Below are 274,275 nucleotides of genomic sequence, written 5' to 3' on the forward strand. Positions count from 1 at the left end.
ACCTCACCACCCCAGGCACCTTGTCACCAGGACAGCTGTCTAACCACAGGCAGAAAGGCTGCCAGACGCTGCCACCAGGAACAGATGGGGCCTTCTTCCCCGGAGATGTGCATGCCCACAGGGAATATTGGGAGCTGCTATTCAGGAATGTGGTCCTCAAATGTGGGACAAGAGCTGGGTCTGGGGACCTGGAAGATCCCTTCCACCTCTGAGAGTCTGAGATTCCAGACGCAGGAACTGCTCAAGAGCCAATGGTGGCTCCTAAGCCTTGTCACAACAAGTCCTTCCCTCCTGGTGCCTCCCGACCACCATGTCCCCTAAGGCTCAGAACCAAGTCCTTCCTTTACATTCTCTTCCTCAGAAATCTCCTGTTGCATGTGGTCAGTTCCAAATCCTTAGCTGTTAGCTGCCCAGCTCTGCCCCGTCCTCAAAGCCTTAGCTCTTTCTCTCCATTTGCTGAACAGACCCATCCACTTTGCCCTCATCCCAGATTCACTGGCTCCTTTTCCCTACACAATACCAAGCCTGGGGGGTGCCATCTTCTGTACCCCTTAGCCAGTAGGTCCTCAGGCCTATGGCACCCCTGCTGAGTCCATCCACCTCTTCCATCTCCCTGCCCCAGGCCACTGCAGCCCCCTGGTTCTCATTCCTGAATTACCACAGTGACTTTCCAGGCGGCTGTCCTGCTTCCAGTGTCCTTCACTTCTCCCCGCCCATCTGGTGCCCATGGGTCTCCCCAAAGGCACTGCAGTGTTTGCCCTCAGAATGACTCCATGGTCCTCATTCTCAACAGAGATGGTTTGTTTTTTTTAATTTTTGGAAATTACAGAACTTTTCTATTTTTATAAAGTTAAAATAACTTTGATTAAGCTACTGAAGACCACATATATCATTGCATAAATAAAATTAACTTATATATTAAGTAAATGTGTATATTATATATATGTGTATATTATATATATATATATATAATACAAATGAAGAGAAACAAAATCTTTGTATACTGTGTTGAAACCAAATATTTGCATTAAGGTATGATCTGAACTAACTCTAGTCGCTAAGCTTTCAGGGCCTCAGTTACCACCTCTGCAAAATGACATGGTTGCTCAGATGTTCTCCAACCGCAAGAGTCCGACTCTGTGAATAACTTTTGTGTATATCTTGACTATTCTGGGGAGTTTGCATAAGTATCTGGAAGTAGTTGCTTCTGGGGAGGAGAACTGAGAATCTCAAGTAAGAGCAAGATTTAGCTTTGTAATCTTTTGTTCTGTTTGATGATTTCCAATTTAGAGAAAAAAAAAAAACAAGCACTTTTTGAATGGCAAATATTTAGAGTATAAGGTTAGGAGTGGAGATTGTGGGATTCAAAAACAAGTTGATTTCCTTTTCAGGTTTGTACTAATCCAAGTCAGATTAAGTCGATTCAACTGATTTCCTACCCATATGTGACCCATGGACTAACCTTCTGGAGAGGTTCCTGTCAGCCCTGGGAACAAATGCTCTACTGGGGCCTAAGCAAGGGAAAGGAGGCTGAAGACAGATGGAGGAGAGTATTATATTGTCACACACATTAAAATGCTTTTAAAAAAATCGGGAAGCTCTCAAAAGCTTGAAGCCTGATTCCACCATTGACATCCCTCAAGGAACCTAGAACTGTGCCTGTAGAACAGTGAAGTTCAAACCCCTGGAGGGCCTGGCCCTATCCTAACACAGCCTTTCTGCCTCCCTCACAGGTAATCCCCACCCAAGGGCTCCACCCCACCCATCCCCTGACAGAGTAAGGGCTGTCCTGCTTCTGGGCCTTTCACCAAGCCCTGACTCCCTCCCCCTCCTCTAAAGCGCTTCCCCTCCTCCTGTCCACGTAGCTGAGTCTGGTCTGTCTGCAGGGTCCTGATCAAATACCAGCCAACTTAAATCTAGGCCCTGATAGTAGCTCACATTGAGTAAGCATTTTACAACTTACACTTTCATTCACATGAAGGCATTTGTTTCTACTGATACCTTTGAGAGGCAAGTATTATCATCCTCTTTTTACTCACAAGGGAATGGGACTTCAAACAAGTCAGATAACATGTTCTAGGCCACAGATCAACTGTGAAATCTTGGGATCTGGGGGTCTTGGATTTCCCAGCTTTAAGACTGGGGCTTCTCTCCTTTGAAATCCAGCTAAATCCTACCTCTTCCTTCCCTGACTACAGTGTCTCCTAGATAACTGCCCTCACCTTTGTCTGGGTCTGACCTCAGGGATTCCTAAGTTCTACTTAACATCTTTGCCACATCTGGGTACCCACTGTACTATTATTTATTTGATATTTTTCCTTCAATTTGACTCATTTTTATTTTTCTTTTTTTGGCCACAGTGAGCGGCTTCTGGGCTCTTAGCTCCCCGACCAGGGATCAAACCCAGGCCCCCTGCCGTGGAAGCACAGAGTCCTAACCACTGGACCACCAGGGAATTCCCTGACTGATGCCTTCTGACTGCTGAGAGGTTCTTGTTTTGCTTTGTAGGTCTGTTTATTTCCAAATACAGGTTCATAAGCAGAACTATGAAGTCAAAGATATGCAGCCTTTCTCTAAGATTTATGGCCTCAGATATTAAAACGACCCCTTTAAGTTGGTACCATAAGGGAGATGAGGGAATCTGGCAGTTGTGTTTGTTTCTTTATTTGTACCTTGCTTGGTTTCAACAAAGACTTGAAGCATTGCAACAGGTGCCTGGCAGCTAGTAAGCCTCACAGCCGCTAAAACGCTGGCCATAATTACTGACAGTAGCAGTAGTAGAGTATCACGATCAAGATAAAAAATAAAATGGCAAAGGGAAAATAAGGGGTGAAATGATAACATGAATCCAGGGTTGGTATACAATACATATATATAAAGCTCTGTTTACAACTACTAAAAGTGGGTTACAGATTTGCTGAGCTTTCTAGAGGCCCAAGCAAATATTGGTTACAAAACTCACATGAGGTTTGGGAGAAAGTTCTCCTGTGAGTCCTCATCAAGATGACATTTTGAGATGCCAAGGGCCATGTCTTCAACCCATCCCCTAATTCTGGATCCAGTCCAACACAGAGACAGATGGCAAACAAAGCCCCGACGGGGCATGATAAGCAGCATGGCTGCCATAACTTCAGCCGGTTTTAAAGACACTATTACAAATTACACATCCCAGTCATAATCCCAATAAGGGGATTAACTACAACATGCGTCTTTGGGCTTTCTGGGGTTGGTAGATTAGATACACAGTATCTCTTCCTTGTCATCTCCAGGGGCCATTCACAAAGAATGAAACATGGTGGCCCTAGAAATACCCAACTGATAAGAAGATGGTTTTGTTTCAAGCTTTAAGGGGGATAGTATTTGGAGGTTTTGTTTGTCTGGTTTTTCACCCTTGAGATCTGATCACTAGATTTGGAGAAAGACTGCCTTTTACAGGGGCAATCAAGCTGCTCTGGCTTACAGCTGTTCTATCTCCAGATCATCTGTCCAGCTTTCTTCCCCTTTTCTCAGATGTCTAGGGCCTATAACCTCAGAGGGCTCAGGTTTGACCTCCTTCCTTCCGTTTTAACTAATATCTTTTTTTTTTTTTTTTTTTTTTCCAGCCACACTGTGCAGCTTGTGGGATCTTAGTTCCCGGACCAGGGATTGAACCCAGGCCCACGGCAGTGAAAGCCCCAAGTCCTAACCACTGGACCGCCAGGGAACTCCCACTGATATCTTTTGTGCCAAGCATTTTCCATGAGTTATTTTAGTTTTTGCCATAACTCTGGCACATGGCTATTACTGTCCCTATTTTATGCTGAAGAAGTAGAAGTTCAGAGATATATGAAGTAGCTTGCCCAAGGTCACCCTGTTAGGTAAAAGCTGTGATTACTGCAGTCTGATAGGACTCACTGTCCTTCCTCTTCCCTACACCATGCCATTGTACTCACAAATCATCCATTTGATGGTCTGGTTTAGAATTCCAGCTGAGTTAAACATCAAGATTCCTGGCTGTTGGTTTGTGTTACTGATATCTTTCCCCTTTTTTGAAAATCGTGATTTCATTTGTCTGTCTTTTGTACCTCTTCTCCAAGGAGTCAGGTGGCTTAGAGCTCATTGGCAAATTTTCTCATTCTCTTCGTCCAAGTCAGATCAGATGTGACTTAGTTCAAAGCAGCATGATGCTTTCTTAAAATCTCACACCTCCAATGTCAGGTTTCAATTTTCTCTCACCAGTGTTGGTTATAAAACAAACCTCAGGGACTTCCCTGGTGGCACAGTGGTTAAGAATCCGCCTGCCAATGCAGAGGACATAGGTTCGATCCCTGGTCCAGGAAGATCCTACATGCCGCGGAGCAAATAAGCCCGTGAGGCACAACTACTGAGCCTGCATGCCACAACTACTGAAGCCCGCTCACCTAGAGCCCGTGCTCCACAACAAGAGAAGCCACCGCAATGAGAAGCATGTGCACTGCAACGAAGACTAGACCCTGCTCGCTGCAACTAGAGAAAGCCCGCGCTCAGCAACAAAGGCCCAACACAGCCAAAAATAAATAAATAAAATAAATAAATTTATTAAAAAAACCCCTTGTAATGCAAATAAAAACAACCATGAAACACTGTTTTTAACCTAAGAAGTTATCAAATATAAATAGTCTGATTATATACTTTGTGGAGAAACAGACACTCTCAAACATGATTAATAGGAGGATACATCTGCACTGCCTCTTTGGAGGAAGGAAAAATTTGCTACACTGATCAAAATTCAAAATGCCCACACCCTTTGACCCAACAATTCCACTTCTAGATCCTACAGGCTTGGTGACACGTGCACACAAAGATGTATGCACAATCATATGCACTGAAATGTTGTTTTTATAGCAAAAGACTGTGAATAACCTACATGTCCACCAATAGGGGAACAGATTAAATAAATTATGGTGTATCCATATAATGGTATACTCAGCAGCTGTGAAAATAAATGAACTAGTTATGTACAAACTGACTCAAAACATTCTCCAAAATATGTTGCTATGTGAGGGCTTCCCTGGTGGCGCAGTGGTTGAGAATCCGCCTACCAGTGCAGGGACAGGGGTTTGATCCCTGGTCCAGGAAGATCCCGTATGCTGCGGAGCAGCTAAGCCCATGCGCCACAACTACTGAGCCCACGTGCCACTACTACTGAAGCCCACACGCCTAGAGCCTGTGCTCTGCAACAAGAGAAGCCACTGCAATGAGAAGCCCACGAACCGCAACGAAGAGTAGCCCCTACTCGCCGCAACCAGAGAAAAAAGCCCGTGCACAGCAACGAAGACTCGATGCAGCCAGAAACAATAAATAAATAAAATTTAAAAATTTATTTAAAAAAAATGTTGCTATGTGAAAAAGCCAGGGGAAAAGCAAGTATCTACAGTGTGCTATCATTTTTATGTTTTTCTACAAGGAGATGCTTGCATACGCATAAAGTATCTCTAGAAAGATACATAAGAAATTGGTAACATGCTCACCTCAGCAGATGTTGGTAGGGGATGGGGCAGTCAGAGGCAGGAGGCCGGCTGGCTTTGCACTTTTATACCATTTGAATTTTTTTCAAAATATAAAAAGAAGTGAAAAGGAAAAATGTAAAAGAAATCTTATTAGAAAACATCTCCCCTGTATTGTATGGACATGGTTTTCCTTACTGGAGAAAGTGTGTATGGTCTTTGTACCAGTGTGGCCTCACGCTCCTTTTCCTGCCTTGGGTATGTTAAATGAGATATTCGTGTCCTAAGCAGTCCTGACTAAACCATTAACTTGTGGAGTGATCCTGGGAAAGCCCCACACTTTCTCGCAGAAGCGACAGGATGGACAATGTCTAGCTGTCTCAAAGCTTCAACCAGGCAGAGGGAGCAGCGTGGCTAAGGACATGGGGAGGCGGAGGGGAAGAAAGTTGATGCCCACCAACTCCTGTTCCTCATCTCCCATTGCCTCTCACCCCTTTCACTCACAGCTTCCAGGCCCACCCTCTCCTGGGCTGCTCTCCTGCATGCCTGTCTAGTTGCTAAATCCCTAGAGCATGAAAGGAAGAAAGAACAGCCGCCCATGTTCTCCAGGCTTCCACACACTCTAAGGACCTTTAGTAGTACTAAGTGCTAGAGCCCAGTGAAAACTGCCCAGAGGGACCCTGAGGAGTTGAAGCAGGAAGAAATGGCCAGTCAGACTGGCCCCTGAGGTTTCCACAGGGTGTGTGAAAGGTCGGGCTGGATGGTAATCGTTTTTGCACATAAAAACATGGTTTTAATTTATCCTTAAAATGTATGCTCAATGCCTTTCTTTCTTTGGACGTCTACAACTTGCTTTTTTTTTCTCCTATTTTTTGGCCGCACCACATGGCATGTGGGATCTCAGTTCCGGCACCAGGAATCGAACAGTACCCCCTGCAGTGGACCTCCAGGGGAATCCGCGCAACTTGCTTCTTTCTAAGGTCACAAGATCTTTTTCTTTAGGCAAGGATGGTGTCCATCCTGGGGCAGTACCCTTCATTATTGACTTTTGTCCTGTCGGAGGAATTAGGTGATTTTGCACAGCCTCCTCAGCTCTGGACTAACTAGACATCCATGTCTGTTTTGATGCTTTAGTTTGGAATTCCCAGAAAAAGTTTTCAAAATCAGAGACACAGTGTGGAGAAGAAGAGCATGTGCCCTGGAATCAGAGGGATCTGAGTTCAAATCAGACTCTGACATACACTCAGTTACCTATAAAATGGGACAAAGAATAATACTCCCTTCACAGAATTGCCCTAAGGCCATAGAGATAAGGTCTGTAGGTAACCTAGCAAGAAGGTCCTCAATCAATAGCAGCCCTTACTATTGTCTCTACCGTGTTCCTTATTCTTGTGTCACAAAACTGACCCTCTACCGACAGACCTTTTTAAAAAGACAGCAGTAATAATAGTAATAATAATGACGTTGGCTAGCATTTATTGAGCACTTATTATGTGTCAAACACACTTTTAAGTGCTTACATGTATTAATTCATTGAATCCTTACAGCAAGCCTTTGAGCTAGCTTGGTTATGTTTGCAGATAAGAAAGCCAAGGCTCAGAGAGGTGAAATGACCTCAGCCGAGCTGGGATAGAAACTGAGGCAGTTGGGCTTCGCCCTCCTGATCTAGGCACCAGAATCATCAAAACGTCCCCCAGAGTGAGCACCAGGCAATTCAGCCCTTCTCAGGGAGCAAGTGTACCAATTCCTCCAGAAGCCGACTTCACTTGCCGGGGCCGAAGGGGTTATTCCCACTGAGAAGCCCGCACCCCGGGTTCCTAGAGAGGCCGCGTTGGGGGCGGGAGGAAAATGCGCTTCCGGCAGTGTCGGGACTCGGGAATCGGGCGGGCTGGCTCCGGGCTGCGGCGCTCGGACCCCGCCTCGGCCTGGGCCTCCCCGCGGAGAGGATGAGCTGCGGACGGGAGGAGGGGCAGGGCTCCAGAAAGGGGGCACTGAGCTGGGGAGGGGAGGGCCGGCCCGCGCAGACCAGGGGCCCCCCGGGGTGCAGGGAGTGGGGGGATGGTGCCCCTGAACTTGGCCGCCCCGGAGGCTTGTGGTCTCTCCGCCGCAGGCTGGTCGGGGGAGGCGCGGGGCGGGCGGCCGTTTCTCCTGGAAGGGCCAGCAGCCCGGTCGCCCGCCGGGGCCCTCGCCGGCCTCTCCCCAAGACCTCGAACGTTCCAGAGCCCGGGGTAAGAATGCGCTCGCTCGTTCCTCCCCGCTCCCAAGTGCGGCCCCGTCCGCCTCCTGCTTAACGCCCACAACCGCCCTGAGAAGCCGGCGGCATCACCCCCATTTTGTAGGCGACTGATTTATAAAGTCAATTTATAAACGGGCTTGTCCCAGACCCTCAGGGGGCCAGGAGCGGAGCCAGGACCGCGCCGCGGTGCTCTGGCCCGCGGACTCATTACCGGCTCAGCATTCGGGTGGTGGGTTAGCATCAGGCTAACTTCTTTCAACTCAGCAGGCCTGAAACCAAGCTGGTTGGCCTTTTCTCTTTGCGAGAGAGCTGGTTCATTCTAAGTCGAGTTGGAACTCCCAGTTATCTTTTCTCCTGCCACCCCCTCTGCTTCCCCCATCTTTTCCTTATCATCTTGTTAGTCTTTGCCTTTTTTTTTTTTTTCCCAACTATCTTTCCAGTCCCACTGCCACCATCTTTCAGCTTTAACTGTTGCAAACCTGCGTTGTTGCAGTAACCTTCAATCCTGACTGCTTCCCCTGTTATTTCATATGCCACACCTCCCCACTTTACTCCAGTTGCCCCGAAACCCTTGCATCAAGCCACTCCCCTGTTCAAACAACCCTTTTAGTCTATTAAACTGAAGTCTATAGGCTCAAGTCAGACCTCTATAAGCATGGCATTCAAGGCCATTTGAAACTTCACTTCAGCCCATCTTTCTAACCTGATCTCTCTTGGTTCCCTAAATAGAGGTTATAGACTGGTAGCTACAGTTGGAAAATGTGTTTCAATGGTCGCAGAGTTTCTTTTCAAAATTCAAGTTGGGACTTCCCTGGCGGTCCAGTAGTTAAGACTCCGTGCTTCCAATGCAGGGGGCACAGGTCCTATCCCTGGCCGGGGAACTAGGATCCCATGTGCTGCGTGGCACGGCCAAAAAAGAAATAAAATTAACAAAATTTGAGTTGATACTTAACATTGGGAGTTTCCATTAAAGAAAAAACCAAACAGGTTTCCAGCTTTCGATCCATCAAAAGAGCTGGAAACAGTCGGCCCAGGTTCTTGCCTCCAACATCTAGTTTGAACCGAGCAGTGGCTGCCCCCTTTTAGATAGGGCTGTGTTTCCCAGTTCACCCTAGTCCCGTCCACTACCGAATCCTCCCTGTCTCTGAGCCTGAGGATCAGCTGTTGTGCTTGCACTGATGTTTTTCCTAGAATAGAGAAGTAGGTTTTGGCTCCTGGGTTTCTATCAAAAGGACTCAAATGGAAAGTAAACCCAGAGGGACCTTTGTGTAAAGACAACAGAGAGAGTAAGCTCCCAGCATCCTTCATGCTTTTCCTTTTCTTTCTTGGACCCTATTTCCATTTGAATTTTCCACTTGCCCTACAGGAACCCTCACATCCAGCTAGATTGCCTCACAGCCTCTCAGATGAACCGGAGGACCATATCTTTGCAGTATCTTCTCCAGTGAGTAGATTCTATTCAGCAATGTCCTCGGCTTGTTCTCCTATTCTGTGAAACCTTCCCTGACAACCAAACATCCAACCAACCCCATCCGTCTCATCAGCATTTCTGGAAGCCAGGCACTAGGTTAGATGAGTATGACTAAACCACCATCATTTCTCCCTCCCCTGGATTTCTATGGCTGTGCCTGAATCAGTGTCTTATACAGCATCTTGCACATGGTAGGCAGTCAATAAGTAACTATCAACTGATAAATGGCCCAGTCACACATGTCTTATCCTCCTGGTTGAACTGTAAGATCTTCGAGGATGGGGTCTAAATTGGATCTATCTTTGCACTGCCCTAGCAACCATTACAGTGCCCGGCACATAGCAGACACGTGGTAATGGCTAAGGAAATAGGTGCCATAAGGAGGTGCCCCAGACAAGCAATAAATACCGAGTTTCAGTCCAGTCCCATGGCTGGAAGCAGCACCCCCTGCTCCCCCAAGCCCCAGAGGAATGGAGAGGCAGCCCCAGAGGAGAGAGAGCAGAGGCTTACTCAGTCCTGAAAGCCAGGAGCACTTCACAGACCCCTCAACCTGGAGGCTCTGCTCAGGATTCAGCTAAAGCTACATCTAGGACCGAGCTGTATCCATGTGACCTTGTGAGTGAAACCCAACCTGATTCTGATTCTGAATTCCAAGCTCTAGAATAACAACAATGGTTCATATGTACTGAGGCTCCCTCTGAGCCAGGCACTGCCCCGTGCTTCACACCCATGGCCTTCCAGCCTCTCCAGGGCCATGGCGTCAATACTGTGAGTATCTCCTCTTCACAGAAAGAAGGCCAAGGCTCTAATGCCTGAGTAACTCACCTAAGGCCACATAGTAACAGGCTGGCCAGGAGCTAAGTCCATGTGGGTTGATTCCAGGGCTTCTGAGCTTAGCACTCTGCTCCTTCCAAACATCTGAGGCTCTATTTAATACCAAAGAACTGCACATTTCAGAATGGTTAAGATGGTAAATTTTATGTTGTGTGTATTTTAACTCAATTTTTTTTCTTTCTTTCTTCTTTTTCTTCTTTTTTTTGGCCTCACCACAGCATGTGGGATCTTAGTTCCCCAACCAGGGATTGAACCCATGCCCCCTGCATTGGAAGCGTGGAGTCTTAACCACTGGATGGCCAGGGAAGTCCCTTAGCTCAATTTTTTAAAAGAAAAAAAAAAAAATCTGAGACTGAGGAGGACATTGGGCCAGACCCAGGGACTCAAACAGATAAAAAAATAAAAAGTCCTGCCCTCACAGAGGTTAAATTCTAAGGAAGACAGAAAAACCAAATAACAAAGTGGGAAGGGGGCTAGGAAGTGTCCGGGTCAGGGAAGTTGTTGCAGTTTTGGAGAGGGAGGCTGGGCGGGGACTTCTCTAAGAAGATGAGCTTTCATGTGAAAGACTGACAGGAAGCAGATGTGTAACGACTGCCTGTCTGCTGCTGCCTTCAAGAACTCTAGAAAGAAGACAACCTAGACCAAGGAAAGCGACTCAGGTGCTATCTGCTATCCTTGAAGTATTCCAGGAGGGGGAAAAGAAAACACAAAAAGTGAAGTTGATTCTTTTCCTTCTCAACATTCCCCTTTGTTTCTTCTCATTTTGCCCTAGATCGATTCTCACTTCTCCCATCTCCTGCAAGACTCACCTCTATTCTGCCTTGTCTGTCCTTCCTTTCTTTATCCCAGCGCCATCCAGAGTGGCCAAGAAATGAGGTGGCAGAGGAGGGGGGTGAGCAGGTGGTCAGGGGAACTAGCATGCTTCCTTCTAGTACATGGAGCCTTGCAGAATGTGAAGGGGTGGCAGGAGCAGGAGGCAGGCAACCCTGGAGGTGACACATTTGGAGATTCAGGAAACATCTGCAGGGCCAGATGGCCCAGATCCCCTAAGAGTGAGAGGATTAAACACACAGAACCTAGGGAAGAAGCAAAGGCACATGTTGGTTGGTTTTAGTTTTGCTTTTTGGTATGCCTCTTTTGTCATAACAGCTTAATTGAGGTAGAATTCACATACTGTATACTTCACTTAAAGTGCACAGTTCTGTGAATTTTAGTCTAATCACAGAGTTGTGCAACCATCACCATAATTTTATAACGTTTTCATCACTCCCCAAATAAACATCCTATCTATCAGGAGTCACTTCTTGTCCGCCCCCTTCCCAATTTCCCCCCTGCCCTTTCACTCCCACCCCCTCCACTCTAGGCAACCACTAATGTACTTTCTGTCTCTGTAGATTTGCCTAGGCTGGACATTTTGTATAAATGGCCCACTTTGGTTTTGGTTTTAGTTGGCTTTTTTTTTTTTCCCTTTTTTTTGGGAGGTGGGTGGGTGACCACTGAAGAGTCTTACAAAGGTGGGTTTGGAACATTAGAAGTTGAGAAGCTCTTCCAAGGAGACAAAAGTGACAGGAAAAGCAGAAGACGGAAATAACTTGCTTCTGTTTTATTTTTTATTGCTCTGTTTCTTCTTTGTAAGTCACCCCAAATGTCAGGAGGAGAGGAATCCTAAGTAAATGAAAGTGGGAAGTGCTGCAGATTACATCGTCTGCTTTTATTTCTGTGAACAATTTTTTTAACCTGTTTTAACACAGTTATGCCTTCTCTTTGCCAACACTGTAAAGTGTAAAGGGACCAATCATGGAGTCAAGTCAGGAAACCTGGTTCTTCCCATTAGCAGCCTGACTCAGCTCTTCTCAAAGTTTTTTCTTCTGTAAAATGAGGGGGTTAAAGATTATTCCACCCTCCTCTCCAGCATCATCTCCTGAGCGGCAGGCAGTCAGCCTTTTCCATATCTGTTGACAGTCCGTATTTCATTTTTAGGTGCCACCCTAGACTCTTCCTCCAGTCCTGGAACCGCTGGGTACAGAAAGTAAGGAGGATGAGAAGATAGCGACGTAAATTGCTTACAATTTATATAACGGGTCAAATATTTATGAAGAACTTTTATACGTGTTACCTGGGCTGTTTCATAGCTAGGAAGGAATACTAGAAGGGACCTTGGAGAACATCTAGTCCAGTCCCTTCACGTCAAGATGAGGAAACAGGCCTAGAAATAGGTTATAACTTGTCTAAGGCCAAACAGCAAGTGACTGCCATAGCGGGGCACTATTCATTTACACTTGAGGAAGCTGGAGCCCAGAGACTTCCATGAAGAATAGGGACTGTCAGTCGGGGAAGGCTCCTTGGAGGTCATCTAGAATCCAAAACCTCTTTTAACAGCGGTTTAGAAGAGGTGCCGGCCCCGGCCAGGTTTCTCGGAATTTACTGGACCTGGATCCAGACCTACGGTCTCGCACTGTAGCATGAATGAATGTGATCTTAGGGGTTCCTGCCGGCAGAGGCACCTCTACTTGCGTCGGGCCGGGGCGATTACTCGTGGCGGGGCTCAGGTGTCCTGGTCTTTGGGGTCCCCTTCCCAGGGAGGAGCCTTCAGGATCTCCTCGTAACCCGGCCCGGAGCAGCAGACCGCTTGGGGCGCGGTGCGAGTCCGCGTTAGGGGCGTGGCCCTCAAGCTGCGAATCAATCCCAAGCCAGGTCGTGAATAGGGGCGGGGTGTCCTCGCTCCGCCCATTTTTCTCAGCTTCCGGAAAGCTGGGCGGTGACCTAGGCAACCGCCCTAAAGTAAAACACCCCCTTGCCAAAATTGCTTCGTCCCGCCCTTCTTGGCACAAACAATCGGAAAGCGAAGTCCTTTACGGGGGCAAGAGAAAAAAAGGACGGCGATTTTTGATTGGTTGGTTGGATGAGTCGGGTACAATCACTGGCGTGACCCTGGGGCTGGGGACTGGGACCTCGCCCAGGTTGGAAACCGTGAGCCTGGGACATACACTTTCGAGAAGCTGAGCAGAGAAAGAACTTTGGTGAACTGAAAATTCCGTGTTTCCAATTCGAAGTAGCTGCTCTCCTAGGTGTGGGCGAAGGTAGTGGGAGTCCAAAAACCACCCGATGTTGTTAGTTATACTTCTCGGTGGTAGTAGTATTGCGAGGAATACAAGCATTTAATGTTTAAATTGAACATTTATTGAGCGCCTGCTGGGTGCCAGACACTGGTCTAGGTGCTTGGGCTCAGTGAGCAAACCTGATTATTGCCTTCTTGGAGGCTGTATTCTAACGAGGGGAGATCATACCTTACGTAGTGTGTTAGAAGATGGGACAAGGCTGTGGGGAAAAAAAAAAAGTAGAGCAAGGGGGGACTTCCCTGGCGGTCTAGTGGTTAAGACTCCGTGCTGCCAACACAGAGGGTGCGGGTTTGATCCCTGGTCGGGGAACTAAGATCCCACGTGCTGCCCGGCCAAAAAAAATTAAAAAAAAAAAAGGAAAAGACAACCTACAGAATGGAAGAAAATGTTTGGAACTCATATATCTGAAGGGACTTGGAGTCATAATAAATAATGAATTCTTACAATTTAACAATAAAAAGATGAATAACATCCCCCCCCCCAAAAAAAAAGTAGAGCAAGGTAAGATGGAGCAGGTTGCATCATTAACGAGGTGGCCAGGTTGGACACCAGTGCAAGAGTGAGATCTGAACAAAGAACTGAAGGAGGCAAGACGGTTTGCCAGTGGACTATCTGGGAGAGTATCCAAGGCAAGAGGGAACATCTGACTGGTATTACTGAAAAACGGCGAGGAGAAAACTGTGGCTGGAGCGTGTGAGTGAAGGGAGAGTGGTGGGAAACGATTGAGGGGACAGGGAGTGCAGATCTTACAGGGTCTTGTATGCTTGGCTTTTGCTTTGAAATAGGGAGCCATTGCAGGGTTTCTGGCAGAAGAGTGACATTACGAGACATATTTAAAATAACCCTTCTGGCTGCTGTGTTGGTAATCAATCGAAGGTGCAAGGATGGAAGCAAGGAAGTCTGCTAGAAGGTAATTGCAACAATGCATGTTAGGGAATTCCCTGGTGGTCCAGTGGTTAGGACTCCACACTCCTCAGGCTGCCGAGGGCCCAGGTTCATCCCTGGTCGGGGAAATAAGATCTCTCAAGCTGAGCAGCATGGCCAAAAATAAAATAAGGGACTTCCATGGTGGTCCAGTGGTTAAGACTTCGTGCTCCCAATGCAGGGGGCTAGGTTCCATCCCTGGTCAGGGAACTAGATCCTGTGTGCCGCAACTAAAGATCCCGCATGCTGCAACTAGAAGACCCTGTGCAGCCAAATACATAAATAAACAAATAGATAGACATTAAAATAAAATAAAAGCAGCTTGGTTAAAAAAAAAAAAAAAAAAAGCATGTTAGTGTGTAAGAGATGAGGGTAGTTTGGACCAGGGTGGTGGTGGTGTAAGTGGTGAAAAGTGGTCAGATTCTGGATATATTTTGAAGGTAGAGCCCAAAAGGTTTCCCCCCAAATTGGAAATGGGATATGAGATAAAGACAGGAATTAAGAATCACTCTAAGGATTGTGGCCTGAACAACGGAAGGAATCGCCATCAATTGACATAGAAAAGGCCGGGGGTGGACCAGACTTGGGGTCTTGGGAAAATCAATATTTACAGGTGGAGTTTTTCAATCAGAGAAACACAGGGGTGATCAGAGCACATAACAGGGTTCAGTTAACTTAGTTGAGAGTCAAGAAATCTTCCTCTCACCTATGTAAGCTACCCCAGTGATTCTCTAATTAATGATGAGGTCGTATCAGAATCACTTGGGAAATCTTTTCAATCTAAACCACGGAGGCAATCTTTATTCCCCCAAATCTTGATTATGGTGAGGGGCGGGGGAAGGAGTGGTGCGAGCAGTGGTGTGTGCAGTCAGTCCAGCAAGGAAGACTGAGGCTGATAAGACAGAGGGAGGGAAGGGTATCTACTCTCTAGTAAAGGGCTCATCTTGTGGAACAACTATTTCCTTCCCCCAAGTTGAAATTTAGCCATCAGGTGACAGGACCAGAGAGAAGCATCCTGTCCAGCCTCTAGAATTTTATTATTTTATTTGTAAAAATGATATAACAATGACGTTAATGGGAGACTTCTGGTTAAATATGGTGGTCTGTAGGCACTTTATCTCTGACTTTTCTTAAAACTCCTTTAAAATGAAAGTAAAGACCTTTTCAACAGGTTGAAGTACACAAGACAAAGAGAACTAGAGAGGAAATGAGAGAAGATAAGAGATAAATAATATTTTTTGAAGCTTGAAAGCATAGAACGCTTTCTGGTAAATATGGCAGGCTATTCAGAGCAATCTATTCGCTGAAAACAATACAAATGAGGAATAATAATAATAATAAATTTTCTTAAAAGTACTGAAGAACAAAGAAGGAATTATCAGACTAAAATCTAGCTGAAAGTGTGAACCCAGAGAGGAACTTGAACACAAACTGCTTTTACACTGAAAGCATTTGCCAAACTAGATGAACTTTGGCAGGCTTCGCAGAACAGAAATTCAAGCCCTGCGTCTGCCCGGTGCTTACGGAGAGACACCCCCTGCCGTGATCAAACAGGAGTAAACCAGGAGCTGGGAGAAGAAACTACTTGTGAGAAGTTGTGATGACAAGCCAGCCCTGGGGTGGATATGTAGCTCCAGATCACCTCACTTGTGTGGTCAAAAGCAAAAACATCAAGCTGTAAATTTAAATTGGCTGTCGATTGCCTGTGTTTGGGCACTGGCAGAAGCAAATACAAATTCCCCCAAATAAGTTTTCAAGGAGAAAATACTGATAGAAATATCCAAGGATACAGAGAAATAACCAAAAGAAGAAACCAACCTGCAAACATTTCCTATATTGGAATTATCACACCCAAATTATAAAATACCTCTGATTATTATGTTTAAAGAAATAAAACATAGACTTAAAATATCTGCCAAGGAGCAGGAAATAATAACGCCACCAAATGACCAAGCAGACTTGAAAAGAATCAAATAGAACTTTTAAAAATTAAAAGTACAATAACTGAAATTAAAAACTCTTCACCAGGGCTTCCCTGGTGGCGCAGTGGTTGAGAGTCTGCCTGCCAATGCAGGGGACATGGGTTCGAGCCCTGGTCTGGGAGGATCCCGCATGCCGCGGAGCAACTGGGCCCGTGAGCCACAACTACTGAACCTGCGCATCTGGAGCTTGTGCTCCGCAACAAGAGAGGCTGTGACAGTGAGAGGCCCGCGCACCACAATGAAGAGTGGCCCCCGCTCGCCACAACTAGAGGAAGCCCTCGCGTAGAAACGAGGACCCAACACAGCCAAAAATGAATAAATAAATAGCGTTCCCTTTAAAAAAACAAAACAAAACAAAAAAACCTCTTAGCCACTTCCCTGGTGGCGCAGTGGTTAAGAATCTGCCTGCCAATGCAGGGGACACGGGTTCGAGCCCTGGTCCGGGAAGATCCCACGGGCCGCGGAGCAACTAAGCCCGTGCACCACAACTACTGAGCCTGCGCTCTAGAGCCTGCGAGCCACAACTACTGAGCCCTTGCACCACAACTACTGAAGCCTGCGCACCTAGAGCCCGTGTGCTGCAACTACTGAACCCATGCACCACAACTACTGAAGCCTGTGCCTAGAGCCCATGCTCCACAACAAGAGAAGCCACGACAGTGAAGCCCACATACTGCAATGAAGAGTGGCCCCCGCTTGCTGCAACTACAGAAAGCCCACACACAGCAATGAAGACCCAACGCAGCCAAAAATAAATAAAAATAAATAAGTAAATAAATACCCTGTTTAAACAAAAAACATTAATATATAATGTCCTTATTTGTCTCATTACCTTTTTTTGATTTAAAGTCTATGTTTTCTGATAATAATACAGCCAATCCAGAGCTGTTTTGGTTACTACTTGCATGGAATATCTTTTTTTCCATTCTTTTACTTTCATCTAAAGTGAGTCCTTATTTCTAAAGGACTCTTTGTGTCCTTATATCTAAAGTGAGTCTCTTGTAGAGAGCATATAGATGGATCCTTGGGGTTTTTTTTGTTTTGTTTTTGTTTTTGTTTAATCCAAGCTACTGATCTGTATTTATTTATAAATTTATTTATTTATTTATCTATCTTTGGTTGCGTTGGGTCTTTGTTGCTGAGCACGGGCTTTCTCTAGTTGTCGTGAGCAGGGGCTACTCTTGATTGCGGTGTGCCGGCTTCTCATTGCGGTGGCTTCTCTTGTTGTGGAGCATGGGCTCTTGTCGCGCGGGCTTCAGTAGTTGCGGCACGTGGGCTCAGTAGTTGTGGCTCACGGGCTCTAGAGCACAGGGCTCAGTTAGTTGTGGCGCACGGGCTTAGTTGCTCCGCAGCATGTGGGTTCTTCCCAGACCAGGGCTCAAACCTGTGTCCCCTGCATTGGCAGGCAGATTCCACTGCGCCACCAGAGAAGTCCTGATCTGTGTTTTAATAGAAGGGTTTACATTTAGTGTGATTGCTGGTAAAGAATTTACTTCTGTTATTTAGCTATTTGTTTTATGTGTGTCATATGTTTTTTGTTCCATGATTCTTCCAGAGTCAGACTGGAACTTACACCATCAGCTCTCCTGGGTCTGGACTCCTCAGCCTCCATAACTGCACGAGCCAATTCCATATAATAAATCTCTTTATATATATTTCTATCCTATTGGTTCAGTTTCTCTGGAGAACACTGCCTAACACCTCATTTTAACCCTTCTGAAGTGCACAATTCATTAGCATGAAATATATTCACAGTCTTTTGCAACCATCACCATTATCCATTTTGAAACTTCTTTTTTATCACCCCAAACAGAAATTCTGTCCTCATTAAACAGTAACTCCCTATGCCCCTTCCCACTATCCCCTGGTAACCTTTATTCTATTTTCTACCTCTATGAATATGCCTATTCTAGGTACTTCATATAAATGGAATCATAACAAATATTTGTCCTTTTGTGTCTGACTTACTTCATTAGCCTAATGTTTTCAGGGTTCATTCATGTTATAGCATGTATCAGAATTTCCTTCCTTTTTAAGGCTGAATAATGTTCCATTGTATGTATATACAACATTTTGTTTATTCATTCATCTGTTGATGGACATTTGAGTTGTTTTCACCTTTTGGTTTGTGAATAGTACTGCTGTGAACATGGGTATACAAGTAAGCCATGCCTTTTTAACTTCATTCTTCATCAAAAGAACTGTGTGGGTGGGCATCTAGGTTTTTGTTTTGTTTTTGTTTTTGTTTTGTGTCCAGCACCCCTCCTTCCTTCTGGTCACAGCCCCTCTTTCACTAGGAATAGAAGAGATTCATGGGGACTAGATGACTCCTTATCCCCAGTTGTGGCCATTTGGTAGCATGCTGGACAAACCAGGGGCAGAGCTGAGGAAGGTGAGGTGGAGATGCTCTTTGCAGCCTCATTTCCAGCTATTTGGAAATACAACTCTCAGGGAATAAAGCAGACATGAGTAAAAGCATAAGTAAAGTTGGAGAAAGGGGAATTTCCTGGTGGTCCAGTGGTTAGGGCTCCACACTTTCACTGCTGAGGGCACGGGTTCAATCCCTGGTCAGGGAACTAAGATCCTGCAGGCCACGTGGTGCGGCCAAAAAGAAAAAATATGTTGGGGAGAGAATGTCCTGATTCCAGATGCTTCTGTGGCCCAGGTGTACTCATTTCCTCCTTGTGATTACTTAAGATATCCCAGGGGCTTCCCTGGTGGCGCAGTGGTTGAGAATCTGCCTGCTAATGCAGGGGACACGGGTTCGCGCCCTGGTCTGGGAAGATCCCACATGCCGCGGAGCAACTAGGCCCGTGAGCCACAACTACTGAGCCTGCGCGTCTGGAGCCTGTGCTCCGCAACAAGAGAGGCCACGATAGTGAGAGGCCCGCGCATCGCGATGAAGAGTGGCCCCCGCTTGCCACAACTAGAGAAAGCCCTCGCACAGAAACGAAGACCCAACACAGCCAAAAAAAAAAAAAAAAAAAAAATATCCCAGCATCCTTCTAACCACTCCCCCCTTTTGTCTAAGCTAGTACCTTTGGGGTTTTATGTCCCTTGCAACCAAAGGGACAAAAACTGACTACTATGTTCTCTCCACATCCGAATTCCTCCTGTTAGGAGGAAGTGAAGCAGTTTATCTTAGGTCAGATTCTCCCGGAAGCTTAACCTGGGCCAAGGATTAAAGTACAAGTGATGGGGGCTTCCCTCATGGCGCAGTGGTTGAGAATCTGCTTGCCAATGCAGGAAACATGGGTTCGATCCCTGGTCTGGGACAATCCCACATGCAGCGGAGCAACTAGGCCCATGCGCCACAACTGCTGAGCCTGCGCTCTAGAGCCTGCGAGCCACAGCTACCGAGCCCAAGTGCCACAAGTACTGAAGCCCACGTGCCTAGAGCCCGTGCTCTGCAACAAGAGAAGCCACCACAATGAGAAGGCTGCGCACCACAACAAAGAGTAGCCCCTGCTCGATGCAACTAAAGAAAGCCCGTGCGCAGCAACAAAGACCCAACGCAGCCAACATAAATAAATAAATAAATAAAGTACAGGTGATGTATTAAGGAAGTGTTCCCAGGAAAAACTAGTAAGGGAGTGAGGTAGGCAGGTTAGCAAGTGTGTTAGCAGCTCTGGGATATAAATAACACCTTAGAGTTTGTCCTACTTCAGGCCAAGGAGCTGGGCTTTTGTACTTCACACCAGTCTTTGGCTATAAGCTCCCTTGGGGGAGGGAGGGCATGGTGACGTGCAAGTTCCCATGGGGAAAGTGGCTCCAGCATTGAGGGCAAGCATCTGAAGGTTGCAGGTGGAAGCTATTGACAGGAATCCTATAGCGTTCCGGCTCACAGCCCTGGTGGAAGGGATGTGAGGCTCTGAGGGCTGGACAGTAGTGTTCAATACAATATCCAGGGAAGGCTGGGTCCTCCCCCTCTTCTCCCGTCCTACCTGCCCTCCCCACCCCCACATTAGCGGCAGCAGGCCACTGACACTCACCCAGTGATCCCACCATCAAAGCCAAAGTGTGTCACTGCATTTGCATGCTGGGAAGTTGTCAGCTTTTTTTTTTTCTTCCTGTTTTCCACAGTGCCTCCTGGCCGCATGGTGCAGCTTGCAGGATCTTAGTTTCCCCCACCAGGGATTGAATACTCGCCCCTTGGCAGTGAAAGCGCGGAGTCATAACCACTGGACCGCCAGGGAATTCCCCACAATGTCTTCTAAAGTTCTGCATGAAGAAGCATTCTGTTTACCAAATGTTTACTGGATGGAGAAAAAGAAAGAGGTTCCTAGAGACCTTTTCTCCACAACAGAGGCCTCGAATGCCAGGAATGGTCAGCCAGGCAACATAACAATGATTGTAACAGTGAATTCTGGCTTTATTGAGCACTTACCTTGTGCCAAGCAGCATTCTAAATGCTTTCTATTCATCATCTCATTTAATCCAACAACTATACAAGAGACAAGGGAAATACCATTTTTTTAAAAAAAAATTGCAGGGCCAAGCAAAGAGAAGAGGCAGCTTGTGCTTAAAAAATCCAAACTTGGAAATACCATTATTAGCTCCATTTTGCAGATAAGGAATCTAAGCTGAGAGATGGTGGAGCTGGGGTGTGAATCCAGGCTGTCTTGACTCCAGAATATGAGCTCTTAACCTCACTCTCTAAAAGGTATACTTCCACAATATTGTAAATCAACTATACTTCAATAAAAAGTAAATAAAATTAAAAATAAAAGGTATACTTCACAGTGAAGGGGTTTAATTTCTTATGTGTTAAATAACAACAAAGATCCATGCAATCAAATATTTCATAATACAAGAAGAAACATGAGAAACAGTTTTATTGGAAATATTCTAACACGTTTTCCAAACAAATAATCAAAAAATAAATAAGGACATAAAAGATATGAACATATAAACTTTTGACCCTGAAAACAGTGTACCTTCATTTCAAGTTTCATGGACAGTGACAAAACTCAATAAATATTAAGCTACAGAGAATATTTTGGTAAATTTTTAAAAGTGGGAATTCTAGAAGTCAGTCTCGGATCAAAATGCAGTAGAACTAACAATTACATAAAACACACCACTCAGAAATTGAAAAACATAAATACCATCTCAAATTACCCTTAGGACAAGAAGTAAATCAAGGATAAAAAGCAAACTATTTAGAAAATAATAATAATTTTTAAAAAAGGATACAGTCAAAGCTATCTGCAGAGGCATAATTAATAGCATTAAATGCTTTTAGTGTCAAAAAGAGAAAAATAAAACAAATGAATTAAGCATGCAAGTTGAGATTTTGGAAAAGAGTATAAAACAGTCCCCCACCCCCAAAATGGGAAAGGAAATATTTGAAATAGAAAACAGAAAAAATGAATGCCCAGGAGCCTAAGAGTAGGAGAGATGTGCCTTCCGACCTGTGGACAGAGAAGTATGTTGCTGTGCTCCACGTGAACTTGGTCCTCTGACGTGTGTCCTCCAACCTCCCCCACTTCTCGCTGTGCCACTCTGCCTGATATACTCATCTGCTCCCAAGGCCTCAGCTCCCTTCAGTCGCTTTCTCTGTGTCAGCACCGCTTCTTGTATGCGCTGTGCCTCTACGGCAGCATGTACCCGCGCCCTACAATAAATTCTCTCCACTTGTGACGCCCTTTCTAGCGACGTGAGGTCTTCAGAACAGGAACCACGGCCTCCTCATCGTCGTCGTAGCCTCAGGGCCTGGGATGTGGTGGGTCTTGCTGAATGGAGGAATGAGCGGGTGGGCTCAAGCACTGATTCCTGAGTTGCATTTGGTCCCAAGTTGCTTCTGTCCCCACTGCCCAGCCCCAAGCCCCAAGCCAATGTCACGAGGCCTGGTATGAATTATTCCAACAGTCAGAGAACTAACAATGGAGGATCTGCCTAACAGGATATTTATGCAACCAATAACGACTGTGTTGACAATGTCAATAAAATATGGGGACGCAGGACTTTGATTTTTTTTATTTCCTCTTTTCCACTGAATAATCCTCTACCCTCAAGGCCTGATTCAAATGCCACCTTCTCAGGGGACCTTTCCTGATTTCTCCAACTAGAAACAATCTTGCCTCTCCTGGGCTTCCAGAGCATCTGCCCCTCCCTCTGGCCTCTTAAAATGTCCGCTTTTGGTTGTTTGTGTCTCCATCCAAACAGGTGCTGACACCCTTTGGGCAGAACTGCAGGTCCCCTGCATAGCACCACCCCTGCTAAGGAGAGGATGCACTGAGATGTTCTTCCAGACGTGACCCACCTCCCCCTGCATGTGTGGGTGTGGGGAGGGGACAACATACAGGTTTAAATGGGCAGTTGCCTGGGGGACAGAGACCACGCTAAACTCAAAGCAGGCTGGGTCAGAGGATCACGGTCCCTAAACAGACTCTCACAAACCTCAGAGACCATCCCCTGCACACCTACACTTTGCCTGGCTCAAAAGGTTCAAACCCCCCACCCCCCAAAAAAAGCCTTCAGCCAAAATGAGGCAAGGAGATGGGGGTTTGCTGTCACATTACCTGGGACTGATAAGAGCAGCTGGGGCAGATGTTTGGATCATCTTTTTTTGTGCCCAGATGGACAAGGAGAGGACATTGAGGTGCATGTGGCCATCTGAGCAAGCTCCAGTGGCAAAAGAGAAACTGATTTACTTTAGAAAGAACTGTAGCATTAGCTACTGTCATGACCTTCCAAATCATCCTCACTTGGCTCTCAGAACGATCTTTCTAAAACTCAAATCATTCCCTGTCACTCACTTCCCTACTCAGAACGCTTCAGTGCTTTCCCAGAGCCTTCAGGATTTGGCCTGACATTCCAGGCTCCATGGGATCTGACCCCACAGACCCGTCCATTGCCATCTCCTGCTGCGCACCTCCAGTGAACTCCCTCAGGATTCTCCTGCCTGACCCCTCTCTCTCCTCTACACTTCCCTCTCACAGCATTTCATCCAGGACCGTGGATTCAGAAATCATCCATCTGTGGCAGTCCTAAATTTTCTTCTGGTTTGGACTTCTCTCGTCAGCTCCAGAACAATATATTCAGTTGTCTACTTGACTCCTTCACTCAGATGTCAAAGACATCTCAAACTCAACTGTCTAAAATACCCATCCCACCCGACCCCCTTACTCTGCTTGTCTTCCCCACGTCAGTAAACGACTCCACCATCCCCGCAGCTACTTCGGTCACTCCTAACTTCTCCCTCTCTGACCGCTCACACATTCACCCCCCACCCGCACCTGCTAAGTCCTGCCGATTCTACCACCAAAGTTCCTCCAGCGTCCATCCATTCTCTCCATCCAATATGTCACCGCCCCAGTCTAAGCCACGTCTCCCTCCTGAACTACACAAGAGTTTCCCATCAGGTCTCCCTATGTCTGTGCCCCTACGACACACTGTCACACAATAAAAGGTGGTCATATGTGCAAACAGAATCATGCTACTCCACTGAAGTGGGGATAAAAACCAGGCTTCTAGTTTTAAGGGGCTCCCACTGCCCAGATCTGGAGCAATTTGAGCACCAAAATAAGTAAGGTTAATAACTATAAAACTATTGGAAAATAATATAAATCTCAAAGTCCCTACTAATAATAAATATTAAATAAGTAGGCAGAAGAATGTCAAGTGGAGGGAGTCCTGGAGTTGAAGTCATCATTTTGTAACCATCGTAATAAAGACTGATCTGATTCAGGCAAGAATCATGAAGAGACAGTCAATCTCATCTATTTAATAATCTATGGAATAGGGCAGCTGCATGGTTGTAATGTATCTCCCGGACGGCTTATCAGTTATGAGGGGAAAATTTCAACTAGAGATTGGAGAAATCAGACAAAACCACTAAGGAGGAGTAGACAGACATGGTGTGCCTCTTGCTGTCACACTGAGAAGGACATGACAACATTTATGCAGTCTTCCGGCCGGGAATTCTTAACCCATATATGATCATGAAGAAACAGTAGACAAAGCTCAAATGAGGAACATTCTATTAAAGGGGAAGACGGCATTTTCCCACCATGTCAATGTCATAAAAGACAAAGGCTAACTATTCCAGATTAAAGGAGACTAAAGAGAAATGACAATTTAATGCAATACATCGTTTCTAACCTGGATTCTGGACTAGAGGGGAAAATACTACATCAAGGATATTATTGAGACAATTGACAAAGCGAATGGTAAATTAGGTACCATATTGCATCAATGTTAAATTTAGTGAAGTGGATAACTGTACTGCACTGGGGCAGGAAATTCTAAGTATTTAAGGGTAAGAGAACAAGATGTACGCAACTTATTCTCAAATAGTTCAGAATAAAAGTCACATGTATATACTACATATAGAGGGAGAACAAGTAATTTTTAACAGATGAGTTTGGAGTAGAGGACATACGGATGCCCTTCGTACTTTTCTGTAACTTCAAAATTATTTCCATATAAAAAGTTAAACCAAAAAATCCAGGCTCCTTACCATGGGCCACAAGGCACCTGCCACCGTCCCCAGCCAACCAGGCCAGTCTTGTCCTGCCCACATGCCCCAGCATACTCAGAGCCATAGACGCGGGTTGCCTTTCAGTTTTCCCAACACACCGCGTTCTCGTCCACCTCTGGGTCTTTGTGCGTGTACCTACAGTTGCTTCTATGTGGAATTCTCTTCCCTCAACTCAGTTCTCAGGAATATAGTAATTGTCACTTTCTCCAAATGGCCTTTGAGCCCCTCCCCCCACCCAGTATAGATTTACCACGTTCTGTCATAGCACCCTGAACGTTTCCTTCATGATACTTGTCACAGTTTGTAAGAGTTGGTATTTGGGGAGGATTGCTTGAGGTCCATATTCTCTAGTGGCCTGAAAGCTCCCTGAAGCCAGGGATCCTGTCTGTTTCAATCATGATTGTGTCCTCCACCCCTGCTATTAGACCAGGCCCACTGCCGGGCACTTAGCAGACAGTTGATTAAACGATGCATTCTACCCTCCAAGTTCACCCCCAAACCCATGGCAGCTCTCAAAACACACACCCCACAGTCCCTCTCCAACCCCAAGAAGTGACTCAAGAGTCTTTATCTAGGAAGACTTCTAGGGTTCCTCACCACTACAGCAGTATTTGAAACTAGGAGGCCATGGTAAGGAGGAAGGGGAACTCAGGAGGCGAGGCATGTTAAGGGGGAGAGGATGAATTCGGTTGGGAGGCTGGAACGTCAGAGGGGATGTCAAGGAGGCAGTTGGCTGGATTGAGCTGGTGCTCAGAGGGGCAGTCTGGATTAGAAGGAGAGACGGGGAATTCCCTGGCGGTCCAGTGGTTAAGACTCTGCGCTTTCACTGCCGAGGGTCCAGGTTCGATCCCTCGTCGGGGAACTAAGATCCCACAAATCGCATGACGCAGCCAAAGAATTTAAAAATAAATAAAAAAATAAAAAATAGGAGAGATGACTGGCAGCTGAAGCTGTGGACATAAAGATCTCTCACAGTCCTGTACAAAAGAAAAGAGTCCAAGGATGGTGCCCAGAAAACCTAGACTTAAGGGCTAAGCAGAGAAAAACATCCCTGGAAGCAAAGAAACAGTGTCCAGAAAAGTAGGCATAGTATGGGGAGAGAGAGTTGTTACAGAAGGCAAGAGAGGAGGCCACTTGAGGCACTAAATCCTATACGTCTGTGTTTCCTTCTTCCTTGTTCAAGCTCAGCATCTGGCACCCAGTGAGTTGACGAAGACTGGCGGAGGCTAAGGGTTTGGACTTGGTCTGAATCTTGACTCCACAACATATAGGCTTTGTGACTTTGGGCGATGGACTTAACTTTCCCAGACTCCAAGCCCTCAGCTACAGAACGGGAGTAATGCTAGTATTTACTTTATGGGGCTGCTGTCAGGATTACACAAGATCATCTTTGGAGAGCCCTTTGATTCGTGTTTTGTCCACAGTCTAAGAATGAATGAGCGTCGTAAGTGCACACATGGCAGGAGCAGGATGCAGTGGTTCCGGCTAATAGAATTGTTTCCTAAGTTCAGCCAATAAGAGGGCTTCAGACAACAGTCAAACAGCCCCTCACCCCTTCTATTACACGCCCCCTTCTCTTGATTTGATCCCTATTAAACAAACCTATGGTGGGCAGGCTCTGTTAAATATTGTCCTTTCTCCAAAGCTTCCTTCTGAAAACTGGCTTTCCCCCAAGTGTGCCCGCAGTCAGATGATGCTGGAGTTTGCCTACCTGATGGCAACTAAACCTTCTTTTCCAGGTAACCATGGTGACACTGCCTCCTCAACACAGCTACCTTCTGTGGGTACAGGTAGGTATTCTTGGGCTCCTTACTGGGAGAAACCACTGATGTCTGCCAGGAGCTTCTGGCCATCTCATCTCTGAAGGAAAGGGAAGTGTGTGGATGACCATTTCACAGCTTAGAAAGCACTTCCACAATATAACCTCCCTTTCATCCTCACAACTGCCCTGTGAGGTAGTAGATACAGCAGGTAATAACTATACTGGTCCACACACATCAAGCATTCACAGTGTACCATGCTCTGTGTTAAGTGTTTTCATAGGTGATCTCATTTGAACTCACCAAAATCCTATGAAATGGGTTCAATCAGTTTTTCCATTTTACAGAAGAGAAAAAATGGGGCTCAGAGTGGTTAGACCTTGCCCCAGATCAAAGAGGTAGTAAGCAGTGGATTCAAACCTCAGACTGTCTGACTCCAAAGCCACACTTTTAACCCTTCTTCAGTACCGCCTCACAAAGCAAGCATGTTATTTCGCAGGTATCATTCTATCCATTAGATTGAAGCTCAGAGAGGTAAAGTGACTTGCCCAAGGTCTCACAACCAGGAACTGGCAGAGCTGGAATCCATAATTGGATCTTCTGATTCTGAGGTTCCTGAAACCATGAAACTTCAGTGACTGGGCTTTATGCTATACAGGATAATTATTTCTGCAGCATATTTGCCTTGCCAACCCTACTCAGCTCAGAAGAGCATTTTGCTGCAGGAAGTCCTTCCCGACCATTTTCAGGAAATTTTTGTTTTTGTTTTTGTTTTTGGCCGCACCCCGCAGCATGCAAAACTTCCCTGAAAAAAACAAAACAAAACAAAAAAAAACTTCCTTGACCAGGGATCAAACCTGCATCCCTTGCAGTGGAATCGTGGAGTCTTAACCATGGGACCACCAGGGAAGTCCTGAAATTTGTGTTTTTCTGAATCCCAAAAATAATCAGTCAAGAAATTGGGAAAACAGGAAAAACTATTATAATTCTCCTGTGAGAACGAATGCTTAACAATAAACATCGAGGAATTCCTGGTTTGAAGGAATCCACTGATGTCAAGTAAAAAGCACGGCACGAAAAGGAAACGCTGACACAGAGTCCAAGGTTAAGGTAGACATTTCTGGAACTTGGGACCGAAGTACATAGGAGATAAGTGATCACAACTAATCAGTCTTTTTTTTGTACCTGTTGCCATGTAAAAAACGTATTCGTGGGAATTCCCTGGCGGTCCAGTGATTAGGACCCCACGCTTTCACTGCTGAGGGTCTGGGTTCGATCCCTGGTCGGGGAACTAGGTTCCCACAAGCCGCCACAAACAAACAAATAAAAAAACGTATTCGTGGCCCTACTTGTTGTTAACAGTGAGTCATTCTCACAGATTAAAATATTAACCTGTTTACATGTATTGTATATCTTATACAAATTCTATGAATGATGTTCTGAGAAGTAAAAAGTTTTAGAAACAAGTCCTTAAATTGGCAATTTCAACACATGATTCTGTGTAGTGTAGTTGATCTTGTTGAAGGTTTAAACATTTTGTTATCCAAATACTACCCAGTAATGTTCTCTGGTATTTTCCTGGTTTTGAATATTTGCCATAGCCTACAGTTCTTCGTAACCACTACTAAATGTTTATTTCTCATTAAAAAAAAATATAGAAAGTTATGAAAAATACAGAATAACATGACTTCAGGAATTCCTAAGAATTCTAATTTTTCAATCCCCAATCCTAGATTGATATGTGTGGGGAATTTAGAAACCTTAGCCCAGAGAAACTCGATGACCTTCCTAAGCAATTCAGTAGGATGGCAAACTGGGGAGAGGCCATCTTTCTTGGCCTCCAGGAAGGTTCCACACAGAAGCTGGCCCTGCAGCAGAGCTTCCCTGGTCAACATCCCTCCAAAGGCAGAGGTCTGAGAAGAGGTCAGTTCAGGGAGTCAGGGGCTGAGCCTGAAGCCTTGACCTTGGCATGGAATATCTCCGACGTCTCAAGTTGCATTTCCATCTTGGCACAAATGTTCACTTTCATTCCTGGGAGTATCTGCTCACTTTAGTATAAAAAGTGTTTTAGGTAATTACCACGAGAAAAATGGATGCTTCATAAGCAGATGTCCTATCAAACCTGCACCCTTCACTCGTGTACCGGCAGGAGAAGCAGTGCCGTGGGGCGGGCTGCGGAGTCAGGCAGGCAGACCTGGGTCTGAATGCTGGTTCTGCCACATACTGGCTGTGTGACTTTGGGCCGGTCCCTTAACCTCTCTGAGACTTAGTTTCTCCTTCTGTAAAATGCTGATAATGAGAACCCCAATGGCACAGGACTGTGGTGAGGATTGAATGAGGTCATTCCCATAAATCACAAAGCCTGGCACGGAGTAAGCCCTCAACCAATGGGAGACGTGATTATTTCGTAGTACGACGGGCCCAGCCGTGGAGTGGGCAAGCAAGAACTCGGTGACGGCCATTGGAACCGCTCAAAGGGCTCACTCGCCCCGGGCCTTCTCCAGGTGGGGATTTTCCGGGTCTGTTGCGGGTGGCTCAGGGTTGTGCCAGAAGCTTCGTGAGCTCCCCGCCAGCCAGCCCAGGCCACCTTCCGCATCCCCACGTGGGCGAGGCGGGCGCCTGGGCGGGAAGGTCTCCGGCCCCGTGGTCTCCCGGGGAACTGGCGAGGCTGGCCCCGCCGGGAGGTCTTGCTGCAGGTCCTCCAGCGATCAACAGAACTCACCCGCAGGCGGGGCATCCGTGGGCCTTCGGGGAGGCAGGAGGGAGGCGGTGGGGAGATGGGCGTGTGACGCAGGGTCTCTGCGCGTGCGCTGCCTCCCCGGGCCTTGGCCGGAGGCTGGCGGAGGCCCCGGCGCTTCCCGTGCAGCCCCTCCCCGGGTGGAGGCCGGGCGCGCACCCAGCACTCCGGACCCTCTGGCTGCGATGCGTCTTCAGGCGCTCGATGTGGTCCGATTGTGCCCAAAGCCCTTCCCACACTTGGGGTGTCGTCGAGCCCGCTCTGTGCGGGTGTCGGTGGCGAGCCAGATGGGTGCTGTGGCCTTAGGTTCGGGTCAGGCTGGGGCTGCTCGCCCCCGATGATCCCGCGGTGGCTGTGGAGCTGGGACGCTCTCTGCACCCTCGGGGGCATGGGTGGGTGGCTGGATCTTGGGGCGGCCAAGGGAAGCCTAAGGGCCTCGCCTTGCCTGGGGAGCCGGCTCACCTCCCCTTCCCCTGGGGGGTCGTCCTCGGTGCCCTCGGGGCCTTGCTTCCTCCCACGGGAGCTCTGGGGTCCTGAGGCACCGCAGAACTGGGCCGGGCGTTTGTCCGGAGGGCCCTCCTGGGAAGGAGCCGCCTGAGGGGCTCTGTTTTCAGGCCTTTCTCGTGGAGGGCTCTCCTGGTCATCCTCACTCCTGAATCCTGCAGTGAAGAAAGAAGAAGCTGTAGTGTTTTCCCTTCTCCTCACCCCAGCCAAGACTAGGAAGACCCCGCCTTGGGAGTTCTAAGTGGGGCAACTTGGTGGAAAGTCTTTGTAAACGATGTATTTCTGACATCGGGCAGAGGTGGTGGCCGGGCCCTGTGGGAGCTCAGTTTCTGAAATTTGATAGAGCCGGGCAGCTCTACACTTATTTGCAGTGTGATTTCAGGCAAGTTACATAACCTCTTACAAAGTCTCAGTTTGTTCAGCTATCGGGTGGGGATAATAGTAAGGGCAGCATCATGGTAACCACAGTCCGCCAGGAAGGCAGGGCACAGCAGCGATATGTTAAATTGGAAAGATCGACATAAACGTGTAACGGGGACTTCCCTGGTGGTCCAGTGACTAGCACTCCACACTTTCACTGCCGAAGGCCCCGGTTAGTCCTTGGTTGGGGAACTAAGATCCCACAAGCTGCCCCGCACAGCAAAAAACAAAAACAAAAAACAAAACAAAACAAACAAAAACCAAAAAACCTGTACCTAAAAGAACACTTCTTTCTACCAGGTGAGGTCCAGTACCCCGCTACTAACTCTCATGTATACCCCTAATACCCAGATGTTGGTGTCATATTATTTACCATTAAAATAACCAGGAGTCCTAGGAGGGTAGTGGATTCCATTTCTTGATACAAGAAAAATCAGGATGGGTCTACAAGCATCCTGTTGAGGCCAGAAAGCAAGGATATTTTCAAGGATATCAGGGGTAGTGTTACAAAGAGAAAGACGCTAAGTAAATGGACTGCCATTGTCCAAGCTGTAACGATTTGAGCACCCTAAAAAATATGATGATCGTTATGCTTAAGGGAAATATCTGGGAAAGGCTGTGAGACCCTAAGCTACCCAAAAGTATAGTTAATATCAAGTCTTCAAAAAGGTAGTTGTACTACCTTTCTTACATAAAGAAAGGTGATGAGAATAGATATGTATAATTTTGATGCTTTTTATAAGTAGGAGAGTGTTAATATATGGATATTTTGTTTCTTCTATTCTTCCTCTATTTATAAGGCATAAATATGAACTCATTTCTATATGTGCAAGGAGGAAAGAATAGACCCAGGGAACTGTGAGTCCAGTGACCCTGGAAGAACAGGGTTACCATGACTGGACAGCACTGACGGATACATACAGTAACCAGGTAGGAAATTTCAACACTCTTCCTATAGGATGATATACCCATTTGTCCTGATGAGAACTAACTTAAACACACTGTCTCATTTCCTAAGAGATGACATGCGAAGGAGCTTTAAAAAATACCGATCTACAGGTCTCATCAAAAAGATCCCTAGATTCTATGATAAGCGATTAACATTCAGGCTATCTAAAGAACTCCCACAATATAAAAACAATAAAACAAACAACCCGACTGAAAAATGGGCAAAGAACTTGAAAAGACACTTCTCGAAAGAACATACACAAACTGACCAGCAAGCATATGAAAAGATGCTCAACATCACTAATTATTAGGAAAATGCAAATCAAAACCACGAGATGCCACCTCACACTCATTAGGATGGCTACTATTAAAAAAAAGAAAACCCAGAAAATAAATGTGGGTGCGGATGTGGAGAAATTGAAACCCTTGTTCACTGTTGGTGGAAATGTAAAATGGTGCAGCTGCTGTGGAAAGTATTATGGTGGGCCCTCAAAAAAGATCCAGCAGTTCCACTGCTACTGGGTATATATCCAAAAGAATTGAAAGCAGAGTCTCAAAAAAAGTATTTGAACACCAATGTTTATAGCAGCATTATTCACAATAGTCAAGGGATAGAAACAACAGATGAATGGACAAACAAAATGTGGTATATACATGCAATGGAATATTATTCAGCCTTGAAAAGGAAGGAAATCCTATCTGACACATGAATTAGCATAGGTCCGTACTTCTGGCCATTTCTCATGCTGGACATAGTCAACAGCCAAAATGCACTGCTCGAAGTTCTGTCCAGTGTGAGGATTTTTCTTCACCACTGTCCTCCAGGTTCACCCAGCTGGGGAGCGGGGGCTGTAGCTGTCCACTGTCAGCTCATAACGGCCTATCAGCCAGACTCATCTGTAAACAGGCTTGAGTCTTCATCAGTCAGCTGGGCGTAAGGGACACCCCAGAAAGTCATAGCCAGTGATTGAGGGAGAGAAGACCATGCAACAGGAGCCACCTGGTCCTGTAAATGGCTCGCACCTTCTGGACCTTTCCAAGCCTGGTCTCTTATATCAAGTGATGATAGATTGCTGCTGTGCACACCCAACCTCGTGGTTGGGTTGGTCAGACAACACCCCATTCATGATGAGAAGCTCAGGTTGCATGGTCACCTGATGTCACCTTGTTAGGTGTTCAGTTCCTACCAAGTCCCAATGGCAAGCCAGAGACTGTTGCTGAAAAGCAGAATAGTTATCTATAGAAAAGAGCCTACACTTATCAAAAATCCTATGAGTCTGTGCTTTGATTCTGCTTTTGGTGCTTGCTGGAGTATCACTGGCTCTGGGGGATCATAAATACCAAGAGATAGGGCAGCTGTACTGCAGCCTGAACATGTCACAGAGCCTTCTCTTGCTCTTGTCCCTACTCAAAACTGGCACCTCCCAGGTGACTCCATTGTTGAGATACACTGCCTCCAAAATCCAAATAGGCCTACCAAGCACTGGGCCTCTTTTAGGGGGAGTAGGTTGTATGAGGAGCAACTTGTCTTTCACCTTGGAGAAGATACCTTTTCATACTCTAGGCCACTGCATCTCCAGAAACTTCACTGAATCTTTAGTGGGGCTTATCTCCCACTTTCTAGTTTGCATATGTCTTATTAGGGCAATTAAAGTACTTGTTACTTGCTGCTCATCAGATCCAGTGATGTTGTCAATATAGTGGACCAGTGTGGTGTTTTGTGGGATGTTAATGATTAAGATCTTTGCAGACTCTATTATGGCAGAGCGGAACTGACAGAGCCCTGAGGACACCTGAAGTTACATGGTGGCCTTGCCAGCTAAAAAGGAAACCGCTCTGGTGGACCTTGCACACTGGTATGGAAGAAAAACCAAGTTGATAGCTGCATACCAAATACCAGGGGAAAGGTACTAAATTTGGGACAGCAGCTGCAATTGGAAGTGACACCTGATTAAGTTCATGAAGGTCCACCGTCATTTTCCATCTGACTCCTGCACAGGTCAGACTGGCGGGTTAAATGGGTATGTGATAGGTCTCACTACCCCTCTTCTTTCAATTCTTTGGCATGAATCTCTGCACTTCTCCCAGGGATGTGGTATTTTTACTGGTTTGCTGTCTTTGTAGGAAGTGGGACTTTCACTTAGCCCTCCTTGCCATATTGGTCCCCAGTCTGTGGGTCAGAGACCCTATGTGGGGATTCTGCCACTATGACAGTTTTCAATTTATTGCCTTTCAGCTCCAAATTCAGGCTCTAGTATCTGCTCTGCGATACTGGACTGGACTATTTATGCATTTCTCCTTGCAGTTAAGCTTTGTCAGTAGAGGGCGCTAGAGGGACATTGAAAGAGGAAGGGGATGCTTTCCCTGGCTCTGGTCCTGTTGAGGTTTGTTTTTTTTCTTGCGCTTGCTGCACAGTTTTGCAGGGGCACATCCAGTGGTTCCCTGCCTTAGATGTGTGTGAAAGTGAGGAGTCCCTTGAGGAGCTCGCAGCCCCCAACTTGCAACCACCTTGCCGCACCCTCTCTACCCCCACGTGGTCACCACAGACCCCAGACCACAAGCTGACTTTGCAGTGAGTGGACTCAACACTTCAGACTTCTTTTGCACCTCATGAGGCTTTCTCTAGCACTGATCTCTGGCAGAGCAAGCTTTCTCCAACACTCGACTTTGGTAGCAGTCTGGTTTTCTCCAGCACTCTGCTCTTACCGAGTGCACTTTCTCTCACGTCAACAGTGCTTGATTCTTGGGGCAGCTTTCTCCAGCACTGGGCTCTCCCTGATTATACATCTAGCTCTTGACTGCACAATGGTATGACTTTCTACAGTGCTTGATCCCCGTACTGGCAAAGCTCTCTCCAGCACTGGGTTCCTGTAGAGAACACTTCCTACACTCTTGGTTCCAGCAGTGCTCCATGATTAGCATGACACCCCAGAGGGCAAATTTCCAGGAAGTCCCATTGGTGAGGCAGTCAGCGACTTCTCTGCCATGCCCTTTCAAGTGAAGTCTGGATCTCAGCCTGGTGGGAGAGGACTCTTCCTTGGGCTCTCTATCTCAGTCCTAGGGAGAGTAGCTGATCTTAATACCTCTGTTTCTGTATTCTTTAGAATTGTCTTTAGCTCTAATTAGCCAATTCCCTATTATTTCCAATCCCCTGTTAATAATGCTTTATGTTAAACTTTCCCATTGTGGCTTCTTTCTCCCGGTTAGACCTTGATTGATATAATAATTGGTACTGGGAGTGGTCCCAGGAGAAAGACTCACAAAGATGCGATTTTGCAATGATATGGTCATACCCTTGAGTTTGAGCAGTGCTGAGCTCCTAACCAATGGGAAATGGGATGCCAGCAATCCATGGTATGCAGTGGCATCACAGTTAATCAGACTGTCGCCTGTGGTTGATTGTGATGAGGTGCCAACTGAAGCTCATGCCTTGGGAGCCCAACTGGCTGCTGCCCTTGACTCCTACAGCAGTAGTAATGACTCAGACCTGTGGTGCAGGATGGATTCTTTGCAGTGCACTTGGGTGATTACAGAGAGAAAATGACAAACTCGGGTCTCTTAACTTCCAGCACAAGTCACAATCTGAGAACCAGGATACTTACATGACAGTCCTAAAACTATCTTTTAATTATGTAGACCCAGGGCTGATATTGCTAAAAGTCAAATACAAAATTTAATTGTGTAAGTTGATGATTTATAATGACAGTTGAATTCACACTCTTATCCAATTTGTCATGGGAAAACTAGGGCATCAATCAGGAAAGAATAAGGTCCAGAAATTCGGAAGGGTGCATCTGGTTGGAATCAGATGAAGCAGACAATATTGAACTCCCAAGTCATTCTGAGGCTCCTTTGCCAGTGGAAGTAGCTTGCTCTTCTGTGTCTGATGAGACTAGCTGTTCTCTGTCTGAAAACCCTGTGATAACCTCACCTGGGGCAAATGCCTTGAAAGGGGGTGCTCATTCCACTCAAAATTCACCACAACTACCCTGTTGCCTCTAAGCCTTTAACAAGGGTCAAGTCTCAACACATTTCAGGAAGACAGGTACACACCATGATCCAGGAAGAAACAGCTAACACATCAAAAGAATAGCAATACATTGCTAATATGTTGGCAGAAACCTAAGGAGTATGTGAGAATGGATTCTAAGAGTGTTAGACCAGTGAGGGTAGAATATAACACTAGATAGGGCCACATTCACTTATATGGGTGTATTTACTAAAGATCCCAGATTTAATGTGCTAGCTCACACACCTGAAGTTGGCACTAAGAAGTTATTTGGTTAGCTGACTGAAATTTAGACCTAATAGTGGTCTACATTTAGTGAAGTTGAGATACTAGAGTTCTCCTGGCATCACACAGAAGTGAGAATCCAAAGGCTTGGATGATAGACTGATTTATCATGTGTAATCTGTCAGCTGTATTCAGTGAGAGGACCCAGAGACAATTCCTTTGCTAAAACATTGAAGGGAGCATCTCCATGCTTGAAAAGCTCTCTGGTTATTCTCCTTTGTAGGCCAGATATGACTGTAGGGGGTATCACCATTTATTTGGACTCCCTGCTATCAGTGGGCATGATGGGATCCAGATAAGGTGGACACATTAACTGTAAAGGGCAGCAGGGACCACCAGGCAATCTGATTTCTTGGCTAGCAGAGATCTTTGGCAGTGGTATTTGTTCACTGTCCCTAGCAATGAAATAAATGGGAAACCTACTCCACTACTGTTGGATTTGTTTCCTTCTTGACCTTCTGTCTAGTTATTTCATCCATTATTGAAAGTACAGTATTAAGGTCTCCAACTATTATTGTTGAATTGTCTATTTCTCCCCTCAATTCTGTCAGGTTTTGTTTCATGTATTTTGGGGTTCTGTTTTTAGGTACATATATGTTTATAACTATAATGTCTTCCTGAGGGATCAACCTTTTTATCATTATAAAATGTCTTTTGTCTCTAGTAACAAGTTTTGTTTTAAATTCTGTTTTGTCTGGTAATTAGTATAGCCATTCCACATCTCTTATAGTTGCTTTTGCATAGCATATCTTTTTGTATCCTTTTACTTCCAACCTATTGATGTCATTGATTATAAAGACAGCATATAGTTGGATCATGTTGGGTTTTTAAAATCTGTTCTGCCAATCTCTATCTTTTGACTGCAGTGTTTAGTCCATTTACATTTAGTGTAATTGCTAATAGATAGGATTTATGTCTGTCATTTGGCTATTTGTTATTTATAATTCTTTTCTTTTTTGTTCCTATGTTTCTCCACTACCACTTTCTTTTTGTGTTAAATCTTTTCTAGTATTCTATTTTAATTCCCTTGTTGTTTTATTCTATTCTTTTGAGTTACTTTTTTAGTGGTTTCCCTGGGTATTACAATCAACATCTCTACTTAAAACAATCTAGTTGGGCTTCTCTGGTGGTGCAGTGGTTAAGAATCCGCCTGCCAATGCAGGGGACACAGGTTTGAACCCTGGTCTGGGAGGATCCCACATGCCGCGGAGCAACTAAGCCCACGCACTACAACTACTGAGCCTGTGCTCTAGAGCCTGCAAGCCACAACTACTGAGCCCACGTGCCACAACTATTGAAGCCCACGTGCCTAGAGCCCACGCTCTGCAACAAGAGAAGCCACCGCGATGAGAAGACTGCACGCCGCAGTGAAGAGTAGTCCCCACTCACTGCAACTAGAGGAAGCCCGCACGCAGCAACGAAGACCCAATGCAGCCAAAAATAAATAAATAAAATAAATTTATTAAAAAAAAAACAATCTAGTTCATGTTAATGCCAACTTAATTTCAGTAGTATATAAAAACTTGCTCCTATATAGCTCCCTTCTCTCACTCCTCCTTTGTGCTATTATTTTTATTTTTAAATTTATTTATTTATTTATCTTTGGCTGCTTTGGGTCTTCATTGCTGAGCATGGGCTTTCTCTAGTAGCGGTGAGCAGGGGTTACTCTTCGTTGTGGTGCGTGGGCTTCTCATTGCGGTGACTTCTCTTGTTGCGGAGCATGGGCTCTCAGTGCGCAGGCTTCTGTAGTTGTGGCTCGTGGGCTCTAGAGCGCAGGCTCAGTAGTTGTGACGCACGGGCTTAGTTGCTCCGTGGCATGTGGGATCTTCCCGGACCAGGGCTCAAACCCATGTCCCCTGTATTGGCAAGCAGATTCTTAACCACTGCACCACTAGGGAAGTCCCCTTTGTGCTACTATTGTCATACAAGTTACATCTTTATTTATTATAAGCCCATAAACACAGTTTTACAATTATTGCTTTTTGCAGTTGTCTTTATTTTTTAATTATTATTATTATTTTTTATTTTATTGGGGTATATTGTTTTATAATGTTTGCAGTTATCTTTAAAATATAAAAATTATAAACAAAATATATTTATACTGTCTTTTCTATGTACTTATATAGTTTCCTTTATTGATGTTCTTTATTTCCTCATGTGAATTTGAGTCACTGTCTAGTCCTTTCATTTCAGCCTGAAGGAGTCCCTCTGTATTTCTTGTAAGGTAGGTCTGCTAGGAACAAATTCTCTCCATTTTTGTTTATCTGAGAAAGTCTTAATTTCTCCTTTATTTTTTTGAAGGATTGTTTTGCTGGGTATAGATTTCTTGGTTAACAGTTTTGTTCTTTCAGCACTTTGCATATGTTATCTCACTGTCTTCTGGCCTCCATAGTTTCTGGTAAGAAGTTAGCTGTTGATCTTATGGAAGATCCCTTGTACATGATGATTTGTTTTTTCTCTTGCTGCTTTCAGTATTCTGTCTTTCAACAGTTCGATTATGATATGTCTAGATGTGAATCTCTCAGTTTATCCTACTTTGAGCTTCTTGGCTGTGTAGATTAATTTTTAAATTTATTTATTTTATTTATTTATTTTTGGCTGTGTTGGGTCTTTGTTGCTGCGCACGGGCTTTCTCTAGTTGTGGCGAGCGGGGGCTACTCTTTGTTGCAGTACGCGGGCTTCTCATTGCAGTGGCTTCTCTTGTTGCGGAGCATGGGCTCTAGATGTGCAGGCTTCAGTAGTTGTGTCGTGTGGGCTCAGTAGTTGTGGCTCGTGGGCTGTAGAGCGCAGGCTCAGCAGTTGTGGCACACAGGCTTAGTTGCTCTGTGGCATGTGGGATCTTCCTGGACCAGGGCTTGAACCTGCGTCCCCTGCGTTGGCAGGCGGATTCTTAACTACTGCACCACCAGGGAAGCCCCGATTAATTTAAAAAAAAATCAAATTCAGGGAAATTATTTCTTCAAATACTTTTTTCTTTTTTTTTGGCTGCATTTGGGTCTTGGTTGCTGCATGCGGGCTTTCTCTAGTTGCAGTGAGCAGGGGCTACTCGTAGTTGTGGTGCGTGGGCTTCTCATTGCGGTGGCTTCTCATTGCAGAACATGGGCTCTAGGTGTGAGGGCTTCAGTAGTTGCAGCACGTGGGCTCAGGAGTTGCAGCACGCGGGCCCTAGAGCGCACAAGCTTCAGTAGTTGTGGCTTGTGGGCTCTGAGCGCAGACTCAGTAGTTGTGGTGTGCAGGCTTAGTGGCTCCGTGGCATATGGGATCTTCCCGGGCCAGGGATCAAACCCGTGTCCCCTGCATTGGCAGGCAGATTCTTAACCACTGCACCACCAGGGAAGTCCCCAAATACTCTTTCTGCCCCTTTCTCTTCTCTCCATCTGGGACTCTCATTATATGTATATTAGTACATCTGATGGTATTCCACAGGTCTCTGGGGGCTCCATTCCTTTTTCTTCATTCTTTTTTCTTTCTATTCCTCAGACTGAGTAATCGCAATTGACCTGTCTTCAAGTGTGTTGATTCTTTCTTCTGCCAAGTCAAATCCTCTATTGAGCCCTGTTAGTGAATCTTTCATTTCAATTGTACTTTTGTACTGTTGAGCTCCAGAATTTCTATTTCTGTTTGATATATATATATATGTATGCATGTGTATACACATACATACATGCACATTTTTAATATAAATGTAATTTTTCTATATGCTTATTAATAGTCTCTGTTTGGTGAGACATCATTCCCACACTTCCTTTTGATTCTTTTGGCGTGGTTTCCTTTAGTTCTTTGAATATATTTATAATAGCTGATTTAAAGACTTTGTCTGATAACTTCCTCAGGGACAGTTTCTTTTGACTCCTTTTTTTCCTTTGTATGGGCCATACTTTCCTGTTTCTTTGCATGTCTCATAAATTTTTTTATTGACAGTGACATCTTAAATATCATAAGGTGGCAACTCCAAAAATCTGATTCCACCCCTCCTCAGGCTTTGTTGTTGTTGTTGCTGCTGTTTACGAACTTTCCTAGATGAATTCTGTAAAGACTGCATTCTTTGCGCATGGCCACTGAAGTCTGTGCTCAATTAGCTTGCTTAGTGGTCAGCTAATGATTGGACAGAGATTTCCTCTAATGCCTTCAACCAATAAATTTCCTAGCCTTTTCTGAGGGGCTCTATGTGTGTGTGTGTGTGTGTGTGTGTGTGTGTGCACAACGCTGCTTTAACTCCCACTTCCTGCTTGCACAGAGCATCAAGGTCAGCTAGAGGTAAGAGCTTAGGGTCTTCTCAGGTCTTTCCTGAGTGCATACAGCCCTACTCATGCTTGTGACCTTATAGGGATTCCCAGGAATGTGTCAGGGCTTTTCAAAGCCCTCTACGGATATTTCATTCCCTAGTTTTTCCTTTCAAGTTTTTTTGTGTTTTTTTTGTCCAGCCTCTTTTTTTTTTTTTTTAATATTTATTTATTTAGTTGGTTGCACCGGGTCTTAGTTGCAGCAGGTAGGCTCCTTAGGGAGTTGCGGTATGTGGGCTCCTTAGTTGTGGCACACGAACTCTTAGTTGCAGCATGCATGTGGGATCTAGTTCCCTGACCAGGGATGGAACCTGGGCCCCCTGCATTGGGAACGCGGAGCTTTAACCACTGCGCCACCAGGGAAGTCCCTAGCCTCTTTTTTTTTTAAGTTTTTATTTTTTAATTTTTTGGCCATGCTGCACAGTTTGCGGGATCTTAGTTCCCCAACAAGGGATTGAGGTCCAGCCTCTCGTTACCCCAAAACTGGTATCACCATCTCAGGCTGCTGTGATATTAAACAATGGCCACTGATTGTTTTAAACTAGGGATGTTTCAACATATCCCTAGGGATATGGCTGTAGCACAGGGAGAGTTCTGAGTCGGGTCAAATAAAGACAAACTCTGAGAAGAGAGCTTTTCAGAGAGCTACCAAATAGAGACACTTCTCTGGGAATGGAGCTGTTATGGAGATTCAAACCTGTTCCCCCTCCTGTGGCTACTAAGCACTGGTTTTCACAATTCCTTTAGTTGTGAGGCTTTTATTTTCCAAGGTTTCTGTGAACCTGTGAAGAGGAGAATGGGACTAAGGCAAGTTAAAACTGCACAAAGTTCACTGTTCTCACTAGGACACAGCTGTTTTTCTGGAATAAATGCTCCTTGGGTTGTAGCTAGGCTTTGGTTAATTTTCAGAGTTCTGAAAAAGCTTATTTTGACCATTTTAGCCAGAGTTCTTCTTGTTTTTATGAAGGAGTGAATTTTCAGAGGTCCTCAATCCACCATTCTGGAAGTGTTTCTCTTCTGCTTGATCTACAGTAGAAACCCTACGTCTGGTAGCCAAAATTCTGATTTGAGTTGTCACAGTGGAGAATCATAGCCTGTCACTAGTTCGCAGACCCAAGTCAATCATAGACCCAGAGCCGCTTAACTGAGGGTGATGCCAAGTCTCCTTGAGGAAGGACCTTGTACCATTGCTGCAAGTACTCATCATAAGTCTTTCCCTAAGCCTTCCCCAAAGGGACCTGTGGCCCTTTTACTAGGGTGTGCACTGGGTAAAAGGAAATATCCAGACCCTTCATGGGTTATTAGACATTGGCTCTAATGGACACATTCCTAGGGACCCAAAATGCCACTGTGATCCACCAATCAAAGTAGATGCTTACAGCAGCCAGGGGATAGATGGAATCTTAACTCCAGGCCAATTCAGTGGGCCTAGGTGGCCCATAGACCCATTCTGTGGTTATTTCTTCAATGCCTAAATTTATCATTAAAATAGACATACTTGGTAATTGGCACAGTCAGTAATGAGAGACTCAAAGATACTGGAAGAAATCTTACAACACATCAAAAATATAAGGGAAAAGAAATCATACCATTAAATGTAAATTTGAAGGACAGATCCAGAAGACCTAACACACAAATAATAGGAGTCCCCAAAGGAGAGAAAAGTAACAGGTGGAGAGGGAAATTTGAGTCTGAAGATTAAAAGACTGACATGAATGAAGATAAACATCTAGACATATCCTGATGAAATTCCTGAGTTCCAGAGGTAGAAAACAACAACAACAACAATTTGCAAGCTTCCAGATAGAAAGACTAGGTTACTTAAAAAGGAGCAAGAATCAGACTAGTTTAAGACCACCCATCTGCAATCCTATGAGCTAGGAGACAGTAGAATACAGACTGCTAAGAGAAAAGGAATGTAACCCAAGAATCAAAACAAGTCATCGTGTCACTTCTCAACCAGGGCAAAAGAAAGACATCTGCTAGCATACAAGATTCAGTGCATGCATCAAGTGCATGCCTATCTGAGGGAAGTGCTCAAGAAATTCTCTCAATAGTGATTGAGAGCTCATGATAATGCAAGATGAAGAGATGGGGTAGCAGAGGTGAGCAACAAATCTTGCGATATATATAGTTTGGTTTAAATGGTAGGAGATAGACTGGGAATTTGTGCTGTAGGTATTAAGTAAGGATTCTTTTGCAGAAGTCATGAACTTGAATGGAAAGCCTAATAATAGATTAGAACAAAAAAACCCTGTAAACTATCTTAGTAAAACTCCAGGAGTAGGGAGAGTGGGGAAGTTAACAGCATTCTAAAGGTATCATCTTTCAGGAGATTGTGTGGGAATGGGCAAGTAAAACATTTTGGTGAAGGAGTAGGATTATTACCATGTACTGATACAACAATTTAAGAATAATTGTGATTGCTAGGAAAGAAAAGGTAAACACTAGCAGCTTAATAAAGGGGGAGGGTGGATGGCAATAAATAGAAACTTGGTCAAGTCAACAAAAGTTAAAAAAAAAAAAGCAAACAGGAAAACATTAATGAAAAATAAATAGTAAATGTAAAATAAGGTAGAAAGAAAAAAGTATATTGTTTATTACAATAAATATGAAATTATAAGGCAGAAACTGAGACTAAATGACTTTAAAATCTAGCTATAAGCAATTTATAGGAAACACATAAAGTGACAAAAATGTTTCAGATAAATGGACAAAAAATTTTCAGGCAAATGCAACCAAAAAAACAAGATTGAGGGAAGAGTTCTTGCCAAGATTCTGGCAATGTTTATTTCTGGTTTTGAGTGGTGGTTATGAGGGTATTTTGTTCTATAATATCATGTTAAGCTACTTCTTTATGAATGTCTATGCATGATATTTCATAATTGTGATAGGGAGAATAATGGCCTTTGTCTAATGTCCTAAAATGTCCACATCCTAATCCCCAGAACCTGTGAATCTGTTACTTTACATGGCAGAAGGGACTCTGCAGATGTGATTAAATTGAAGTCCTTGAGACAGGGACATTATCCTTGATTATCCAGGTGGCCAGTGTAATCACACGAGTCCTTAAAATTGGAAAACCTTTTCTGGTTATGGTCAGAGGGAGATGTAACTGTGGAAGAATGGTCAGAGAGATGCAACATTGCTGCTCTGAAGAAGGGGGAAGGGGACCACGAGCCAAGGACTATGGAGTCCCTCCGGACGCAGGAAAAGGCGAGGAAACGGATCCTCCTCTAGAGCCTCGGAAGGAACACAGCGCTCCCTACCCCTTGATTTTAGCCCAGTGAGACCCATGTTGGACTTCTGACCTCCAACACTGTAAGATAATAAATCTATGTTATTTTAAGCCACCAAATATGTGGTAATTTGCTACAACAATAGAATACTGATACAACAACAAAAAAGCTTTAAGATGTTTGCCTTCCTGTTATGACCTCTACTTCATCTTCCTTTTCTTTTCAGCTTCACTCTTTTTTAAATTTTATCTTATATATATTTTTGGCCGCATTGCGTGCCTTGCGTGGATCTTAGTTCCTGGACCAGAGATTGAACCCAGGCCCTTGGCACTGAAAGTGCAGAGTCCTAACTACTGGATTGCCAGGGAATTCCCCCAGCTTCACTCTTAAGCTAAACTTCCTCCTTGCCCATAGCTTTGTAAGTCAACAGTCATGGGGAGAGAACGAATGGAAAGAGCACTGAGCTTCAAGATAAGGAACCAAAGTTGTAGTTCTAGCTTTGCACTAACTTGCTGTGTGACTCTGAGCCAATTGCTTTCCCTCTCTGAGCCTATAATGTTAATTATTTTAATTAACAAAAATTATATATTGAACAAAATATTTAGCTAGATGTTGTTCAGGGGTATAATACTTGCCCAGTCACAAAGTCTACTTATCCAAACTCTTAAATATGTGAATTTACTTCTTTCTGTTCAGCTTATAGGCAACTCTGAGGATTTCAGATCCAGTTCATACAAATTTCAAATCATTCCTTGTTATGACCTTGGGACCTGGAGCTGTAAAAATTAAAAAGGCAACAAACATTCCATAGAAGAATGTCCCTCTCAGAGGGCATGCTACCTATCCCAAAATAACCCACAGAAAGAATGAATCCTAAAACATTTCAAGAAAATAAGGAAGGGTATATAGAATATCCATTAATAGAGGAAGTAGTTTAAAAATATTTAAAATGCCACTCTATGCCTATTCAATAACTTTCGGTAAAAGAAAAAAATGTGTAGGATTTTTCATAGATTTATATATCCCATGCAGCTGCTGAGCATTTATGGTGGAGCCTCACAGACACCTGGGACATTGGTCATGCCCTTTGAGACCCACGGAAGTCATGGGGTCCCTGGAACGTCCGTGTTCCTTAGAAGTGGCACATTCACTCCCAGCACAGTGACCCCACCAGACTCCTGATATGGGCTCTCATGGCCCCTGCTGGTTCAGTTCACTTTTTTCTGGGTCTGGCTTTCAAACTTCCCAAGAGGTTAGATCTGATCAGCTGGGTAGGCATGATCCAGTTGGGCAGTATTTCCAGGCCCAAACACCTCCCAGGCCACCAGGACAGCCTACAGGAGTCCACTGGCGTTCTGGGCATGACCTTTGCTGTGGACGCTGCCTGGTGAATTATAGGATGACCACCATCCCTCGGCCCTGCTAACTGCATGCCTGTAGCAGCCTCAGAAATTATGAAAATCAAATCTGCCCTATACTTTTCTGAATGCTCAGGCCCCACTGAGAATCACTGCTATGGAAAATTGGGTTCAGATGCCAATTCCTGGGCCCATTGGGGATTTGAGAGGAGGAAAGTGGGGTGTCATGACATTTGCTCAGATGGAACTGCAGATGCAGCTGCCATGTGAATTAGGGGGACACCTCTCTAGGTACAAGGTCTTGAATTCCTTAACTGGAATTTCTCCCACCATGGGGGTTTTGAGGTATGTAATCATTTAAACTGGAGAAAGAGTACTGTACATGTAGGGGCATAATGGGGGGGGGAACTTATTTTTATTTTATTATGAAAAAGAAAATACAGGGAATTCCCTGGTGGTCCAGTGGTTAGGACTCCGAGCTTTCACTGCCGAGGGCCCAGGTTCGATCCCTGGTCAGGGAACTAAGATCCCACAAGCCACACGGCATGGCCAAGAAAGAAAGAAAGAAAGAAAGTACAGAAATACAGATAAGCAAAAAATAAGAGTAACACTATATTCCTACCACCCAGAGATTCCTATTGCTAACACCTTGAATTGGTCTTTTCTATCTTTCCTAAGAGCTCAGCATGGGGCCCAGCATAGAACAGAACTTCCATGGCTGTTGAGGAATGAACCGAAATGATTCCTCACCTATAAATTAGGAGGTATGATGAAGTGATCTCTAAAAATCTCCCCTCTAAAAATCTAGAAGTGTAGAGTAAGGCGGTGGATAAAAACTTGACCTCTAGTGTGTGTCTCATGTAAACATACACATTACATATACCCATCTATCCAGCACTTAACCTAGGGCCTGGCATGTTAGGAAGACCCAGTCAATGGGAGCCACTGTTACCATCATGTCCTTGCTTCCCACAAGGTTCAAGGATCCCCATCTCCTTTCCCCCAAACTCCAAGCCCCTCAGCCCACTTGCTGCTCTGAAAGCCGTGGCAGAAAATGTCTCCTTAGAGCGGACTGTGAGACTCCTTTCTTTACAGGAACACTCTCTTTACAGTGGTCTTTGAGTTTAATTTTGAAATTGAAAAAAAAAGCCTGCTTTCGTACTTCCCTGGTGGCGCAGTGGTTAAAAATACACCTGCCAGTGCAGGGATCATGGGTTCGAGCCCTGGTCTGGGAAGATCCCACATGCTGCGGAGCAACTAAGCCCATATGCCACAACTACTGAGCCCGCGTGCCACAACTACTGAAGCCCGCGCGCCTAGAGCCCGTGCTCTGCAACAAGAGAAGCCGCCGCAATGAGAAGCCCGTGCACTGCAACCACGAGTAGCCCCTGCTCGCCGCAACTAGAGAAAGCCCGCGCGCAGCAACGAAGACCCAACGCAGCCAAAAATAAATAAATAAAAATTTAAAAAAAGAAAAAGCCTGCTTTCATTAGAAAGTTGGGAAGAATAGGGAACACTAAAATTTTGCTGTAGATGATGGAGGAAATAGTCTGACTTCAGAGTCTGTGCTCTGTGTTAGAGATCACACGCTCTCCAATCAGACTACGTGGACTCACATCTGCCTCTACTATTTACTGACTGGGGGACCTTGGACAAGTGACTTAACTTCTCCGTGCCTCAGTTTTCCCATCTGTAAAATGGACACAATAATAATACTTATCTCACAGAGTTGTTGAAATGATTTTTGTGAGATTATGCATGTAGTTTCTTAGAGTTTTACCTGGCTCAGGTTTAGCTATTTGGTTCTATATGGGCCCAAATTATTCTTAGATCTAAACTGCTTGGAGTGAGGGTTGAGATTCTCACGCAAGTTGAATAACAATGGACCCTAATTGCCTTTGAAGGAGGATAGGTGTGATTAACTTCAAGTTTGGGTCCAAGCTGAACTGCACAGCTATGTGAGTGGAGGACCAAGTATGTTTGGCTTCTGTATGCTACATTTTTAAAGTTAAGATTTAAAAATTAAGCTCCCTGCCCTCGAGGAAAAGAAACTAGTTTAAATGGAAATGGGCTCTGAGTTTAATGTGCTATTAAAGCCAACAGTGAAAGAATATGAAGTGTATTAAGAAGGGTAGGAGGGTGGAAGGCAGAGGGTCTTGGTGGAGGTGATGGCAAGGGATGGAAAAGTCCCCAGGCCTGGAAGGGGAGAGAGGGAGTCCTGGCACATGCCCCAAGGCTGTGCTCCATGAAACTAGCCAGTCCTAGGAGTAGGTGGCTGCCTGATATTCCAGGAATAATGGGATCCTACGTACAAGGAATCTCAGGCAGCCCTAGATTCTGGTGCCTTGCATGTGGTATGGGGCAGAAGCCATGGACTTTAAAGGACCACTGTCCCTTGGACAGCGATGCCAACAGCAGCCAAGATGAACAAGGGATTAGACCCTCCCTGGCACCAACACACACACACACATGCACACACCCCTAGTTATCCAGGCAACACTTCTTGGATTCTGGTGTGCCCTTGAGAGAGGAAGAAAGCCCCAACAGTACCTGAGATGGAATCTCTGCTTAGAGTCACAAATTACATTGTTTTTTAAAAAAATATTTGATTATTTGTTTGAAGGGATACCCAAAACAACCAGCCTGGTCCCCACGTGTTTTGGTCTCGTGGCTAGAGTCCTCTCTCAAGCCTGCTACTCCATTCCTCACCCCCAGTTTTACTTTCAAACTTGGTTAATAGGTAGTCTTTGGAATTAAAGAGACCTTAGGTTAAGTCTAGGTTCTGTCACTAGCTGTGTGACCTTGGACAAGTTACCATAGTTAACTTTTCTATACCTGTTTCTTTTTTTTTTTTATTTTAATTTATTTGGTTGCACTGGGTCTTAGTTGCGGCAGGTGGCCTCCTTAGTTGCAGCTCGCAGGGTCCTTAGTTGTGACTTGAGGGATCCTTAGTTGTGGCACGTGGGCTCCTTAGTTGCAGCAGGTGGGCTCCTTAGTCGCGGCTCGCGGGATCCTTAGTTGCGGCTCACTGGCGCCTTAGTTGCAGTACGCAGGCTCCTTAGTCGTGGCATGTGAACTCTTAGTTGCGGCATGCATGTGGAATCTAGTTCCCTGACCATGGATTGAACCCAGGGCCCCTGCATTGGGAGTGCAGAGTCTTAACCACTGCACCCCCAGCGAAGTCCCTATACCTGTTTCTTCATCAGTAAAATGATGCACTTCCTCTTAGGAATTGTTAGGAGATTGAATTGGAATAATAGGGTGGTTTTCCAACTGCGTCCTGGAAAGCCTCAAATCAGACAACCTAGTGTTTTCCAAACTTCATTCACATCCCATGTTCCCAACCTTCAGACACTTGTACACCATCTCTACTATTTGCTTAATCTTGTCGTTTAAAAATATCAACTTTTAAAATGGAAAAACATTTATTCAAGAAGGAAACTTTATATCACTACCATAAACAGGAAGTACCTATCACTTACCCTAGAATGGTAAAAAATAAATATAACAAAATCAAAACGTTGGTATTCAATTCTCGCTTGCCATGGTTATAGGCCAAAGCTCTGAGCTCAAGGCCAGGACTTTGTTTAAAAAAGATTATCTCAGTCATAAAAGGCCACTTATGGCTGTATATGAAATGTCCAGAATAGCCAAGTCTATAGAGACAGAAAGTAGATTAGTGACAGTCTAGGGCTGGAGGAGAATGGGGATGACTGCTAATGGGTATGGTTTGAGGGTGATGAAAATGTTCTAAAGTTGACTGTGGTGATAGCTGCACAACTCTTTGAATATACTTAAAGAACCACTAGATTGTACACTTTAAATGGGTGAATTGTATGGTATATGAATGATCTCTCAATAAAAGTTGTTAGTAAAAAGAGAAAACTGTTAAATCTTATTTTTTTTGTCCTTGAGGTGAATGAAAGGATGCAAAGATACCTGAACCAGGACCACTATTATTTAACTTAACCAGGTCGGTGAGCACCCCCCGCTCCCCATCATCTCCCTGTCGTAAGCTTTTGCCCCCTTATGAAAGGATTCAGTCATAAGCACTCAATGTTAGCTAATATTCCCCCAAACAGATCTGCCAGTCAAGTCACACAAACCTGGTTTATAACCCTCGCTACTCACCCACTGTCCTGCATCATGACTGTGGAGAAAATCGCCCTGAACCTCACTTTTCTTACTTGTAAAATGTGGACATCTCCCGAGGTATGTATGCACCGCTCCTGACACAAAGTAAGCTCTCAATAGTGGCTCTCATCATAAATGTCCTTAAACTCTTGGAGCAGCAGCGCTAAGAATCAAGGGATGTGGCTTTGAACTATGCCTCTGCCCGGACTAGATACACTGGTGGGAAAGCTTGTCTTTGCCATTCCAAAGTCACATTCTCTTGCTGGGCCTCGGTTTCCTGGACTGTATAATGGGGAGACAGTGGATTCCCAGGGGCAAGTAAATTAAAGAAACCGACTGTGATCGGCTAGTCCCGGGATCCTCACGCCGGCATTACAGCCGGGGAGACAAAGGCCCAGAGGGTCTCAGATGCTGCCCACGGTCAAAAATGCTGGTCAGGAACTCGGGGGAAGGGGACACGTCCGCAGGTCCAGTCCTAGGTGACCCTGATCTGCTGCTGTAGAGCAGACACAACCTCGGCGGAACAGTCCCCCACCCGCGCCCCGCAGCACTGCAGCCCTGCAGCCCTGCAGCCCTGCAGCCCTACAGCCCTGCAGCCCTGAAGCCCTACAGCCCTGCAGCCCTACAGCCCTGCAGCCCTGGGGAAAATCTTGTCCGGAGCGCCCGGACCGGAAGTCCGCCGCGGCCTCTCTAGGACCCCGGCTGGGCGCTCGGTGCCCTTAACGCTTGAGACGCCGCGGGGCGCCCTCCCCGCGCTCGGCCGTTTCCGAGGCACACTGCCCTCCTTTGTTTCCAGGAAGCTTCACCAAAGGCAGGGAAAGGAGCCGGGTCTGTGGGTCCAATTCTACAGACAAGGTGACTGAAGTCACACGGCAGCTGAACCAGAGCCCTGGCGCCCCATTTAGGGCTGTTTTCATTGATCCCAACCGACTCTCTCTGGCTCCCTCACAATATCTTAAAATAGATACAGTAAAACCTCAACTGGGGTTATAATCGATTACAACAGACTTTTACTTTCGTTTCTTTAGCACTGCATTTCCTACATTTCCCAGAGTGCCTGTAGTCCTACCGGTGATTTTAAAAATTAAAGATCGGAAATATTATTCGCTTCACAAAAATTTGGTTTACATACAGCTTCTCCGTGCGTGATCTGCACTTGGTTCACTCTGCTCCTGACACGGGTCAAAGATAGATGAGGAAAAGATTAAAAAAAAAAAAAAAAAAAAAAAAAAATATATATATATATATATATATATATATATATATATATATATATATATATAGTAAGTCCCCTACATACAAACCAGTTCCATTCCGAGAGCACGTTCGTAAGTCCAATTTGTTCGTATGTCCAACACAGTTAGCCTAGGTACCCCAACTAACACAATGGGCTATATAGTACTGTACTGTAATAGGTTAATAATACTTTTCACACAAATAATACATAACAAACAAACACAAAAAATAAAACAATTTTACAGTACAGTACCTTGAAAAGTACAGCAGTGCACTACAACAGCTGGCATACAGGGGCTGGTATCAAGTAAACAAGCAAGAAGAGTTACTGACTGGAGGAGGGAGAGGAGGTGGGAGATGGTAGAGCTGAAGGATCCTCAGCAATAGGAGACGGAGGGCAAGCTTCAATATCACTCACGCCTAACGTTGATGGCACAGGTTCTGGTTCCTTGCTGGATTCAATTATATCAACCCTCTTGAAAAAACGATCCAGTGATGTCTGGGTAGTAGCTCTTTTCTCCTTGTTGTAGATGACATGGTAGCACTGGATTGCATGCTGAACGGCTGCTGCAACCTTCGTGTACTGTTCTACGTTCAGGTCCTGTGCCTCAAAAACTAACAGTGCCTCCTCAAATAAAGAAAATCCCCTTGCCATTTTCTGCATCGTGAATCTCTTCGGTTCTTCAGTTATTTCTTCTTCCTCTTGTCTCTCTTCGCCCTTCCTCTGGGCCTCCAATTCCATCAGGTCTTCATTAGTACAGTACGTGCCTTCATCAATAATTTCTTGAAGTGTTTCAGGAAACTCCCGGGCAGCTACCATATCTGCACTCGCTGCCTCACCACTTACTTTTAGGCTTTGAAGGTTAGCTCTAGCCTGGAACCGATGAAACCAGCCATGGCTGGCATTAAAAGATGCACCCTCTGATTCTTCGCTGTGTTTCTTCTTTGAGTCTTCATAAAGGGTTTTAGCTTTCGCTTGAATCAGCATAAGCTGAGCGGGACTCGACGCTGATGCTGATTCTGCACTCACACTCTGAGAAGTTTCTCCATCTCCTCCATCACTTTTCCACGCTTCTTCGATACTATTGTCAACATCTTCGGCACAGCAGACTTCACATGTTCCATGATCTTGTCCTTGTTCTTTAGAATCGTGCTGATGGTTGAACGATTCATGTTATAAGAACGAGTGACATCTACCATCTTTTCACCTCGCTCCACTCTCTCAATTATTTTCACTTTTGTTTCCATCATTATCGCTTGGCGCTTCTTAGCAGTACCAGCTACAACACCACTGCTTTTACACTTGCTTCCAGACATCCTGGGCTTGAAATAAAGATACTGTACTACTGTACCCTATACAATACTGTACAGTAAAGTACACAAAAGCACAACCACTTGTAGAGGATGCACGCAGGTGACAATGTACGCCAGACACGTGAACTAACTTACGTGATTGGATGTGCGAACGCAATTCGCATCTTTGAAAGTTCACAACTTGAAGGTTCGTATGTAGGGGACTTACTGTTTATGGAAAAGATAATATTGGCTTCATGTTTCAGATGAGGCAACTAAGGTCTAGACAGGGAAATGACTTGCCCAAGATCACACAGTTAGTACAAATCAATTGAATCTGGAATACCTCCATTCCTATTCTGCATCCTGACCCTTCACTACACCACAGTTGCATCCCAGAGCTGACTGGAGGAACAAAGGAGGGGACAGGCAGAAAAGCCACTGCCAACAGATGAATATAAGGGAATGGAAAGTAAGTTATTGTGCTCTTCCCTTTCACTTGCCCTGTGTGGGGACCTGGGGGTCACCAACCAGTCATACCTGTGGGGCCAATGCCTAAGTCGCATCCTATATCAATGAAAATGTCCGGGGGTAGAAGCCAGACATCAAAATTTCCCAGGTGGTTCCAATATGCAGCAAAGTTTGGGAACCACTGCCATAGGCTGAGTATATTCTTTGGGTTGCCAGGCAAAGCCATGGGGAGCCATGGGAAGTTTTAGAGCAAGGGAGCAGCAGACCAGTTTGGAGTTTAAGGAGAATCAATTCTTAGAAGGAAGGAAGTGTAGTCTGGAGTGAGAAAGGGCCTGGGAGACTAGGGGCAGTGGTGGGATCCCAGTTTGCCGAGAACTGAGGGATTTCCGGGAATGGAATTTGAAGGGCTAACATGGGGAAAGTCCTGGGCAAACCAGAATGCTTGGTCACCTTAGATCCTACCTCTGATATCGTTCTGTCTCCCCAGATTTCTGGGGGACTGATGCCATAGACTCTCCATTCTAGAAAGGTCCCTGAGAAAAGGCTATCCATCTCCCTGGGATGTACTCATCCAGGGCTCTGAGCCCCAGGCTTGACAGGCTTGTGCAGGGAAATAGAAACAGGCAGAGGACTTGGACCCATCTGCTCTCCACCCAGCAGAGGGATCCAAGTCAAAGACAAGTCTATGGCATCTAACCCAGCAATAGAAAGGAACAAACTACTGATCCAAGTAACAGTGTGGATGACTCTCAAAAACATTATGCTGAGTGAAAGAAAACGGATGCAAAGGAGTACATAGATTCCACGCATGCGAAGTTCAACAACAGGTTAACCTCATCAAAACCAAAATCAGAACAGCGCTGCCTGTAGGGAGCTGGGGACAGGGAAGGGGCAACAGGAAACTTTCCGGGGGGGATAGTGATATAGTTGATAAGGGCTTGCATTATGCAAATTATATATTTGTTGAAACTCACTGGATCACAGTTAACACCTGTGCATTTTGCTATATGAATAGTTTTTCTTTTTACAGGAAAAGAAAAACCTGTAAATAAATACTGGACTCTAGTGAAAAACATGCATGCCGAAGTGTAGAGAGGGAAGTATACCATTGTCTGCAACTTATTTTGAAATGTATCAAGAAAATAAGAAAGGTTGTTAGATGGATGGCTAGGGCTATGTGATAAAGCAAACACAGTAAAATATAGAATCTAGGTGGTAGGTACATCAGTGTTACCTGTACAATTCTTCCAATTTTGCTGTAAACTTTAAAACTATAATAAAATATTAAGGGAAAAAACCCTCTAAGTCTGATCATGTTACTCCTCTGCGCAGACCCCTTCAATAGCTCTTCATCTCACCCAGAATAAAAGCCAAAGTCCTGACAATGGCCTTCAAGCAGGATAAACTTACATCCTGGTTATCCCGTATCACGTGTTATCTGGGCATAATTATTAATACATCCTCTTTTATCCTCAAAGTTTGAATGACAGGTTATGTGCCTGTCCTGCCTCTGAGGCCCTTGCTGACCTGACCTCACTTCCCACCACTCTCTCCCTCCTCCCTCTGCTCCAGAGGCACTGATCTCATTTCCAGGCATGTGCCCCCTCAGGGCCTTTGCACTGGCTGTTCCCTCTTCCTGGAATGCATTTCCCTCAGGTATGTGCAAGCCTTTCTCCCTCACTTCCTTCAAGTTTTTTCTCAAATGTCTCCTCAGTCAGGCCTCCCCTGACCTCCCTATTTAAAATTGCAATCTGCTCTTTCCCCACTTCCCTTACTCGATTTTTTCCACAGTACTTTTAACTTTCTACATATAATCTAATTTACTGAAGCTAAGTTCCGTGAAGGCAAGGATATTTTTCCATCTTGCCTATGCTGTATCCCCAGGGCCTAGAATAGTACCCGGCAAACAGTAAGTGCACAATAAATACACGTTGCTATGAATAAAGGAATTCCCCTGCCTTCGTGGAGCTTGCAGTCTGATGCTGGAGACCGAAGTCAACATCGACCATCACAAGAGAATTCCTGATGCTCTGGGAAACGGCAGAAGAGGGGACAGGGGGCACGAGGAGAGGAGAGAAGACCACACCAGGAAGCTGAGGTTTGAAAAACAAGAAGCCATCTCCCAGATGAAGAGGGACGAGAAGGGCACTCCCGGCAGAGCAAACAGCATGAGCAAAGCCGCAGAGGTGAGGAAAAAAGCAAAGTGTCTGGGGGTGATTATAGGCAGTTCCAAGGGTAGCTGTGCAGGGATGGGAGGAAGAGGCGGAGTGTGGTGCCATCCTGCAGGTAATGAGGGGACTGGAGGGTTTTAACCCCCGGGCAGCATCATGGGCAGATTCGGGTTTCTGAGACCGCCCAGCTGCTGGGTGGACAATGGATTGCTGATGGGCCAGAGCGAAGCAGGGAAACTCACTGGGAGGCACCAGCAAAACAGTGGGGCCCTAAAGAAAGGGGCAAGTGGGAGGGTTATTTAGGACAAGGACTTAAGGGGACAGGGTGACTCATGGGATGTTGACTCTGACTTCTGGGTGCTCCCATCTTAGCCAACTCCTGGGATTGTGGGCCATTTCTGGGGAATCCCAGAGGGGATGCTGGGAACAGGTTGGGAGGAGGGCTAGGCTGAGGATCTGTGGGACGTCCTGTGAAGGCATTTGGCTCTTTGAGCCTGGAGGTAGGGGGCAGAACTGGGAGGCAGAGACTTGGGAACCATTAATTCAAGGAGTAGGTGGGACCTAGCAGGGAGAGTGTTCATGAAAAGAGCTAGGCCAGAGCGAGAGATATTTAAGGGATCAGGAAAAGGAGAGAGTGACATAGGGGAAGAGAATAGCGGAGCACTGGAGGCTAGGGCCTGAGAACCAAGGGTGAAGAATTTCCAAAAAGAGAGTGTGGATGTGGGGAGGAGGCGGGGATGGCATGGCAAGGTGATGGTCAGGAATATGGCTATGGAAGAGGTGGTTTTTAAACCAGGTCACAGAGTAGGCTACAGAAAAGGTGAGGGCAGGCTTGGGCTAAGGGACAGCTGCCCGGGGACTGGGGCCTTGGGCCAGGAGAGGGATAGGAATGGGGAAGACTCAAACTTTAGCCTTTCAAGCCTACTCAGAAATGACTCTTCCTCCCCAGTCTCACTGGCAGGTGAGTCTCTGGCCTCTACCACTACCCCCTAATATCCTCATCTGTAAAATGGGGTAATAGGAAAAACAGCTGCCATTTGTTGAGCACTTACTATGTACCAAGCCAAGGACTCTCTCTCCATGTATTGCCTCATTTAATACTCACAATAATCTCACCAGGCTGATGTTACTATTATCCCCATTGTACAGATGAGAAAACTGAGGCACAGAGAGGTTAAGTCACTTGCTCAAGGTCACACAGTGAATGAATGGAGACGCTGAGATTCTAACCCAGAGCCTGAATTCTGGGCCTTAACACTGTACTACTAATCCATACAAAGCACTTTACATTTTACAGAGCACTCTCATTACCACATGAGGTGATTCAGGGGAATAATGAGATGACCCACACACCCTAGAAATGGCTGAGATTTTTACCACATGTGCTGAGGCTGAATAATGGCCCTCCAAAGATGTCCAGGCCCTATCCCCAGAACCCGTGAATATGTTACTTTACATGGCAAATAAGATTCTGCCGATGTGATGAAATTAACAATCTTGAGCTGGGAAGATTAGCCTAGATTATGCAGGTGGGTCCAATGTAATCACAAGAGTCTTTAATAGAGGGAGGCAGAAGAGTCAGAGAAGCAGATGTGACAATGGAAGCAGAGACAGAAAGGGAGTTTGGACGATGCTATGCTGCTGGATGTGAAGATGGAGGGAGGGGCCACAAGGGGTGCAGGTGGTCTGCAGAAGCTGGAAAAAGCAGGCAAACAGATTCTCCCCTACAGTCTCTGGAAGGAACCAGCCCTGCCGACATTTTTACTTTAACCCACTGAGAGTAATTTTGGACTTCTAACCTCCAGAATGCTAAAGTAATACATTTGCATTGTTTTAAGCCTCTAAAATTGTGGTAATTTGTTAGGCAGCAACAAGAAATGAATGTACCACATCACTGCACACCTGGCTCCCCTGGCCAGCCTGGCTCAAATATTACTACTGAAGCTGCTGTCAGGAAACACCCTGAATTTTTTTAAAAGTTCTTTAAAGTTTCAATTTGGTCTTCTCTGAACCTCAGTCTCTTCCTTTGTTAAAAATAAAAATAGGGTTAATACACCTGACTCTGACTCTCTTACAGGCACAGAGTGAAGGTACCCTTATATTATTTGAAGTTTCCCACAACCCACTGCAGCAGATGAGGCCTAGTTATTGTCCCCATTGCTCAGATGAACAAACTAAGGCTCAGAGAGGGGAAACAGCCAGCATAGGGCCACACAGCTAGTGAGTAACAGAGCCAGGACTTTCACCAGGACTTCTGACTTCAGATCTACCACACTGAGGTACATGTCTCAGAGTCAAGCTTGTGTGCCACCTACTTAGAGAAGCCTTCCTGGAGAACCTCAGCCCATTAATTCATTCATTCATTCACCAAACAATTGCTGTGACTGCTCTATGCCTAGTGTGCTGCTAGGCAAGGCTGGGACCAAGTTCTGCTCTCAGGAGCCCGCAGCCTAGTGGATGAGATAGACACACAAACCAACCATCCCCAAACAGCCTGATAAATGCTGAGACAAAGGGAAAGAAGCACACGGGGTTGTGGGAGCCCGAAGGGGGGAAACTCACTGAACCTGGGGAAGGCTTCCTGGAGAAGGTAGTGACTGAGCCGAAGACAAGCAAGATTCAACCAGAAGTGTGGGCAGGGGTTCCAGTGGAGGAATGGCCAAGCAGAGGCAGGGAGGAATGATGCTGTAGCTTCCTGACGGCAGGGAATGGGTTGGGTCATCCCAGGCCCCAAAGTCCCTCTGGGCTTCTGTGTTCCTGTGTGTGAATGGGAATCACGGGCCTAGCTGCCCAGAGCTTTGGTAATTGCTGGGCCCAGGGGAGGGCTGAGCAGGAAGAAAAGGGGTCCTGGGATTCCCAGAGCAGGAGGGCTGAAGGAAGGGTCAAAGGTAAGGGGGACAGGACAGGGTGGAGGGAGTGCTGGGGAGGCAGGGTCCTGGCTCAAACCCCTCTTCCATGTCTGACTCAGGGTGTGACTACAGGTAGGTCCTCTCAGAGCCTCAGTGACCCCATCTGAGAAATGGAGCGTGAGACAAAACTGTCTCCAAAGACCCTCCCCAGCCCTGACGGGGAAATGACATGACACAAAATTACAAAAGGGTCTTTATTTGTAAAAAGCCAAAGGGACCCCTGGGGCGACAGGACAGGCAGGCCGGCTTCTCAGGGGTCAGGGGCATTTGGGCAGATGCGCTTGAGTGGGGGGGCGCCCTCCGAGTCCTCTGTATCACCCTGGGCTGCCTCGGGGACAGGTGGCACTGGCTCAAAGACGGGGTAAGCTTCAGGGGCCTGGAGAGGAAGGGTGGACAGGCATGAGCTCCACCCAAACCCAGGAGTGCAGCCTCCTTGCCTATGCCTTCTCGAAAGCCTCCGCTCCACTCCCCTCCCGGACCCGGGAGTCTAGCCCAGGGCCAGGGCCCCAGGACGCAGATTAAGTAGGGCGCCGGAAACAACAACAACACCATTTGGGGGGAAGAAGTTGACATTTGATATTTCTCGAAAACGTATCACGGTAGTCCTTGTGGGAAAAGTCAGAAGTTTGTGGGGGACTTTCTTAAGCTAATTACATACTTAGGATTAAAAAAAAAAAAATACTTGGAGGTGCACCATGATCTTTTCAGGCCTTTAATGGTCTCAAATCAGCCCCAATCCAGCCTGCAGGATTTTGTTTCTAAAACACCCTTTTCTTTTCAGTCCCAAGAACCCAGCCTAATAGCCTTTAGCTGTGTCCACGGTCTACATTTCCCACCTGGACCTCGAGAGTGCAGCCCCCAAGGCTTTGGCTACCCCAGAGCCCCCATTCCCTCCAAGACCTGGTAGTCCGGCCTCCCGGCCGCTCTCACCTCAGCCTCCAGCAGTGCTGGAACAGGCTCCTCCTTGGTCAGCATTGGAGGCTCATCCGTGCCGCCTGCGGTTACGCCCCCAGGATCTGGAACATGAAATTAACAGGTGTTCCCTGAGCAGCTGCTCTGTGCCACAGCACAGACTGAGAGGGAAACATACCAGTCACAAAAGCCCGCGGGCTGTGGGAGCACTGAGGGGGGAGCCAGTCACCCAGCTGCAACCCAGGAAGAAAACACAGGAAGGACATTTAGGTGGGATCTTGACGGGTGAGTAGATTTGATCAGACAAATGGGGAGCTGGAGTACATTTCAGGCAGAGGGAACAGAAGCTTGGCAAGCCCAGATTCTGGGGTTGGACTGCCTGGGTTCGAATCCTGGCCCTGGGCAAGTGACTTAATTGCTCTAAGCCTGTTTTCCCCACCTGTAAAATGGAGATGATTACAGTAGTTACCACCTGAGACTGTTGTAAGAATTAAATGAGATAACACAGGAAAAGCCATTACTACAGTGCCCGGCACACAGTAAGTGCTCAATAAATGCTAATTATTGTTTTTATATTAGTAAAGGTACACAAGCGTGTGGTATGATCTAGACAACACAGAACATAGGCCCAAGCCATGGTGTTCTTGGAAGGGAACAATGAGGTCAGCAGGGGACAGTTCACGAAGGGCCTGGAGCGCCAGGCTGAGAAGTCAAAGGTCACAGGCAGCCATTGAAGGCTTTGAAGCAGGAAAATGACCTCGTCACCCTTGTGCTCTGGTAGCTGTGTGGGTCCAACTGGAAGAAAGGAGACCCAGGAGGAGGCTGAAGCTGGGTGCGGGTGAGAGAGATGACAGAGCCTGGGAAGGCAGACACATTGGGGAGGTGAATCTGACCAGATAGGGGATTGACTCTATGGGAAGAAAGAGGAGCTGAGGAGGACTCATACCCCAGATCCTGGCTCACTGGCTGTGTGAGCTTGGGCAACTTACTTAACCTCTCTGGGTTTCGGTTTCTCATGTGGGTTTCTTATGATCTAAATGGAGATCATAACCCTCACAGGGTTGTAGTAAGTATTAAATGAGATAAAACATGGAAAGTGCTTAGAAGGGTGCCTGGCACACAGAAAGATCTCAATAAGTATTAGCTGTTATTATCACTTATTATTAATCACTCTTACGATTATCTATTCCTTAGCAAATATTTATTGAGCACCTACTATGTGTTCCATGGTGTTCTGAGGATACAGCAGTGAACAAGATTGATATGGGCCCAACATTCAGGAAGCGACATGAGGTGGGAGTGGCAGAGAAAGATACTTAACTAGTAAAAAGCTAAATTTACATGAAAACCTCAGACAGTGCTAAGTTATCCACAGATGCTAAGAAGCCAGGGGAAGGAGACAGTTCCTAGAGGAAGGGCAGGGACTTTCCACAGGACTCAGGGAAGGCCTCCCAAGGAGGCAACACAGGAAGGGGAGCAGGTCGAGGGGTAAGCTGGTGGCTTTGACCTTGGAGAGGACAAGATTCAGAAGAGAGGGCTCCTGGGAGGCACCTGGTCCTACCTCTCTCCTGGCCCAGCTGTGGGGGCTGAGCATCCTCCGGGACCCCTTCCGGTGGTCCAGCAGGTGACACAGGGCGGCTGGGCTGGGGGGTGCCCCCAGGGCTGGGATCGGTGCCCTTTTGCAGGGAGCCTTCCGAATGGAAACTCTGGTTACTGTTCTCATCTGTGGGAGCAAAAGCCAAAAGGGTTGGGCCTGAGGCCTCCAGCCCCCTCCCTCAATCCCCACAGCCCCCCACATCTCAGCATCCCTACATACCATTGAGATCAAGCAGGATGAGAGGGCCACCCCCTCGGGGACTGGCACCCCTGCCCCTCCGCTCCCGGCCTCGGGATCTCTCTGCCCCGCCACCTGCCCTCCGTCGCTCCTGGGGGTTAGAGGGCTAAGGGTCAGAGTCAGCTTTCTAGTTAGCACTTGCAAAGCCCCCACTGTACAAATAAGGAAACTGAGGCACAGAGAAGCAGAAGGCCCTGCATGAGGGGACAGGTTGTGCACAGTGGGTTAGGTCTTGAACTGGGGTGGGGGGGAGCAGGGTCTGGTGTGGGGGGAGGGGGAAGAGGCGGAGTTGCTACTAATTGTTAACATCTGTCCGGGCTCCTGCATTTGAGGTCTGAGTGGGGACTGGAGGTGGAGGCCAGGGTGGGGAGGGGCTTGCCTGAGGCTGCACAGAGGAAGGGCCTGGTGTGGGAGAACTTGCTCACCTCCTCCTGGGGGTCCACCACTGGCACCCACTTGAAGATACGAAGGGAAGTGTCGCCCACAGTCACCCAGCGCTTCTCCCTGTGGGACAGTGGGGGGACTGGGTCAGAGAGGCCTGAGGAGAGAGCCACCCCAGGAGCTGGACACATCTGGGGATACCTGTAGAGGTGGTGGTGGTGCCGGAGGGAAGGGGCAGTTTTGCTAATGGGACATAGTTAGAGGGAGAAACCCTGCAGACCCGAGGGTATAGATAGGGGGTGCCTCTAGAGAGAGAGTGTGACTTGGGGTCACGGCTCTGCAGACCCCTGGGGTATATACATGGAGACCGCGACTATGGGCCCGGCTGGGGACCAAAGCAATGAAGATCACTCTGCATACTTGCGAAAGGAGTGTCAAAGCTTCAGGGGGCGGGGCATAAATGGGGGCTCCAGCCTCGGGAGGGCAGGGTTGGGGAACACGCTTTGTAGACCCCAGGGTGTAGCCAGGAGAAGGAAGATAGAGCCCTGCAGATCCAGGGCGCAGCTGGGAGGCACACCTAACACCTGGGGGCCACAGCTGGCGAAGGGGGTAGACGTATCTGGGGGAGGAGTGGCCCATCGTGTCCCGTCCCTGGCCCCGGGGCAGCGCTCACCATCTCCGGACCTTCTCGATGGTCGCCATCACCTTCTTGATGTCATCCTTGGCCCGGCTCCGGGTCTCGGCCCGCACGGTCCGGCCGGCCATGCTGGCGGGGCTGGGGCCGAGCGCGGCTGGGCCGCCTCCCGTCCGGCTGGCTCAGGCTCGGCGCCAGGCCGGGGCGCCGCTCTCTCGGCCTGTCGTCTCTCCGGGAGTTGGCCGCGCCCTCCCTCGCTCCCCAAGGCTTCCGCGAGTCCCCGCCCCGCTTCCTGCCGCCGCGCCCCGCCCCGGCCCGTCCCCGGAGCGGCCGGGCGGCGCGGGCGGCCAGAACCCAGGCCTGGAAGCCGGCCGACCCCGCCCCGACCGGGCCCGCCCCCTCGGGGCACCGGGACGAGCAGCGCCCCCTGCCCGCCGCCGAGAGGCAGGTTGGGGGCAGCTGGGCGACTGGACGCGCGCGGTGGGGCTGCGGCCGTGCGTTCAGACCACGTGGGCGCCAGGGGGCGCGAGAGGGTGTGTGTCCCGTGTGCTACCGCTGCGCGTGGGGGCGACCCTGGAACGGGGGGTGTGTGTGTGTGCGCGTGTGCATGTGCGTGGGTGTGTGTCCCCCTCGCCAGGCTATCTGGTTCTACACTGTTCAACTACCCATTCATTCAACAGTCTATTGACTGAGTGCCAGTTACGTACGTGCCAGACACTGCAAATATGACTGACTCTCCACCCACCAGAATGGCTAAAGTGAGAATGACGGACCTTACCAAGTGGAGGCGAAGAAGTAGAGCAACTGGATCCCTCATATTTCTGGGGGAGTGTAAATTGGTAGAGACACTTTGGAAAGCTGGCGGTTTTCTAGTGAAACTCTATGATCCAGCAGTTCCACTCCTAGGTCGTTAACACCCAACAGAAATGCGTGGGTATCAGAACCAAGGGGCCTGTACTGGAATGTTTATACCTCTATTCATAATAGCCTCAGACTGGAAACAACCCATCGACAGGGGAGTGCAAAATGATTGTAGCCTGTTCACACCATGGAGGACACAGCAAGGAGAGTGATGTCCTGCTACCCCCAACAACTGGGACAAGTCTCATGAAAGAAGTCAGATACAGCACTACACACTGTATGATTCCATTTATATAAAGTTCAAAGCAGGCAAAACCGGGCTTCCCTGGTGGCGCAGTGGTTAAGAATCCGCCTGTCAATTCAGGGGACACCGGTTCGAGCCCTGGTCGGGGAAGATCCCACATGCCGCGGAGCAACTGAGCCTGTGCACCACAACTGCTGAGCCTACGCTATAGAGCCCGAGAGCCACAACTACTCAAGCCTGTGCGCCTGGAGCCCGTGCTTCGAAACGGGAGAGGCCACCGCAATGAGAAGCCTGCACACCACAACAAAGAGTAGCCCCCGCTCACCGCAACTAAAGAAAGCCCGCGGCGCAGCAATGAAGACCAAACACAGCCAAAAATAAATAAATATATAAATTAAAAAAAAAAACACAGACGAAACCAATTAATGGTGTGAGAAATCAGAATAGTGGTCAGCCTTGGGACTGGGAGGAGCTCTAGGGGGCTCTAGGGGGCTCTAGGGGGCTCTGGGAACTGGTCATGTTCTGTTTCTTAATCTGGTGCTGGTTCCCAGGGCATATTTACTCTTGGAAAATTCGTCAGGCTGTACCCTTATGATGTGTGTACTTTTCTCTGTGTATATTTTACTTCAATGGAAAGTTTACTTAAAATGAGTGTGTCTTGGTTGATTTTGTTTGAGGCTGTGTTTGTCAGCAGATGCCACCTTCTAAATTTCTGTTGTTATGTGTGCGTGTGTTTCAAGGGTGTGGCTATTATGTCTGTGTGTTTTGGTGTTATTATGTTCAGAGGGGTTAAGGTATAGGAAGGTGGTTATGACAGCATTTCTGGATCCAAACTGCTGGGGTAAAATCCCAGCTCTTCTTGTCCAGTGACCTTGGACAAGTCACTTATTTCTAATTCCTCGGCTATAACATGGGAGTGAGTTAATACATGTATAACTTAGAACAGTGCCTTGCACATAGTAAATACCCAACAACAGTCTCTGTTAAAAAAATGTGTGATGGTGACTTCCCTGGTGGCGGAGTGGTTAAGAATCTGCCTGCCAATGCAGAGGACACGGGTTTGAGCCCTGGTCCGGGAAGCTCCCACATGCCGCGGAGCAACTAATACCATGCGCCACAACTACTGAGCCTGCGTTCTAGAGCCCACGTGCCGCAACTACTGAAGCCCGCGCGCCTAGAGCCTGTGCTCCGCAGCAAGAGAAGCCACCGCAATGAGAAGCCTGCACACCGCAACGAAGAGTAGCCCCTGCTCGCCGCAACTAGAGAAAGCCCATGCACAGCAACGAAGACCCAATGCAGCCCCCCCCCCAAAAAAAGTGTGTGATGGCCCCACCTGCTGTGCCCTCTGCCAGTTCATCTCTTTCTTCCTTTACTCTGGCAGTTGTCTGCACATGGCAATGTACTCACAGACACACAGGTCTCCTTCCCAGTTACTTCATTCACAAACCCCATAACAAGCTGTTGTCTATCGTTTCCCCATCAGACTGTGAGCTCCTCAGGGGGCTAGAGACCAAGAATGGATCATCTCTGGGTCCCAGAGCCCAGGAGAGTGTGGGTGCTTGGGAACCATTTGTGGGGATAAGTAAGTGTGTACAGACCGTTCAGCATTTGTCTGCATCAGGTTAGTGGGTTGACGTGTGGGTATGACTCCCTGTACCTGTCTCTTAAGCTTGTTCCTGTGTGAGAACCCTTCAGTAGATGCGGGTGTGTCAGAAGAGTTCTCTTACTGGGTCTGGTAAGGTGAGGTGAGGTGGCCCCCTAGTAGGTGTGACTGTGAAAGCAAGGGCAGAAGCCATCTGAGATAGGCCGGGAAGTGTATGTCCGGGCAGGTGTGGCCTAAGCCTGAGGGCCCCCACCTTGGCCTCTCACGCACCCCGCTCTCCCCTCCCCCAGCTAAGAGGAAGGGCAGCACATTCCTGTCCTGCCAGCTGCTCCCTCTCCACCACCCACCCCTCCCCAGCTTTCTCCGAAAAGCAGCCCGGGCGCCAAGCCTTCCCCCAGGTCGGAGCCTGAGCCTTCTCCTCCCATCTGACTCTGGGCTGTCTCCCAGGCCCCGGCAACCCAAGCCTGCAGGTCCCGAGTCCACCCTGCAGATAACCTGCCGCCTCCTTCCCGACTAGGCCGTGCATGCAGGGAGCTGAGCTCAGGGCCAAGGAATCCTGCCTGGGGCAGCGGAGGTGGGGTGGGAGGTGGGGTGGAAGGGGGTGGTAGATTGTTGGGGTCTGAGCCCTGATTGGCTACGGCCGGGCCACGCCCCTACCCTTTTCCCCTTTCTCCCCTTCTCGGTAGGGGGGCGTGGAGGCAACCGGGATCTGCCTGGGGCCAGCATGAGCCGGAGGGAGGGAAGTCTGGGTAAGGGGCTGAAGGGCCGGATCCCGAGCGCCGAGGGGAGCAGGGGTCAGAAGGGCTGGAAGCTGGGGTCTGGGCCCCTGCCACCCCTAGGTCCGGGAAGGGAGCGGCCTGAGCTGGGGAGAGCAGGGCCCCGGTGTCAGGTAACGAGCGGGTGAGTTGTGCGTGAGCTGTGGGAAGGGGCAAGCGCCGGAGTTTAGAGGAGGCCTGGGGCTGTGCCTTCAGGGACTTGGGCTCAGGAGGTAGATTACCGGTTCGAGTACACCCTAGGGGAGAATTGGGGTCGTGGCTGGGGCAGGACGCCGGGACCCTATCTGAGTACCGGGAAAGAATCAGAGCTGGGAGCCAGAGCGAGGGGTAAAGTTAGGGGCGGAAGTCTTTGGGCCACAGGGGCTGGTAAGTGACAACAGGAGACGAAAGTCGAGGCTGTTAAGGATAGGGACCCGCGGGGCAAACTCTAGCGAGGGGCGGGGCGGGAGTTGCCGGGCTAGGACTACATTCCCCAGCATGCCCTGGGCACGCGCGCTAGGCGTCTCGGGAAATGTATTCTTCCTCCTGGGGCACCACCCTCTAACTTGTGCTGGTTAAGGCCGGTTGCTGATTCACTGAAACTGTACGGTGCCCAGCCCACGGTTTTGCACAGAAGGACCATCAGGGAAGAAATGGCACTTCAGTATCCCAATCTGTAGAATGGACTTAAAGGCTTGTTTCAATTTTAAGTTCTGTGCTTCGATGATGCTGAATTCCACCAACAATCACTGAGGTACAGAGATAAGTGAGCCCTTCCCTCAAAGGGCTCCCAGGCTGAGGCAGATTCTCACAGATAAAAGAGACATTAAAAGAACCGCCTTGGAAGTATGAACAAATGGCCTTAAGTAGAAGGAAGAAGTGAATTTAAAGGAGGAGTGAATCTGGAGGCTGCACTGAGGAGGCACTATTTGAATTTGGCTTTAATAGGATTTCAACCATGATTTGGGGACAGGGAACACATTTCAGGGAGAACAACCGTTTGGCAAATGTCTGGTGCCCTATTTTCCCTCAGTTGGAATGGGACAGAGCCTGCCTGGCTTAAAAGGTGGAGAATTCAGAGTGGAGCTTCCGGGTTCAGGAAGAGCCAGCCTGGAAGAAGTGGTCAAGAAGAAAGGGGTTGGGGTGCCCTCATTCCTCCCCCCCTTTTCCCACCAGAGGACCCCCAGGCTGACTCCTCAATCTCACCCCTTCCCCACTTGGAGTCCAAGATCCAACAGACACACAGCCTTGCCCGCCTCCTCACCAAATATGCTGAGCAGCTGCTCCAGGAATATGTGAGTGGGGTTCAGGGTGTGGGTACCAGGGGCCTGGGGAATGGGGAAGTACATACAGATCAAGGGGTCCTTGACCACCCATTTTCTCAATCTCACTTCACAGTTGCAGAAATTGGGGCTCCCAAGAGGGGTCAGTAACGGGCCCCTGGCCACACAGCAAATTGGAGGAGGACACTGTCTGTGCCCCAAATGCCCCTCCATTAGCCTCAGCATGGAGGCTCCCTCCTTGGTACTTTAAGACAGAAGCAACCTGAGAGAGTGAAGAGAACTCTGGTCTGGGAGTCTGGAAACCTATGTTCTTAGGCTCTGTGTGATCTTGTCATCTCACCTCCATGAGCTTGGGACTCCCCAGGTGTAAAAGGAGGCAGTTAAGGGAATTCCTTGGAGGTCCAGTGATTAGGATTTGGGCACTTTCACTGCCAGAGCCTGCGTTCAATCCCTGGTCGGGGAACTAAGATCCTGGCAGGGCCAAAAAAAAAAAAAAAAAAAAGGAGGCAGTTGAATAAGATGAGCTGTGAACTCTTCTACCTGTGTTATGCAGAGAAGCCAAGAAGGGGTTTCAATCTAGGGGTAAAAATGCCATCCCAGGAGGACACTTTTACAGAGGAGAAGGATCTGCCAAAATCTTTGGTTGGCCAGAGGACACTGACAAAGGAACCTAGATAGTTCCCCAAATTACTCTGGTGTAGTGGAGGGAGGGTATAGTTTTGAATCAGATAGACTGTAGCCCTGCCAACTTGTTGTGACCATGGGCAGTACTGATAACATTAAATATAATAATTTAATAATTATGACAGCAATAGTAAGATAATAAAGCTAGCTTTGTAGTCCTACCAACTTTGGTTCAAATTCCAGCTTCTGCCCCTTCCTAGATGGATGACCTAGGATAAGTCAGTCCCAATATCCTCATTTACAAGACCATGATCATCATCATCACACCCATTTTTTGGAAGATTAGGAATAGTGTGTTTAAAGCAGCACAGTGCCTGAACCAGAAGCAAAATGTTAGGAAAGGATAAATGGTGTTGTTATAGCATCTTTACAAATTACAAATCACCTTTATCTTTTCATTTGTTCATTCACATGACAGTTATTCATTGAGCCCCTGGTTGTGTGTCAAGCAGGTGCAGAAGTGGGGAAGAATGGGGGGGAGGGAGTGAAACAAACTCGGTCCCTGCACTATCTTCTGTAATTCTCAAGAGGTCCGTGGTAGGAAGGCAGGGCAGGGAACTGTTCCCCCATCTTACAGAGGAGACCACTGAGGCTCAGAGAAGGAAACGGTTTTGCACCAAACGGCACAGCTAGTAAGTGGTGGAGACAGGATTTGAAGCTGGGTCTGTAAGATAGCATTAAGAAAAGAGCTAACATTTTTTGTGCCCTTCCAATGAGTCAGGACCTGCCTTAAGCATTTTAACAGGCTCATAACTACCTTATGAAGTTGATATGGTTATTATCTCCATTGAGGAAATGAGGAAACAAAGCAGTGGTGTAAAGCACACGGTGGTTTTTGTTGTTTTGTATTATCTCAAACACAGCCTCTCTGTTGGCAGGAGTGTGTCATTTACGAGATGGGGACACTGAGGACCCAGGAGAGGGGTGGAGGGCTGAGTTCCGGGTGGAGGAGCCGCCCTGACTGCCGCGTCTCCGCAGGTGCAGCACCAGGGAGACCCCTTCGGGCTGCCTGGCTTCTCGCCCCCGCGGCTGCCGGTGGCCGATCTGAGCGCCCCGGCCCCGGGCCACGCGGGCCTGCCGGTGCCCGAGCGCCTGCGGCTGGACGAGGCAGCGCTGGCCGCGCTGCCACCGCTGCTGGACGTCGTGCGCCGCCGCCAGGCCGAGCTGAACCCGCGCGCGCTGCGCCTGCTGCGGCGCCTGGAGGACGCGGCGCGCCAGGCGCGGGCCCTGGGCGCCGCCGTGGAGGCCGTACTGGCCGCGCTGGGCGCCGAGACCCGCGGGCCCCAACCGGAGCCTGCCGCCGCCGCCGTCGCCGCGGCCACTGCCACCGCGGGCGTCTTCCCGGCCAAGGTGCTGGGGCTCCGCGTGTGCGGCCTCTACCGCGAGTGGGTGAGCCGCACAGAGGCCGACCTAGGCCAGCTGGCGCCCGGGGGCCCGGCCTGAGAGCGGGGCGCGCGCCGCAGCTCGCGGTCCCCTCCTGGGCCGTCTCCGCCTCTCCATCCCTCTCCATCTCCAGCAGCGTCTCTGTGTTCTCCGACCGTCTCCATCTCTCTATTTGCTTTGTACGCTCTCGATCTCTTTTTCTCCCTGGGGCTTTCGTGTCTCCGTCTGTGACTTCCCATGTCTATCACTTCCTTGCTTTCCCCCTCTTTTTCTCCATCGCTTGGGCCTGCCTTGCTGGGGATCTCTGTCTCCGCTTCTCCCCATCTCTTGCCTCCTCTTGGCCCCATGTGAGCATGTGTACATCTGCACCTCATCTCAAGGAGGGGACACCTGGCACTCTGTTTCCCTCTGTCCTTCTCTCTCTCCTTTCCTGGCTAGGGACATGTCTGCTGACCCTGTGGTGGGTGGGCTCCTCCAGACAAATTTCAGCCACCTTCCCCCAGGGTCACTCCACCTGCTGCTCTCCCCCTCCCCCATCCCACCCTTTGCGGCCCTGCCCCCTCTGCCTTTGATGTCCTTTCCCTTCTTCCCCTCCCTCTGCCCTATCCCTGTACCTTCCCTTCCCCCCAAGTTAGGTCTACTGGAGAGAAAAAAAAATCACCCCTTAAAAAGAGTTTTATTTACGAGAATAAATTAATTTTTTGTAAATAAAATGTTTAAAAATAAAAAGAACATTAAAGTTACCAGTATATATAGTTGTTGAAAATGGGGAGACACCTTTAAGGAGAATAAGGTCCTTGGGTTACAAACTGGTTCCCCCAGACATCCGCAAAAGCCACAGTATAAATAGGAGATTCATGAGAGCCCCAGGCCAGGGATGCCATTTCTCAGCCCAGAACAGGAAGTGGATGTGTTCTGAGCAGGAAACAGATGTGACACGAGTCCTGAGTTTTTCAAGAATCGGATGTCCACTGAATAGGAAGTGAAGCCCCTTAAGATGGGAAGTTGGAACAGTGGCCAGAGTCAGAGAGGTAGACTAGGGGATGAAATGAGCTCCAGCAAAAAGGGAGGCCTAGTTGCTCAGAAAGTCCATATCTTCATACAGGAAGTGAGGTAGACGGAGACAAGAAGGCAGCCCCTGGGCCTCCCCAAAATTACAGGAGGGAGAAGGTCTCAGGGAGAGCCCAGGAAGGAGACCAACTGTACTGCCCCGTAGAATGGGAAGTGAAGCCACTTCAAAGAGATACTTTTTTCCACCCAGGAAGTGGGCAACCAGTACCACTGGACTGGTAATCCATAAAATGATATCCATAGAGTCCCACCCAGATCTGGAAGGGAGGCCATAGGACCTAGGCAGTCGCCCAGGCAGTGGCGACTTGAGGCCTGGTTACCAGGAAATTTTCCCAAATACATGGTACACAAGCCCTGTCTCCTAGACAAGATGCGTCTCCTTTCTAGCCAAGAAGCAAGGCAGAAAAGAGTCCGTTGTGAAAGGGGAAGTGTTGCAGCCTCTGACGGGAAGTCCCACCTCCTCTACCCAGGGTATTTGGCCTTGAGCAGAGCCAAGTCCCTCACAGCTCGGTCAGTCCAATGGCCATATTCCCGGGTTACTACATAACCTCGACATTTCCTCTCGAAGGCCGAGGCCCCGAAGGGGACAAGCCCAAGAGTGTCCTCTTCTGGCGGGATAGGCAGGCCCAGGGCAGTCATGATGGCAGCCATGTTGCCCAGCAGGCCTTGGGCCCTGAGTCTTGCAGCCCCGAGCTGAGCCAGAAGGATGGGACTGCCAGGGTTCAGGTCACTCTGGTCATCCCCCACGAGCTGGAGGTGCTGGGTCAAGGCCAGGAAGGCCCCCTGGGCACAGCTCAGACGCTCCCTGTCGTTCAGCGCATGCCAGGTCTTGAAGGAGACTGCGGCAGGAGGCAGGCTGCTGAGCTGGAGCTCTGGGGCTGAGAAGCCAGGATCACTAAAGGGGCTGCCTTGGCACTGGAGCTGCATGAGGGACAGAGACGGGAGTGAGGAGACCAAAAGGCTGCCCTGGGTCTCCCCTGACTTCACATCTGCCTTCCATGAGACTGGCATCTTCCCAGGGGGAGTCGCCATTCCCTGCCTCTCAGGGAGTTGGTGAAACGTTCTAGCACAGAGCCTGGGCTCTGTTAGGTTCTAATTTGGCCTCTTCCACGTACAAGTTGTGCAACTTTGAATCACAGCTTCAGTAATTCCCATGTGACACTATTATGGTGAAGATAAGTAATATATTGGGCTGGCCAGAAAGTTAGTTCGGTTAATGAATACGTTGTTCAATAAAGTTCTTGGTGAAAATGAAAGAGGTGTCTTTTATTTTTACTTAAAACTGAATGAACTAGTTGGCCAACACAATGTATAAAGCACTTAGCACAGCACCTGGCATACAATAAGGGCATTAATATCGTTCACGAACTATATATTTATATTAGTATCATGAACACTATGACTATGTTACTTATTGCAATATTTTCAATATAAATATATTATTGACAATGTATAATAGTTACAGCCCTATTTTCTTTTTATTCACAGCATTTAGTGGTTTATGTTTGTTCATTTTATTATAATCATTAATAAAAAATTATTAATATTATTAAATTTAGTTGAGTGCCTTCTCCATTAAAGTTCTCGCCTCCACAAACCTAGGCCCACAGAATTTTAATGCACACTGATAAATGCCCTAATTGATAGATCACCTGGTCCTACATCCCCATCTTACAAGTGGGGAAACTGAGGCTCAGGGTGCCCAAAGCTACCCAGGGTTTGGTGACAGATATGAGATTAGAAACTAGATTAAGTAACTTCACATGGACCTAGAATATAGCACAGCGGAAGAGTCACAAACCCCAGGGCCTCCAGGGGCCAGGCAGATCATGTCACTTGGGGAAGAGGGCAGGACTAAGACGGGGGTGGGGGTGGCAGGAGGCCAATAGGATCCCTGTGCCTGTTTTTGACAGGCACTCGTACTCAGAATCTGAACAAGCATTGGATGGCCTAAACAAAAACATCTGTGGGTCAGACCCAATCAGGAGGCTGCCAGTTTGAACTTCTAGACAGTTTTGTGACCTCAGGCAAATTATTCCCCCTCTCTAAAACTCAGTATTCCTTATCTGTAAAATGGGTTGTAAATCCACCTCTCAGAACTATTTGAGGAGTCAGTAAGATAATGAGGCTAGGGACTTCCCTGGTGGTGCAGTGGTTGAGAATCCGCCTGCCAGTGCCGGGGCCATGGGTTCAAGCCCTGGTCCAGGAAGATCCCACATGCCGTGGAGCAACTAAGCCCATGCACCACAACTACTGAGCCCACGTGCCACGACTACTGAAGCCCATGCGCCTAAAGCCCATGCTCCGCAGCAAGAGAAGCCACCACAATGAGAAGCCTGTGCACTGCAAAGAAGAGTAGCCCCCGCTCGCTGCAACTAGAGAAAGCCCGCACACAGCAACGAAGACCCAATGCAGCCAAAAATAAATAAATAAATAAATAAATAAATAAATAAATAAATAAATAAATTTATCAAAAAAAAAAGAAAAAAGAAAAGAAAGCACGGGGCATGAGGTAGTTGTGGAAAGAATCATGATCCCCTAAAGCCTTTCCCTCTATGTGCTTCCTTTGAATCTTCTAACAGTCCTGAGAGGTCAGCCAAGGCAGGAGCACCAGCCCATTTGGCAGATGAGGAAGCTAAGACTGGGAGAGAAGGAATGACTTGCCCAAGGTCAGCCAGCCATCAGTGACAATGTTCCCGGGGGTATGTCTCTAGGTGGCAGAGTCCCTATACCCTTGGACCCATGGAGGAGCCTTCTTCTGGCCTTGCTCTGCTTCCCCTACCCAGGGCTGGGCCAGGAGGGTGGCGCCCTTCTCCCCTCATTCCCTGCTCATGCCGTATCACTCACATAAGTCTGCAGCAGTGTTGAAGTATTCTTCTGCATGTAGAGTGCCAGGCTGTAGGCTTGACTGATGGGCTCAGCTGGGGAGATGGGGGCCCCCAGACCGAGGGGTGGCAGCAGCAGGGTCAGCAGGCAGAGGGGGGCTGGCAGGAGAAATCAGAGGTCAGTACCAAGTCCCCGGCCTCGCCTGCCAATTCATTCATTCATCATAACAACTCCTCAAATGGGTACAGCCCTTGTGGCCTGCAATGATCTTGTGTATCCAAGTCAGGGCAGAACCATCCTTTAAGCCCATTATTTCCAGCCCAAAATATTCCCCTGAACTCCAGACTCATGTATTCAACTTCCTGCTTGACATTTTCCCTTGGATATTAATAAGCTTCTCAAAGTCAAAATATCCAATGCTCAAAAAAAAAAATATCCAGTGCTCAGCTCAAGATGCCCTCTTCCCCTTCCTCTCCCAGTCTTCCCCACTCAAGGAAGAGCACATCCATTCTCCCGGGTGCTCAGGTCAAAACCATGGGGTCCTTTTAGACACCTCATTCTCTCCTTCTCTTATGTTCAACCCACAGTAAATCCTGTTGGCTCTGTCCTTAAAAGGTGGCCGAGAGGTCTGTTGTTTTTTTTTTTTCCAGCCACACTGTGCAGCCTGCGGGATCTCAGTTTCCCGACCAGGGATTGAACCTGGGCTATGGCAGTGAAAGCCTGAAATCCTAACCACTAGGCCACCAGGGAATTCCCTCGGTCTGTCTGTGTTGCTTGATCTGAGCACTTATGACAAGGATACCTTGACTTTGTGAAAATTCATTGAGCTATATACTTAGGACTTTTGCACATTTCCCTGTACGTATTCGTTATTTTCAATAAAAAAGTTTTAAAAGATGAAAAGAAGTATCTAGAATCGAACTACCTCTCTCTCTGCTGGTGTCTCTGTCTCCACCCTTGCCTCTCTCCGCCACCCTGCAACTCTCCAAGTCCAGCTAGATCCCTCCTCTGCCCAAACCTTCCCGTGGCTCCCACCTAACACAGTGAAAGCCAGAGTCCTCCGTGTGGGCTACAAGGCCTGGCCCCTCTTTTCTGCAGCACCCCCGTGCAGGCTTTGCCTTGCTGGGTCCTGCCATGACCACCCCACAAACCTACCCAAGGCTGCTCCTTCTGGTCCTTCAGGCCTCAACTCAAAAACCCCTCCGTCTCCCTGATGTGTAGTCTTCAGAGACTTCTGCTGTTTACAGATCCCTCATTTATTTATTTATCTACTTGCTTGTTGCTGTCTCTCCCCGTAGAATGCTGGCTCCAGGAAAGAAGAAACCTCACCTGCTTCATTCACTGCTGGTTCCCCAGCACCTAGCGCAGAGCTTGATAAATATATATATATTTTTAAATAAATTTATTCATTTTATTTATTTATCTTTGGCTGTGTTGGATCTTCATTGCTACGCGTGGGCTTTTTCTCTAGTTGCGGAGAGTGGGGGCTACTCTTCGTTGCGGTGTGCAGGCTTCTCATTGCGGTGGCTTCTCTTGTTGGGGAGCATGGGCTCTAGGCGTGTGGGCTTCAGTATTTGTGGCACGCGGGCTCTAGAGCGCAGGCTCAGTAGCTGTGGTGCACGGGCTCAGTTGCTCCACGGCATGTGGGATCTTCCCGGACCAGGGCTCGAACCCGTGTCCCCTGCATTGGCAGGCAGATTCTTAACCACTGTGACACCAAGGAAGCCCCCATAAATATTTTTTAAATGAATGGATGCTGCCGTGAACATCATTATCCCAGCCTCTTTGGGAACTGCTGGAAGTGGAAATATCTGGATTGGAGGGTGTATTTATTTTAAATTTGAGTAAATGCTGCCACATTGGCTTCTCAAGGGTCGGGCCAGTTGTTCCCACCAACAGTGTGAGGATCAGAGAAGAGGGCAATTCCCTAAGGTCACCAGCTATGATGGGGACGAGAGACAAACCAGGGTGGCCTCCTTGGCTTCCCTGTCTACATTCCTGAATTCCCAGAAATTCAGAACTTAAGGGAAGGCCTGAAGGTGAAGTCCCATTCATTCATTCATTCATTCAACCATCTTTTTGTCTGTTTCTTTACTGCTATGTCCCCAAATGCTTAGAATACTACCTAGTGCCTAACAGGCGCTTGGTAAATATTTCTTGAGTGAATGAATGAATGAATGACGAATGAAGTCCTCTGTGTTTAAGGATTTGGAGGTTCGCAGCAGATGTAAAATAGCCAGGCACCTGAGACAGATGGGCCAGAGGGCCGGGCGGTACCCCCTCCCGTCCTGGTCTCGGGACCTCAGCGCCCTCCCTCACTCACGCAGCAGATGATAGCTCATGCTCTCTCCTTGGCTCCTTCCTCTCTGCAGTCTCCGGGTGGTTCTGGGGCATCTTTCCTCCCGCCCTTCAGGTGGCTTTATACCTGGGGCTGAGCCCTAGGGCTGCCCACGAGGGAGGGAAGGAGTCACACCCTCAGAGTGGGAGGGCAGGTGCAGAAGCCCTGGGGGCAGGGAATAGGTAGGGAAGGGGACACTGAGGTGACACCCTCGTTCCCTACAGCCCCCAAACTCGACCTTAAACCCCGGTTGCTGGGAGAAAGGGGGCCAGGCGGGGAGGGGATTATCGGGGGACAAAGGGGCCGCCCTGCTTCCTGCTGCTCTGCACGTCCAGGGATCCAGTTTCCCGTGAGGAGGAGGCCCCCTGCTCCGCCCCACGGGGACCCAGGCATTGGGCCCTGGCTCCTGAGGAGTTTGGAAAAGGGACAGGAGGTTGACATGTCAGCAACAGCACCCACACCCAGGTGCACCCTTAGACACAGGAGCATGTGCACGTCTACACATGGGTTGGCAAGTGGGCACACACCAGACATGTGCACACACTTTCATACGTTTATTCAGTCAAGGATGTATTGACCCCAACTGTGTGCTTGTCCCTGTTCCGGATGCTGGGATAGAGCAGGGAGCAAGTCAGACACAAATCCCTTCCCTCATGGAGCTGACACTCTAGTGGACATGCCTACACCCATGTTATACCTCACACCCTGCCTGGGAGAGCCAAACACAGGACTGCGCATGCGTCCACACAGACGCCTATGAACACACAACCATACCTGGAGGCCCCACCAAAGGCACATGCTTGGAGCAGACACATATACACATGGCGTGTACACACACCATGGCCATGTGTGTGCACACATACACACGTGTGCAGCTGGAGGTCAGGAATCCTGAGATTTAGCCATGTCTCAGCCTCTGCTATCCTGGGAGATCTTGGGTCAGTGGCTGCCCTCTGCCCAGGTAAAGCACACAGGGACACACAGACATATACCTGAGGCCCTCCCCTCCCCCACCCCACCCACGCCTGGGGAAGCCTTGTGGCAGAGAGGGAGGGCAGAGAGACAGGTCCGGGGTTCTGGTCCTTCTCCAGAGCTTTCCCAGTCTCTCCATAAAGGAGATTCACCTCTCAGCCCCTGTCTACCAGCCGAGTCAGAAAATGGTGGGTCAGACCCCCACCCTGCTTCCATCCAGTTTCAGGGCTGAAATACTGCTCTACCTTTCTCCCCCATTGGGGCTGGTGTGGAGGGAGAAGGTCCATATGCTTCCTGCTAAGGCAGGAGCTACATCTGTTCATTCATTCACCCGTGTATACATTCAGTCAGCAGTTATCGATGGAGCCCCTGCTATGTGCTGGCACCGGGGTGAATAATAAGGGGCACACAGTCCAGTGGTCCCCTGACAATAAACATGTGAACTCATAAAAAAACAAAATTTCCTAAAGCTACAAGGTGCTGAGAGGAAGCCAAAACAGGTTGACGTGATTAGCTGGGGGTAGAGGAGACTTAGATAAGGAGCCTGAGGCCCAGAGAGGGGCAGCTACTTACCTGGAGTCACACAGCAAGGCCAGGACAGATTCTAGACACCTGCCCCCCAGCTTGGGACTGGATCTGGGGTATCCCCGATCGGAACCGTGAGCTGAAGGAGGGAAGAGGTTGAGGGAAAGATGGGCTCTGAGGTGGGGGATCCTAAATTGTGTCTCTGAGCCTGTGGGTTGCCAAGGCTGCCAGGCAGGGCCTGTATTGGGCAGGCGGTGATGTCAGGGGATTAGACTAGGCCCATTGAGTGGGTGCAGTGAGGCGTGGGCCAGGCCAGGTAGTGGAGGAAGAGGAGGAGGAAGAAAGAGGAGGAGGAGGGCAGGAGGGGAGGAGGGGAAGAGGGAGGCAGACACCCGATCTGGTGCTATGCACAGGTGGGCAGTGTACGTGGGGCCGAACCTCACCCTAGAGGGCAGGCTCACCCTCACCCAACCCCCCCACCTCCTATTCCTCTTGGGGACTTCACGTTCTCTCTCTGGATACCCAGGGCACCCAGGTGCCCTTCACAGCTGGAGGAATTGGCCCCCATCCCAGGCCCAGCTCCATTTGTCCAAGGCATTTGTCTTGGCAGATGTCATTAGCTCTGCCACCCTGTCCTGCCCCACCTCCCAGCCCAAGTGTCTCCATCTCTGTTTTGGTCTCACCAGAAGCTGTTGCCTGGGAAATCCTAGCAAATTAAGAGTCAGCAGACTTGGGTGCAAATCCTCCCTTTGTCCTTCGCTAGCTTGGGCAAGTTACTTAACCTCACTGAGCTTCAGTTTGTTTCCTCATCTGGAAACTGGAAAAATCATTCCCACCTCCCAGGCTCTCACTGACTCCACCCACCAAGTGCCTTGACCCCTGCAATGAGGCCCCTCCCAGTCCCCTCAAGGGTTACCCCAATGGTACCTAATGCCTCCAACCAATGGCAAAAGCCTCAATGCCCCACCATCCCATGCTTAGAGCCCAGTCCCCACCAGCCACACTAATGCTCCCAAGAGATCTGTCCCTTCCATCTGCCAGGACACTCAAGCATGACCCCAATGTCATCCAGCAGGTCCCATAGTGAGGCCCATTCAGAACACACGAACATGAACTCCAAGCCAGATCCTCACCTAGACCCCAATATTAAGCCCAAACCCGTTCCCACCCCTGACTGCAAATCTTCACCCCCTACATCTCCAGGCAAAGAGAGAAGCAAGTGCAAAGGCGCTGAGGCTGGGAACATGCTTGGCAGGTTTCAGAAACAAACATGGCTAGTAGACAGAGCAAAGAGATTGGTTGTTGTTGAGGCATGAAACGATGGGGAAGAGCAAGGGTTGCCTTGTCCCGCCCTGCCACCCCCATACCTTTCCTTGACTCTCCAGTGCCCTCAGGATGAAGTCCCAGCTCTGTAGCCTGGCCTTCAAGGCCGTTGATCCCCCAGTCCCTGTGCAGACTTGCACCTCACTTCTTGCTTTTCCCCACTTTCTATGCCAGCCGCGTGTCCTACTTCTCACGCCTGCTCAGCACCAGCCCCTCCTGTCATTCCCCCTGTGTAGAAAGTACTCCTTCTTCACCTGACACAATCCTTCTCATATTTTAACCTTCAACTTGGGTTTCACCTCCTCTGGGAAGCTTTCGCTGTCTCCTCTGCCCCTTCAGAGCTCCCACTGACAGCAAGCTCCCCCCCGTCCACTTACTGACCATCCTGCATTGTCATTCTCAGTCTCCTCATTTCTCTCTCCACATGACAGGAGGTGGGGTCATCTCCACAGCCCCAGCACCAGGCCACCCACAAGGAAGACACCTCCAAGAGTGATGGGTGAAGGAAGGCAGTAGCATACTGGTTCCAGCTGGGGGCTCTGCAAAGCCAGGCCAAGGAGTCTGATCTGCACCTGATCTCTGGGAATGCCACGTCAGTGCCTTGTCTTGATGGGGTGGCGGGCCAGCTGGGCAGTCGAGGGCACATGGTCCCAACGCGGGGACCATCAGGACGAGCAGCACAGCCTACTCCATTCATTGATTCCATGAGCCTTTGCGGTACTGTTCCAGAGACTGGGATGGGAATGCACAAGACCGAGGGGCATCCTGCCCTCCTGGAATGTACAGCCTTGCAGCTCAGTTGTCTTCATCATCATCACTAACATTTCTTGAGCACTGACTAAGGGCCTGGTGATGTTGTAAGCTTTTTCTGTATAATAATTCTTTCCTTTATAAAACCCCATGGAATGGATAGTACTGTCTCCCCATTTCACAGATGAGGAAATTGAGGCACAGTAAGGTTAAGTGATTAGCTCAGGGTCACACAGCTAGTAGGACGCATGGCTAGGGTTTGAACACAGGCTCCAGAACCCAGTCTATGAACCCTTTCCACAGCCTTTGTCCCCCTGGGTTCCCCTCAGGAAACTGACGAGGTGATGTCATCCCCATTTTGCAGATGAAATTCAGGAAAAAGACAAGAATCATATTTTTTAGCCTCTATTATGTTACCAGTCACTTTATAAATAGACATTATCTCATTTAATCTTTGTAATGACCCTGGGAAGTAAGTTTTATGGTTATTATTCCCACTTTTACAGATGAGGTTCAGAGAGGTTCTTGTCAAGATCACACAGAACGGGGACTTCCCTGGTGGTCCAGTGGTTAAGAATCCGCCTTCCAATGCAGAGGACTCAGGTTCGATCCCTGGTCAGGGAACTAAGATCCCACATGCTGGGGCAACTAAGCCCGTGTGCCGCAACTACTGAGCACTCGCGCTCTAAAGCCCGTGCACCACAACTAAGACACGAGGGGACTGGCCCCAATGTCTGAGCTGGTTCTTATCATCCCATAGCCCAGTATCTGCACCACCATCTGTCCGCATTCAGAGGACACATGGTTGGACACCATGGTGACCAAATGGGAGGCACAGAGCCAGCAGTGCTTTGTGTCTATGTCTTAACCTAGTCTCCTCTTGGTCCTTGGCACCTTCTGGAATCCACCCATGCTTTGCCTCTGCTTCCTGAGCATCCCTGGGCCTGATGAGGAGGCCCAGAGGAAGAGGAAGAGCACAGATGGGAGATTGAGGTGTTGGCTTTAAAATTGGGAGAAAGTGGGAGTCCCCTGGTGGCCTAGTGGTTGGGATTCTGGGCTTTCATTACTGTGGCCTGGTTCAATCCCTGTCCCTGGTCAGGGAACTGAGATCCCTCAAGCCCTGCGGCACAGCATGAAATGAAATGAAATGAAAGTGAAAAAGAGCCAGCAAGGCTGTCCTCCATTCACAGTCACATACTGAATTCCCATTGTGTAACCCAAACTTCCCGAAGAAGTGACATATGAACAGACTCTAATCAGATGAGTAGACCCTACCAAATAGCAAAAACGACCCTAAAACTACACTAAACACTGCGTGCCAGAGATGCAGAACTGGACAAGTAGGTCAATGGAAAAGAGTAGAAAGACTAGGAGTAGACCCATGTATACATAGGAATTTTGGATGTGATAAAAGGAACACTTCATATGAGGGAGGATAAGGATAAACTATTAAGATAAAAGAGGGAATTCCCTGGTGGTCCAGTGGTTAGGACTCAGTGCTTTCACTGCCGTGCCCAGGTTCCATCCCTGGTTGGGGAACTAAGATCCTGCAAGTCACATGGCACAGCCAATAATAATAATAATAATAAAAGATATTGGAGCCATTGGAAAACTATATGGAAAAGTTTAAATTAGATCATGCAGTGAACGCAGCTGGTGTTCCACCCAAATCCCCTTTACTGGCAGTGTACCCATCTCCAGCTGGTGAGAGTATTGGCTGCGAATGACTCACAGCTGCCTCCTTCTCCCTGGGATGGAGGCACCCACATGACAGCAATGGAAGCACGGTGGTGGACACACTGCCATTTGCTGCACTATCCAGAAGCTGATGGCCTCTTAGGATGATGAAACCACTTCTGGAAGGCCCAGCTGAGATGCCAGCATGGAGAGGATACAGTACCATCCTTTGGAATAAGGTGTACACCTTAAAACAATGGCTATTTTATGGTGCTGTGACCCAGAACATAGGTACATGAACCTGGGAATTAAGGAGTAGAAGAAAGAGTGGCCCCACTTAGTATTGCTCCCAGTGACCTCCTTGGGGAATTTGTGCTTGCAACCCCCCAACTTTAGGCCCTGTGGGTCTAGAGATCCTAATTTCCAGATTGGGGATGGACATTTCTACCAGGGGACATGGCAAGAGTCCCATTAAATTTTGAGCTACACCCAACCCCTGGTCACTTTGGTCTCCTTCTGCCAATAGACCAGCAGGCAAAGAAAGGACATGCTTACGGGCAGGGGTAATAGACCATGGTCATCACCAGGAAGCAGGACCACCTCTGTGTAATGGGGGTGACAGAAATATGTTTAGCGTTCAGGTGATCCATTGAGACATCTCCAGATCTCCATGCAGAGTTTTATTTGTAAGTGGGCAAGTACCATCACCATGGGCTCATAGGGCATGCTAACTAGGGACTCAGACCCTTCAGGGGTGAGGGCCAGGGTCAACCCACCAGGCAAACTGTCAAAACCAGCAGAAATACTAGCTGAAGCCAGAAGCAGAAGGGAAGGGGAGGGCTAGAATGAGTGGATGGCAGAGGAAAGAGGTGATAAACATCAGTTAAGTCTCAGGAGCTAATCCTCCTTTTCTAAGTTTACCCAGAAATTATGATCAATCAGAATCCTGGGGAAGCTGCACGTGGATGGAGAGAACTTAATGGGAGAAGCAAGTAGATTTGAACAGTGCAAAGGTGAACGGTAGTGCACACTGTTGGTGCCCCACCCAGGTCCCTTTACCAACTGTACACCCATCCCCCCGCCTGCCCCACCTCTGGAGAATTGCCCAGCACCTCTCCTCCTGGAAAAACTTGGCCAGTGACAGACTAGCACCAGATTGATAAAAAGGTAGATCCCTTGCCTCCAGGTGAAACTAACTTGGTGATACAATTTGGGCTCCAGAACTTTCTCTATCCAAAGCTAGTCACCAGGTGAGGCCACATTCTTGCTCAGCTTTTCGTCACTGCCCTGTTCTGATGACCCCATTCTCCTTCTGAGAATACTTCCCCAGTCACTTGGTCAAGAATTTCCATCTTGGACTACATTAAACTCAAAAGCTTCTACACAGCAAAAAAACAATTAACAAAATGAAAAGACAACCTATAGAATGGGAGAACAATTTTGCAAACCATATTCCAATAAGTGTTGGTGTTTTTTTTCTGGCTGCACAAGGTCTTAGTTGGGCACATGGGATCTTTAGTTGTGGCATGTGGACTTCTTAGTTGTGGCATGCATGCAGGATCTAGTACCCCAACCAGGGATCAAACCTGGGCCCCCTGCATTGGGAGCGCAGAGTCTTACCCACTAAACCACCAGGGAAGTCCCTCAATAAGGGGTTAATATCCAAAATATATAAAGAGCTGTCAGCTTAATAACAAAAAAACTAAAAGACAAGAACCAAACAAACAACAATGAAAATAAAGAAAAAAAGATAACAAAAAAGGAAAAAAATAACAAAACCCCAAAAATTCCAATTAAAAAGTGGACAGAGGAACTGAACAGACATTATTCCAAAGAGGACATCAGGACATCAAAATGGCCAACAGGCACATGAAAAGATGCTTAACATCACTGATCATCAGGGAAATGCAAATCAAAACCACAATGAGCTACCACCTCACACCTGTTAGAAAGTCTATCATGAAGAAGACAAGAGACAACAGGTTCTGGCGAGAATGTGGTGAAAAGTAAACTCTTATACATTGTTTGTGGGAGTGTAAATAAGTCCAACTACTATGGAAAACAATATGGAGGTTCCTCAAAAAATTAAAAGTAGATCTACCTTACCATCCAGCAATTCCACTTCTGGGTGTATACCCAAAGGAAATAAATATAGGATTTCAACGAGATATATGCGCTTCCATGTTTATCACAACATTATTCACAATAGCCAAGATATGGAAACAACCCAAGAGCCCATCAATAGATGTAGTACATATACAGAATGAAATATTATTCAGTGGTGAGAAAGGAGGATATGGATGAACCTTAAGCACATATGTTAAGTGAGATAAGTCAGACAGAGAAAGACAAGGACTGTATGATGTCTCTTATATGTGTAATTTACGAAAGTTAAACCTGTAAAAAACCAGAGAATAAAATGGTCTTTACCAGAGGATGGGGCGGAGGGGATAAGAGTGACAGTGTTTAAAGGTACAAACTTGTAATGAGTAGTAAATAAGTCACAGAGATCTAATGCACAGTATAATGAATATAGACAATAATATATTACTATAATTATATAATGTGATAGATATCACTACATTGACAATCATATTACAATATAAAATGTGTCAAAGTAAGTATACATTAAACTCATACAATGTTACACATCAAATTTATTGAGTTAAAAAAAAAAAGAATCCCCATCTTGGGCTCTGTTTCTCAGGAATCTGACCCAAGGCAGATCCCTTTCTAACACCATTAAAAAAAAGAAATTATCATATCACTATATAGCACAGGGAACTATATTCAATATATTATAATAACTATAATGGAAAAGAATCTGAAGAAAATATATGTATAACTGAATCACTTTGCTGTACAACTGAAACTAACACAATGTTGTAAATCAACTATATTTCAATAAAAAATAAATAAATTATAGATTAAGGACAAATGTGAAAGAGATCTCTAAACTTACTAAACAAAAATATAGGAAAATACTTTAAAAGCTGGGGCTAAGAGAAAGTCTTCTAAAGAAAGTCACAAAACAAAACATACATTAAGTGAAAAGTAAAATGTTGATAAATATAAGTACATCTCTAGTTGTTTTTTTTTTTTACCGTAAGTGTACCCAAATATTGCTCTTGGTTACTCACGTGCACTCTCTCACAATACAGACCACGAATATGTCATGCTTCCACTGATATTTCATTAGTATCATGATGATTTTAAAATATGTGCCCACATTTTTTGATGTGCCTCCCTTCAAAGGGAGCAGGCTGATTCCCCTTCCCTTGAATGCAGGCTGGTTCTAGTGACTTGCTAGTAACAACTAGAATGTGACAGAAGTGATCTTGTGTGACTTCTGAGGCTAGGGCATAAGAAGTGTCTCTCTGGACACTTGCCCTTGGAACCTAGGTACCATGTTGTGAGGAAGCCCAGGTGACATAAGAGACCATGTGGTAGGTGTTCTGGCTGTCAGCCCCAAGCTCAGCCCTCATCCATAGTCACACATATGAGTGAATGAGCATTCAGATGATTCTAAGTCCCTCCAACCCCGGCCCCAGCTTTCAAGTCTTATAGTTGACACCCCCAAACATGGTAGAGCAGAGGCAAGCCATCCCTACTGATGCCTGACTGAATTCCTGATACACAGAAACCATGAGAGATCATAAATGACTGTTATTGTTTTAAGCCACTAAATTTAGGAAGCAATAGATAAACTAAAACACAGGGGCCATGTGAAATATATGGCACAAAAATGAAGAGCAATTGAATTACATAGACTCAGTAACAATTTGCAGAAAGAATCCAGACAGTTCACAGCACAGAGTGAGATAAAAGGGCGTTTAACATTTCAGACTCCTTAGAATTTCTTAAGTCTTCAACATTTCGTATGCAGTTGAGCTGACTGTCCCATAAACGTCGTTTGTTGTCTTAGATATATGAAAATTGTCACGCAGAAGAAACTTCTGTTTGGCAAACTGAAAAACCAGGTTGGTGCTCCCGTTCAAGGACTTGAGGTGTACGTGCTTCTCAGTAACATTGAATGTGTGTGAGGGTACGTGTGGGTCCATCCCTAGGCCCAATTCCCCCTCACTCCACCTACAGCCTACTCACTCCCTTTCTCTCTCACAAAAGAGAGAGAGAATCCATGAATCAAGAGAGTGGGAGAGACTTCCCTGGTGGTCCCGTGGGTAAGACTCCACGCTCTCAGTGCAGGGGGCCCGGGTTTGATCCCTGGTTGGGGAACTAGATCCTGCATGCATGCTGCAACTAAGAGTTCCCATGCCACAACTAAGAAAAAAAAAAAATCCCACAGGCCACAGTGAAGATTCCACGGACTGCAACTAAGACTGGCGCAGGGCTTCCCTGGTGGCGCAGTGGTTAAGAATCCACCTGCCAATGCAGAGGACACGGGTTTGAGCCCTGGTCCGGGCAGATCCCACATGCCGCGGAGCAACTAAGCCTCTGCGCCGCAACTACTGAGCCTTCGCTCTAGAGCCCGTGAGCCACAACTACTGAGCCCGTGTGCCACAACTACTGAAGTCCGAGCTCATACTCCGCAACAAGAGAAACCGCTACAATGAGAAGCCCGCGCACCGCAACAAAGGGTAACCCCCGCTCGCCGCAACTAGAGAAAGCCCGCGCGCAGCAACGAAGACCCAACACGGCCAAAAATAAATAAGTAAAATAAATAAAAATTTTAAAGAAGCTTATGTATTAAAAAAAAAAAAAAGACCTGGGGCAGCCTAAATAAATAAATACATAAATATTAAAAAAAAAAAGAGAGTGGGAAAGGGAGCAGCTAGGCACAACATCCTACAAAGTAAATGCTATGAGAATCATACCTTACAGATGAGAAAACTGTGGTTCGGAGAGGTGAGGTCACACAGTGCCCCACAGCTAGATGTAAGGCCAAGTCTCCAAACTGAGTCTATGTGTTTCTAGACTTCAGTGGAAAAAAAAATCGCCTGGGATACTCTTACAAATACAGATTCCTGGTCCCCACCCAGACGTTCAATAGATCCCAAGGAGCCCGGGCATTTGCATTTTTAGTATGGGGGCCACCCGCACCCCATCTCCAAGGGGATTCTGGGTCCTGCTTTGAGGGACACTGAATAATACACACACCTCTGTCTTCTATACAGAACCAACCCTGGTGAGAGAGATACACAAGAGGTCAGGGGACTGTTGTAGATTAAGAGATTCTGGAGCCAAAACAACAGGATTAGTTATCATTGCTGTGTAACAACATACGCCCCAAACTAGCAGTTTAAAATAACAACGTTTATGATTTCAGTTTCTGTGGGTCAGGGGTCTGGGTTGAGAGGCTCTCACAGGCTGCAATCAAGGTCAGGGCTGCAGTCATCTCAAGGGGCAGGAGAATCTGCTTCCAAGTTCACTCACGTGGCATTGGCAGGATTCAGTTCCCTGAGGATTGTTGGTCTCAGGGCCTCGTCCTTCCCTCCCCTGGCTGTTAGCTGGAGGCTGCTCTCAGTTCCTTGCCATGTTTTTTTTTTTTTTTTTGGCCCCGTGGCTTGTGGGATCTTAGTTCCCCGACCAGGGATGGAACCCAGGCCCCAGCAGTGAAAGCACCAAGTCCTAACCACTGGACCACCAGGGAATTCCCAGTTCCTGGCCATGTGGATCTCTCCATGGGGCAGTTCACAACGTGGCATCTTGCTTTATTAACGAAGCTGAGAAGATCCAGAGAGAGGGCTCAGAAGATGGAAGTGACAGTCTTTCATAGCCTATCTTGGAAATGACATCCCATCACTTTTACTGATTCTGTTCATTATAGAAGCAAGTCACTAGGTCCAGACTACACCAAGGGGAGGGGAATACTAGGAGGCAGGGATCATTTGGAGCCATGTCAGAAGCTGCCTACTTCAACAACCAAATGTGATGTGTGGACATGGGTTGGGTTCTGATTTCAATAAACCAACTATAGAGACATTTATGAGATAATCCAGGAAATTTGAACATGGACTACGTATTGGATGATACTAAGGAATTACCATTATTTATTTAGATGTGACAAATACCTGTGGTTATGTTTTAAAAAAACATTCCTTATATCTTAGATAAAGCCTAAAGAATATTACAAATGAAATGTTATGGACTTCTTTGGTGGCGCAGTGGTTAAGAATCCGCCTGCCAAAAACAAATACTGTATGCTAACACATATATATGGAATTAAAAAAAAAAAAAAGGTTCTGAAGAACTTCGGGGCAGGACAGGAATAAAGACGCAGAAGTAGAGAATGGACTTGAGGACACGGGGAGGGGGAAGGGTAAGCTGGGACGAAGTGAGAGAGTGGCATGGACATATATACACTACCAAATGTAAAATAGATAGCTAGTGGGAAGCAGCCTCATAACACAGGGAGATCAGCTCGGTGCTTTGTGACCACCTAGAGGGGTGGGATAGGGAGGGTGGGAGGGAGACGCAAGAGGGAGGAGATATGAGGATATATGTATATGTGTAGCTGATTCACTTTGTTATAAAGCAGAAACAAACACACTATTGTAAAGCAATTATACTCCAATAAAGATGTTAAAAAAAAAAAGAATCTGCCTGCCAATGCAGGGGACACGGGTTCGAGCCCTGGTCCAGGAAGATACAACATGCTGCGGAGCAACTAAACCCGTACGCCACAACTACTGAGCCTGCGCTCTAGAGCTCATGAGCCACAACTACTGAGCCCACATGCCACAACTACTGAAGCCCGCGCACCTAGAGCCTGTGCTCTGCAACAAGAGAAGCCACCACAATGAGAAGCCTGCGCACCGCAACAAAGAGTAGCTCCCGCTTGTCGCAACTAGAGAAAGCCGGCGCGCAGCAACAAAGACCCAAAGCGGCCAAAAATAAATAAATAAATTAATTAATTAATTTAAAAAAAAGAAATGTTATGAAGTCTGGGATTTGCTTTAAAATAATATAATGGGGGAGGGGAAGATGGGAGGAATGGAGGTATAGGTTAAACTAGATTTGTCACATGTAACAAATGTTGGAAGTGTGTTATGTTTAGAAGGATATGAGGGTTCATTATACTTTTCTACTTTTATATGTGTTTGAAATTTTCCATAATAGTTAAAAGAGCAAATTGAAGCTAAAAAATCATACATTGAAAGTTGAGGGACTTCCCTGGTGGTCCAGTGGGTAAGACTCCGTGCTCCCAACACAGGGGGCCCGGGTTCGATCCTGGTGGGGGAACTAGATCCCGCATGCATGCCGCACCTAAGGAATCCGCGTGTTGAAACTAAGACCTGGTTCAGCCTAAATAAATAAATAAATATTTAAAAAAAGAAAGTTAAAAGAATATACAAATTCTAAAGTTGTTGCAGATTGACTGTATTTTAATGATTAGAAAAGACAATAACAAGAGGGAAAAAAACCATTTCAGATGGGGAAAGAGAACCATAAATATGAAAAAGAAAGAAAAGGAAGGAAGGGAGGGAGGGAGGGAGGATAGAATCAAGCATGGGAGACAGCTGACCCCTGACCCTTGCTTAATCAAAGCAAGTGGAATTCAGGTCAATCTAGTGGAAGAGAGAGCTTTGGGCAGCAGAAATCTAAGCCCTCAGGGGTTCCTAATATCTGTGTAGGACTGGCTGGAATTTAGGGCCTGGCCTGCGCCTAGAGGGGTGGTGAAGCTGGACCCATTTCAGAAAGGGAATGAAGGCAGTAGGCCTAGTAGCAGCTGGTGGAAGTATTACACGAGGATTCAGGTCTCTCCACGGAGCTTTGGAAGAATGCAGTATTGTGCAGGAGGCCACAGCCTTACAGATCCTAGATTATGAGGAGACTAAATCTCAAACCCTCATCTCTAAATGAACAAAGGCCTGAGGCTCCCTCCTCATTCTGGATTAGATCAGGGATTTTGCATCATAGCTGCCTAGCATGGGGCATGGCACACAAGCAGTGCTTAATACCCATTTATTCCATCTAGTGGTAGTGGGCCTCAACCAAGCAGATGTGCATATCAGAATTTTCCAGAAAGCTTTTAGCATCATTTTTTAATAATTGTGTGCAATTTTTTGCAAAGGTAGTGCAGTCATTTGTCTGGTTCAATATTCAAAAGGGTCAAAAAGGCATCTGTTCAGTGAAAGGGTTTCCTCCCACCTCTGTTCCCCAGCCTCCCAGTTCCCCTCCCTGGAGGGAACCATGGATACTTGCTTCTTCTGAATACTTTCAGGACATTTTATGTATATGTCATGAAATATGTATGTTTGGCGTTTGCTTTTTTAAAACAAACAGTAGCAAAACACACACACTGTTCTGCATCTTGCTTTTTTAATTTCGCAATGTTGCTCATAATCATTCCATACCAGTTGTTTGTTTTTAAACCACAATTATATCTATATATTCTATCTTTATAAGAAAGTGGAGGGCTTCCCTGGTGGCGCAGTGGTTAAGAATCCGCCTGCCAATGCAGGAGACACGGCCCGAGCCCTGGTCGGGGAAGATGCCACATGCCCCGGAGCAACTAAGCGGGGGAGCCACAACTACTGAGCCTGCGCTCTAGAGCCCGTGAGCCACTACTGAAGCCCGAGTGCCTAGATCCCGTGCGCTGCAAGAAGAGACGCCACCACAATGAGAAGCCTGCGCATCGCAACGAAGAGTAGACCCCACTCGCCACAACTAGAGAAAGCCCGCGCGCAGCAACGAAGACCAAACGCAGCCAAAATAAGCAAATAAATTTAATTTAAAAAAGAGAGAAATTACTGAGACATTGAAATACTAGCCGGTTTCAGTTCTCAGATGCGGGCATTAATGCACAAGGGCTCCCTTCTCCTTCAACTTTGCTTAAAAAAAATTTAAAAAGAAAGTGGAAAGTTACTGGAATATAAATTTTAAAAATTTCTAGGTACTATTTTGAGTTCATTGCAAAAATAAAACCCGTATCTTCTATATCCATTCTAAACTAGAAAACCTGTTGCAGTTACATTCTTCTCTCCGCCCCTTACAGTATAGTGGTTTGTTGTGGTAAATATACATAACACAAAATTTACCATTTTAACCATTTTTAAGTGCACAGTTCAGTGGCATTAAGTACATTCACAATGTTATGCAATCATCACCACTATCAATCTCCAGAACTTTTTCAACTTCCCAAATTGAAACTCTGTACCGATTAAACACTAACTCCCCATTCCCCCTCCCCTGGGCCCTGGTAAACATCATTCCACTTTCTGTCTCTATGAATTTGGCTATTCTAGGGACCTCATATCAGTGGAATCATAAAGTATTTGTCCTTTAGTGTCTGGTTTGCTTCACTTAGCATACTGTTTTCAAGACTCATCCACGTTGTAGCATGTATTAGAATTTATTCCTTATTAAGGTTGAATGATATCCTCTTGTGATATTCATATATGCCACATTTTATTTATCCATTCATTCATCAATGGACATTTAAGTTTGCTTCTACCTTTTAGCTATTGTGAATATGCTGCTGTGAATCTGGGTGTACAAATATCTGTTTAAGTCTCCGCTTTCAATTCCCAGAAGTGGAATTGCTAGACTATATAGTAATTCTATTTATTTTTTTTGGCATGTGGGATCTTAGTTCCCCAACCAGGGATCAAACCCATGCCCCTGTATTGGGAACGCAGAGTCTTAACCATTAGACCACCGGGGAAGTCCCCAGTAATTCTATGTTTGATTAATTAATTAATTAAACATTAACTACACATTAAATTAATGTTTAATTTTTTGAGGGCCCACCATACTGTCATCCACAGTGGCTGGACTATTTTACATTTCCATCAGCAATGCACAGGATTCTAATTTCTCCCTGTCTTTATCAACACTTATTTTCTGTTTGTTTTTATTTTTATTATTTTTTTTTCGGCTGTGCCGCGTGGAATGCGGGATCTTAGTTCCCTGACCAGGTATCGAACTGTGCCCCAGTCTTAACCACTGGACCGCCAGGGAAGTCCCTGTTTGTTTTTAAATAATAGCCATCCTAAGGGGTGTGAAGTGGTATTTCATTGTGGTTTTGTTCTGCATTTCCCAAATGACTAATGATGTTGAACATCTTGTCATGTGCTACTGGCCATTTGTATATCTTTTTTGGAGAAATGTCAAGTCTGCCACTTACATTCTTTAAAATATATATTTAGGGCTTCCCTGGTGGTGCAGTGGTTAAGAATCTGCCTGCCAATGAAGGGGACACGGGTTCGATCCCTGGTCCGGGAAGATCCCACATGCCGCAGAGCAACTAAGCCTGTACGCCACAACTACTGAGCCTGCACTCTAGAGCCCGCGAGCCACAACTACTGAGCCCGCGTGCCACAACTACTGAAGCCCACACGCCTGGAGCCAGTGCTCCACAGCAAGAGAAGCCACCGCTTCAATGAAATGAAGAGTAGCTCCCGCTCGCCGCAACTAGAGAAAGCCCGTGCGCAGCAACGAAGACCCAACACTGCCAAAAATAGATAAATAAATTAATTAATTTAAAAAAAAAAAGAAGACAAACCTTATTTTTGTACAAATGAAAAGGGGCTCTTGGGTGCTATATACCTTGAGTTTTTTTATGTCTGAGAAGGTCTGAAGTCATCATATTTTAATGTCAACATGGCTGGATTATAGTATTTTCAACTCATGTTTTAAGTATATATAAATAATATCTGCTCATGGTAAAAATGTCAAACTGCAGAGTAAATTATAAAGTGAAAAGTAAAAGTTTTCCTCTATCTCTGTATGCAGTCTCACTCAGCCACCTCCCTACCCAGCCAGCTGGGGGTGCAGGCCCAGCGCCTGGCACTGAGGTGCTCTACGCAGTGTAAAAAATGGTTTTGACCTTCAGTACGCTTACGTTCGTGTCTCAGTTAATGAAGTGGGGCCAATAGTGCTTATGTTAGGACTGAAGCAAGCTGGATGGGGACTGTGTTGATCTTGTGAGTACACGTCTCATCCAAAATGGGCAGCCAACTGTTCAGCTCCAGCTGATTCTTTATTTTTTAAATAAATTTATTTATTTCTTTATTTTTGGCTGCACTGGGTTTTCGTTGCTGTGTGCGGGCTTTCTCTACTTGCGGCGAGCGGGAGCTACTCTTCATTTCATTGAAGTGGTGGCTTCTTTTGTTGCAGAGCACGGGCTCTACGTGCACGGGCTTCAGTAGTTGTGGCATGTGGGCTCAGTAGTCGTGGCTCGCTGGCTCTAGAGCGCAGGCTCAGTAGTTGTGGCTCACGGGCTTAGTTGCTCCGCGGCATGTGGGATCTTCCTGGACCAGGGCTCAAACCCGTGTGCCCTACATTGGCAGGTGGATTCTTAACCACTGCGCCACCAGGGAAGTCCCTCAAGCTGATTCTTGTTCAAGGAATGCAGACTCAGTGTTGCTGGATTTCAAGTGAAAGGAGAAATTTGTGGTTGCTCTGCCAAACTTAACACACAAAGGGGCTGGATTTGATCAGTTGGCGGATGCTGTAGTTAGTTGCTCTGATGATGGGCTCTGGAGTCTTGGGTTTGAATCCTAGCTCTATCTATCACACATCCATTCCCAGTTTCCTCATCTATAAAATGGGATTCTACCTCATAGGATTCTTATGAGGATCAAATGAGATGCTGAAAGCACATATGAGATGGGCTCTTCATAAAGCTTATAGTCTAGGGGAAGAGTCAAATGAACCTCATCTGGGAATTACACACATGAAGGCTTCACTGGGACAGAGACCTGAAGGATGAACAGTTAACTGGGTGCAGCAGTGGGAAGGGTGGAGGGGAAGGGCCTAACAGGCAGAGGGACCGGCTCCAGAGAAAGCCCTGAGGCAATCATGCAAACCCAAACTAGAGCAGTGAGGACGCAGAGGAGATAATCTTCTGGGAGCCAAGGACTTCCTAACTGATAAAGTGTGAGCTAGAAGGAGTCTCAGTTCATCCTGAGGCCAGTCCCTGCAAATTTAGGACTTCACATCACACTGGCCTGTGTTAACTTTCCTGACAGAAAAACCACACCCACCAAGTCTTCCGCAGGGCCCTCTAACCCTCTTCTCTCAAACACAGAAGAGAGGGGGGAAGCACAGGGGTCAAAAGTGAGTTGTTTTCCAGGCAGAGGAGGAAGATCAAGAAGGCAGGTAAGAAGGCACGGAGGTAGGAAGCAGTCCCATTTGCTTTGGCAGCTGAGGTGTCTGGGTGAGGGCAGGTGCCTCCAAAACTGGCTGGGCGATTTGCAGCGCCCACAACTTCAGGTTGAGGAATCTGGTCAGTTTGTAAGACCTCAGTCAAATGGAGAATGGGCGCCCCCTGGGAGCAGTACTCGGTACTGGACACAGGAGGACCCAGATGAGGAGCGGTGGGGGAGGAGGGGGTGCGGCTCAAGATGGGGTAGACTGCCTGCCACGGTTTTCTTCTCACAGGAGCTAACTCCTTGCGGCATGATGGATTCCTGGGATCCCGGAACAGCTGGGCTGGAAGGGACCTCGAAAAAGGAACTACCAACACGTGCCCCGTGTCAGGCCCTGAGCTGGGCATTTTCGTGAACATTGTCTTAACACTCCTAACTCTGCTTCGAGGTAGCTATCGTTATCCCCATTTTTCGGATGAGAAAAATCGAGGTTTGGTGACTTCCCAAGAAGGGGCGGGGATTTTGTATGACTCCAGAGCCTTTCCCCTGGAGCTCTCACGACTTGGAAGCTACCGACTCTCTGAGGTTTGGGGGCACAAGCATCGGGTGTGAGGCGCCGAAGCTTTCCAAGGGACAACAGCGTAACGGTACTTTCGGCAAGAACCACGCCTCCCTTGTCGCGACAACACTGATTTCTGTTGCTTTCCTTTAAGAGCCTTCCCCCGAAAGATGAAGTCCTCGCCACACGGGGAGGCGGATATTATATATACCTGGATCGCCCGGACGTCTTTCTCCCTCACCCGCATTGATCCCCACTGGTGACATAAATTCTCCCCCGCTACTAGCGAGTGAAGGCATGAGACTACATTTCCCGGCAGGTCGTTCAGAAGGGGGTGGCGGGGAGAGAAGGAAAGAGACCCTCTGTTTCCGTCCGCTCTCAATTTGGCGTGTCTGCCGTGATGCATATTTCAACAGCCCACGTCCTTTCTCTGTAGAGCTAAGGAAGGGACTACGTCCCCCAGCAGGCACTGGCGCAGAGGGCGAGTGATAGGCCGCCATCTTATTGTAGTCCTTTCCCCCGTTTCCGCAGGGAGTAGCCTTAGCGCATGGACTACAAATCCCAGGTCGCCGTCTCCCCTTTCCTTCGGCTGCCATCTTCGCTGGTAGCCCCCGCCCCTTTCCCCTTCCATTGTCTCGACCGAAGATAATAGAGGGGAGCAGGGAAGACTGCAACTCCCGTCAGGCTCTGCGCCAACGGGATGGGGATTTCGGTATTACAGGCGGGCGAGATGTCCAAGGTGGTAGAATGAGGCGACGGGGAGAGGTTAGGTAGCCTGCCATCTTTATGGTAGTCTCCTTATCCTCCTGGTTCCGCCATTCTTAAGGAACGCTAGAAGGCTAAGAAACTACTATTCCCATCGCACCTCATAAGATCGACTGCTAGTCAGGTGTCCGCCCCTCTTCCGCCATCTTGCTTGTAGTCCTCGTTCCTTTTCACCTTTCCATTGTTCCTGACGAGTAGAAATGGCAACGGGAAGGCAGCAGATGGACTGCGACTCCCGTCAGGTACCACACACGCGGAGGGTTGTGGACAGGAGGGCGTGTGAGTGCCTGGGAAGGAGGTCGGGCCGGGGAAGAAGGCCATGTTGTTTGTAGTCATCGTTCCCGCTGCCCTATGCTCTGCAACGGGGAGCCTCGGGGCAACCGGACTATAACTCCCGGCACCCTCGGCTCCCGATTTGGCACGTCCTCCGCCATCTTGTTTGTAGTCCCCGCTGGCCCCAGCGTCCCATTGTTCCCACGGTGGCACCAGCGTCCGCAGGACCACGACTTCCGTCGTGCCCTGCGCGTGTTAGTCCTGGAAAGTGGAGGTGGTGGGGGAAGGAGGGGGCAGGGGGCGGGGTTCTTCTGGGAGAAGGAGGGAGTAAAGAGGAGAAGGAGGAGGGAAGGAGGAGAGAGGGGAGGGGGAAGAGAGGAGGAAGGAGGAAGGAGCTCAGGAGGGATGAGAGAGGCGGCCAGGGCCCCGGGCCGAAGCAGCGCGGGGCCGGGGGACCAGGGGGGCTGAGACACCCCAATTGCCCCCTCCCCCTTTTCCTGCCCCCTTCCATCCCTTCCTTCCAGCCTCCGGCTTGAGGAAGGGGATTTATTCAAATTTTATTTAAATCCCTATCTCCGGAGGGTCGCGCGCTGGGGGGAGGGGGAGAGGGCGGGGGCGCGCGCAGGCTGGGGGGGCGGGGCCGAGCAGCTTCCTTCACCCCCCTCTGCTCGCCCCTTAGCAGTCGGGCAGGGGGCCGCAGGCCAGGGGCGGGCCCAGGGGAGGGGGGCAGGTTACAGGGACCCCCCCCTCCCCGGGAACCGGCGGTGGGCGGGGCTTGAACCCCGGAAACGGTGGGGGGCCCAGGCCTGGCCCAGGACCCCTGGGCCGTGGGGGCCGGGAAGGGGCCAGTTAAAGGGCCGGGGGCGCCGGGGAGAGGCGGGGCGGGGTGGGGGGAGGGGAGCTGGGACTCGGACCCCCGGACTGAGTGGGGCCCGGGCAGAAGCTGTGCACCCTGCGCCCGAGGAGCCCCCGTTGGCCTGGGGGGGCTGAGGGACTAAGCCCCCCAGAGCAGGACCTCCCCCTGGAAGGGCCGCGCCGCAGCCCGTGGGAGGGCCTCGCCCCCGGCGCCCCCCATCTCCACTCGCCGCCTTCCCGGCCTCCGCCGGAGGGAGGGGCCGAGCGCCCTCGGGGGGCCGTGGACCCCGGCGTTCTGAGCGTTTCGCGCCCCGTGCCGCCCGGCCCCCCCGCCGCCGATGGCCGCCGACCCGCCGGGAGCTGCCGAGAAGGGAGAGATGGCTCCCGGGACACGTGTGAGGTGGGTTCATGCGGCTCCTCCTCACCCCCAGACCTGGGCAGCTCCCAGTCCCATTCATCCTCAGCCCGGCCTCTCTCTACCTTACCCGCCCCCAGCCTCACCCTCTCTTTGCTCCAAACTCCTCATCTCCAACCCTCCTTCCTGTTACCTCTCAACCTTGGGGAACTGGCCTTCCTTCCTAGACCCTGCTTCCCCTTGCAGACCCTCATCCCCGCCTGCAGTCGCCGCCCTCCAAGGCCCCTCCCCTGGAGCGCTGGAGGGCCCCTTCCCCCCATGGATGGGTCTGGAAGTCCCTGGAAAGGGGGAAGCTGGGGTAAGACTCTGGCCATAAAGAGACCCTCCAGGCTCGCTGAGTCTGTATGGGATCTTGGAGGATCTGGTTTCCATGGGAAGGGGAGCCCAAGGGATTCTAGACAATTAGGAGTGGAAAGCAGCTTGGGAAGCTGGGGGCGGGGGGCACACATGTAGGACTGAGCCCATCTTGAGTTCTGTGGAGATGTCAGGCTGGATTGGAGAATCCCAGGGAATCTGGGAGATTGCCCAGGTTGACCTGAGAGACCCACGAGGAGGCTGTCTTAGAGCAGACGGAGCTCTGTGGGGAGCAGAGGAGTTGAGATTTTTGGCTGAGGAGGGGCTCTGAAGCAGCATCTCAGGGAGGGTTTCCGAGCACTGGGAAGTTGGGCAACAGAGTGACTCTTTAGGGACTGGGTTAGGGAAGAAGGATACCATTGAATCCGGTGAGGAAATCTAGATTTTAGGGGAAGAGAGATTGGGTCTTAGTAGCTTATGAGAGAGAGAAGAGAGGGAGTAGGAAAGGTCTGGAGCTTCCACCCAGGAATCTGTCGGTATTTGGGAGCTAAATCTGGGGCATTTTAGATTGGGGAGAGCATGGGCTGGAGCACATTTGGGTAACAGGGGAAGAGTTGGGACCTGTCTAAGGTAACTCCACAGACAAGGAGCCCCTGGCTTTCCAAGGAGCTTTGCTGTGGGGATGTCAGTGGAGAGGGCCCATGTCCCTCTCAGTGTCCTTTCGTCCTCCCTGGCCTAGGCAGGGGGGCACAATGAAGTGTCAGAGCAGGAGTGAGCTCCGGAAGCCAGTTCTCGGGGCTCCCAGAGGGCCCGGGTGAGCTGCTTCAGGGAGAGAGCGGCCTTGCCTAGACGGAGTGCTTCCCCTCACCCCCTGCAGGAGGGACACCTCCTTGTTCCTTGTCTCCCTGGGTAGGAAGCCAAGCTCTGGCTGCCTAGTAGTGGGGGAAGCTGCCAGGAGTCTCCCCGGCCAGGGCCCCAGTGGGCCCCTGACCTTGCCACCCTCCACCCACAGCCCTCGGCGTTGCTGACGCCCCCAATGTCGTCGAGCAGCCGGGGGCCGGGGGCCGGAGCGCGCCGACGCCGAACCCGCTGCCGCCGCTGCCGGGCCTGTGTGCGAACTGAGTGCGGGGACTGCCACTTCTGCCGAGACATGAAGAAGTTTGGGGGGCCCGGGCGCATGAAGCAGTCGTGCCTGCTCCGGCAGTGCACTGCCGTGAGTTCTGCCCCCGCCGTAGTGGGCACTCCTGGGGCTCCGGGCACCTTTCCCCAGCCAGCCCCAGTGCCTTTCTGGGTGACTGGTGGTGACTCCTTAGAGTGTAATGTAAAGTTGCTGTTTGTTCACTCATTCATTCACTGGCTTGTTCAAATATTCTCCAGGCCCGTTTTTGTCCTCAGCTTCAAGCTGGGGCCAGTGTTAGGGTGTACAGAAGAATCCATCCCACTCTGTACCTTCACGCTTTTCCCAACTTTCAGAGGTACAGACCCATAGAAAGCTCAGGCCCTCCTGTACCCCTTCCCAGAGCTGGCCCTGTGAATAGGTCTTTGCCTTCTTTGGCCTCCTTTTCACCTGTTAGAGTGGTCTTGGATTTGAGGCCAGTCTTACCCGCTGTGTGACCTTGAGCAAATCACTTTGAACCTCAAGGTACCTTCTCTGTGAAATGTTTCCTTTGCTGAGTTGTAAAGGTTAAACAGCATGGATATGAATGTACCTGCTACAAGGCCCAGCACACAGTAGGTATCCAAGAAACGTGGGTTTCCTCCCAGCTTCCTCATCCTTTGAGCTTCCCAGGGCTCCAGAGAGTGGTCCTTCCCCAGCAGCCATGAGGAGCCAGCTGCATCCTGGGTCCCCTTCATGCCGCCACCTCCCTTTTTTCCTGTAGCCACTCTTTCCTTGTTGGTCGCTTTACCCCACAGCCCCTCCCTTTTCCTCCTTTCTCCCCCAACCCTTGCCTCACTTTCCTTCCTTCTTCCCCACCTGCTGCTTCCTTGAGCCTGCCTCACAACCTTCTTGATATGACTCAATATTACCACTGATTTTTCCAAAGTCATGTTGTCTGAAGGCCACTCTCCTTTTTCTAGGACCAGCCAGCTGCCTTTAGTGTTCCCAGGGGTCTTGCCAAAACCGGGTTTATTGTGGGGTCCAGGGCAATCCTTGCGCTGCTCACTGAGCAAACTCAGAATCACCCCAAGCTGCTGCTGTGTTCCCTCCAGCCCTCTCTGGGTATTATTGTCACGTTTGCCTATAGTCTTCTTCCTTTCCCAAAGCCAGCTACAATTTCAGGGTCACAAAGGCCCTGGATCCAGATGCAACGATCACAGCAGTAATAACTATGTATCAACTACATTTCCTGCATTATCTCATTTTTATGACAGTCTTGCAAGAAAAAAATTCCTAGCCCCATTTTACAGATGGAGAAACAGAGATGTAAGGAGGTTAAATCGGTTGCTCAAGGTCATACTGCCAAAAAGGAGCAAATTCAGGATTTGACCCAGCTTGGCCCATGGGTTCTGAACCTCATCCAGCAGCTGGCCAGGATCCCCAGAAAGAAGGGTCTTTCTCCTGCTGCTTGCTTTTGGGGTCCCTGACGCCCCCTCTCCCCCGACAGCCTGTGCTCCCACACACAGCTGTATGCCTCTTGTGTGGGGAGGCTGGGAAGGAGGACACAGTGGAGGGAGAGGAAGAGAAATTTGGTTTGAGCCTCATGGAGTGTACAATCTGCAACGAGATCGTCCACCCTGGCTGCCTGAAGGTGATGGCCCTGGGGACCCTGGAGGCTGGGGTAGGGCAGATTGTCGGGGAGCAAGGAGGTGGGCTAGGCTGCCTCTGAGTTTGCTGGCACCTGACATCCACTCCCTGCCCTCTGCCTGCAGATGGGGAAGGCTGAGGGTGTCATCAATGCAGAGATCCCCAACTGCTGGGAGTGCCCTCGCTGCACCCAGGAAGGCCGGACCAGCAAGGTAGGGGCTGGGGCTTGTCTGGGTGCTAGGCTCTGGGTAGGTGGGAGGTTGGGGATCTGTGCAGAACCTCACCCCCAGCTTCCATCTCCCCAGGATTCAGGTGAGGGACCAGGCCGCCGCAGGGCTGACAACGGCGAGGAGGGCGCCAGCCTGGGGAGTGGATGGAAGCTGACGGAGGAGCCGCCACTTCCACCACCCCCACCCAGGCGCAAGGGTCCCCTACCTGCTGGGCCCCCCCCAGAGGACGTGCCTGGGCCCCCCAAAAGAAAGGAGAGGGAGGCAGGGAATGAGCCCCCTACCCCAAGGAAAAAGGTGAGCCAGGGAGCATGCTCACTAGGTCCAGCCTAAGGGATTCTGGGAGCTGTAGTCCTGTTCCTTTTGGAGGGGAGGAGGCCCTGGGAGATAGTGCTTCATGGGTTTCCCCCAGAGATTGTAGGGAGATGTAGTTCAGGAGTTGTTGGTGGGAGGATGGCGCGTGCTCAGTATGGTGGAGAGGTACAGGTGAGAGGCAAATGGCACTGGACAGGGAAGCTTTGGGTGCTTTAGAGAAGAGGCAGAGAGCATGCTCAAATTAGCTGCTGCAGAGGAGGAAGGAGGGGCTGGAAAGGGCCTGAGGGGGAAGAAAGAGGAGATGAGAGCATGCTCAGTGAGCCAAGACACTTGTTACAAGGTGAGCATGCTCAGAGTTCTCCCTGAGATTGGGGGCTTCTGGGATTTGTAGTCTGAGAGGAGAGCATAGCTCTTAGTTTTGTGGACAGTGCGGGGCTAATGGCGTCTCTCCCTTTCCCCCTATCTCCTTCTTGCCTTGGTAGGTGAAAGGAGGCCGAGAGAGGCACCTGAAGAAGGTGGGTGGAGACGCCTGCCTCCTCCGAGGATCGGACCCAGGCGGCCCCGGCCTTCTGCCCCCCAGGGTTCTGAATCCGAGCCAGGCTTTCTCGTCCTGCCACCCTGGGCTCCCTCCCGAGAACTGGGAGGTGTGCCGGGGACCTCCTCCCTCCCCTTCCCACCTTTCCGTGCCCCACCCTCCACCCTGAAGACAGAAATCTGTCCCTTCTTGCCTACGTTGTCCTGCCCCAGCCCCACTTGGCCATGATGGGCATTTGGGCCCCTGGGAAGAGTGGAGGGGGAGAGTGGGTTGGGGCCAGGCCACAAGAGCCCCGGATTTCCCAAGAACCCTTGGGGTATCGTCTGACCCATTTGCCTTGTCTTTCCAGACCTTAAAGGGGAAAGAACTGAGTTCAAATCCCTGTTCAGCCACTGACTCCCTGATTGGTCTTGGCAACTTGTCAGCTGCTCTGAGCCTCAGTTTCCTCATCAGTGAAATGGAGATGATACTACCTCCCTTACCCCATCTATGCCACCGAGCTGTTTAATGACATTAAAGTAAACGAGCTTTGTAAACTGAAAATGTACTAGATTCGAGGGAAATAAGGCCCAGAGAGGTTTAAAGACTTGTCCAAGGTCACACAGCAAAGCTAGAATTCAGATGTCACTTTGCACTGACACACTGAATGCCAGGGTCTGCCTGATTGTGTTCAAATTCTGCCTCTGCCATTTATCAGTTTGTAACCTTGGGCAAGTCCCATAATCTCTGAGCCTAAGTTTCCTCATGTCTAAAAAGAGTGGCCCAAGTTGCCCACTCCATCCCAGCACTGTGAGGATGTCATGAGTCAGGATGGGAGGCTCCACCCAGGGCCAGACAGTCATTGTTACTGTCCCATCATTGAAGAGACACTTGAAATTGTCTGGTCCAGCGTTCCATGTTGTAGATGATGAGAAAGGGGCTTCCCATTGTCAGACAGAGAATGGATAGCCCAGCCAGTACTCAAAACTAGACCTGTAACTGTTCTCCACACCTCACTGCTTTTGGAAACTTATAAGCTAGTGAGACCCATAAGACTTAATTCATTGGATCAGCGCCTTCATGTGACAGATAAGGATAGTGAAAAGTCCAGAGAGGGCCATGGCTTGACTGAGGCCTCATGTCACTCAGGAGCAGAGCCAGGGCTGGAACTCAGGACTGTCCCTCTGGCTGTTCATCCCTTGGTGACTCCTCAGGGATAGGGGGTGGGGAGGAATGTGCCAGGCCCTAGAACAGCCTTCCTCTCTCCCCGCAGAAACCAAAGCCGCCTTTGGCCTCTGCGGAGGGCCCGGCGGTGCCGTCCCCATCACCCCAGAGGGAGAAGCTAGAGCGTTTCAAGCGGATGTGCCAGCTGCTGGAGCGGGTGCCTGACACCTCCTCGTCCTCGTCAGACTCCGACTCAGACTCCGACTCGTCAGGCACATCCCTGAGTGAGGATGAGGCTCCTGGGGAGGCCCGGAATGGGCGACGGCCAGCCCGGGGCAGCTCAGGCGAGAAGGAGAACCGCGGGGGGCGGCGGGCTGTGCGCCCTGGCAGTGGGGGGCCCCTCCTCAGCTGGCCCCTGGGCCCCGCCCCCCCGCCCCGGCCCCCACAGCTGGAGCGGCACGTGGTGCGGCCCCCACCTCGAAGCCCCGAGCCCGACACGCTGCCTCTGGCTGCCGGATCCGACCACCCCCTGCCCCGAGCTGCCTGGCTTCGAGTCTTCCAGCACCTCGGGCCCCGAGAGCTATGCATTTGCATGCGAGTCTGCCGGACTTGGAGCCGCTGGTGAGTGGCCTGGTCAGGCCTGGGTTCCATTGCCCACACGCTCCTCGCTTGCTGTGTGACCTGTAACAGATCCCGGAGCCTCCCTGGGCCTTGTTCTTGTAATGATAATGCTTCTGTAGGATGTACGTACTGCGGTGTGGTACTTCCGTGTTGACTGTGTACAGGCTGCTTTTTATATATGAGCTCACTGAACCCTCACAACTTTGTGAGGTGGGTGCTGTTATCCCATTCTTCAGATGAAGCTGAGGTCAAGGTCATGTGGAGAGGAAGCAGTAGAACCAGGAATTTGAGCCCAGTCCTTCTGGCTCCAGAACCTTTCCTCTTAATAACTGTCATTTATGAGTGCTTAGTATGTGCCAAGCATAGTGCTGACTGCTCTGCCTGCATCATCTCACTTGCTTTTCTCCTCCCTCTGCTGAGGACAGTCTCACTGTTGGTCGCACTTACACATAAGAAAGCCCTTTGCCGAGTGGCCTCTGTCCTCCCAGAGGCAGCCATATTTGGGCCTCCTGATACTGCTTGGAACTTCTTTGTGGCCCGGAGCCACCACCAGCACCCTCTGCCTACCCTCCTCCCATCTCCCCACTGCTTTCTGAGTCTTGTTTCTACAGAAATGTTGGTCATCCTCCCAAACCCCTGGTCTTCCTCTTTGGTCCTGCCCCTGGCAACCCCCCCGCCTCTCCATCAAACGCTTACAACACTCCTCCATCTGTACCCTCCCTCCCCCCCACCAAAAGAGCACATAGAGGCTTTCTGCATGTTGATAAGCCTTAATTCACTTTCATGTTCCCATGAAACTGTTCAGGGCAGATACTGTATCTGTTTTAGCTTTATGTTCTCAGCACAGGACAAAGGGTAGTGTAGGTGCTCAAAAAACATTTTATTAAATGAGTAAATCCAGGCTCTTTCCCAGGCCCTTACTGTGGGCCAGGCATCCTGTTGGGCACTTTGCAAACATTAGCTGATGTGTTCCTCATAATAACAGCCCTGCGAGGTGGGGGAATGAGGGACACCTGAAAGCACAGTGCAGTTAGTGGCTGACCTCAAACCTCAGTCCTTTTCCTAAGGATTTTGGGGTGCTTGTTCATACTTTCTGGTCTCCGTGGAAGCTATAGAGCTAAGAAGAGAGGAAGGTAGGCTCTGGAGGTAAATTACCCGTAGGTGAATCTTACTCTTCCTCTGATTAGCTGTATGTTATCAGGCTAGTTCCTTAACTTCTCTGTGCCTCAATTTCTTCATCTGTTAAACCAGGGGGACCAAGGCATTTACTTGCTAGTGTTTTTGTAGGTTAATATACATAAAAAATTGAGGACAGTACTTAGGGAAGAGAAACTTCTCAGTGCCTTAACAGCAAACATTATTACTCACTCAGCTACAAATATTTACTGAAAGCACAGACTTTTACATCCTCAGAACACAGATCTGTGCCCTTGAAGAGCTCCCAGTCAAACTGCAACATAGAAGCAAATAGTTACAGCAGTTGCTGGGGATCACCACCCTTGCCCCAAGTAATAATTGAGGAAATGTTTGCTGAGGCCTCTTCATCAGGGCCAGCCCTGTGTTTGGCACTGGGATCCAGAGCTTGAAGAGAACCCGATTTCTGCCTCAAGGGGAGACTTGTGACTGGAGGTGGACGAAGCACAGAAGCTGGACTGAACGGTAGTTTCCAGCTTGGGCCCTGGAGTCTGGCACCCATGGGTTTCATCAGCTGTGATCCCTGCACTTCCTGGATGAAACGGCCATGGGTGGATAGCTATACCTATCAAGGCCTCCCTTTTCCTGTCTGTAGTCTGGGTTCATATCAATACTTTGTAGGGCTAAAATGAGGTGGTTCTTGCAAAACACTTAGCACAGTACCTGAAGGGTGCTAAGCACTCAATAAAGTAGTGGCTTTTGATGAGAAGGATGAGGGGAAGGTGGAGCAAGGGCCTGCGGGGGGCACCGTGGGACCAGTCAGGAGGCTCTTCTGAGGCCTCTTCATCAGGGCCAGCCTAGGCACAGAAGCAGGGGCAGTGAGGATGGAGAGGAGGGACTGGAGTTGGGAACTTTTTAAGAAGCAGAATGGCTTGGATTTGGTGACTGAATGGCTGTGGGGGCAGCAGGGTGACTCTCAACTGAGTTTCTGGTCCATGAGCCTGGGTGGGCAGCAATGCCATGGCCCAGGCTTGGGAATACTGAGGAGGGGCAGGTTCCGGGGTAAAGCCAAGAGCTCAGATTTGCCATGTTTGGTCTGAAAGGCCTTTGGGCCAGTGAGGAACAAACAGGAGAGAGAGCAGCTGGATGTACAGGTCTGATGCTTAAAAGAAAGATCCAAGTTCGGGAGTTTTTAACCTATAGGTAGCGACTTCAAGGAAGAGGGCAGAAATCAGAATGTCAGCATTTGTGAGTTAGAGAAAGAACAGGCAGAGAGAGATCGAGGGCACGAGTGTGTCCTGAAGGAGAAAGGTTGAGGAAGGAGTGAGTGATGAACAGGGTCGGGTGTTGACGAGAGGTCATGAGAGGCCAAGGACCAGAAGTGGCAGTTGGATTTCGCTACAAGGAGGCATTGATATCTTTGGCTGTGCTACATGGGGGTGAGGGCACTGGAGCCAGGTCGCCTGGAGTTGAGGTTGGACTTGATCTCTTTGTTCTCTGCTGTGTCCCTCGTTTCTAAGATATGTGGCATACAGTAGGTACTGAAAAAACACTTGTCGAGTGAGTGAATGAATGAAAGTGAGGAAATCAGGATAGAGTGTGGAAAGAGGTAGGGTGGAGTGGGATAGAAATTTGTAGGTGGGAGAGCAGGAGGTTGCAGGCTTTCCTGTCTGGTGCCTTCCGTCTTCTCTTGGAAACAGGCGGCAGAGTGATCTGCCCAGGCGAGCGGAGGGAGGGCGGGTGGACAAGGCCTGGGGGAGCTGCTGAGTCGCAGGGGAGAGGGTTGGGACTTCGGAGGAAATGAGCAAGGAAGGAACTAGACCCCAGGTTCAAGGCAGTTGGGGTTAGGAGTAAAGACTTAGAGGGGGACAGATTGGAGGACAGCGGTGGCAGCAGGGAGCCCAGAGAGCTGAGAAGGAAGAACTGTCTTCGGTTGGAGCCAGGAGGCCGTGCATTCCTTACAGGTGGTAGTTTGGGCTGGTCTGGCTCTGTGGCCCCAGAGGGCCTCTGCAGGAGGGAGGTTTTGCACCCGAATTTGGGGGTTTGGAGGTGGACTTAGTAGGGTGCTGACTTGGTCAGGGGTGTTGAGTCGAGGGGAAAGGGAATGGGGTGAGGCATTTGGACATCAAGCTCTACCTCCCCTGGCTTGATGTATGCTTTGGCCTCAGACTTCTTCTGACCTCTTGCCTAAGTGTCATTCTCTAATCTAGAAAGAACTTGGCTATGGCTCCCTGTCACGTTCACAATGAACTTCCACGGTCCTGTTGGACATTTGGACACGAACAGCGACTGCACTAAACACTTCTTTTTAGAGAAGCCCTTTCAGAAGGGTCCTGCACTATCTCCCTTCTTCTTTTTTTTAACATCTTTCATTTAATATTTTTCAATCATTGTTTAAAAAAAATGGAAGTGTAGTTAATTTCCTCTCCCTTCATTTTTGCAGCAAACCTTTGAAATAAGTGCTGCCTTTACCCCATTTTATGGTATGGAAAACGGAGGCCCAGAGAGAGCAAGTGACTTGCCTAAGGTCACTCAAAGCACAGAGGTGGCAGAGCTGGGACTTAGATCCCCACAGCTCACACTCCTCACCTCTGAGCTCTGTGGCCACAGCCGTCCAGCCTGGCATTCCAGCCCTCTTTGCCACGGCACTCCTACCCTGGGCCTCCTCTAGCCTCACCCCCGCCTCTTCTCCACTTCAGAGTTCAGGCTCTCGATCCAGACTAGCCTGGTTTATGACCTGGCTCTGCTACCACTAATAGCTGTGGGACGTTGAATAAGTCTCTTAACCTCCCTGGGCCTCATTTTCCTTACCTCTAAAAAGGAGACTAGTATTTACCTCCTAGGGCTGTTGTGAGGTTAAATGCTTAGTGCACAGAATGCAGTAAACCCTCAGTGAACACTAGATGTTCGTGCTAGAGTCACTGTCATCGTCATCCTCATCGTTCAGGGGAGCTGATGAATTGCCCTTTGTTCTGCTGCCTCGGGTTCTCAGAGCTCTCCGTTTTCTCTCTGTGCACTGGGCCTGGATACTGGTTCTTCCTCATCTGGAACTCACATCATCTTCCTCCCCTCACCGGAATAACTACTGCCTTCCTTTTCTTTTTCTTTTTTTTTGCCACACTGAGCGGCAGGCAGGATCTTAGTTCCCCGACCAGGGATCGAACCCGTGCCCCCTGCAGTGGAAGCTCAGAGTCGTAACCACTGGACCGCCAGGGAAGTCCTAACTACTGCCTTCCTTAAAGTCTCAGATCAGTCATTGTCTCCCTGGGAAGCTCCCCCTCCCAGTTTCTCATTGACTCTTATCATGTCCCTTGTTGCCTCAGTTACTGTGGACTTAGCTGTCACCCCCCTGTTTTCTCACTGTTCCATGCCTGGACACTTAGTATTAGTAGGGCCCTCAGTGACTGTTGGCTGCCACTCTGAGCTTTAAACCCAGTGTTCTGGTCATCTAAGGGCAAAGGGACAAATTAGCTACAGCCAGGAAAAGTCAGGAGAGACTTCCTGGAAGAGGAAGCACTGGAGCTGAGCCCTGAGTGATCTGGGGTGGTTGGCATTTCTGTCAGTCACACATGTGCCAAAATGTGTTGGCACCAAACAGCATGTGTCTATAGGCGGGCAGGTGGTTTGGCCTGGCTCTTGTGGAGTACGATATAGAAACAGTTGGTGGTCTGTGTGTGCCTCCAGGGGGAAGGGCTCCCTTCTAGCCGTGGAAGATACAGGAGGGCTTCAAGGTGGTGGCGGCAGTTGAGCTGGAACTCAAGACTGGGTCGGAGGGAGCAGAGAGAGATTTTGGATGGCGTAAGATGGAGAAAAGGGGCAGGACCTAGGGGCAGAAGCTGGGTTGAAGGTGGGTTATTTTGGGTTTTGTTTTTTTCCTTTTCCTTTTTAGAATTGGAGAGATTTGCAAATGTTTATTGGTTGAGTGGACGGAACCGGGAGAGGGAGAGGCTAGAATGCCGGAAGAGGGGGGAAATGGTAGGAGGTGGCAGGTGGGACAGAGGGGTGGAGTTGTTCAGATTGAAGCCTTAGTATCTGTGCTTGCAGCTTTCCCTAAAATGTCACCCGGGGCTTCGGAGTGTGCCTGGCAGTTGTAAGTGGCACAAAAACATGGCTTAATCCTTCCATTATTGATAGTTTTGAAAAGGAAATCTCTCCATTGGGTGCTATTATATCTTTAACACCTTTCTAATACTTATCTCCCTGTTTAATAAAAATAGTCTTTAGATGGTAGCCAAAAGCCACAGCAACACCTAGCTAGAATTTAGTAACCCTGGCCTGTTTTTATGGTGTTTATTTCTAAGGTTAACATATTTATGTGAAACAATACTGGTTTTAAGTTCAAAGAGGGGAATCAATTTAAACATAAATTCACGTTCTGCAGATGAGTGGATAGCGAATGACTAGAGTTTGGGCATCACTGCCCCAGCACAGGGCTTCTTGAAGGGAAAGCCTCCAGAATGGGGGCTGGGAGGGAGGTAAGAGACAGCTTCCTGCATCCCTCCTCACCCCTGTTGCTTCTGACACAGTTCATCTAGCCCAGTGGTAATTTCCTGACATGGCTTTGAACTACTGTACTAGAAGAAACTTTTCAGACTGAGTCTTGAGGAACTTCAGTGTACTACAAAGTATTAGTAGATGACCTTGGGAGAGATGGGGAAGGGTTCCCTGGTAAAATAAGTTTGGGAAGCCCTTCTCCAGGTCTCTGCATGTTGGACTAGTCAAGCCTCTCAGAAATGCTGGGATCAGGATCAAACAAACCTGTTTCACTTTGTTAAGCCTTCATTTGTCTTTGTGGTTTCAATACCTGGGACCTCCTAGGCCTTCCATAAACACTGACTGAGTGAATAAATGGGAAGCCATAAATGAGGTGTGTTGTAGGGGGTGCTCTGTGGGAGCTTTAAGTGGTTCACACTGGCTTGGCATCATCCATTCATGCAACAGATGTGCAACAGGTAATGTACTATGCACCTGGTCCGGTGCTGGGCACTGGGGCTGCTGAGGGGAAGAAGCCAGGGCTGCCCTTGTGGAGCCTCCATTCTAGCTGAAGGGATACAGTAATCAAAGAGAGAGACTAGGGCTGTAAGTCAAGCCTTGGGCAGCTGGTCCTCAGGATGGGCAGATGCGGATCAAGGGCAGAAATTACTAGAGGATGAGAAGTGCCCACAGCCACCATAAGAAGCCCAAGGTAGGGGATGGGGAGCTGCTGGAAGATCTCTTTGGGGCTCCATCAAATACAGTGTGTAGGGGTGGGTGCGTGTGTCTTTGGCAGAACGGCAGAACGCTTTAGCAGCTGTAAGGCCCGCTAACTATAGTAACCCCATTTGAGCTTAGAACAACCTTGTGGGCAGGCTGAGTCTGGACTGTCATCTCTACAAGGCCTCTGAGGCTCAGAGAGAGGAATGGACTTGCCCAAGGTCTCACATCCAGTTAGTGATGGAATTGACCCCTGAACCCAATGCTCTTGGCCTGGGTTCTGGGGCTTCCTGCCCTCCCCGCTATCTTATATGGACCAGGAGAGAGCTGGGGTGAACCTGTTAGCATGGGGGTGGGGAATTGTGGGCTCCCTGAGAGCTGAGGACTGAGGTCTCTGTCTCCCCCTTGTGGCCGACAGGTGCTACGACAAGCGTCTGTGGCCTCGAATGGACCTGAGCCGGCGGAAGTCACTGACCCCGCCCATGCTTAGTGGTGTGGTTCGTCGCCAGCCTCGAGCTCTGGACCTCAGCTGGACAGGTGTCTCCAAGAAGCAGCTCATGTGGCTTCTGAACCGACTGCAAGGTAGTGCCGGGTGGTGAGGCGGGACTGGGGGAGGAGGGGGACAGACCTGGGACGGAGTCCTCCTAGCACCAGTTTCCCGACGCCCCCCCAGGCCTGCAGGAGCTGGTGCTCTCTGGCTGCTCCTGGCTCTCCGTCTCTGCCCTGGGTTCAGCCCCACTGCCGGCCCTGCGGCTCCTGGACCTCCGCTGGATCGAGGATGTTAAAGACTCCCAGCTCCGAGAGCTGCTGCTGCCTCCGCCAGACACCAAACCAGGTGCAGCCTCTGTTGGCTCCTTTGTAGAAGGGGTCGGACAAGGTGGGGGTATGAGGCCTCCAAGGTCTCTTCTGACTCCTGCTGGGTATTAAAGGATTTGAAGAAAGGACAGGACACATGAGTTTGAGTAGACAGGCCCTGCTTGGCCATTGTTCATTCGTTCACTCTCCTGCTGTGTGCTGGGCCCTGTGATCAGAGCTGAGGGAACAGGAGGAGGAGGATGTAGCCCCTGCCTTCTAGGGGGAAGATGATTATGGGGTGAAACACAATATAGGACAGGAGAATGACACAGAATTCTGCGAGAAGCCAGGGGATTGTGAGTGAAGTCTCTGGGTGTGGCGGGCACTACTGGAGAGCCGTCGCCAGAGGGAGCAGCGGTGACCGCTGTGGAAGAATGCAGGCCCAGTGTGGCTGGTCAGCTCCATTTGTCAAGAGGAGCCAGAAATAAGGATTTTCTGTGAAATATCCTGGTTTTTAAATTATGGCAGTTAATTCAGATTCTTTTAAAATTCATGTGTGGACCCAGCAAAAATATGACTGAGCAACAGATTTGGCCCCTTGATCCTCTTGTTCTACAGTAAAAGGATAAGGATTTTCCTGAGGGAACAGAGCAGAAAGAGGGAGCCAGTTGACTTGGGAGGTTGTGTGGAGGTGGTAGTTTCATTTCCCAAGTCAGACCAGCCACCTCTTCCCCTGGTCAGGCCCAGGTCCCCCGCCAGGTAAAGTCAGCTTTATGGCACACATAGTTCTGGGTCCGGCCCTGTGTAGGGCCCTGGAGACCTCAAACTGAGTCAGACCCACTCCCCACCCGGGTGGAACCCCAGTCATGCGAAGAGACTCAGAAGTAGAAGGTTATGGCGTGACATGGTGAGAGCTGGGGTCAGGGGGGCGGGTGGTGGGCAGGAGGGCGGTGAGAGAAGCCCTCCTCGAGGGAGTGCTATTTGAACTGAGTCCTGAAAGGGACAGCGTTTTCCCAGGGAGTGTGAGGCAGGAATAAACAGTTTTATGAGATGTGAGAACCATATTGGCAAAGGGGGATGCTGGGAACTGAGGCTGGTCAGGTGAGCACAGGCCTGGTTACTTTGGGGGTCATACGGAGGTGTGAGGTGGGGATGCTGAGGCCTGGGGCTCTTTGTCTAGCTCTAGCCGGGAGATGGGATACTCACGGCATCTTCTCTGGCCCCCACCAGTCTGTTCTCCATAATGAAGCTGGGGGACTATCCAGAAGGTCAGATCTGTCCATGTCACCCCATGCTCTACACTCGTTCTCGTTGCTCCCTGGTGGTCTCTGGATGAAGATCAGTATTTTACCACAGTCGATAAAGGCTGGTCTGGCTCCCACTGACCTATGGTGTCCTTACACTTCAGCCACCTCAGCCTCCTTGCCAAGTTTCCTCCAGCCCCAGGGCCTTTGCCCACTCCTCTTTGCTTAGAATGCTCTGTCCTCCTTCACCTGATGAACACCTAATCGTCTTTCAGGCCTCAGCGTAAATGTCACTTCCTCCTAGAAGCCCTCCATGATCTTATCCCCCATTGAGATTACAGTCCCTCTTCTAGAGAACAGTCCCCTCCCAGCATATCACTGTACAGTTGTGAAATGATTTGATTAATATCTGTTTCCTCCCACAAGATTCTTAAGCTCTGTGAGGGTGAGGACTGTCCGCTCACCCCAGCACCTTGCTTTCACAGCTCTCTTTCATGGCTCCCTTCTTCCCACCCCATACCCCTCCACAGCAGTCTTGGAAGGGGAGTAGAGGAAGAAATAGGATTCTTCCCATTTTCTGGATGAGGCCCCAGAGGCCCAGAGGGGTTGAGAGCCAGACCTGAGCACCCACCCACTGCCCACTCTTACTGGAGTTGGACTGAGCATTGGGAACAGTGCGTTCCATGAGGTGAGAAAGTGCCGGTTGTCTGGCAGACTGACTCCATCTCCTCCTGCTTCAATTCACTTCAGTCTAAGCCCCTTTCTCAGGAGCTTGCAAAGGTGAGCTGTCCAGGCCTCCAAGGCCTAAATTCTCATTGGGACTTTACACCCACCTTTATCATCTTGGCTCCCTGGCTTCATGCAGCATTCCTGGAGCAAAACTGAAAGTTTTCCTACTTCCTTGCTTTTGCCCCTGCTGTTCTCTGCCTAGCTACGCTTCTCTCCATGTTCCCTCTCCACATGTTCAAATGCTCGAAGGCCCACCTCAGTGAAAACTTCCCTGATGCCCACTTCTCCCGCCCCGGCCACGTGACCTCTCTTTCCTCTGCTTCCCTCTATTGGCTCTTAGCTGTGGCCCGAGGTTGAGGGCATCTGCAGATATATCCCCTTTCCAGGCTCTCAGCTCCTCAAAGAAAAAAAAAGAGGTAGAATTCAGAGCTTGCCAAGTCAGGTGCCCACAGACTTGGTGGCCTGGCAGGTTACAGTAGTGGTGGGCTTGGTGCAGGATGTTAGGGAGTACACCATGCAGCTTTCATCATCAGGTGAAAGGGGTAGCCCGGTGATGACAGAGCTGACAATTTTTCAAGGAAAAGCTCCATTATCAAAAATTTCTTTATAAAAATGTCCTTTTGGGAATTCCATGGCAAACCAGTGGTTAGGACTCCAAGCTTTCACTGCTGAGGGCCCAGGTTCAATCCTTGGTCGGGGAACTAAGATCCTGCAAGCCGCGTGGAGTGGCAAAAAAAAAGAAAAAAAAAAAAAGTCCTTTTATGTAGCATCAGTCACTAAGAAAATTTTTAGCACTATGCAGACACCATAGAACACTTGTGTAGGCTAGCTTCCTGACTTTGTGACATCTGATCTAGTTTATTTAGGGGCTAGGCTGGTGTCTGGGAAGCAGATAGCGCTGTGGGAAGAGTTTGGACTTAAGAGTCACAAGGCCTGGTGTCCTGGCTCTGTTAATTCAGATCTTGGATAGATTGTTTAGTGATTTGAAGCCTCCGTTTTCTCATCTGTAAACAGGAATGATGATCAGAGAACTTGTCTCTCAAGGCTGTGGTTCTTAAAGTGTGGTCTCTGGACCAGCAGCTCAACATCGCTGGAGAACTTGGTTTTTTTTGTTTGGTTGGTTTTTTTTGGCCACACCAGGCGGCATGCGGGAATCTTAGTTCCCCGAATCAGGGATCGAACCCTGCAGTGGAAGCGCACAGTTGTAAACACTGGACTGCCAGGGAATTCCCTGGAGAACATATTAGGAAAATAAACTCTGAAGCCCCACCTTAGACTCCCTAAACTCTGGGGGCGGGGCCCGCTGCCAGGGAGATGCAGAAGCCTCTCCAGTTGGAGAGCCGCTGGCCTAGGGGCAGGCAACCACTTAGCTGGTGCCTGGCCCACGGTGCGTGCTCAAGCAATGGCTGCTGGTGTACCAAGGGAATTAAGTTACAAAAACCAAAAACGGAAATGCAGGATTGTGGTAGATACAATAAATGGAAAGCTTTGGGTGCAGAGATAAGGGGTGGGTGCTCTTCTACCCCGGAGAGAGAGGAAGAGGAGACCTCTGAGCTCGGACCAGAAAGCCAGGGACCCTGGCCAGGCAGGGGATTGAGCGCAGGTGGCCCCAGGCACAATCTCTTGAGGTAGGGTCCCCTGTGGAGTTTGGCCCAAGTATTTGGCGGGGAGAGAGAAGAGTTTGGAGCTGAGACAGGTGAGACCTTGTAGGAACTGGAATGTTCTACCAAGGAGATTGGACTTCTCTGAGGTGCCCTTGGAAAGTTTTTAGCAGAGGAGGGATGTGGTCCCATTTGCATTTGAGAATGGCTCTCTTTGGATGAGTGAGTGAAGAGGCTGGGGCAGGAGTTCAGGCAGGAGTGGTGTCGCCCCAGTGGTGAAGGGATCCAGATGGGGACTCCACTGATCATGGAAGGAGAGAGATGTGCCAGAGGAGCCTGCTGGGATGGCAGTTCCGTCGGGGATGTCATTTGTTGGATGAGTGACTACATATTGAGCACCTATGCCCCAATTCCTGGGCACAGAGCAAGAACAAGACAGAAATTCTTGCCTTCGTGGAAGTGACATTCTAGTGGGACGAGAGGAAAAATATATAATATGTCAGATGGTGAGAAAAAGAGGGAAAAGTGCAGGGAAGGGGTTTGAGTATGTGGAATGTTATAGTTTCAGGTGGAGTAATCATGGAAGGCCTCCTTGAGGAGGCAGTGTGAGCACTGGACAGATGAAATGATGTCGAGTTGTGTGTGTTTGGGGGAGAAGAGCAAGCCATGAGCCATGTAGAGAATGCAAGTTGAGGTTCCCTTATAGTGGGAACAGGTTTAGGGGGTGGTGAGGGATGAGTGTGGAGACACAGCTGGTGCAGGGATGGCAGCAGCCAGGAGACTGACCTCTTCTCTGCCTGCCCAGGGCAAACGGAGAGCCGTGGGCGGCTGCAGGGGGTAGCTGAGCTGCGCCTGGCCGGCCTGGAGCTGACGGATGCCTCCTTGCGGCTTCTGCTGCGCCACGCACCCCAGCTGAGCGCCCTGGACCTGAGCCACTGCGCCCACGTTGGGGATCCCAGCGTCCACCTCCTCACGGCCCCCACCTCCCCGCTCCGAGAGACCCTGGTGCACCTCAACCTCGCCGGTAAGTGTGGTCCCTTGTCTGTCCATCCTGCTAACCTCTTGGTCCCTGTGGTCCGTGCCTACCCGCTACTCACCTTCCTGGTCTCAGCTGCCATTGCCCCATCCCCAGGTTGCCACCGCCTCACGGACCACTGCCTCCCGCTGTTCCGCCGCTGCCCGCGCCTGCGCCGCCTAGACCTGCGCTCCTGCCGCCAGCTCTCCCCTGAAGCTTGTGCCCGGCTGGCAGCCGCCGGGCCCCCTGGCCCCTTCCGCTGCCCAGAGGAGAAGCTACTTCTCAAGGACAGCTAGTTGGGTGCCCCCCACCCTCCCCCAGGACTCATCAGGAGCCTGGACCTCAGGCCTTCATTTCACCCCTGCCAGGAGGCCAGGTTCCCCACCTCATGACTAGGGGTTCCTGCCCAGGGACTTGAGCCAGCCTCCCCCCTCTCTACCCCCTGCACTGATATCTCTGGGGGTCTCTCCTTCCCATCCCCTCCCCCTTCCACCTGCTTCATTGTCCATCCCCTGGGGGGAGTGGGTCAGAGGTACTGGGGGGTGCTGAGCCAAAGGGATGGTGGGAGGGGGGCTGAGGTGCAAGTCTGAGGGAGGGAGAATGGGGAAAGGGTATCTGCACACATGATACTGGGAGCCAGGGGGCTGGGGGAGGTGGAGGATGGGCGGGGGGGGGTGGGGGGCGGGCAGAAAGCAGACCACCAAGGGTTCAGGGAACAAAGACCAGATACTTGGAGTTGGGGGGTGGGGGTGGGGGCCAAAAAGGGAAACCAGAGGAGCAATTGGGGATCTGGGCGTCGGAGCCAGGGGAAAGGCAGGGCTGAGTGAGGGGTGGGGGCAGGAGCACCCCCTCGGGGTCACCCCTCTCCTTCCTCCCTCCCCAGATTTCAGTCCCTTCCCCCCAGCCCTGACTCCTTGAACGTCACTGACAATGGCAGCTATTGTGAGGAGTGGGGGCTGCGGGCCTACCCGCTGTTCGGCGCGGCCCTGGGGAGCGGTGAGGGGTACCCCAGCCCCCTACCTGCCTCCCCGCACTATACTTGAACATTCATCTGTACTGAAGTGTTACTTGAACCGGGGGAACCTCGGACCTGGGGGAGCCGGAGCTTGAGGGGACAGGACCAGCTTGGACTGAGACTGGACCGGTGGGCACCCAGTTTGGACTGGACCACCCCCAGGCTCTCTCTTGCTTTACTGTATTGAGCAGCTCCACCCCTCCTGACCTGGGGTGGGGGGTGGGGTGCCAGCCCAGTGATGGGGAAGATGGGACTCCTCCAGCTTGGCTCTTCCCACTCTTTCATCGTCATGGAAACTTGTATCCCATTTGCCCAGGGAACTGCCACTCCTGGTTGCCATGGAATTAGCAGCCAATGGACACCTCCCAAAGCCAGTGCTAAGGCTGGAAAGGGCCCCTCTTAGTTGCCGTGGGAACTTAGTAACAGACTCTTGGCCCTCTCCTGCCCCTTCCTCCACTGCGGGGGCGGGGTTTGGGGAGCCAGGGGGAGGGGTCGGGGCCAGGTCCCGCCCTTCAGCCCAGGCCTCCCTGGGGAGCCAGGTTGTACCATGTAGGGGAGGGGGGAATCTATCCACATACCTCAGGTAACAGGGAGGTGCGCGGGTGGGGGGAGGGACTGGGCGGACCAAAGGCCGGAGGGGAGGGAGTCCTGGGAATCGCAAAAGGCTTGAGGATGGGGCCGATTGGGGGAGGGGGAGGAGGCAGCCCGGCGGGGGCAAGTGGGGGACCCAGCCGGGCTGGGCCCCTGGGCCCCGGGTCTGTACAATATGGTTTGCTATAAAAGTCAAAATCTTCCAGCCGGGGCCGCCGAGTTGGTGTGTGTGTCTGCGGCGTTGGGGATGTGGGGCTAGGGCGGGGAAGACCCGAGTGTTCGTTGAGGCCCTGGGAGGAGGGGGCTGTTTGGATGTATCTGGGAGGCCTAGGTCCTACCGGGCTTCCGGAAATTGAGGATGCAGGGTCTCCTGCGGTCCCTACAGTTAGATGAGCTCACTTTCCCGGAGTTCACTGTTTAGGTAGGGCTTTGGAGTCTGGACGTTGGAGGTGTCCAGGTGTACCTGCAGTGGTCCAGAGCCCGGAACTCCCAGTCACTGGCTGGGGCTGGGCGTTCATCTCAGCGGGGCTCAAGCACCTAGAGGATATTCTAAGTGGACTGGGGTCTCGGGGTCCCTTGGGATCTCTGCGGACGGTCCCCCGGCTCCACCCCATCATGTGGCCGCCCCGGCTCCGCCTCCGCCCCAGTTCCTGTTTCGGCCTCGGCAGTCCTGCTTCAGCCCCTACGGCTCCCCGCAGACGCCTGTTCTTCCTGCTCCGCCCGGGCCACGTCTTACTGGGCGCTCGCCGTCGCATCCCCGCTCGTCCCGCCGGGGGATGGGGCCTTCCCCCGGCCTGGGCCCGCCCTGTTGGGGTCCCCGAGGCGACTCGGCCCCGCCTTGATGGACTGGCCCGCCTGGTGCTGCGGCCCCAGGATGAAGGGCGGCGAGGGGGACCCGGGCGAACAGGCCCCGCTGAACCCGGAGGCCGAGAGCCCCGCGGGTTCGGCCACCTACCGGGAGTTCGTGCACCGCGGCTACTTGGACCTGATGGGGGCCAGTCAGCACTCGCTGCGGGCGCTCAGCTGGCGCCGCCTCTACCTCAGCCGGGCCAAGCTGAAAGCTTCCAGCCGCACGTCTGCCCTGCTCTCGGGCTTCGCCATGGTGAGGGAAGGGAAGGGGCGCACAGGGTGGGGGTGAAGCACATGGGGGGCACCGGGTTGGGGGCAAATTGAACGGGTACCCAAGGGAGACAGGGTAGAGGAAAGGGAAAGACTGGTTTTTAAGAGGTACAAGAGGGGTAGCAAACAACGCCCCAAGGGACTCCGCAAGTCCCTTATGGGTGGGTGGGTGGGTGTGTATAAACAGGTCCCTAGCATAAACTGGGCCGTGGGGAGGATAAGCAAGTCCTAAAGGGGTCACAGGGGACACATCATGTCATGGGGGTAGGCAAATCACCAAGGGGGATACCTATGCAAGGGTAGAGTGAAGTGCTCCAAAAGGAGCATGGTCCAGCAGAAGTGGTTACTAGATCCCCACCGGAGGTTCAACAGCAAATCAGAGCTGGGTGGGGGCTGGGAGGTGGGGTGGTTGAGAGAACAAAGTGGATGGAGTGGTCACACAAAAGAAGGAGGGCGGCCAGGCCCCAGCAGGCACAGAGGGTGCTTAGTGTAGCCCAGGAAAGCTCTGAGAAGAGAGGATGCCTGTGAGGGAGCCCCTAGTGAAAAAAGCTGCTTAGGAAGTTGATACATGATTCTGGAGATGATAAACTCCAAGTGCAGGTGATATCCGCTGACGGTCGCGGGCAGAGGCCTCACAGGAAGTGAGACCGAGGGAGGTCCCAGGGTGGGGAGCAGTTAGCAGACACAAGTCCTGGCTCTTTCCTGCTTGGGGCCAGCTATGTAACCCTGGACAGGCCTCCGCCTCCTCGGAGGCCAGTGGGAAATTGTGAGATCATGGAGGGTGCACCCTCTGTAGCCTGCCAAGTAGCTGCCCCAAGGTGAGCTGATTCTTGTCATCAAACCCTAGATCCAAGCATGTCAGAGCAAGACACACATCAGAATGGCTCAGACTACCTGTTAACAGAAACCAAGGCCCAGAATGGGGCAGTGGCTTTGCCTGCCAAGAGCACTCAGCAGCTGAAGGATATAGGATGAACTAGGACCCAGGGTGGCTAGACTGTTAGTCCAGGGTTTCCCACCATCATGACAGGAAGAAGGAGAAAATGGGCTGGAGGGGGGTCCTCACAGGAACATGAGGGGGATATCAAGATGAGGATAAAAAGGGGTCATAGCACTAGGTGATTTGTGTTAGTCTCTGCTCCTCTCTGTGCCACAACCTCTGTATTGGAATGATGAGAGGGAAAGTTTCTACCCCTAAGGGTCATCCTAGGTCTATGGTTTTCTACATGGGGGTCCAGGATCTGCAGGTCAGCTCACCCTTCCTGATATGGGGTCATCTCAGGACAGGGAGCTGGCTCCCCTTCACCTGTACAGACCACAGAGGGAAGGGAGCAGCCCCGTGGACCTAGCTGAGGGAGTTGCCCCACCCCCATGCCCCCCATGGTCCAGCCTGTTCCCAAGGGGACAATCCGGCCAGCTGCTGGACTTGTACGTTGCTGGGGTGACAGCTTAAGGGCCAGGACCTTCTCTGCAGGATCAAGAGGCCAGATGAGTAGGTTCTGGGGGCCAGACTGGCCCCAGTCCTGCCAGGGGAGATCAAGGCTGAGTCAGGCTGTGGGAGAAACCAGGACCAGGCCTGGCCCAGATCTCTGTCTGTGGAAAACACCTGCTAACACCCGCCATGGCCCAATTTTCCAAAATATTCAGCCTTGCCTTCCTACCACCACCCTCCCGGCTCTGCACTTTCCTCCTTCCCCCAGCCCCAGAGCAACTTAATGGATCTTGCAAGAACCAGGCATGGGGAAAGATCCCGATTCTGGAATTCAGATGGCCTGGGTTAGAATAACATTATATAAATTGTATTGAACCATTGCTAAGTACCAGGCACTATGCTTAAGGCTTTTTTGTGTATCATCCTTCTATTATCCTGTGAAGTAGGTACCACTACTGGGACCATTTTACAGATGAGAAAACTGAGGATCAGAGATGTTAAGACACCTGCCCAGGGTTCCACAGCAAGTAAGTGGCAGGATTGAATTTAGGCAGTCCAGCTCTAGAGTCCAAATTTATACAAGCCTAGAACAGGATCATCAACTCAAGTGTTTGCAAAGGCCTTTGGCAATATGGATGCCAAGTTGGCTGGGTGGGGACTGTGGCTATCAAGAGACCCTCCTCACCCATCCAAAGGGAGCAGCCATGACTCAACCCTAGCTGATCGGTGCCATGCAGGAATGTGGGCCTGGTGTAACCAGACCTTCCAAGTTTCCAAGAGGATCTGGAAATAGGAATATTTACATGAAATCTCTTGAGTTTTAGAAGTTGGCAACGTAATTCTTTAAAAAAACACACTGTCTGAGCCAAGCAAAACATGTTTGCAAGCTGGCCTGGGTTTGTGGTGTGCCAATTTGCAAACTCTGGCCTTGGACTTCAGCGTTAACTCTAATAATAGCAGCAAACACTTACCTGAGCACACTGTGTACCTCACACTATTCTTATCACTTGATATATATTACCTCATTAAATTTTCAAAACAACCGTATAAGACAGGTAGGTGCTGTTATCCATCCCTATTTTCCAGATGAGGAGACTGAGGCACAGAGAGAACCAAACCACTTGCTCAAGGTTGCACAGCTTGTGGAGTTGAAAATGAACCCAGGCCGCCCCACTCCAGAATCTGTGCTTTTTAACCCCTATGTTATAACAAGATAAGATTGTCAGAAACGTGCCACCAGCCCTCTAGATAGCCAGGTGGGGAAACCGAGGTCTGGAACAGGACAGAGCCTTGCCAAGGCTGCCCATTCATTCACTCAACAAAGACTGGGTGCCCTCTCTGCCAAGCACTGTTCTAGGTCTTAGGGATACATCAGTGATGTATACCAACAGGCAGAAAACCCCTCTACTGTTGAGGTTATGGGCACTCAACCCATCCCTTCTTGTCCCCACAGGTAGCCATGGTAGAGGTACAGCTGGAGAGCAACCACGAATACCCGCCGGGCCTGCTGGTGGCCTTCAGCGCCTGCACCACCGTGCTGGTGGCTGTGCACCTCTTTGCACTCATGGTCTCCACCTGTCTGCTGCCTCACATTGAAGCCGTTAGCAACATCCACAACCTCAACTCTGTCCATCAGTCTCCACACCAGCGACTCCACCGCTACGTGGAGCTGGCCTGGGGCTTCTCCACTGCCTTGGGCACCTTCCTCTTCCTTGCTGAAGTTGTCCTGGTTGGCTGGGTCAAGTTTGTGCCCATCGGGGCCCCCTTGGGCACACCAGGCTCTGTGGTACCTGCCTCCCAGGTGCCTGAGACTCTGCCACCAGTGGCCACCTCCCTTAGTCCAGCTTCCAAGCCATCCTCTGCTTCTGTAGCCCCGTCACAGGCTGAGCCACCTGAGGCCTGCCCACCTCGGCAAGCATGTGGCGGTGGTGGTGGGGCCCATGGACCAGGCTGGCAAGCAGCCATGGCCTCCACGGCAATCATGGTACCTGTTGGGCTTGTGTTCATGGCCTTTGCCCTTCATTTCTACCGCTCCTTGGTGGCTCACAAGACCGACCGCCACAAGCAAGAGCTAGAGGAGCTGAGTCGCCTGCAGGGGGAGCTGCAGGCTGTGTGAGGCCGGTGTTAGCCACAGCTGCGAGCACCGCCTCCCTCAGGGGTCAGCCAGAGACCCCAGTTCTACGGACCCCATCCCCCGCCCTGCCTGGAGCCACTTCCTGTGGCCACTCTCAGGTAGAGAACAGATTCCTGCCCTCAGGGTCCTTTGGGCTGGGCCTTGGGCAGCTCCCACATTCCCAGGGATTCTCCCTGTCAGTCTGTCCCGTGGGTTTTGGAAATTCTACTCTACACCTGGGCTGGGAGGAGCAAGGGAGGAAGCGGAAGGTCCTCAGTCCAAGGCTCATGCGGTAGGTAGAGGGGAGGCAGGGAGACCCTGTCAGACCTTTGGTGCTGACTCTTAGCCACTTGCCCCCATATAGAATGTGGAGGTCAGAAGCTTACACACCCACCCAGCTGCCCCAGAAGGCAGCCAATCGTTGCTATACTTTTGTAGAATCTATTTTATGGTTGGCTTTTTTTTTTCTTCCTCATCCTCAGATTTTGATGGGTCCCACCCTCTTGCTTTGGTGTTTGGGTAGAGCGATTTGGGTGTTTCTACCCCAGGCATATGTCCAGCCTTTCCAAGGAGAAGCCACCCTATTTGGAGGAGGTTCAAATGGCCTGCCCCACTGCCCTAGACCCACACTTATGCTTCTGTATCTGGTTCCTACTCTCCTGGTTCAGGGCCGGGTTCGGTGTGCCCAGCCTGATCCCTAGCAAGGGTTGGGGTGAGGTTTTAAGGGAGGAGGTCCAGTCCATAGCCCTTGGAATACAGAGCTATTCTGACACTGATTTTTTGATGCACCTAGTTTTGTATAATAAATTGTGTTTCACACATGTCCCTGTGGCTGTGAATGGGGTGAAGGGGAGGACTTGTCGGGAACAGCTGACTTGTTCTTAAGAATCAAGTGGAGGCAAGTGTCCCTGGGGGCAGGGCAGGGGTGGAGGAGAGGAGGTTCCAGGTATGACCCCCTTGTGGTGCTGACAGGGGCCAGTAGCTTCTGAATGTGGAGACTGAGTTATTCTAAGGCTAAAGGCTTTTGCACTCTTGTTACTGAGCCCAGGGTCTCTTATATCGTCCATTGAGGATTTAGTATAAGTTTCTTTTAGCGTAAGTTTCTTTCTTGAGTGACTACTACATACTAGGGGCTTCTCATAGGTAGTCTTATTTAGCCTACTTAACTTATTTAAAAATCACCTCAAGCGGCAAGTCTTTATCATTACCGTTTCAGAGGTAAGGAAGCTTCAGCCTAAGAAGGCTGAGGATCTTGCCCAAAGCCACCCAGCTAGTCAGTGAAAACTTGGACTACTTTTACCATCCCATGGGGAATGGTTTTATTTAAGAAAAGGAACCAATATCTTTCAACTGGGACAAGAGAAAGGAATCTGATCTCATCACCCATGTTTCCATTATAAATTTAATTTTTCAGCCTCATTTTCCTCAAATTTGTAAAGGGTCCTAATCCTCTCCCAGAAGGATTCTTTTGGTGAGACTATGGACAAATCTCTTTCTCTGTTCCATAAAATTGTGAATTTGCATGAACCAGGCCTCAAGGGCCTTTCCCACAGTTTTAATGCCTACAATAGTTCCGCATGACAGTATTTAACATCCATTTTCAGAGAAAGAATCTGAAGCTTTAAGAGGTGGTTAATGACTCGCCCAAGGTCATACAGTACTGAGAGAAGTCTGGAACCTAGAGCATCCTCAGCACAGGCAGTGCCTGGGAGTGCCATTACCCTGAGACCTAGATGCCTGCATCCAAGCCTAAGAAAAACGGTGCCCAGGATCAGGGCGACCTCAGCCCCAGGGTCCGAGGTTTAAGCCCGGGCTGGTGCTGCCCTCGAGCGGCGGGACTGCGTAAGCGAAGGGGGGCGGGGGGCAGAGGGTTGCACAGCTGAAAACGGCAGGCACTGGGACCACGACGCCCGGGGAATCGACCAACCCACCCAAGTTCAAGTACGACCTAGTTTATCGTTTCTTACAGGACCGGTTCAAGGTCCTTTAGGGCCCACCGGCCTTATTACATAACTTTGAGACAAAGATTTAATCATTAATGGCGTGCCAGTACGGGCAAAATGCGGCACCTTCTGAAGGCCTCAGTATCCCCATCTGTCAAATGGGCATCTTAAACAGCTAGCGGCCCAAGGAGGCTAACGGGAGGAAAACGCTCCCTGCATTACGTGCGGCGCCAAACAGCCTGAGTCACCGTTGCTGGTAGTATTTTTCCACCTCCCGGGCGCCGCTCCCAGCCCACCCCGGTTTCGGAGGGTCCTACAGGAAGCGCCCCCGCGACGCCCGGCTCCACACGCTGACCACGCCCTCTGCGCGCGGCGCCTTGGCCCCGCCCACGAAGGAATTCGCAGATTCGCTAGGCCGGCTCCTCCTCAGAATTATTCGGGCCTCTCTATACTCGGCTGAAAATCCTCATCGGACTCTGTAGCCATTTCTCCCAGGTCAGAACTGAGCAGTCCTCTGAGTTGTGCTAGTAAGGAAGATCCAGGAAAAGTGGCCCACTCTGCCAACAGGGCTTGGCTAACCACGGCATTATTTTCTTGACTCCACCAAGGCGGTTAAAGGGAGGCAACAGCTGAGGCCAGGACTTGTGGCGAATCTGCAGCCTCCCAGACCTTTGGCCGCATGAGGAAGCGGCAGGTTAGAAGAGCAAAGGAGCGCGCATCCTGTCTACTGATTCGCCCCGCCCGCCTGACGAATCTGCGCCTGTTCAACGCGCCACTCAAATCTCCCCAGCTCTGGCTGGCCTCCTCCCCTCCGCCCCGCCCCCTTATCCTCAGGGATTAGTCGCTGCTTTCGTCGCCGCCGATTCGTCAAGGACCCCAGGCCAGAGCAGCTGGATAGCCGTGGTGAAGCCCACTCTCCGGGGGATGCGGCCAATCTCCAGGCTCCCTGGGCCGCAACTCTTGAGCCTTACAGCGCGCTGGCCGAGGCGAAGCCGCTGTCCTCGGCCCCGTGGGTCTCCCGGCGGCGCCCGTGGCGAAAGTGCGAATATAGAAGCTGTGCCCGCTGGGCCTCGCGCAGGTGGCGGTGGTGTTTGGTGCGCGCGCCGGGGAGGTGGTGGTGGGGGGGCGCCGCCACCGCCACCGCTGCGGGGCCGGGTCTCGCGCTGTCGCCGCCGCCGCCACCGCCTCGCGCCGCTAAGGTGCCGCGCGGGGTGGGGGGAGGGGGAGCCGCTCGCCGCTCGCGGGTGAGTGGGGCCGCGCCGCGCGTGCGCGGAGGTGGGGGGGCAGAACGCGCCGGGGCGGGAGAAGAGGGCAGCGGCGCGCGTTCCCCCACCCCCCGCCCAGATTCGGGGCCGAAGCCGGGTCTCGGGCTCGGTCTCGCGGTGTTTCCAACGCCCCGAAGAGGTGCCACCTCTTGGCCAGAGGATCGGGGCGCGGGGACGGGAGCCGGTGTGTGGGAGCGGGAGCCGGGCTTGGCCTGGGCCGCTGGCCGGTGAGGAGGCGGGAGGGGGCGGGGCCTGCCAGGGGGCGGGGGAGGGGTCTTGTGCCGAGGCCAAGTGGGGCGCGCGCTAGGGAGAGCGGGAAGGTAAGGGGGCGCGAGATGGGCCTGGGGCCTTGAGGAGAGAGTTGGGAGGTGGAGAGAGAATGGGGTGTTGCGGTGAAAGAAGGTACTTGGGAGAAAATCTGGGGGAGCCTCGGGTCATGGTGAGGTGTGGAAACTGGGGTGATGAGGGTACCTGGAGTCGGGGCTAGTCGGTGAGGGGCAGCAAGGGAGGCAGGCCTAAGTCCTGAGCCCTCTTGCGTATTCCTCTTTCCTGACAGTGTAAATGAGCAAAGATGGATCAGGAAGGTGGGGGAGATGGGCAGAAGGCCCCGAGCTTCCAGTGGAGGAACTACAAGCTCATCGTGGATCCTGCCTTGGACCCTGCCCTGCGCAGGCCTTCTCAAAAGGTGTACCGATACGATGGAATCCACTTCAGTGTCAACGTGAGTGCCCCAGGCTTTTCCTTACCATCTAGGGAACTCAAGCCCCGTTCTCTGTTACCTCTGTTCAGCACCTAGAACTCCCATACCCATAGCCTGCCTTCTTTAAAGCGGGCAGCCAGCACCCAGCTCTTTTGCATATGGGTCTTCAAATGGGCTCTAGAGCTCAACACTGATTTCACCTTGAGCTGTCTTTCTGTTTCTGCTTTTCTTCCTAGGACTCAAAGTATATACCAGTGGAAGACCTCCAAGACCCCCGTTGCCACGTCAGGTCCAAAAACAGAGACTTTTCCCTCCCAGTCCCTAAGTTTAAGGTACGTGTCTGCTAGTCCCCTGGTGTGGTGGCCCTTGGAGGGTGTGGAGGATCCATCCTGGTAGTCCAGTCTAAGTGTAGTGTAATAAAAGGGAGTTTTCCAATGAAAGGATCACAGCCAGATCTAATAATCTCTGAGGCTGTGAGACTGAGTTGTTCTGGACAGGAGATGTGTTTATTTTCTAGAAAGATATAGGTGAGGTGTCTCAAGCAAGGGTGTTAACTTTCTGAAGGATGAAGACAGGTCTAGCTGCTACACCTGTCACTGTGTACTTGTAGACAGCGCGTAGCAAAACAGTGCCCTGTGTGTCGCTGCAGTTTCTCAGTTAAGGGGAGTGACAACACCAGGGACTCCACCCCTGGAGTCCTCTGTTCCTCGCCCCTTCTCCGTCTCGTTTCCTCAGAGGATTCCCATGTCCCTGTCCAGGCAGGAGACTCATCAGGCCTTGGAGCACTGGTCCTAGGAAACTGGTGGTTCTTAGTCTCCTTCGCTGATTCTTTATTATTATTCCTTTTTAAATAAGTCACTTGTGGGATTCTCTCATCCCACTTTTTTCCCTTTGTGCACTTGTCCTGGACAATCTCTTTCCCACCCACAACTTTGACTATCACTGAAATGTTGATGACTTCCAAATCTCTGATCCCAGCCAAGATCAGTCTCTTGAACCCCAGACTTATACGCTTGGTGGAGGGACAGCTCCATCTGGAGGCCCCACAGAAACCTCAAGCTCAAGAGATGTAAAACAATGATCTTCACCCCCTTAGTCCTGCTCTTCTTTCTACTCTCCTTTTACTGATGACTGGCAACACTATCTACTCAGCTGCACAAGCTAGAAACCTGGGAGTCATCTTATGATTCTTCTGTCCTTAATGTGTCACCAAGTCGTGCTGACTCTTTTTTCTGAACACGTCTCTTTTTACCTTAATTTTTCTATTTCTGTTGCCACTCCTTTAATACAGACTCGTATTCATTTCCCCTGGTTTCCTCGTCTCCGTTCTCTTCTCCATTTTATTGCTGTTATTTGTCTCTGGTTTTACTGTTCTTTTATTTTACTTTTGCTGCCAAGTCCACGTTTTTTGTGCATTGGTGTGTATGATTATTCATCTGGCTAAGCCTCATCTCCTGCCTCGATACTGCATGCCTGTGTTCCGTCCTACCACACACTTTGCAGTTTCTAGGCAATGTCATGTTATTTTATAGTTCTCTGCCCTGCAGGTCCTGTCATTTTGGTGAACTCCGGTTTATCCGAAAAGCCCAGTTTGAATGGCACCATCTTTATGAATTCTTTCCTGCCTCCACTCTGAACAAAGGTTTCCTTCTCTGGGCTCCCAAACACCTTGTCTCCACCTTTGCTGACACTTGTTTTGTCATGTTGCGATTGTGTGTGTCTGTGTTGTCTACTTTTCTGAATAGGAATCTCTTTTTTTCACATCTTTGTATTCCTAGTGCCCAGTCCTTGGTAATGACTTAGTAAGAGCTGAACTGGTGAATTATTTCTATATAACTAGTTATTTCCATGGAGGTTTAGTTTTCAGTGTGTGCGTTTCTTTTCCTGGTTCTTGTCATTATTCTGTGGTGAGAAGAATTCAGGGAAGAGATGGGTCAAGACTGATGTATCCCTTGTTGGGACCCCCTTCCCCGTTCCCTTGCCTCGTAGTTTCCCAGTTTTATCTCTCTTGGCCTCATGGATCTCGCTAAAATTTCCCAAAGGGCAAAGGAGCAGTGGTCAGTATTTAGATGCTGGACTTAACTACTGTCCTTTCCACAGCTGGATGAATTCTATATCGGACAGATCCCGCTGAAAGAAGTGACTTTCGCAAGACTGAATGACAACGTGCGGGAGACCTTCCTGAAGGACATGTGCCGAAAGTATGGCGAGGTGGAAGAGGTAGAGATCCTTCTTCACCCCCGTACTCGCAAGCACCTGGGCCTAGCCCGTGTGCTCTTCACCAGCACTCGGGGAGCCAAGGAAACAGTCAAAAACCTCCACCTTACCTCCGTCATGGGCAACATCATCCATGCCCAGCTTGACATCAAAGGTGAGTTCTCCGTTGCCTGCTGCCCACGGTTGGGCTCTGGCAGAGATGGTACACGCAAATGCCTATTGGGGCCAGGCAGGTGATCAGGTTCATGATTTCTCATCTGAAACCTTTGGGCCAGGTGTGTTTCTGACATCAGAATTTTACAGAGAGTTTATGGTACAGATACGGGTTTTGTTTTGTTTTGTTCTTTTAATGTTTATTTATTTATTTACTTACTTATTTATTCATTTTGGCTACTGCCGGGTCTTAGTTACAGCACGTGGGATCTTCCTTGCAGCATGCGGGATCTTTAGTTGCGGCATGGCGGGCTCTTAGTTGCAGCATGCGGGATCTAGTTCCCTGACCACGGATCGAACCCGGGCCCCCTGCACTGGGAGCGTGGAGTCTTAACCACTGGACCACCAAAGAAGTCCCCAGATACGGTTTTTTGTGTATTGTCTTTGGCAGGGTTGGGGCAGCACCCTTTAGTCTAATGTATGACTGTATTTGCAAGAAAATGTATGAAGGGTCACACTAGGTAGGATGAATAAGAACTATAGTAAATAGCCTGATGTCAGGTTTTGACACCAAATTCTAAAAACACGAGGTTTTGAAATTTTGGATTGAGAATTAGGGATCTGTATAGGTGAGTGAAGCAGTCTGGGCTTCTGTGCTAAGGAGCAGTAGGGAGGGGTGGGGACTGTGGCATACTAGTGGCATCGGAAGGAGGCAGCTGTTAGTTGGCATTAGCCAGTTTGTAGGTGGGAATGAGGACTAACATAGATAGTTTTTCTTAAAGCCAGAAATCTAGGTTCTTGTGTGAAATCTCCTGGGTTTTAAATATTGCATTCCTCCCTTACCCTTGCCAATAGTTTAAGTGATTGTGTAGGGCAAATAAAACACAATGGTGGGCTGCGTTTAGCCTTCAGGCTGCCATTTTGCAACTTTAGTTTATAGGATGAAGAGGATGGTGGGATGTAGCATCAGACGACTGGGTTTGAATTCTAGTTTTACCACTTTGTGCAGGTTAGTTTTCTTTAAGCCTATAAAGTAAAATAGGGGTACGGATGCTTCTCTCTCCTGGTGATCATCCAACATAGTAACGCACGTTAGAAGTATTTTTGTAAACTGTGAAATGTCACCCAATACATTATCTGTAGTAGTTATTAGGTAGAGATGAGGTAGAAGGACTGAAAGCCTCAAACCCAAGACTCCAAGAAATCTTAGGAAACTTGAGGCCCGAGAAAGAAGTGTGGGGACACAAAATCAGAAAGGAGTTGTTTCCTCCATCTGACTCTGTTGGTTCCCATTTTCCTCCCTCCAGGACAACAACGAATGAAGTACTATGAACTGATAGTCAATGGCTCCTACACCCCTCAGACAGTGCCCACTGGGGGCAAGGCCCTGAGTGAGAAGTTCCAAGGCTCTGGTGCAGCCACTGAGACGGTGAGAAGCTTGTGGTTGCTTTAGCCCTAGCCACATGGGCCCGGTGCGCAGATGCCAGAAGCAGCCTTTGGGAGGTTCTGGACTTCATTGTTAAGTATAGGAAGAGCCAAGGAAAAGAGGCCTAGCTTTTTTCAAAAAGCAGGGAATTGGGGTTCTTGGTTTGGTGAAGGGCATATTGTCAAATGGTGCTTGATCTCTTTTCCTTTTTCCCTGCTCCACTCTCTCCCTCCAGACTGAATCCCGCCGCCGCTCCTCCTCCGACACAGCTGCCTTCCCAGCAGGCACTGCTGTGGTGGGCACTCCTGGCAATGGCACCCCCTGCTCCCAGGACACGAGCTTCTCCAGCAGCCGACAAGACACCCCATCTTCCTTCGGCCAGTTCACCCCTCAGTCCTCCCAAGGAACCCCCTACACGTCTCGGGGCAGCACCCCCTACTCTCAGGATTCTGCCTACTCCAGCAGGTACAGCGGAAACACCCTCTGGGACCCCCAGATTCTGGGAGCTGCCACTGGGAAGAAGAAACCTAGAGTCTCTAAGAGGGAGTTGGGAGTAATTTGCCTTAGTTTCTCTGGATCCAGCCAACAAATCCCTGTCCTCAGGGAATTTACTCTCTAGCTAGGAACCCAGTAGCGTGTAGATCTTCCTTTGGGGGCAGCATAGAGGGGTTTTGGGTACTGACAGCGGGGCATTGGGGTTGGGGCATGCGGAGCTGAACACAGCTAACCCCTCTGCATGTTTTCTCCAGCACCACTTCAGCCTCCTTCAAGCCCCGGCGGTCAGAGAACAGCTACCAAGATTCCTTCTCCCGCCGCCATTTCTCTGCGTCTTCAGCCCCCACGACCACCTCTGCAGCTGTCTCCGCCACCACTGCCGCCACCGCCGCACCCTCCTCTTCTTCCTCCTCGTTGGCCTCGTCCTCTTCATCGTCCTCTTCTTCCTCATCCTCTCATTTTCGTGGTTCTGACTCAAACTACCCAGCATATTATGAAAGCTGGAATCGCTACCAACGCCATGCTTCCTACCCACCCCGCCGGGCAACCCGGGAGGAGCCCCCTGGGGCACCTTTTGCGGAAAATACAGCTGAGCGCTTCCCACCTTCCTACACCTCCTACTTGCCCCCTGAGCCCAACCGGCCAGCTGACCAGGACTACCGGCCTCCTGCCTCAGAAGCTCCACCCCCAGAGCCTCCAGAACCTGGTGGAGGCGGGGGTGGTGGGGGGCCCAGCCCTGAGAGGGAAGAAGCTCGGACCTCCCCCCGCCCAGCCTCACCTGCCCGTTCCGGCTCTCCGGCCCCAGAGACCACCAATGAGAGTGTGCCCTTCGCTCAGCACAGCAGCCTGGATTCCCGCATTGAGATGTTGTTGAAGGAGCAGCGTTCCAAGTTTTCTTTCCTGGCTTCTGACACCGAGGAAGAGGAAGAGAACAGTACCACGGGCCCTGGGGCTAGGGACACAGGGAGCGAGGTTCCTTCTGGGTCAGGTCACGGGCCCTGCACACCCCCTCCAGCCCCGGCGAATTTTGAGGATGTGGCACCTACAGGGAGTGGGGAACCAGGAGCTACCCGGGAGTCACCCAAAGCCAACGGACAGAACCAGGTGAGGTTGGGCTCAGCCAGGGGAAGTCCCTGGGATCCAGGAGGCAGGGTTGGGAGAAGGAAGGGAACTAGGCAAGAGAACAGAGATTTGAGGAAAAGCCCAAGGAACAGGCAGTAGCTTTCTGTGACCGTCCTCTGCACCCCTACAGGCTTCTCCATGCTCTTCTGGAGAGGACATGGAAATCTCCGACGATGACAGGGGCGGCTCACCCCCTCCGGCCCCAACACCCCCCCAGCAACCTCCCCCTCCTCCCCCTCCTCCTCCCCCTCCCCCTCCGTACCTGGCTTCCCTTCCGCTTGCTTACCCTCCCCACCAGCCTGCTTATCTCCTCCCACCCCGACCTGATGGGCCACCGCCCCCCGAGTACCCCCCACCTCCTCCGCCACCCCCCCACATCTATGACTTTGTGAACTCCTTAGAGCTCATGGATCGACTTGGGGCTCAGTGGGGAGGGATGCCCATGTCCTTCCAGATGCAGACCCAGATGTTAACCCGGCTCCACCAACTGCGGCAGGGCAAAGGGTTGACTGCTGCCTCAGCTGGTCCCCCTGGTGGGGCTTTTGCGGAGGCCTTCCTCCCATTCCCACCCCCGCAAGAGGCAGCCTATGGCCTACCATATGCTCTGTACACGCAAGGGCAAGAAGGCCGAGGGGCATACTCCCGGGAGGCCTACCAGCTGCCTTTGCCCATGGCAGCCGAGCCCCTGCCCTCCTCCTCAGTCTCAGGAGAAGAGGCCAGGCTGCCTCCCAGGGAGGACGCAGAGCTGGCAGAGGGCAAGGCCCTGCCATCGGCAGGCACCGTGGGCCGTGTGCTGGCCACCCTAGTCCAAGAGATGAAGAGCATCATGCAGCGAGACCTCAACCGCAAGATGGTGGAGAATGTGGCCTTTGGAGCCTTTGACCAGTGGTGGGAGAGCAAGGAAGAGAAGGCCAAGGTGAGGGCCAGTGCCTGGGACTGGGGAGACCTGGGGCTCCACTGGAGGGAATAGACCTCCAGCTTCTTCAGGCTACACAGCTCAGAATAGAGAAGAGAGGTGATTGGGGCAAGTGGAGAGAGAGACTGTGGGCACTCGGTGGCACGCACAGCTGGGCCCAGGGGAGTTGTGGGGCACACAAAACAGTAGAAGAAGCAGGAGTCTGAGAGTCAGAAGAGCTTTGTCTTGGTTCCACTGCTTCCTTGTGGTGGACGAAGCCCTTAAATCTCTCTGGGCATCAATCTGCAGGGTCTCCATTTGTAGCGTGGGAATAATAGTAGCAGCTTCATAAGATTGATGGACTGAATGAGTGGACTTTCGAGAAAATGCCTGTACAGGGGCTGGTGCGAGGGAGGTGTGGCATAGATGTGTGTCAGATGGGGAAGTGAGTAGATGCATTTCTGTATTCCTGGGGCCTGGGAGTGGTTCTGAGGCAGGAGGGAGCGCCTGGGTTCTGGAGCTCGGTCCCCCTACTGCCTGCAGCCATTCCAGAATGCAGCTAAACAGCAAGCCAAGGAGGAGGATAAAGAGAAGACAAAGCTCAAAGAGCCAGGCCTGCTGTCGCTGGTAGACTGGGCCAAGAGTGGGGGCACCACCGGCATCGAAGCCTTCGCCTTTGGGTCAGGACTGCGAGGAGCCCTGCGGCTGCCTTCTTTCAAGGTACCCAGAATTGTGATCTTGCCTAGTTGCGTGGGGAGAGGGGTTGAAGGGGGGCTTCCCTTCCTTGGAGTGAGGGTGGTTGGGAACCATGAGTGTTTGGGTTTTAAAGGGCACCATCTCTTTTCATCTCCCAGGTAAAGCGAAAAGAGCCTTCGGAAATTTCAGAGGCCAGTGAGGAAAAGAGGCCCCGGCCTTCTACTCCAGCCGAGGAAGATGAAGATGGTGAGTGGGAGGTCAGGTGAAGCAGAAAGGAGAAAAACAGCTGCTTCTATTCTGATAGGAAAGCAGGAGGCAGGGATGAAGGGGTGAAGGTGTCTTGAGGGCAAGGAGCCAAGTGAAGAATTGCAACAGGTTATAGTAAAGCAGTTCTTTGAGATGTGAGAAGCTTCAGGTAGGGTTATCCCTGGATTTTAGCTGTGGTTTTTATTTCTGGTATGTTGACGTAAGTTTTCTGTATTTCACTTTTTCCCCATAAGAGAGGAATAATCGCGAGGTTAAAAGAGGTTATCTACCCAAGGTTACCATCTAATGCTTAAGCGCTCTTAACACCCTTCCTACCAGTTTGTCTAAGTCTGAGCTATAGGTTGACAGCTTCCGTGGCGGGAAACTTCCTTACTGAGTCTGATCTGCTTCCCTGGAGACCCATTGGCCTTAGTACTATTTTTTTGGGCCAGACATAACAAAATCGCCTCACTCTTCCACCCATTGCAGAAAAAGATGAAAGATAAAATGGGTGCAATGTGTTTAAAACTGTAAAATGTGAAGTAAAATGTGCAGTTTTTATGTTTCTCTGCTGAGCTTCACCTTCTTGTCTGTAAAATGAGGTGTGTGTTGTGGGACTCTGAGAAAGATCAGTGATGGTGTGTGCAGAGCTCCTTTCCCAGGGTAGGGCTACTACTGCTGATGGTAAACTGCACTACTCATCTGGGCCTAGACGCTGAGCGAGAGAAGGAGGTTGGAGAACCAGGACGTCCGGGGACCAAGCCCCCAAAACGAGATGAAGAGCGAAGCAAGACCCAGGGCAAGCACCGCAAGTCCTTTGCTCTGGACAGCGAGGGGGAGGAGGCATCCCAGGAGTCCTCGTCAGAGAAGGTGAGGAGCTGAGGCACCCGGTCCCTGCCAAGAGCCTACGTCCTGAGTTCCTGCCGCCGTAGCCAGCTTCTCTCTGGGCTGGAGCCCTGGTAGCTGTGCTTCCTGGAGGACCAGTTGTCCTTCTTCTATTAATTCCCCTTTGTCCCTTTCCTTAAGGATGAGGAGGACGAGGAGGAAGATGAGGACGATGAAGAGCGTGAAGAAGCCATGGATGCTGCGAAGGAGACAGAGGCATCAGACGGTAAGCACACACAGAGTACCGTCAAATTCTGGGGAAGGAGGGACCAGCCACCTGTCCAGCCCTTTCTGAGCCCACGTAACCTGCCTGCTGGATTGATTGGCCATCTTTCCCTTCCCCCCAAACAACTGCCTTTTAGCTCTATCCTTTGGAACCCTTGGCCCACTGTAAACAATACCCAGAACACTCCCTCCTGCTTACCTCTGAACCATGCTCTCCCCTGAAGACAACCCAGTACAGCCCATTTATTTTCCCAAGATAAGGGGGCTGCATTCTCCTGCTGCCCCACTGTGCCTTTCCCCCTTTGGGCACTGCTCTTCCGTTAAGGCCCGGCCACCGAGCTGTGCCTCCTTCTTCCCCTCGCTGCAGCTGCTGGCACCAGACACACCTCTGTTCTTCAGTTGAACACCTGTCTGTTCCTCCACATTTATTGAGGCTTGAGTACACGGTTCAGTCTCTCTTTTATTCCTTTGCTCAGAATTAGATATCGAGCCCCTCCCGTGTGCCAGACACTGTTCTAGGTGTTAGGGACATATCAACGACCAAGACACATGTGGTCCCTGCCTTTTTGGAGCTTACGATCGGTCAAGGTGGGGAGGCGGGGACTTGACATACTAGTGGACAAATAGTAGCACCTCAAGTAGAGATACTTGCTTTGAAGAAGATGAACTAGGGTAACGGGGTAGGGAGTGACAGGGTCAGGGAACAGGGGAAAGGTGGACTGTTTTACATCTGATGGTGAAGGGATGCCTCTGAGAGGTGCCATTTCAGCAGAGGCCAGAATCATGAGAACGGTGATCTGAGAGCCTCTCTCTCAGGAAAGCAGAGGGCGAGGTCATCTGCTAAGAGTGAGCGGTGCAGACCCCTACACATCCACTTGGTCACCAATTCCTGTCCGTTTTACCGCTTCAGTGTTTCTTGAATTTGTCACCTCCCTTGTTCCTGCTCTCCTGTCTTTCTCACTCAGAGTTTGCAGCAGTTTTTTTCGTTTGTTTGTTTAATTAATTAATTAATTAATTTTTGTCTGTGTTGGGTCTTCGTTGCTGCGCGCGGGCTTTCTCCAGTTGTGGCGAGCGGGCTATGCTGTGGTGGCTTCCCTTGTTGCAGAGCACGGGCTCTAGGTGTGCGGGCTTCAGTAGTTGTGGCACGTGGGCTCCAGTAGTTGTGGCTTGCGGGCTGTAGAGCGCAGGCTTAGTAGTTGTGGCGCACAGGCTTAGTTGCTCCACGGCATGTGGGATCTTCCCAGACCAGGGCTCGAACCCATGTCCCCTACATTGGCAGGCGGATTCTCAACCACTGCACCACCTGGGAAGCCTTCTGCAGCAGTTTTGACTGTTTTCCCCATTTCTGTTTCCATCCCTCTCATTTCAATCCATTTTCCAGCCTGCTCATGGAATCTTTCCTAAAATGCACACCTGACCCTGTTACTCTCCCCCATTAAGTCTCTTCCTGGCTCCCTGTCTTCCACAGGTGACTTCTCAGCCTGATGCCTTAGGCCATTTGTGATCTAGCTCCTGCTTATCTGTTCAGCTTCATCTTGCCATTCTCCAGACCCCTATTTGATTATGTTCCTCCAAGACTCTGAAATTCTTAATTTCTTAGAGCCCTTCCAATGTATTACCACTCCCAGAAGCATAGACCATATAACATTTTCTAAGCTTATTTTACCCTGGAATCCTTTTTCAGAGTCTGTTGTCCAGGCAGTGTCTATAAGACCCACTTTGGGAGAAGCTTTGGTGGTTAGGGCAAGGCTGCTTGCCAGTCTCCAGGGGCACCATCTTCTCTTACCTTTGACGTCCCCACTCAGCCCCCGCGTCTGCTGGGTGGACTCCTTGTCCTTCTTGACTTCAGCATCTCCTTCACAGGGATGCCTTCCCTGACTCGATCAACCAGGCAGAATCCAGGGCTTCCCTTTGCCTGCTCCACTAGCCCTTCATACTGAAGTTTATCACACTGTGGACAGATTGGGTGCTTCTCCAACTTCTTGAGGGTAGGAATCCCCAGCACCTAGCATGGAGCCTAACATATCCCTAGTAGTGAGTCAGTGAATGAACCCACGGCTTGACCAAGCGAGGGGTCTTCTCACCTCGCCTGATTCCCCCTTCTGGATTTCCAGGCGAGGACGACGAAAGCGATTCGTCCTCCAAATGTTCTCTGTATGCTGACTCAGATGGTGAGAATGATAGCGCATCGGACTCGGAGAGCAGCAGCTCATCCAGCTCCGCATCTTCTTCATCTTCTTCATCTTCTTCCTCATCGTCCTCCTCATCATCTGAGTCCTCCTCTGAAGAAGAAGAGGAAGAGGAGCAGCCAGCAACCATACCCTCAGCATCATCGCCCCCCAGAGATGTCCCCGTGCCCCTGTCAGCACCTGCGGAGGAGCCTGAGCCAGAAAGGGTTGCAGACTCCCCAGTCACACCTCTCCCCGAACAGGAGAAGTCTCCAGCAAGACCTGCAGGTAGGTGGTGTGGAACTGTTGTTGTAGTCTTTGTGTATGTGTGTGTCTGTCTTCATGGGAACAGTGTGGTTGACGTTTATTAATTGTATACGAGTGTGTGACTTTGTTGGAAAACATACAAAATTGGATGGAAGTCACTATCTCCTGTCACTCCTCCCTTGGAGACATTTATGGCCTAACACACTCAAACTGCACTGCCATGTACAGTTTTCAGAGTTAGACCAGGGTGTTTGGCTACTAAAGTAAAACAGAATGATCTTTTCCCAAATAAGTAAAAGAGAGGACTCCCAACTTAGTACATTTCTCCTACCAATTTTTCTTAAGCCTCTTCCTTAATGTGTAGTATATGCCTGATTAAATGGTCAAATTGGATAGATAATAACTATTAACAACATAAACTCAGAACTTAATTCTGTCTTTGCTTTCCTTTGTGGATTTGTACATTCAGTTGTTATTTTATATCACGCGTGTAATGTGTCTTGCTGAGTGAACTGTTCCTTCAGGCAATAGATACTTACTTATTGAATCCTTACAGTGGGTGCAAGGGATGTGATGGTATGCACAGTAGGCACTGTTTTCACTGTCATGAAGCTTACGGTCTATAGGGAGAGACAGTTTAATCTCTACTTAAGAGAATACTTAAGAAAATCTGTGACTACACGCTGTAAGAGCCATGAAAGAAAAGTACAGGGTACTCTGAGAACCTGGGCATATCTGTGAGGAAGTCTTCTCTGCTGAAGCACCATTAGGCTGAAATCAAGCCAAAGCAGGCAGGAGGGTGTGATTAGCATGTGCAAAGGCCCCAAGGCAGAGTAAATGGCATGTTGGAAGACAAAAAAGAAAGCTAATCTTCTGGAGAGCTGAGAGTGAGGGGGAGCTGGGGTGGCCTAAACTGGAGAGATGAGCGAGGGCTGGATCATGCAAAATGAGTAGGCCACACTAGGAATTTGGGCTTTATCTTGAGGGCAGTGGAATGCCATCAGAGGACTGACGTGGTTGTATTTGTGTTTTGAAAAGATGCAGTGCAGAGAAAACTTGGAGAGGGGCCAGAGTTCGTGCAGGGAGATTAAGAGGCTATTGCAGGAAGTAAGGCAAGCAATGGTGGTAACTTGGAGTAGGTTGCTCTTATGGTGGAATTAACTCAGTTTTCAAGTTATGCTTCAAAGATGCATGTGGCCTTCCAGAGATCTCTCTCGAACATTATTGAGAATCCGTGGTCTGAGATAGGCAGTGAGCACAGGAAGACCTCCTAGCACTGAGGCGCTCTGTTCTGGCCCAGAACCCATGAGAGAAGGAGCTGAGGTTCTGATTAATCCTAAGACGCCTCTCAGTCTCTCCGAAGTCCGTCGGTGGCAGAAGAGCCGATGGAATCGTAGGTCAGGGGGCAGCAATATCAGTACTCTTTCATTTTCAGAGTAGGAAGAAAAAGTGGGATGTGATCAGATTTGCATTTCAGAAAGATCATTCTCACGGGAGGGGGAGGGATTTAGAAGAGGTGAGGAGGGAGGTGGGGCAGCTCATGAGACGGTTTGAAAGGATGCAGGTAAGCGAAGGGCCTGAACCAAAGCCAGGGTGGTTACAGTGAGGTGCAGGGAGTGGAAGTGGGGATGAGGGTTTCAGAGAAAGTTAGAACCACTTGGTTAAACTACTTACCAGGAAAGGAAACTCGAGAACCAGAACTAGGAAGAAGGCTGACGCATTTAATTGGGGTTAAGTTTCATGTCCCTCTGGGACCTCCAAGTAGAAACAGTCAGTGGGCTGTTGGATCAATAGATCTGAAGCTATACACCTGAAACTACCACAACATTGTTAATCAACTATATTCCAACATAAAAAGTTTAAAAAAAAAAAAGATCTGAAGCTCTAGAAAACAGTAGGCTGGAAATGCGATAGGTATTTGAAAGTATGGGTGTGAATACACTTGTGTATACCTTGGAAGGATGTATGGAATGAGAGAAGGGGGCCAGAGACTTAATTGTCTTACAAGAGATAGGGGGGCAGAGTGGAGCCAGAGGAGGCTGAAAAGGAGTGATCAGAGAGGTGGGAAGGAAACCAGTGAGCTCGGGTTTTCAAAAGGAGGGAATGGCCTATATTGGAAGGCCACAAAAGGAAAAGCGTCTGTTGGATTTGTCAGTTAGGAGGTCACTGGTGACCTTATCAATTTCAGTAGCATGGCTCAAGTTAGGGGGTGTTAAGGAGTGAGGGCAGGTGATAGATAACCAGTCTTTTGGAAGGGTAAGCTACTCTTGCGAAAGAAGACAGTTGAGGGGTGGTACTTAATAATATTAGTTAATGTTAATTGAGTAGATCCCATGTGCCAGGCCTAGCACGGTTGCAAATTTCACTTTCTCATTTACTCCTCACAACATCTCTGCTACTCCCATTTTACAGGTGAGGAATTTGAGGCTTAGTGAGTTGTTCAAGGTTACCCAACTGGAATTGGAGAGACAGCAAGAAAATGCAGGGTTGGTGGAGGGTTAGCTTTTCTGAGTACATGAGACTGAAGGGACGAGGGAGCTGGTGGATGGACCAGGAGAGAGAGGAGCACTTGCTGGAGCAGCACACCTGGGGGGGGTGGACGCTCTAGGTCGGATGCAGATCTCTCCGTAAATGGGGAAGCAGGGAGTTGTGGCGTTTCAGCCGAAGGCCTCCTTTTCCTCTCTTCAGTAGGAAGGCAGGACATTTCTGAGCATGAGGGGGCATGAGTGGAGTAGAAGCCTGGAGTATGAGGAGGGTGGGGAGTGAGGATGAAAGCCAGCAACTCAGAAGCCCTGCTGAGGCTGGGGGTTGGGGTGAAGGAGGAGAGAAGGCAGGTGGTTCGGTGGATTCTGGGTTAGGGGTCTACAGGGTGGAAGTGGTGGAAGGCTGCGGAAAGTAGCATGAAAGGAGAGGACAAAGCAAGGGCCGCTGTGGTCTGTGCACAACAAAGAATGAAGTTAATTTAGGGGCAGGGTGATGGGCTAGAGGGCGGGGCAATAGAGGATGGAAAATTGAACAGGTGCAGTGGGGTGAACTGAAAGGACCTGGGGAACTGTGGTCAGAGGGTAGGGGTCAGAGTGTCACCGTCCAACGTGGAGGGGGGTGACAAGGTCGGGTGTGTGACTGGTGGAGGGTAGCTGAGGATGAGTGAATGTGAGAATCTGGCAAACAGGTGGGCTCTCAGAGTCCCTTAGGTAGATGGCAGAGGTGGAAGAGGAGAGGAAAATTAAGGCGGGTCCCTTGGCTTTTAGAGAATGGTAGGGAAAACCGAGCTACCAAGGACACAACTGGATAGAGGCCTGTGTGGCCCGATGGCAGGAGCCTAGGAGAGGGCTTGTCTGGTGGATCCCAGGGACAGGGGCCTGGACACCTTTAGGACTTGCTTTTCTTCTGTCTTCCCCTCTGATTCATCGCGCTGTCCTGCAAATGGTCTTCCTCTGCTTCTCCATTCCATCAGAGGATGTCTGCCCCCACAGACAGACTCCCTCCTGTCTTTCTTTTTTTTTAAGATTTATTTTTATTTATTTATTTATTTAGGCTGCACTGGGTCTTAGTTGCGGCACGTGGGATCTTTATTGCGGCATGCGGGATCTTTTACTTGTGGCATGCGGTCTTCTTAGTTGCAGCATGTGGACTCTTAGTTGCGGCATGTGTGTGTGATCTAGTTCCCCGACCAGGGTTCGAACCCGGGCCCCCTGCACTGGGAGTGTGGAGTCTTACCCACTGGACCACCAGGGAAGTCCCACCCCCTCCTATCTTAGAACCTTATCCTCAGGGAAGTTTCTGGTTGGGCTGGCTTGGGTCATTTAGCCATCAGTTAATGATGGCCGGGGGCAGGGAGGGAGTGGGGTAGGTCATGCCGTAGAAACAGTGGCTTCTGGGAGTTGTGTAGACTGGGCAGGTAACCTGAAAGTTGCCTCCCTAAATGATGAAAGGCCCTGCCAGCTTTCCTTCAGGACGGGGATCAAAAGGGAAATCTGTGGGAAGAAGCTGAGTTGGGGGTGGCGGGGTGGAATTTGTTCTCAAGGGCCAGGCTTCCAGAGGGCCCAGTGGGCTAGGTTGGGAGGATGGATCAGAGGAGAGGCCCGCCCCAAAGCGCTGGAGAGGAGAGGATGTGAGAGGACTCGTAGGACCTGGGGGACCGGGGACCAGCACCTGGGGCCTCACTAGCTTCAGAGCGTGGGTTACTCCTGGCTGAGAGCCCAGGGGTGTCCAGACCCTCGGGAGAGAGGAGGCTGAGGGCGTGTCGGTTGAGGCAGTGGATACATGTTGATCACTGCCTGCTTGCTCAGGCCAGGCCTGGTGCTGGCTGCCCTTTAGCTCTGTGGGTGGTAGGGCCAGACCTGTAGCCGCTGAGTCCTAGGCTAGGAGGTCCAGAGCAGTGCGGGGCAGTAGGTAAGACCCCAAACTCAACCCAGGCTGCCCTGGGATGCAGGTCTTGTTCTGTCACTTGGTAGCTGGGTGACTTTGGGCAGGTTATCAGCCTCTCTCTGCCTTGACTTTCGTATCTGTAAGAAGGCATTAATATAGTACTCACCTCATAGGGTCGTTGTGAGAATTAAATGAGTACTTACTGTATGCGAAAGACTTGGATTGGTGCTTGGCACAAAATTCTAGCTATTAATCTGCTGCAGCCAGTTTGAAGATGGCAGTTGAGAACCACCAGCCTTCTGGTTCTAAGAGGAAGATGTTACCAATGTCTGAGGAAACTGGGGAAGTCTTTACAAAGGTGGTGTCATTGAGCTGGGTCCAAAAGCTGCGTGTGGGCTTTCTGGATGGGCGAAAGGAGAGAGGCATTCCGAACAAAGGGAACCATGTGAACAAAGGGAACCATGTGAGCAAAGGGCCGGGGGCCTGAAAGGCCATGCCTGCTTGACTGGCTAAAACCTAGGATGAGAGGGCAAGTCTGTGGACCGGTCATGGGGATGGGTCAGGTCTGCAGGACAGGGTTGGGCCCTGGGGAAAGGGCTATGCATGCCTTGAGCAATGTTCAGACCCCAGCACTCAGCAGCAGGCTTGGGGGTGTCCGCAGAGGGAGGATGTGCTCCCTGTCCCTGTTAGCTGGGGAGAGACAGCACCGCCTGCTCCTCATCCTTGGGACCTCAGCTTCTTTTTTTAAATTTATTTATTTTTGGCTGCATTGGGTCCTCTTTGCTGCGCACGGGCTTTCTCTAGTTGCGGCGAGCAGAGGCTACTCTTCGTTGTGGTGCGTGGGCTTCTCATTGTGGTGGCTTCTCTTGTTGCAGAGCACGTGCTCTAGGTGCGCAGGCTTCAGTAGTTGCGGCACGCTGGCTCAGTAGTTGTGGCTCGCGGGCTCTAGAGTGCAGGCTCAGTCTTTGTGGCGCACGGGCTTAGTTGCTCCGCGGCATGTGGGATCTTGCTGGACCAGGGATTGAACCCATGACCCCTGCATTGGCAGGCGGATTCTTATCCACTGCGCCACCAGGGAAGCCCCACCCTCAGCTTCTTGAGGGGAGACTTCCTGACCCCTTTCTCACTTGGGCAGGTCCACAGTGCAATTTTATAAAATAGTTTAATAAAAAGATTGTTTCTTACATTGTATCTTTTTCACCTCACTGAACAAAGAATATTGTTTGTAGTCAAAATAATGGATGCTTTAATTCAGATCTGGACAACTGCATCCTGGTTATAAAATGCAGCTGAGAGAAAGTCGTCTGATCTCTGTGTCTAGTTTTTGGATGTGGTTCTGTCACTGCCAGTCTTGGTAAAAAGACTAGAGTCCAAGTGTTTGTTTCCTTTGAGCCCCTACCCCCGCCCTTCAGAGATCGGGCTGCACATGTGTTTCATGTGATTGTCTCCGTCGCACCAGAAGTTCTGTGAGGGCAGGAGTGTCTGTGGGGAGCTGAGGAGTGAGGGCAGCTGGGGTGTGGACTCCCCAGGGAGGCTGGCCGGGTTCTTGCCGGTAGCGAATCTGTGCTGACGGTCGGCCGAGAAGCTGACCCTCTCCCTTTCCCTGTGTGCTTCCCTCCCCAGGTTCCACGGAGGAGCTGCCCCCCAGTGTGCCCCAGCCAACCCCAGAGCCACCGGCTGGGCCCCCGGCCCCCGCCCCCCGCCCCGATGAGCGCCCCTCCTCTCCCATCCCCCTCCTGCCCCCACCCAAGAAACGCCGGAAAACCGTCTCCTTCTCTGCGGTGGAGGAGGTACCGGCCCCAGAGCCTCCCCCCGCTGCCCCACCGCAGGTCAAGTCTCCCGGCCCCGCCTCCCGCAAAGTCCCCCGGGCCGTGGAGCGGACCATTCGCAACCTGCCCCTGGACCACGCGTCTCTGGTCAAGAGTTGGCCCGAGGAGGTGTCCCGAGGAGGCCGGAGCCGGGCTGGAGGCCGATGCCGCTCCACCGAGGAAGAGGAGGCTGAGCCAGGGACAGAAGTGGACCTGGCCGTGCTGGCCGACCTGGCTCTGACCCCAGCCCGACGCGGGCTGCCCGCCCTGCCCACTGGCGACGACTCAGAGGCCACAGAGACATTGGACGAGGCGGACCGCCCGGGCCCCCTGCTCAGCCACATCCTCCTGGAGCACAACTACGCCCTGGCCGTCAAGCCGCCGCCCTCCACGCCGGCCCCTCGGCCTCTGGAGCCAGTTCCTGCCCCTGCGGCCCTCTTCAGCTCCCCGGCAGACGAGGTCCTGGAGGCCCCTGAGGTGGTGGTGGCTGAGGCAGAGGAGCCAAAGCAGCAGCAGCAGCGGCAGGAGGATGGGGAGGAGGAGGAGGAGGAGGAGTCGGAGTCGTCGGAGAGCAGCAGCAGCAGCAGCAGCGACGGCGAGGGCGCCACCCGGCGGCGCAGCCTCCGCTCCCACACGCGGCGCCGGCGGCCGCCGCCTCCCCCCCCGCCGCCCCCCACCTTCGAGCCCCGCAGCGAGTTTGAGCAGATGACCATCCTGTATGACATTTGGAACTCGGGCCTGGACTTGGAGGACATGGGCTTCCTGCGGCTCACATACGAGCGGCTGCTGCAGCAGACTAGTGGGGCTGATTGGCTTAACGACACCCACTGGGTCCATCACACCAATATCCTGAGCCCCGGAGGCTGGCCTTCTCAGGACAGGGAGGCAGGCCCGGGGGGGCGGGGGGGGGGGGCTTCCCTGCGGTCACTCAGCCAGGCACTGTCCTCCTGAGATCGTTCCTAGGGTCTGCATTGGCCTCCTTCCCTGTCCAGTTCTCTGCCACGTTCAGCTTGGGTATTTATTTCTCCCCTGGCTACCAAGCCACCATTGCTGTCTGTTTTGTGCCTCTTTTCTGCCTCCCAGAGATTTTGTGGCAGGAAAGGTGGGATCTAAGATTTATTTCTCTCCATCTTTCTGTCCTCACACTGAGTATGCTCAGGACCTCCAGCTAAGGTCTCCTTGGGCTGGGACTGCGGGGGAGAGAGGAGCGGAGCCCCAGGGATCTGGCTGGTGAGGACCCCGTTCTCTTCCTTAACACCCCGCACTCACCAACCTGAGCACTCCGAAACGCAAGCGGCGGCCCCAGGATGGGCCCCGCGAGCACCAGACAGGCTCGGCCCGCAGCGAAGGCTACTACCCCATCAGCAAGAAGGAGAAGGACAGGTACCTGGACGTGTGCCCCGTCTCGGCCCGGCAGCTGGAAGGAGCGGACACTCAGGTGAGGCTCTGCCCTGGTACCTGCCCACTGGCGGCATCTTCTTCCTGTTAGTTATCCTGTCACTTACCTCCTCCCTGGCCTGCACCTCACAGGGGACTAACCGTGTGCTTTCGGAGCGCCGTTCTGAGCAGCGGCGGCTCCTGAGTGCCATCGGCACCTCCGCCATCATGGACAGCGACCTGCTGAAGTTAAACCAGCTCAAGGTGAGGAGTGGGGACTGAGGAGGGAAGGGGCGCCACTGGAAGACAGCGTCGTGGAGCCCGCCCCCCCCGCCAGGGGTGGGCCGGCGGCGAGTGGCCAGAACACCCTCCTGCCCCGGAGGTCTGAGGAGAGGCAAGCAGCAGCTAGGTTGAGGGGGACGTCCAGCAGCACAGTCTGCCTTCTGCCCTCTAGTTTCGGAAGAAGAAGCTCCGATTCGGCCGGAGCCGGATCCATGAGTGGGGGCTCTTTGCCATGGAACCCATCGCAGCTGACGAGATGGTCATCGAATACGTGGGTCAGAACATCCGCCAGGTGAGGCCCCACGCCCAGCCCCTGACCTGACGGCAGCCTGGGCTGCCAACACGAGAACCACCTGGCCCTCGGGGTCCCTCCTGGCTCTGAGACTTAGCCAGTGAAACCTGCTTTTCTTTTTTTTCCCTTCCTTCCTTCAACAACTAGAAATGGGTACTAGTAAACTAGATGTTGATGATCCAGCAAGAAACATAAGGATGGTGTTGGGTTGATACGAAAGGGGGTGTTCAGGGAGGCAGGGGAGGTGGGAGCACAGTGATGTTTAAACCAGGGGCTGAAGGACGCTGAGCAACTCCCAGGCCCGGGTGAGGGGAAGGGTGCTCTCCACTGTAGGACGGCACATGCAGAGGCCTGGAGGCAGGATGGTCTTAGGGCAAGGAGGTCAGTATGGCCACTTGGAAAAACTAGGGCCAGTGGCAGCAGCGTGAGGCTGGAGGGGGCCGGTGGAGGCCGGACGCCGCAGAGCTTGGGAGCTACGTTAATGAGTTTGGACCGACGGTGAGAGGAGAAAAGTTGCTGCGAAGCGTTAAGCAGGAGAGGACTTTGGAGGTTAGTAAGCTCCATCTGACTGCAGCATGCAGAGAGAACTGGAGGCTGAGACGGCGGGGTGGGGCTGTTGCAGAGATCCCGGCTGAAGGCTTGGGCTAGGCAGTGGGTCCAAGGTAGCAGGAGTCTGTGGGTCCAAGGTAGCTGGCAGGACCAGGCAACGAGTTGGTTCTGGGGAATGAGGGCGAGGGCCGAGGCGAGATGGTTTCTTAGTGCTGCTTTAGCAGCTGGGAGTAGGTAGGGCTGCCAGTGAGATAGGGAGCGAGGAGGAGCGGATGTGGTCAAGATGAGCTCCTGTCAGCACGTGTGAAGTTGCAGTGACCGGGGGACATCTACCGGATGTCGCCCAGCAGTTCCACTGAGGTGGATTTGGCTGGAGATGGAAGTTTGGGAGGAGTTCCCCCAACTTAGCTGGCAGTTGAAGCCCTGGAAGAGAGTGAGTTCACCCAAGGGGAGTGTGCAGAGGGTTTATCGTCCTGTTTTCTGGGAAATGAGGTACTCCTTCTCACCCAAGAATGTGGGCCCTGGCGTGGACAGCAGCAGCCATGGGTGCCTGTTTCGGAGAGAGGGTCCTGGGAGAAGGGATGAGTAGGATTCAGTCCGTGAAACGGCCACTGTCATCTCAGGAACCGACCCAGTCCCCAGGAGTCTGGGGGCTCTCCCGTGGGCCAGGCAGACACTCCAGGAGGAGACAGTGACTGCTTCTCCTGCCCAGTGGCCAGTGCAGACTTCCCTGGGGTCCTGTGGGTGACCTTGTCATAACGGCAGCCAAAGGTATTGGGAGGTGGGGGTCCTGGAAGCAAAGTCAGGAGTCAGCGCCTTGGGGTAGCGGGTGCCAGAGGGAGAGCTGTGGATCCAGGACAGGCCAGTGCGGCTCCCGGGGTGGCAGCTGGGAGACTGTCTGGACCCCCCATCACAGGGGCCAGTGGGGTCAGGCCTAGCCCGGCAGGAAGCTGAGGGGAAGCCCCCTGATCATCGCACCCTGTCCTCTATTAGATGGTGGCCGACATGCGGGAGAAGCGCTACGTGCAAGAGGGCATTGGCAGCAGCTACCTGTTCCGGGTGGACCACGACACCATCATCGACGCCACCAAGTGTGGCAACCTGGCGAGGTTCATCAACCACTGCTGCACGGTGCGCAGGGGGCCGGGTGGGGGGGAGCGGATGGGGCAGGAGCCGAGGGGGCGGCCGTGACTCACGCTGCCCTCTTCCTATAGCCCAACTGCTATGCCAAGGTGATCACCATCGAGTCCCAGAAGAAGATCGTGATCTACTCCAAGCAGCCCATCGGCGTGGATGAGGAGATCACCTATGACTACAAGTTCCCGCTGGAGGACAACAAGATCCCGTGTCTATGTGGCACCGAGAGCTGCCGCGGCTCCCTCAACTGAGGTGGGGCAGGACTGGTGCCCTCACCCCTATTTATTCCCCTTGGTGCCCTGAGCTCCCAGCCCACCCAGCCTTAGGGGGCTCAGCAGGGCCCACATGCCCCATCTCCAAATGTGGGGTTGGGGGGCCCCGAGCCTCGCGAGGGAGCCTCAGTCCCTTGAGGCAACGTCCGCTTCCCTTCTTGCCCCTGCCCACCCACCCCGATTTTTTTTCTTTGCGGAGAAGAAGCTGTAAATGTTTTGTAGCTGCCAGCAGCTGTTTCCTGTGGAAACCTGGGGTGCCGGCCTGTACAGATCCTGTTCTTCGGGGGGCTGCATAGCCCCCTTGCTTTGTGTTAATGGGGACTTCCCCTCTGTGCCCTGCGTGCACCCCTCCCCAGTTTAGGGGTCTCTAGGGGCAGTGGCCATGTTCTCCCCCTGGGGGGGGGGGCCCTGCGCCCCCAGTCCTGGGGACTCTGTGCCTGGAACCCTGCCTCGTCTTCTGTTCGTGCCAGACCCTGTGGGTCACCCTCCCACCCTGGTGTCTGGAAGCTCCGGCTTTGCCAGGCCAGGATGGTGGGGGGCGGGCCCTTCCTGTTGGGCTGGACTGTACATATGTTAATAGCGCGAACCCAACGCCACATTTTTATAATTGTGATTAAACTTTATTGTACAAAAGTGCTTTGTCAGTATCTTTGGGGAAGAGCAGGGTGGGATGGGGGTTGAGGACAGAGGGTGGGGCAGGTTAAGACAGGGAAATAGGTGGCCTGAAGTTTGGGGTGGCTAGAGGGGCTTTCAGGCAAGATCCCAGACCTGCAGACGCAGCCACCATCACTCTGGGCCAGCAGACAGGCTGCGAGAGCCATCCAGAAATCCCCCGCCAAGGCCAGCCAGTGTGGGGCCAAGGTCAGGCCTCCCTTCCCTTCCCAAAACCACAGCTGCTGCTGGGCTTCTGGCCTCCTGGGAAATCCAGCAAGAGGGAAAGGCTGATATCATGCACCGGGAGTGAGGTCACCCTGCCTGCTCCATTCTGTGGCTGAAACCCCTACTCAGCACCCACCCGGCAGGTTCTGGCTCCCCCATCCCCCTTGCCCAAGTTTTGCTGGAACCAGATGCCAGTGCAGCCCGGAGCGGCCACCAGAGGGTGCCCTGTGGCAAGAGTGTGGGGGGCGGAGAGGTGGAGGCTGGGCTGGCCTCTGTTCCTGGAATGGGCCAGGAGGGAGGAGGAGCAAGCGGAAGGGGACGGTGCGTCGCTGGCCCAGGAGACTATAGAAGACGGCCTCCGGTGGCCGGTTTGGGCGGCCTGGGACCGTGGCTGCAGGTAGGCAGTGGTGATGCCAGGGCCCGGGGGTCCCTTCCCCCAGTCCCAGCCCTTTTCGCCTTCCTCTACCCTGCCTCCCCAGCTCCCTGCCAACCACCCTTCGTTTTTTGTCCCAGAACCTCTCCCTCCACCTCAAACCCTGACCCCTTCCTGCACGCCAAGCCCTCCCCCTTATCTCGGTAACTGCAGCTGGCAGGGTCAGAGGGCAGGTAGCCTGGCCACTGCAGCGACAGCTACAGCCTCCAGAAACAGCTCTGGCCCCTGGGTCACTGCTCCAGGCCACTAAGCCAGGGGCCCCTCCTAGGAGTAACGGGGCCGCTGGTGCTGGGGCAGTTGGCGGCTGACAACCCAGGCGCGCCAGTGTGTCTTTCCCCAGCCAGGCATGGCAGACTCTGCACAAGCCCAGAAGCTGGTGTACCTGGTCACAGGTGGCTGTGGCTTCCTGGGGGAACATGTGGTCCGCATGCTGCTGAAGCAGGAACCCCAGCTCCGTGAGCTGCGCATCTTTGACCTACACCTGGGTCCCTGGCTGGAGGAGCTGAAGACAGGTGACTGGTGGGGACGGGGTGGGGGCGGGGGAGGGTGTGGACTCCCTTCCTTGTGGAAAAGATGATGCCTGTTATGTTCTCCAGTGCGAATGGATAGGATGAATGAGTCACACTGGGAAAATGTGGCTCCCAAGGGTGTGGGCCGAACCCAGCAGCTGGCTGACAGCCTCAGCTCTGACATTGCTTCTGGCTGCCCCTACCCACTCCCAGGGCCCGTGCAGGTGACTGCCATCCAGGGGGACGTGACCCAGGCCCACGAGGTGGCAGCAGCTGTGGCCGGAGCCCACGTGGTCATCCACACAGCTGGGCTGGTGGATGTGTTTGGGAAAACCAGTCCTGAGACCATCCATGAGGTCAACGTGCAGGGTGAGATGCTCCTTACCTGTTCTGACAATGTCCTCAATACTCCCTGGCACATGGCCTGATCTTGGCTGTTTGTTTCCTGCCCCCCTCTTTGACCTTGACCTCTGTGATTCTCCTGTGACAATCTGTCCTGTGGACACTTCTGCCCCTGTCATGGCAGGCCGGCCCTCACTGACCTGCTGTGGTTCTCCCTGGGCCTGGGGAAAGAAGGCACGTGTCCTCATCCAGCTTTGGGATGGGGAGGGGAAAGACGCAGAGTGGGAGGAAGCGTCAGCTTGGATACACCCCCGCCTTCCCCCAGGCACGAGGAATGTGATTGAGGCTTGTGTGCAGACCGGAACACGCTTCCTGGTCTACACAAGCAGCATGGAAGTTGTGGGTCCCAACATCAAAGGCCAGCCCTTTTACAGGTGAGCTGAGGTTCCCCCAATACTTCAAGGGCCCCATCTCCCCTCAGCATTAAGAATCTTCCCTCTCCCCCGACTAGGGGCAATGAGAATACCCCATACGAAGCAGTACACAGACACCCCTATCCTTGCAGCAAGGCCCTAGCTGAGCAGCTCGTCCTGGAAGCCAATGGGAGGAAGGTGAGACTGGAGAAGATGAGATGTAGGAGACGGGGGTGGAAAGGGCTGCCAGGCAGAGGCAGAGCCAGGGCCTGTGGGCTCCTCCTTTTTTTCTCCCTTCTGGCCGCACTGCACGGCATGCGGGATCTTAGTTCCCCCACCAGGGAATCGAACCCAGCCCCCTGCGGTGGAAGGGCAGAGTCTTAACCACGGGACCACCAGGGCAGCCCCTGGTTTTTTGTTTGTTCATTTGTTTCTTACCGTGGGCTCCTCTGCATCCTGCCCTGGATTCCTTCCATCTCCAGCTTGAGGAGATCAGGGCAGAGGGCAAACCACCAGGTCCTAGGTCTTAGCAGTGCCTGCCTTTTGCCCCCAGGTCCTCGGGGGGTTGCCCCTCGTGACATGTGCCCTGCGTCCCACCGGTATCTACGGCGAAGGCCACCAGATCATGAGGGACTTCTACCACCAGGGCCTGCGCCTGGGGGGTCGGCTCTTCCGGGCCATTCCAGCCTCTGTGGAGCACGGCCGGGTCTACGTGGGTGAGGCCGGGGCTAGGCGTTGGGGGAGGCTTAAAAAACAGGGCAGGACCCACATGGTTCTGGGGTGAGGGTTTGTTCTGTACTCTGGTTAAAAAAGGATGGTCTGTACATGGGCCAGAGCAGACTCTGATATGTGGACCTTGTCTGCAGGGGCCACAGAGAAAACAGTGTCCGTGCCAGCTGGGAAGGCTGAGGTCAATACCATGTCATAGGCTGAGGAAAGGCTGCAGTTTTGTGAGCAGCATCTTCCCAGGAGAGGAGAGGGGGAGCATCTGCCCAGGACTAACAGAAGAAGGAATAGCATCCACATAGGCTGGCCTGGGAGGGTAAATGGCTACAGGGGCCTGGGAGAAAGCAGCCTTCAGCAGGCCCGTAGTTATGTGGGCAGCATCTACGTGGGCCCAAGGACGGGGTGGCTTGTCCATGCCCAGGCCCAGAAGAGAGCAGTATCTACATGGTTGCAAGGGCACTCAAGGACATATCCGCCCCTGGTTCTCTCCTCGGCACCCCCTCTCCCCCCCGTACCCACAGGTAACGTGGCCTGGATGCACGTGCTGGTGGCCCGGGAGCTAGAGCACCGAGCTGCGCTCATGGGTGGCCAGGTGTACTTCTGCTATGACAACTCACCCTACAAGAGCTATGAGGACTTCAACATGGAGTTCCTGGGCCCCTGTGGACTCCGGCTGGTGGGCACCCGCCCACTGTTGCCCTACTGGCTGCTGGTGTTTCTGGCTGCCCTCAATGTCCTGCTGCAGTGGCTGCTGCGGCCGCTGCTGCTCTATGCGCCCCTGCTCAACCCCTACACGCTGGCTATGGCCAACACCACCTTCACCGTCAGCACCGACAAGGCTCGGCGCCATTTTGGCTATGAGCCCCCGTTCTCCTGGGAGGAGAGCCGGACCCGCACCATCCGCTGGGTGCAGGCCATGGAGGGCTCAGCCCAGTGACGGTGGAGCTGGGCCTGGAGGCCAGCATGGCACAGCCATCCAGGTCCAGAGCCCTCAGACCCCTGGTGGGGAGGGAAGGCTGCATTCTAGAGCCGGAGGAGGGGTCTGGTGCCAGACTGGCTGTCCTAGAGGTCTCCACGTTGTAATTCATGAGCCTTGAGCCTGTGTCCTAATACCCCTCAGTTCCAGGGCAGGGTTTTGGAGCAAGTGTGTCTTCACTCTCAACCCAGGCCTGACGGCTGGTTGGCGAGGGTCTGATTCCCCTGACGTTCTCAACGGTCCCATCCCATTTCTGGCTTTTCAAGCAGGAAGTGGGTAGAAGTTCCACAGGGCCTCGTGCTGGACCTCGGATATCCAGGTGTGATCCTCAGACCCGGATTCAGAGTGAAGATGCTTTCTGGCTCCTCCCACCACCTTTGTCCCTCCTTGGGGGTCATAGTCCCATTATTTTAAAACATTTATTACCTTTGGACATTTAATCTTTTAATTCTCTTCAACGAAGGCTGAGGAAATCTGTGTATTTTCACCTCTTGCCACCCCTCTACCCAAATCAGTTCCTGCAACACTGTTTGATCTCTGCCTGAGGATGCCCCAGTAATGCTGTACCAGTCCAAGCCCTGGATTAAAACTCCTTCTCCAAGCCCGTGTCCATCCACCTGTCCAGCTCCCACACCCGCCTCCCACCATGCCTCCCACTCCCCACGGCGCCCGTCCCCTGTGGGGACAGAAGGAAGTGAGCACACAGCACGCCCGCTGTTGGATTGGTTGCTATTTCTCCCGTCCCACGGGGCCCGACCCGGCCCGGGGTGGGGGTGAGGGGCTCTGGGGACAGGACATGCAGGGCTGGGAGGGGGGCAGAATTTTCCTGTGTTTTATCCATTTGCAACTTGGTCACCAATAGAGAGAAATGGGACTCTGAGGGCTAACAGGAGAGGGTGGCCTGGCTCTGGGCCCACAGCCAGGCCCCAGGAGTCCTGTTCCCTCTGGGGAGGAGAGGGAAAGAGCTCTAGAAACCAAAGGAGAAACAGAAGGGGCAGGGGCTCATGTCAGCAAACACGGCTATATCACGTGACACGCCAGCGACACAGAAACACACGCCAACGCACACGGCTGCACAGCAGGCAGGGGGCGGGTGGGGGAGGAGGGAGCCGGGGGCCACCCATCTCGTCCTCTGCGGGGCAGGCTGGGGGTGGGGCAGGGTGAATGCATAGAACACATCCTGTATGCACGCTCGAGGCGTGGCAAGAGCGTGCATCAACCCACAGGCACATGGGGCGGACACGCAGTGTGCTTCGTGAGAGGCAGGGGGAGGGAGGAAGGGGGAGGGGAAGCAGCGAGCCCTGGCCAGGTCCGGGACCACCCGCGGGGCACACAGGGGCTTGATGGTTGTAGGTGCTTGGCGGGCGGGCAGCACACACTTGTCTGAGAACATGCAAAAGACACCAGCCCCCAGACAACATTCCAGGACACATACAGACACGGCAGCCAACAAGCAAACACATCATGTGATGTGTGGGACTTAGAGAACCTGGGGCAGAACAGACCCTCAGGGATGCTCTGGTCCATCTGAGGCCCGGAGATGGGCAGCTACGGGCCTAACACCAGTCAAGGAGGCAGTTGCATCACTCCAGCCATGGCTCCACCCTTCTCCTTGTGGCCCCAAGGCTGTGGGAATTCCAGAAACACCTGGTATGAAAGGGTACCCTGGCTGGACAGCAGGAAGGAAAAAGGATGGGGTGGTGAGGTGCTGGGGCCTGCTCTGACGTCCCCAAAGAAGCCTGAGTGGGAGCAGGAGGGCTGCAGTCAGATACGGGGGCAAACTTCCTGTCCTGACAAAGGGCACTGTGGGAATGGACAGCCCACCTTGGGGGTTACATATATATATTGGCCACACACAGGCAGGGCCCAGCCAGGTAGGGAAGAGGCTGGCTATCTGAGCTGGGGTGGGAGTGGGGTACTATGTTCCAGAAGGTCACATCTGCACTGTCTCTCTCTCACACAGACACGCTTCACATGAAGAGGGACTCCAGGAAACGATCTGCACACACACCAAAGTCCTCCACCCTGTGCACACGGATGTCGGACCCCAAGGCAGGGCGCATTCCTGTACTTGTGTGTTCAATCCTGTATATGTGGGGCCATGTTCCTGGGCCAGTGGAGTGGGAGGCTTCTAACACTGTCCTTTGCCCACATACCTCCCACCTGCCACCCAACACACAAGCCCACGCATGCATATGTTGTCTACGTAGCAAGGGAGGAGTCGGCCGCTTCCTCACCATCAGAAACTCAGGACCGCGTCCCATCCTCAGGCTCAGCCTGCAGGGGAACAGCTATTGGTGACATTTCAGCAGGAGATGTGTCCAGGGCATGGGCCCCAGGACTTAGCCCACTCCAGTACGTCTGAAATAAACAGTTCCCTAAATCCAAGGTTCCTGAGGCAAAGGCCAGAGCATCAGATGGGGCGGTGGGGACCATCGCTGGCCTCTCTCAGTTCTGAGGTTAGTGCTCAAGAATGTTCTCCTTTCTGAGAGCCTGGGGCAGCCCTTGAAATTCCCGTGATCAGTAATGTTTCCCATCAATAGCCCATCTGGGAGGCATTCATGTGCAAACGAGTGCCCGCCTGAACAGGCACCGTGCCAGCGTCAGCATACGCCAGGCTCCTGTGTGCATGTGTGTGCCTGGGTGTGGCCTCATCTGCCGTGGCGGGTGGGAGCACACTGAGGTGTCCCAGCTTCCACACGTGCAGGCTTATTTGACCGAGAAAGATAAGCATGTGGGCATGTATGCACAGGGGATCCGACCACGCAGGGCAGGAAGCTGCAGTTGCATGATGTTGATGTAGCAGTGTGTGGCCACATCAGATAGCGGCCAGCAGCTCTGGGGAGAAAGGGAGGAGGCAAATAATCTGGATAGACAAACCTGGATGGGGCACAGGTCCTTGAAGGTAAACGTGTGTGTGTATAATACACAGGAGGGTAGAAACACACTACGCAGAAATCCTCTACACACACACACACACACACACACACACTCACGCAGGTGTACTCTAGATAGCGTAGAAATATAGATTTCTGTGCCCACCCAAAACAGGTGTCCAGTGCAAAATGTGGAGGGCTCTGTCTCAGGAGAAGACCTACTGACACTTCAGGCACATCCTAGACACACACACACAAACACAGACACACACAAACACGTCCCTCACATCCCCTGTTGGGGGAAATGCACATGGATATACAGGCCGAGCTAGGTTATTGACACGTGTATGCTTCCACTCGCCTCGAGTGAACTCCACACACACACACATGTTCCCCAGGACATGTCAGTCCCAGGGTGACTAAGCCAGGAGGGTTTGCTCAACATCACGCTGGGGTGTCTGCCATGGCCTGTGTGTGTATTGTGCCTGGATCCTCTGGGAATGTTAGTGTGAGCCTCTGCACACTCACAACCTGCCCCATCTGTAGCAGACATGGGGGAGGGGGGTGTCAGTGGAGGAGGTGCTGTTACATTGCATTTGAACACTCAAACACAAAATTCCATGTACGCAAACTGTGTGTCCACGGATCTGTGGCGCCACACACACACACACACACACACACACCCCTATTCACAGAAGACAGAAGAGTGGGGCTTGATGGCTGCTGTGTCACACCCGGCCACAGTCTACACAACAACCCAGGGGAAGGGGGAAAGCTCAGACAACACACAGACTTGAGGTGGGGGGCAGAAAGGGCGATTTGGTGCTTCTACACACATCTACACACATACACACACACACACACGCTGGGGTGTCCACACGTCTCGAGCATGTGCCGGCGGCATGCATGTTGGTGTGCACGTGTAATCACGCCTGCTGCTATCTACGTGCGGGGGCAGGGGGTGGTCCATGGCGGGGGGAGGTCCAGGGACTCCAGGGTCTGACGGGCGGTAAAGGTTGCGGGTGCTGCCCGGGTCTGTCTCGAGGGTGAGCCTGGAGCAGGGGATGGAGTGAAGGGGTGGTGGGGGTATTGCTCCCGATGTGGTGGGGAAGGGTCTGGGAGGGATAGGGGTGGGGGGCCTACAAGCCCAGCGTCCCCCCAATGGATGACGCCAAGACCACCCCCAGCACCACACAGCAAATGATGATCATGATTTTCTTCTGCAGGCAGGAAGGGCGATAGGGAGGGAGGAGACGGAGAGACAGAGAGGTAAAGAGACAGACAAACCGACAGACAGATGGGGAGGAGGATGTGAGGAAAAAGAAGAGGGGAGAGAAAACAGAAAAAGGAAGAGGTCAGAACCAGAGATAAGGCCTCTCGCGGGATTTCATCACTCACCTCGGCCCTGGCCTGAGCCCAGCCCCGCCCGCTCGGCTCCAGCCCACCTACTCCGCAGGCCCGCCTGCCCCGGCTCACCCTCCGGGCCTTGCTCTGATATTTCACAGCTTTCTTGGTGTCAGACACGGCTCGCTCCACGTAGTCCACGGAATGTTCCACGTTGTACTCAATGCGGTCAATCATTTCGCCCTGCGGAGGACACACGCATAGGACGGGGTGGGAGCTGGGCTGGAAGAGGGGATCCCGGGGACCCGGGTGAGGTTCCCCGAGGGCTGTGGCAGAGGCAGTACCTGGCTCTCCACGAGCATGGCCATGTCCACAAACATGTCGTGCAGCTCACGGATGCTGGTTTCCAGTTTGATGATCTCGTTGTGCCTCGTCTCGATTTCGTTCAGTGCCTGCTTTGTCATCTGTGAGTCCATTTTGATCTAGGGTGAAAGGGGAGGGGCGGGGGGAAGAGCGAGGAGAGCTACAGACCACCCTTCACTCCCAGAAGAGCTTGGGTTCTGCAGCCAGAGCGTCTGGGTTCGAACCTGGCTGGCGTTTACTAGCTGTAACCATGGGCAAATTGTTTAACCTCTTCAGGCCTCAGTTTCCCCACCTAGAAAATGCGGATACTTCACACCTCACAAGGTTGTGTGAAGATTAAGTGAATGATTATGTGTGTATCAATTAGAATAGTACCTGGCACACAGGAAGCACTAAAGAGACATTTGTTAAATTACAAGAAGGAAAACTTGCCCTGAGCCTGCCATCTCAGCCCAGGGCTGTCTCTATCACACACACCAGGGAGGCCCTGGGAAGGGAGACGGGGTCCTGGACCCCTATCAGGATTGGGGGGTCACCATCTGGTCAAAGGCAGACAGGATAATGGAAGGGGGCACAGCAGAGAGTGGCAAGCAGAAAAGGAGGCCCAGATGAGAAGGCAGTGTGCCCTGGAGCCCCCATGATACGGGCCGGGGGAGAAATAATAAGGAAATGCTCTGCAGCCCTCAAGAGTCAGTGGGAGAGAGACTCTAACCCACAGTCAGATATACCTCCTCCCCACGGAAGCCAGACCACTCACTTTCCAAACCACTCACTGTTTAGACCACATGCAGCCACTCTTCTGCTCTAAAGCCCTCCAAGGCTCCCCCGCATCCACAGGCCACACACCTTTACCTTAGCAGTCAAGGCCCCATCTCCCCTTCTGTCCTCATCTCCCTAAATCCTAAGAGCCCAAATCATCCAATGGCTCTTTGGCAAGTGGTCCACTCTCCCTGTTTTTGCTCAGTCTGTCCCCTTTGTCTGGAATGTCCTTTACCCATCTCCCCGTGTCCAAATGCTCCCTGTCTCTTAAGGCACACAACTCAATGCCACCTCCCCCAGGAAGCCTTTCCCGACCCTAGACGTTAACTACTACCTTAGGGCCTGTCTGCATCTTGTTCAGCCCTCAGGCAAGGTACCGACCACCCTGCATTGTAATGATGGTGGGTTAACTGGCAGGGATCAGCTCTATCCCCTTAGAACCACTCACCAGGTTTCCCTCCACTCTCAGACAGACTGACAGCCTGGGCAGAGCTGTTTGGGAGGGCTCCAGGCTAACTGGCCCATTATAAATTTGCTCAAAGCTAATTTAACAAAGATCAATTCTCTAAATAACAATTTGCTGAAAACTGCTAGACAGTCACTGAACGTACTTTAATGCTGGTCTAGAAACCTAAACCAGAGTCATTTTGCCACCAGAAGCAGAAAGGGAGACAGAACCTGTCAGCCAGGGCAAAAGTCAAGAAAGAGAAAGAAGAACTACAGTTGGGGAAAGCCCATCTCTTTCACATATAAGATGACGAGCGCAGGGCAGTGTGCAAAACTTCAGCAAAACTAAAACTGATTATTTAGAAAACCTTCAAAATGTAGGCAAATTAGTCACTTGGTGAAATGACCCGCATCACTAGGGAGAAGTGTATCTTAGCACTGAAGAGTCCTGACTGCAGATTCAGATCCTTGCTCTGCCTGTAGCTGTGTGACCTCGGCAAGTCATTTAACCTTTTTGGATCAGATTACCTCATCTGTGAAACACGACTCCCTCAGAGGCTTGTGGTGAGGATTAAATGAGTTTAGTAGGTAAATGTAAATACGTTCAGTGCTTAGAACGGTGCCTGGCACCTTACTGTTTGCCATTTTTATGAGGGTACTTCCTGCTCTGCCCCCATGGAATTCCCCAGTTCCAGGTTCAGACTTCCCGATGTTTATTTCAGGGCGGACTTAGGACCTTGAGTTCAGCCTACGCTTGGGGAGGAAAGGCGAATGCTTTCCAAAAACAGACCCCACCCCCACGCGGGGCTCACATCGTCAGTGAAGATGGCCAACTTCCCACTCTCCAGCATGTCTTCCAGTTCTTCGTTGGTCGTGGTCCTTCCAGCTGTGGGGAGAAAGGACTCCCTGCTCAGGGACTGGGCCAGCCTGGACACCTAAGGTGGTGGGATGTGGCAGGGACCCGGGAGCCCACCCTCCCATCCGGCCTCAGGCCACGAGTCCCCTCCACGGAGGGGAAGGGCCTGGAAGGAGTATGGGACAGGTCTGGGGAGTTTGCGGGGGAGAGATGTCACACGCACTGATCTCCAGCTGCCTCTGGATCCGGTCCTTGCAGCGGTCCCGGTACTTGGACTGGGTCGCGTTATATTCAGTCATTACCTCCACGAACTTCCGGGAGAGTGTGGAGTGCTGCGGTGGGGGGTACAGACACATCAGGAGGCAGGGAGCAGAGACCGTGGAGGGATGGAGTGGGCGGGAGGGGCTGAGTTAGCCTACGGCCCCTTCTTCAGCTCGTGCCACGATCCCAAGCCCTCGCAAGTGTGCAGTCCCGTACCCCAGCACCCCCATCCTACGCCCAAGCCAGCCAAGGCCGGGCTAGGGCTCTGGGATGTAGCCGGGTTCCGACCTCCGCTGTAGTCCCGCCCCAAGCCCCGCCCCTGCCCAGGCTCCCCCTTGGCCACGCCCCACGCTAGTGCCTGCTCTGGCCCGCCCACGCCCAACAGGCAGGGCTCCAGCCTGGGCCCCTCCCCTGTCCGGTCCAGTGCGGTTTGGTCCCGGCCCCGACCCTGACCGTGCCTGGCCGCTGCCTCCTACCTGGGTCTTGCGGATGCGCAGGTCCGCAGAGGAACGATTCAGCCCCTCCTCCTGTTCAATGCTTTGCTCGATCGCTGCGGGAGAGAGGACGCAGTGACGGGAGGGCGGGAGACCCGGCGCATGTGGGGCGGGGGTCTGGGACATATGAAGGGTGGACACCCCGAGGCAGGCCCCCCAGGCCCGTGAACGGATGTCATACCCAGGCGAGGGCAGACAGTAAAGACTCTAGGGTGGGGAGGCAGGAGGCCAGCGAATAAAGGGACCAATGTTTGAGGGGGTCTGGAAGCCAGGTAGGAGGGGACATTGAGGGTCAGTCAGTCACCAGACAGAAGGGGGCTATTTGTTCTGGTGGAAGGATTGCGTCTTGGAAAGTCCCACAGCTGTAACTCCTGCCCAGCCCCGCAGTCCACATTCCCTGTATGGGGGGTGGGAGAACTCTCTGCTTTTTGGAGCCTCAGAAAAAGGTCAGGAACCCACCCTGGGAATTTTCTGGTTGAGGGCAAGCACTTTCAAGTGGGTCAGGTTCTAGTGGCCGCCCTTTCCTTGGAAAATTCTAGGATAAGTGGATGGATGTTCCAACAGAGAAAATAGCTCCCCCACTGCCTTACAAAGTGATCCCTGTCCCAGGAATCCCCACTTCTAAAGGATGTTCTGGAAAAGCACACAGATTAACTGGGATTACTGCTTCTAGAACATGCACTCCCCACACTTATTCAGATTTTCTAAAAAAGAGCTTGAGGGTAAGATCTACTGTGCTCGGAAAATGCAGCAGGGATGAATCACCAGGCCGTCTCAGACCTGGAAGAGCCTCCAGGCCACTCCCAAGAACATTGCTTCTCCGTTCCTGGCAGCGGTGGAGGTACGGTGCTGGATGGCACCCCAACGCTCCCCCGCCAGCGATGGCGGGCCAGTGAGTGAGTGACAGCTCTGGCCCAGCTATTATGGGAAAAGTCCAGAAACACACACCCAGGAATGTCGGAATCTCTGGCCCAGACGGGGACCCTGTTGTCAGACTTGGGGCTGGGGCCAAGCCCAGGAGGAAGGGATCTTTTACAGGGTCTTATTGACTTCTTACAGTAATCCTGGGAGTTCAGTGATAGCAGTCCAGGTTTCAGACTAGAAACTGAGGTTGAAATAGAGAAAACAACTCATTCAAGGTCACACACAATGCCGGAGCTCATGCCACCACAGAGCTGGAGAAAGATGGAGAAGAAGATGATCTCTCTTTTTCTGGAGCTCTGGAGGGTCAGCTTCTCTAAGCCTCTGCCACTTTTCCTAGCTTCTTTCTTGGTCTATTCCTGAACTCCTAAACCATACAGCCCTCCTCATGGTCTTATAAAGACTGTTCATGTCAGAGCTCAATGGGCTCAAAGAAATTGCTGAGCCCAGGGATTTTTAAACTTGTGTCCCACAGAACCCTGCTTCTGAGAAGGAACCTCAGAGGGGTCTGTTGCTGGGAGTGATGAGGAGGCTAGGCAGGTAGGGCTCTGGGTCTCCCAACCCCAGGTCAGCCAGAACAGCCTGACGTTTATGTGTTGTATGTATTGGAATTTGGGGTAAGATTTCACTTAGGAAAAAAAGATTTTGCTACCAAAAAACAAAAACAAACAACAACAACAAAAACATCTAGCTTTGAAATTGCTTTAGTAGTTCTTACTGTACTGATGAGGAACTGAGGGTAGGGTACTTGTCCAGAATGAGCTGGTGATGCAAGTGGGCTCCCTCTGTCTGGATTTGCAATCAGTGTGCTCCCAGTTTGGATCATTTTGCTTTCTAGCACGCTCTCCTGAGTGCAAAGGGCTTACAGTTCAGCACTGGAGGCTCACATATGGCCTCCCGTTGAGTCCAGGAGGGCACGGAGTCCCTGTCCTCATCTCTCTGGACCAAGGTCATCGTGCTCAGGGCCAGGCATCTGACATGACTCCTTTCCCCCAAAGCCCAGCAATGTGCCTCAAGGTGCTCGGCAAATGTTTTCTGATGCTGAATTACCATGAGCATACAAATTAGCATCACGGTAACACTGCTATTCCCCTGGCACCAGCAGACAAGGAGGTTCCCAACCCATAGTGATTTGGGGGAAGGTGCTTATTACCAGCACCCAAGTCCTTAAATTAGAGTGAATACATGAGCATTTGGCAAGTCCCTCCTGAAAGTTTGCCAGCCCCTGATGTCAGCCGCACAGTCCAATCTGTCCTGAGCTAAGGATACCAATTCAGAAGCATTTGCTGAGCCCACCTACTGGGTGCTTAGCGCTATGTCCGGCAACTGTTCTGGAGAAACGAGGCCTTCGTGAAACTAAAACCACCTGGAAGACTGTATTTTCCTGGTGGACCTTCCTGCTGATGGAAGCAGCAGAGCTCAGATGCAATTTGGACAGAAAGCCTCCTCTCTCTCATTTCCCTGTCGTATCTGTATCTTTCTCCAAGGCATCTGGAGCAAGTTGGGAAATCTCGGGTTTTATGCTTTCTCAGTGTTTAGGAATCTGGCTCCTGGAAGTCTGTAGACATTCCTCATACAGAGGCCTGTTTAGCCCAACGGAGGGCAGAGTTTTTTTCCTCCTTAGGCAGGGGATGGCATTCCTCACCTTTCAACTTGGATCGAACCTTGTTGGCCGTCTTCTTGATGTCTGCAGTGAGGTCCTCCAGCTCCTGTTTGGTCTCTGAGGGGAGGGGAGGGGCGGGTGAGATGTCTGGGTGGGACCCCAGACTCCTGCCCGCAGCCCCCAGCCACCCGGCAGCAGCACTTACTCTCATCCGGGTTGGGGGCGGCCAGGATGGCACTATGCTGTTTTTTCACTTGTTCCACATCCTCTGACAGCTTCTCAATGCAGCCCCGGATCTCTTCCACCTGGGGCAGCAAATCGGCTATACCCAGCCAAGTCGTCGGGCCAGACAAAGGGATTCAGGGGGCTCAGTCAGGGTTCAGGGAAACGGGCCAGACCCAGAGGGGTTGGTAAAAGGCCAAGGGGATGGAGGAGTAGAGAGCAGGGTGGGGGCCGGGGGCCGGGGAGAAGGAAGTTGTTGGCTGGGGGCCAGCTTCTGTTACCTGTTCAAAGAACTCATCCATGAAGTGGTCCCGGTCCACATGGACCACCTCCTCCTCATCATCGCTGTCTTTCGCCTGGGAGGCAAAGAAAGGCAGTCTGTGCGCAATCCCGATGCTGCCAGCTCTGGGCTCAGAGCGGGGGTCCTGGGAAGGGTCACATACAGGGGGCCAGGGCACCAAGCAGTCACAACGAATACTGGGTGTCTTGTGGCACAGAGTCCCGGAGGCCGGGTACCTGACAGCCCAAAGGACACCTTGGAGGGAATTAGCCAAAGGCACCGTTTCAGGGGTAGAAGTGGTCCTGTGAGTGCAGTCACCCTGGAGGCAGGTGGAGCTCTGGACAGATGCTTTAACCAACCAGTATGGAAGTATTTCGATATTGTAACAACCAGCTAAACGTCAGCCTTGCAGTAATTGGCTCTGGGCTGCGAGAAGGGGTCTGGAATAGCGTCCCAGGAGCCTGACCCCCCCTCCACCATCCCCCCAGCCACTCCTGCCAGGCTTCAATTTGCTCCCTTCTCTTCCCCTCCAGCCTCCAACACGACCAGCCACGTCCCCTATGCAAGGTCACTTCACTGCCAGCGGCAGGCGCCAAGTTAAGCAAGCAGTCGGCCAGGGGAGGGCTGGATGAGAGACACAGCACCCCGACCTCCCTCCTCCCACCCACTCTCTTCCCCTCCCCCCACTCTCCTCCGTGTATTCACTTGCTTTCATCCAGCCTCTTCCAACTTCACACCCACCTACTCTCACTTGCTTGGATTTCCCAGTTGCAACCTGCAGCTGCTCAGCCCTCCACCCCCAGGGCTCAGAGACACAAGGGATTTACCCACCCACACCGCCACTGCCGCCACCAGACAGGCCAGTGACATAGACAGAAGGGCTGACACACAAGGCACACAGAAATAGGCCCACTGACACCCACACAGACCCACAGCAAAGCTGCCTGCCGACACATGTGGACACACAGACGTGCAGCGGCCCCTCTGCCCCCAGGGACATTCGGGAGGGCCCACTGGGGCTCTTCTCCCAGCCTCTCTGAGCATCCAGTCTGCACACTCACTCAGAGCTGGGAAGGAGGAAAGGGGGTTAGGAAGGGGTCCCCAGTGCTCCAAACTCCAGTCTCAAGACTCTGCTCGAGACAGAAGTCTGAGGGCAAAAGCTGAGCCCATCAAGCTTAATTACATCTGGGGCCCTAATCAGCCTCCATGGAAATTTAAAACAGTTCACCCTGATTTCCAGAAAAAACCGAGCCAAAACTCAGACAGAATCTCATGACCAGAGCCTGAATGAAATCAAGATAGGATCCACACAGCGTCTAGCGGGGGGTATTGCCATTTGGGATCTAAAGAGAAGAGCGTGCACAGGGCCTCGACAGGGTCTGAGCAGATCGCAGACAGGACCCGACAGAAACCAGCCAGCTCAGACCGGACCAGACTCCGCGCAGACAGATCACAGGCAGCTCAGATCGAACCTAGACAGAGCCAGATGGGACCTAGATGTGATCTAGACAGCCAAGTGAACTTGGAATCAGAGGGACCCGACAGCACCCCGAGGAACCGTGAGCACAGAGACGTCCAGCTGGACCCTCTCGAAGGTACCCCAGCTTCCCACCCAAGCTCAGATGGTCCCCAGGGATCCTCCCCTCGCCATGTTGGGGAATGCCTTCAGCACTTCCATTTAATCTCCAAATATCTCCCAGGAAAGGGAGGCTCTTCTTTCTCTGCCCACCAGTAAGACATGCCAGGCTGCAAGGAAGAGCCCAGACAGGAAGCCAGCTGTTCTAGCCTCCATTTGAGCTGCCCCCAGAAGGAGGGGCGGTACCAGGTGGGGCTTGGGGACCCTGATGGGACCTCTGGCTTCTGGAACCACACCAATAGACCTTGGCTCCATGAGGCGCTGGGATGCTCGGCTTATCTCTGAGGACCCACCGGCCTCCCATGTGCCTCACGAGGTTCCCCTTCCCCTAGAGCCAACCTGCAGCTGCTCAGCCCTCCACCCCCCAGGGCTCAGAGACACACAAGGGATTTACCCACCCACACCACCACCACCGCCTCTGTCCCTTCTCTGCCTTCAAGCACTTGGCCCTCAGCTTGGCTGCCCACAGGTCATGAGGCCTCTCGCAGGCCCAGGTATCTGGGAATTTTCCTGTTCTCTCTTTCCCCTCCCCAGGCTGACTTTAGACTTCCTCAAGTCTCATTTCTCTCCCTCTCTCCTTTGGTTCCCAGGGCCAGATCCCTGATTCTGCCCTGGGGCATCCCTGGCTGCCTGTTTACTTGCCCTTGAGAGAGGAGGAAAGGTAGAGTGCCCAAGGATGACTTAGTTGGTGTAAGAATTACAGACAGCTGACAGCTAAAATCCTCTCCAGTTGACAGACACTTTTACATCTATAATCTCTTCTGATCCTCACTACCACAGCCCTCGAGAAAAGCTGTCTCCATTTCACAGACGAGGGGAACGGGAGGTCTGAGGGGGAAGAGGAAATGGACTTGCTCAAGGGCACCCAGGCTGAAAGGGGCCAGGAAATCAAAGACATCTAAGACATGCCTCCTCCCATAGCCCCTCCTTTCTTTCTTTCTTTTTTTTTTTTTTCTTTTTGGCCTCGCTGTGCAGCATGTGGGATCTTAGTTCCCTGACCAGGGACAAACCTGTGCCCCCTGCATTGGGAGCGTGGAATCTTAACCACTGGACCACCAGGGAAGTCCCTCCCTTAGCCCCTTCTGAGGCTTGAGACCAGGCTGCCTCCTACTGGCCACTCTGCCACCAGAGATTTCCCTTCTCAGGTCCCCTCCTGACAAGGCACAATCTGGGCGAGGCTCTGCGCCCCGAAAACCTAGCAAAATACTAGCGTGTGATAGCACCTTTGGCCTAGGTCTTGCATTCTTGTTATCTCATTTAATCGTCATTAAAACTCTGTAAGGACCATTGGTCAACATAACTATAATTGTGGAAAACATTTACACAGCATTTGATAACGTGCTGGGCACCACTGTAAAGCATACTGTGTTTATTTATCCATTTCATTCTTACAATAGCTGCCTTCTATAGATAGGGAAACTGAGTCACAGAGAGGCTAACGAGCTTGCCCAGGTCAGCAGCTGGAAGGCCACACGCCTTCTTCCCTCTGAGTTTCAGTCTCTGCATTTGCTGAATGGCGAGAAAGTCCTCCCTAAACGGTGGGCAGAAGGAGCCAGAGAGACGAGGCAGTAAAAATGCCTGATGCTGCCTGAGAGAATAAGTGCTCAGGGAGGCTTGGCTGTTACCCACTGCCTCTCCCATGTTACAGATGAGGAAACAGGCTCAGAGAGGTTGCCTGACCCTGCCTAAGGCTTCACAGGAAGTAAGGCCAGAGGTGGGACCTGAATTGTCCTGGTGCTAAATCTCAGGCTCTTTCCCTTCTGTCTCTCTATTCCTTCCTGGCCCCTAAAGAGTCTGCTCTGCTGTGCCCTCAGTACCACTGAACTCCTGTGGCTGGGACAGAATACCAGTAAGACGTGCCAGGCTGCAAGGAAGAGCCCAGACAGGAAGCCAGCTGTTCTAGCCTCCATTTGACTTGCTGTGTGACTGTCAGACCCTCTCTGGGCCTCGGCTTATCTGTGAAGTGGGCGGGCCCTCCCTGCTCTGAGGTGTGTGTATTTCATAATGAACACGGCTTCCATTTCTGGAAGAAGCTGGCCAGCCTAAAAGAAAACAGGCTGAGGGCATATGAGACTACCTCAGAAAAGATGACCAAATGTGCTCCCATCCACTTTATGGACAATTCAAGCCTCAGTTTCCTCCTGTGCGAAATGAAGAAAGTAAGAATCATATATACCCGACAAGTAGGTAGCAATTACCATGCGTCAGGCTCTGTTACAAGTGCTTTGCATTTCTCATTTAATCCTTACAGCCACTCACTCCATGAAGTAGATACTCTTCTTATTCCCCTCTGATGGATGAGGCAGAGAGAGATTGAGTAATTTGCCTACGATCATACAGTTGATGGGGTGCTGACACGATGGTGCTGGATTGGAACCCAGGCACGCTGCTCTTTACGCTTGCCAGCTCCTCGAGCGCTCAGGAGGATGAAATGGGAGACCGTGGAGGCCCTGGGCACCTTCTGGAACCGCCCTGGGGAGAGGGGGCATCAGATTCAAGCCTCTAGCTTCAGTCCTTCCCCATCAGAGACACCGGAGGTCTTCATAGGAGTGTCAGTGGCGGGGAGACAACATAGACAGATGCGTGGATGGAGGGAGCGGGACAACGTGAGCCAGGAAATCAACAGAGACAAACGAGAGGGTGACTAAAACAGAGGTGGAAAGAGACTGGAATTGGGTGATAGAAAAGTCAGAGAGTGGGGACTTCCCTGGCGGTCCAGTGGTTGGGAATCCATGCTTCCAATGCAGGGGCTGCGGGTTTGATCCCTGGTAGGGGAACTAAGATCCCAGCATGCCGCGTGGTGCGGTCAAAAAAAAAAAAAAGGAAAGTCACAGGGTTTCCCTGGTGGCGCAGTGGTTGAGAGTCTGCCTGCCAATGCAGGGGACACGGGTTCGAGCCCTGGTCTGGGAAGATCCCACATGCCGCGGAGCAACTAGGCCCGTGAGCCACAACTACTCAGCCTGCACGTCTGGAGCTTGTGCTCCGCAACAAGAGAGGCCGCGACAGTGAGAGGCCCCCGCACTGCGATGAAGAGTGGTCCCCGCTCGCCGCAACTAGAGAAAGCCCTCGCACAGAAACTAAGACCCAACACAGCCAAAAAATAAATAAACAAATAAATAAATAAAATTAAAAAAAAAAAGTCACAGAAGATATGTGTGTGTGTGTGCGCGTGTGTGTATGTGTGTGTGTGTATGTGTGTGTGCGCGCGCGTGTATGTGCGTGTGTGTGTGCGCGCGCGTGTGTGTGTGTAACACACATGCATGCCCACGCAGACAACACACACGTGCTCACACCTGCTTCTCAGGCGCATGAGCATCCTTTGATCTAGAGGCAGCAGCCTCTCTCCACCGCACCCCCTGCTTCTGTCCATCTGTCTCCCTGACCCAGGCCTCTGCTCGCTCCCAGCATCCAGCCCAGTCCTCCCACCCCAACCTCTCTCCTCCGCCTTCCCTGCCTTCCCCGACCGACTCCCTTCCTCACCCTCCCTCTGCCCCACTGAGTCCTTCAGTCATCTGACAAATATCTCTGATCAGTGTCCAGTTCTCTTCTGGCTGCTGCGGAGAATACAGTGGTGAACAAGACAGGAAGGGGTCCTGCCTTCAAGGAGCTGACATTCCAGGGGAGGGAGACAGACAATGGAAAATGAACAAGACAATTTCAGATGGTGCTACTTAGCAAGAGGGAGATAAAGCAGGAGGTGTGATAGAGAGAAATGGGCATCAGGGAGGGCCTTTCGGGAGGGGCTTGACATCTGAGCTAAGGCCTGAGGAGTTAACTGCACCACAGTCTGGAGGACATAGAATTCAAGGCAGAGGGAACAGTGTCCAGGCAGAGAGAACAGCATTCAGAGGGACCAGCAAGTGCAAAGGCCCTCAAGCAGGGGGAACGTGATGTGTCTGAATGGCAGAAACAAGCCCCACGCAGCTGGGGGATACCAACCCATCAACCAGGGTTCTCCTGGTCCGTGCCCGCTCTCCTCAAACATGAGGCTGCCCTTTCCTTCTGCATTTCTAAAGCGCCTATTGTGCCTATCCTATACCTGAGGGCTACGCCTGGGACCCAGTCCCTGCCCTCAGGGTGCATGACTTGTCCTAGAACAGCCTCCATTTCCACCCGCCCTCAAATTCCAGCCTCCCTCACCTCAGGCCTCCCCTCACCCACTTCCCAGTCTCCCATCCACCCCCACTCCTGCCTTCCCACTCCACAGCCGCCTCTCAGGCTCCAGCCCACAACGCGTCCCCTTGTGGCTTCTCTCTCTCCGCAATCTTCCTCTCCACCTCACTTGCTCCCTTGCTCTCCTCTTCAGCCCCATCTCTGCACCCATTTCTTGGACCCTGGGACACCCATCCAGCCAACTGACTCCCCACCGCAGCCTCCGCTCCAGCCCAGTGCCTCCCAGTTGCCAACCAAAAGTGCCTGGTGAACTGGAAACAGAAAACCCTGGTTCAACCCTGGCTCCGCCGTTAACAGCTGTATGACCTTGGGCAAGTCAGGTTACCGCTGTGGCCCTCAATTTACTCCAATAAATTAGGGGTCCCATCTTGCCCATCTCAGGGGGCTGATGTGAGACTCAAGAGAAATAAATGAGTCACCTGTGGAATAAAAAAACTCTCATGGAGCAATGCTGAACACCAGGCCTCCTTCTAGGCGCTTCCAGCATAATTTCAATCCTCAGGACAGCCCTCTGAAGCAGGTCCCGTTATTACTCTCAATACACACATGAAGAAAGTGAGGACCAGAGAGGTTAAGCAACTTACCCAAGGTCACACAGGAAGTAGCAAAGCTAGGATTTGAACCCAGACAGTCTGACTCCCAAATCTGTGCCCTTGACAGCTATGTGATGAACAGATGTGAGAACCCCTCGGGAACTCAAAGTACTGTTGGAAAAAGACAATCAGGCCCCCTGGGCTGACATCCCCACCCATCACCGCCTTTCCATCCCTCTCAGCCTCTCAGAGACCCCTTTCCCAGGCCTCCCACACCCTGCCCAGTCTCTCCTGCCTCCCAGCTTCCTCATTCTCAACTCTGGCAGGGAGACCCCCGTACTCCCTGTATCTGGAAGCTTTTTTTTCCCCGCCCCACACATGCCCTCCCAAATCTCCAGTTTCCCTGAGCCGTGACTAACACCAGAGCCATCAGCATTCACTCAGCCCCCTCTGCCCCTCCACCCCACCTCCCACCTCCCCCATCTGCTGCCCCCAGCAGCCCCAGCAGACAGGATTCCTCCCCTCTGGGCAGGGGGTCCCTGATCCACTCAGATGAGGACTCCCATCCCCTGCCTTCCCTGTACCCCTGTCTTCGCCTTTTCCCTCCCCCTCTCTCTAATCACACCACAATTCCACCACCACCTCACCCTGACCCACTTTCCATTTCTTGGGATTTTGGAGTCATGGCATAGTCTTGGCAGCAGTGGATCTGGGTTCAAATCCGGGCTACTCACTTGCTAGCTGTGTGACCTTGGGCAAGTTTCAACCACTGGGCCTCAGTTTCCTTCACTATAAAATGAAGTAGTCTCCCAGTCTCCCTACCTTACCAGGTGAGGGTCTAATGAGATTATGGATGGCAACCTGCTTTGGATGAAAACGGGGAGAGAAGGGGAGTTAAGAGCACCAACACTGGAGTCAGCCTGCCTGCCTGCCTTTAATTAGCTGTGTGATTTTGGTCGTTACTTAACCTCTCTGGGCCTCAGTTTTCTTATCTATAAAATGGGATAATACTAGTACCAGTCTCCTAGGGTTGCTGTGAGGATCGAAATGAGTTAATATGTATAAAACACTTAGAACAGTGCCTGGCACATGAGTGTTGCTTATTTTTATCACCTGATGCCTAAGCGTATATTCACTCAAAGTTTAATTAAAAAAAATAAACCTTCAAAATTCCCTCCCCCAACCACCAGTTCCTCCTTCCTTCCCACCTGCCAACCCACCTCTCCCAGAGACAACAGTCACTTGCCTCTAAGGCCCTTCCTCTTGTCTTTCTGTAAAGCAGGTTACCCACCCCTAAATCCAGGGGGCTCTCCAAAGACAGAGCTTTTTACCCCCAGTATTGAGACTTCTCTTTCAAAGGCTAAAAAAGCAGAGACGCATGTCAACTTGGCAGACGGGAAACCCAGATTCCTGTCTGATCTTCCCAGCCACTTGCTTGGTGACCTTGGGCAAGTTCCTGCCCATGGCTGAACCTCAATCTCCTCATCTGTCAAATGGGATAACAACCCCAGGGTAATAACCAATAGGCTCCTGGTGAAGTGTGTCAGGCTACATCAGTTGGGTCTAGTACTTTATTAACATAACCCCACAGCAGGCTGTCAGCTCTGCCTCCTCGGGGCCCCAGGTCATGTCTACAACCCTCCACCCCACCGCATCCCCCCAGGCCCAGAAGCCACTCTTATCAAGCCCCCACTCCCCAGCCCCTCCAAATGGCAGCCTTCACTGCAGACACCAGTGCCACCCTCCTCCCCCGTCACCCAAACACAACTAACTGCCTGGCCCGACTCCTGGAGCCGGGCCTCTTCAGGCCTGCAGACCAGAGGCCCACGTCAGCCCGCCCCTGGCAGTTTAGGATGCCCCAGTTCTCCCCAGTGGAGCACGATCTCTGTCATACAGCCCAATTCCATGGCCCTGTGCGTGGAACCTCCTCCCTGTCCCCCTGCAACCCCCTCTCCCACCTCTGGGGTCACCCTATCTCAGGCCCCGGCCCTCTGGCTACCTCCAGAGGCCACCCCTTCCCTCCTAGTCTCTGAGAGGTGCCCCCTCCCTACGGAGAGCAACACACACACACTTCATTCACTGCCAGGTGCTGGCATCTCAGTCAGTCCCAACGTGTGTCCTTCCCCACAGCAGCCCCCAAATCTGGGTCTTGCTGGGCTCAGCCTGGCCCAGGAACTGCCCACATCCTTCTAATTCAGCAAATCTGCCCAGCGGATGACAGCACCCTCCAATTCTCTCCCACACTCACTCTTTCCCATCCCCAGATTAGACCCCAGGGTCTTCCTGGGAATGTAGGCTGTCCAGGGCCCCTGAGACCTCTCCTGCCCCCTTGTGCCTTAATGGCCTCCAAACCTTTCTAGCCACTGTCCCTAAAATGCAGGTTCATTGGAGACATCAGGTGCCTTCACATATTGGGGTGCCCCTGCCACCAACCTCCAGTCTCATCATTTGCCCCCACGTCCCAGCACCTCCCCCACTCCACCCCCACGCGCTCCCCAAATACTGGGGTCCCGCCCCCCCATTTTCCCCACCCCCAAGCTCACACTCCGCAGCTCCTGAGTCCGATCCTTCATCCTGCGACGGCTCCTCCTCCTCCTCCTCCTCGTTCTCTTGCCTCTCCTCTGCTCCCTGCCTCCTGCCTCGGTGCTGGAGTCCTGAGTCTGGGGGCGCCGGCGGGGGGGCGCCGAGGCCGCTGTAGGGGGGCCCGCGGGCGGGGGCGGGGTGAGGGGCGGCGGGCTGAGGGCCGGGCAGGGGCAGGGGCCTGGGCCTGGCTCGGCTCTGCCGGGGCTGCGGTGGCGATGCGGCTGCGGCACAGGCTTGGATGGAGGGATGCGGGAGCTGAAGCGCGGGGGAGGGGGGAGGAGGGAGGTAAGGAGGAAGGGAGGGAGGGGGGAACCGGGAGGGGGCGGGGAGCAGGGGGCATGCGCAGCGCCCCGGGCTGGGGGCGCCTGGGGGTTGTAGTCCGGGGAGGGGGACCCAGGAGGGAGGGAGACTGGAGAGGCCTAGAGGGGGTGGGGGAGGGCAGAGCCACAGAAAGAGGGAGAGATGCGGAGAGACGGAGGAGATGTGGCTGGAGGCACAGAGATGCTGCTGTGGGACGGGGGTGACGGTGGAATGGCAGAAAGAAGGGGTAAGGGAATGAATTAAGGGAATAGCCTGGGGAGAGGTGCTGTGGACCCCTTTACACCAGGAGATATAGATAGATTTTATAGTTTGTGTTTGGGAGTATCTGTGTGAGTCTGTGCACGACCACCTCTGTGTGTGTGTCCCTGCGGGAGGCTCTTTGGACACTAGAAATAGCAAGAGTGACCCTCTAGGTGGCTTTTGTGATGCAAGGAATCCGCCAAGCCTAGCTGAGAAGGACATGGGGCTTGTTTTTTTGCACAGCCTTCCCCATTCTAAGTGTGAGAGTCCCCGGACAGTGTGGGTCACAGAGCTCTGCTTGTCTCCCTCCAGGGACAGGGTGCTCACCACCTCAGGGGACCTCCTGGCCTATCTTTAGATGGCTCTGACTGTCAAAACAAAATTTGTCCTTATTGGGAGGGGAGTTCTGGTCCCCCCGAGGGTCCAAGTACCCTGCATCCCTCTCCTTAATGCCTGCCTCACCTCTTCCCATCTCCACGTCTTAACGTCACATCAAGTCCTCTACCCCTGCAATGGGGCTTTGGCCTCCAACAGGACTTGAACCTGCTTCTGCCAAGTTACCCAGTGACCTCCTCTATGCCGAATCCATGGACCACTTGCCAGGCCTTATCCTCCGTGATCGGAGGATATATGACACTGATGACCCCTCTCTTCTTGAAATCCTTCCCACCTTGGCTCCCACCTGCCTCCTGCCTCCCATGCCTCCCCCTCCAAACTCTGGATGTTGTTTCCCAGCCTCCTTCCAGACCGCCCACCCCCCTTTCTTCCACTTCCCCGCAGCAGCAGGGTTTCCGGGGCCCCCTCCCAGTTTCTCTTCTTTTTTTACCCTGTCACCTCCCCAGGTTCAGCCGTGCCTACATGCCTGCAATATCCACATCTATACCTGCAAGCCAGGCCCTGCTCCTCAAGGGCAGTACCTGCTGTATGCCTGAGCACTGAGCTGAGCACCAAGAACAGAGACCAAAGATGCACTCGGAGACGTGTGGATCCATAACTATCGTAAGCGAGGCCAGGGCTTTGACGTTGACCACAAAGACTGTGGTGGCCTCGCCTTCCCCCAAAGTGCTCTCCATCAAAGAGGGCATCTCCGTCCACCCAGTCACTCAAAGCACACAGAAAGCTGTCCTTGGCTCCCTCCCCCATCCAAAGAATGCTACCATGTTCGGAGCATCCGCCAAGTCCCTGGTGCTCCACTGAGTAGCCCCCATAATCCTTCCAACCTCAGGACAGCTACTGCTATTATCCCAAGTGTCCAGATCAGGAAACAGGCTTGGAATGGTTAAATAACATTTAGTAAAGGACAGGTCTGGGGCTCTTGCCTGCATCTTTTGATTACAAAGCTCATTCTTGTAAGACCACAAGGTTCTAGCCCCTCCCTCAACTGCCAAATCCAGAGCTGTCTCCTGGGCCCCCTCCATCCCCACCACCCCTGGTCAGTCTAGGGGTGACTGACCTGGGCCATCAGAACAGCCTCCTTTTGGGGAATTCCCTGGCCGTCCAGTGGTTGGTTAGGACTTGGCACTTTCACTGCCATGGCCCGGGGTTCAATCCCTGATTGGGGAACTAAGATTCTGCAAGCCGTGCGGCATGGCCAAAAACGAAAGAAAGAAAGAAAGAACAGCCTCCTTTCTGGTCTTCCCGCCTGCAGCCCGTTTCCTTCACGTCCAGTTTTCTACCCAGGTGCTAGTGTGATTACCCCCCCAAAGAAATGAGATAATATCAGTCCCCTACATCAACAAAGTCAACGCCCCACAACTTCCCGGATTACACTCAATAGCTGCTCTGGCATTTGGTCCCCATCACCTCATCTCTCCTATCACTTCCCTCCCTGTTCCATGGACCCCAGGCCTTAACGACACCAAGGAATCATGGACCCCAAACACCTTGGAGTCTTTTGCTGTGTCTTTTCCTCCGCCCGGTACGCTGTTTCGTCCCTTCATTGATAGTCAGGCTTCTCATCCTTCAGGACCCAGTTCAAGCCTCTGCCAGCAGTCCAGGCTGACAGCCTCATGAGCCGTGGGCTGAGTCTGCTTCCACACTAGACTCATTTCTTTTTTTTTTTGGCCGACCCACGACTTGTGGGATCTTACTTCCCCCACCAGGGATGGAACCCGTGCCCCCTGCAGTGGAAGCACGGAGTCCTAACCACTAGACTCCCATGGGAGTCCCATGGGGCTGACTCATTTCTGCTTCTCCCCAGCAACTAACACGAGGTGAGGCACAAAGTAGACATTCACTAAAAATCTGAATGAAGAGATGAATGAATGAATGGCATATTCCCTCACACCTTTATCCCAGCATAAAGACAAAGAAAACAATTTCCATGAATGCAGGGATTTTCTAAAAATTGAAATATAATTGATGTACAGTATAAGTTATGGGTGTACACTATAGAGATTCACAATTTTTAAAGGTTATACTCCATTTGTAGTCATTATAATATATTGGCTATATTCCCTATGTTGTACAATATATCCTCATAGCTTAGTCATCTTATACATAATAGTTTGTACCTCTTAATCTCCTACCCCTATATTGCCCCTCCCCCTTCCTCTCCCCACTGGTAATCACTAGTTTGTTCTCTATAACTGTGAGTCTGCTTCTTTTTTGTTATATTCACTAGTTTGTTGTATTTTTCCAGATTCTACATATAAGTGATATATACAGTATTTGTCTTCCTCTGCCCGACTTATTTCACTTAGCATAATTCCCTCCAAGTCCATCCATATTTTTGCAAATGACAAAATTTCATTATTTTTTATGGCTGAGTAGTATTCTGTTGTGTGTGTGTGTGTGTGTGTGTGTGTGTGTGTGTGTGTGTATACCACATATTCTTTATCCACTCATTTGTTGATGGACACTTAGGTTGCTTCCATATCTTGGTAATTGTAAACAATGCTGCTGTGAACATTGGGGTGCAATTATCTTTTTGAATTAGTTTTTTAAAATTGTTGTTGTTGTTGTTGTTTGGAAATATACCAAGGAGTGGAATTGCTGGGTCATATGGTAGTTCTATTTTTAGTTTTTTGAGAAACCTCCATACCGTTTTCTGCAGTGGCTGCAGCAATTTACATTCTCACCAACAGCGTACGAGGGTTCTCTTTTCTCCACATCCTCGCCAACATTTGCTATTAGTGTTCTTTTTGATGATGGCCATTCTGACAGGTGTGAGGTGATATCTCATGGTGGTTTTGATTTGCGTTTCCCTGATGATAGTGATGTTGAGCATCTTTTTATGTGCCTGTTGGCAATCTGTATATCCTGTTTGGAGAAGTGTTTATTCAGGTCTTCAAGGCAGGGGTTTTTGCTTGCTTTGTCCATTGCTGGTTCTCCAGTGGCACTATGGCACCTGGCACATAGTAGGTGCTCAATAAATATTAGTTAAATGAAAAAAAACAAAACAAAAAAGTAAATATTCATTAAATGAGTGAATGTGTGAAAGATGCACAATTCAAATCTGGCTGCGGCTCTAAGGACACATAGGCACACACGATGTGATGACAATGGTAATCCGTCTCACGGGTCAGTGATTTTGAGCTCAATACATCCATGATCACTTAAAGTCCACTCAATAACAATGTGAGGTGGGTTGCCTGGACCACACACCAGCCTCCTATGCAGTCTCCCTGCCTGAGTGGCCTTTCTAGAGCATCAATATCACCAGGCCAGCCCCTGCTCAGAAAACCTCTCCAGTTCCCCGCTGCTGATGAGATAAAACTCAGACTTTCTCACCTGACTTCCCACTTTAGCACGTACCACCATTCCCCATGTACCAGATTCTGGTCCCAAGGTAGTTCCTGCGTCTCCCCACCTCCATGCCTTTCTTCATGTTGTTCCTGACCCTTGGAATACCTTTCCCTCTCCCCTCTCCAAGTCCAACTCCTACTCTTCCTTTCAAGGTGAGCTGCAGGAGTCTTTCTTGACCCTTCCGAAGCTGGAGGGCAAGCCTGTTACAAATACAGATGACCAGGTCTCTTCCTTGGAAATTCTGAGTCAGTAGATCTGGGTTTTTAGCAATTACCTCTGGCAATTCTTATTTTCAGTCAAGTTTGGGAACCACAGTATATCAGATAGGCAAGGCTAACGCTAGGTTATGCTACATAACAAGTATCTCCCAAATCTCAGTGATTTAATACAACAAAGGTTTATTTTTGTAATGGGCTTGGGTTACTTCCCAGAGCACCTATCCTTCAAGGAAGACTCAGTGCTTCAGGTAGCAAAATTTAAATGCAGCTTAACAACCCATTGGACTCCGAGTGCCTCATATTCAAGGACCCCATCTGATTAATCTCTGCCTCCCCATGGTACCTGGCACAGGACCTATCACACCTGCTTGCTCAGGAACAAAAGAAGGAATACCCATTTGACCTATTCATCCATTAACCAGTATTTATTGAGGCCCTGCTCTTTGTGCCAGGACTATGCTCTGTGGCTACAGACACAGAAGAGGGCAAAACAAACGTCAACCTGTCCCCATGGAGCCACTTACCTAACTTCTCTAAGCCCTAGTCTCCAAATCTGTAAAATGGGCTCTAATCCTTACCCTTCAGGCACAGCATGACGATTTACTGAGAAAACGAGCATGAAAGCCATTTATAAACTTGAAAAATCTCAATTCAAGCAGATGTGGAAAAGCACTGTTATTCTGGTGTGTGCCCCTTCCTGTTCCTCCACCCCTCAAATCCAGTGCTCAGGTTATATTCATTAAGGCCCTGGAATTTAGTCACACATCCCTCTCCACACTGTTCCTACTGTCTGTTAAAATCATCCTGAACCCAAAAGTGAATATAATGTTAATAACTTACATAGTGCTTATCATGTGTCAAGCTCTGTTTAAGTGTTTTTGTTTGTTTTTTAATTTTTTTGCCTACACCACACAGTATGTAGGATTTTAGTTCCCTGACAAGGGATTGAACCCACGCCCTCTGCATTGAAAGGGCGGAGTCTTAACCCCTGGGCCACCAGGGGAGTCCCTGTTTAAGTGTCTTATACGTGTTAATTCATTTAATCTTCACAAAAACCATCTGGGATTACTGTTATTATTATCTCCATTTACAGATAAGGAAACTGAAGTAAAAGAGTTTAAGTAACTTACTCGAGACAGGAGCTAGGATTCAAACCAGGCAGAAATTCTGGACTACTGAAACATTCTGCTGATCAACTGGTATCTGCCTCCCAGTGGGCTCATTCTAGCCCTTCTCTCCATCAAAACCAGAGTCAACATCACGCAGCAGAGACTAGATCATGGCACTGACTTTGTAGATGTGTTTTGGGAGAACCGATGGCGTTATAATATTGAGTCTTCCTATCCACGTACGTGGTATATCTAGCCATTAGTTTAGGACTTCTTTAAAGTCTTTCAATAAAATTTAAAAATGTTCTCTCATAAAGGCCATTGACATATTCTTAAAAGATTTATTTAGGCACCATATATTTCTTTTTTAAAAATATTTATTTATTTATTTGGCCGTGCTGGGTCTTCATTGTGGCATGTGGGATTTTCATTGCCGCGTGCAGGATTTTCTTTGTGGCATGTGGGATCTTTTTAGTTGTGGCCCGCAGGATCTAGTTCCCTGACCAGGGATTGAACCTGGGTTCCCTACATTGGGAGCGTGGAGTCTTAGCCACTGGACCACCAGGGAAGTCCCAGGCATCATATATTTCTGTAAATGGTGTTTTTACATTTCCTAATAGTTTGTTGCTATGATTTATAATGGCAATTTATTTTAAGGTATTTCTCTTATTCCCGCAAACTTGCCTCCACATACAGCAAGGGCCAGAGACTGAGGAGTGCTCTAGGACCCTCCTCCTCCCACACCATCCCTTCCAATCTGCAACTGTGTCTGATAGATTCTGTCTCTTTAGTGAATGTTGCATCCCTAACTTCAGGCCTCATTATTTTTGGCCTGATTCCTAACTGATCTCCCAACCAACCTTCACTATAGTCAATACTTACTGCACCCTTGCGCAAATAGAGAAAGGTGTCCTTTCCCAGGACACTCTACCTCCATCTGTCAGATAACTGTTGTAATAAATGTTCAAATACATGGTGTCTACATGTACTTGGTGGCCCTTTTGTGTGATGCCTTGTGTAGTGCACACTGGCACAGTCATCTGTGGTGACCTTGCACATGGCTACCAGAGGGTATCTCTGTAAAATTAAAGTTTGATCATGGTGTTCTATTAGGGGCTGGCTGTCTGTGTCCCCCCAAAATTCATATTTTGAAGCCCTAATTCCCAATGTAATGGTAGCAGAAGATGAGGCCTTTGGGAGATAATCAGGTTTAGATCAGCTCATGAGGGTGGAGCCCCTGATGGGATTAGTGCCCTTATAAGAAAAGGAAGAGACAGCAGAACTTTCTCTTTCTGCCATGTGAAGACACAGTGAGTACAAGCTAGGAAGAGAGCCCTTACCAAGAATTAAATCTGTTGGCACTTTTTTTTTTTTGGCTGCACCACGCTGCTTGTGGGATCTCAGTTCCCCAACCAGGTATCGAACCCTGGCCCTGGGCAGTGAGAGCGCAGAGTCCTAACCACTGGACCGCCAGGGAATTCCCTCTGTTGGCACCTTGACCTTGGACTTTCCAGCCTCCAGAACTGTGAGAAATAAATGTCTGTTGTTTAAGCCACCAAGTATATGGTATTTTGCTAGAGCAGCCCAAGCTAAGACATATTCCTTTGCTTAAAATTATTCAAAGGTATGCCTTTATCATTCTTTCTTTGACATAATTATTTTTTTTTTAACATCTTTTTTTTTTTTTTTTTTTTTTAAAGACATTATTTATTTATTTATTTTTTTTTTAATTTTATAACTACTTTATTTATTTATTTATTTATTATTTTTTTTGGCTGTGTTGGGTCTTCGGTTCGTGCGAGGGCTTTCTCCAGTTGCGGCAAGCGGGGGCCACTCTTCATCGCGGTGCGGGGACCGCTCTTCATCGCGGTGCGCGGGCCTTTCACTATCGCGGCCCCTCCCGTTGCGGGGCACAGGCTCCAGACGCGCAGGCTCAGTAGTTGTGGCTCACGGGCCCAGCTACTCCGTGGCATGTGGGATCTTCCCAGACCAGGGCTCGAACCCGTGTCCCCTGCATTAGCAGGCAGATTCTCAACCACTGCGCCACCAGGGAAGCCCCGACATAATTATTTAAAATAAATAATACTGGGCTTCCCTGGTGGCTCAGTGGTTAAGAATCTGCCTGCCAATGCAGGGGACACGGGTTCGAGCCCTGGTCTGGGAAGATCCCACATGCCACGGAGCAACTAACCCCATGCACCACAACTACTGAGCCTGTGCTCTAGAGCCCACAAGCCACAACTACTGAGCCCGTGTGCCACAACTACTGAAGCCCGTGCGCTGAGAGCACGTGCTCTGCAACAAGAGAAGCCACTGCAGTGAGAAGCACCGCAATGAGAAGCACCGCAAGGAAGAGTAGCCCCCACTCACTGCAACTAGAGAAAGCCCGCGTGCAGCAACAAAGACCCACTGCAGCCAAAAATAAATAAATAAAACAAATAAATAAAAATAAATAATACTTTCACATGGTCCAAAAATCTAAATTATACAAAAGGTTTCCAGTGAAAATTCTTACTCTAACGATTGTACTCACTACCTTAGTCTCACAAACCACCCACAGGAACCACTTCTATTTGTTTATGCACAACTTTCCAGGATTTCTTTATGAGGTTCCAGGAAAAACATGTACATATGCCCACGCACACACACACACACTCACACACACACTTTTTTTCTTATACAACAGTAGCATGATACACTCATTCTAACATTTAACTAACAATATATTTTGAAATGTTTTCATATTTATACATAATGAATATCTTCATTCTTTTTGATGGGTGCATACTCGCTAATGGACAAGTTTCAGATGTACTGCAAACAATATCCAATGAATAACATTGATGTATGTGTCATTTCACACATGTGCAGATCTGGTGAATTAAAATTCCATTTCTTCACCCTTTGCAGCCCATATGGACTTGTGACTTGCTTTGACTAATAGAATATGGTGCAAGTAATGTTGTGCCGGAGGGCCTCAAGAGACCTTGCAGCTTCTACTCTCACCCTCTTGGAACTCTGAGGCCACTATGCTATGAAGAAACCCAGGATGAAATACCATAGAGAGAGAGTGGCTCAGCTATCCTGGTCAACTGGACCATCAGAGCTTAGGTCCCAGACATGTAAGTGTGAGAGAGGTCATCGTGGGCCATCCAACTCCAGCCAAGGGGCAAGCTGACCGCTGCTGAGTAATCTAAGGTAAGATGGGCAGAAAAACCACCCAGCCATTCTTAGAATCTGGAGACACAATATATGCATTCAGAATTCAGAAACAATATATACATTCAGAAGCTTGATAACTATGGTCTGGGTTGTATCATTTTGCAGCCCCACCAATGAGTGAAAGTCCCTGTTTCCCCACAGTTTTGCCAAAAGACTATGTTGTCAAACATATGGATTTTGCTGGACTTCCCTGGCGGTCCAGTGGTTAAGACTCTGCACTTCCACTGCAGGGGACACAGGTTCTATCACTGGTCGGGGAACTGGGATCCCACAAGCTGTGCAGTGTGGCCAAAAAAAAAAAAAATAGAAGAAGAAGAAAAAAAAACATATGAATTTTGCTGGTGCAATAAATTAAAAAATAATATCTCAGTATTATCTTAATTTTCACCTCTCTTATTATGTGCAAAGATGAACATCTGCATATTTGTTTGTCTTTATTGTCTTTTTGTGATCTGTCATGTTCTTTGCCCATTTTTTTTATTGAACTGTTGGTCTTTCTTATCGATATATGGGAGCTCTTTAAATAGTAGGGAGATTAGCCCTTTGTATATGATAAGGATTGCAAATATTTTTTCCCAGTTTATTGTCCTTTGATTTTGCTTTGACTTTTTTTGCCATGCAGAATTTTTTCCCGTAGACAATATATTAATCTTTTATTTTATAGTTTCTGAATTTTTCATATCCATTGGTAATGTGCTTTTATTTTTATTTTTTTTACTGAAGTTTGGTTGATTTACAAAGTTATGTTAGTTTCAGGTGAACAGCAAAGTGATTCAGTTATACATACATATATATCTTTTTTTTTCAGATTTTTTTCCCTTATAGGTTATTACAAAATATTGAGTATAGTTTCTGAATTTTGAGTTGTAGTTGGAAAGGCCTTCCTCACTCTAAGAATTATAAAGAATTTTGCCCATATTTTCTTCTAGTATTTTATTTTATTTTTTAAATTTTTTAAACTTTGGCTGTGTTGGGTTTTTTTTGCTGTGCGCGGGTTTTCTCTAGTTGCGGCGAGCGGGGGCTACTCTTCGTTGCGGTGCGCGGGCTTCTCACTGTGGTGGCTTCTCTTGTTGTGGAGCACGGGCTCTAGGCGCATGGGCTTCAGTAGTTGTGGCACGTGGGCTCAGTAGTTGCGGCTCGCGGGCTATAGAGTGCAGGCTCAGTAGTTGTGGCGCACAGGCTTAGATGCTCCGCAGCATGTGGGATCTTCCCGGACCAGGGCTTGAACCTGCGTCCCCTGCATTGGCAGGCGGATTCTTTAACCACTGCACCACCAGGGAAGCCCTCTTCTAGTATTTTTATGGAGGTTATCCTGACAAGTTGTGTGAAGCATCACCTTTAGAATGAAGTTCAAGGCCAAGGTTATGGCATGGGTGACCTGGTGTCATCCACATGGAGAGGAAACAGGAGGAACAGAAGCTGGTTTAGGAGATTCTCAGGGGGAGACGATGCATGGTGTTTGGGACACGGTGAGTTTAAGACATTCATGGGACCTCCAGGAGGGGAGGAGGGGATGCCCAGGAGGCAAGTGGATTCAGGGGTCTAGAGCTTACGAGAAAATTGGGGGCTGAAGATGTGGGCTTGGGAGCCAAATACGGATGTCAGTTAAAGCCACGAGAATGCGTGTAGAGTTTAAAGAAGGGAGGTTCTCAGATGGCTCTCTAGGGAGTGATCAAGGTAAGGCTCAAGACACATCATGAAGAGAGAGCTGTGTGGGCTTCATCTCTGTAGCCCCTGGGGCTTGGGCACAAAACCAGCCTCAGAGATATCTGTAGGGTGAAGAGAAGCCCTTTATGTAATACATGCATAGACATCTTTGGTTCCTGGGGAGACGGCAAACAGGGAATGGGAGGAGGACCAACAACCTCCCCGGCAGTCCGCCCCAACCCAACAGGTGTGGAAGAGAGACCCTGTGATGGGGGAAGGAAGAAGGCTCAGTCTTGCAGTCGGCCCCCTCCTCCCCCCACAGATGATCCAAAACAGAGCATCAATAGGTGGCAGCAACTCCCCAAAGGTGGATGGAACACAGGGAGCCATCCCTGGCTGGCGTTTTCCTTGGATCCTAGTGTACTGGTTAAGAGCATAGAGTCTGGGGCTTCCCTGGTGGCGCAGTGGTTAAGAATCCGCCTGCCGGGCTTCCCTGGTGGCGCAGTGGTTGAGAATCTGCCTGCCAATGTAGGAGACACGGGTTCGAGCCCTGGTCTGGGAAGATCCCACATGCCGCAGAGCAACTAGGCCTGTGAGCCACAATTACTGAGCCTGCGCGTCTGGAGCCTGTGCTCCACAACAAGAGAGGCCACGATAGTGAGAGGCCCGCGCACCGCGACGAAGAGTGGCCCCCGCTTGCTGCAACTGGAGAAAGCCCTCGCATAGAAACGAAGACCCAACACAGCCATAAATAAATAAATAAAATTCAAAAAAAAATCGTCTGCCAATGCAGGGGACACGGGTTCGAGCCCTGGTCCGGGAAGATCCCACATGCCGCGGAGCAACTATGCCTGTGCGCCACAACTACTGAGCCTGCGTGCCACAACTACTGAAGCCCGCTCACCTAGAGCCCGTGCTCCGCAACAAGAGAAGCCACTGCATTGAGAAGCCCGCGCACCGCAATGAAGAGTAGCCCCTGCTCACTGCAACTAGAGTAAGCCCGCGCAGCAACGAAGACCCAAAGCAGCCAAAAATAAATAAATAAAATAATTAAAAAAAAAAAAGAGCATAGAGTCTGGAGCTTCCTTTCTGGTTCCAAATCCTGGCCCTTGCATTTTCTAGTGTGTAACTTTGGGCAAATTACTTAACATCTCTGTGCCTCAGTTTCCTCCTCTGTAAAATGAGGACAATAATAGTACTTTCTCACAGAATTGATATGAGGATGAAATGAGTAAATATTTATAAAGTACTAGTATTGGTACCTGGCACATAGTGAATGCTAGGTAACTATTAAATTAAAAAGAAATAATTTCATTCCTTCGTGAATACTTATTGACCAGCTACTATGTGCCAGGCACTGTTGTAGGCACTGGGGACACGGCAATGAATAGTGCAGGTGAAAATCCCTGTCCTCATGGAGCTTACATTCTAGTAGGGTGGAGAGGAGGGGTGGAGGCAGACAATATATAGAATAAATTAGCAAAATATATGGTGTGTTAGATCCAAGAGGAGACACGAGAGATGGGCAGGAGTTGGCAAGACAGCTAGCCTAGGATCTGGCACACAGTAGGGCTCAGGAGATGGAAAGGGGAAGGAAGACGAGCAGCAGCGTGGAAACCCTGGCAGAGACACTGGGGCTACTGACATCATCAGAGTGACAATCGTGATCATCACCGTCATATGACGGCAGCAAACACTTAGCTAGCACTTAATACCAGATACTGTTCTTTCACTTTACACATATATCATTTCATCGAATCCTTACGGCAACCCTATGAGATTGGTACTGTTATGGTTCCCATTTTTCAAATGAGGAAACTGAGTTAACACAGAGAGGTTAAGTAGCTTGCCTTACAGGGTTATACGGCAAGTGAATGAGCTGGGATTCCAGCCCAGGTCATCTGGTTCCACTGTTGGTAGATGGACCCGCAGATGGAGGGGACAGGACAAGCTGCCAAGCATCAAGATCAAGTAGGGTTTGGGACTTCCCTGGTGGTCCAGCAGTTAAGGATCCGCCTTCCAATGCAGGGGACGCGGGTTCAATCCCTGGTGGGGGAACTAAGATCCCACATGCTGTGGGGGAACTAAGATCCCACATGCTGTGGGGCAACTAAGCCTGTGTGCTGCAAGTAGAGAGAAGCCTGCACGCTGCAACTACTGACCCCACGCGCCCTAGAGCCCAAGCACCACAACTAGAGAAGCCCGTGCACCGCAACAAAGAGCCCGCACAGCCAAAATAAAATTTAAAAAAAAAAAAGATCAAGTAGGGTTTGACCTTCACACAGACTGAGAGGAAAATACCCCCCAACACCCACACATTCGAGGCCCAATATAGTTAATGCACCCTTCAAGGCTGCTCAGAGGGCCTGAGAGGAGTCAAAAAGGACCATGAAACAGAGATATGGGCTCAGCTCTGGAAAGCTCCATCCCCAGAGCCATTCCCTCTAGATGGCCTCTGCTCCCCAGCTCCTCCACACACCACTCCATGGGGCTTTGAGCCCAGCCTCCTATGTATGACCTTAAGTCACCATCCCATAGCCCTGTGATCCCATCCAGAGACCACAAATAAAATGATGACTCTCATAATCCTGGGTAATTTAACAAAGGCACCAACAAATCCAGATCATAGCTGGAACCAAGAAGGCAAGTCATCAAAAGGCTGAGAAACAGAGAGAGGCAGGTGGGACTGGTGGGCCCAGAGAAACCTGGAATCCACAGTAGTAAAAGCCTGCAGAGGGGGGCTTTTGCAAGACCCTTTCATATCCTTCCTTACCTCACCTGATATTGCTCAATTCTTACCTTAGGCAAAACAGAAATGACCAGACCAAGTTGTCAAAAGGAGAAATTAAGGCCCACGGAGAAGCAATGAATTATTTAAGACAGGACTAAAGGTCAGATGTCCAAAACCCTTCCACCGTACCACTCAGAGAGACAGAGAGAGACTAGGGACAGAGACAGAGGGAAAGAAAGGAGGGGGGCAGGGAGGCAGAGGCCAATAGGAAAGACCCAAGAGCAGAGCAATTCTTCCTCATGATTTCCAGGGAACTCCGCGGGCAGGGCTTGGCCTCCCAAACCCTTCATTTAAGCCTCTAACCCTCCATTCCCCCTGTGGGTTGATCAGAGCAGCACCATCTTCACTCCTTCATTCCCAACCCCAGACGAGCCAAATTCTAAAGGGAAGAGGAGAAGGATCAAAGCCCCTCACATAGAGTGATACAGCACTTGACAGTTTCACTATCATTGAACTTTAGAGCAGGGAATACCCATAAAGACTATATCCCCATCCCCCTATTGCCATCCATTGTAGAGATGGGAGATCAAGGCCCTGAGATAAGAAGTGACTTTCCTGAAGTCCACAGCAACTCAGTCACAGAAATCTAGGTTTCCTTGGGACTTCCCTGGCTTCCACTGCAGAGGGCATGGGTTCGATCCCTGGGAACTAAGATCCTGCATGCTGCACAGCGTGGCCAAAAAAAAAAAAAAATCTAGATTTCCTTACTAGGACATAATAGAGAGGGGCCCTTCCTTCCCTTGCTTGACCTTCATATAACTCCCTGGAAAGAACCCTGGGATCCAGGAGAACTAATATTCATCCTGGCTATGCTGAGACTCACTCAGTGGCCTTGGGGCCTCCTCCTATAGAATGTAGGTTCCAAAAGTGCAAGGCATTCTTGTCTGTTACGCCCTCATGTATCTCCAGCCCTAGAACAGTGTCTGGCCCATAGTAAATTCCCAATAAATATCCACTGAATGAATGAATGTCTACAGGGCTAGGGTTAGGGAAGTGTCACCGTGACAGCCTGAAGCCTAAAAGAGAAGACTAGGGAACCATAAGCTTCATCTTCAGTTATATGAAAGGCTAAGATTCTGTCCACAAATATTTACTGAGGGTCCACTATGTGCTGGGTACTGAACTAGGTGCTGGGATTCTGGTGAGAACCCTACAGTCATGCCCTCACCTCAAGAGCTCACAGGCCACTATAATGTGGAATTTTTTTGTGGGCTCCAGAGGGTAGACTCCGGTGCAAGGTGGGGGTCTGGGGGGGCGGTCTAAGTGACATGCTGCTCAATATAACAGACTCTTTTCTCAGCCTGAGCTACCCTGAAATGGTGTCGCTGCTCAGAAGGTGGTGAGTGCAGCGGGACTGCAGCGTTCAAGCCGGGCGCCAGCCGCCCACCTGTCAGAAGCTGTGCCAGGAGTATGCGGGAGAAGAGATTTCTGCCTCGGGTGAGGTCACTTCCCACCCCCAGATGCTCTGCCTACAAAACCCTGCAACTCTCTGATGCTGGATCTTTTTCTTTTCTGAATTTCAAGGTCTCATCATGTGGACAGCTCCAAATTCTAAGTCGTCTGCCCAACACTCCCGGACCCAAAAGAAATAAAGCCGAATTCAGCCAAGGTCCTACCACCCACTGCCTCTGGGGATAGTCAGCGCCCCCTCCCCGCCGCGTGGGGGCTGAAGGGAGGTAACTCGGGCACCGGGGTGCCGAGGACGTCGTGGGGAGATAGGTGTTCCAGAGACGTAGTTGACAGGGCCGAGACATGTGACAGTCGAAGCGTCACGTTCTGTGGTCTGAGAGGCTGGGACCGGGCCGGTCACGTGACGCGAGGAGGGTTGCACCGTGGGGTGATGTGAGATGAGGGGCCTCTCAAATTACATACCAATGACGCATTCTCACCCCTTTTGGCAACTAGATTTCCGTTTGAAGATGCGATAGTTCCGGCGAAGTGGGCGGGCTCTCACGTCCTGGCAATTTTGCTTCCGTTCGGGGCCCTGCTGCTTCCGACCTCCGCCTTTCCCTCGGGTGGGGAAGGGACGAGATCCCGTGCGCATGCTCCAGTCATCCCAGAGGGGGCGGGGCCGAGGCTACTGGAGAGGGAGGGGGGGGGGAAGAAAAGGGAATTCCAACCTGTGGAAACTTGGGGGTCCCCGAGGTCGGCTCCTTCCCCTTGACTGTGGATGGTGCCAGGGAAAGAGTCTCTGGCGGCTCGTGGGGGGCAGTTTTGGGGTCCGCAGGGTGAGGGCGGAGGGGAGTGTCAGAGTGTGAGTGGGATACGGGAGTTCCAAACTTAGAATCTTGAGGCCCGCCGGGCTCCGGAGCCGGGGAGAGGGAGCTCGAGCCGCCATGCGGGACAGGACCCACGAGCTGAGGCAGGTGAGAAGTCGGCGCAGCAGGGTTGGGGACGAGCGGACGGGGTGGGGTCTGGCTGGAATGCAGGACTCCTGGTCTTCGGGGCAGGGAGGGGTGGCTGCGGGCTAGGAAGGAAAGACCCGGAAGTCTGTGAGTCCTGCTGGGCGAGAGCAATAGCAAGGAAGTGATGCCAGTGACCCCGGCCCTGGCAGGGGGATGACAGCTCGGACGATGAAGACAAGGAGCGAGTCGCGCTGGTGGTACACCCGGGCACTGCACGGCTGGGGAGCCCGGACGATGAATTCTTCCAGAAGGTAAGAGGCTGGGGTCTCGGCCTGGATTCACGAGGGGGCTGGAGGACCCGAGGAGCATAGCGGCCTGGAGTACCCCCATATCTCCTTCAACCCTCTCGGTCATCCTCCCCAGGTTCGGACAATTCGGCAAACTATTGTCAAGCTGGAGAATAAAGTCCGAGAGTTGGAGAAGCAGCAGGTCACCATTCTGGCCACGCCCCTTCCCGAGGAGAGTGAGTGAAACCCTGGGTGTAGAACGCATGCTCAGCCAGAGGGATTGTGGGGATTGTAGTTCCACGCAGGTGGTGGGCAGGGAGATTTGTTGAGGTAGGGGCTGCTGTTTGGGCATCATGGCTTTCTCTTGTTCAGGCATGAAGCAGGACCTGCAGAACCTGCGCGACGAGATCAAACAGCTGGGGAGGGACATCCGCGCACAGCTGAAGGGTGAGCTCCTAGGACCTCAGACAGATACTTTCCTCTGATCCTGCCCAGCTCCTGGTATATCTGGGGAGTGTGTGGCCCAGAGAGGCCAGTGATATATATCCAGGTCACACAGCAGGCCTACGTCTAGAATCTCCATCTCCTGGCTTCCAGTCCAAAGTTCTTTCCACAGCATATGCCTGCCTCTCAGGTTCCCTTATTTATAATGAAACCATTGACATTTGACCCTTGACTGAGGCAGAGGTTAGCGTTGCCACCCCACCCCACAAGTCAAAATCTGCATATAACTGTATGGTCCACCCTCCATATCCCAGGTCCTGCATGGGTGGATTCAACTAACCGTGGATCATGTAGTTCTGTAGCATGCATTTATTTTCTAAATATCCAAGTATAAGTGGACCCACGCAGTTGTGCAAGGATCAGCTGTACTCCTACAATTCTTGCTGCCCAGTGTGCATTCTTTGGGCAGGCAGATGGGGGTTTTGTTAGGAGGCCTCTGCATGCCTGTGGGAATTCTCCGATGTATTTATTGCAAAGAAAAATACACTTTTGCCTGTCAGAGACTCAGTCATTTTATGATAAATTTTATTTCCAAAAAAAATCCTATGGCAATAAGCGCCTCTCTATTGTATGGCTGGGTGGCTGGGGTCCTAGTCGCCAAACGAATTTCAGAAGCCACAGGTCAAACTCCCCTGCTCTACCAATACTCTTGTGTCTTTCCACAGCCATAGAGCCCCAGAAGGAGGAAGCTGATGAGAACTATAACTCGGTCAACACAAGAATGAGAAAAACCCAGGTGGGTTCATTATTCCCAGAACTAGAAAATTTCAGCTAGTGTTTTATAGATCATTAGATGGCAGATGTAAGGAGGAAGGGCCCTTAGAGATCATCAAGTTCAACCAGATGATTTTCCAAATGGGGAAACTAAGGCTCAGAGAGGAATAGGATTCACCCAAGGTCAAGAACCCAGGTCTCATGACTTCCAGTCCATTATATCCCTGCCCTCTTCTCCTCCATTCAGTGAGAAGTTGCTGAGTCCCTAGACATGATCTGGGCTCGGCTGTAGGAGATACTTTCTAGAAGCCAAGATGGGGAGTTAAGCTTGAATAGATGACAAAGACATTACTCAGGTAGGACTTGGTAGCTAGTGGCTCTGCCCAGGAAAGAAGAGGGTGCAGTCAAATGGTTGGGAGGTTCCCTGCCCATGTGACAGGGACATCCTCTGCCCCAGAGACAGAATTCAAGAAGTCAGGAAGAGGAACTTCCCTGGAGTGGAAGGTCACTGAATCAACAGCTTTGTAAGGAGATTTGAGGTGGTCTGAGCAGCCTCCTCTGGATGCCCAGTGAGGCATGGTTTGGAGTTCTTGGAGATCAGAGTTGAAGTAGGTGGGCCCAGAGCTCAGCAAAGACCCCAGATTGAAGATGGAACAGTTTGGGCATCTTGAAAGGGTACAGTTGAAGCCAGGAGAGCAGATGTGTCTTTGAGGAAGGAACTCCAAGGAATGAGCAGATTTTAGACATCAGGGAAATGGACAAGGAGAGAGGGCGTTTCGGGGGAGGGGGGGCTTGTGGTAGTCATTGGTGTGAGAGGCTGACGGCCCAGGTGGGCCTGTAAAAATCTGGGCAATCGCTATGACCCCCGGGCATCCCAGCACACCTCTAGTCTAAGCAGTGAGGCTGGTGTTCAACAGGCATTCCACAAACATTTGTTTTTTTTTTTTTTTTTTTTTTTTTTTTTTTTTTTTTTTTTTTTTAGTTGTTTTGTTCGTTTTTTTATACTGCAGGTTCTTCTTAGGCATCAGTTTTATACACATCAGTGTATACATGTCAATCCCAATCGCCCAATTCAGCACACCACCATCCCCACCCCACCGCAGTTTTCCCCCCTTGGTGTCCATATGTCCATTCTCTACATCTGTGTCTCAACTTCTGCCCTGCAAACTGGCTCATCTGTACCATTTTTCTAGGTTCCGCATACATGCATTAATATACGATATTTGTTTTTCTCTTTCTGACTTACTTCACTCTGTATGACAGTCTCTAGATCCATCCACGTCTCAACAAATGACTCAATTTCGTTCCTTTTTATGGCTGAGTAATATTCCATTGTATATATGTACCACAACTTCTTCATCCATTCGTCTGTTGATGGGCATTTAGGTTGCTTCCATGACCTGGCTATTGTAAATAGTGCTGCAATGAACATTCGGGTGCATGTGTCTTTTTGAATTACGGTTTTCTCTGGGTATATGCCCAGTAGTGGGATTGCTGGGTCATATGGTAATTCTATTTTTAGTTTTTTAAGGAACCTCCATATTGTTCTCCATAGTGGCTGTATCAATTTACATTCCCACCAACAGTGCAAGAGGGTTCCCTTTTCACCACACCCTCTCCAGCATTTGTTGTTTGTAGATTTTCTGATGATGCCCATTCTAGCAGGAGTGAGGTGATACCTCATTGTAGTTTTGATTTGCATTTCTCTAATAATTAGTGATGTTGAGCATCTTTTCATGTGCTTCGTGGCCATCTGTATGTCTTCTTTGGAGAAATGTCTATTTAGGTCTTCTGCCCATTTTTGGATTGGGGTGTTTGTTTCTTTGATATTGAGCTGAATGAGCTGTTTATATATTTTGGAGATTAATCCTTTGTCCGTTGATTCATTTGCAAATATTTTCTCCCATTCTGAGGGTTGTCTTTTCGTCTTGTTTATGGTTTCCTTTGCTGTGCAAAAGCTTTGAAGTTTCATTAGGTCCCACTTGTTTATTTTTGTTTTTATTTCCATTACTCTAGGTGGATCAAAAAAGATCTTGCTGTGATTTATGTCAAAGAGTGTTCTTCCTATGTTTTCCTCTAAGAGTTTTATAGTGTCCAGTCTTATATTTAGGTCTCTAATCCATTTTGAGTTTATTTTTGTGTATGGTGTTAGGGAGTATTCTAATTTCATTCTTTTACATGTAGCTGTCCAGTTTTCCCAGCACCACTTATTGAAGAGACTGTCTTTTCTCCATTGTATATCTTTGCCTCCTTTGTCATAGATTAGTTGACCATAGGTGCGTGGGTTAATGTCTGGGCTTTCTATCTTGTTCCATTGATCTATGTTTCTGTTTTTGTGCCAGTACCATATTGTCTTGATTACTGTAGCTTTGTAGTATAGTCTGAAGTCAGGGAGTCTGATTCCTCCAGCTCCATTTTTTTGCCTCAAGACTGCTTTGCCTATTCGGGGTCTTTTGTGTCTCCATACAAATTTTAAGATGATTTGTTCTAGCTCCGTAAAAAATGCCATTGGTAATTTGATAGGGATTGCATTGAATCTGTAGATTGCTTTGGGTAGTATACTCATTTTCACAATGTTGATTCTTCCAATCCAAGAACATGGTATATCTCTCCATCTGTTGGAATCATCTTTAATTTCTTTCATCAGTGTCTTATAGTTTTCTGCATACAGGTCTTTTGTCTCCCTAGGTAGGTTTATTCCTAGGTATTTTATTCTTTTTGTTGCAATGGTAAATGGGAGTGTTTCCATAATTTCTCTTTCAGATTTTTCATCATTAGTGTATAGGAATGCAAGAGATTTCTGTGCATTAATTTTGTATCCTGCAACTTTACCATATTCATTAATTAGCTCTAGCAGTTTTCTGGTGGCAGTTTTAGGATTCTCTATGTATAGTATCATGTCATCCGCAAACAGTGACAGTTTTACTTCTTCTTTTCCAATTTGTATTCCTTTTATTTCTTTTTCTTCTCTGATTGCCGTGGCTAGGACTTCCAAAACTATGTTGAATAATAGTGGTGAGAGTGAACATCCTTGTCTCGTTCCTGATCTTAGAGGAAATGCTTTCAGTTTTTCACCATTGAGAATGATGTTTGCTGTGGGTTTGTCATATATGGCCTTTATTATGTTGAGGTAGGTTCCCTCTATGCCCACTTTCTGGAGAGTTTTTATCAGAAATGGGTGTTGAATTTTGTCAAAAGCTTTTTCTGCATCTATTGAGATGATCATATGGTTTTTATTCTTCAATTTGTTAATATGGTGTATCACATTGATTGATTTGCGTATATTGAAGAATCCTTGCATCCCTGGGATAAATCCCACTTGATCGTGGTGTATGATCCTTTTAATGTGTTGTTGGATTCTGTTTGCTAGTATTTTGTTGAGGATTTTTGCATCTATATTCATCAGTGATATTGGTCTGTAATTTTCTTTTTTTGTAGTGTCTTTGTCTGGTTTTGGTATCAGGGTGATGGTGGCCTCATAGAATGAGTTCGGGAGTGTTCCTTCCTCTGCAATTTTTTGGAAGAGTTTGAGAAGGATGCGTGTTAGCTCTTCTCTAAATGTTTGATAGAATTCACCTGTGAAGCCATCTGGTCCTGGACTTTTGTTTGTTGGAAGATTTTTAATCACAGTTTCAATTTCATTACTTGTGATTGGTCTGTTCATATTTTCTATTTCTTCCTGGTTCAGTCTTGGAAGGTTATACCTTTCTAAGAATTTGTCCATTTCTTCCAGGTTGTCCATTTTATTGGCATAAAGTTGCTTGTAGTAGTCTCTTAGGATGCTTTGTATTTCTGCAGTGTCTGTTGTAACTTCTCCTTTTTCATTTCTGATTTTATTGATTTGAGTCCTCTCCCTCTTTTTCGTGATGAGTCTGGCTAATGGCTTATCAATTTTGTTTATCTTCTCAAAGAACCAACTTTTAGTTTTATTGATCTTTGCTATTGTTTTCTTTGTTTCTATTTCATTTATTTCTGCTCTGATCTTTATGATTTCTTTCCTTCTGCTAACTTTGGGTTTTGTTTGTTCTTCTTTCTCTAGTTTCTTTAAGTGTAAGGTTAGATTGTTTACTTGAGCTTTTTCTTGTTTCTTTAGGTAGGCTTGTATAGCTATAAACTTCCCTCTTAGAACTGCTTTTGCTGCATCCCATAGGTTTTGGGTCGTCGTGTTTTCATTGTCATTTGTCTCTAGGTATTTTTTGATTTCCTCTTTGATTTCTTCAGTGATCTCTTGGTTATTTAGTAACGTATTGTTTAGCCTCCATGTGTTTGTCCTTTTTACGTTTTTTTCCCTGTAATTCATTTCTAATCTCATAGCGTTGTGGTCAGAAAAGATGCTTGATATGATTTCAATTTTCTTAAATTTACTGAGGCTTGATTTGTGACCCAAGATGTGATCTATCTTGGAGAATGTTCCATGCGCACTTGAGAAGAACGTGTAATCTGCTGTTTTTGGATGGAATGTCCGATATATATCAATTAAATCTATCTGGTCTATTGTGTCATTTAAAGCTTCTGTTTCCTTATTTATTTTCATTTTGGATGATCTGTCCATTGGTGTAAGTGAGGTGTTAAAGTCCCCCACTATTATTGTGTTACTGTCGATTTCCTCTTTTATAGCTGTTAGCAGTTGCCTTATGTATTGAGGTGCTCCTATGTTGGGTGCATATATATTTATAATTGTTATATCTTCTTCTTGGATTGATCCCTGGATCATTATGTAGTGTCCTTCCTTGTCTCTTGTAACATTCTTTATTTTGAAGTCTATTTTATCTGATATGAGTATAGCTACTCCAGCTTTCTTTTGTTTTCCATTTGCATGGAATATCTTTTTCCATCCCCTCACTTTCAGTCTGTATGTGTCCCTAGGTCTAAAGTGGGTCTCTTGTAGACAGCATATATATGGGTCTTGTTTTTGTATCCATTCAGCCAGTCTATGTCTTTTGGTTGGGGCATTTAATCCATTCACGTTTAAGGTAATAATCGATATGTATGTTCCTATGACCATTTTCTTAATTGTTTTGGGTTTGTTTTTGTAGGTCCTTTTCTTCTCTTGTGTTTCCCACTTAGAGAAGTTCCTTTAGCATTTGTTGTAGAGCTGGTTTGGTGGTGCTGAATTCTCTTAGCTTTTGCTTGTCTGTAAAGCTTTTGATTTCTCCATCAAATCTAAATGAGATCCTTGCCGGGTAGAGTAATCTTGGTTGTAGGTTCTTCCCTTTCATCACTTTAAGTATATCATGCCACTCCCTTCTGGCTTGCAGAGTTTCTGCTGAGAAATCAGCTGTTAACCTTATGGGAGTTCCCTTGTATGTTATTTGTCGTTTTTCCCTTGCTGTTTTCAATAATTTTTCTTTGTCTTTAATTTTTGCCACTTTGATTACTATGTGTCTCGGCGTGTTTCTCCTTGGGTTTATCCTGTATGGGACTCTCTGCGCTTCCTGGACTTGGGTGGCTATTTCCTTTCCCATGTTAGGGAAGTTTTCGACTATAATCTCTTCAAATATTTTCTCTGGTCCTTTCTCTCTCTCTTCTCCTTCTGGGACCCCTATAATGCGAATGTTGTTGCGTTTAATGTTGTCCCAGAGGTCTCTTAGGCTGTCTTCATTTCTTTTCATTCTTTTTTCTTTAGTCTGTTCCGCAGCAGTGAATTCCATCATTCTGTCTTCCAGGTCACTTATCCGTTCTTCTGCCTCAGTTATTCTGCTATTGATTCCTTCTAGTGTAGTTTTCATTTCAGTTATTGTATTGTTCATCTCTGTTTGTTTGTTCTTTAATTCTTCTAGGTCTTTGTTAATCATTTCTTGCATCTTCTCAATCTTTGCCTCCATTCTTATTCCAAGGTCCTGGATCATCTTCACTATCATTATTCTGAATTCTTTTTCTGGAAGGTTGCCTATCTCCACTTCATTTAGTTGTTTTTCTGGGGTTTTTTCTTGTTCCTTCATCTGGTACATAGCCCTCTGCCTTTTCATCTTCTCTATCTTTCTGTAACTCCACAAACATTTGTTGAGGGCCTACTGTGTGCCAGACCATTTTTCAGCTGTTTGGGATACAGCCGTGAACCAAAGATCCCTATCCTCACAGAGCTTACATTCCAGTGCGGAGAGACAATCACCATAATAAGTCAGTAAATTATTTTAGAACATAGGAAGTATTAAGGGAAAAGAGCAGGAGGAGAGGGAATGAGAACATCGGGAGAAGGCAGGTTGCAATAAGGTGGAGAAAACTTCACTTAGAAGGTGACATTGTAACAAAGACTAAAGGCCTTTGTGGGGCCTGAGCATTCCAGGCCGAAGGCGTGCAAGTGCAAAGGCCTGAGGTGGGGCTGTGCTCTGCTCAGGGAGGAGTAAAGAGCCCATTGTGGTTGGAGGGAAGGGGTGAGGGAACAGTGTCGGGAGGTAAGGTCAGAGGGGCAACGGGGGAAGGGGAGGGTCATATAGGGCCTTGTAGGTCCTGGTAAGGGCTTCGGCTTTTACTTTGAGAGACTGGGGGAGCCTTTCAAGGTGGTCAAGGCAGCAGGCACCTATGAGCTCCTGCTCTTTGCTCACTGTACCCACGGGGATGCTGAGGCCCAGACCGGGCAGGGATCCTCCCAGGAGTACCCGGCTTCTATTCTCCATCCTCAGCACGGGGTCCTGTCCCAGCAATTCGTGGAGCTCATCAACAAGTGCAACTCAATGCAGTCCGAATACCGGGAGAAGAACGTGGAGCGGATTCGGAGGCAGCTGAAGATCAGTGAGTCGCGGCGTCTGGCCCACAGGGTCAGGTGACCTGACCAGCTCTGAGCCTGGCCTTTTCCTTCACAGCAAATGCTGGAATGGTGTCTGACGAGGAGCTGGAGCAGATGCTGGACAGCGGGCAGAGCGAGGTGTTTGTGTCCAATGTGAGTGGCCGCAGCCAGCCTCCCTCTGCCGGGCCCCCCGTTGTCTCTGAGTCCTGGCCCTTTTTCATGGAGGGAATCCTGAGGCCCAGAAGGGCACGAATTAGCCTGCCTGGAACCACTCATCAGGGGCCTGGCCCCAGTTCTAGGCCTGAGGGCTGCCCCAAAGCTGAACAGGAAATTCTGAACCTGCTGCTGGTTTCCCTGTGACTTGTCCCTTCACTCCTGTCCACTCTCCAGATACTGAAGGACACACAGGTGACTCGACAGGCCCTAAATGAGATCTCGGCCCGGCACAGTGAGATCCAGCAGCTTGAGCGCAGTATCCGTGAACTTCATGAGATTTTCACTTTTCTGGCTACTGAAGTGGAGATGCAGGTGGGCACCCCAGGCAGCTGGCCAGGCTTGATCCAGCCCCCAGACGTGAGACCGTATTGTGCCTGTCAGCCCACCTCCACCCTTAGCCTCTCCCCGGGGCTTTTGTTCTCCTCCAGACTGGGCCAAGCCCCCAGGCTTGCCTTTATTTCCATCCTTAGCTGTGCCCCCAAATTGCGTCCTCCTCAACAGCTACTTGGATGGCCACTCCTCTATACGTTGTACCCCATCCCTCAAACTTGAGCCCACCCCAGGTATGGCCCCAACCCTGGCTCCTCCTCCACCAACCGAATCTACCCTCATACTTCTGAGAGCTCCACAGCTGCTCCCTAGAGGGCCTGCCTCCTAAAATCTGTACAAGGATGGGGTGGGAGGTGGTATTCTTCCCCCGGCCCTTATCTAAGCGTAAGGGGAGCTTCCAACCCTGTCCTGGAGGAGCTGACCCAATGCCCTTTCGCAGCTGGGAGTCATGGGGAAGAGCTTTCACTCGGTAGGAGTACCAGGATAGGGAGAGCTTCACAGCAGCGGGGAGACAGGCCTAAAGAACATGTGACTTCAGACAGACTTGTGAGGGGACAAAAGTTCACCCTGTGTGAAAAGATAGGAGCCATGTAAGGCACTCAGCTCCCAGCCAGCACTGCGAGTAGAGGTTGTACGGGGCGAGGGAGCAGGACAGAGGGACCACATGGTGGAAGGGGGCCTGGAAGCCACCTGCAGGAGAGTGGACTTTGGTCAGATGTGGTCCTGCCTCCACATCTTTGTTAGTGCAGTGTTTTCTGCCAGGAATGTCCTTCAGTCACTTGTGGTTGGGCTGGGCAGACTGAGGAGCTGCTGGGCTCTCCACCCCCAGTCATTCCTACCTGCCTGAACCGCCCCCTCTTCCGAGCAGGGGGAGACGATCAACAGAATTGAGAAGAACATTCTGAGCTCAGCAGACTATGTGGAACGTGGGCAGGAACATGTCAAGATGGCCCTGGAGAACCAGAAGAAGGCGCGGAAGGTCAGCCTCCCCCCACCCCCACCCTGGGTGGCCCTCCCTCCCCTCCTGAGTTTCCCTGACCCCCCTCCTCTCCCACAGAAGAAAGTCTTTATTGCCATCTGTTTGTCCGTCACTGTCCTCATTCTGGTGGTCATCATTAGCGTCTCCACGTTGGTTTGATAGCGCTGCATATTCTCGGTGAGATACTGTGGGCCTGCCCCCTGGCCTGCCCCATCCCTGACCCCAGCCTTTCCTCCTCCCCTCAGACCCTCTTCTGCCCTCCTTCCCTTGCAGGCACTAAGAGCACCAGGGACCCCGGGTCTACCTTCTCTCCCAGCAGCTGGGGGTGGGCAGGACAGAGCCTCCAGCCAGACCCCTTCCTCACACTGGCCTTGTGCAGAGGGGCAGACGGTCCTTCTGGGGTCGGCAGCCCCTCATCCATGGGGGCCTCCCTCCTCAAGCCACAGTGCCTGGGGGCGGGCCTGCACTGTCCTGTCTGGCTGGGACATGTGGTTTTGTAAGAAATTAAAAAAAAAAAAAAAAAAAAAAGCTTGGAGATTCCCCTGTGCATGTGTGTTCCTGAAAAGGCTGGTCCAGGGCCTCCAGGTAACCAGCCTCCCCACCTCCTGGCCACCCTTGGGGACAGGCCCAGCCCAGGCAGGCTCAGATCAGACTGTCTTAGGTGCTGTGAGCACACCAGGCTGGCAGTCCCCTTCTACTCTCCCATGAGAATGAGTGGGGCCGGGAGGGGGTAACACCCCATCTGGCTGTGAGTACCTAACCCCAAAGCAGTGAGGCTGGGCCAGGCCAGGCTGGGACACAGGTGGGATGTGTGTGTGTGTGTGTGTGTGTGTGGCATCTGTGGGCATTCCTGAGGCCAAGAAGAAGAGGCACTGTGAAAAAGTAATTGAGCCTGTTACTTTGGATACAGTGGACTGGGAAGGGCCGGTCTCAGAAGGGGCGATATTTGAGTGGTGTGGCAAGTGAGGAGGGGCCAGTTATGGGAAGAATCAGTGAAGAGGTTGCCAGGCAAAGGGTTCAACAGGCCAGGCCCTGTGCCCAGAAAAAGGCATTGCCTCTTACATGAGTTCAGGTTAGAGAGCTTGGCACTGCATCAGCTCACCTTGTTTTTCGGGGGTCTTGTGGCTGAAGCGGGTAGAGGAGGCAGAGGAGCCTGACCCCAGGGCTTCCATGACTCACCTGAGCTCCAGGCTTCCACTCTAAATGTCTAAGATTTTCAAGTCCCATGCCTAGTTTCTGCAGCTGGGTGTGGCTCCTGTCCCCAGACACGTAGTTTCAGGGCTCCTGGCTCCGAAGCCTGGTAAAAACAGGGAGGTGCCTGATCCTGACCAAGGTCTGGGAGCCGGGTGCCAGCCGCCCTGGCCCATCGCACTTTCGATCCCACAGGTCACCGCCGCTGCTCCTGTAGCCCAGTCCGTCTGGTTGCAGTACCTCTTGCTTCGGCCACCAAGTATGGGGTGCACACGTGGGTGCCGGGGCGACGCGAGCGATGAAGGGCTAGCAGTGTGGTCGTTGGTGCAGACTGGGACCCCGCCCCTGGACCCGGGATGGGGGAGGGGTCAGAGGGCGGGATTGGGCCGCGGTGACGTGGGACAGGACCGCTCAGCCTCCATCCGCGGCTGGGCGCCCGCCTGCAGCGCCTCCCTGTGGTCCTAGAACGGCGGTTGCTTGGTGCCTACGCCAGATCCGAGGGTACACTTGGCCCCGAGTGTACGGAGTGTGGCTGAAGGGTGGCCCGGTCCCCACTTGGAAAACGACTGACTAGCGGACCTAAATGTTGTTCCTGAAGAGCATCAGGATTGGTCCGTAGAGCGTCCTGAAGGAGTGAGCACCGGGTATTAAACAGCAATTAGAGGACGCTGATGTGGGCGGGGCCTCAGAGTGAGTCGTCAGTCGCACCCAAAAGCGATTGGATCACAGAGCTCAAGGGGCATGGTCCAAACGCCAAAGGAGACGGAAGGCGGCTGGCCAGTGAGAGACTGGTGGGCGTGCGCAGGGAGTCAGAACCTCACGCGAGAAGGCGTGGCCGGATCGCTCTCCCTAGCTGCCCGACTTGCAGTTGCCCAAGTCTGGGAGGTTACCCACGCCTTCGTCCTGCCTGAGATCCTGTGTCCTGTGTACAGAAGAAACTCTAGACGCCTACAGGAAGGAACCCCTCATTTTCAGAAGCGTGCGAACACTCTGGATGCCCACCCAATGGGGAAACTGCGGGGCCGGATGGATCCTGCCCCAGGGGAAGATTGATTTGGACGCGGGGCCTCTGCGCTTCCCTGATTCTCCATTCTCTATCTCTTCCCCTTGCGGCCCGCTTCTTCAGCGGAATCCTGTCCTTTTGGTCGCCTTTGTCCAATCCCTCATTTTTCTGCCTTCGGAATCAAACTGCACGACCCATGGTACCTACTGGAATCTGATAGAGACTGTCAAACCGACGCGGAGACTGCCACATCTACGCAGCTGGGGGTCCACGTGCAGTGTGTGACTTCCGCTTGGCCGTGCTGGACAGCGCCACCCTGAAAGGCTGCTTACCCGTCTCACCCAGGACGCCGTCCAGAACCTCCTGGAAGAGGTGGCTAGATGGCCAAGCGAGGGCTCAGATGACGGGCTCAACAATTTGAACTTCTTCTGTGGGCTGTGGGGACCTATAGAAGGTTTTTGAACAGGTGAGTGGCAAGTTTGGAGCCGACTTAGCAGACAAGTGCACTGGAGGTTTCACAGGCTCCCTTGCGTATACCCATTCCCTGTGGGAAACCGACCTGAGTGAGGGGCTAAGGGCAGGTTTTGCACTGAAATCCTGGCTTGGCTGCTGTCAGCCCAGCTTTCAGGGAACATGGCCTGTGTTAGTTGTGGCTTTTCCAAATCATGTTGCATCACAACCTTTCACCTGCAGCCCTCTCCACTTACTCCCTCACCCGCTGAATATTTCATGGTTCAGATTCTTAAGAAAAGGAACCTGACTGGTCTAGGTCAGGCTACATTGACCAACCTATGAATTGTCTACCTTGAGTCAAGATTTTACCCTTGACCAAGATGTATGAGAGGTGTTACATGGTACAAAACGCTGCAGCAGAGTGCATATGAAGCAAGAATGGACGAGTTCAGTGATTGATATCAGTTTCTGGTACAGCCCTGTGGTAGATTACTGTTCCAAATATATGCTGTCCTTCCTACTGGGCCCCTCACTTCAGGAGGATTATACATTCATGCCCCACTTACAATGGGCTTGGCTATGGCCAGTGGAATGTGAGTAGAAATGCAAAGTACCACTTCCAAATAGAAGCTTTAAGCACCATTGAGTATTCTGAGAGCTTCCCTTCTCTTTATCCTCGGCCATGAAACTGTCAATTGCCAGATCAAGACTTCTTCAGCCTGGAACCCAGAATTAACAGGACATGAAGCTGAGCTGTAGCCCACCTGTAAAATGATGCATAATGTAAATGAGAAACTTCTCTTGCTGTGAGCCACTGATATTTTGAGGTTGGTTGTTACCACATCAACAGTCCTTTCAACTGTTACAGAATTATTACCCAGCAGTGGGGTGTTGCTACAATAAAAAATAAACCTGAATTGTGTGTCATTGGCTTTGGAGCTGGACAGTGGCTGGTGAGGAAACTACCATTGGAAGCTAGAAAGATGGTGATGTGTGTTATGCAGTGGTGAAGCATTTTTTTTAACTGTAATCTGGAAATAGAACTAAGAGTATAAATAATGTCCAACTGAGTTTAGAGCTTTAGGCAAAAAATTGGGGAAAGAGAATATTAGTAGTATGCCTTGGTTGCTGTTGGGTGCATTTGACAAGTTACTGTAAGAAAGAGATGACTCAGAATATAATTGGCCAGTTTTTAAGCAGAAATGGAAGAGAATATAGAAACTCCAGGCAAGTGATCCAAATTTTTAACCAGTGAAAGATACAACTTGACAAGGCCATTAAGGCACAAAGTTTTATTAAAATTCATCTTTGTGGGACTTCCCTGGTGGCGCAGTGGTTATGAATCCACCTGCCAATGCAGGGGACACAGGTTTGAGCCCTGGTTGGGGCAGATCCCACATGCCGTGGAGCAACTAAGCCTGTGCGTCACAACTACTGAGCCTGCGCTCTAGAGCCCATGAGCCACAACTACCAAAGCCCACACACCTAGAGCCCGTGCTCCACAACAAGAGAAGCCACCGCAATGAGAAGCCCGCGCACTGCAAGGAAGAATAGCCCCCGCTCGCCGCAACTAGAGAAAGCCCACGCGCAGTAACGAAGACCCAACACAGCCAAAAATAAATAAACTTATTTTAAAAAAACAAACTCATCTTTGTGGCAAGGGCCATATCAAGTGTATGGCTCTCATGCCTTATGTAAAAACCTCTGACTTGGTCGAAGTGGTTCCCAGTAAATCTTTTCAGTTATACAAGGTGATTCAGGGAAAAAAGATTAAGAGTGTAACTCTCCACTTGCCTACAGGTAAGTCGAAAAAGAGGCATGTCTGAAAAAATTGTGAGTTTGGCTGTTGGTCCATGGGACTGACTGGAATCAAATAGATAAGAAGTCCCCGTGCCTCCCCCGCCAAAAAAAACACATTAGCTTGGATTTTTAAAAGACCATGAGTGTTCAAGTCTTAAAATGACCTTGAGGGCTTCCAAATTTCTATGGGCATGAAGGAGACCAAGAAAGCTGCCTTATTAAAGAAAGGCATAACCTCCACGTGTTCTCAAATGTGGCCAAGGAGAATAAATGGAAAAGGATGGGCCATTATAAGGGCAGAGCCAGGACTTCCCTGATGGTCCAGCAGTTAAGACTCTGCGCTCCCAATGCAGGGGCCCGGGTTCGATCCCTGGTCAGGGAACCAGATCCCACATGCTGCAACTAAAGATCCCGCATGCCACAACTGAAGATCCCACACGCCACAACTGAAGATCCCACACGCCACAACTGAAGATCCCACACGAGGCAACTAAGGCCCGGTGCAGCCAAATAAACAAAAAAAAGGCAGAGCCAAGGACATGGAGAAGAATGAACTAGGGAACTAGTCCCAGGAAGCAGTTCCGCTCCCAGGGGAAGCAGGGGGTCCTTTTCAACATCTGCCCAGCAGGATTTTAGAATTATCATAGACCAGTAACTTCTGTCTCCCATTTTTCCTTCTGAATGAGGGTGTTTACTGCTATTATCCTGTCCTTGTTCCACTTCATATGTTGGATGTGGTGGAGGGGACAGAGATAATTTGTGACTGGTTGATTGATCCATTTATCTACTTATCTATCTAGTTATTTATCTATCTAGTTATCTGTTTATCTGTTTATTTACTTTGGGTCATAGGTCTCTGGATCAAGAGACGCCACATCTGGACATGATACAGAGACTATCAGAGGTCCTGGATTTGAGCCTGATGCCATGATTAGATAGGTCATTTGGGTGGTCTGCCTTGAGAGGGGGATGCATTTATTTTGCATGTGGAGGAAACACAAAAGACAGTATTTGTGACAAAGAGGACAGACGGGGGAAGATTTTACAATTGTTCAAAAACATTCATTGGCCTTCCCTGTGAGGCCCCTCCATACGAAAATATTATATATCCCCACTCCACTGACATCAGCTATGGTTTGCTTTAGGCAATGGAACTTGAGTTTCTTATTACTCCTGGCACAAATTACCATAAACTTAGTGGCTTAAAACAACATACATTTATTCTTTTATAGTTCTGGAGGTCAGAAATCCAAAATTAGTTTCACTGGGCTAAAGTCAAGGAGTTGGCCGGGCTGGCTCCTTCTGGAGGAACCATTTGCTTACCTTTTTGTTTCTAACTGATGCCTGCATTCCTTAGCTAGTGGCCCTATCCTCCATTTCAAAGCACATCATTCCAATCTTGGCTTCTATCATATCACCTTCTCCTCCCACTCTGACCTTCCTGTCTCCCTCTTATAAGGACCCTTGTGATTACCTTAGGCCTATCCAGATACTCCAGTATAATCTACCATTTCACCATCCTTAACTTAATCACATTGGCAAAGTCCCTTTTACCATATCAAGTAACATTCTCAGGTTCCAGGGATTAGGATGTGGTCATATTTAGAGGGCCATTGTTCAGCATACCACACCACCCAAATCCACATTTAACTGATTCTTTCATTTATTCACAAAATATTTATTGAGCAAGACTTACGTACCAGGCATTATGGCGGGTGCTGGAGGAATAGAGGTGAAAATTCAGGCAAGGTCTCTGCTTTCATGGAGTTTATATTTTAGTGGAGATGACAAGTAAAGAAATAGCTAAGACATCCCAAAACCAGGACATGTATTATTAAAAAATTAAGCAGTGTGTTGTGACAAAAAATTACAAGGGGTTGGAGATGGCTGTTCTAAAAGATAGTCAGGAATGGTTTCTTAGGGGAGGTGACTTATCCAAAGGGCAGAACTGAGGGCTCAGAAGGCAGAGCAGAGCCATGGAGGGTTACTTGTAGGCCTGGACACCTAAAGAAATTTGCTCAGCTGGCTTTTGAAATTGCTTTGGATCAGTGACTCCTTTTTACCTTCCATTTCTTCCCTTTTTGAACCAGAATGTCTAAAACTATTACCCTATGCATGTCTCAGCGTTGCATGTTGGAGTACATGACTTGTTTCTTTAGTTTCATAGGTCCACAGATGGGAGGAATTGTGCTCCAGAATGGATTATACCCAGAGCCTCATCTGCATCTAATTTAGATAATGAGACTTGGGACTTTTGGTTTGATGAGATTTATATGAGATTTTTTCTTTTTTTACTCTGACTTGATGCTGTAATGGGATGAGACTTTTAGGGACCTTGGGAGGAAGTGAGTGTATTTTGTGTGTGGGGCAGACATGAATCTTTGAGGGCTAGAAGGTGAACTGTCGTAAGGAGAATAATGGCCCCCAAAGATTCCATGCCCTAATCTCTATGAATATGTTACCTAACATGAGAAAAAGGGCTTTGCAGATGTAATTAAGTTTACTAATCAGTTGACCTTAAGATAGGGAGATTGTCCTGAATTATTCATGTGGGCCAAATGTAATCATATGAGCTCTTAAAAGCTGAAAATCTTCTCCAGCTAGCTGCAGAAGAGGAAGACAGAAGTCAGAGAAATTGAAGCAGGAGGACTCAATGTGCCATTGCTGACCTTGAAGAGGGAGGGCTCCTAGCCAGGGAATGTAGATGGCCTCTAGAAACTGAGAACAACCACTGGCTGACAGCCAACAAAGAAACAGGGACCTCATTCCTACAGCCAAATGGAACTGAATTCTGTTAATAACCCAGGTGAGTCTGGAAGTGGATTCTATGTCAGGGCCTCCATGAAAAAGCTCACACTGGCCAAGACCTTGACTTCAGCCTCATGAGACACTAAGTAGAGGACCCAGCTGAGTCAGCCTGGACTGATATTGACTTTAGATCTTTTGATTATTTACGGACGGAGTTGGATGAAGTGTTGGGGGGCAGTTTTATTTGCTGCAGATGTTTCAGTAGTGGGGTGCGGAGATCATGGTACTGTATAGAGAATCATGGGCTTATGGTGGTGTGGGGGACCAGTCACCTGGTAGGTGCTAGGGCTTGGGCCCTTGTCGGGGTAGTTAAGTTACTGTTGGCTGCAGGGCGTGTGCCGGCGGAGGGTTAGGTGGTGGTTTGTGTGGTGGGCAGTGGGGGTGTGGTCGGTGTGGGTTTGCTGGAGCCTGGGTGTAGGTGGGGTGGGTGTGGGGGCGGGGCTGTTGGTTGGGTGTTCATAGGAGCAATTTGCGCACGGGGGGGTTGACCTGTTGGTTCCGAACCCTGCGTCTTTGACGGACGGAACGGACAGGAACGAGGCAAGAATGCACACGGGCAGGGTGGGGGCGCACGGTGCAGGGAGACGCGTGGGGCAGCTGGGGAGGGGATCATGACTGAAGTCCAAAGTACAGACTAAGGAGTGATGCCAGCTATTGCCCCACCAGCTGGGCCTATGATTTTGCATTCCCAAGATGCTTTCACTACCTGGGACAGTCCTGGCAGAGAGCCAGGGAATTAAAGGAAGTTGGGGCAGAAGAAAAGTGAGGACCAAAAGTCAGACTGTCTGGGAATTATCCAGATAACAAAATGGGACAAAGACATCACAAGAAAAGAAAACTTCAGATCACTATTTCTTATGAATATAGATGTAAAAATCCTCAACAAAATACTAGTAAACAAAATTCAGCAATATATAAAAATGATTATATAAGTGGGATTTATCTCAAGAATGCAAGGTTGGTTTAACATCTGAAAATCAATTAATGTAATAAAGAATATTAATAGAATAAAGAACAAAAACCCTCTGATGATCTCAATAGACACAGAAAATACATTTGACAAAATCCAACAACTTTTTCTTTTTTTAAAAATTATTTTATTTTTGGCTGCATTGGGTCTTCATTGCTGCGTGAAGGCTTTTCTCTGGTTGCAGTGAGCCGGGGCTACTCTTCGTTGTGGTGCGCGGGCTTCTCATTGGGGTAGCTTCCCTTGTTGAGGAGCATGGGCTCTAGGCATTCAGGCTTCAATAGTTGTGGCACGCGGGCTCAGTAGTTGTGGCACACGGGCTTAGTTGCTCTGTGGCATGTGGGATCTTCCCGGACCAGAGCTCGAACCTGTGTCCCCTGCATTGGCAGGTGGATTCTTAATGACTGTGCCACCAGGGAAGCCCAACAACTTTGATTTTTTTAAAAAGCTTAAGAAACTAGGAATAAGAGAGAACTTCCTTAACTTGCTAATTATCAAAGGGCATCTGTGAAAAAGTCACAGCTAACATCATACTTAAATGATGAAAGACTGGATGTTTTCCCCCTCAGATCAGGATGTCTTCTCCCATCACTTCTATTTAACACTATAAGCAATAAAAAGAAACAAATGGCATCCAGATTGGAAAAGAAGAAGTAAACAATCTCATTTTACAGATGACATGATCTTGTATATAGAAAATCCTTAGGAATACACACACACACACACACACACACACACACACACATATTAGAGCTAGTAAACTGGTTCATTAAGGTTGCAGAAAACAAGAACAATGTACAAAAATCTACTGTATTTCTCATCACTAGCAATGAACAATCCAAAAAAGAAAGAAAACAATTCCATTTACAATAGCAACAAAAGGAATAAAATACTTCTATATAAATTTAACAAAATAAATGTAAGATTTATACACTGAACACTATAAAACACTGTTGAAAGAAATTAAAATCTAAATAAATTTAAAAACACCCCATGTTCATGGGTCAGAAGATTTAATATTGTCAAGATGACAGTACTCCTCAAATTGATCTACGGAGCCAATGCAATCCCTATCAGAATCCCAGACAGCTTCCTTTTCTTTTTCTTTTTTGCAAAAGTTGACAAGCTGATCCTAAAATTCATATGGAAATTCAAGGGATCTAGAAAAACAAAACTAATCTTGAAATAGAAGAACAAGTTGGAAGACCCACAGGTCCTGATTTAAAATTTTACTACCAAGCTACAGCAAGCAAAACAATGTGATACTGGCATAAAGAAAGATATATACCCAGGGAATAAAATTGAGAGTCTGGAAATAAACCCTTATATTTACAGTTAGGTTATTTTCAACAATGAAGTCAAGACAATTAGTGTAGAAAAAATAGTCTTTTCAATAAATGGAGTTGGGACAATTGGATATCCACATGCAGAAGAATGAAGTTAGACCCTTACCTCAAACCATATACAAAAATTAACTCAAAATGGAACAAAAATCTAAATGTAAGAGCTTTTAGCTATAAAAACTTATAGTTTATTTTAAAAAAATCTTTTAAGCATTTTAAACTTTTACATTTATAACTAAATTATAAACTTTGTAAATGTTTATAAAACCCTTGGATGAAAACATAGGCATAAATCTTCATGACCTTGTATTAGGAAATGGGTTATTAGATATGGCTCTCAAAGCACAAGCAAAAACAGACAAAAATAGGCAAATTGGACATCATCAAAATTAAAAATGTTTGCGCTTTAAAGGGCATCATCAAGAAAGTAAAAAGACAACCCACACAATGGGAGGGAATTTTTGCAAATCATAAGGAACTTGTATCTAGAATACATAAGTCTTACCACTCAACAGAATCAATCCAATTAAAAAAATGGTCAAAGGGGGACTTCCCTGGTGGTCCAGTGGCTAAGACTTGGTGCTCCCAATGCAGGGGGCCCGGGTTTGATCCCTGGTCAGGGAACTAGATCCCACATGCCACAGCTAAGAGTTTGCATGCCGCAACTAAAAGATCCTGCATGCCGCAACTAAGACCCAGCACAGCCAAATTAATAAAAATAATAATAATGGCCAAAGGACTTGAATAGACATTTATCCAAAGACGATATACAAATGGCCAATAAGCCCATGAAAAGATCCTCAACATCATTTGCCACCAGGGAAATGTAAATCAAAACAACAAATTTACACCTACTAGGATGGCTGTAATGAAAAAGACAGAAAATAACAACTGTTGGTGAAGATGTGGAGAAACTGGAACATTCATACCCTGTTGGTGGGAATGTAAAATGGTGCAGCCACTTTGGAAAACAGTCTGACAGTTGCTCCAATGGTTAAACATAGAGTTACCATATGACCCAGCAATTCCACTCCTAGGTATATACACAGAGAATTGAAAAATATGTCCACACAAAAACTTGTACAGATACTTCCCTGGTGGCGTAGTGGTTAAGAATCCGCCTGCCAATGCAGGGGACATGGGTTTGATCCCTGGTCCGGGAAGATCCCACATGCTGTGGAGCAACTAAGCCCGTGCACCACAACTGCTGAGCCTGTGCTCTAGAGCCCGCGAGCCACAACTACCGAGCCCGCGAGCCACAACTACTGAAGCCTGCGCACCTAGAACCTGTGCTCCACAACAAAGAGAAGCCACTGCAATGAGAAGCCCGTGCACCGCAATGAAGAGTAGTCCCTGCTCACCACAACTAGAGAAAGCCTGCGTGCAGCAACGAAGACCCAATGCAGCCAAAAATAATAAATAAAATAAAATAAGTAAATGTATTAAAAAAAAAAGACAGGCTCACTTAGTTCATTAAAAAAAAAACAAACTTGTACATGAATGTTCACAGCAGCATCACTCACAATAGACAAAAAATGGAGACCCAAATGTCCATTGGCTGATGAAAGGATAAATAAAGGTAGCATATCCATACAATGGAATATTATTTGACAATAAAAAAGAATGAAGAGCTGATCAAACTACAGCATGGATGAGCCTGGAGAACATTATGCCAAGTAAAAAATCAGTCACAAAAGACCACATATTGTATGACTCCATTTACATGAAATGTCCACAATAGGCAAACCTATAGAGACTGAAAGTAGATTAACCATTGACTAGGGCTGAGGGAAAAGGGTTGGTGGGGGGTGAGGGGCTTGGATCAATAGGAAGTGACAGCTAATGGGTATGGAGTTTCTTTTGAGGGTATGAAAATATTCTAAAATTAGACTGTGATGGTTGCATAACCCTGTGAATATACCAAAAAACCACTGAATTGTACACTTCAGACAGGTTAATTGTATGGTATATGAATTATATTTTAATAATGCTATTAATTTTTTGAAAGTCAGACTGAGTCCTCAGGGAGCAGGAACTAGGGTATGGGATACTGGGGGTGTCAGAGAAGAGGGACCAAGGGATGGGTGTATTATCTGGGCCCAGAAAGGGAGCAGGAGTTGTGGATCTGTTCTGAACATCCAGGGGACCCACTTCATCCTTCATTGTAGATAGATACCCAGGGATATCTGTTGATTAGTGTATATGGTATCTTTACACCTATTTTTAACAGGTGCCTCCCCAAACCCCAAGATAAATCATCTTGCTCAAGGCTAAAAATCAAGTCAGTAGTAAACAAAAGTTCCCCTGCTTTCAATCCCCCAGTCCGGTGTCTGTTTCTTTCCTGCTCTGGATATGGGTATGGGCAGTGAGTGTCCTTGGTCAAACTGGTGCCCTCTTTCTGCAGCCATGACACTGGTCCCTGCTGTTGCCATGTGGCCCCCTTGTTCTGCTGTGAACAGGAATGAGGGCCTGGGCATGACAACACTGAGTGAGGCCCCTGACACCAAGGGGATACCTAGTACTTCTGCTCTAGGTGCTACCTGGTGTACCAGTCCTGGGCTACAGCCAGCTGCTGCCTAGTCCCCATGACTGGCACTGGCACACCGGGCACTTCCTAAGGCTGCCAACTTGGTGGCCCCCAAGTCTACAGATAACAGCATAGAGAGAAGGATCTGGTTCACTCTGACCTTTGGCTTTGTTTTGGCTTATAAATGCAGAAGGCCCTGGTGGTTGGAATTTATAGTCCAGAATCAGTCCTTGATTATCTTTCTAGAAATATTCTATAGGAATTTGAGCACTTATGTGTAATTCGGCCCAAATGGGAGCATACTAACCACACTGCTCTGCACTTCACTCTTTTACACTTGACATATTCTTTGAATATTGCTCAACAACGTAGATTGAGAAGCCTCATTTTTTTTAAACATTTAAAAATTTTTTATTTATTTATTTTTGTGTGTTGGGTCTTCATTGCTGCCCGCGGGCTTTCTTTAGTTGCGGCGAGCGGGGGCTCCTCTTCGTTGCGGTGCGCGGGCTTCTCATTGCGGTGGCTTCTCTTGTTGCGGAGCACTGGCTCTAGGCACGCGGGCTTCAGTAGTTGTGGCACATGGGCTCACTAGTTGTGGCGCACAGGCTTAGTTGCTCCGCAGCATGTGGGATCTTCCCGGACCAGGGCTCAAACCTGTGTCCCCTGCATTGGCAGGCGTATTCTTAACCACTGTGCCACCAGGGAAGTCCTGATAAGCCTCATTTTTTTTTTTTTTTTTTTTTTTTTTTAGTTTTGTGTTTTTCTTTCTCTTGGCTTTTTTTTTTTAACATCTTTATTGGTTTACAGTGGTGTGTTTGTTTCTGCCTTATAACAAAGTGAATCAGCTATACATATACATATATCCCCATATCTCCTCCCTCTTGTGTCTCCCTCCCACCCTCCCTATCCCACCCCTCTAGGTGGTCACAAAGCACCGAGCTGATCTCCCTGTGCTGTGCGGCTGCTTCCCACTACTGATAAGCCTCATTTTTAAAAAAACTGTTGCATAATATATCTTAAGGCGGCCTTAGTTAGTCCTTTGCTAATGGTCATATAGGGTGTTCCCAGTTATCACAGATTTTGCGGCACCGAACAATCTTTCATCTTCAGTTTTGCCACAGAACTGGAAAAAGAAATCTGTGATGTAAATTCTTTGAGGTGTACTTGCTGAGAGTATATGCATTTAACCTTTTTTTTTTTTAATGTGTTTGCTTTTTTCCCCCCTCTTCCAGTTTTATTGAGACATGACATACAGCACTGTATGTTGAAGGCATACAGCATAATGATTACATACATCATGAAGTATTTAACTTTTGATAAACATCAAATCATCTTCCCAATTTACACTAAATGTGGCACGTTTTTGTTTTTCCATTTTTGGTCTTTGAAAAATTACTTTAAAAGTTATGTAGCCTTCCAGAGTATGGCTATAACTGTCAAGTTATTTAACAGCCTACATTTTTCCCGATTTGAATAATCATATTTATCATAAACTACATTCCCAGAAATAGTCAGGGCTGCTTTTGAACCCTCTCCCCCACTCTATTAACTAATTTATTCTTGTGTCAGTAATTTCCTGTTTTTATTCCAGTGCTTTGGTGTTTGATTATCTAGCGTGTCAGATACATCACTTCCACTGTTTTTTTGTTTTTGTTTTTTTTTGGCCAGCACAGCATGCAGGATCTTAGTTCCCTGCCCAAGGATGGAACCCTTGCCCCCTGCAGTGGAAGCACGGAGTCTTAACCACTGGACCGCCAGGGAAGTCCTGACAGCTTCACTGTTGTTTTTTTAAAAATATTTATTTATTTATGTATTTGGCTGTGCTGGGTCTTAGCTGCGGCATGCAGGATCTTCGTTGTGGCATGCGGGCTCTTAGCTGCGGCATATGGGATCTAGTTCCCTGACCAAGGATCGAACCCGGGCCCCCTGCATTGGGAGCATGGAGTCTTAACCATTGGACCACCAGGGAAGTCCCCTCCACTGTTTTTAAATATATATATTGCACAGGAATTTAGGATTTTCAAGTTTTGTTAAAAAAATTCTTTTGGATGGCAATGAACTTAAGGATTAAACTGGAGAAGCAACATCTTTTAATAATATCTTTCCACTCAGGTACATGGTATACCTCCATTTAGTTAGGTCTTATATCCTTCAGGACAGAGATACCATTTTCTTCATACAGGGTTTGCATGTTTTTTGTGAGGTTTACTCCTTTGTAGTTTATGGGTTTTGTTGTTATTGTGAATGGGACCCCAAGTATATTTTCTAATTTGTTATTGCAATTTATGGGAAATATACTAACTTTGGGCCTCAGTTTATTATCTGCAAAAAGACAGAAGTAGAGCTACTCAGTAACAGGTCAAGTAAGTGTGGGCTAAACAAAGCGAAATAGATTTGTTCATTGCAGGACTTATCGATGACTTTAATATACTTTGATCACCAAGAATCCCCAAGAAGGGTACAGGAATTTCCTGTACTTACTTGACCACGGAACCCTTTGTCACAAGACATTCTGAAACATATTTAGAGAAAACAGTGCACCCAAAGACCCTTCTAGTTTCTAATCTGTCAATCCAGGGATCTCCACGGAGCCTTATCTAATGCCCAAACTCCCATTACTTACCCCCGACCAGAACACAGAAGACAACCCAGTGTCAAAGTGAACGCTTTAATGAGTGGTGCTCAGAGGGAGCCATGTCTCTCGCAGGCTGCTGCCAGCCTCCACTGTCCCCAGCTCTTTGTCAGGAAGGTGAGCTAGCTGCCTGGGGCGGAGGAATGGATCTGGAGTCTAAGAGTGAGCTGAGGCAAAGGGAGGTTCAGGAAGCACCCTGTAGGGGCGGAGCTCCCGGGAGTGTGGCGGAGGGGGCCTGGGCCTCAGGCTGGGCCCTCTTCAGGCATTCCTAGCAAAGCCACGAGGGGCTCGAGGGGCGTGGGGGTCCCGATGGGCACAGGGTGGGTGCGTTCGTGCTTGCGCAGGTCGCTGGCACTCAAGAAGGCCTTGGGGCAGTGGGGGCAGGTGTAGGGGCGCACAGAGCTGTGGGTGCGACTGTGCTTGCGCAGCCCAGCCCGGTCTGAGAAGCTCTTGCCGCACTGGGTGCAGGGGAAGGGCCGGAGCTCTGGGTGTGAGCGCTCGTGCCGTCGCAGCAACGTCAGCGTGGAGAACGTCTCCTTGCACTCCCGGCATACAAACTGTGGTGGTTTCTCGTCCACCTCCTCACCCCCCACTTCGCCTGCCCCCCCCAAGGGACCAGGAGCCTCCCCAACCCCAGCATCTTGGCACTCCACGTGCTCCACGGTCATGCCCACCACTTGCCACTGGGTGGCCATCACACCACCCGATTCCGGGGGCAGCCCCAGCAGCCCTGCTGCAGGGTCCCCGAGCCCCGCCCCTGCTGCCGGGGCCGCTGAGCCCTCGCCTGCCACACTGACCGGCAGCGCCAGCCCCACTACCAGCTCCTGCTGCGGGGGAGGCCCTGCGGCCTCGCTACTGCGATGGGTCCGCTCGTGCTTCCTCAGGCTTGACGAGACCACGAAGGACTTTCCGCAGGCGTTGCAGTGGAAGGGGCGCTCACCCGAGTGCACCCGGCTGTGCTTAGTGAGACTGGCTCGCTCGGCGAAGGCTCGCCCGCACTCCTCGCAGCGGAAGGGCCGCTGGCCGGAGTGCACCAGCGCGTGCCGCTTGAGGTCCCAGGACGCCACGAACGTCTTGTCACACTGCAGGCACTTGAACGGCCGGTCGCCCGTGTGCACCCGCCGATGCATGGCCAGGTCGGCCGGCTGCCGGAAGTCCTTGCCGCACTTCTCGCAGTGGTAGGGCTTCACACCCTCGTGCGCCCGCTGGTGGCGCCGGAAGCTCGAGGGGTCGGAGAACATGCGGCCGCAGCGGGGGCAAAGGAAGGGCTTCTCGCCAGAGTGCGTGCGCTCATGGCTCTGGTAGGAGCTGAGCTGCGTGAAGCCCTTGCCACAGGCTGGGCAGCGGTAGGGCTTTTGCGCTGCATGGATGCGCTGGTGGCACGTGAGCGAGGACGAGCGGGAGAAGCTCTTCCCGCACTCTGAGCAGAGGAAGGGGCGCTCGCCGGTGTGGGACCTGTGGGAGTGCAGAGGGCCGGAGTGAAGGTGGCAGCCCATCGCCCGACCCCGGCCGCCTGTCTGCACTGTACGTTAGGGCCCCCTAACATCGCTGGGGCCTTGGCCCAATCCCCTAAGGGCCACAGGTCTGTACCTCAGAGTAAGAAACCTTCAGGCTGGGTGTCTAGGTGTTCTAGATCCATCTCTGCACTCAACAGACCCGGCCCCCACTCGCACCTCCTGGGCAGCAGCCCAACTTCAAGCCCCGCCCCTTTCCTAGTCCAGGAACCCAGGCCTATCAGACCCCAGTTCCACCCTCCGCCCCCATAGCTCTGCCTCACTCACTTTCCCATTGGTTCCTTCCGATCTTTGGGACTCAACGCCTTCACGCTATTGGTGCGCTCTTCCCAACCCCTTCAGCCGCCCCCCACCCAGCCCAGCGCCCTCACCGCTCGTGGTTGCGGAGGTCCTTGAGTTCCGCGTAGGCCTTGCCGCAGCGCTCGCAGCTGTAGGGCCGCAGGCCTGCGTGCGTGCGCCGGTGCTTGCGGAACACCGAGGGGTCAGCGAAGCTCTTGCCACAGTCGGCGCAGGCGTAGGGCCTCTCGCCGGTGTGACCGCGCTGGTGGATCTTGAGCTTGGAGAGCGCGCCATAGGCCTTGGGGCAGTGCGCGCAGCGGAAAGGCAACTCGCCGGCGTGCGAGGCCAGGTGCACGCGCAGGCACACGGGCTGCATGAAGCGGCGACCGCACTCAGGGCAAGGGAAGGGCTTCTCGCCCGTGTGGCTGCGCCCGTGACTGCGTAGCTCTGGTGCCGTTTTGTAGGCCTTGGGGCACAGCGGGCACGCATACGGCCGAGGCTTCGCCGCTGCACCTGACACCTTGTCCCCGCTGGCATCCTCCGCTTTGGGGTCTGTCTCTGGCTTCAGCTTTGCCTCGGCCACCTCCTCTGTACAGTCTGCAGGCCCATGTGTGGCAGCATGACGTGCTGCCCGGGGTGCATTTGGAAACGTCTTGGTACAGGACAGGCACTTATAGCGGCGGCCAGAGCGCTTGTAGCCTGGGGCTGGGGACCTCTCCTCCGAAGACTCTACCTCCATGGCCTGGATGGGCGGGGCTTCTCTGCAAGAGAGGCAAAGTTAGAAGCCACACCCCTTTCCAATTCTCCAAGGCCTGTCTCCTCACCAAAGCCCTCTGAGGCCTCAGAGGAACTCTGTCTTATCTGCATTTCCCACCCGGGATGCACATCCTTCCTCGCAAACATTCCTGTCTCTCTGCGCTCAAGTTTCCTCTCTGGTCTGTTCACTGATGAAAGGAGCTGGACCAGGTGACCTCAGAGGAACTAAGAGAGGAGGCCGGGATCATCGAAATGCCCACCTGCACTTCCCTCCCCAGCCTCTGGGCTTCTCCAAACCCTGTGGCATTCCCAGAAGGCCCAGGCTCTGTCCATCTCACCATCTTCCTTCTATAGCTCAGAATCCAAGACATGTGCAAGGCTGCAGACACGGAGGCTACCTAGATGTGGGTCTGGCCTGAAGGTCTCCAAGTGCTCAGGAAAGACAGAGGTAGGGCCAGAAGAAGGCAGAGCCAGTGGGCTAAATGTGGTGATTGGCACCATTTGTCTGGAAGGGATAGGTCCCCAGCGTATGTATTTTGTCTTTCCCCTCTGGTTGGTTAGCTTGCAGAGGCAGCAACTGTTCACACAGAATTCTGGCCTGGCACAGCTGTAAGGTACTCCACCCCGGATAGGAATCCTGGTCCACCCTCTGCTCTGGAATGGGTCTTTGGTTCTTGCTCCCATAACTCTGGTAATGGGAAGCTCAATTACTCTCAAAGCAGCTTGAGCCATTGCTAGCAGAAGTTAGAAGTCTCTGTCTCATACTCAATGTATCTGCTCTGGCCTGGCCTCCTGGGACACCCACTCTAGCTATGGCCCCTTCCTTCTCCGTTCAGAGCCCAGACAGCCTCCACCCAGCTGCTCCTGCAGATCATGGCTGGGAGGAAATAGGATTAACAGCTGCATTAGTCTTAACACCAGCTCATCCTCCCTGGAGGATGAAGGGAAGAGGATTACAGCAGATCCACTTAAGGTGCAGCAGCTGCTGGGGCAGCCAGGGTGGGGGGAAGGACAATGTTATAGAGAGGGGAGGGGAGCCAGGTGTGTCCAAAAGATGGGCTGGGAGGTAGGAGGTTTGGATTCTAGCACTCCTTTCTAGGCCTGTTTCATCATCTGTATACCTCAGGGGTTGATGTCTTCTAAGTTATGACCCAGGGAGGATGCAGGAGTCCCCGGGTGATTGGCAAGGGCTGCATCTTTAGAATCAGCACCCTTCTGCCTGGTGGCCCTGCCTCAGTCTCCCACCCCTACACACACAATCTAGTGTGCACAGGCAGCCGGAGTCTTCTCCCTAAGGTACCATGTGATGCTCTGTCCCCTGCTCAAGAATTTTTCATGGCTTCCATCACACCATGCAAGTTCCCAGGTCCTTCCTGGCTGTTATAAATCCTACCAATCCTTCCTTTGAGCCTTACTTCCCAAAGGAAGGTCTTCCTGCATCTCCCCTTTGGTTTCTGGCCTACATCCCACACAGCTCTGTTCCACCCTCAGCTTGGTTTTTTCACTTTTCGAACTAAATCCTAGGGCTGGAAGGTGAGTTAAAGGGCTTGAGGCCCAGCCTTCCCCAGGGCTTGAATTCTGCCTACGGTTTCTAGGGAATCTGCCTATCCTTGGATGAGGCCCTCACTACCTCCTTTCCAGATCATCTCTGGACAGTCTGATCAAGTTTCTCCTTAATAAAAATGACAGCCTGCGACTTCCCTGGTGGCTCAGTGGATAAGGCTCCGTGCTCCCAACGCAGGGGGCCCGGGTTCCATCCCTGGTCAAGGAACTAGATCCCACATGCACGCCGCAACTTAGAGTTCGCATGCCACAACTAAGGAGCCCGGGAGCTACAACTAAGGAGCCTGCCTGCCACAACTAAGACCTGATGCAACCAAATAAATAAATAAATAAATAAATATTTTAAAAAACAAAATGATAGCTCACATTTACCGAGCACCAGCTAAACAACAGGCAACATCCTAACCTTTTTACATGTATTAACTTACTTGCACTTCATGTCAGCACCATGAAAAAAGTTCTGTTATTACCCCCTTTCACAGATAAGGGAACTGAGGCCCAGAGAAACAATTTAGCATTGTCGTTAAGTGCAGTCTCCGAAGCCAAACTGCGTGGCTTCGAATCTTACCTTCCTCACTTCCTAGCTGTGACCTTGTGCAATTTACTTCATGCCGTAGGACCTCAGTTTTCTCATCTGAAAAAAGGGAGGTAATAACACTACTTACCTCACAGGGTTGGGCGAGGGCTGAATGAGATAAGAATAATTACTCCCCTCAATTACTGAATCTTCTCAGAGCCAGACACCTTGCTGAGTGTGCAACCTTATTTAATTCTCTCATAGCTTCCTGAGATAGGCATTATTGTCCTCATTTTACAGATGAATAAACTGAGGTTCTGAGAAGGTTAGTGATTAACCCATGGTCACATACCTAGTAACTCATGCAGCTGAAACTTGAATCCAGGTGTTTAATTCACCTTGAGTAGTTGGGCCCTCCCAGACTTATCTGCTACCTGGGCCAGCCCCACGACGACCAGAACCCTGAGCTCAGGTTATACCTTGGTCTCCTCTCATTCCTGTAGAAGTCCCTGGAGACCAGAGCCAGCACCCTTTACGTTTCTGTTTCCCTCTCAGAGGGCTGGACCCGTGGGTTCCAAGCTCTGGGCCTCAGTCTTCCCATCTGTGAGCCAGAAACCAGGTAGGTGGAGGGGTAAATCCCTCCTCCTAAGGCACTTCCCAGGGGAAATAGTAGGGGTGTGCCAGGCACAAGCTCTATAAAGAACGAAGGGTCAGGTAGGCTAGGCCCCTGTCTAAAACCCCTGCATTGGGAATTCCCTGGTGGTCCAGTGGTTAAGAATCTGCCTTCCAAAGCAGGGGACGTGGGTTTGATTCCTAGTCGAGGAAGTAAGATACCACATGCCACGGGGCAACTAAGCCCGCGTATCACAACTAGAGAAGCCTGCACGCCACAACGAAGACCCAGTGCAACCAAAAAAATAAGTAAAAAAAAAAAACACAAAAAACCCATCATCAGCTCTTCACTTCCCTGTTCACGGAGGACTCTTCCACCCACCACTCCCTAGAGTGATTCTGTGAACTCGCTGCAGGAAAATAATCATGCAGGGAGCATGGGGTAGGACTCAGAAATCTATTCTAAACATGCTTTCTGGGTCATTCCAACTAACACTCATTTAAGAACCTTAGGTTTTCAGAAGCTTCTAGGAGAGAGGCATTTTTAATACACCTCTTTTTCAGATGTGGAGATTAAGGCCCCTGTAAGGGAAAAAACTTACACATAAGGACACATAGCTAGTCAAGGAGCCCAGACTCAAACACGAGTCTTCAGGTCCCTGGGCTGGGCTCTTTCTCTACCAGTCTTCATTTACTTAAGGTTTATTAGCCAAATCATGAGACTTTCCACTGCTCCCAGGACAAAGACCAATATCTTTTCCATGGCAAGCAAGGCCCTGAACTATCTAACTCCTGCCTATCCCATCTCCCACTCCTCTCCCCTGGGCTCACTAGGCTCTACCCACACAGGCTCCCCCTTTATCTCCTCAAAGACTTAAATTCCTTCCCATCTCAGGGACTTTGCACTAGTAGTTTCCTCTGCTAGAAACATTATTTCTGAGGGTCTTTGTGTAGCTATCTCTTTGATTCCATTTGGGTCTCAGCTCCCTGTCACCTCCTTAAAGAGGCCTTTCCTGACCACCTTTCTTAATGCTATCTGCACCCCTGCTAATCACTCTCTATCCCCCTCCTGTTTAATTTCCTTCATGTTGCTCATCTGGATAACATTCCTTGCAAATTTACCATGGGCCAGGTATCATTCTAAGCATTTTATGTGTACTACTCAAGCTAAGCCTCACGACGGCCTAGGAGTTTGTTATGGATGAATGTGCGCATGCATGGAAGCAAGGGGAAGGCCATGTGGGAACTTAGACAGAAGGTGGCCACATACGATCCAAGAAAGGAGCCTTCACCAGGAACTGAATTGGCCAGCACCTTGATCTTGGACACCTCAACCTCCAGAACGGTGAGAAATAAATTTCTGTTGTGCCCCCCAGTCTGTTATGGTTTTCTGTTGTTGTTGTTATGGTAGCCCAAACAGACTAAGTTAAATAGTATTATTTTCCCCACATTTTTCAGACAAGGATACTGAGGCACACAGAAGTGAAGAAACTAGTCACAGTCACAGCCAATACTCAAAGCCAGGTGGTCTGCCTCCCAAACTTCTGCCCTCTGTCCCCTGCTTATTGCTTTGCTAGCACTTATACATTTTATGGTTCAGTTGTTAATTCTCTGTCTCCAGCTTGAGAGTCTAGGCTGGCAAAGAGCCAGGAACCTTTATTATTCTGTATCCTCTACGCATAGAACCATGCTTGGTGCCCAAAACAAACTGAACAAATCAACCTCCGAGGCGGTATTTGAACCCAGGTCTATAGCCTCTGCCTCCTCCATAGTAGGAGTTTAGAAGAATGTCGGTCAACAACTATTTAGTAACTGAATTTCTCTGCTTTTCCAAGTTCACAGGGTCCATATATCGCCCCTAGTATCCCACAGTGGATTCATTGCTCTGGTGAGGGAGGCTTGTCTTTGTCTTTGTTTACTACTGAATTTAGGGGGCGGGGGACGTCCTGCTGCATGAACAGGCTCTAAATGCCAGGGATGCAGAGATTTAATTCCCAGAGTTTAGAACCCTGCGGGCAGTGATGAGGTGAAGAGCCACTTTTTATCCTCTCTGCACCTCAGTCTCCCCACCTCTAAACAAGTAGTTACCAATAGGCCTCACAGGCCATGAGAGATCCGGTGAGACGGCAGATGGGGAACTGTGAACCATGCAGAGATAAGAACTAATCATCTCGTAGGCGTCCAATCTGGTCAGTCCACAACCTAATCCCAACCCACTTTTCCAGCCTCACCTCCAGGGGCAGTGTGCCCCTCCCGACAGCGACCTTAGCTCCAGCCACAATTCTCAAACTTCACCACCAAATACATCTCCATATGCAGTTCCCTCTGCCTCCTCCCGTGGGAAAACTCTTTTGCATCCTTCAAATACCTGCTTCCCCAGTGCCCTCAGGAATACTTAATAGACTATAGAGGTAAGAGCGCCATGGCTCTCCGGGCCTCAGTTTTCTCATCAGTAAAATGAGGTCTCTGAGGCATGTGGGAGTTTTAAGGTCGTTAGAGCCGAGAGCTGCGGAAACCTTGCGCATTCTCGCTCCCTGCAACTGTCTACGTGTCGGAACCCCCGGCAGACAGACAGACCCGCAGGGCAGGGCCCTGGGCTGCCTCTTCTCAGGAAAAGCCCTGGGAAAACGTGGCACCGGAGAACGTGGCAAGAAGGAGTGAACGAAGGATGACAGAATGAACAAATGAATGGACCGAAGGCCATACTTTGGACAAAGGCCGGCAAGATGGCGTTCTCTAGGACCGCGGGAGGGGCGGCCAGGACCTCGACTGGGGAGGGGGAACGCCGGCGCCGGGGACCGTGCTTGACGGGCCGCACGCCTGGGACAAAAGCCTGCAACATGGCGGGCTCTAGGACCCTCGTGCGCGCACGGCGCAAGGCGGGCAGCCGTGCCGCCCGAGCCCAGGCGTCTGCTGCAGCCGGTCCGCCGGGACAGCCGGCGGGTTCTAGGACCCACTGGGCCCAGAGCCCGCCCGCCCGCGCCCTCCCGGGGCCGCACTCCTCCCGCCCCTCCCGCGCCAGGCCAACCCTATCTGCCCTCTGCACCCACAGGGAAACTGAGGCCCGTTCGGATTGCGTCCGCAGTGGGACTGCCCGGGAGTCCCTGCGGCTTCCCGCCGGCATTTCCTACCTGAACAGACTGGGGCTGGCTCCGTGGCGTCAACGGCAGCTCCTCTCACCGACGGAGCCCGGGACACAGCCAGGGAGCGGCAGGCGCTAGGACCCAGCTTGTGGGGGGGGGGAGGGGGAGGGACGGGAGGCGGGGCCGGCGAGCGGAAGTGGAAGGGAGCTTTTCCCGCTAGGGAGGAAGGCGAAGTTTATCCGAGCACCCCCAGGCGAAGGTGGCGGAGAAACACCTTGCAGGGGGTCTCTGTGGGTGCTAATGACAGAGGACACCGGAATAGGTTTACGGGATGCACCGGCTATTGCTAGCCTGGGGATAGATCACCGTGAACTAGAAGGTGGGAGGACAGAAAGGCCATGCCCAAGATTTGTAGTACCTAAATCCGCTTATATTCCACAACATTTCCCTTAATAGCAAGGAGTAAATGACGCTCCCTTCATCTGTCTTTAGAAGTTTTACAAGAAGCCCCAGGAAAAGTGTCGCCAAAATACTGAGGCCAGGGCTGCAGAACCCTTTTTATCCTCTTCTGCGCTCAGCCAATATGCACCGGAAGGATTTTAGCGGCTCTTCCCGGAAGTGTGGCTAAGGTTAGTGCAGAACGACACAGCTCTTTGACCTACGTGGGCGGGGTCAGAGTCGCGCGTTAGCTGCTTCTCATCTAGCACCGGAAATGTGTCTGTGTAGAACCACTGCTTGGAGGCGGGACAGAAGCATTTTTAAGGCGGAAGTTTCGCGGGGAAGCTTTTGCGGCTAGGACACTTCCTGTTTCCTAGTAACAATAGGAAGTGTCCGCGGAGCTCGGGTAGACTGCTGGCTCGTGCCAGCTGCGCCCTCTTTCCTCTGCGTCCTTCCTTCTCCCCCTCTCTTTTCCCTCTTTCCCTCACCTCCCACCGCCCAGGAGCCCTGGCAGAGTGTGCGTGTGTGGGAGCTCGAGAGCCCCTCCACAACCACCCCTTGGGGCGCGCGGCTGCAGTTAGGGTGAGGGTCCCAGTGCGCAGGCGCACTCCCGTTCGCGGTCCCCAACGGACGCACCCGCGGCGGGAACGAGAAGGGGCCACCGGTGTGAGGTAGGGGTCCTAAGAGAAAACTGGTCGAGGAGATGAGCGAGGCAAGAGGGCCTTATTGGTGGTTGATTAGGAGAGGCGACTCTTGAGCGAAGGGGCTTTGTGAAGTGAGAATTCTGGGAGCAGGTTCAGTAAGGGGGTTTAGAGTCGGAGATAGGAGTTGTATTGGGGTCCCAAGGGAGTGAAGAGTCAGAGTCAGAGAAGGCCAAGGTGATGTAGGAGGCATGGGGGCCTGCCATGGAGAGAGCAAGGGCTTTGGAAAGAAGATTGTCCGAGTCAAACGGGCTGGCTCGTGTGTAAACTGGGATAACAGAGGCACTGCAGTGTGTTGTGAGGACTAAGTGACATAACGAATATTCTTTACTTAGCACAGTGCCTGACACACGGTAATGCTTAGGTAGCACGTGTTGCTGTTGTCATCAGTATTATGAGAGAAGGTAGAAGAAAAAATGAGAAGGGATGGAGAGGCGTAGGAAAGAAAAAAGTAGAGGGTGAAGAACCAGAAAGGAGACGAAATTTCCAAGATGGAAGATCGTTTGGAATCCGGGGAACCCAAGAGAGTCTTTCAGAAAGGTGACTTTGTGACCCTGAAAGGAATAGGGCAGGTGGGGGAACAAGCCAGCCCTTTCTCTGAAGGGGGCCTCTAACCTCACCTCTCAGGTCCTAGGCTGTCAACTGAAGAAAGAGGCTGCTTCTTCCATGCCTCTAGGCTACTCTGTTCAGCTGAGGGGTGAAGGAGGGAGGATTGGACTTACCTTATAGAAGGTTCTAGGAGAGGTACAGGTTTCCTTTTAAGATGTCGCAGAAGATAGGTTGTTTCAGATTTATAGAGAGCAGATGGTTAGGGACAGTAAGGCTTTTGGGATTTGGTCTGAAGACGGAATAATAGGTTTGTGATCAGAGGTAGGTTGCATTCCTTTAGACGTCAGTTTCCTTATCTATACCTCCAGAGATGAGTCAGGCCTAGAGGAGCTCCCATGTTTGGGGAGCTTGTATGCAGGGAAGTATTAAATGATGGTGCTTCCAGAATAGATCCAGTAGAGAGCAGGTCTCTGGGCATTGCTGCTTGGGGAACCCATGTGTGCCCTCTGGTGAACTTGTTGCTCATGGAACTAAGAGGCAAAGTTAATTCAGGCCTTCCTTCTGACCACTGCCCCCTGTTCCTAGGCCTTGGACCCTCCACCAGAGGAAGATGCTGCTGCCACCTGCCTGCTCTTCCTGAACCTTCAGGTTTCTGCCACACTGCCCCATGGAGGACACGCCCACCTCACTCAGCTGCTCTGACTGTCAGCGCCACTTTCCTAGCCTCCCAGAACTGTCACGGCACCGAGAACTGCTCCATCCATCTTCCAACCAGGACAGTGAGGAGGCTGACAGCATCCCTCGGCCCTACCGCTGTCAGCAGTGTGGGCGGGGCTATCGTCACCCAGGGAGCCTGGTCAACCACCGCCGGACCCACGAGACTGGCCTTTTCCCCTGTACCACCTGTGGCAAGGACTTCACCAATCCCATGGCCCTCAACAGCCACATGAGGACTCATGCTCCTGAAGGCCGCCGGCGGCGCAGGCCTCCGCGCCCCAAGGAAGCCACTCCATGCCTCCAGGGGGAGACAGTGTCCACTGACTCCTGGGGCCAGAGGCTTGGCCCTGGGGAAGGCTGGGAAAACCAGAAGAAACATACTGAAGAGACATCTGGCTGTGAATCTGGGCCAGACTCTAGGGCAGCTCTGGGCACTTGGGAAGATCCACCCACCAGACAAAGAGAAGGCTGGGAAAGCCAGCCAGATCCTGAGGAGGGCACAGAGCGCTGGGGGCCCACCACCAACTCTGCCGGAGACCCACCGCTCCCCACCCCGGCCAGCAGTCTCCTTAGCAATTTGGAACAGTATTTGGCTGAATCAGTAGTGAATTTCACAGCTGGCGAGGAGCCCGCCCAGTCCCCTCCTGCTGAGGATGAGCGGCGGTACAAATGCAGTCAATGTGGCAAGACCTACAAGCATGCCGGGAGCCTCACCAACCACCGCCAGAGCCACACCCTGGGCGTCTACCCTTGTGCCATCTGCTTCAAGGAGTTCTCTAACCTCATGGCTCTGAAGAATCACTCCCGACTCCATGCCCAGTATCGGCCTTACCAGTGTCCCCACTGCCCCCGCGCCTTCCGGCTCCCCCGAGAGCTGCTGGAACATCAGCAATCCCATGAGGGTGAAAGTCAGGAGCGGCTGTGGGAAGAGAAAGGGATGCCCACCACCAATGGGCACGCAGACGAGAGCAGCCGGGAACAGCTCCCTGGTACACAGATGCTGAATGGCTCTGGGGAGCTGAGCACCTCTGGGGAGCTGGAAGATAGCAGCCTGGAGGAGTACCGGCCATTCCACTGTGGGGACTGTGGCCGTACCTACCGCCATGCTGGGAGCCTCATCAACCATCGCAAGAGCCACCAGACAGGTGTCTACCCCTGCTCCATCTGTTCCAAGCAGCTGTTCAACGCAGCTGCCCTCAAAAACCACGTGCGGGCACATCACAGACCCCGGCAAGGAGCCGGAGAGGATGGGCAGCCATCAGTACTGCCAGCTCCCCTGCCGCTGGCTGAGACCACCCACAAAGAGAAGGAGGTCCCTGCCGCCACCCTGGACCACCGCCCCTATAAGTGCAATGAGTGTGGTCGGGCTTACCGGCACCGGGGGAGCCTGGTGAACCACCGCCATAGCCATCGGACAGGAGAGTACCAGTGCTCACTCTGTCCCCGCAAGTACCCCAACCTCATGGCCCTGCGCAACCACGTGCGGGTACACTGCAAGGCTGCTCGCCGCAGCACAGGCCCAGGGGCCGAGGGTCCCCTCGGCCGCCGCAAGTTGGAGCTCCCAGCTGACCCAGTGGGAGCAGAGGCAGCCCCCCATTCAGATCAGGGACCTGGGTGCAGACGTGAAGAGGGGGCCACCGATGTCCCGCCAGCAGCAGATAGGACCGCGCCACAGATATGTAGCCTGGGTGGCATGCTCTTTGAAGACCCTGAGAGTCTTGAACGTCACGGCCGGAGCCATGGGGAAGGGGAGAACGGCAGGACCGAGACCAGGGTGTCACCTCCTCGGGCGTTTGCCTGCCGAGACTGTGGAAAGAGCTATCGCCACTCAGGCAGCCTCATCAACCACCGGCAGACCCACCAGACGGGAGACTTCAGTTGCGGGGCCTGCGCCAAGCGCTTCCACACCGTGGCCGCCATGAAGAACCACATGCGCCGCCACAGTCGGCGGCGGAGCAGGCGGCACCGGAGGCGGGCTGGCAGTGCTGGCGGTGGGGGAGAAGCCGAACTCCCGTCAGGCGGGAGCTGGGCCCCAGAGCTGGTGGGAGACGGTGAGGGCCTGAGCCGTCCCCAAGACCCTTCAAGGCAAAGTCTGAGTGGAGCCGAAGGCAACATGGAAAGTGATGGGAGCTGTTTGCAGGCTGCAGCTGAAAGGGACAAATGTGGGCTTGAGAGGGATGAGGCCTGTTTCCAGGGTGATAAAGAGAGCAGCGGCACTGAGGAAGGACTGGAAAGGAAGGAGGCCTGTTTCCTTGACAACTTGGACGTCCCAGGCGATGAGGAGAGCAATGGGACTCGCTTCTGTGGTGGCCTCCCTGGGGTGGAGGAAGACCAGAAACCAGCCCCTGGCCAGCCCAGCTCCCCTTCCCACTCTGCCAGAGCCGCTGCTGGCTGGCAGGCTGAGGTCTCCCACACGTGTCCTGACTGTGGGCATTCTTTCCCCCACTCCGCTGGCCTGCTGAGCCACAGGCCCTGCCACCCACCGGGCATCTATCAGTGCTCCCTCTGCCCGAAGGAGTTTGAGTCCTTGCCTGCCCTGCGCAGCCACTTCCAGAGCCATGGGCCCGGGGAGGCAGCCTCCGCACAGCCCTTCCTCTGCTGCCTCTGCGGCATGATCTTCCCTGGGCGGGCTGGCTACAGGCGTCACCGGCGCCAGGCTCATGACTCCTATGGTACGACTGAGGGCTCAGAGGAGGAGGGGGAAGAGGAAGGAGCAGCAGGGGCAGCCTCCACCCATAGCCCCCCACTGCAGCTCTCGGAAGCAGAACTGCTGAATCAGCTGCAGCGGGAGGTGGAGGCGCTGGATGGCGCCGGGTATGGGCACATCTGTGGCTGCTGCGGTCAGACCTACGATGACCTGGGCAGCCTGGAGCGTCACCATCAAAGCCAGAGTTCCGGGAACACCAACGGCGAGGTTCCCAGCCTCATTCATCACCCGGGAGAGTCAGGTGATGCCACGGGGATGGTTGCAGATGGCACCTTTGAGGGCACGGTGACCTCTTTTTCTGGGGAGGGTGGAGACACAAAGTCTGGAGAGGGAGTAGGTGCCACGCTTGCAGACAGCCTTTGCATGCAGGGTGGGGAAAGTTCTCTGGAGACCCAGCCCCGCCCCTTCCGCTGCAACCAGTGCGGCAAGACCTATCGCCATGGGGGCAGCCTGGTGAACCACCGCAAGATCCACCAGACCGGAGACTTCATCTGCCCCGTCTGCTGCCGCTGCTACCCCAACCTGGCTGCCTATCGCAATCATCTGCGAAACCACCCGCGCTGCAAAGGCTCTGAGCCCCAGGTGGGGCCCGTTCCAGAGGCAGGAGGCAGCGGTGAGCCCCAAAACATGGCGGAGGAGGGCCTCGGGCAGGCAGAAGGGGAGAAGTTCCAGAAGGAACTTAAAGTGGAGCCCCTGGAGGAGGTGGCGAGGGTGAAGGAAGAGGCCTGGGAGGAGACCACTGTGAAGGGGGAGGAAATGGAGCCGAGGTTGGAGACTGCGGAGAAGGGCTGCCAGACTGAAGCCAGCTCCGAGCGGCCCTTCAGCTGCGAGGTGTGCGGCCGGTCCTACAAGCACGCCGGCAGCCTCATCAATCACCGGCAGAGCCACCAGACCGGCCACTTTGGCTGCCAGGCCTGCTCCAAAGGCTTCTCAAACCTCATGTCCCTCAAGAACCACCGGCGCATCCACGCGGATCCCCGGCGTTTCCGCTGCGCCGAATGTGGGAAGGCCTTCCGCCTGCGGAAGCAGCTGGCCAGCCACCAGCGGGTCCACATGGAGCGTGGTGGAGCTGGGGGCTCCCGCAAGCTGCCCCGGGAAGATCGGCCCTTTCGCTGTGGGCAGTGTGGGCGGACCTACCGCCACGCCGGCAGCCTCCTGAACCACAGGCGTAGCCACGAGACGGGCCAGTATAGCTGTCCCGCCTGCCCCAAGACCTACTCCAACCGCATGGCCCTGAAGGACCACCAGAGGCTGCACTCGGAGAGCCGGCGGCGCCGAGCTGGGCGGTCCCGGCGGGCAGCTGTGCGCTGCGCCCTCTGCGGCCGGGGCTTCCCTGGCCGGGGATCTCTGGAGCGGCACCTGCGAGAGCATGAGGAGGAGGCCAGAGGGGGTCAGGGAGGCCCAAATGGCACCGAGGGCGGTGAGGGGAACCTGGTCAATGACCAGGGACTAGAGGGCAGGTGGTGCGGTACTGAGTCGGTATCCCCGCTGGAGGCTGGAGTCATGAGGCCAGCGGAGCAGAGTCAGAGCCCCCTCAAGGCAGCAGGTTTAGAAGGCACAGAGCCAATGTCCTGGGGCACGGGGAAAGCAGATGGGTGGCAAGGAGACAGAGGACCGGTGAATCATGATGGAGATTGGGTTCCTGGGGGTCACGTACCGACCAAGCCGGAAGACGAGTCAGGGGACAGTGTCCCCAGGAGTCCTTGCCACCTTGGCAACAGCCAGCCCAATGGACCTAGTCTGATTCCCATGGATAGCTGGAACAATGGAGACAGCAGCCCTCAGCTTCAGCCGGAGAGCCACTCCTTTTCCTGCAGCCCTTGTGGCAAGACCTCCTGCCAGTCGGAAGGGCCCTTGAAACACCACAACACCCACAAGACAGACCGTCACTATTGCCTGCTCTGCTCCAAGGAGTTCTTGAATCCTGTGGCCACCAAGAGCCAGAGCCACAACCACATAGCTGCCCAGACCTTTGCCTGCCCTGACTGTGGCAAGGCCTTTCGGTCCCACCATGAACTCGCCAGCCACCTGCAGACTCATGCCAGGGGCCTCAGTCAGGTGTCGCCCCAGATGGAGGCCAGAGGTCCCAAAGCTGGGGCTGTGGAGGATGAGTTGGATCTCCCTGGTCAAGTCCGGAAGGCCCCATCAGAACCCCCCGGGGCCCCAGGAGAGAATGCCGGGAGAGCTAATGGAGGCCAAGGCGTCAGGTCTGCAGCAGCTGTGGACGAGGAGCGGCCCTTCCACTGTGCCCAGTGTGGGCGTTCCTACCGCCATGCCGGTAGCCTGCTGAACCACCAGAAGGCCCACACCACTGGACTGTATCCCTGCTCCCTCTGCCCCAAACTTCTACCCAACCTGCTGTCCCTTAAGAACCACGGCAGGACCCACACGGACCCCAAGCGCCACCGCTGCAGCGTCTGTGGCAAGGCCTTCCGGACAGCTGCCCGGCTGGAGGGCCACGGGCGGGTCCACGCACCCCGGGAGGGGCCCTTCACCTGCCCCCACTGTCCCCGCCACTTCCGCCGCCGCATCAGCTTCCTGCAGCACCAGCAGCAGCACCAGGAGGAGTGGGCAGTGGCCAGCTCTGGTACGGGGGTATGAGTGGGCTTGGGCAGAGGACTGAAGGGTCCCAGAGGAGGCGGGCACACAGTGGAGGGTAAAAACTGGCCCCAAGGGGAGCAAGGAGTGAGAGGATCACGTGGATTCCAGGAGGCGGCCAGGGCTGGGATGTAGAGAACGCTAGTTTGCGGATGCTGCCTTTTGAGTAGCTGAGATCTGAACCCCTGGGGGCTACCTTACCCCAAGGTGAATAGGTAGCCTGGTGGGTTGGGGTAGTCGGGGGTGGTAGGGAGTGGTCAGGGGCAGAGGCAGCTGCCGGGGCTCCTCTGCTGTGCCGGAGCCAGAGAGGAACGGTCTTTTTGTTTTGGGAGGGGAGGTAGCTGGGTACCACCTGGCTGCTGCATCCGGAAACTCCCCTGATCCAGCCAGTTAAGTAATGATTTCCAGAGAACAAGATGGTCTAGGTTCTGCCCTTCCCTAGAGTAGGCAAGGAGCCAGGGAAAAAGGGAGGGGGCATGGGAGGCGCCCCCAGACTGTGGCTTCCATGCTGACCTGGTCGGGGAACAGGGTCATTAGTTGGCACCCAGCTCCCTGTCCCTGTTTCCCCGAATCTTGTCTCTGCTCCCCCTCCTCTTTTCTTGGAGACTAGACCCTTGGCCCTTTCCCACCTGTATTGGCCCACGTTTCTTCTCCTTCCCTTTATTCAACCTTCTTCTTTCTCTGCTGCGCATTTCCTTTTTGGGATCCAACCAAGCCACCCTTTCCACCTGCACAGCCCCCTCCCCTCCGGCACACCTTTAATTGGAGGACTGAGTCACAGATAATTGTTTCTTTGAAGCCAGGGCCAGCTATAGCAACAACAGTTAGCAGCCCCTATTTCCCATCCTCCATCAAGGGGAATCTCCAGGGAAAGACACCTCTGCCCAGCCTTGCTGGAGGACGAGGCTGCGGAGGAATGGGAGAGCCTGTTCCCTCAGCAAGTCCCGGGCTTGCTCTCCACCTCCCCTAGGGATCCGTAGCCCTTCTCCCAGGGCCCCTTCCATTTAGTGGCCCCCAAAGTGGGTGTCCCTGAGATGGTGGGCCCCTTGACCAGAGATTGTCAGGGCAGGAAGGGTGGGTGGTGAGATTCCCCTGAGAGTGCTGATAAGATGGCTTTCAGGATAAAAGATTTCTCGTGACCCCAAGGGAATGAGTGAGGAGCTAGTGAACCAGGTCTGGGGAAATAATTGGGAGTTCTCACACAGGCCTTGGGGGCAGGGGCTGTAGGGAATGGCCTGCAGGGCTAGGGAGGGGGAGGGGTACAAGCTGTGTGGGGTTTGTGCCCTCAGTCGCCTCGTCTCTCTCTCCCCAGGAACCCCAAAGGCACCAGCGGCGGGCAGAGGGGACTTGTCATTGCCCCTTCCACCCACCCCCACGACCCCACTCCTGGACCCTTCACCCCAGTGGCCTGCAGACCTCAGCTTCTCCCTCTGAACTTCAAGTTTCCAAAGATCAGAATACGGGGTAGGGGGAGAGCAGGTTGTAGGGAAAGGCTTGATCTCCTTGTTTTGCTCAGGAGTAGTTTGGGCATCCCCAGCTCTCTTCTCCTCTCCTCCTGCAAAGAGGACCCAGATCTGGCTTCTTTCCCATGGAGGGGGTGAAATGTTCCTCCCGTCCTGTCCTTGAAGGACCTCCTTTCCCCTGCCTTTGTCACCATGCTCTTCCCTGTGACCAGCCCTGCAAGAAACCCAGTGCCAGGCTCTGCGGCCGGGCCACCCTCACCAGCCAGATTCCAACACTAGGGAGAGGCAGATTCAGAGAGAGCCATGGGTGGGAATGTTGCCTGTGGAAGGGGGGAGCCTTTTACTACAATTTGTAATTTATTTTCTAAAGTCTATTTTGTAACAATTTATTTAAGTTTAAAAATACAGGAAAATTGCTCCCCCCAAAGAAGAAAATTTCAAAGTACATGGCTGGTACTGGTTGTATCTGAGGGGATGACGAATAGGGAAAGCTGGGGATGCCTGCGTTGGACCGCAGAGCTGGACGTGGAGGGGGCACCCACAGGGGAGGTCTCCCTGTCCTGCAGAGGGGAGCGGGGGCAGCTGTCGGTCGGGGCAGGCTCCTTCCCAGAGCCCATTGCGCTGTCGGGCCTGCCCCAGTGGGGGACGGGGTCATGGGGGATGGCAGAGGGGCAGGGGCAGTGACGCAGGAATTGCCTCACTGTGACTGCAGTGTCCCAGAGCCACCTGTCAACAACCGGCTGGCTGGCCGGTCAGGGAGAGGAAGGAGGGTGGGGCTGGCCTCGTCCTCACAGCTTCCCTCCCTTCCTGCCTTAGAGGAAGAGGAAGGAGGCGCTCCTCAGCCCCCATGACAGATGAGAAAAGTTTGGTCCGAAGAGGTTGAGAGGCGTGCTCTCCCAGTCAAACAGTGACAAGAGCCAGAATTTGAATCCAGATGGGTCCGTCCACTGCTCCACCCCACCCAGGGCAGCTAGAGGTGGGTCAGGCCAGACCCTGCCCTGCCCTGCCCCAGGTCGAGAGAGAAGGTGTCTGCGGAGGCAGTGTTGGCACGAGGCCCCAGGGCCACGTACTCTTGTTAGCTGGGCAGCTTTCAGGCTCGGCCTCAGGCCCTGGCTCCTCAGCGAAGTAGACCCGCCATTCCAAACTGCTGATCCAGTTCTCATACGTGGGGAGCACTGTAAAGACGGCAGGCCTCGCCGGGCCTTCGCAGGCATCTCCGAAGCTGTGCAGCCCAGCCAGGAACCACGTGCCCCTCACTTCGTGCACCAGCGGTGTCCCCGACAGGCCCTGTCAGGGGTCAGGGGACACCAGTGACTTCCTTTTCTCCCTAGGCAGTGTCACGGGGCAGAAGGGGCTGAGGCTGGGGCTGGGGGTCTGGCTGTTTGGGAGCCAGTTGGCAGAAAGGCTGAGTTTCGGTGAGAGGTCTGAGGCCAAGCCTGGCAGAAGGTCTGTTCATGAGTGGCAGGGCGAGGGGTCCGTGGGGTGAGGACAGGGGGAGTGGGGCTCACCTCACAGCCGGGCGGCTCACCCACAGCACTGGTGCACGCCATCTGCGGCAGAATGGGGGTTCTGTCGCTTCCAAGGGCTGCGTACAGGCGGCTACAGGCCCTGGGCCCCAGGAGGGTCACAGGCACTGTCTGAAGGGAGCTGGTGCCTGCAGGGCGACGGAGAAGACCCAGCTGCTGCCTCGGCCTCTAGGCTAGATGCACAGCTGCTGGTGGCCCTGTCCTACCTACGTACCTGCTCCTTGGTGGGCTAGCCCCAGGACCCAGCCGTGTTCCCCATCAGGCAGGCGGTGGTCCGCGTAGGGCAGGCAGAGGGGCCGCAGGCTGGAGCCCAGTGTTACGGGCTGGGCCAGCAGCAGGAGGGCCACGTCATAGCCCCCCTCTGGGTGGGTATACATCCCATGCAGGATGACTTTCTTCAGGCCCCGCTCCTCTGGTCCGGCCCCCAGGCCTACAGTCCATTCCTCTGGGGTCTGGCGCCTGTGCAGGGACAGCATTGACAGCACTGGGTGGCAGGGCTGCCAGCAAGGGTGGGGGCACAAAGGCAAGGGAGACGGGACTCACCCAGTGAAGCAGTGGGCAGCAGTCAGCACCACCTCCTCTGACACCAGGGCTCCGCCACAGGCCAGCTTCCCTTGGTGCTTCAGCCTGGCGTCCCAGGGCCGTGGGGAGGGAGCTTCTGCCTGGGGGCCTTCTCTCCTCAAGGATCCACAGGCTGAGACAGACAGATTACATCATCTGCCTTCCTGCTAAGTGCTCACTGCGTGCCAGGCCCCGTGCTAAGCGCTTCCCATGTGCTATCAACCATCCTCACAATATCCTTTTAAGTTGAATCTTGGTTACCCTAATTACCGAAGGTAACCAAAGTTCCAGAGGGCTTAAGTGACTTTCTAGCTCACTAACCACAGGCAAATAGCCAACTTGAGATTCAAAACCCAGGGCCTAAGCTTTTAACTCTGATGGTCCAGGATCATGGGAGTGGCCTGCTCATCATTCCCTACCCCGCCTGTCTGCACCCCTCTGGGCTTGGAGTGGCCCCAGAACTCCTGGCTCACTGGTGCTTCTCTTAACATCAAGATAGAGCTTCCGTCTCAGGAATTATTTTGCATGCAGTTTGCATGTTAGTCACTTACTGCCAGAATTAATGCCCCACTGAGTGGGAGCCCTGCCCTCTCCAATCTCGTGGAGTTCCTGCTTGGAAATTTGCAGCCTACTCCAAAACCTTCAGCCAGATCCCAGAAATTCCTCTTCTTACCTTAACCCCAAATTCATAAAGTTCCAAAGCATCTATGCCTCTTAGCCGTAAATGGAGCTGTTCCCATCCTGGGGGCTGAAAGGGGCCCTATAAGCCCCCTCATTAGCCCCTGGTAGCGTGTGGATACCCTGTATCAGTTTTCTATTCTGAGCTGAAATTTGTTCCACTGTGGCTTCCACCTGCTGCCCAGAAGTCATGCAGCCCTGGGGGGAGGTCCCCACACGTCCCGCTCCTGACACCCGCTGCTCATACCTACACAGCTGTCCTCATCACTGATCTCTGGGGTCTCAGGGTCCTGGGCTAGGAAGGCTGACCCCTGAGCTTGAGCCTGGAGCCAGGAGCTGTGAGCAGTCACGTCGGTCAGCAGCACAGGAGTGTCTTCCTGGGCACAGCCTGTTGCAAAACTGATGATCCCAGCTTGAACCCAGTGTCCGTCAGGTTCGCGGCACAGCACAGGGCCCCCGGAATCTCCCTGGAGCCGGGAAGTGTTGTCAAGGACAGATACCTGAGCCCCAGCCCTGGGCGGACACCCTCTACGTGTGGTCCTTCCACCAGTCCCTGTGGATTGAGTGCCCAGCCCCCTCCTGTTCCCTTCCCTTGTCCTCCCCCTCAGACCTGACAGGGCCCCTGCACCCCGGGCTGGGGACCTCCACACAGCATCCCAGGCCGGGCCGGGCTGGCCAGCAGCCGCTGATGCAGGCGGTTGTAGAGACAGTTACACGTGGGGCGGCTGATTAGACGCAGGCGTATATTCCGTAGGGCCCTGGGAACTGGCGAAAGAGAGGGGTTTGGGGCTGGAGTCTGGGCTCGGAGGAGCAAGGGAGACTGGGAACGGGGACAGTTGGCAGCTGAGGCTGTGTGACCTTGGGCAAGCAGAGTGCCCCTCTGGGCTCCAGCCTGGGCCAGCACTTACCATCATTGTCCTGATCCCAGCCAGTGGCCCAGCAGTGGGTCCCAAAGGGGAAGCGATGGGCAGGTTGAGGCAAGCAGAGGGGTGTGTGGGCCATGGGGTGGGCGAGCCGTAGCAGGGCCAGGTCCGAGCCCTGGCTGTAGTGCTTATAGGCCCCAGGCAGCTGCAGAGCTGTCACCCCCACCTCCTCAGCCCCTGGGCTCAGCCCCTCATCCTTCAGAGAACCCAGGACAACTGACCAGGAGTGCAGTTCCGTGACTGCCGCCCTGCAAGTGGGGGGAACAAGACCCAGGCATTGAGTGCAAAGGGGGACGGTGACACCGTGGGAGACAGCACAAAGTGGGTGAAAGATGGACAGAAAACCTGTGGCTTTAAGCAAGGTCCATCCTTCTCCCAATTCAGTTGTCTCATTTGTAAGGTTTCTACCATGAAGGGTCGTTAGGATTAACTTGATAGTACGTACCTGGCACATGGCATATTTTTAATAAATGGTACTTTGTTACTCTAGGGGCAGGGCTCAGTCTTGCGGGGCTTGGGGACAAATCATTCACCCCCAAAGCCAGAAACCCTGTTTGACCGCAGCCGTGACTCACTTTTCGAAGCAGTGGGCCGCAGTGAGGACCCAGCTGTCCGCCACCAGGGACCCGCCGCAGATGTGGGCCCCCTGCCTCCTCACACTGGCCTGCCACGGCCACTCGCCAGGCACCGTGCTGCCCTCCTGAGGCGTGGAGGGACCAGGGCCACGCCGCCCGCATGCTGTGGAGAGGCGGGGGTCAGGCTGACAGCAGGCCCCTGTCCTGCCCTCACCCCTGGCCCGACCCAGACCCAAGTAAGGCCCAGCCCCATGGCCCCAGAGCTTACCACGCTGAGCCGCTTGAAGACCTGGGAAGAGAGAGACACAGGTGAGCCTTGGGGCAGGGAGCCTTACCTGCCCGGTCCAGCGTTGGTAGAGGGGACAGGTTTGGGGGGATTGGTGTGGGTTGCTGCTATGACTCTGTGGCTACCTCACCGGCCCCTCCCAGAATGAAAATATTTATATGAGGTCAAGAAACAGCTTTTATTGGAAGCTATTCAGAGTGTACACTCAGTCATTAATTCTCCTGCCTCAGCCGTGCTCAGCACTCCTGGGCCTGAGCGGCAGGGCCTGGGGTTCAGCTTGGGACCAGGCCAAGCCTCCTCCAGGCCGCAGAACCCCCAACTCCTGCCCCCACCGCTGAGTCAGAGAGGCGGCCTGTGCATGTGGAAAGCGTTAGCTTAATTGTGCCCTGCGCTGCAGAGGCCTAAGAGGAATAATTAGAGGCCTGCGTCATGTCCAAGTTGGGGAGGGCGTCAAGAGATTGAGACTCACCCCGCCCCTGTTCTGACGACCTGGGCTCTGCCACCTTTCCAGAAACCATCAGAGACTCTACCAAAGGGTCCCCTGCCCTGCCTCTTCCCCATCACAGGCACACACAAACACACCATTGAACATCTACGCCAGGAGAGACGGGACGTATGTAAAGGTGGGGAGACTGAGGCCACAGAGCCCCAGAACTTGCCTAAGGTCATTCTGGAAGTAGAGAGGCAGACGGGGCCACAGGGCGCACACACAGGCATAATGACAGTTCCTCCAGACACAGACTATAATCCAGCCCAAGGAAATCATACCCATTTGGACACAGGCGGCCACATACCCCTCCCCTACCACACAGCCGGACACGGTCACGTTGCCACAGGCTGACTGTGGCCTCCCGGGCAGGCGCTCTCTCACACATCAAGCTGCAGGGGGCTGCTGGGGTAGAGAACAGCCCCCGAACCCCACCATACCGCCTACCCCCCAAACACGGGTGACTCACCCTCTATGAAGACCACGGCTCCCAGGATGAGCAGCCTCGGTCCCCAGCTCCCCTTCATGCTGCTCCAAGCCACTCTGCCGCCTGTGCTCTGGGTTCTCCGAGAAGCCACCTGGGTCTCCCTAGCTCCACCTCTGCTCCACCCCCAACTTCCTAGGAGTCAGGTGTCATTGCTTTTCCTGGGCTGGAAGGGAGCCAGCAGCTTCCAGCTCTGGGGCTGTGGCTGTGTGACCCTGGGCTGTTCACCGCCTCTCCCTGGGCCTCAGCCTTGGCCACACTGCCTGGGTTCAAATCCCAGTTCCCCCTAACACTTGAGTGACCTTGGACAGTTAGCCCGTTTGTGCCTTGTCTGAAAAACTCCACAAACTGTTGAGTGTAAAAGTGCTTAGACCGAAGCCTGACGGAGTAAACTTGCTCCCGAGCGTGGGAGCTGTCCCATTGGAACAGGTGAAGGGCATGGTGGGCAGGCCTTCCCCAGTTCTCACTCTTCATTTCAGCTTCCCTCCCAGGCTTGGATCCAAATGGGTTTCATATATCTTCTCCTATTTTGATTCAGAGGCAGGGTGTACAGGGCTAGGTGTCAAGGGGCCAGGCTCTCTGCTTCTTGCTGGCTACGAGACTAGCAAATCTCAATGCCTCTCTGCCACCTTCCCGGGAAACAGGGTTACATGGTGCCCACCTTCCTCACAGGTGTTGGAAGACTCAATTAGGAGGGAGGAACACTCAGGGTGCATCCTTTTCCTCTTCCTGACTTCTAACTCAGAACAGACCAGACTGTTCAGGGACCCTGACCCCAACTCAGAGGCAGCTGTGGCTGCACAGAACCAGAAAGGTAGCTCTCACATGCTTGGCTGTCCCAGAAGACAAGGCCTGGCTTCTGTGGGTAGGAGGCACAAGCTGCCAGCCCATTTCCTGGGGGTGGGGGCTGATGGCACCCCAGGTCTTGCTGACTCCACATACTGGAAAAGGGACTAACTACCCTTCCAGCAGGCCCTCCACTCTCCCTCTGACTCATATCTTCCCATCCCAGAGGAGGAAAGACTGGGAAAGCCCCAACACTAAGGTCCCGGGCAGACAGATGGCTCAGACTTGGCTAATTTATTTAAGGAATTTTATTGCTCTGAACCATCCCTCCTTGGGCAATAGCAGGAACTTTGGAAACCAGTCTTTGGGGACAGAGCCAGAGGCACTAAGGTGAGGGAAACAGTGTGGCATGTTTGGTCCATTGTCCTGTGTGGGAGTATGGCAGGGGGCAGGTTGCAGACTCTTCTAAGGATCCAGACGTAGCCTCCTTGGGCAAAGATCACAAGCCAAAGCAGAGGAGATGAGGTCAGCCTGGCTTGGGGTGAGGGCTCAGTGCCCCTTGACCTTGCCCTGGGGTTCCTGGACCTCCCGGAAGCTCAGCACCATCAGGCCCACATTGATGGCATAGGTGGTGATGCAAACAATGCAGAAATCATAGAGCACGAAGAACAGGATCCAGGCCAGGTAGACAGAACCAGCTAGAGACACCAGGGAACTCAACACCAGCAGGACAGATGCCCAGCGGCCCTGTAGGCAACCTGCAAGGCAGAAAAGGGTCAGGCATGGGCTTCAGGGACTGGCTACCTCTAGAACACGCCATGACTCCATAGTGCCACCCAGATGGCAGGGGCTACTGGGGAAGAGTCTCTAAAATGAGAGGCTCTGACAGACTCCGCCAAGGCCTTGGTTCTCCTATCTGTTCAATGATCCCTGGGACCCAAATAGTGAATTTTCCTGCTGAGCTCTACATGAGATGAAAGATAAGCAACGCTTGGTTTTCCCCCAGAAAGGAACTTCTGAGTCTTGTCCAGAAAACTGGGCTCCTATGAAGTCTCTAAGGGCCCTTCTGGCTCTGACAGTAAAGACTCGTTTAGGTTCCCACCTCCCGGGTGCTCAGTGATGAGCAGTTGGCCATCAGATGTCTGGGTCATCAAGATTGCAAGGGATGGGGCTGGGCTGGCCAAGATGGGAAGGGGCCTGTCATGAGAGGGTAGGGCCACTCACCTAACAACAACTGTAGTGTGTAGAAGATGCAACCGAATATGCTGTTGGATTGATTGAGGACGCTGTCCTTGCCCAGTACGTGTTCCACCAGTCCGAAGCCCCGGCCCCACCTGGTGGAGGGGAGGGCCCAGGTTAGGAGTGTCAACTGAGTGCCATGGGCCTTATCCTGGGAGGGTTATTTCCAAGAAGCCATCTGGGCTGTCCTTCCCCTTCTAGCCCTTCCCCCAACCCCCACATGAGTCCAAGGGTCAATGGCCTCCGGGAACAGCCTTTCTTTGGCAAGGACAGGATTCCATGTCACTGCCCCTATCCACCCCCATCCCCAGGTCACACCTGGCCATGGCTCCCCCATAGGCTCCTCTTTTCATCCTAGACCTTCAATAAGTCTTAAGATGGCAAGGTGAGTATAACCCTTTACCTTGCTTTACAGAGTTACTAAAGACTGGGAAACCAGGGCAGAATCTCTCTGCCCTGGACCCCTAAATCTCCAGCGCCCCGGCCACCCTCTCCCCTATTCTGTTTTAGGTCATCCCACTAACCTAGACCCTCAAGCATAGCCAGATCTGGCCACCTTGTCCCCAGGCAAAGCCATCCTTAAGACCATAATCAAAATAAATTTAAAAAAAAGACCATAATCGGTCCCTACACTCGACCCCACCTCCCCGTCCTGCCCGGTCACTTATTCCTTGTCATCAGGATTCACGTGCACTCCCTCGAATAACCCCAGTCCCCAGCACTATCTGCCTCCTCTACTCCACACTCCTATCTCGGACACACCCGTCTCGCCAGGCAACGCCCCCTTGAGCAGTACGGCTCCGTGTGTCCGCTCCCCGGGCATCCCAATCCCAGATTCATCTGGCAACCTGGTCGCCATGCACACCTGGTCCCCATGCACCGCTCCTACGAGCAGCGGGTCCCCCAAGGCTTCACTCCCACGCGCACCTGGAGGAGAAGACGCGCGAACAGCTGATGGCGGTGCCCACGTCGCAGAGCGCGCGGTAATCCCGGTCCCGGGCGCGCGCCGCCTTCACGTGCAGCGCGTAGAGAGAAAGTCCTAAGCCCGCGAGGCAGAGAGCGAGCCGCACCCACCCAGGGCTCCGCCAGGTACTGCCCATGTCTTCTGGTCCCGCCGGAGGCGCCAGCCGGAAGGGAACCAGCCACGGAGCAGCGGCGGGGCCGGATTTGGCCACGCCCTCTCCCGCCCGTCTGGCTGGGCGATTGGCCTGTTGGTCTCACACTTCCTGATCCAATTGGCTGTTCCCAGGATTTGGCAGGAGTGCTGCCGGGGTACGAAAACTGCTGAGGAATGCTGGGACTGGAAAACCAGATTAAGGGACGTGGGTACTTACTGATGTGCCGGCCTGCCAGGCATGATGGGAATTGTAGTCGGGGTGGCCTCAATGCCTCAAGGGTAATGGAGTCTCCGGAGTTTTAAAAATTTTATTAATCGGGCTAACAGTATATAGCGTTTACTCTAGCCCAAGCCCTGCTCTAACTTTGGAACATCCATGAACTAGAGACCAGCGGATCGGGGAATCCAGCGAATACTGCGATCCGATCAAGAACCACGCGTTTTCCCTGAAATTACTATCTCAGACATTATTAGGATTATAACCTCCAATCCGCCTAGTTTGCCCAGCTATTCCCTCCTGCTGCACCAGCGCCTCCTGCTGGCCGATCTCTCTCTCTTCGTCTCTCCCCCACATGCCCCGCTCCATCACCTCCGCCATACCCTTGACAGTATCCTAACCTCTGTTCTATTGTGGCGCCACCTGGCGAAACCTGAGCCCGGATCAACCCAATAGTGCCTCCTTTCCAAGCCTTTGGTGGGCTAGCTGAGCTCCCCCACTTCACAGACATAGCATCTATTGATGACCCCTCTCACCTATACTTCCCCTTCCTTCCAATTTGCATTGAAACTTTTCCCCATTTTAGAAGTTGCAACAAATATCCCTTTACAATCAAGTTTTTGGAAGATTTTACACTCCCAGTCTTTACTTCCTCACCTCTTCCTTGCTGCCCAGCACACCATAAACTAGCTCCTGCCCCCAATACTCCCCTGAAAACTTATGGCTGGTGTCACCAGGATGCTAAATTCAATACATATTTTTCAGTTCTTATCATGCTTGGCCTCCCAACAGTATTAATCACTGTTGGGCATTCCTTCCTGGGAACTCTGTCTTCCTCTGGCTTCTGTGATACTTCGCTCTCCTAATGGCCCTCCTCCTTCTCTGGCTGTTCCTTCTCAGGCCCATTCCTTTTCTTTTTTTTTTTTTTTTTTTTTATGGTGCTATTTAGCTTTTTTTTTTTTTTTTTTAAATTTTTTATTTATTATTTATTTATTATTTTTATTTTTGGCTGTGTTGGGTCTTCGTTTCTGTGTGAGGGCTTTCTCCAGTCGCGGCGAGTGGGGGCCACTCTTCATCGCGGTGCGCAGGCCTCTCACTATCGCGGCCTCTCCCGTTGCGGAGCAGAGGCTCCAGATGCTCAGGCTCAGTAGTTGTGGCTCACGGGCCCAGTTGCCCCGCGGCATGTGGGATCCTCCCAGACCAGGGCCCGAACCTGTGTCCCCTGCATTGGCAGGCAGACTCTCAACCACTGCGCCACCAGGGAAGCCCCCCATTCCTTTTCTTCCAGACAACGTGGCCAGTGGAATAATGGCTCCTAAAGATGTCGGTGTCCTAATTCCTGGGACCTGTGAACATGTTAGTTTACGTAGCAAATGGGAATTAAAGGTTGCAGATGGAATTAAGGCTACTAATCTGCTGATTTTAAAACAGATTATCCTATGGATCCAATGTAATCACAAAGGTCCTTAAAAGTGAAAAAGGGCAGCAGAAGAAGAGATTCAGAGGAAGGTGTGACTATAGAGGAAAAGCACAAAGAGATGCAGTGTTGCTGGCTTTGAAGATGGAGAAAGGGTGTCATGAGCTAGGGAATGTGGGTGGCCTGTAGTAGCAGGAAGAGTTGAAGAAATAGATTCTCCCCTAGAGCCTCCAGAGAGGAATTTTTTTTTTTTTTTTTGGCCCAGCCATGTGGCTTTCAGGATCTTAGTTCCCTGACTAGGGATCAAACCTGTGACCCCTGCATTTGAAGGGCAGAGTCTTAACCACTGGACCACCAGGGAAGTCAAAATTCATGTGTTTTTTTTTTTTTTCATGTTGTTTTAAGTCACTAAGTTTGTGGTAGTTTGTTATAGAAACAATAGGAAACTAATACAGAGGACTAAGACTTAGACCAGTTTCTCACTTCTTTCCGTAGTTTTCTGGAGTGTTCCTATTATCCATGACTGACTTCCCCCCGAATGAGTCATCTAAGAGGGAGCAAGGTGGAAACCACAGTATCTTTATGACTTAGCCTTGAAAGTCCCACATTGTCATTTATCCTATTCTGTCAGGTCAGCCCTGTTCAATGTGGGAAGAGACTACAGAGGGATATAAATACCGGGAGGTAGGAATCATTGAGGATTTACTGCTGTTCAACAAATCACCACAAAAATAATGACTTAAGAGAAAACCAATCATTTTAGTTTCTCTCAGTTTTTAGGGGTTAGGCATTCAGTACGAGAATTTTGGCTGGGTAGTTCTGGCTCACATAACTGTGGTCAGATGCTGGCTAATGCTGGAACGATGGGAGGCTGATAACCTGGCCTCTCTCTCTCTTCTTGCAGTCTCAGGGGCTGTTCGTGAATCCGTGTAGCCTCTCCGTAGGCACTAGTTTGGGCTTCCTCACAGCATGGCAGACTCCAGGCTACAATAGCCAGTTTCCAAAGTTGTCTTCAATGATTTCCACCTCCTGGGATTCATAACATTGTGTAGTTTCTTCCCACACGAAATAGGGCTGATCTGACCCAGTAGGATAATACAGAAATGATGGTTTGTGACTTTGGCGGCTAAGTCATTAGGATATTGTGGCTTCCATTTTGCTCCCTCTTAGATCACTAACTCTGGGTGAAGCCAGTTGCCATGTTATGAGGACACTCAAGCAGCCCTAAGGAGAGGTCCACTTAGTGAGAAACTGAGGCTTCCTGTCAACAACCAGCACTAACTTGCTAGGCACGTGAGACAGCCACCCTGGAAGTGGATTCTCTAGCATCAGTCAAGACTTCATGCGACTGTAGTTTTGGGCAACGTGTTTATTTTTTTGGCGGCACCATGGAGCTTATGGGATTTTAGTTCCCTGACTAGGGATCGAACCCGGGCCCTTGGCAGTGAAAACGAAGAGTCCTAACCACTGGACCATCGGGCAACATCTTGACTGCAACCTCATAAGCAACCCTGAACCAGAACCACCTAGCTCAGCTGCTCCCAGATTCCTGACCCAAAGAAACTGTGTGAGATAATAAATGTTTATTGTTTTGAGCTGCTATATTTTGAGAGTAATTTGTCACACAACAATGGACAATTAATACAAGGCAATCAGACTGCTTACATGGTACCTCAGGACTCCAGTAAAAGTTCTGCAGGGAGCCAAGTGGAAGCTGCATCATCTTTTATGATCTAGCTTCATAAGTCATCATATAGTATCCCTTCCACTGTAATCACAAATTTGCTTAGCTCTAATGGGAAGGAACACAGAACTTCACCTCTTGATATGAGAAGCGTCGAAGTCATATTCTAAGAAGTTCGTGTGGGCATGCGGGGTGGGGCATCTTTGGGAAACACAAACTGCCACATGAGGCAACATTATTTCCACCGATGTCTTCCTTTACTCCTTACAGGTCACAGCTTCTGAACTCTGACCTGAGCCCAGATCTCTTTCCTGGGCTCCACACCCCAGAGCAGAAACACTTCTTGGACATCACCATATGGATGTCTCACAGGCCAATCAGATGCAAGGCAATGCACCCCAAACTGAGCTTCTTACCTTCCCCAAACCTGGCCCTTCTCTGGGGTTCCCATTTTAACCATGGGCCCCCCAATCCACCCAAACCACTCCTCCTGGACCACTCTCTCATTCCCTGTAATCTATGCAGACCACTACCTTGACCCAAACCATCATCACCTCCCACCTAGATAAATGCAGTAGCCTCATCTTTGGTCTCTCAGATATATTTGTCTCTTACCCTAAGATACATTCTCCATACAGCAGTCAAAGTACATCTTTATCAAAAATTAAAAGATGTAGTTTTGTCACTCTGCCTTTCAATAGCTCAGAGAAGAAAGCCCAATATTTCTTCCATTTATTTAATAAATGTTTATTGAGCACCTGTTATGTGCCAGGGACTGTGTTAGGGGCACAGGATAAATCAGTATAGCAGACAAATATTCATACTGTGGTCTTACATTTTAGGAAAAAAACTGAGCAATTAATATGATAAATACATAAGTATATAGTATGCTGTCGGTGATACATGCTACGGATAAAATAAAGAGTAAAGCAGAAGGAATTCCCTGGCAGTCCAGTGGTTAGGACTTGGTGCTTTCACTGCCCGGGGCCAGGGTTCAATCCCGGGGAACTAAGATCCCAAAAGTCACACAGTGCGGCCAAATAAATAAATAAATAAGAGTAAAGCAGTGTGAGGGGAATGGGAGTGGTTGCAATTTTAAATAGGATGATCAGGTTGGGCTTCATTCAGCTGACATTTGGGCAAAAGCTTACAGGAGGTGAGGGATTAAGCTATGTGGAAATCTAGGGAAAGGGTGTTCCAGGCAGAGGGCACAGCTCGTGAGAGGTGGAACGTGCCTGGTATGTTGAGGGAACAACAGATGGGCCAGTGTGGCTGTTGCCATGAGTATGGGGGGTGAGGACAGAACGGAAAAAGGGGACGGAGGAGTCGTTCAGTCTTTCTGGGTCTCTGTTGTCCCATCTGTAAAATGAGGATAATCACATTACCTCAGAGGTTCGTTATGAAGATGAAACGAACACATGTAAATCTCTTAGAAGAGCGCCTGACCAACGGGAAGGTGGACTCTTGGGGTGCAAGTCCAACCTCCACCTCCGGGAGGTAGCAGCGAGTCCCGGCCGGGCTGGTCCAGCGTGCAGGGTCAAATGCACTGCCGGCCACGCCGCGGCCACGTGAGCGCCGGGATCTGGCACGCTTCAAGCCATCTTTTGCTTCTCTGCGCACTTCGGCCTTCCCAGCGGGAGCACCCTCCCCTCTCCCTTTTAACGCTGGCTCAAGCCCTGCCTGCCTGCCTGCAGCCGCCTCCAGAGCTGAGCGTCCTCCCAGCTTCACTCCAGGGTATCGCCGGGATGCGGGAAAAGAAAGGGTGGGAATGGTGTGGGGGTGAGGGGCGAAGAGAAAATCCAGAGACTCAGGGAGCCCTTTCCTCATGATCTGTGCAGACTTTCCCCCAGTCCCTCAGGCAGGACAGCTGGTGGTGAAGGGTCCCACCTCTGCTGAAGTTTAAAGACAGCTCCAGGGAATTCCTTGGCGGTCCAGTGGTTAGGACTCCATGCTTTCACTGCCGAGGGCCTGGGTTCAATCCCTGGTCGGGGAACTAAGATCCCGCAAGCCGCATGGCTCAGCCAAAAAAGAAAAAAAATTTTCAAAAACAAAACAAAACAAACCCCCCAAAACTCCAAAATATCGCCTGCTTCACGTATCCCTTTGCTTTAAAAATTTAAACTATTTAGAAAATACATGACCATGGTGAAGAAAAATCTGGTCAGTATAAGTACACACAAACACACACTGAAAAGTCTCTCTCCCATCATCGCCTGCTTGGAAAAACTGTCTTTTCACTGGTCTCTCTTTGTTTGGTCTCACTGGTCCCAATCACTACCGCCAGAGCATTCTGTCTAAGGAGCAGATCTATCCAGTTAAAACCCTTCAGTGGCTTCTTTTTTTTTTTTTTTTAATTAATTAATTAATTGATTTTATTTTTGGCTGTGTTGAGTCTTTGTTGCTGTGCCGGGCTTTCTCTAGTTGCGGCGAGCGGGGGCTACTCTTTGTTGCGGTGCGCGGGCTTCTCATTGCGGTGGCTTCTTTTGTTGCGGAGCATGGGCTCTAGGTCGCGGGCTTCAGTAGTTGTGGCACTCGGGCTCAGTAGTTGTGGCTCGCAGGCTCTAGAGCTCAGGCTCAGTAGTTGTGGCGCACGGGCTTAGTTGCTCCGCGGCACGTGGGATCTTCCCGGATCAGGGCTGGAACTCGTGTCCCCTGCATTGGCAGGTGGATTCTCAACCACCGCGCCACCAGGGAAGCCCCCTTCACTGGCTTCTTACTACTTCAGGACAAATGCACACTCATCCTTCAAAATCTGGCTCTGGTCACCTCATTCAGCTCCTCTCCTCCCAGACTCCACATGCTCCAGGCTCTTCCCTGTCCTGACATGCCCTTCCCACTCCAGTTCCCAGGCCTGGCCAGTCCTACTCACACTGCACCTATTCCAATTTTCCCAGACCCTATTTGATGCTCCCACAGCCTCCTGTGTGGCTCTTAGCACAACTGATGACACGGAAATTGTCTGTTTTCCTCTTCAGGGCAGGGAAGGGTCTATTTATTTAATTCAACACCAATCTCCTCTCCTTGCACAGAAAAGTCACCTAAACAGTGTCTGTTACTGGCATTAATTAGTAATAATGATAATGTAACAGGGAAGAGCCAAATCTGACTGCATGTTGGATCTGTTTCTTTTACTTTAACCTTTGCTTTCTGCTGCTTTTGTTCACTAAAAGGATACTGTCTATACACAGTGGCCTGCCTCGGGGAACCCTGCCCTTCTGCCTGAATGTTGAATCAAAGTGCCTTTGTTCAGGGAAACATCCAGACCCTGTCGGCCTGTGGATGACTATAAGAAAGAAGAAATTAACACATCCCCTCCCCGAGGCTGGCCATTCCAGGTGATATTTGCAAAACTTTTGGCCTTTTTACTTTACTTCCTCATCTCCTCCCCCTCTCTGTGCTATAAAAGAAACTGGCATCCAAACCCCGATAAGTTGGTTATTTTGAGACTTTAGTCTGCCATCTTCTCGGTCTGCCGAATTGCTTGCCCAACACCTCGTCTCCGATGGCCTGTCGTGCGGCGAGCAGAGCGGGCTTGGACTCGGTAACAATAATAGTAATAATATTAATAATAATAATACCTAGTAGAGTGTTAATTCCATGCTTGGCACTATTCTGGGCACTTTACATATATAAATTAATGTGACCACACAACCCCAAGGTTGGTACAACCTCATTTTACCAATACGGGAATTGAAGTATTGAGTAGTTTAAGTAACTTGCCCCAGATGGTAAGTGGCTGAGCTGGGGGTTGAACCAGGCAGTCTGGTTTCCTGCAAATGAGTCAAGAGCTAGAAGGGAGAAGGACGGGACCTCAGGGGAGGAATCCAGGTAGGGTTTGGTCTGTGCACTTGCATCTAAGCGTCTTCTCGCCCTCTCGCATTTCTTTTCCAGCAGAAGACAGAGGCCCAGAGAGACCAGATAACTCCGGGAGCCCTGTGGAGAGAGCTGTGCTATTTATTTGGGGACCTGGGAGCAGAGACACAGCCACGATGGGCTGGCGCGAGTTGCGAGTCCTCCGCTCCAAACTACAACTCCCAGGAGGCACCGGGCGCCCATAGCCCACGTGACGTCACGGCGGCAGAGGGCGCCAGCGGCTCGGCCAGCCCGGCCGGTGGACGTTTGGGCCGTTCCTCTCGGACCCCGGCCCTGGCTCTGGCCCCGAGGTAAGTGGACCGACCCGCTCAGACCGTGCCGCGAAGGCTTCGCAGCGCGCGCCCGCCGCCTCCGCCCTTGCTCTGGATTGCTGGAGCGCGCGTGGACTGGGGTTGGGGGGCTGGGGGACTGACATCTACCATATGGGGAAGATCCGGGCCGAACCAAGTGACCCTGCGGAGGGAGGGAACCAGACGGGGACACTCGAGCCGCTGCTTCAACGCAGCCGACCCTGGGGTGCACAATTCTGTGTGCCGCAGGTACGCAGGCCAGACACCGGCCGGGGTCCGAAGGCGCCGGATTAGGGGTCAGCCCCGCCCCCTGAACGAGGGTGCCCGGGATCAGAGGGAGCGGGGGTTGAGGTTTTCGGGCTGGAAGGGTCTAAGGATCCCCTTCCCTCCAGACTACCAGATAGAACATCAGATTGAAGAATAGCAGCCCCGGAAAGCAAGGTTATCCAGGCTCGGCCTGTGTGTGCTTGGGGAAGTGGTTGAAGGGGTGGGCAGAGATTGTCCAAATCTGACTAACCAGTGCTCACGTGGAAAGATAGCGCGCCTGGATTCAGAGCCTTACAACTCCCCCTTCCTCCGCCTTTATAGATGGGAGCTGCTCCTGGAGGCTGAGCTTGTCAGCATCCTCGACCGGCTCTCGCCCCTGAAGTCAGAGAAGTGCCCCTGCCCACCCACACCGTTCCTGCCCCGTTTTGGGGTCGCCTCCATCTATCCGGTCCTCAGCCCTAGTGGCCGCCCAGTTCGACAAAAGAGCAAAACGATGATACTGGCTTCCGTGCTGGGGAGCGGACCCCGGGGCGGGCCAGCACTCTGGCCTCTCTTGGGGCCCGCACTCTCTCTCCGGGCCCGCTCCACATCAGCCACCGATACCCACCACGTGGAGATGGCACGGGAGCGCTCCAAAACAGTCACCTCCTTTTACAACCAATCGGCCATCGATGTGGCAGCGGAGAAGGTGTGCAGCTAGGGCGGTGAGGCCTGGGTCCAGAGCTGGAGTGGGTGTCCAGGGAAGGGGTGGAGCTAATATGATGGGGGCAGGGTGTCAGAGATCCAGTGCTCAAGGGCCCTCTGCCCCTCCAGCCCTCAGTCCGTCTCACTCCGACCATGATGCTCTATTCAGGCCGCTCTCAGGATGGCAGTCACCTTCTGGTAAGACTCCTGCCCCTATTTTTCTCTTGGTCCCTGGAGCTCTGACCCAGCCACTCAGGCCCTGGCCCTAACTTCCTTTCTCTCTTTCTTTTAGAAAAGTGCCCGGTACTTGCAGCAGGAGTTGCCAGTGAGGATCGCTCACCGTATCAAGGGCTTCCGCAGCCTTCCTTTCATCATTGGCTGCAACCCCACCATACTGCACGTGGTAAGGTGGCCTCAAGGGGGCGTCGGTTTCCCTAGTAGAGAGGACCTTAGATCAGTGTGCCCACCGCCCATGGGGCAAATGGGGAGACGGAATCAGAGTGGTAGAGACTTACCTGCCAAAAGGTTTCAGGGCCACAGAAGACTCGAACCCAAGCCTTCATGGAGGCTTGAAAGGCCGTGATGGGGTTTGAACCAAATGAATTGGGGTGGATGGCAATCCCCATAGGTGGGCACGGGTGGCTGTTCTCTACCTGGTGCCCAGAGCATCCCTGTGAATTCCCACACCTCTTCCTTGCAGCACGAGCTGTACATCCGTGCCTTCCAGAAGCTGACAGACTTCCCTCCGGTGAGGGCTGGGCCAGGGAAGGGTGAGGGGCTGAGAAGTCAGGGCTGGACCATCCAAGCTCATGACTCTGTGGCCTGCAGATCAAGGACCAGGCGGACGATGCCCAGTACTGCCAGCTGGTGCGACAGCTGTTGGACGACCACAAGGATGTGGTGACCCTCTTAGCTGAGGGCCTGCGTGAGAGCCGGAAGCACATAGAGGTCAGGGGCAGCGCAATGGGGGCCCAGGCCTGTTGGGAGGGCCTGGGAAGGGCACAGGGTTTCTTTTTTTTTTTTTTAACATTTTTTGTTTTTGTTTTTATTTTTTGTTTATTTATTTTTGGCTGCGTTGGGTCTTTGTTGCTGCGCGCGGGCTTTCTCTAGTTGCGGTGAGCGGGGGCTACTCTTTGTTGTGGTGCACGGGCTTCTCATTGCAGTGGCTTCTCTTGTTGCGGAGCACGGGCTCTAGGTGAGCGGGCTTCAGTAGTTGTGGCACGCAGGCTCAGTAGTTGTGGTGCACGGGCTCAGTAGTTGTGGCTCGCGGGCTCTAGAGTGTAGGTTCAGTAGCTGTGGCGCACAGGCTTTGTTGCTCCATGGCATGTGGGATCTTCCCAGACCAGGGATCGAACCCGTGTCCCCTGCGTTAGCAGGCAGATTCTTAACCACTGCGCCACCAGGTAAGTCCCAGGCGCAGGGTTTCTGAGCCCCTACTCTTTACAGGATGAGAAGCTCGTCCGCTACTTCTTAGACAAGACGTTGACTTCAAGGCTTGGGATCCGCATGTTGGCTACACATCATCTGGCGCTACATGAGGACAAGGTGGGACGCGGGGACCTGAGACCTACCTGGGAATGTCAAGTGGGGCAGAGGGGACTGAGCCAGGAGCCCCCATGGGTTGGGGACCCGGGCCGAGGGCCTGGGGAGAGCCTTGGGGCTGCTTCCATAGTCTAGAGTTTGCAAGCTTTTGGTGGCCACGGTGTGGGTGGAGGTGATCCCTGGTCCTGACCTTCTTTCTCCTGCCAGCCCGACTTTGTTGGCATCATCTGCACTCGCCTCTCACCAAAGAAGATTATTGAAAAATGGGTGGACTTTGCCAGGTGAGGCTAGAATGGCTAAGGGGGTGACGTCTTCGGGCAGGGAAGGTTTGGGTCTGATCCGTTGCCCAGGGCATGGTCCAGGGCAGGGTTTTTCAACTGTGACACTGTTAACATTTTGGGCCAGATCATTCTTTTTTGTGAGGGGCTGGCCTGTGCTTGTTAGGATGTTCAGAAGGGTCCCCGGCTTCTCACTTGATGCCAGTAATACTCTCCAGCTGTGACAGCCAAAATGTCGCTAGAGATTGCAAAATTTCCCTGGGAGGGTGGGGACAGAATCACCTCCAGTTGAGAACCACTGGTTGAGGTCTGAACCCTTGCTCCTTTCCGCAGACGCCTGTGTGAACACAAGTATGGCAACGCCCCCCGAGTCCGCATCAATGGACATGTGGCTGCCCGTTTCCCCTTCATCCCGATGCCGCTGGACTACATCCTGCCCGAGCTGCTCAAGAATGCCATGAGGTGGGCTGCTGGATATATTGGAAGGGGGCAGACAGGAACTGGGGTGAGGCTGGGGCACCACCACCTACTGGTCTTTTTCCCCTGCATAGAGCCACAATGGAGAGTCACCTAGACACTCCCTACAATGTCCCAGATGTGGTCATCACCATCGCCAACAATGATATCGATCTCGTCATCAGGTTTGCCCTGGGTGGGAGTTGGGGTGGGATGCATGGGGGTTCCGGGCACTGTTTCTGATTTGCTGGATGATTTCAAGCCAGTACCTGCCCCAGTCTGAGATTTAGTTTCTGGTTGGACAAGATATTCTCCAGTCCTGAGATTGCCATGAGCTGGACATGAGTGGATCTGGGGCCAGCTGTGGGCCCCAGGGCCCTGTCCTTGTCAGCAGCTGAGGGGCCCAGAGTGGGGAAGGAGTCAGAAATAAACAGTCTGCGGTGCTGGGCTGAGAATAAATGTCAAGTCCTATGAGAAGGTATAAGCAGTTAGTGGCAGAGGTGAGGGTGGAGAAACATAGCTTAAAAAAACAAGGCCCAAGAGTCTAGGTGACCACATTCCATGTCTGCGTGGAAGCGACAGGAAGGCCGACTTAGCACTGTCTGCTTGGGGAGGTAGTGAGCCCCACCAAAGCTGAGCCAAACCCCTGTCGTCGTCATCCTGCCAGGATTTCAGACCGGGGCGGGGGAATCGCTCACAAAGACCTGGATCGGGTTATGGACTACCACTTCACTACGGCTGAGGCCAGCACCCAGGACCCCCGGATCAGCCCCCTCTTCGGCCACCTGGACCTGCACAGTGGCGGCCAGTCGGGACCCATGCACGGGTGAGGCCCCACCTGGCCAGAATGGAGGGGCGGGGGGGCCCCAGGAGACTCAAGCCTCTGAAGCCCGTGTTCTGTCCCCTTGCCCACCCCCAGCTTTGGCTTCGGGCTGCCCACATCGCGGGCCTACGCAGAGTACCTCGGTGGTTCCCTTCGGCTGCAGTCCCTACAGGGCATTGGCACGGACGTCTACCTGCGGCTCCGTCACATCGACGGCCGGGAGGAAAGCTTCCGCATCTGACCCTGCAGCCCTTGGCCTGCTTGCCTGCCCCGGCTGGGCCACACACCCTGGCAGGACCTTCCGAGCCCAGTAGGGTGCCACCCTGCTCCACACACTGCTGCATCTCGGGTCTTAGGGCCCCAAGCAGATGGACTTACGTGGGGCCAGGCACCTCCCCTCCTCGATGGGGTCCACTGCTTCCCCGCCTCCAGGCCTTAGAGGGGATGAAGTGGGGACCCTTGGGGTCTCCAGCACCAGCTCCGTCATTCTTGTTCCTGGGGAACCCCCACTCTGACCTGCTGTTTGTTATTAAAGTTCACATTTTGAATGCCCTCTTGGGCCCCATGTGTGGGCAGGGCAGGTGAGCCTTTGTTTCTGCCCCCATTCAGGTCCCCTGGACCCTTGGGTTTAACTAGTTCATGTTCCAGTCTCTGTCCTCACAGCCTGGCAGACCAGGAATGGAATTGGCTCCGAGTCGCTTGCACATTAGATTTGGTGGGAGTGGGGATGACTTGGGCAGTTTGTGCAAAGACCTTTCATTTATTTCATTTACCAAATGTTTCTGGCTCCCAGACAATATTGAAGGCCCGGGTTGGCCCAGCTTTAGGCCTCAGTTCTGACTCTTCCCTTCCCAGCAGTCACAGGTTGAGGAGGTGTAGGTCACCAGACTAGGCAACTTTCCAAGCCACCTGATTCCTGAACCTGGGTAAGGTTAAAAATACTGTCTGCCAGCTGTGCTTGCTGTTGCCAAGGAAAGGAACACACCAGATTGTGCTCTGGCAGGCCCCAGAGGACAGTGGGGTCCTGGTAGGGAGGGCAAAAGGAAAGGACTCCAGGGAGCAGGTGGTGAGGTGACCGCCTGCCTGTCTTGCCAGGGAAGGAGAAGGCCTGAGGGCCTGCTTGGTGGGACTGGTGATGGAGGTGGGGCACTGAGGGGAGACAGGAATTGTATCTGGTGGTGGGAAACCATAGTGACTTGCCAGGCTGAAAATCCTGTGGCTGCAGGGCAGAGGGGGTGAGACTGGAGAGGTAGGTGGCAGTCAGGGTGAGAGACCTTGAATTTACAGTGAAGAAACATGGGTTTTATCCTGGAGGCAGCAGGGACCCATGGAAGGGTTTTAAGCCAGGAAGGGATGTTTCAGGTTGGGTTTCCTAGAAGCACATCTTAAAAGGAGGATTTGTGTCCGAGTGATTTGTTGAGAAAGTGCTCCCAGAAGGGAGTAGGGGAAGTGGGAAAGGGAAGGGCAGGAGGCCAGGCAAGAGAGCTAAGCTCCACAGTCATTGATGGACTCCTCCACTGGACAATCATTCGTTTAATGTCCCTATTTGAGTGGGACTGGGGAGGTACTTAAAACTCGCTGGCTAAGAACTTCCGTTTTCACCTCTTCTGAGGCAAAATAGCTCTATTAGCTTGAGGGGCAGTTTGCCAAACAAGCCTCTGGTGCTGGCTTTTGAAAGCCCATCAAAGGAAATATGAGCACAGAGAAGCAACAAAAAAAGATTCTAGGGGATCTGGGTGAATCATCTACATAGTTCTAGGGGTGGGTGGAGAGTGGGAAAAGGTACTACAGTTTTAATTTTTTTTTTCTTGCCTTTTATTTCTTCTGTTTCATATGCTGCCAGACAACTGGCATTTACTGCTCCCCCCAAACTTCTTCATTCCCCAAAAGCCAAGTTACCAGCACTTCCCACTGCCATCCCTCACAAATACTTAGACATTTCCTGGTCTATAACCTCATCCTTAGGGCTTGAGCATTACACCCCTCTTAGAATTGTTTCTAAGCCCAATAACCAAATTATAAGTCAAAGATGATTCAGAGAGAGGCCAAAGGGAATGTTTGAGCACCTACCCTGTCTGGTATTGTGCAATACGCTTGTTTTATATACATGAGAGATAAGTATATGGTTCAACCTTTTTATAGTTACATGGCTTATACAGTTTAACCTTTAACGACACTCTGGGAATGGACATACTTTTACAACTTCCCCAGTGTAGGGGCAGAACCCAGGATTTCTCACTCAATAAGCCCCAGATGCTCTCCATTATGTCCACTGCCTTTGGCTAGTTTCTGTTTAGGGGACCTGGTCCTTTCTTTACAAAGGCTTGATTCTGTGAGAGTGACTTATTGGCTGTCCCAGGACACATCCGTCCTGCTTCCCCCACCCCAACTGTCCTTTTCCCACTCTGAACAAGGAAGGCAGTTTCTCCAGTCTTCAAAGACGGGAGACCCGTATTTGGCAGGCGGAAGTGGGCGGCACGGGGATGGGTGTTAATCCCAAGTTCATCGCCCTAAAGCCAGGCATCCAGGCAGGATGCTTTGGCTCTGCCCCGGTGAAGTGGGGGCAGCGCCCCCTGATCAGGCACCCGGACCTTTAAAAAAGATCGAGCTGAGGCATCACATCAGGAAAGCCTTTTTCCTCTCTTCAACTCTACGGTGCAGCCATAGTTCCAAACGGAAAACAACTCCAGGGCAACCGGCACAGTCCACGTCAATCTGGCCCAGCGCCGCGGAGACCGTCGCACGAGCCAATGAGCTCTTGCGACGTCACACACCCCTTCCCCGCCCCCGTCCAGCCTGCCGCGGCCTCCGCCACTAGCCGCTGACCCGGAGCTAAAGGCCCTGCGCGGCGCTGTATTCTGGCGTCACTTCCACTACAGCGATGGCGGCACAAGGAGCAGCTGCGGCGATTGCGGCGGCGACTTCAGGGGTCGCGGGGGAGGGCGAGCCCGGGCCCGGCGAGAATGTGGCGGTCGAGGGGACCTCCCCGTCCCCGGGCCGCGTCTCTCCGCCGACTCCGGCGCGTGGAGAGCCAGAAGTCACCGTGGAGATCGGAGAAACATACCTGTGCCGAAGGCCGGATAGCACCTGGCGTGAGGGCGAGACCCAGGGCCAGGGGGCGGGGTTTAAGGGCGGGACGGGGCCTGAGGGAGGAGAACGCGGACTTTCGGACTTGCCCGGGCGCCGCCTACAAACCTCCCCGAGTTGGGCGTTCGCCAAGTTCTTCCTACTGTGTGTAGAGCTCCCAATCCACTTCCTTGCCCAGTCTTAGGCTTCATTCCCTTTTCTTGTTAACCTTCTTCCTCAGTGGTCTCCCTTGTCTCTGTGACTCCCCCTTCCATCCATCCCCTGCAGCCGCCAGCGGAGAGGACCTCCCAGAACACAAAAGCGAGCTTCCCCTCCCTTCTATTGCTTTGCCTCATTTCCAGAATAAACCCCAAGTTCCTTAGAATGGCATTCATTTTTGTAACCTCTCTGGTTTTCAGCACCCCTAGTAAAGGCCATTGCCAGACCAGACCACACTGTATGCTCTGAAGGCCATATGCCTTTTACCGCCTGTGCCCTCTGCTTGGAATGCCCTTTCTTCCCTTTCTCCTTGTTTAGCTGGCTAGCCCCAGTCATCCTTTTAGGATCATATCCCCTGTGATGCCATTCTTGACTCCCTTCAGGCAGATTGAGTCGTTCTCTTCTGTATGTTCCCTTTCTGTATGAAGAAATGAAACATTTTCTTCATACCTAAGCTATAGTATATGTACCATTATGTTGTCATTGTCTGTCTGTCTGTTTTCTATCAAAGTGGGAACTTCCGGAGGGCAGGACTGCTCATGATCCATCACTGTATCCAGCAGCAACCCAGCACAGGGCCAGACATGCAGTGGTTGCCTTCCTCGTTTATCGAATGGTCGGCTGTTTGTCAGGTGCTATACTGAAAGCTTTAGAGCCATTAATTCACCGTTTGAGGTGGGCACGGTTATCCTTATAGATGAAGATGCTGAGGCTCAGAAAGCCAAAATAACTTGATCAGTTAAATATAGCTAGGAAGTGGGGCTGTCTGATTCCACAGCTAGCCCCCATGACCCCTGAACAAATGAACGACTGAGTATAGTAAAACAAACATTGAATTTGGAGCCAGATTTAAATTCAGTTAAGTATTAGCTCTTATCACTTTTCAAATAGGTGACCCTGGATAGGCCTCAGTTTCCTTGTCTCTAAAATAAGAATAACAGCACCAGTCTGGCCCACCTCAGACAGTGATTGAAGGGAGTGGCAGATGTGAACAGGTGAGGTTAGCACACATTTGGCCACAGAATCTGGGAAACTGCTCCTCAGTGCGAAGGATCACTGTTGTTCCAGCCCCGTTTTCCTTCCTGGTGATGCTAGCCCTTTCCCTTCACAGATTCTGCTGAAGTGATCCAGTCTCGAGTGAACGATCAGGAGGGCCGAGAGGAATTCTATGTACACTACGTGGGCTGTGAGTGATTTTGGGGATCCAGGTCTGGGGGGGGCGGGGGCGGAAGGGCAGCACCCTCATGGCCCGTCCTCACAGTTAACCGGCGGCTGGACGAATGGGTAGACAAGAACCGGCTGGCACTGACCAAGACAGTGAAGGATGCCGTGCAGAAGAACTCAGAGAAGTACCTCAGCGAGCTGGCCGAGCAGCCTGAGCGGAAGATCACTCGAAACCAAAAGCGCAAGCATGACGAGATCAACCACGTGCAGAAGGTCCGGGCCCCTCCCCTTCCCCAGGGCTGCAGGAGGCTCAGCTGCCTCTGCTGACTCCCTTGGGTCCCAGTGCCAAAACCACAGCAGCTCCCATTTCTTAAGCTCCTACAGTGCGTAGGGGACTCTATCTACTTCTTCCCAGGTATTCTTCACAGATGAGAAAACTGAGGCTCAGAGAGGGTGAGAGCTTGGCTACAGTCTCGTGGCAAGGAAATGACACAGCTGGGACTGGAACTCAGGCCTCTTGCACCTTTTGTGCTCGCTTTTGGCTGTGCCACGTTGACAGATGGACCTGAAGTCCAAAGGGGAGGAAGAGGAGTGATTCGGGGCACTTGCTGTTGCCAAGCATTGTGCTGAGTGTCGTGCCTGTATAAGCTCATCAGATCCTCCCTAACAACTCAACACCACAGGGGTAATTAGTTCTTTTTGAGGAAAACAGGAAGCAGGTTCAGAGAGGTTAAGTAACATGCCCAAGATCATACAGCTAGTAAAAGGGTGGGTTGAAATTAGAGTAATAATGGCAAACATTTATAGGCTTGTGAGCCACAGTATTAGGCTAAGTATTTCAGTATATGATCTCACTGAAGTGTCACAGCAACTCTGTGAGGTAAGCATTAGATCCCCAGTTTACAAGGGAGGTAGAGGTAGTTTTAGGAATCCAGTTAGGAATTAGATTGGCCAACTAGATTGTCCTACTTTGGGGCACAAGCTCTTTGAAACGTGCTAGAAATTCCTGCCACTTTATTCCAAAACTTGGGTTCTTTTCACAAAGCTAGCCTGCCCTGGGGGGTTTCTATCCTCCCACTGTGACTCTTAGTTTCTGGGTTTGTGAGACGGGGTGTGCACACAAGAGGAGGGTTTATGGAGCTCTCAAGGCACCCATACCTTCATTATTTTCAACCAGTGCTAGTCCATCCTTCTGAGTGCTCGTTCTGGGCTTAGCAGCAATGATTTGCAAACTGTGGGGCTGTTAGTAGATTGCCAAATTAGTTCAGTGGGTGGTGACCATTTAAATTTCAAAAATGGAAGAACTAGGACAAGATAGAAAATATCATAGTGCGTTGTACTTTATTAAAGGTAAGTATTGTTTTAAGAAGCTTCTATCTCACATACAAATATATATATGTATATACACAAACTTGCCAGTTGGTTTACAGTGCTGTGATAAAAAAATTTGAAATACCTGAATTAGAAAGATCTCTCACTGGGAATTCCCTGGCAGTCCAATGGTTAGGACTCGGCACTTTCACTGTCATGGCCCGGGTTCAATCCCTGGTCAGGAACTGAGATCCTGCAAGCCACATGGCGTGGCCAAAAAAAAAGATCTCTCACCATCTAAGGCAGCACGGTCCAATTGAACGTCCTGTGATAAATGGAAATGTTCTACCTCTGTGCTGTCCGAAACAGTAGCCACTACTCACGTGTGGCTCTTGAGCACTTGAAATGGGTTTCGTGTGAGTAAGAATTAAATTTTTTAATTTTATTAAAAGATTTTTTTTTTTGGCCACGCTGCACGGCACGTGGGATCTTAGTTCCCCGACCAGGGATCGAACCCGTGTCCCCTGCATTGAAAGGCAGATTCTTTACCACTGGACCACCAGGGAAGTCCCGAGAATTAAATTTTATTTGAATGTAATGAACTTAAATTTAGGTAACCACTTGTGGCTGGTGACTACTCTACCGGACAGTGCAGATCTAAGGTTTTCTTAGCTCCCCAGCCAGGTTGCACTGGCACATTAAGTCACAAAGATGTACCTCTAAGCTGGCAGTCAGCAGGGTGGTTGACAGTGGGCCAGTGGGGATAAAATCAAAGAACGAGTAACAGCGTGTTAACGATCAGCAAGGTTCTTCAGAGCCTAATTAATGTTTAATTCTAAATAAACTGCAGCATTTACGGAAAGTAGCGTTTTTGTAGTTCTTTAATGCATTTGCAGAGGCGGATTGTATTGTATGAGTTGGGAAATGTATTTTAAACAGGCATGTGAGGAGGAAAATCATCCTTCCCTCATCTTTGCAGGGGTTAGGTGTGGAGTTGGACAGGCGAGGGGCCCATGCCCAGCTGTGCTGGGTGCCAGTTCTGTGAGCTCACCTCTCTGTGCCTCAGTTTCCTCTTTCGTGCAGTGGAGAGAGAGAGGACTCCCATCTCAGGCTTGTTCTGAGTAATGCCTACGACGTAAGTGCTTAGTACTCGGAATAAATGGCAGCTGGCTAGTCCCCAAGGGCCAGTGACCTCGCCTCTCCCTGCCTGTTTACTTCTCTGTAAAATAGAAGTAAGAACATTGTATCTCAGCGTTGCCAAAAGGGTTAAATGAGGCCATCCAGGCAAAGTGCTTTGTGGAAGGGGTTCTGGGTAAAAGGCTGGCTCCTTCTCCCTTCTGAACTACAGGGCAAGGCTGCCATCTACTCTGGTGTAGGTCATAGGCCTACCTGCGTCCACTGTCAGGCTGGACTTGGTTCCTCCTTCAGCGTCTGGCCTAGGAACAAGATGGGCTGTGAGTGCCACCTGGCTTGTAGTCCCTGCCTTCCAAAGACTTGGAAAATGGGGGAAGCCAAGAAGGGGGAGTCGGAGGGTACTGTTGTTGACCACTGAATTCCTGACTTGGGAAGGAATGTATTCTGCATCAGAAGAATCCAGTCAGGCCTCCTGGAGGATTGTTGACCACACCTTCCCAGGGTGCTGGGCCTTGAAGGACAGGGAGAGCACAGCAAAAACAATTAACACGTGATCACTCGCCAAGCTCTGCCTCATCATGCGCTTGCCTGGCTCATGCTCGGTACCAGGCTGAGTAAGCATCTTCTGGCAGCTCTAGGAGAGGGAAGGACATTCAGGGTGGAAGGAACTGCATGTGCAAAGGCATGGAGGCCAGAAACAGGAGTGTCAATAGCAGAGCAGATTTGAGGGGGCTGAGACTGGGGGCTGGGAATTTACAGAGGCCTCGTCAACTATCCAGACCTGAGACGGTGGCAGTGGCTATTTGGTGTGGGACAGAGGAACCGGTTCCAGAGATGACAAGGAGGTAGAGCTAACAGGACGTGGCCGTTATTCGAATGCCAGGCTGAGACAGGAGGAGGAGTCTTGAGAGCAGGCCTCTTATTGGTCTGGGGTAGTTGGACTGAAGGTGATGCTCCTAGGGAGATGGGGAACCCAGGAGGATGAACAGGTTTGCAGGGAGGAAAGGTTGAGTTCCTTTCTGGACACCTAGAGCCTGATGTGCCTGCGGGAGGGGCCTCCGGGAGCAGTCCCACGGGCAGGAAGGAGGTCCAGGCACACCGGGCAGTCGGCACCAGTTCCTGCTATGGAAGCGGAAGACCAGGCCCATTATGTCATCTGTCTCACAGCAACTGTGGCAGAGCTGGATTGATCGCGTTGTACAGCTGAAGCTCTTACCAGCCCAAGAACTGGAACCAGGCCTCCTGATCCTAGCCCTGTTCATCAGGCAAAAGGTCCAAACTTGGGCATCAGGAGTGTCTGGGATGTATGGGTGGGTGGGCAGATGGGAGAGGAACTTGGACCAGTCAGCTCTGAAACCAGGTGAAACAGGTTTGCTAGACAGGAGGGAAGTGCTGGGTTCTGGGATGGGAGGGGTGGCCTGACCGCCACTTCTGTTCACCTGTGTCCACTTCTTTCTCACTCAGACCTATGCAGAGATGGACCCCACAACAGCAGCCTTGGAGAAGGAACATGAGGCGGTAAGTAGGGGAGGGGGTCCTAAGTGGGGGCACCCCTTCCCTACGGCATCCCTTGCCCCGACCGAGCCATCCCCTGCCCTTCACTCCCACCTCGCCCACAGATCACCAAGGTGAAGTACGTGGACAAGATCCACATCGGGAACTACGAAATCGACGCCTGGTACTTCTCCCCGTTCCCTGAAGACTATGGGAAACAGCCCAAGCTCTGGCTCTGCGAGTACTGCCTCAAGTACATGAAATACGAAAAGAGCTACCGCTTCCACTTGGTGAGGCTGGGCCGGGCCGGGCCTGGTGAGTGCGGTGGTGGGCATAGAGGCTGAGGGCCGGCTGAGGCAGCGGCACTGGGCAAGAGAGACAGGTCCAGAGCAGTTGAGTCCAAGGAAAAGCTGCCCCGGCTGGAGAGACCTGGATTCCAGGCCTGACTCTGCCTTTGCCGGAGTGACCTTGGCCAACTTGCTGACCCTCCCCAGACCCCAGTTTCCTCTTCTGTGGAATGGGGACCTTCTGGGGTCCCTTGCCCTCAGCACATGTTTATCAAGGCCAGTCCAGTGCCAGGTTCCCCTGTGGAAAAGAGGAAGTAAGCACAGCCCCGAGCCGTGGGACCATGAGGTGCGGACAGACAGGAAGCTTTAATCCACACGCAGGACCTGCTGGGGCAGGGCAGGGGCGGGTTTCCCACAAGGTAGACACTGAGGCAAATGTATGTGGTTTGGGAAATGCCCTTGTCACGGGTGCCAGCCCTCCAGAGTCGTCCAGAACCAGGCTGAGCTGGACTTAAAACCATCTTGCTGTGTGATATTTGAGCCAGTTACTTAGCCAGTTACTGTGCCTCGGTTTCTCCATCTGTAAAATAGCATCCGTCTCCTCAGATGGTTGGGAGGATTACTCGATGTAGGTAAAGGGTGGAGCCCGGGGTCTCCAGGTGGAGAGAAGCAGAGGCCTGCTGCAGGCCACACAGGGCAGGATGGGGCACCTAGTGGGGAGCCTTGGGGCCTCATACCTGTGCCTCCCCCTGCCCATCCCCACCCCCAGGGCCAGTGCCAGTGGCGGCAACCCCCGGGGAAGGAGATCTATCGCAAGAGCAACATCTCTGTGTACGAGGTAGACGGCAAAGACCACAAGGTGAGCCCCGGGGGGAGGCACTGTGGCAGGTGGGGGGACACGCTGGGCACCTCCCGACGATCCTCACCGTCGCCAAAGGGTAGAGGCCGGCCTTAGTGTGCGAAGAAGCCTGCGGGCTTGTGCTCAGCCTGGCACTCGGCCTGTGGTTGGTGCATAGTGAACTCATGGCCCTGTGGTGCCAGCCTCGAGTTCTGGGTTTCCCTTCTGTCCCTGAGGACTTGCCTTCTGATGGGGTAGCTTGGGGTGGCTTAGGTTCAGGCAATTTTGGAACCCAGAGTGGAGATTGTCTTGCCTCAGGCTGTTCTTAAAAACTGCTTTCTCTTTCTGCCTGAAGAAAAGGTGTTTGTTTTTCCTGGGTGTGAACTGCTTTGTGTGAGGTTTCCTGCGGGGAGAGCTCTGTGGCTCAGACCGCTAATTTCCTTGTTCCTGAAGGACTTCGCTGGGGAAGGGTGGGGCCTTTGGGGCCTGCTTTGCTGTCGTTGAGAACTTGACCCTTGCCTGGTCAGTCTGGGAAGGTCTCCTGGGGAAGGCCAGTAGAGTGTAAGACGCAGAGGGCTGGCCTCTGAGTGGCTCCTGGCTTCAAATCGCCCCGTCACTTCTAGCTGACCTTGGACGAGTTATTTAAGGTCCTTTGTTCCTGTTTCCTCATCTTTAAGACAGGAGTTATGCTAATAGTTAACTAACAGGCTTGTTAGTGGAGTAAATGAGACAGCAAAGTAAAGTACTTAGCACAGTCCCTGGCATCGAATAGGGGCTTAGTAAACATGGGCCTTTGTCAGCCTCGTGATAAGTAACTTGGGAAATACCCATTCTTAGCCCCACCAGAGCCCCCTGCTCTGCCTTCCTGAGCATGAATGGGGCTGGGGGCGGCAGGAGGGGCCCCAGCAGGAGACGTGGGTGTTCTTCCCAGCTCTGCCTTCTCCAGCTTTGGGGCCTCAGGCAAGCACTCCCCCCCGCCGCCCCCCAGAGCCTCCATTGCCTCCTAAGCAAAATGGGTCTAGCGGTGCTGGGCTCACACAATTGTTGAGTCAAACGAGAGTGGACGTAAAAGGTGTCCTTGATCTCTGCCATGAAGCCAACCTCCAGGTCCCACTGGCCCTCCTGACATTGGTCTCTCTGTCCCAGTTTGGCTGAGTGGGCAGACAGCTCAGGCTGCAGAGTCAGGCTCGAGGGTCGTCCATTCAGCAAACATTTACCAAGCTCCCAGCTTCACGCTTAGCCTTGCACTAGGTGCTGAGGACACAGCCATGAACAGTCAGAACTCATATAGCAGGTTGAGTCCTGCCCTAGTGCTCACCAGCCATGGGACCTTGAGTGAGCCACTGTCTCCCCTGAGCTTGTTTCCTGACCTGAAATAGAAGAGTTCGTGTCTGTGAAGATTGAGCTCCTCTTCAGCGCTCAGAAGCGGTAGCCATGATTGGTCCAGCTCTGCCGTTACCTCCTTGAGTGCGCATAGCTCTCTGATTTTCAGTTTCCCCGTCCATCAGAATGTGACTCTAAGACTCCTTCCAATTCTAAACATGACTGTCCTGGTGAGGATCCCACTTCTCACCGTGCTGGCACTGGCTGCTGTCTGGAGCCTGGCACTTGCAGGGCAGGGTGGCAGCTCCTGCCCAGGCCTCCGTGGGGCGAGGCGGAGGAGTTAACGCCTGCTCCCTGAGCCTGCTTCCACCTCGCGACCCCTCAGATTTACTGTCAGAACCTGTGTCTGCTGGCCAAGCTTTTCCTGGACCACAAGACATTGTACTTCGACGTGGAGCCATTCGTCTTTTACATTTTGACTGAGGTGGACAGGCAGGGAGCCCACATCGTCGGCTATTTCTCGAAGGTGCTGGGTCGGGAAGCCCGGGTTGAGGGAGCGGGGGAGAATGAACCAGAAGCAGGGCCTGAGCCTCCGCAGAGGTCCTGACCACCCACCCCTACAGGAAAAGGAGTCACCAGACGGGAACAACGTGGCCTGCATCCTGACCCTGCCCCCCTACCAGCGCCGTGGCTATGGAAAGTTCCTCATTGCTTTCAGTGAGTGGTTCCCGGCCTGTCCAGGAAGGGCAGCTGTGGTGAGGGGTGCCAGGGCAGGGTGGGTCCTCAGTTTCCTCATTTCCACCGTTGCCAGGTTATGAGCTGTCCAAGCTGGAGAGCACAGTAGGCTCCCCTGAGAAGCCACTGTCTGACCTGGGCAAGCTCAGCTACCGCAGCTACTGGTCCTGGGTCCTTCTGGAGATCCTGCGAGACTTCCGGGGCACACTGTCCATCAAGGACCTTAGGTAAGGGAGGCACCTGGAACCCTCAAAGAGGGAAGGACTCTCCTAAGATTGGCCGTGATGCTGTCAAACTGTCTCCTTGTCCCCTTTTGCTGTCCCAGCCAAACCCCGCAAGGGAGCTGTCTCCAGCATCTGCTCTAATCCCTTTCTGCAGCCAGATGACGAGCATCACCCAGAATGACATCATCAGCACCCTCCAGTCCCTCAACATGGTCAAGTACTGGAAGGGCCAACATGTGATCTGTGTCACACCCAAGCTGGTGGAGGAACACCTCAAAAGTGCCCAGTATAAGAAACCACCCATAACAGGTGGGTGGAGTCTGCCCAGGGTGTGTGTGTGTGGGGGGGGTAGATGTAAGGACTGACGTGAGCCAAGGCCTCTGTTTTGCTGTCATCGGATCCCCAACCAGTCTGACCAGCTCCCAGGACTGAAGCCTGGGGCAGACCCCTCCCCAGGACTCAGTCTGCCCCTGTTCTCACCTCGAGGTGAAACCTGGCCTGGGCCCAGGGCAGAGCAGCCAGTGCGAGCGGCCGGGCCCGGAGGCCCAGTCCTGCCTCTCATGCCTCTTCTCCCCACAGTGGACTCTGTCTGCCTCAAGTGGGCACCCCCCAAGCACAAGCAAGTCAAACTCTCCAAGAAGTGAGTGGCCTGTGCCCCTGCTGCTGGACCCGTGCCTCCTTGCACCCCAGCCTGTAAATATGTACAGACCTGTTTCATCATTTTTTTAATAAAGTAAGTTCTGCCAGTGGCTCTGGACTCTGGAGGTGGGAGGGAGAGGCCCAGAGCGGATGGGCCTCATTTCACATCACACACACACGGCCAGTTGTGCTCAGAACATTTTACTCCGTCTCGCTCCGTCTAACCCCGCACACCAGGTGCGAGTCGGGGTCCAGTTCCGGTGGGGGCTCAGTCCTCCAGAGTCCAGGAGTCGGGGCTCAGGGGGTGTGGCAGCCAGTGAAGCAAGAGTGGGGCCTTTTCTGTCCTTGAAAGCATGCTGCCCGGAGGCAGCCCCAGCCCAGAAAACAGTGAGAGGGTGAAATGATGGGGCTCATCAGGCAGAGCAGGTGAGGTGCTGCAGCCAGCCTTTTAGCAGCAGGCATCTGGGCAGTCTTCTAGAAACAGGTGGGGAGCCGGGGCCCACTTTCATAGCTGAGGGTCCTTGGGGGCTCCATAGGAGCCCAACCGATAGGCTTGTGGACAGCAGATGGAGGTGACCAGAGTTTCTAGCCAGCAGACTCCTAGGCAGTAAACTCCTGTGGTGGAGGTTACAGCCCCAAAGAGCAACCCAGAAGAGTGGGTGCAAAGGTCAGGATGGTGCTTTGAACTCCCACAGGGTCCTGGGAGGAAGGAGTGGCTCAAAGTCAGGCCCCAGGCATCCTGGGAGCAGGCGTGTGCCCTTGGGTGTGATGTGGAGGTCCCAGAAGCAAGTCAGCTCCCAGGGTGAGTAGCTCAGTGGTCGTGCTGTGGGCGGAGGAGGCCCAGGGTCAGGCCTAGTGGCAGCAGAAGGAGGGGTCCCACCAAGCCTGGGGCTGGGGCAGAGTTGAAGGCCCCATAGTTGCTGCAGAGGTTGCCATCAGTCTGGGACTCCTGGATTTGGGGCACCACCTGAGGCTGGAGCTCTGCCACTTTGTGGTGAATCCAGGAGGCATAGCTGGAGGTCAGAGTATACACACCGGGCCTGTTGGGGGCCCCACAGGCATCACCCCAGCTTACGATGCCTGCCACGTACCAGCGGCCCCCCACTGGGCAGGAGAGTGGGCCCCCAGAGTCACCCTGAGGAGAAAATCCACACAGCAGCTGTCAGGACCGGACGCCAGGCCTCCAACCATCCGTGCGAGCCCCATAGAGCCCTCATCTCCCAAGACACGCCTGTCTCATCTTTTCCCCGGACCCCCCGCATTTACCTGGCAGGCGTCCTTGCCCCCGTTCACATAGCCAGCACACACCATGTCCTGCTGGATAAAGTGGAGCTCCTCGGGCTTGGCATTGATGTTGTACAGGCAGTTACAGGTCTCACGACTGATCAGTGGCACCTCAAGTTGCTGCAGTGTCTTGGGGGCCTGGAGGCTCACTGTGGGGACAAAAGATGCTTACCCAGGGCCTCCTACCCTGCGTCGGCTCCCCCCGTGCCTCTAGACGTCAGCGCCCCCCTCACCCTCACCTGAGGGGGCCACGTGGCCCCATCCCGTGACAGTGCACTGGAGACCATTGGGGAAGGAGGCGTTGGCTGCGGGGAGGCAGATGGGCCGGATGTAGCGAGAGAAGTTGACAGAGCGGCTGAGCTGGAGGAGCGCGATGTCACCCATGGAGCCCTCCTGGAGGTAGCTGGGGTGGGAAATGACCTGCGCCACCGTGCGGACCTGGGTGTCAGAGCTGTAGTAGTTCAGCTTGTGGGCCCCCAGCTTTACCTCGTAGTCCTCCGTGCGGTGCTCCCTGCAGGCAGAGGGGCGAAGGTTGGGACCTGAGAGACCAGGATCCCTGTTGCCTTGTGGCATCCAACCTCAGTTCCTGACCTTTCAGGGTCCACCCTGCATCCTTGTTTTATCCTGTGACCTGTGACCTCTGGCCTTCACTCCTGACGGATCCTTACAGACTTTATTGATATCCCTAGATACAACCCAAGAACCTCCAACCTCTGACCTACACTGATCCTTGAACTTTGACCTCCAGCCCACTTTTGACTTCCCCACCCTGCCCCCTACCCAGCTGGTACCTTGGGAAGCAGTGAGCAGCCGACAGCACCCACTGCTCGGACAGGAGAGAGCCGCCACACGCGTGGACGCCGTTGTAGCTGATGCTGACCTGCCAGGGCCACTGGCCTTGGGCTGAATCGCTACCACCTGTGATACGTGCTTGGGGGACCACGCCGCAGGAGGCTGCCCAGGGAGGAAAGGGAGGGAGGGGGTCAGGTCCTCAGGGGCCCCCAAACCACATCCTCGACCCTGCCACTCCCGACATAGCCCAGGAGGTCTGGTTTGGAGCTTGCGGAGTGAGTTTACAGAAACCAGCCACCCTGTGTCCCCATCCCATGGCTCACCAGTCACGGTCAGTTCTGCACACCGCCCCCCCCGCCCCCTGCTACCCTCGACCCAGTGCCTAGTTAAGGTCCCATCCAGCTTCTGTCCTCACAGGCCTTCCTGCCTTCCATCTGCTCCACTCCTTACAAATCTGGCCAGGTCATACCCCCGCTTAAATCCTTCCCTGGCTCCGCACTGCCCTTACGAGAGACTCCAGACCTTCCATGGCACAGCTATCTGCTCCAGCCAGCCCTCTGGACACCCTGTCACAGCGGGCCACACACTTGTTCACCTCCAGACCTTGGCTTATTCAGGTCACTCTGCCTAGAATACTTTTCCTCATCCCTACTTCGCTCAGCAAACTGCTATTCGCCTATGGAGATGGTTCAAATTCTCAGTCCCTCTGTAGCCTGCCCTGACCCTGCTGGCTGAGTGAGACGACGCTTCGGAGCTGCCGAGGTCCGTGCTTCCCGGACGTGGCTGCTCCGCATTATGACGGTGTCTGCTTCAAGCAGCCAACCTGGGCGTTCCCTAGGGGCAGGGACGAGGGCAGATCCCCACGTCCCCAGCACCCAGCACAGGGCTGGGCACACGGATGGAGTCGTGAATGTGTTGAACAAACGAACAAAACAGCCGGGCTCCCAGGGTGTGAATGTCTAGTTTCCAGGACGGCCCCACCCCCGCAGAGACCGCTGTTTGGAGCAGGACCCAAGTGCCCTTCACAAAGTCACCTGCTCAGAAGCAGGGAAAACCACCCAGTGAGGCTCCTCCCCCTCTCCTTGTAAAAAGGACAATAGAGACCAGCAGTTCAAGCAACGTCAGGCCCCAGAGGGGCTTTCACTTCCTTAATCTTCCAGACTCTTCATTGCAGCCCCAGGAGACAGACAGAATCAACTTCATTTTTTAAAAACATTTTTTGTTTTTGGCCGCACCGTATGGCATGTGGGACCTTAGTTCCCTGACCAGGGATCGAACCGGTGATCCCTGCATTGGAAGCGCAGAGTCTTAACCACTGGACCACCAGGGAATTCCCAGAATCGACTTCATTTTATTTTATTTTATTTTTGCCGCACCTCACGGCCTGTGGGATCCTAGTTCCCCAACCCGGGGGCCCTCAGCAGTGAAAGTGCGGAGTCCCAACCGGTGGACCCCCAGGGAACTCCGTCAACTTCATTTTAGAGGTGAGGGAACTGGCATTCGAGACACAGCCAGTACATGGTGAAGCCGGGATTGCCAAGGAGACGGATCCTTGGTTTGTTTCCCTCAAAACAACCCACGTTTGGAGTCAGACCTGGGTTTAAATCCCAGCTCTGCCACTTACTGGCTGTGTGCCGTTGGGCAAGTCATTTCTCTGCCCCTCAGTTTCTTAATCCAAAGGACGAGGGCTGTATTCCTCGCCTCCCAGAGCTATTGGGGGACCTAAATAAGATAACAGGAGTGAACGAGACGGCCTTGCAGAGAGAGGGTCAGGCACTCAAACGCCCCAGGGAAATCTGAATCCGCGGCCCCTCCCCCTCCCCTTCCCCTTCCCCCATTTCCCGGGCGAGCCTCACCTTCAGCCCCAACGGCTCCTGGAGGGAAAGAGAAAGAGGGAGGGGTAAGCAGGCAAGTCTCAAGTGCCCAGACCCCACCCTTACCTGCTGCTTCTCCACAGGGCTGGCCCCCCCCCCCCCCCCAGGAAACCAAAGCTGAGGGGAGAGGCCAAGAGCCAGGGAGGCTGAAGCTGGGGTTTTTTGAGCCCAGAATAAGGGATGTGCCCCAGAAAAGGGTTATACCCTCGGCCCCGGTGCACTACCTGCCGCCCCCCGCCCTCCCTGCCCCCGTGCTCCACACTCCCCACCCCCACACACTCACCCATCTCATTCCAGAGTAATCCAAGCAAAAGCAGAGTGGCCAGAGCCTCCAGCCACCTAGGCCCCTGGCCTGCTCTCTGGGCCATGACCCAGGACCAGGGGCCCTGGGAAGACACCAGGCACCCAAAGGAAGGGACCTCAGGCTGGGGTTCAAAGGCAAGATCCAGGTGTCAGGACCAGAGGGAAGCGGGAGCAGGTGTCCAAGGCGGCTTCGAAGGCAGGCAGCGGGCACAGAGGAAACGCTGGGGTCTCCGCAGCCGGCAGTGAGGACGAGTCTCCAGCACGGCCTGGGTACACAGTAGATCTTCCTTCCGGAGTGGCACTCCTGGGAAAGGGCACCTACCTGCCGGCCCCTCCCCTGGCCCCGCCCTCCCTGCTCAGCTCAGCCGGCCTCTCTTGTTGCCAAAGTCCTGAGTCCTCTCAGACCCCTAGGCTGTGTGTGTGTGTGTGTGTGTGTGGCGTGGGAGTTGGGTTGAGCAGCCCCAGGCAGGGCTGGAAACCCGGATGGCTGGATTCCTGACCCAGTGGCTCTCGGTCCCAGGTCTTTCAGGTCTTTCAGGTCTCCCGGACCAGTTATGCCCCCAGGCCCCGGCCTGGCCTGTGTTACCGTGGGGGCCACAGCTGCTTCTCCCTCCTTTCCGCCTGAGGCCTGGCATCTGAGCCCGGGACAGCCAGGTCTGCCCCCGGGCTGGGGCCTTTTCAGGTCCTTCTGTGGAGCCTGCAGCCTCATCTTCTTGTGGTGAGGTGTGGTGAGCATGTCTGGTGGTGCTAATCATTCCACAAATACTTACTGAGCGCCTAATATGTTCCAGGCACAGAAGACGAAGTGGACACTGTCCCTGCCTTCCCTGAGCTCATGGTGAAGTTGGGGTGACAGACTTGAATCATATAATGACACAAGCAATTACAGAATAATTTCAAGCTACGAACTGTGATGGAGAAAAAAGAATGCGGGCTCTGGGAGCCACTTATAGGAGCCTGACCTGGGCTGGCATCAAGAAGGGCTCCTCAAGGAGGTGCCTTTAGAACTGAGACCTAAAGGGATTATGAAAAGGTGTTAACAAGGCAAAGATGGGGAAGGGTGGTCCAGGTGAATCGTCCTCAGAAGGAGGGCGCAGGTGGCCTAGGTTCAGGGAAAGGAGGCCCATGTGCCTGGGTTGGGGGTCAGGAGCCTCCTCTGTGAGTGTATGCATCTGGGCAATTGGGAAAGTGTGTTGGCTTCAAGCTCTAGAAAAATAGAGCCCCACTTGTCCACCTACCTTCCATAAGACTAGGTGTCTGGACCTCTGAGCCAGGACTTCTCAGGGTCCAGGCTGGAGGGCAAGGAATTCCTGGAATGGGAAAGGGGACAAGACCGACTCGGGGGACTTCCCTGGTGGCTCAGTGGTTAAGAATCCGCCTGCCAATGCAGGAGACACGGGCTCGAGCCCTGGTCCGGGAAGATCCCACGTGCTGCGGAGCAACTAAGCCCGTGTGCCACAACTACTGATCCTGCGCTCTAGAGCCCGCGAACCACAACTACTGAAGCCCGTGCGCCTAGAGCCCGTGCTCCGCAACGAGAAGCACCGCAACGAGTAGCCCGCGCACCGCAACGAAGAGTAGCCCCCGCTCGCCGCAACTAGAGAAAGCCCGTGCGCAGCAATGAAGACCCAACGCAGCCATAAATAAATTAAGTAAGTAAATACATTTATTAAAAAAAAAAAAGACTGACTCGGGAAGGGGTCTAAGCTGGGGTGGAGGGGGAAGACCCTGGACACTGTGGGTGGGTTTGGGTAGAGGACAGGGTATATTAAATGTTTGTGGGGGATGACATACGAGTGACTGACTGGCTATGGGTGATCTCGGGTGGCCTCGGCCTGCAGCGGCTTGAAGCAGGATTTCCGTTCTCTGGCCGGAGACTGAAGTCAGGCCGTGGCAGTGAGAGCGCTGAATCCCAGCCACTAGACCACCAGAGGACCAGTGGCCAGTGACAAGGCCCTGTCCCGTCAGCTGTGACGGGAAATGAATTTCCACAAAGAGACAGAAAGTAGTGAAACAAGTAATGTGTTTATTAGGAGGAAAAAGGGTACGTGTGGATAGACACATGGGTGGACTCAGAGAGAGAGTCGCGCCCTCGTGGGTAGTTTGAATCACTTATATGGGGCATTTCTTCCAGGTTTCCTTTGGCCAATCATCTTGCTTTCTCTGCCTCTGAGTCCGTACTTGGTTTACCTCAGGGTCCTCCCACGTGTACGTGCGCAACTCTTAGCCAAGATGGATTCCAACAAAGAGGTCTATGGATAGGTTGGCATCACTTACTGTGGGGTGGCACCCCCTCCTTTTTGACCTCTGAGGAGCCTTTCTGCGCATGTATAGTCGGGAAGGTCTCCTTGACGTCGAGAATGAGACATATATGGTCTCTTATCTGGGCAGGGCTTAGCTCTTCCTCCTCCTCCTCTTCATCTTGGAGTATCTGCCCACAGGGGACAAATTCCAGCTACTCAGCCTGGGGCCCATCTATCTCCTGCCTCATGGGGAGCAGGTAGGGGTGTATGTCCCTGTGGAGATAGATGCAGGGGAATATTCTCTTTGGGATCTGGCAGCTGAAGATAAGCCAGGCCCGGGAATTCCCTGGCTGTCCAGCGGCTAGGACTCCGCGCTTCCACCGCAGGGGGCAGGGGTTCGATCCCTCGTCAGGGAACTAAGATCCCGCATGCCGTGCAGTGCGGGCAAAGAAAAAAAAAAAAAAGATTAGCCAGGGCCTTTAAGAACCTCTGCCCATCTTCTCAATCTCCCAAGAACTTCCAGCGTCCCTGTAAGGTCTCCCCTCCCCAGCCTTCTGCCTACTCAACTCAGAGATGGTGACCCCAGCCCCAGAGGTGACCCCTCTGCCACCCTCAGCACCCCTCCTGCCCCGGATGGGTCTCCCTTTGCCCTTATTCTTTGCTAGAACCTCTTCTATGACTTGTTCCTGATCCCCAGTCCATGTGTTCCCCACCACGTTGGGAGCACTTCATGCGCTTGTCAAGGCCCGAGCTGTGCCGGGACTTAGCAGTTAGCAGGGAACGTGGTTGAATGAAGGCAGGGAGGTGCACTGGTAAGTGGGGTGGGCGGAGGTAGTGAGATGTACATATAGGGGACTCTTGATGGGGCCCAAACCCTGGGGGCACTGGGCAGGATGTGGTGGACCCTTGAAGGGTACAAGTGTCATGTGTGTGTACTGGGGACACTGGAGGTGAACACTCTGGGGCACCATTCATCAGGGTATGTGTATGGGGGAGGCTCCGTGCGGGTACAGGATATGGCAGACAGACCCTGGATTCCCAGACTCCTGGACCCTTCCTCTGACCCTCACCCCTAGTCCTTCTTGCTCTGGGGGGAGGGGCAGCAGAGTCCAAGAGAGCTAGGGCTGAGGTGCCCAGCAGGTGCGTGCTGGGGATGCTGGTTCCACTGGGGAGGTGACACACACCCAGCTGGCCCCTTGACCTCCCCTGCCCTGGGGCAGGAATGAGGGACAGACGCCACATTATCAGGGATACATTTTCTGGGAGCCTAAGGCCTGACCCACAGAGGCCCAGGAGGGAGAGGCCCGCCCCCTGGGGCTTCCCCCGGTCCCTCAGCCTGCCCCCAGCAATGCCACAAGGCCACGTGTGTCTCTGTTTACACCTTTGTGGTCTGCTGGCTCCCACTGCCCTCCAGCATGCCAGGGCCCATAATAGCTGGGCACTGAGGCCCAGTTGTCTGAAGCCGCCGCAGTCTAGGTGGGTGGGGCGCTCTGGAGGTTCTGGGTAAGGGAACAGAGCCGGTTGGGCCACATTCCAGCCCCACCGGGCCGGGAAGTAGAGGGCTGGAGGGGGTGGGGGGGGGTGAAGGGGAGGTGGCCCAGGGACCCAGGCCGCCTCAGCCCTGCATCAGGAGGGTCAGTAGCAGCAGGAAAAGAGCAGCTCGAGGGGAACCTGAGGCCCTGGACATGTCAGGGGGACAGAGGTCACCGCCTTCTGGGAGCCAGTGGGGGAAGCCACTGGGGGGCAGGAAATACGCCTCCCCCACTGTCTGGGAGATCCAGGTCTCTTCAGGTCCGATGGCGGCAAATAGCTCCCTGCTGCCTCGAATAGCCATGCCCACGAGGACCCAGGAGCCTCCCTCAGTCTGGCACAGGAGCGGAGGTGCTGAGGTCACCTGCAGCATCAGAGCCAGGACCAAAAGGGTCTCTTACCCTTCCTTCTGGTCCCCTGCACCTTCTAGGGCCCAGCCACAAAGCACTGCTTGTCTCCATCCTCAGGCATCTTGGCCCCTGGTCTCTCTCAAGGTTCAGCCAGGAAGCACTGCTTCTTCCTATCTGAGACCCAGCACCCAAGAATTCCATCCCTGCCCTCTCCCTGGTGTCCAGCTGCCCAGCACTGCCTCTCCCCTGCCTGGACCAGGATACCCAGGCTCCGTACCTCACACCTGTCCTCCTGCCCCTCTGCATACAGGACACAGAGAGTTCCAGGGGGCAGAATGCCCTGATAGAGGCAGTGACAGAGTCGTGGTGTCAAGATGGAGACAGCAGCAGCCACAGGGACTAGAGAGAGGAAGGAAGGTTGTCCCAGGGATTCTGGTGTGTCCAGCCACTTCTCACCCCCAGGACCCAGGGCTCTCACCTCGGTCCTGGGGGTCCTTCCAGCCCAGTACCCAGCAGCTGGCCCCCAGCGGAGTACCCCCTGGGTGAAGGCAGATGGGCAAGGCTGATGGGGAGGGCTCCACCCGGGAGCTCAGCTCCAGGAGGGCCAGGGGGGGCCGAAGTCCCAGGTGCCGGGGCAGGCGGATGCTGATGACCAGCCGGGAAACCTGGTGGCTCTGTGGGAGGGGGCTGGCCCCAGCCCGGCCCAGGTACACTTCAATATAAGGCACTGTTGTAGAGCCCAGCCTGTTGGAACAAGGTCCAGTGTCACTTCCTGTTCCCCTCATTGCTGATAAAGTCCTTCCCAGTCCAGGGGAAAGGGTGGAATGAATCTCCAGGGTCATTCCACTACCTCCTTCATTCATTATTCCTCCTTCCAAATCTCTCTTCTGTCTCAAAACACTTCGCAGCAATTACCCTGTGCTATAAAAGCCCCAAAGGGAGAACAAACCTCTATTGAAAGAGTCCTTTGGCCCATCTCCCAATTTTTCCCTCTTGCCAGGGAGATGGGTGAGACCCACCTGAGGATACAGTGAGTGGCTGCCAGGACCCAGCCTGGGGCCACGAGGACCCCAGTGCAGACTCGCTCTCCAGCTACATGCACCTCTGCCAGCCAGGGCCACAGGACCCCCATCAGAGCCGGCTCTGGCCGCAGTCCACAGGCTAGGGAGAGGAGGCGACTCCCTCAGTGGGGGCCCAACAGCTGACCCCCAAAGCCCCTACCATGGATCTAAGCACTCCCAGGAGCCCCCAAGCCCCACAGGCACCTCCTCACCGCCATGCTCTGTGTGAGGGGGACAAGTTTGTGTCTCAGTCTCCTCCCCCTCAGGGCCCCAGTCCCAGGCCAGCTGGTCCTCCAGGTAGGCTCCCCGAGTCACATGGCTGATCCATGGGCCGTGGGTCTGCAGCGGGTAGAAGGCTCTGGGACGCAGGCAGTCACTGGGTAAGTCTCTGATTCCAGCCAGGAACCAGGTCCCCTCTTCCCGGCATAGAAGGCTCCAATGAGAGTAGTTCTGCAGCGAGAGAGTGTGTGTGTTACCAGCCTCTACGTGTGTGCCAGTTGATGAGGGGATACCAAAGGTCCTGGGGCTTTCCTGGACTCCACGCTCTCGCGTACTCGCACATAACATATCCCACCTCCTCCAGGCCAGGCTCCAATACAAACCTGTGCAATAAGTCGGCCCTCACTTTAGGATTCTCTTTAAACCTAGAGGTAGCGAAAAGGCCCGCCGTGCGTCACGGCGGGTCTCGGGGCCCCGCCCCGCCCCCCGCAAAGTCCTTCAGGGCCAGGCTTCGCCCCAGCGCGTTCTGGCCCCGCCTTAACCCCGTCTCCGTCCCCAGATCGCCGAGCCCGGTTCCCGTCTCTCTCAGGCCCCGCCCCCAGTCTGCCCCTCCCTCCTACTCAGACCCATGGGCCCCTCCCCCCGCCGCTCACCCAGCAGCGGCCCGCCACCTCCTCCTCCTGGTAGGCGGGGCAGAGAGCTTGCGGCGGCTCTCCCGGCGGCGGCACTGACGCCCCCTGGCGGCCATACAGGCAATGACACCACCAGATGCCCAACAGCTCCGCCTCAAGCAGCGAACCGGCCCCGGGCGCTGGTTCTGGAAGAGAAAGGGAGGAGGCCTGCGCTGCGGTGGTGTCCGGCCCGGCTCCCACCCGCCCGGCCCGAGCCGGGCCCCTGCTCACCCGTGTGGCCCCAGCGAGCCAGGCGGCAGCGGCTCCCGGGTAGGAAATAGTGTTCTGGGTGGGGTAGGCACACTGGCTGCGGGGCCGCGCTCAGGTTCACGGGCGCGCGCAGCTGCAGCAGCGCCAGGTTCGAGGCGTCGTCCCACGAGGCGTTGTCGTGCGGCACGAGGCGTGCCACCCGCTCCGCGCGCGGCCGCGAGGGCAGCATCACGCGCCAGTTGTCCAGGTCGCGGGGCGGGAGGTCTGAGCTGATGCGGCTGCGGGATGGGGAGACTGGGGACGTGGGCTGGATCCCGCATGCTCAGCTCTAAACCTCCACCTGTGGCTTAGACTCTGGATCTCCAGGCAGGATTCTGCATCCCCGTCCTGAGACCTGTGCACTCAGACCCCCACCCCACAATCCTGGGTCGAATTCGTATTACCCCTCTATTCGCCCCTGAGAGACTAGGACCCCGATTTTTGAGCTGGATCATACACCTCCCAATGGTACCCCACTCCCCTACCCCTATCCTACCCAGGGGAAGGGCTGGGCCAGTTAGATAGTGTCTCAGACTGATGGGGGAAGGGGCAAGAATCTGCCTGAGACTGGGTTTTCACTCACCCCGGAAAGCAGCTGGCAGGTGCCAAGACCCAGCTTTCAGACACCAGTGCCCCATAGCAGGGTCTGGATCCTGGGACCATCACCTGGGCTTCCCAGGGCCAGGCCCCTGGCCTCGAGGCCTTCCCGCACTCTGAGGGGTGAGAGGCCTGAGTGAGGGGGCTTCCTGAACCCCACGCAGTTCCCACCTGAACTCAAATCTCCCAGATCCAGCTGACATCCAGGGGTCCTGCCCCGCTCACCTGGCAGGGCGATGGTGCAGTTCTCATCCGTGGGCTCGGGGAGACCTGACTGGGGCTCCGGGGACTGGGTGGGAAAGGCAGGGCCAGGCTCTGAGCCCAACACCTGTTCCCTTATCCATGCCTCATAGGGAGCCACAGCAGTGAAGACTCCGGGGCGGTTCCTCCGTCCACAGCCAAAGCCAAAGCTGGTGATTCCCGCCTGGAACCATCGGCCACCTTCCTTGCAGACCAGGGGCCCCCCAGAGTCTCCCTGATGATAGATGACTTAGTGTCACGGGATCAGCCCAGAGACCCACCAGCTTATACCGGACCACCTTGCAAAGGTTCTACACCTCTTCTGGTTGGCCCTACATACAGCTACCTTCTCCTAGAAACCTTTGTTGGCTGTGCCTTGTCCTCTGTAATCCCTACAACTCTAAACAGAAGAAAGCCTTGTAAAGTAGAAAGGCTGATGAGCAGTCAAAGCCAGGAGCACCAAGCTAACGCATTAAAGGCCATGCCAGAGAGGCCTGCAGGTCTCACTCAGAGCCAATGATTCTTGTTCAATAAATAGTTCAAACAAACCCTGTCTTTGATTTCCAAGTTGTTAGAATTCCTTGTTAAAGTTTTAAAGTAAATCAGAGATGCCAGCATTCAGGAGGAAAAGGCTGTTGGAAATAGGCTATTAGAAAAGCATCAAGAAGGGACAGTTTGAAGGCAAGTAAGGAGGAAGAACTACAAGAAACAGACACTAAAACAAGGGTTCTGGGGCCATTTAATGCTGGGGCATTGTCCCTAAGATATCACTATATTCCAGGTTAGGCACCTCTGTGACCCGAGGAGGGTTACAAAGAAGGCGCAGAATCATCTAGAATTGTGCTGTCCAATATGGTAGACACTAGCCCCATGTGGCTATTTGAATTAATTAAAATTAAATAAAATTAAAATTCAATTCCTTGATCACACTAGCCACCTTTCAAATGTTCAATAGCCAGTGTAGCTAGTGACTATCATACCAGACAGGGCAGATAGAAAACATTTCCATCATCATAGGAAGTTTTATTCGACAGCACTGGTCTAGAGGAAGTTGAATTGTTGGCAGTCCTGTTCAAGAAAGCAGGGATTATGTCCCTAGGTCCTGGAACTTCATAACTGGGAAGGACCCTGAAAACCATCTAGCCTGAATCCCCATCACCACCATGCATGCTTGAGTGCCCTCAAAACTGTGTGCCATTGGAGGAACATTTCTGGGGAAAATGGTTAAAATATATCATGTTTTGGCCTTCAGCAGGTTATCTGGAAAATTCCCTTCTGTGAAGGATTAATTCATTAAAGAAAATAACTATTTGTTGAGTATCTACTAAGTAATAGGTGCTGTGCTATAGGCTAGGATATGGGATAATAATATAATGATAATAATAATGGTAATAATAATAGCTAATACTTATTTAGCTCTTACTAAGGATCAGGCACTGTTCTAAATGTTTTTTACATGTACAAATTTATTTAGTTATCATAATGATTAATAAATCATATGATGATTTATTTAATCATCATAACCTCCTGACGAGGTTACTGCCGACAAGTAACACTATCATCCCCATCTTCCAGATGCGAAAATCTGCACAGAGAGGTCAAATAACTTGGCCAAGGCTATACAGCTAATAAGTGGTGGCACTGAGCTTCTAACCAGGCTAACACTCCAGAGTCCGGCATGTGACCACTGCACTACACTGCCATCGATAATAGTGCCCATTTGTTGAGCCCCAAGTTCTGTCCATTTGTAATCTTCACATCAATCCCATCCACTGGCAATCTTGCCCTCTTTTTGCATATGAGGTTCAGAAATATGAGAGAGATGGGATTTGTCTATTACTCCTACTGCTTCCTATTGGTGAGGGCTCTGCCTGGCCCTTCAGGCGGGTGCGGGGGCCTCCCCTCACCTGGCAGGTGTCCCTGCGGCCCTCTGGGTAGCCAGCACACAGCATTCCTGGCAATAGCTGGAAAGTGAGATTGAAGGGACCAGGCCGGCTGTAGAGACACTGACAGGCAGCTTCTCCCAGCAACCTTAGCTCCACTTCTTGTAGCACCCAGGGGAGAGGCAGGGGGTCTGTGGGCAGAACCAGAGAAGAAATGCTGTGAGTCAGGAATGCAGCCCCCTGTTCCCCAGGGCTCAGCTTGGTCCCCTCCAGCTGCCTCCCGGACATCTTTGTCTCTGAGCCCACCACGTCCCAAACCAATGTCCCCTCCCGCTCCTCTCTTCCTACAGCCTCATCTCAGGAACGGCCCCATCAAGCGTCCAGTGCGGGCTGCCCTGGGGCCCCACCTGGTGCCTCCACCTCCCCAATAACCCACCTCCTGAGACGCCCCCCGCCCCCGGGCCCCACTCACCGGCCTCCTGGACGTCCCCCCAGCCCGTGGCCCAGCAGGCGGTGCCGTGAGCGAAGCGGTGCGAGGCGCGGGGCAGGCAGACGGGCCGCACGGCGGGGCCCAGCCGGGCGGGAGAGGCCAGGCGCAGCAGGGCCACGTCGGCACCCCTTTCCACGCCGCTGTAGTTGTCCGGCACCAGGATGGCGGCCACCGCGCGGACGTGCGCGCCGTCCAGGGGCCCGTCCTGGGAGTGCACGCCCAGCACTACCGACCACTCGGCCGCGGGCTCCAAGGTCCCGTTCCTGCGCCGAGGCCGAGGCCGGGGTGGGGTTAGGTGGACCGCATGGAGGGGGCAGGCCTCGTGGGGCTGGGGGCTTGGAACCAGGGAGAAGGTGGGGTCAGCGGGAAGCCAGGAGGGGCGGAATCCGATCCGGATTCGGGGCTGGGGCGACCGAGGTTGAGACAGACTCCTGAAAGGGGGAGCAGCGGTTGCGATTTGGAGGTGCTTGATGGGGGGCCTGGGAAAGATGGAATTCAGACTCGGATATTTGGTGGAGTGGTGGGCGGAGTCTGCTGGCGGCCTCACCACACCCCGAACCTGGATACCCCGCAGAGCACTTAGCTTCAGGAGGGCGGGCAGGCGGGGGTAGCTGGGCTTCAATTTAGCCTTGAGTCCGCGGGACCCAGCTGCGGGGCGGGCTTGGCTTTTGAAAGAAAGGGGCTGGACGTGGGCGAATACTCACGTCACGAAACAGTGAGCGGCCGAGAGGACCCAGGACGGGGCGATGAGGGAGCCCCCGCAGATGTGGCCCCCGCCCTGATGCAGGCTCACCTGCCACGGCCAGGTGCCCGGCTGCGCGTCTGAGCCCCCCATGATTCGGGCAGAGGGCTCAGGGCGACCGCAGTCTGCAATGGGATACCGTGGAGGTCATCACCTGCCCCTGTTCCCCAAGCCAGAGGCCCAGGTAACTGAGGGCAAAGCCCCACCCCCCAATCCACTTCAGTTTGCCCCCGAACAGGGAACAAAGAGAACCTGGGCACTTCTAAGTTTCTGATCATTTCCACCTCCCTCATCGCTTAGCCAGCTTTAACCTCCTTTAAGATCTGAGGACCAGCCCCCCACCCTTCCTTACCCAGATCTTCAGGTTCTTCTTGGGTAGGACTGAGAGCTGGGAATCACAGGGTAAAAAGAGGAAGATATTGGTGACATCCAGCCCTTGACAGTGCCCAGCTGCTATCTTCCTACTTTCCTCTTCCCCAATTCCCTGCCCTCTCGGCCGCCCTGCCAGCACCCATGCTACCCCTCCCATCTTTTCTGCCTCTGTGGGTGATATTCCCCTAGTCCAACTGCCTTACCTGAGTCCTGGAAGGCTCCTGGGATGGGGCTTATGGCTGGAAAGATGGAGTCAGGAAGAGGCTGGAGACCTATTCTTACAATACGCCCTCCCTGACCCCCTCCCCCCAAGCTTTACAGGTACTCCATCCCCCCGTGGCACCCAGGCCTCCTTTCCTCCTCCTCTCATATGCTATTCCTTCCCCTCCCGACACCTCACTCCCACCTTCTCTGATGTCCTCCTCCCCTGCCTCCTCTGACACCCCACTCCCCAGGCAGACCCCTGGAGTCCTGCTTTCCAGCTCCCCAGATGTTAGAAGCCAGGCCCCTTAGAACCATGCCCTGTCCCCTGAGGTTACCAAGGATCGCAAGTGGGAGAAGCAGGTGCTGGGACATGGTACATTTGAGTCAGCTGGAGGCACAGAGATCGGTGAAGATCTGCTCCCTGCCACAGCTCTGTCTCTGCCTAGGCAGCCTGTGACTCCTGATGGTCCCAGGGACAGCCCCACCCTCCCTGGCTGGAGCCCATCTCTGGGAATCTGAGTGGATCTGGGGCTAGAAGGAGGAAGTAAGGAGCCTGAAGTCCCCACCCAGAGCCCTGTGCGTGTCTCACATCTCTAGAGGCCCAGTGTGGGTGTTGGGGGCAGGTGTCCTCGCTCCAGGACACTTACTGGGTGGGAAAACCCGCAAAGGCAGAAGGAGAGGACAGCCAGGGGCTGGGAGGCCAAAGTTCTGGGTCCTTGGTGAGGCAGGGCTGCAGGTCAGCAGTTGCCTTTGGGACAGAGAAAGTGGCCCCTCAGTGGCGTGACTCACCTGAGACTTCATCTCTCTTTGGGGTGTGGCTACCCCAATGGCTTGGCCTTTTCTTCTCACACAGCTCTGGTTACTGGAGTTGCTGGCCAGGTCTGGGACGGGAGCCCTAGGGAATTCGATCCCATCCCAACAAAAGGATCACAGATTCCGGCAGGTTGGGCAGGACATAGGATTCTGGGAGGGGGCTGGGCAGGCTGGTAAGGCTGAGAAAGACTCCACCCTTCTTTGTGTCAATGTAAGTACTCTCAGGTGTTTTGCCACTTACTCTGTGTGACCTTAGGAAAGTCACTCAACCCATCAGTATATTCAGTAGGAGTCTACTTAAGAAATATGGTGCCTCGAAGAGGAATTGAGGAGAGTTTAATGAAGGAACTATTTACAGAGGTGTAGGCAGGGAACAGGGAAACCGACAGGGATGGTGAAGCACCCAGGGGGCTAGCAGTAACAGAGAGCCCTGCCTGAAGGGGCAAAGAGAGGGAGCAGATACTGGAACCGGGAAAGAGAGAGCTGGGCTGTAGGAGAGGGCCAGCCAACAGGAGTGTCTTCAATGGAGGAAGGCAACCTTTATCAACCTGTGGCTCAGCAGGGAGGGAGCTGGGAAAGAAAAGTCCCTATCTTACTCTTCTCCTACCCTCTGATCACCTGCCAGCTCCTCCCATCATCTGAAACCTACCAGAAGTCAGAGTGCAAGGGAGCCCCGTGATGTGGTCCATAAAGGTCATCTTCTGGGGGAACAGATCAGGATGGAGAAGTGTGGGGAATGGAAATGGAGGGTCAAACAAAAAGTATCCACACAAATATATCTATTTTCTTATCAATAACATAAGCTAATAATAACAATACTCTATTAGTCCAGTTTCCCTAGAAAACAGAGGCCTAGGCAAAGCCTACATGCTGTTTCTTTTTTGGGAAGTACAATCCCAGGGCAGCAAGAGTAAAGGAAAATGAGAAGTGATCAGGGAGAGAGGAAATGCAAATACAGAGACCCAACAAGTGATTGACTGGATTCAACTGATAATCTTGTTAACTTTAGCTAGTCCGTGGCAGGAAATGAAGGTCAACCTGATGGTGTGAAAATTACTAAAGGGAAACCTCACTGAAATGGAGTTGGGAGGCCAGAAGGGGGAGCTCTCACGCACATACTACTTGATGTCAATAGAGTTCCCTACTGGAAGAGACATCGCTTTGCATCTCCAGCAGGAAGTGACACTACTTTTCTACCCCCAGCAGGAGGAAGAAAGATTTTCTCCCTGCCTGGCAGCAGCTCAGCCAATGAGAGACTGTCATAACTCAGCCAGTGAAAAGCCACTACGCTTTGAACTCCCAGTTTCTTCGAATGGACTTTTTGTTTATAACAGCCCCTCTCAACTTCCCCCTCTCCTCTATAAAAGAGTTAACTCTCCTTTGCGCTACCTGGCTTGCATGTGGTTTGCCATAGTTGCATGTCCCAAATGGCAAATCTTTGTTGCTCCCGAATAAACCCATTTTGCTGGTAAAATAACTGGCTGTTGTATTGTTTTAGGATAACAACTTCAGACTTGTTAACACAATCCTCGGATTTCTAAGTCTCCCCCGGCACTCATTTGTAGGCATTTGCCCCTCCAAAGATAAAGAACCAGTCATTTATTCAACAAACACTCAGAAAAATGAGGCATGGGAAGAAAGAAGGTAGGAAGAAGAGGGTGTGGAGAGTGGCTAATGCAAAGCATGCACGCCACGAAGACCCTCACCTACAAACTGCTTCCTCCAATTCAGCAGTTAAGTGTTTTGGTCTCAGGACCTCCTTAGAAATCTTAAAAATTATTGAGGAATCTAAAGAGGTTTCGCTTATGTGCCTTATATCTATCAATATTTACTGTATTTGAAATTAAAACTGAGAAATACTTGAAACACATATTAATTCATTAAAAAGAAATTCATTATGTTAATGTAAATAACATATTTTTATGAAAAACAGCTACATTTCCAAAACCAATAAAAAGGTGAGAAGAGTGGCATTGTTTTACACTTTTGAAAACCTTTTTTAGTGTCTCGATTAATAGAATACAGCTGGATTCTCATCTCTGCTTCTGCATCCAGTCTATTGGGACATCATGTGTCAAGAATCCTTTGGAGGGCTTCCCTGGTAGCGCAGTGGTTAAGAATCCACCTGCCGAGGCAGGGGACACGGGTTCGAGCCCTGGTCCTGGAAGATCCCACATGCCGCGGAGCAACTAAGCCCGTGCGCCACAACTACTGAGCCTGCGTTCTAGAGCCCGTGAGCCACAACTACTGAAGCCTGTGCGCCTAGAGCCCGTGCTCTGCAACAAGAGAAGCCACCGCAATGAGAAGCCCGCGCACCACAACGAAGAGTAGTCCCTGCTCGCTGCAACTAGAGAAAGCCCGTGCGCAGCAACGAAGACCCAACATAGCCAAAAATAAAATAAATAAATTTATAAAAACAATGATACAAACGAACTTGTATACAAAACAGAAGCAGACTCACAGACACAGATAACAAACTTATGGTTACCAAAGGGGAAAGGGCGGCGGGAGGGAGGGATAAATTAGGAGTTTGGGATTAACATATACACACTACTATATATAAAATAGATAAACAGCAA

The 274,275-nt window shown here is 51.4% G+C and overlaps 17 protein-coding genes across 51 annotated transcripts; 9 read left to right on the forward strand and 8 right to left on the reverse strand.

The window, feature by feature from the left end:
* Window positions 1-29,375: 29,375 nt before the first annotated feature.
* Window positions 29,376-60,399, reverse strand: BCL7C (BAF chromatin remodeling complex subunit BCL7C). 3 transcript variants are annotated; one of them, XM_059897464.1, is made up of 6 exons: window positions 60,074-60,399; window positions 59,445-59,523; window positions 59,002-59,110; window positions 58,747-58,908; window positions 57,204-57,289; window positions 29,376-29,672 (listed from the first exon to the last, which is right to left on the reverse strand). In XM_059897464.1, the coding sequence occupies exons 1-6, from the start codon at window positions 60,163-60,165 to the stop codon at window positions 29,472-29,474; spliced, it is 729 nt and encodes a 242-aa protein (XP_059753447.1). In that variant the 5' UTR covers window positions 60,166-60,399; the 3' UTR covers window positions 29,376-29,471. The 3 variants fall into 3 exon arrangements, with proteins under 3 accessions (XP_059753447.1, XP_059753445.1, XP_059753446.1); XM_059897462.1 differs by lacking the exon at window positions 29,376-29,672 and adding an exon at window positions 56,454-56,649 and having other exon boundaries at window positions 59,002-59,125; window positions 60,074-60,386; XM_059897463.1 differs by lacking the exon at window positions 29,376-29,672 and adding an exon at window positions 56,454-56,649 and having other exon boundaries at window positions 60,074-60,384.
* Window positions 60,400-63,413: 3,014 nt separating this feature from the next.
* On the forward strand, window positions 63,414-67,590 carry CTF1 (cardiotrophin 1). Its single transcript, XM_059897465.1, has 3 exons — window positions 63,414-63,491; window positions 64,674-64,792; window positions 66,443-67,590. The coding sequence occupies exons 1-3, from the start codon at window positions 63,467-63,469 to the stop codon at window positions 66,905-66,907; spliced, it is 609 nt and encodes a 202-aa protein (XP_059753448.1). The 5' UTR covers window positions 63,414-63,466; the 3' UTR covers window positions 66,908-67,590.
* A 790-nt stretch (window positions 67,591-68,380) lies between these two features.
* LOC132349898 (cardiotrophin-2) lies at window positions 68,381-70,915 on the reverse strand (the record flags this gene model as incomplete). Its single annotated transcript, XM_059898713.1, has 2 exons — window positions 68,381-68,839; window positions 70,766-70,915. Coding segments are annotated over 2 exons (609 nt in total), but the record flags the coding sequence as incomplete, so codon positions are not given.
* Window positions 70,916-92,635: 21,720 nt separating this feature from the next.
* On the forward strand, window positions 92,636-111,397 carry FBXL19 (F-box and leucine rich repeat protein 19). 3 transcript variants are annotated; one of them, XM_059897451.1, is made up of 11 exons: window positions 92,636-93,237; window positions 94,559-94,759; window positions 96,153-96,296; window positions 96,418-96,504; window positions 96,598-96,816; window positions 97,317-97,478; window positions 98,622-99,133; window positions 105,879-106,042; window positions 106,134-106,295; window positions 110,635-110,853; window positions 110,962-111,397. In XM_059897451.1, the coding sequence occupies exons 2-11, from the start codon at window positions 94,583-94,585 to the stop codon at window positions 111,138-111,140; spliced, it is 2,025 nt and encodes a 674-aa protein (XP_059753434.1). In that variant the 5' UTR covers window positions 92,636-93,237; window positions 94,559-94,582; the 3' UTR covers window positions 111,141-111,397. The 3 variants fall into 3 exon arrangements, with proteins under 3 accessions (XP_059753434.1, XP_059753433.1, XP_059753435.1); XM_059897450.1 differs by lacking the exon at window positions 92,636-93,237 and adding an exon at window positions 93,479-93,550; XM_059897452.1 differs by lacking the exon at window positions 92,636-93,237 and adding an exon at window positions 93,479-93,550 and having other exon boundaries at window positions 97,317-97,349.
* Window positions 111,398-112,524: 1,127 nt separating this feature from the next.
* ORAI3 (ORAI calcium release-activated calcium modulator 3) lies at window positions 112,525-117,205 on the forward strand. Its single transcript, XM_059897461.1, has 2 exons — window positions 112,525-113,552; window positions 116,455-117,205. Exons 1-2 carry the CDS (start codon window positions 113,292-113,294, stop codon window positions 117,115-117,117), a joined length of 924 nt encoding a protein of 307 aa, XP_059753444.1. The 5' UTR covers window positions 112,525-113,291; the 3' UTR covers window positions 117,118-117,205.
* A 2,533-nt stretch (window positions 117,206-119,738) lies between these two features.
* Window positions 119,739-142,529, forward strand: SETD1A (SET domain containing 1A, histone lysine methyltransferase). 5 transcript variants are annotated; one of them, XM_059897439.1, is made up of 19 exons: window positions 119,739-120,096; window positions 120,879-121,043; window positions 121,259-121,354; window positions 123,123-123,393; window positions 124,700-124,821; window positions 125,054-125,283; window positions 125,568-126,417; window positions 126,566-127,351; window positions 127,874-128,050; window positions 128,185-128,272; window positions 128,985-129,142; window positions 129,299-129,383; window positions 131,497-131,838; window positions 137,812-138,840; window positions 139,262-139,434; window positions 139,527-139,637; window positions 139,828-139,947; window positions 141,490-141,627; window positions 141,711-142,529. In XM_059897439.1, exons 2-19 carry the CDS (start codon window positions 120,894-120,896, stop codon window positions 141,882-141,884), a joined length of 5,100 nt encoding a protein of 1,699 aa, XP_059753422.1. In that variant the 5' UTR covers window positions 119,739-120,096; window positions 120,879-120,893; the 3' UTR covers window positions 141,885-142,529. The 5 variants fall into 5 exon arrangements, with proteins under 5 accessions (XP_059753422.1, XP_059753421.1, XP_059753424.1 ...); XM_059897438.1 differs by lacking the exon at window positions 119,739-120,096 and adding an exon at window positions 120,214-120,301; XM_059897441.1 differs by lacking the exon at window positions 119,739-120,096 and adding an exon at window positions 120,214-120,301 and having other exon boundaries at window positions 131,551-131,838.
* Window positions 142,530-143,084: 555 nt separating this feature from the next.
* On the forward strand, window positions 143,085-146,784 carry HSD3B7 (hydroxy-delta-5-steroid dehydrogenase, 3 beta- and steroid delta-isomerase 7). 5 transcript variants are annotated; one of them, XM_059896089.1, is made up of 7 exons: window positions 143,085-143,181; window positions 143,543-143,729; window positions 143,940-144,095; window positions 144,394-144,502; window positions 144,634-144,679; window positions 145,035-145,197; window positions 145,729-146,784. In XM_059896089.1, exons 2-7 carry the CDS (start codon window positions 143,564-143,566, stop codon window positions 146,142-146,144), a joined length of 1,056 nt encoding a protein of 351 aa, XP_059752072.1. In that variant the 5' UTR covers window positions 143,085-143,181; window positions 143,543-143,563; the 3' UTR covers window positions 146,145-146,784. The 5 variants fall into 5 exon arrangements, with proteins under 5 accessions (XP_059752072.1, XP_059752071.1, XP_059752070.1 ...); XM_059896088.1 differs by having other exon boundaries at window positions 143,558-143,729; window positions 144,580-144,679; XM_059896087.1 differs by having other exon boundaries at window positions 143,087-143,181; window positions 144,580-144,679.
* A 109-nt stretch (window positions 146,785-146,893) lies between these two features.
* STX1B (syntaxin 1B) lies at window positions 146,894-180,833 on the reverse strand. 6 transcript variants are annotated; one of them, XM_059896093.1, is made up of 12 exons: window positions 180,719-180,833; window positions 165,495-165,643; window positions 156,611-156,685; window positions 156,313-156,412; window positions 156,150-156,224; window positions 153,566-153,639; window positions 153,052-153,160; window positions 152,785-152,858; window positions 150,748-150,885; window positions 150,536-150,646; window positions 147,689-147,852; window positions 146,894-147,150 (listed from the first exon to the last, which is right to left on the reverse strand). In XM_059896093.1, exons 2-11 carry the CDS (start codon window positions 165,522-165,524, stop codon window positions 147,691-147,693), a joined length of 948 nt encoding a protein of 315 aa, XP_059752076.1. In that variant the 5' UTR covers window positions 165,525-165,643; window positions 180,719-180,833; the 3' UTR covers window positions 146,894-147,150; window positions 147,689-147,690. The 6 variants fall into 6 exon arrangements, 5 of the variants coding, with proteins under 5 accessions (XP_059752076.1, XP_059752075.1, XP_059752080.1 ...); XR_009497491.1 differs by lacking the exon at window positions 146,894-147,150 and adding an exon at window positions 148,421-150,111 and having other exon boundaries at window positions 147,765-147,852; XM_059896092.1 differs by having other exon boundaries at window positions 146,894-147,852.
* Window positions 180,834-180,928: 95 nt separating this feature from the next.
* Window positions 180,929-192,548, forward strand: STX4 (syntaxin 4). 2 transcript variants are annotated; one of them, XM_059897625.1, is made up of 11 exons: window positions 180,929-181,195; window positions 181,384-181,485; window positions 181,598-181,697; window positions 181,834-181,908; window positions 182,631-182,701; window positions 189,303-189,411; window positions 189,483-189,559; window positions 189,797-189,934; window positions 190,821-190,931; window positions 191,010-191,108; window positions 192,318-192,548. In XM_059897625.1, exons 1-10 carry the CDS (start codon window positions 181,166-181,168, stop codon window positions 191,088-191,090), a joined length of 894 nt encoding a protein of 297 aa, XP_059753608.1. In that variant the 5' UTR covers window positions 180,929-181,165; the 3' UTR covers window positions 191,091-191,108; window positions 192,318-192,548. The 2 variants fall into 2 exon arrangements, with proteins under 2 accessions (XP_059753608.1, XP_059753607.1); XM_059897624.1 differs by lacking the exon at window positions 192,318-192,548 and adding an exon at window positions 191,205-191,460.
* Window positions 192,549-205,677: 13,129 nt separating this feature from the next.
* ZNF668 (zinc finger protein 668) lies at window positions 205,678-214,119 on the reverse strand. Of its 4 annotated transcripts, XM_059898961.1 has the most exons (4): window positions 214,028-214,119; window positions 210,336-210,401; window positions 207,541-208,209; window positions 205,678-207,110 (listed from the first exon to the last, which is right to left on the reverse strand). In XM_059898961.1, the coding sequence occupies exons 3-4, from the start codon at window positions 208,185-208,187 to the stop codon at window positions 205,898-205,900; spliced, it is 1,860 nt and encodes a 619-aa protein (XP_059754944.1). In that variant the 5' UTR covers window positions 208,188-208,209; window positions 210,336-210,401; window positions 214,028-214,119; the 3' UTR covers window positions 205,678-205,897. The 4 variants fall into 4 exon arrangements, with proteins under 4 accessions (XP_059754944.1, XP_059754943.1, XP_059754946.1 ...); XM_059898960.1 differs by lacking the exon at window positions 210,336-210,401; XM_059898963.1 differs by lacking the exons at window positions 210,336-210,401; window positions 214,028-214,119 and adding an exon at window positions 213,128-213,155.
* Window positions 214,120-214,180: 61 nt separating this feature from the next.
* ZNF646 (zinc finger protein 646) lies at window positions 214,181-223,597 on the forward strand. Of its 6 annotated transcripts, none has more exons than XM_059898965.1 (3): window positions 214,181-214,608; window positions 216,253-221,678; window positions 223,002-223,597. In XM_059898965.1, exons 2-3 carry the CDS (start codon window positions 216,335-216,337, stop codon window positions 223,121-223,123), a joined length of 5,466 nt encoding a protein of 1,821 aa, XP_059754948.1. In that variant the 5' UTR covers window positions 214,181-214,608; window positions 216,253-216,334; the 3' UTR covers window positions 223,124-223,597. The 6 variants fall into 6 exon arrangements, with proteins under 6 accessions (XP_059754948.1, XP_059754950.1, XP_059754947.1 ...); XM_059898967.1 differs by having other exon boundaries at window positions 214,181-214,358; XM_059898964.1 differs by lacking the exon at window positions 214,181-214,608 and adding an exon at window positions 214,809-215,088.
* Window positions 223,598-224,122: 525 nt separating this feature from the next.
* Window positions 224,123-229,693, reverse strand: PRSS53 (serine protease 53). The gene is given in 11 exon segments (XM_059898715.1): window positions 224,123-224,226; window positions 224,229-224,439; window positions 224,661-224,806; window positions 224,893-225,137; window positions 225,222-225,372; window positions 226,165-226,384; window positions 226,528-226,682; window positions 226,826-227,088; window positions 227,416-227,578; window positions 227,684-227,704; window positions 228,658-229,693. Coding segments are annotated over 11 exon segments (1,737 nt in total). The 5' UTR covers window positions 228,716-229,693.
* A 55-nt stretch (window positions 229,694-229,748) lies between these two features.
* On the reverse strand, window positions 229,749-231,873 carry VKORC1 (vitamin K epoxide reductase complex subunit 1). 2 transcript variants are annotated; one of them, XM_059898971.1, is made up of 3 exons: window positions 231,625-231,848; window positions 230,683-230,792; window positions 229,749-230,216 (listed from the first exon to the last, which is right to left on the reverse strand). In XM_059898971.1, exons 1-3 carry the CDS (start codon window positions 231,795-231,797, stop codon window positions 230,008-230,010), a joined length of 492 nt encoding a protein of 163 aa, XP_059754954.1. In that variant the 5' UTR covers window positions 231,798-231,848; the 3' UTR covers window positions 229,749-230,007. The 2 variants fall into 2 exon arrangements, with proteins under 2 accessions (XP_059754954.1, XP_059754955.1); XM_059898972.1 differs by lacking the exon at window positions 230,683-230,792 and having other exon boundaries at window positions 230,111-230,216; window positions 231,625-231,873.
* Window positions 231,874-239,186: 7,313 nt separating this feature from the next.
* On the forward strand, window positions 239,187-243,897 carry BCKDK (branched chain keto acid dehydrogenase kinase). 2 transcript variants are annotated; one of them, XM_059898017.1, is made up of 12 exons: window positions 239,187-239,295; window positions 239,884-240,250; window positions 240,376-240,444; window positions 240,539-240,649; window positions 240,947-240,994; window positions 241,075-241,194; window positions 241,693-241,791; window positions 241,996-242,069; window positions 242,400-242,528; window positions 242,618-242,707; window positions 243,190-243,348; window positions 243,442-243,897. In XM_059898017.1, the coding sequence occupies exons 2-12, from the start codon at window positions 240,056-240,058 to the stop codon at window positions 243,584-243,586; spliced, it is 1,239 nt and encodes a 412-aa protein (XP_059754000.1). In that variant the 5' UTR covers window positions 239,187-239,295; window positions 239,884-240,055; the 3' UTR covers window positions 243,587-243,897. The 2 variants fall into 2 exon arrangements, with proteins under 2 accessions (XP_059754000.1, XP_059754001.1); XM_059898018.1 differs by lacking the exon at window positions 240,376-240,444.
* A 2,305-nt stretch (window positions 243,898-246,202) lies between these two features.
* On the forward strand, window positions 246,203-255,889 carry KAT8 (lysine acetyltransferase 8). Of its 4 annotated transcripts, XM_059898013.1 has the most exons (12): window positions 246,204-246,437; window positions 247,742-247,816; window positions 247,892-248,067; window positions 251,407-251,511; window positions 251,704-251,757; window positions 251,859-252,023; window positions 252,790-252,879; window positions 254,567-254,707; window positions 254,805-254,898; window positions 254,993-255,143; window positions 255,295-255,449; window positions 255,720-255,889. In XM_059898013.1, exons 1-12 carry the CDS (start codon window positions 246,227-246,229, stop codon window positions 255,782-255,784), a joined length of 1,482 nt encoding a protein of 493 aa, XP_059753996.1. In that variant the 5' UTR covers window positions 246,204-246,226; the 3' UTR covers window positions 255,785-255,889. The 4 variants fall into 4 exon arrangements, with proteins under 4 accessions (XP_059753998.1, XP_059753999.1, XP_059753996.1 ...); XM_059898015.1 differs by lacking the exon at window positions 254,567-254,707 and having other exon boundaries at window positions 246,203-246,437; XM_059898016.1 differs by lacking the exon at window positions 255,720-255,889 and having other exon boundaries at window positions 246,203-246,437; window positions 255,242-255,329.
* A 75-nt stretch (window positions 255,890-255,964) lies between these two features.
* On the reverse strand, window positions 255,965-260,358 carry PRSS8 (serine protease 8). Of its 2 annotated transcripts, XM_059898019.1 has the most exons (6): window positions 260,013-260,357; window positions 259,712-259,729; window positions 257,855-258,017; window positions 257,303-257,574; window positions 257,046-257,212; window positions 255,965-256,914 (listed from the first exon to the last, which is right to left on the reverse strand). In XM_059898019.1, the coding sequence occupies exons 1-6, from the start codon at window positions 260,095-260,097 to the stop codon at window positions 256,591-256,593; spliced, it is 1,029 nt and encodes a 342-aa protein (XP_059754002.1). In that variant the 5' UTR covers window positions 260,098-260,357; the 3' UTR covers window positions 255,965-256,590. The 2 variants fall into 2 exon arrangements, with proteins under 2 accessions (XP_059754002.1, XP_059754003.1); XM_059898020.1 differs by lacking the exon at window positions 259,712-259,729 and having other exon boundaries at window positions 260,013-260,358.
* Window positions 260,359-262,602: 2,244 nt separating this feature from the next.
* On the reverse strand, window positions 262,603-271,255 carry PRSS36 (serine protease 36). 3 transcript variants are annotated; one of them, XM_059898011.1, is made up of 15 exons: window positions 271,219-271,255; window positions 270,883-270,918; window positions 270,660-270,695; window positions 270,270-270,432; window positions 269,548-269,828; window positions 269,100-269,266; window positions 267,178-267,427; window positions 266,939-267,068; window positions 266,338-266,594; window positions 266,104-266,252; window positions 265,429-265,666; window positions 265,175-265,316; window positions 264,634-264,899; window positions 264,433-264,554; window positions 262,603-264,169 (listed from the first exon to the last, which is right to left on the reverse strand). In XM_059898011.1, exons 1-15 carry the CDS (start codon window positions 271,253-271,255, stop codon window positions 263,891-263,893), a joined length of 2,553 nt encoding a protein of 850 aa, XP_059753994.1. In that variant the 3' UTR covers window positions 262,603-263,890. The 3 variants fall into 3 exon arrangements, with proteins under 3 accessions (XP_059753994.1, XP_059753993.1, XP_059753995.1); XM_059898010.1 differs by having other exon boundaries at window positions 266,089-266,252; XM_059898012.1 differs by lacking the exon at window positions 264,433-264,554 and having other exon boundaries at window positions 264,821-264,899; window positions 266,089-266,252.
* Window positions 271,256-274,275: the final 3,020 nt, after the last annotated feature.

Source organism: Balaenoptera ricei, chromosome 15, assembly GCF_028023285.1.
Source record: "Balaenoptera ricei isolate mBalRic1 chromosome 15, mBalRic1.hap2, whole genome shotgun sequence".
In the NCBI taxonomy this organism is placed as follows: Eukaryota; Metazoa; Chordata; class Mammalia; order Artiodactyla; family Balaenopteridae; genus Balaenoptera; species Balaenoptera ricei.

Bases quoted from the DNA above. Each gene is read 5' to 3' on its own strand.
- BCL7C (XM_059897464.1), bottom strand. From the start codon at position 60,165: ATGGCCGGCCGGACCGTGCGGGCCGAGACCCGGAGCCGGGCCAAGGAT. The intron at 59,111-59,444 runs GTGAGCAAGTTC...TCTAACCCCCAG, and splicing joins TGGTGGACCCCCAGGAGGAG to GAGCGACGGAGGGCAGGTGG. The intron at 58,909-59,001 runs GTATGTAGGGAT...TTGCTCCCACAG, and splicing joins CATCCTGCTTGATCTCAATG to ATGAGAACAGTAACCAGAGT.
- CTF1 (XM_059897465.1), top strand. From the start codon at position 63,467: ATGAGCCGGAGGGAGGGAAGTCTGG. The intron at 63,492-64,673 runs GTAAGGGGCTGA...TTTTCCCACCAG, and splicing joins CCGGAGGGAGGGAAGTCTGG to AGGACCCCCAGGCTGACTCC. The intron at 64,793-66,442 runs GTGAGTGGGGTT...GCGTCTCCGCAG, and splicing joins AGCAGCTGCTCCAGGAATAT to GTGCAGCACCAGGGAGACCC.
- FBXL19 (XM_059897450.1), top strand. From the start codon at position 93,515: ATGGGTCTGGAAGTCCCTGGAAAGGGGGAAGCTGGG. The intron at 96,505-96,597 runs GTAGGGGCTGGG...CCATCTCCCCAG, and splicing joins AGGAAGGCCGGACCAGCAAG to GATTCAGGTGAGGGACCAGG. The intron at 106,296-110,634 runs GTGCAGCCTCTG...CTGCCTGCCCAG, and splicing joins TCCGCCAGACACCAAACCAG to GGCAAACGGAGAGCCGTGGG.
- ORAI3 (XM_059897461.1), top strand. From the start codon at position 113,292: ATGGACTGGCCCGCCTGGTGCTGCGGCCCCAGGATGAAGGGCGGCGAG. The intron at 113,553-116,454 runs GTGAGGGAAGGG...TTGTCCCCACAG, and splicing joins TGCTCTCGGGCTTCGCCATG to GTAGCCATGGTAGAGGTACA.
- SETD1A (XM_059897439.1), top strand. From the start codon at position 120,894: ATGGATCAGGAAGGTGGGGGAGATGGGCAGAAGGCCCCGAGCTTCCAG. The intron at 121,044-121,258 runs GTGAGTGCCCCA...TTTTCTTCCTAG, and splicing joins GAATCCACTTCAGTGTCAAC to GACTCAAAGTATATACCAGT. The intron at 125,284-125,567 runs GTACAGCGGAAA...TGTTTTCTCCAG, and splicing joins GATTCTGCCTACTCCAGCAG to CACCACTTCAGCCTCCTTCA.
- HSD3B7 (XM_059896088.1), top strand. From the start codon at position 143,564: ATGGCAGACTCTGCACAAGCCCAGAAGCTGGTGTACCTGGTCACAGGT. The intron at 144,503-144,579 runs GTGAGCTGAGGT...TCCCCCGACTAG, and splicing joins AAAGGCCAGCCCTTTTACAG to GGGCAATGAGAATACCCCAT. The intron at 145,198-145,728 runs GTGAGGCCGGGG...CCGTACCCACAG, and splicing joins GCACGGCCGGGTCTACGTGG to GTAACGTGGCCTGGATGCAC.
- STX1B (XM_059896093.1), bottom strand. From the start codon at position 165,524: ATGAAGGATCGGACTCAGGAGCTGCGGAGT. The intron at 156,413-156,610 runs GTAACAGAAGCT...TTGCTGCCCCAG, and splicing joins TGGATGAGTTCTTTGAACAG to GTGGAAGAGATCCGGGGCTG. The intron at 153,161-153,565 runs GTAGGAGGCAGC...CCCCCACCGCAG, and splicing joins TGCGCATCCGCAAGACCCAG to CACTCCACACTCTCCCGGAA.
- STX4 (XM_059897625.1), top strand. From the start codon at position 181,166: ATGCGGGACAGGACCCACGAGCTGAGGCAG. The intron at 181,486-181,597 runs GTAAGAGGCTGG...CATCCTCCCCAG, and splicing joins ACGATGAATTCTTCCAGAAG to GTTCGGACAATTCGGCAAAC. The intron at 189,412-189,482 runs GTGAGTCGCGGC...TTTCCTTCACAG, and splicing joins TCGGAGGCAGCTGAAGATCA to CAAATGCTGGAATGGTGTCT.
- ZNF668 (XM_059898960.1), bottom strand. From the start codon at position 208,187: ATGGAGGTAGAGTCTTCGGAGGAGAGGTCCCCAGCCCCAGGCTACAAG. The intron at 207,111-207,540 runs GTGAGGGCGCTG...GCACTCCCACAG, and splicing joins GACCTCCGCAACCACGAGCG to GTCCCACACCGGCGAGCGCC.
- ZNF646 (XM_059898965.1), top strand. From the start codon at position 216,335: ATGGAGGACACGCCCACCTCACTCAGCTGCTCTGACTGTCAGCGCCAC. The intron at 221,679-223,001 runs GTACGGGGGTAT...CTCTCTCCCCAG, and splicing joins GTGGGCAGTGGCCAGCTCTG to GAACCCCAAAGGCACCAGCG.
- VKORC1 (XM_059898971.1), bottom strand. From the start codon at position 231,797: ATGGGCAGTACCTGGCGGAGCCCTGGGTGGGTGCGGCTCGCTCTCTGC. The intron at 230,793-231,624 runs GTGCGCGTGGGA...CCCCTCCACCAG, and splicing joins TCGCGCGTCTTCTCCTCCAG to GTGGGGCCGGGGCTTCGGAC. The intron at 230,217-230,682 runs GTGAGTGGCCCT...TCTGCCTTGCAG, and splicing joins CACACTACAGTTGTTGTTAG to GTTGCCTACAGGGCCGCTGG.
- BCKDK (XM_059898017.1), top strand. From the start codon at position 240,056: ATGATACTGGCTTCCGTGCTGGGGAGCGGACCCCGGGGCGGGCCAGCA. The intron at 240,445-240,538 runs GTAAGACTCCTG...TCTTTCTTTTAG, and splicing joins AGGATGGCAGTCACCTTCTG to AAAAGTGCCCGGTACTTGCA. The intron at 242,708-243,189 runs GTTTGCCCTGGG...TCATCCTGCCAG, and splicing joins GATATCGATCTCGTCATCAG to GATTTCAGACCGGGGCGGGG.
- KAT8 (XM_059898013.1), top strand. From the start codon at position 246,227: ATGGCGGCACAAGGAGCAGCTGCGGCGATTGCGGCGGCGACTTCAGGG. The intron at 251,512-251,703 runs GTCCAAACTTGG...TTTCTCACTCAG, and splicing joins CCCTGTTCATCAGGCAAAAG to ACCTATGCAGAGATGGACCC. The intron at 252,880-254,566 runs GTGAGCCCCGGG...GCGACCCCTCAG, and splicing joins TAGACGGCAAAGACCACAAG to ATTTACTGTCAGAACCTGTG.
- PRSS8 (XM_059898019.1), bottom strand. From the start codon at position 260,097: ATGGCCCAGAGAGCAGGCCAGGGGCCTAGGTGGCTGGAGGCTCTGGCC. The intron at 257,575-257,854 runs GTACCAGCTGGG...CTCTGCCTGCAG, and splicing joins GCTGCTCACTGCTTCCCAAG to GGAGCACCGCACGGAGGACT. The intron at 257,213-257,302 runs GTGAGGGTGAGG...TTGTCCCCACAG, and splicing joins GGGCCACGTGGCCCCCTCAG to TGAGCCTCCAGGCCCCCAAG.
- PRSS36 (XM_059898010.1), bottom strand. From the start codon at position 271,255: ATGTCCCAGCACCTGCTTCTCCCACTTGCGATCCTTG. The intron at 270,696-270,882 runs GTAAGGCAGTTG...TGTGATTCCCAG, and splicing joins AGGAGCCTTCCAGGACTCAG to CTCTCAGTCCTACCCAAGAA. The intron at 265,667-266,088 runs GTGAGCGGCGGG...CTCTCGCTGCAG, and splicing joins AGGTGGCGGGCCGCTGCTGG to AACTACTCTCATTGGAGCCT.